This window comes from Drosophila nasuta, chromosome 2R, assembly GCF_023558535.2.
Source record: "Drosophila nasuta strain 15112-1781.00 chromosome 2R, ASM2355853v1, whole genome shotgun sequence".
In the NCBI taxonomy this organism is placed as follows: Eukaryota; Metazoa; Arthropoda; class Insecta; order Diptera; family Drosophilidae; genus Drosophila; species Drosophila nasuta.
In genome coordinates, this window is record NC_083456.1 from 28,291,111 (window position 1) to 28,544,886 (window position 253,776).

The 253,776-nt window shown below is 39.8% G+C and overlaps 17 protein-coding genes across 23 annotated transcripts; 9 read left to right on the plus strand and 8 right to left on the minus strand.

The window, feature by feature from the left end:
* Positions 1–1,024: 1,024 nt before the first annotated feature.
* On the plus strand, positions 1,025–1,816 carry LOC132787565 (uncharacterized). The gene is made up of 2 exons (XM_060794688.1): positions 1,025–1,254; positions 1,606–1,816. The coding sequence occupies exons 1-2, from the start codon at positions 1,025–1,027 to the stop codon at positions 1,814–1,816; spliced, it is 441 nt and encodes a 146-aa protein (XP_060650671.1).
* Positions 1,817–2,543: 727 nt separating this feature from the next.
* Positions 2,544–3,974, plus strand: LOC132785187 (pickpocket protein 11-like). The gene is made up of 4 exons (XM_060791178.1): positions 2,544–2,636; positions 2,849–3,059; positions 3,454–3,738; positions 3,799–3,974. The coding sequence occupies exons 1-4, from the start codon at positions 2,544–2,546 to the stop codon at positions 3,972–3,974; spliced, it is 765 nt and encodes a 254-aa protein (XP_060647161.1).
* A 583-nt stretch (positions 3,975–4,557) lies between these two features.
* On the plus strand, positions 4,558–8,294 carry LOC132785188 (sodium channel protein Nach). Its single transcript, XM_060791179.1, has 9 exons — positions 4,558–4,834; positions 4,903–5,106; positions 5,207–5,521; positions 6,021–6,144; positions 6,222–6,350; positions 6,415–6,619; positions 6,698–6,863; positions 7,641–7,807; positions 7,936–8,294. Exons 1-9 carry the CDS (start codon positions 4,581–4,583, stop codon positions 8,292–8,294), a joined length of 1,923 nt encoding a protein of 640 aa, XP_060647162.1. The 5' UTR covers positions 4,558–4,580.
* A 34,462-nt stretch (positions 8,295–42,756) lies between these two features.
* LOC132787090 (pH-sensitive chloride channel 2) lies at positions 42,757–45,729 on the minus strand. Its single transcript, XM_060793984.1, has 2 exons — positions 45,388–45,729; positions 42,757–44,382 (listed from the first exon to the last, which is right to left on the minus strand). The coding sequence occupies exons 1-2, from the start codon at positions 45,479–45,481 to the stop codon at positions 42,935–42,937; spliced, it is 1,542 nt and encodes a 513-aa protein (XP_060649967.1). The 5' UTR covers positions 45,482–45,729; the 3' UTR covers positions 42,757–42,934.
* An 8,343-nt stretch (positions 45,730–54,072) lies between these two features.
* LOC132786128 (band 4.1-like protein 4) lies at positions 54,073–119,030 on the plus strand. Of its 6 annotated transcripts, XM_060792552.1 has the most exons (18): positions 54,073–54,474; positions 55,047–55,285; positions 81,068–81,276; positions 94,940–95,044; positions 95,557–95,681; positions 96,800–96,897; positions 96,975–97,183; positions 98,133–98,285; positions 99,794–99,966; positions 101,330–101,578; positions 104,000–104,491; positions 104,554–104,943; positions 105,000–105,284; positions 105,366–105,539; positions 106,121–106,267; positions 106,629–108,099; positions 113,655–114,406; positions 117,497–119,030. In XM_060792552.1, exons 3-18 carry the CDS (start codon positions 81,193–81,195, stop codon positions 117,507–117,509), a joined length of 4,920 nt encoding a protein of 1,639 aa, XP_060648535.1. In that variant the 5' UTR covers positions 54,073–54,474; positions 55,047–55,285; positions 81,068–81,192; the 3' UTR covers positions 117,510–119,030. The 6 variants fall into 6 exon arrangements, with proteins under 6 accessions (XP_060648535.1, XP_060648534.1, XP_060648538.1 ...); XM_060792551.1 differs by having other exon boundaries at positions 54,073–55,285; XM_060792555.1 differs by having other exon boundaries at positions 54,073–55,285; positions 105,399–105,539.
* Positions 119,031–120,157: 1,127 nt separating this feature from the next.
* On the minus strand, positions 120,158–122,638 carry LOC132786135 (CD63 antigen-like). The gene is made up of 5 exons (XM_060792567.1): positions 122,523–122,638; positions 120,842–121,033; positions 120,606–120,776; positions 120,357–120,551; positions 120,158–120,297 (listed from the first exon to the last, which is right to left on the minus strand). The coding sequence occupies exons 1-5, from the start codon at positions 122,580–122,582 to the stop codon at positions 120,223–120,225; spliced, it is 693 nt and encodes a 230-aa protein (XP_060648550.1). The 5' UTR covers positions 122,583–122,638; the 3' UTR covers positions 120,158–120,222.
* Positions 122,639–122,863: 225 nt separating this feature from the next.
* LOC132786132 (glycogen synthase kinase-3) lies at positions 122,864–124,762 on the plus strand. Its single transcript, XM_060792563.1, has one exon. The coding sequence runs from the start codon at positions 123,091–123,093 to the stop codon at positions 124,684–124,686; it is 1,596 nt and encodes a 531-aa protein (XP_060648546.1). The 5' UTR covers positions 122,864–123,090; the 3' UTR covers positions 124,687–124,762.
* Positions 124,763–137,352: 12,590 nt separating this feature from the next.
* On the plus strand, positions 137,353–148,448 carry LOC132787575 (Y+L amino acid transporter 2). 2 transcript variants are annotated; one of them, XM_060794713.1, is made up of 10 exons: positions 137,353–137,595; positions 142,369–142,693; positions 143,254–143,500; positions 144,681–144,754; positions 144,824–144,969; positions 145,037–145,251; positions 146,198–146,427; positions 146,492–146,744; positions 146,909–146,970; positions 147,279–148,448. In XM_060794713.1, the coding sequence occupies exons 2-10, from the start codon at positions 142,391–142,393 to the stop codon at positions 147,279–147,281; spliced, it is 1,533 nt and encodes a 510-aa protein (XP_060650696.1). In that variant the 5' UTR covers positions 137,353–137,595; positions 142,369–142,390; the 3' UTR covers positions 147,282–148,448. The 2 variants fall into 2 exon arrangements, with proteins under 2 accessions (XP_060650696.1, XP_060650695.1); XM_060794712.1 differs by lacking the exon at positions 137,353–137,595 and adding an exon at positions 140,105–140,230.
* Positions 148,449–148,571: 123 nt separating this feature from the next.
* Positions 148,572–150,264, minus strand: LOC132787576 (uncharacterized). Its single transcript, XM_060794714.1, has one exon. It carries the CDS (start codon positions 150,133–150,135, stop codon positions 148,735–148,737), a length of 1,401 nt encoding a protein of 466 aa, XP_060650697.1. The 5' UTR covers positions 150,136–150,264; the 3' UTR covers positions 148,572–148,734.
* Positions 150,265–150,410: 146 nt separating this feature from the next.
* LOC132787577 (uncharacterized) lies at positions 150,411–151,786 on the minus strand. The gene is made up of 2 exons (XM_060794715.1): positions 150,812–151,786; positions 150,411–150,751 (listed from the first exon to the last, which is right to left on the minus strand). The coding sequence occupies exons 1-2, from the start codon at positions 151,679–151,681 to the stop codon at positions 150,494–150,496; spliced, it is 1,128 nt and encodes a 375-aa protein (XP_060650698.1). The 5' UTR covers positions 151,682–151,786; the 3' UTR covers positions 150,411–150,493.
* A 19-nt stretch (positions 151,787–151,805) lies between these two features.
* LOC132787573 (eIF-2-alpha kinase GCN2) lies at positions 151,806–158,842 on the plus strand. Its single transcript, XM_060794710.1, is given in 13 exon segments — positions 151,806–152,416; positions 152,483–152,655; positions 152,722–152,854; positions 152,856–152,963; positions 152,965–153,229; positions 153,320–153,950; positions 154,011–154,604; positions 154,662–154,841; positions 154,903–155,111; positions 155,308–155,603; positions 155,665–156,717; positions 156,790–157,742; positions 157,816–158,842. Coding segments are annotated over 13 exon segments (4,779 nt in total). The 5' UTR covers positions 151,806–152,359; the 3' UTR covers positions 157,943–158,842.
* LOC132787574 (polyribonucleotide nucleotidyltransferase 1, mitochondrial) lies at positions 158,458–161,256 on the minus strand. Its single transcript, XM_060794711.1, has 4 exons — positions 160,892–161,256; positions 160,409–160,828; positions 159,071–160,291; positions 158,458–159,010 (listed from the first exon to the last, which is right to left on the minus strand). The coding sequence occupies exons 1-4, from the start codon at positions 161,029–161,031 to the stop codon at positions 158,458–158,460; spliced, it is 2,334 nt and encodes a 777-aa protein (XP_060650694.1). The 5' UTR covers positions 161,032–161,256.
* A 172-nt stretch (positions 161,257–161,428) lies between these two features.
* On the plus strand, positions 161,429–220,698 carry LOC132784875 (G protein-coupled receptor kinase 2). The gene is given in 14 exon segments (XM_060790765.1): positions 161,429–162,328; positions 167,732–167,766; positions 191,588–192,043; positions 214,956–215,051; positions 215,114–215,234; positions 215,293–215,910; positions 216,006–216,111; positions 216,204–216,393; positions 217,114–217,362; positions 217,731–217,888; positions 217,952–218,041; positions 218,044–218,163; positions 218,228–218,491; positions 218,572–220,698. Coding segments are annotated over 12 exon segments (2,157 nt in total). The 5' UTR covers positions 161,429–162,328; positions 167,732–167,766; positions 191,588–191,991; the 3' UTR covers positions 218,665–220,698.
* Positions 220,699–221,591: 893 nt separating this feature from the next.
* LOC132785254 (lysyl oxidase homolog 2-like) lies at positions 221,592–222,948 on the minus strand. Its single transcript, XM_060791247.1, has 2 exons — positions 222,023–222,948; positions 221,592–221,963 (listed from the first exon to the last, which is right to left on the minus strand). Exons 1-2 carry the CDS (start codon positions 222,858–222,860, stop codon positions 221,731–221,733), a joined length of 1,071 nt encoding a protein of 356 aa, XP_060647230.1. The 5' UTR covers positions 222,861–222,948; the 3' UTR covers positions 221,592–221,730.
* Positions 222,949–223,604: 656 nt separating this feature from the next.
* On the minus strand, positions 223,605–224,879 carry LOC132785406 (lysyl oxidase homolog 4-like). Its single transcript, XM_060791498.1, has 2 exons — positions 224,031–224,879; positions 223,605–223,969 (listed from the first exon to the last, which is right to left on the minus strand). The coding sequence occupies exons 1-2, from the start codon at positions 224,866–224,868 to the stop codon at positions 223,737–223,739; spliced, it is 1,071 nt and encodes a 356-aa protein (XP_060647481.1). The 5' UTR covers positions 224,869–224,879; the 3' UTR covers positions 223,605–223,736.
* A 101-nt stretch (positions 224,880–224,980) lies between these two features.
* Positions 224,981–228,682, minus strand: LOC132785405 (methylthioribose-1-phosphate isomerase). Its single transcript, XM_060791497.1, has 6 exons — positions 228,373–228,682; positions 226,953–227,143; positions 226,120–226,355; positions 225,828–226,054; positions 225,604–225,767; positions 224,981–225,541 (listed from the first exon to the last, which is right to left on the minus strand). Exons 2-6 carry the CDS (start codon positions 227,082–227,084, stop codon positions 225,212–225,214), a joined length of 1,089 nt encoding a protein of 362 aa, XP_060647480.1. The 5' UTR covers positions 227,085–227,143; positions 228,373–228,682; the 3' UTR covers positions 224,981–225,211.
* Positions 228,683–228,757: 75 nt separating this feature from the next.
* Positions 228,758–229,790, plus strand: LOC132785407 (isochorismatase domain-containing protein 1). The gene is made up of 3 exons (XM_060791499.1): positions 228,758–229,062; positions 229,118–229,327; positions 229,388–229,790. The coding sequence occupies exons 1-3, from the start codon at positions 228,931–228,933 to the stop codon at positions 229,679–229,681; spliced, it is 636 nt and encodes a 211-aa protein (XP_060647482.1). The 5' UTR covers positions 228,758–228,930; the 3' UTR covers positions 229,682–229,790.
* Positions 229,791–253,776: the final 23,986 nt, after the last annotated feature.

Sequence of the window (253,776 nt, forward strand, 5' to 3'; positions counted from 1 at the left end):
ATCGCAAGCGGTGTGAATGACTTGGCGTTGTGGGATGAACAGCTAGCGATCTATAGAGAGCAGGAGAGATTAACAATGGCGTAGTGTGGACAGTAAACAGACGTGCAAAGCATGCGTCGTCAATTGTCAACGATGGCAAAAAAACCTGCTCGATAAACTTGCAAAGCAATTGCAAATGGAAATAATCTGCTGGCCAAGTGAGTAGACATTGCAATCAACATAAGTATAAAAGGCTTAGATCGATCGGCATTGAGATGCAGTTCTTCAAGTTCAGTGATAGTAACAGTAACACTAAACAATATCAATAAGAGTAACATCATGTTTCCGCTGCAAGGAAAACGCTTATTGCTCCTGCTGCTCGTCAGCTTCGCGCTGTTATCCTTGGCACTTGCTCAAGCGCCAAATGTTCAAGGACCTCGCGCTGGACGCGGTTATGCAGACATTGCACGCGTCGTTAATCCACATCCGCATGCACATGTTGGACTCGGCAACTTGCCAGGACAAAACTTCCGAGGATAGTTAAGGATGCAAACTTCAAGCAGCTTTAATTAAATTAGAGTACAAAGAATAATAATGTTTTAACTATAATTATTTTTATTTGAAATACAAATTTGTTTATAAATGCAGTACATTTATTTATATTGTTTAAGTGCCGCTGCTTTCCAGTAAAATCGATTCGAGGTCACACACTCTAACGTCTTTTCGTTTTGAATGCACTCTGCAAAGTAGTTGGCAACGCGGGCACGTTGTTTGCTGCGCCCGCCTAAAAGTATGCAGCGGTTTTCAACAAAACTTTAACCATTATGTGTTATCGCCCCGTCTCATTAATGGACGTTAATGACAAAACTTACATTAAAACTAACCACGCCCATTTTGGCAACGGCACAAGCGGATGCCAAGCACCGCCACTGAGTGTGTCTCAGTCGGAAACAACAAGGACAAGGACAAGCAGCAGCTACAGCTACAGCAGCAGCAGCAGCAGAACACTTTGTACTTTGCATCATCGTTAAAATTGTGCGCTCGAATGGTTAATATTGAATCAACATCCAATGCCATCTGGTGGATTAAAAATCCGAATGCTGGCAAAGTGGGCAAAGCAGATGCAGCTGTAGGCAAGGGAGCTGGGGGCAAAGGAGATGAGCGCAAGGCATCGCTTGGCTCGAGCTTTTCTCTGGATATGGTAGAATTGCTGCGCAATATATCCTTGCAGGGCTACAACAAACTATTGGCGCCGGAGTTGACGTTGCTGGAGAGGTAAAAGATAAAAAACGACGTTTGTCGTTCCCTTTTTTTACGGTTACGCATACGCAGCGTGGTACACAGTGTTCCATAGAAAATTTGCAGTTGCAATTTTGCACAGGGAACGAAGGCAACAGGAGGGAATGTATCTTTTGTTTCAGCAGCTTCTCGTCATCGTCAGCGTCATTGCCATCGTCTCAACTCATTTTGTTCCGCTGTGCATTGCATTTTTCGCATTTTTCATTTCCGTTTCCGCTTTTACCTCAAAGACCCTATGTGCGTCATGTGCGTTTATCTCGTCTCGCATGTGTGTTTCCCCTCCTCTTACCATTCTCTTTCTCTCTCTGTCTTTTGGATTATTTGCAGATTAATTTGGCTGGCACTGCACATGACCACGTTCCTCGCAATGCTGGCGGTGCTGCTGCTTACCTGGGAGCAATTTATCGCCCAGTACTTTGTCATCAATCTGAAGGATCCACTTTATCCCGTCGAAAATGTGCCATTTCCGGCTGTGTCAATATGCCCCAACAATCGTCTCTCCATGCAGTCCGTCTTCACCTATGCCCGCGAGTTGTAAGTAGCTTCCTCTGCAGTGTTCCTTCGACTCCATTTATATCTCAACGGCTTCTTTAGGCAAAGCAACGATCCTGCTTTTCGTCAAGTGGAATACTTTGCAGAGCAGCTGAAGTATCTCAGCAAATTGTATGTCATAGGTGAAGTTAATGATGATGTTGAGGAGTATCTCAATTTTCAAGCATTTCTTGATCTATTCGGCACTTGGAATAATGAAACTTTCTTCAATACCCGACGCATTATGAAATTGGTAAACGGAAAAAAGTAGTAGTAAAATGTGTTACGCCTTATTTCATTTGTATTTCAGTTGTCGCCCAAATGCGAAGAATACATCTTAAAGTGCAGCTTGTCCAACATTGATATACCTTGCTTTAGTGCGACAGCTTTTCAGGAAAGTCTCACCAAGTATGGACCCTGCTGCACTTTTAACACGCAAAACACGTAAATAGCTTGTTAAATATGATATACAAAATTAATATAATATAACTTACTTATTCAATTCCTTTAATTTGAATGAACTTAATTACTTTAATTTGAATTAACTTATTTTTTACAGTCTCAAAAATCGCGACTTTAAGAATCGTTTTGCCAACTCAGCTCAAGGTTTGACAGTTGTGATCAATGCCAGTCATGCTGATTACTTTGCTCCCATTTTGCATACAAATGGTTACATTGTCATCGTGCATGATGCAAACAATTTTCCTTCGATAGCTTCATCGAATTCGCTGGAAATGTTTCCTGGACAGCGCGAGGAGAGTTTTCTCAAAATCTTTCCGCGTATCATCGACACAGACAAGAGTTTACACTCCTTTTCTCCTACAGCAGTAAGTATTGGTATACAATCTAAAACCGATAATTACATTTTCTAGATAATTGCCTAATTTCAAAAAATATAATTACCCTAAAAATAAATTACGTTTTTAATTTAATTGCTCATTGCACAATTTTTTGCAATTGCAAATGTTTTAAAAAAGATGAGTGTGCAATTATATAAATTATATTGTAGCTATATATAATTATCTATATTTTTTTCTAGCGTCGCTGCTACTTTCACAGCGAATCGAATATGCCGGACATGAATAAATATGTTTACACCTTTCCCAATTGCATCACCCGATGTCGCATTCGCAGTATTATTGCTCTGTGCAATTGTTTGCCCTTTCAACTCCCTTTGGAACTGGTTGACAGCTTGGAGGGTCTTGTCTTCTGCACACTCACTCACATTTCTTGCCTTAGTCAGTATCAATGTAAGTCAAGTAGGTTAATTGCCAACTAAGTTTCTTTCAGGAAGATAGGCTATTAAAGAGTGATATCCAACAGGGTGAAGGAATTGTCATTGACTACCTAAAGTATATGGGTTATTCAGTTAGATTTAAAATATCCTATATAATATTAATTTTTCTCTATCTTAAGTGCTCTTTATCTTTGTGAAATGAAATTTTCTGGTAATTCTCATTTCTGTTAAAAGTAGATTTATTTTCTTTCAGATTTTAGCCACAAGTTTTTATTAACAAATTAACAATTATACATTTAATGATTCTTGAATATTTTTCCAAAAACTAATTATAAAGTTAGTTGAGTATAATAATAATATTAACAAATTTTTGTATTTGTTTGTTTGCCTAATTCTCGGCTTTGCAGTCAAGTGGAATAATGTCTTAACTGAACGTGAGCGAATCTATGGCTTGGAGCGTGAAATCGAGGAGGCACTGTACTGTCCCCATTGCTTGCCCTCCTGTAACGATGTGCAGTATCGCATCTCGATGAGTGTATTGCCCATTGACAACTATTTGGCCACGGTCAAACCAGATGAGGATAACGAAACAGATATCACCTCGGATATTTCCGTGTTAAGAGTTTTCTTTGGCGAACCTCATGCGCATCTTTATACGCGTTTGTTAAACAATCAATGGTTCGAAATATTCAGTGAGTAAAGTTAGGAAAAATTGCTAAAATTATTTAAGATTTAATTTAAATTTATTTTAGGTACCATTGGCAACATTTTGTCCATCTTCATGGGCTTCTCGCTGGTGGCCATTTTCGAGTTGTCCTTTTATTTCTTCAAGTACATTTACATCGGCTGCAATCGGATTATAGAACGCAATCGAGCTAATAATCATGCCAAGTTGTTCGATGCATCAAAGCTACACATTTATCCATAGTTAAATGCACGTTAATCATTAGCAAATACATTTTTTTATATGCACAGTCATTTGCCAGTTGGTTTGTTGTTTCGTTATCCTTGAAGGGCACGAACACATGACCCAGTTGTGTTCCGGTGCTGATGATGATGATGTTCTCGTTGTCGTTGTCGTTGCCTTTGGCTGACATTTAACGCGCGTTTAACTAATTTCATTTTAAATTGTTGACAATTAAGGGAAATTGCCAAGACGAATCGGAGCCGGAAAAGAGAGGTGGATAAGGGGGGGAAAACGAGCCTGGCCCAATGCCGAACACCACGTGCCATGTCGCAGTTAATTTGTTGGCAATAAGTTGGAACACGAGGCCTAATTACAACAACACGCACGACATGACTGCAAAATTTTCATTAAAATGAGCCACCATGTAGAACAGTCACAGTCACAGCTTCTCCCACTCCTCTCCTCACCACTCCTATCCTTTGCTCTCCCCATGACCATGACAATGACAGGACAACTGGCAAAACCTCGTTGGAGGTCGACGTCGTCTACAAAAAGGCTCGCATTGCGTCGACAGCCGCAACAGTTGCAATCGAGCAACGAGCAACGTGGGCTGACTGAGTGCCAAACATGGCAACAACAGCAGCAACATTTGGAGAACGGGCTGAGCGACGACTTCACCAGCGTTTGGCCATTGGACATGCCGTCTGGTGGATACCCAGCCCCAAGTCCCGTCCGCGTCCAAGCCCCGCTCCGAGGCCACGCAATGTGGAGAACATTGCGCAGAAATTGTCATTTGGCGCCGCGTTAAAGGATTTGCTGCAGAATTTCTCGTTCCACTGTTATGGCAAATTAGTCGAGCACGGATATCGCAATCACGAACGGTGAGTAGACCCATCAGTCTGCTGCTGCTGTTGCCGTTCGCTTTGCTTTCAATTAGCTGGTCCCGCAGCTTCTTCTGGCTCATTTTCCATATAACAGCGCTAAGCGTGCTAATCGCATTCGTTTGGAATACGTATAAGGACGAGACCGAAGTGCTGGTCACCACCATCTACAATCCCCAATATCCTGTCAGTGAGGTGGATCTGCCCGCTGTCTCTGTCTGCAGCATGAATCGCATCTCCAAGCGGGCGGTGCGTTATTATGCCCAGCAACTGTAAGTTAACGTGTTACGCTTTAATATAACTATGCTCTTAAATTTATTCTTGCAACTTAATGGAGTTACTCTTTAATATAACTTTACTCTGCTCTTGTAGCAGCGACAAGGATCACAGGCATCGCAATGCCAGCTTCTTTTATAGGGAACTTCGTGCATTTGGCATGTACTACGGCAGCGAAGAGTACTGTGACTATCAGCATGTGATCGGACTTCAGAGATTTCTTGATGATAAGGACACTGAACCCTATGAGCTGTTCTTCAACACCAGAAGACACTTGCACAACTTGACGCCCAATTGCAGCGATATGTTTGTATCCTGTCGCTTGGCCGGACAAGCCTTCGATTGCATGACACAATTTAGGGAATCGCTTACCAACTATGGCTTCTGCTGCACTTTTAATTTGCGTGGAAGGTGAATAAATTTTGTGACTTTTTATATAGATTATTTTATTCGTTATTTAAAGACATCTTCTATTTACATATATAAAACTTTTCTCCTGTCAAGCTCAACTATTAACCCACAGCCCAAAACGGGCTATAATTTTATATAATTTCATCCTCCAAGAAGGCAGGGTTTTTTTTATTTGCTACAACGATACTTATTTGCCCAACGAATTTGAAAAGTCTTAATATTTTGTTTTATAAAGAAAGCGGGAGCCTGCAAAGACCCACAAAATGATATGCATTTTACATACGGTGAAAAAAGAATTTGAAAATGCAACTTTAAAGTGTTAGTTAAGGAATTAATTTCTCAATCAGTGATTTAACTAATTTAACAATTTAACTTCAAAACCAATTTAACAGTTTATTTAATTTAATATTTTAGTCAACAAATTATTTTAACTACTCAATTTACTTAAGATTATCTATTCATTTATTTACCGAATTTTTAAATATTACTTACCTTTCAGATTCTTTAAGCCACGTCCTTATTCCCAACGCTTCTTTGGTGCTGACATGGGTTTAACGCTAACCCTAAAATCCGATCGCAATGATAATTACTACAAGATGCACAAGCTGGTCGAAGGATTTGCGGTGAGCTACAGAAACACATCAGCATCTTCCAGCATCCATCATTTCAATTTAAACAGATCATTATCTACGAGCCTGAGAACTATCCGGATCCGCAGTCGGGCGGCGTCTCCCTAAGATTTGTCTCTTCCGGACGCATTACACAGTTGCCAATAATACCGAGAATTATTGAGACGGTGCCGGAGGCGCGACACATGAGTCCCCAGGTGGTGAGTGAAGTAGTGAGTTCAATTGTCTGTCAATCATGCGAGTCAATCAATCTGCAAACTGCAGCGCAAATGCTTCTTTGAAGATGAAATACCTCACAACTTCTCACAACGTTACACATTCAGTAAATGCATCTCCGCATGTCGAGCACGGAGCATATTCAGCTTATGCGGATGTTTGCCCTTCAATATACCTATGAGCTTCATACCCTTTGCCATCGGACGTGTCTACTGCACCCTCCAGCACATGGAGTGTCTGCAGCGTTACAAATGTGAGTTGATTGAGTGATTGTGTGTGTGCAGGAAAGTCCTCTTGTACTTGGACATTTGTAATCGTGTAATTGTTGTAGTTAAATGGCTGAATGTCATCACCACTCGCGAATTTATGCCCGGCCTGGAGCATGAGCTCGAGGATGCGCTCTACTGTCCCGACTGTCTGGCCTCCTGCTCCGAGATACGGTACAAGGTCCGCGGCTCCATGTCGCTGCCCCTCAAGGGAAACTTCAAGCCCATGACGTAAGCTCAAATATTGTTAAGTACACAGAGAGAATAATTGCGAATTAAGCACAAGAAACTATTTCTGAATTCAGAAGCTTTAATTACCCCTAAATGACTTAAAACAAATCTGATATTAAAAGTCTGCAAATCTAAAGTTATAGTAGAATATTTTTCTAATGATATTAATGAATTTTTACTTTTGATTCAATTTTGAAACTCAAGTTTTCTTTTTTTATCATATATATTTTTATGCTTTAAAAATAATCTTATTTCATGATAGACTGATCTGGAGTTATCCTAGAACATTTTTCTGTTTATATTTATGAATTTGTACTCTTGCTTTAATTTTTAAATGTGTTTTTTTTTACTTAAGTATGTTTTTCTCTGTCTGTGAATATATAACACATAAACTTCAAGGTGACAAGAATGACTTTCTAAAATGAGATTGTCCAAGATTATTCTAGATAATTGTTCGGATGATATTTCGTCATTTTCACTCCTGCTTCAAATTTGATGTAATCAACAATTATTTTAGAATATTGTTCTGTCGATGTCTCTGATTTATTTCCTGCTTCAATTTATTGTATTTATCGCATTCTTTTTCTCTCTGTGTATACTTTAAAGCACACGCTGATTGAATTTAAATGCACTGCAATTGAGACGAGTTCAAAGTAACATTTTGGCAGTTTCCGCAAATATCAAGTTACCCCAACCCAAGAGTTTCTGTTTGGGGTTTCATTTACCCTTCTTCTTCTTTAGTCAGTTTGGGCTATAAATGAGTTTAATTTTGTGCAGCAACAGCAACTACAGGAACAACAACAACAGCAGCAGCAGTTTCGATGCCAATAACAGTTACAGCAGCCATGACAGTTCCGAGTTGGCCGTTGTGCGTATTTACTTTGCCGAAACGCATATTCAATACTTTCGGCAGATTATTAAAAATGCCTGGTACGAGATCTTCAGTGAGTATTCCAGTCATAAAAAAAAACACACACACACTCATACAGACAGACAAACAATATGCAGATATGTTTTTTTTTGTTGTATTTTCTTTTTTTGGAATACTCGCGTTCCTTTTGCGCCTTTGCAGGTACAATTGGCAACATCTGCGGCATCATAGCGGGCTTCTCATTGATTGGCATCTGCGAGCTGCTATTTTTCCTAGCCAAACAATTATGGCATGCATACAAAGCGGAACTGAAGGCGGAGCTCTGTCAGTCCCAGTCCCAGTCCCAGTCCCAGTCCAAGGCCCGGAGTCGGACTCGGATCCGGGCTAATGGCCGTGCAAAGGCAACTCAGCAGCAGCAGCAGCAGTCACGACGGGAGGAGCAACAACAACGCGAACAGCAGCAAGAACATGAGCTGGAGTTGGGAGTTGGAGCCAATGGAGCTGCTCATACTGCCGTAATTGAGAGCACCGGAGTCCGTGCCAATTTTAAAGCTCACTGACTTTTATACAGTTCTCCGTGCTCTGTGCTCTGCTCTTTACGCATTTATGTAGTCAAGTGTAGTTGTGTGTAGTGTTCTGTGTGTGTGTGTGTATGTATTTGTAGTAGTTGTTGACCTGCGTAACAAATGTTAATTATCGCGCACTGAGCAGCTGCCAACTGTGATTGTAGGCTGGAAGCACAACTCAAGTGCACTTACTTTGCATTGTCACATAAAAATAAACAGCACCAAGAGACAAAGTTGGGAGACAGAGGAGAGGAGAGAGGAGACGGACTACCAAATTGGTCTTGGACATTTGCCCACTTTCTGAGCTAAGCAGCTGGACACAACAGTTGGCAAGAGTCGAAACAACAGTTATGGACCACAAAATCCATGCGACGCCTGCCTAAGCACAGTGTCTGCTGTTAGTCTTGGCACACTCGGAATGTTTTTGCCTGCAATCAAAATAAATTTTTATTTGTTGTCCTTTTGCCGAGATTTTCAAGGGAGGGATGGAGGGTAAACAAAATGAAATGACGACATCGAGGCTGTTGCCAAAAACAAAATGGTCACTTTTTTCATTAATTTAATTGCATTTCAATAACCAAAACACTAAAGAATGTAGCTGCGAAAATTAAGTGAAATACTTTTAAAGTCTCTATTAAGAGTGTGTGTGTTGTCTGATAATAAAGTTGGCAATATTGCACGACGAGTATTTTGTTGAGCATTCGCAGCGCGTTTTAACTTAATGAAATTTTTGTGTGAGTTTTAACTTTGCAATTGATTTGCACATTCTCTTATATGGCCAACGGGAGTACACACACAGACTACACTTATATAAATATGTATCTGTGTGTGTATCTGTGTAAATGCCTTTGCGCAGCATCTGAAAATTGAAATGATTTTGCCGTTGAATTTGTAAGCGAGTTTGTTTGTTTTCCCATGCATAAAAAACTGCCTAAAAATTGCAAAAAATTTAAATGAACGCACTCGACTGGAGTATTTGTATCCGTATCTGTATCCGAATGGCATTCGCAGATACATGGCCTAGACAAACATAGTAGCAAGAAAACAACACACACACACACAAATAAAAAAATAGAAAAAGGAAAATTCTGGCTGGCTTTTCTCTGCTCTGCTTTGCCTCGTGTGGCGTATTATCGCACAATACAATATGTATATTGGATTATTTCGTTTTTGTTCGGCGAGTTCCCTAGGCTCTGGCTCTATGACTACCTGATGTCCGCCCCTCCCCTCCCCCTCCTCACTTTCCTTTCCCCCTCCCTCTGCTTCAACACACTTGGCAATCTATGAAAAGCCAGCTGCCTGTTGTCTGTTGAATGGGGACTTTCATTTCGTAGGGCACTAGTTAAGTTCTGTTTTCAATTTACTTCAACAAACATATTTACTTTCTATGCATTTTTTTGTTAAACTTTGATAAATTTTATGTTAAAATTAAATGTTGTTCAAATTGTTGAACTGCATTTCTTTTTTAGTGATTTCGGAAGACATTGCGACGTGATTAGCTGTAAATGTCTACCGCAGCTTGACACTAAATTTAGTAGTAATAAATGTTTTGAGCCAAGAACTGTTAATGATCTACGAGTTGAAGCAACCACGACACGTGTCGAAAACTTTCCTCAAAACAGATTCAAGTGTCTAGGGCTTCTCTGCAACTAAAAATAAATGCTAATAGATTTTGATTGCTAAGTAGGGAGCGAATAGAAACTGAAGCCAAGTGTATGCCATATTTAGTTTTCAATGTCAGAGATCAGAAACTCATTTCAAGTCTCCAGGAATATCAACGCTGTCGAAAAGTTTTTGGGCAATTAAATGCATAACATACTACATATTCCATCAGTTGACGAGGCTCAGCAGCAATTTGCTAAATGAACTAGAAGATTTCTAGAATTGCCTAATGACGAGTTTGTTGTTAAAGCTAAATATTTGTAAATTATTGGGGAAATTGTATTTTGTATATTTTTCATTATTTTTTTCAGAGAATTGTCTATTGAATAGCATAAAGTGTTTAAGTGAAGTTAACTTATCTTATAACACATATTTTGTAATTTATTAAAAACATTTCGTATTGTATATTTCTCATTACTTTTTCAGAGAATTATGTATTGAATTGTTTTGCTCTTTTAAAGTCATAAAGTTAAGTTTTGTTCTAGCACATTATTTGTAATTTATTGAGAACATTTTATTTACAAATTTATTTTTCATTACTTTTCCAGAAAATTTTCTGTTGAATGAAATTTAATTTATTTTTAATAAACTCGTTTTTAAGAATTTAAAGTATTTTTGCCAGTCATCTCGATTTGCTTGTTTATTAAATACGCTACATATTCTAGCAGCTTTTGTTGTTGTCGAAATGAGATTCATTTTGTGATTTTGGAATAAATTTCTTGTATTTAATTTGTATACTTTTTTACTAAATTTTCAGACCATTGTCTAATAAATTCTTTTACAAACATTTGGTGTTTTTGTATTAAGTCTTTTGTATTTAATATTCTATAATTTTTATTAAATTTTCAGAGCATTGTTTTACAAATGAAAATGAATCAAATAAATGTGCGTTAAAGTATTTAAATTGTTGTCGGCTTCAAATTCAGTTCGTGCCAAATTCTTCGGCATTTGCTATAGCCTAAATCTTAAATACTTTTGGCTGGTCTGAGCAACCCCCACTCCCCTTCCCACTTCCCCCTTCCCCTCCCTGAGAAATTCCCTTACCTTTTTGGCGCATAAATAAAGCTTAGCCTCCTTTCGCGTGGCCTTATGGGGTTAAGCTGGCGGCAAAGCGCCCTACTAAGACCATTAAGCATCTCTCTCTCGTCCTCAGTCTCAGCCGAATTTCAATGTGTTGGTTTGGAAGTACGTCCAAATCCCCCTCAACCCAATACCCATTTAAAGCACTTTGTTTTTAACCGGGCTCTACGACTTTATACTTTATTTTTCGCTCTCTCAGTTTCTTTTTATGCCTTCCACTGTGTGTGTGTGAGCTTGGTTTCTTTTTTGTTTGTTGTTGTTTTTTAGGGGCAGCGACGACAGAAACATCGTCGTCTGGTTTTTAGGCGACATTCAGAATATCCAGAAGTTCCTGGCCGCTTAAGCTTTCAATTTGGTTTTGTCGCTGGTGTAGTGTTGTTGCCTTTAAGAGGACTGCTGAATTATTAAAGAGAACGCGACGCGTTTTAAGAGTTTCGCCTTTGTTCACGTATTTGTGTTTTTTGTTTTGTCGTCTGCCTCTTGTCTGCGGTCTAGCATGAATAAACATGCCAACAAATTACGATACTTGACTAAACAAAAGCTCATGCACACACCTGTGAATGCTGCTTTTTTTTTCTTACCACTCACTTCGTTTTTATTTTTTGGAAACTAGGCTAAGATTTTAATGGACAGTTTTGCTGTGTACGAGTATGATTTAATCTGGCGCTGTATTGATGGCAGCATGCGTCATAAACATAGCTAATACCCAGCTTAGCAGTCACTCTGCTGCCCAATGCTCTGCTCCATCTCCATCTCCATCTCCTTCTGAGTTCATTCAAGCGTTGTTGGGACGCTCTATTTGCCGTACATTGCACCCACAGCTATTTACGCATGCCGGAATCAGAGCTGTGATTCTTTCTGAATGCGTAGCTGTCAAAAAAAAAAGAATATCTCTCTGAAATGTTCAGCTTTATGAAAATCCCCAAGCAAACCCCTCGTCAGACTCAATCTCCGACCAAAAAACAGCTGCGTCTAGCGTCTAGACATCAATCAACACCTTGGCCAAGTTGATTGACAGCCGAAACGACAGCATGAAATATAAATCTGTCATTTGCATGTTGAAGTCTCGTTTGAAATCAATATGAATATACTACTTGAGAACTGCTTCGTACTCGTTGTTGTTGTTGTAGTTGCTGCTGCGGTTGTTATTATTATTGCTAGCAAAGTCAATTTGTCAAAAACAGGCCGCTCCCAATCTTCCACCCACAAGCACAACAGCACTCAAAGGCTTTTCATTTCAGTTCGGCGTTTTTCGTTTTTGTTTTTGTATTTTTCAGTTCTTGTTCACAAACAAGAAAACGAGGAAAATCAGTCAATGTTTTCATCGGTTTCATCTGTTTGCATTGCAGCTTAAAAACAGATTTTTCTCACCCGCTGGCCGAAAAAAATTATAAAAAAAAGCATAAATATTTATTTGTGGGCACGTTCGAAAATTGAGACAGCCAGAGAGAGAGAGAAAAGAGAATCAACAACGCGGTGGTAGCATATTTAATTAATACAAAATAAATGATTGGGAAATAAATTACATAAATAAATTTGGTTCTCGAATGCAGCAGACGTGAAATTGTTATTTGAGCATAATAAAAATATTTGTTAATACTCCTCCATTGCGACCAATACTCCCAACGGACTTTGCACTTTGCTGACTATTTATTTAAATCGTTTAATCATATTTATGTGGTCCGGGATTGTTTTAAAACATATTTGCACGCTGCATTTGTTCCCACGTTCTGGATTCTTAAAAGCCATGTGCATCCATTGGGAAAGAGTATTTTTGATGAAATAATATAAAAGTAAATATATGAAAAAAATTTTGATTCACCAAGTAAATAAACTTAAAAGTCGCTTAATAAAAATTATTCTTTAAAGAATAATCTTAAATTTATATAATATTGGAAATTTTAATTAATTACTTAAGAGTATTAACAAGTCTATAAAATATCTACTAGTTGAGCTGTCTCATCTGCTCATTTGTTAAAAAATAGTTAAGCTTATTACAATTACAATAAGTGCAGAGCTTTAAGTCTATATTCTCTTTGCTACTGGCTTTGTGGCTTGATATTCATTAAATGCCCTGCAAATATTGAATTCTTGGGTATAAACATTAAAGATAGATACTGAATAGTAAGGAAACTATGGACCTTAATATATTGTAATATATAATAAAGCAAAAGCTTAAAAAATGGTTTAAGAATTTCATTAAAGAAGGAAGAGTTTTCATTAAATATATTAAAATTTTTCTTTTTATATATTGTATTCAATATTTTATTTTTTTTTTTAATTTTTTTTATGTATTTTATATTCTTTAATTTATACTAAGCAAATTTATTGGCTTGTTTTTATTATATTAGAGAAATAGAAAATCTTTAGAGTAGCTTCTGGTTATATCACTTAGTTAAGTTGAGTTGCTAAATTAAATATTTAATCTGCTATTATCGTATCTTTAAGTTTGGCACACCCCATTTGTTTTTTATACATTTTGCTCCCCAGCTCCTTTTAAGCGAAAACATTTCAATGAAGAACACAATCGCATTTTAAATGCGATATTCAATTGCATTACACATATCTTAATATTCATTCAACACGCTGACTGTGGAATTCCCTCCAAAGAGCGAAGTGGGGAGGAGGAAAGGAGACTGCAGAAAGAGAAGAAGAAGCACGCGGATTGAGTTGTCTGTCTCTGTGTGTGTGGGAAAATTGTTGTTTATGTTTTACACGCTGCTTTTAATTTTCGCTGGCGAAAATGCTGAAAATATCCTGCAGCTGATTTTTAATTACGAAAATACAAAAAAAAAGAAAGTTGTTGCGATTTCATGTATGTAAACACAATCACGCACACAGCGAGAGACAGACACATACACAGATGCACACACACACACACACACACTTGCAAGTGACTTGCTAGACCTCAATGAAGCCGTCTGGCATTCTCTATCTTCCTCTTGCTCTTCATCTCTCTCTCTCTCTCTCTCTCTCGTTTTCTCATGCTGTTGCTGTGTTTGTGTTTGGCAGCAGATTTCAATTTTTGTGTGTTAATTACATTGCCAGCATAAGTTCAGCCGCCCCCTCTTGCCCCCTTTTGGCATCGTGGGGGCGTGGCTTAGCCGCCCTCATTGTGTGTGGCTGCTGCTGCTGCTTGTGTTAAGCATTTTGGCGCTTCTGAATGTTTAATTATCAAAAATTTGCACTTGATCCTTGGTTGGTTCTTTCATTCTTTTTGGGCCACATTACGTTTTATGGCCACATGTGTGTGTGTGTGTGTGTTAGTGTATGTGTCTGTGATGTCTGTTGGGCTTATGGTAATTGCAAGCTCTTTATCTATGTGTGCATGTGTGTGTGAGTTTGTTCCTAATGTTTTACAAGTACTGTATACTATAGATACTTACTTGCTGCTTATCCGGCCAGAGGAGTCAAGGAGGGGGGAAGTGGGGATACTTTGTGGCCAAAAATTTGATTTGCTTGTGCTGGAATTTTGCATAATTCAAGCGAATGCCATAAGGGCCAAGCTAGTTGGCCTCTTGTCTATTTACTTATTAATGCTCAACAACATTCTGCTAACAACAACAACAAGTAAGCAAATTATTTATAATTACAAACAGTTGAAGGGAAGCAGTAAAGGAGACTAAGTACAGAACAGAGAACAGAGAAACAACAAAAGTCGCCGCACATTTTTCATTTTTATGCGTTTCGTGTGGGCGTCAACAACAACAACGAGGACAATTTAATGCCTTTAAAACAGCAAAATAGCTTTAAAGCAAAGGAAACGAAAATGATAAAGCTGTAAGAGAAGTTTGAGCAGCGCTCAAGTATATGAGAACAACATCCCTCACACTGTTTCGGGGTCGTCTGCCGGATTCCCGTTTCTGGTTTCTCTTATTATCCCGTTGTCGCCTGACAAATAAACACACACTGTCCTCTAAAAAAGCACCAACAAGAGCAGCAGCAGCAGCAGCAGCAACAGCAACAGCAGCAACAGCATCAACCAACAACAGCATTAAATTAAATACATAAATCATATTTTTGTGTGTGCCGACAGGGTGTTCACATCCTCAACGTGGAGCTGGGGGAAGAAGAGTGCGGCTTTTTAGTAAGCGTTGCCGGCGTGGCAGGAAAAAACAGAAGAAAATAAAAGAGAAAACAACACACAAAATGGTCAACTAAAATGGGATTGACTAAGAGATACTCTATATGAAATAAAAGCAGAATACATATTATCTAAAAGAAGTATTGTGCTACTCGGAAACTTCCTTTACTAAAACTTAAAAGATTCTTTTAAAATATTTAAGGATCATAAATTGACTATTAAGAAATTGTGAAAGGAATATTATTATTAAAACTTAAGCGATTCTTCTTCTAAAATATTTAAGGATCGTAAATTGACCATTGAGAAATTGTGAAAAGAATATTATTATTATAAATTATGCTATTCTTGCCACTACTAATTATAATTATAAAATTCTGTATTTCTCTTTGTTTGTGAAAGTTAAATAACTAATAAAATAAATAATATTGTTATACCGCCCTGTTATTATAGTCTATATTTATATTTTTCTGAAATATTTGGGATATTTAAAAGTCTTTTAATTAGATCTCATATGATAGTTGAATATTGAAAACTTGTGAGAAAAATATTTTAATTTAATTAGTATCATTAATATTACTTTGTTTTATTATTACCGCTATTAATCTATATTCCAAATATTTTAAGCAGCTTTCTCCTAAAAATCATCATTTCTATTTACATTTTTCTGTAATGTAATTTCCCTTTTTTTAATATGCCCATTTCTCGTCACCATTTCACTGAGTATCCAAATGAAAAGACAAATAAAGTAAATAGGGAAAACTTTTTTGTTGTAATTATAAATGTCTAGCAGCGACAGAGACACAGTCCCAGACATTGTTTATCATTTTTCAGGGGGTAATGCTCTTTGGATGCGGAACAAGGTCCAAACTTGTCTTAAAGTTCAAGTTAAGCTTCAAATAATATACCCAGAACCCAAAAACTTGTTGATTAAATGTTTGTCTTTAAAGCGCTTGAGAGATTCTTAATACTAAATTGTGGAGCAAGTTATGAGAGAGGATGATGAATGATGGGTGCCATGTGTAAGCATTAAATCTCTCTTAAAGTAAGCTTACATTTTGTAAATACATTCAGCAGAGTCTAGTTTAAAAATATACACAACTTTATTAAATTTTCGTATTACAAATTTAAATATTTTTGAAAAAAGTGTAAAAATTATAAATTTTATTGAACAGTTAATTTTCTATTGTGCGTGAAATGATTAATGCACTTTCAACGCAATTTATGTTGGATTTATTTAAATCAACTGTCGTTTCTAAAGCACTTGATACTCATTAATCCAATATCCGTGCTGATTAAAAGTCACATTTTGTCACTTTATGCTTCAACGAGTGTAAAGCCGAGCTAACACAGACACATCTTCCCCTTTCCCCTCTCTTCATACTCTCACACACACACGCAGCTCACCCTTTGTACGTATATTATCTACATAATTAATTGTTAATGACGATTATATGTAATTAACATGTTAAGGCTCTTTGCATTGACGGGTGAAAAGGGGAGGGGGAGAAGCGAACCGTGTGCGATTTTAATTTATGCGCGAGATTTAAAATTAATTTCACATTATTTGCTAAATCAAGCGTAAATGCGATAAATTAATAGTTAAAATCAGCATAGAGAATGCATATGACTGAATGCATTGAAACATGTTGTTACACACACAACAAAAAAAAAAAAGAGGAAAAAATTCCATTTTGTTATCAACTAAAACAAAGGTAAAATCGTTTTTTCCAATTTTCATGTCAAATGCCTTTTCTTTGTAATTTTGTATCGAATTTTTGTTGTTGCTACTATTAAATATTAAAAGCACCACATTTGGCTGGCCTTTGAAAGGGATTTTCTATTATCCTTTAGAGGAGAATCAAAGTTTGCTTCGGGGGGATTTTGCATAAATAAATTTACAAATCGGTTTAGCCTGAGGCGGTTTTTTGGGAGGCTGACTTTGCATCACTTTTGATGGGCTGTTTGTCTTTACGAGCACAGATTGTTAATGCAAAAGTTACTCAGACAAAAAACACCAAATATAAAAAAAAGGGTGTCGAAAGTATTTTCCCTTTCCTCCCGCCCCCGCTCTTGTTCACATCGAGTTAGCTGTTGCTTGTCATCACTTTTGCACGTGGCTTTTTTAATGCTGCTCAGCCACCTCTCAAATATTTGGCTTGTGATTCATTTGGTTAAGCAAATTTTTGATGATTTGCTGGCGAGTTTTAGAGCCCAGTTGTCACTTTTAATTGGTGCATATTTAATATGCCTCAGATGTTGCTTGTTGCTTTTTGCTCTCGCTTTGCTCATTACTTGGCACATTTTATGCCCTTTTCATGACGTGATTCTCTTGGCCATCACACAAAAACCTCTTTCGCTTTCATCTTCATCAGTAACAACAACAAAAACAAAAACAACTTGAATAACATTTTTCCTGCCGCGTTGCATATTTTAGTATACGACGAAGTATAATGTTCAGTTTTGTGTTTGCTCTCCCACAAAATGCTTGTAATACATTTTACACAATGCCCATTCTCATTTTGGGGGACCTGCACATAATTTCTATGCAAGAGTTGTCGTAAAAAGTGCATAAAATAAATGTGCACCAAAAAAAGCTGCAGTTAAAATAAACAGTAAAAACGGACAACTAGCTTAGTCGATGGTCAAGCGGGTAATCAGCTTGAATATACCCTGTAAAAAAGAGTCTCAGAAAAGTTGGAGAAGTGAAAGTTGGCAATCTAGAGAAATAAGCTTTACTTGCTTATAAGTTAGAAGAGAGATGGCAAAATTCATTGCTCAATAATTTGTTAAATGATAGCTTAGAAATTAAAGCATATTTTGAGATCAGAAGAAGATTTCAATATCTTCGAAGAATCATTTCATTTTAATTATGTTCTTAAAAGTTGATTGACTAAAAGAATAACGATGAAATTTTTAAATATTGAATGATAGAAAGCAAATTTTCGAATCATAATTGAACTTTATAGATTCTTTGGTAAAAATGAATGTATGTATATCTTTATAACAGAATCAAGTTTAAACACAAAAGAAGATTGACTTATCTAATATCATATACATATAACATATATCATTGATAGAGTCACAGCATATTGAAGAAATCTTTAATGGCACATTGATGGAAATGTTGAGAGCGACTTTTGCAGCACAAATTTTGCACTTTAAAGCGTTGACAAATTAAGGCAATTTTTTGTTTAGGAGCATACCCAATGACATCAGTTCATATTAGGGGGTATATAAATAATAATTGGCATTGGCAACGCAATGGTCGGGAGTGAAGGGTCAACATCATTTGCTGGGTTCGTTGATTCGTTCATTCGTCCGATGTGCGCTGCGCTGCGTTGCGTTGCGCTTTTCTGCGTCATTTTAAACGATGATACTTAAGTTTCCATTAAAGCACTTGCCGCGACCATCAATTCAATAACTGCCAGGGAAGGCTTGGGTTGGGTTCGGTTGGGGTTTTGAGCTTTAGCTTGGGTTGGGTTTGGGTTTGGGTTTGCACTGGGCTGGGCGAGTTGCCAGTTCGAGTGCGTAGTAGTTGCCCCTTGTTGTTGCTGCTGCCACAACCACTGAAGTCAAGCATGCGCTGCGGTTTTCTCAACCCAACAACATTTGTATTGCGATGTGCAGTTGCTGTGGGCGGTCAGGCCAAATATTTACAGCGTACAACTTTTGCAGCATCAAACTGTATTTATTGTATGGCCCTCGTATGTATATGTATATGTGTGTATGTAAGTACATTAAATGCAGATGCCAAACTACTACTGAACTCACTTCAGCAACATTTCCATAAACTACTTTTTTTTCAGTTACGAATTGAAAGTGAGCTTGGCGAAAACAAAAGAAAATACTTATCAACTAATTGTACAATTGCAGTAACTGCACTACTTTAAACTCATTAACCAAGCGTTGCAGTTGGCAGTTGCCAACCCTGGCATAATATATACTATATGCACTATATGGTATATGATGGATATACTATATATATACTGCATACACTCATAGTTGAGGGGCTTATTGATTGTCGGCATGTAAATTGAGTGCCGCAGTTGAAAACATTGAACGCGCCGCGCGCGCAATTTCATTACGGGGCTTTTTTTTCATTTTTCATTTAAGCGTCACAGGCCGCAAATATTTGTACTTTAAACGGAAATAAGTTCGTAAAGGCCATGGCTTAATGCATTTCGTTGGCCTAAAAACGCGCTGCACCAGGCAACAGCGCAAGCATAAAGCAAATTTTAAAAAACAAAAGTCAATTTAACATTAGCAACAGCGACTTCGCAGCTTCGTCGAATTTTTTAATACTCTAACTGCTGTGGGGAGATAAGAAATTATTTATTTTTAGCCGATGATGAATTGGTTTTAATTTGTTGAAATTTTTAACCCGCATTAATCAATGCAAGTACTTGTATTTTATTGATTTGATTGGGGTTTGCCCATTATGCCTGCAAACCAATGTTTTATCACTTTAATAACATAGATTACGTTTGACTTTTTTCTTTTTTTCTCTAACTACATTAATTTTTACTTTTGTTGCAAACAATTAAATTTAATTCGCAATTAGTTTTATATTTTATTTTGAAAGTATTACCAAATTTTGTATTTGTAATCATTGATCATTTGTCGGCAGACTAAAATATATATTTGTAATTATTTATTTTATTACTATTCCTCCAACTTGACTGCTTGTTTTTAATTCATTTATAATTTTGATCACTTGTCCACTGCTTAAAGACCAAATAATATATTTTTAACTATTTATTTCATTACTCTTCCATCAATTAAAATGCTAGTGTTTAATTAAAATCGAATTTTTGATTTATTCACCATTTTTTTTATAGTAATTTCTTTGGTTCAACGACATGGCCAAGTCTTGATGCCCTTCGCAAGCGTATTGCAAAACAAGTTTCCGGCTATGATTACGCACTCAGCACACTCGACCCAAGTCCGATTGAGAATACTTGAAATAATTATATAATTTTGCAAGCTGGAAATATTTATGAAGCCTCAGGCAAGGCGAACGTAGAAGCCATAGACGAACCAAACCAGAGTCAGCATCAGCATCAGAGTCAGAGTCTGAGTCTTAGGCAGAGGCAGAGTTGGGAGTTGGAGATGAAGTGAATCTGTTGGCAGAGAGTCTAATTCCTGGACTTTGGAGTTGTGGACCCCGCAAGCTGATGTGAAAATGATAAGTTTGTGGTTGAGGGCAGTGCTTAATAATAATGATAATGTGTCATAAGGTAATTATTCAGTTGCAAAAGGTTGTGGGGCATAAATAAATATCCTGCAGTTATTTGGAGTGTGTGTTGACAGCGAAATTGATTGCAATTAATGGCCAATGGCAAATGGCAGGCCAGCTGGCAGATGCAATGGGACAACTTAAGGGATTCCACAACGGATCTCGGTTGTTGCTGATGCTGCTGCCAGCTGCAGTTTGAAGTGAGTGCATCAGCTTGTGGCTGAGGCTGAGTGCATTGGCTCAAAAGATGTTTGACGGACGGAAAGTCAACAGTGTCTAGAGGTAAAGAGCAAAGAGCAGCACACTAAGATGCCAGGGCATGGTTTATCAATTAGGCAAATTAGTTGGGCGAAGTAACTTTTGCCAGCCTCAGCTTAAATGGGGCTAATGAAGAGCTCAACTTAAAGAGCGAGTGAGTGCATTTAGAAATCAATTAGTTAGCCAGTTAGTTGGCAGTCTACAGTGCACCACAGACCCAAATGGCAGCTCCACACACACAGCTCTTCACAGTAAGCCAATTTGACTATGTCAATACTATATCGTAGCCAACATCGTATACAAGTCAAGTCTCAGCACAGACACACACAAAGGATAAAAGAGAGACATGAACGAATGCGATTTGCCTCGAATGCCTCGGCTCGGCATGTAAATATTCAAATCAAAAGCGCAATTGAATGTGCGAGTAAATGTCATCGTATCTTGCATTCAAATCTTTGATTGCCAGCTATTCAGTATAGCAAAAAAAAATAAAAAGAAGAAGCGAGTTTATTGCACTACACTTGGCACTCAGCCAGACGATGGATGTTGTCGGGGGCAGCAGCAGGAGTAGCGGATATATAGCATACTATAGACTCCATTCACTTACCTGGCTGTGTGGATCTGTGACTGTGATTCGAGCTCTGGCTCTTGCTCTGGCTCTGGTGACACTCAGACACAGTGCTGGGAATTGACACAGAATAGCTGCCAAATGCCAAGGCACAAAGCGAAATGAGGAAGTGTTTAAAAAATTAAAAAAAAGAAGAAGAAGGAAAAAAGCCATGCCAAGCGAGTAGAATAGTTACCACTGCATATAAATAGGGTAGTAGTGGTCGTGATAGCATGGCTAAAATACAGGAAGTTGGCAACGACAGCGACGACGACAACGGCAATGGCAACGGTAACGTGGCATTGATCTTAGCATTGGACACTCGCCTTCTACTTCTTCTATAGCTTCATTTGGCCTAAGGTTGAGGTTGAGGTTGAACCGTTGCTTTGCCTGCGGGTCAGCTTCATAATATAAACTGCGGTTGCGTTGCTTTCAACTGCTCCCTGGTTGGAAATTTGAAGCTACACAAAAAAAAAAAATGCTGCTCAAGTGTTGCTTACTTAATAGTTCGGTTCATTCAACTCTGAAGTGCTTACACTCCAAAAAAGAATTGTACGCTACTTAACATAAGTATCCGGACTGATAGCACACGGCTTAAACAAGCTCTATTATTTTGATATCAAAACTATTTGCCGACAGGCAGCTGATAACTTTTGAGTACTTCAACTGGCTGATGAATGAATTTGTTTTTAGTAACTTTACATGTCTCATTAGGGAATATTTTCAAATCTTTTTTATGGCAAACTTCTTTGCTAGTTAAGATATATTTATGGCATGATTTATGATGCTTTGATTTGTGGTTGATATTTTCTTTTCAAGAGCAACTCATCATTACACACAATAATTAACTTTTTATCAATCGTAATTAAGCTTTTGTTTCCTGTTACCCAATTTGTTATCTTACTATAAAATCTGTTCGTGGCGCGTGGAGACGATAAGTCTTACATTGTTTACAGCGCTTTCTTATCGTTGTTACATGAATATTGATTATGGCAGTTTATAGGTCATGGTTTAGCTTGGCTGTTTGCTCTCTCAATTAGCACCACGGTGCGTATAATTGATTTAGTGTGCGAAGCATTTTGTGCTGGATCTAAGTGCTGGTCTGAGGTCTATTGTTAATTGATCGCTTACGAGTGTGTGTGTGTGTGTGTGTGTGTGTGTTTGTATTTGTTGATGCTGCTGCAGTAGTGCTGGGGATTTGTTCGCTTTACACAACAAAATAGCTAATAAATATTTGCGCAACGCTGCGTATACTTAATGTGTATGGCGTTGCATAAATTAAGCGTCAAGCAAGCAATGCACCACTGCACTACGCCGCAGCGTCATTTATTAAATTGCACAACTATTTAAATTTCATCTGATTTGATTAAAAATTAATACGCTTGGAAAATTAATTAAATACTCTCGTTGCCACTAAACGCTAGTCTGTCCCACACACGTTGCATGCCACTTGCCACTTGCCACCTGCCACCTGCCACTTGTCGCTTACCGCTTTTAGTGCTGTGATTATGGTTAGTTAGATGACGGGCAATTAAAAGGCTCTCGCGGCATTTCATGAAATTACAAATTGAAAGTGCATTATAATTGACAATTTATGTTTGCAATTTTTAATGACAAAATGCCAGCAATGAAAAACGTCGTCGTCGCCACCCTTCGCCACATCTGCACTCTCGCTGCGACTCGCTTTTCATTCATGTTATTACACATGCCATGGGGGGAAATTAAAAGCCAACTGTGCCACACACACACACACTCACATACGGAGTAAAAAGTAAAATTGCTCGAATTTTGCACGGTTATTAAGGAACTGTAAGGGTAGCACGCTGACTTATGGGCGTAACGCTTGCAAAAAGGGGGTGTGGCAAACGAGGAGGGCTTTTGTCTAAGTGAGAGGACTCTGCTTAGCTCTCAGCTGCTCCTGCTGCTCCTGCTGACAAGATGCCTGTAGTTAAACACGTACACACTCCGCGACGGCGTCGACTGCTGTGCCACATCAAGTTGTCTATCAAGATGTCTTATGAGCGTAGGAGTTTCTCTATGTGCTCTGGGGTGTGTGTGTGAACGGATGTGTATTTGCTGTTTGCGCGTTCCACTTGAGGTGTCTTTAAATGCGACGAGTTCTGCTTGTACTTCTTATTCTTCTTCTTGATGGGAGTCACCTCCTCTGTGGCAGCTAAGCCACTGACATCGTCAGATGTATCTCCTCTGCAGCATTTGAGAACGCGTATCTCTGCAGCTCAGCTGCTTTTATGTGTTATGTGTGGCCATATTAACTTTCTTATGAGCTTCTCTAGCAGAAAATTAAGTAGTCGCAAAACATGTTCCATACAAATGAAGTTGGTTTTTCGGAAAGCAGCAGACGAAAGTGATAATTCTAGGCTCTTGAGCCGCCGATTTGCAACTCAAATTGTTATCTTAAAATCTGTTTGTGGCACGTGAAGTGGATAAGACATTCATTGTTTAAATGTAAAACAAAATAAATCATTTAATAAACTGAAAATTTAATTATATTAAATAAATACGTGTAAAGAAGAAAAAAAGTACTTTTCTAAAATAACAAGAATAGTTTCACCATAAAAATTTGACATTTTTGGTAATCAAATACTTTTTGAATAATAAAATACTTAACTTATATAAATTATTGTACACATTAGATTTTTATTAAAAAAAAAAAAACTATCAATAATTTGGAAATAAATTAAATACAAAAAATTTCTTTGTTTATATATATTTTTAAATAACAAAAGCATAAATGTTTAATTTGTTTGAAAAGGATAAACTATTTAAATTAAATATAAAAGCGTCTGAGATAATGAAATAGTTTTCACATCAAAATGTATCAAAAGATGTTACAAATTTTTATTTTATTTCTTATTATTAGGTACAAAAATGCTATTAAAAAGATTATGCCCTTAAGAAGCTTTTCTTTGTTTTATTTCATTTCCTGTTGAATACAAGAATACAATAAAAAAGCCATTCAGTTCGTTTGATTTGGTCATCAAATTAGATGCACTTTAAATAGCAATCATAAAGAGTATTCTTCAGTCAGCTTTTCCTTTTGGCAGCTGCCTCATTTTATGTATGTATTTATACATTTATGCTAATCGCGGTTGGTGCGTTGTAATGCCGCTACTTTAACTCTTTGGCTTTTAAAGGCAACGCAACAGCAACAGCAACGCACAACGCAGCTGGCAAGCCCTTTTTTAGTCCCAATCGGAATCGCAATCCCAATCCCAGTTTCAGTTCTTGGTTCTCAGTTCTCAGTTCCCAATCCCAGTTCGCTGTTGCAATCATAGTCCTGGTTGCGAGGGGAGGAGCGGGAGAGAATATGGTACATCGTATAGAGTACAACGTACACGTATCTTTTCTGGTCTCAGTATTATGCTCCTGTACTTGGTACTCGTATTTTATGCTATATTTTCACAGCATCCTTTCATAACATTGCCCTGCCACATCGCCTGTCTGTCTGTCTGTCCGTCTGTCTGTCTGGCAGGCAGCGCGTTCACAATGCGCTTTGTGTTCGACTTGTTTGAAAAACTATTTTACATTTAAGCGCGAAATTCCACACTATGAATGAATTTTTCATGAGCGGACCAAAGCGGCGGCGGCGGCGACAGCGCCAAGCCCAGAGAGAGAGAGAGAGAGAGAGTGGAGAGAGAGGAGCGGCTGGGAAGTGCAGCAAAGTGTTGCAGTTAGCCAAGCCAGGCGAGGAGAAGCTACAGACTGCCACTTGACTTGCCCAGCAGAGATCCGCAGTACGCCCTTTTTCTTCATACAATATATGTTGCTTCACTTCGTTTTTTTGTTATTATTGTAAAGAAGGCAAAAAGCTGATGCCGACAATGCAGAACGAAGGGGGGAAAGCATGAAGGGGGGAGCATTGCATCGCCGCATTGCCCATCATTATCATCAGAAGTTGGTCGGGCATCGGGAGTCGAGTTGCAAGTTGAGTTGGTTTTGTGGCAAGCGTAGCGTCATGGGGCATTCCTTTTGGTCAGTTGCATGGCATTTTAATTGAATTGATTATTTTACTGCCTGGGTGTGATGTTGTTTGTATAGCACGTAAAACTGATAATGATTTGCTCCGCTCCGCTCCAAAAACAAAATACAATACAAATACAAAAAAAACTGCCTGCAGTTGAAATCTTTTATCTAGTGTAATTTAACCCAAATTCCAAGGCTGCAAATTGCATTTGGAGCAAAAGTGCAACAGGCAATAAAAATGCAGACCAAGGCAAAGGCTCCGCTTCAGCCCCAGCCTCAGCCTCAGTCGCAGTCTCAAGCGAAACTCCAGACTAAATTTGCCCGGGGGCAGCAAATGTAAATTGTTTGTAATTTAGCTTTGGTTTCGGTCTCTTTATTTTTTTTTGTATTATTTTTCCTTTGGGGTTCTTTGTGGGCGGTTGGTCGGAGTGCTTTTGGCATTCTAACAAAATGATTATTGATCACTTAATAAGAAATCGTTTGTACAATGGCGCCACAGACACAGCACAAAACGCATTGCGACCCTAGAAAATGTTTCTCTTTGTGGCCAGACCGAGAAGTCTGCGCTTGACAAAAGCAATTTTAATGAGCTGCACACGCTACGTTGCACTTTAATGCAAAATAAATATATATCTATATATATATATATATATAGAGAGAGAGAGTAGATAACTGCAAAGGACGCACTCGATGCCAAAAAATACTGTACGTAGATGTTATGCTACATGAAATGACTTAAGTAACTTATTATAATGTCATTTTCTTTTGATGATTGCAAATGCCATCAAATAATTGACAACGACGACGAAGTCTGCAATGCTTTTGTGCTCAGTTGGCCTTGATCAAATATGCTGCTTCGTTCTTTTGCTCTGTGTTCTGTGTTTGTCTGCCACTGACAACTTGAGACAAGATAATTTGCTACTCGAACTCGAGTTCATTGCATCAATGCAACGCTAAGAATTGAATCTCTTTGCATCGCCCAAAAAAAAAACAAGTAAGAAAACTACTGTTGAGTGTGCTCGACTTTGAGATACCCGCTACCCATTTTCGATAAAGTCAAATAGTTAAGTGTTATTCTTAAAATATACCAAATTAATATACCGATTGCTATATTTGGTATATATAAATACGAGTGTAATACTCGAAATATACCAAAAAGTAAAACTAACATATATTGATATACTATTACATTCAAAATATACCATAAATTAAAATTAACCGAATGTTTTATTTGGTATATCGATATACTATTACATTCAAAATATACCATAAAGTACAAAATATACTAGATTTTTAACCAAAGCATCTAAAACTGAATAATTTATCCAATTTGTATCAGATCGCACCGAAATCAGGAATCCCAAAGACTGTAGTTATTATTATATGTGCCAAAATATATACTTTATGGGATAGGACATGATTCCTTCTGGCTGTTTTATATTATACATTTGCTGGAGGTTTCAAATTATAATACCCTTCTACCCTATGAGTAGCGGGTATAAAATCGTATATACATAAATTCAATAATATAAGTTTTATGAGCGAGGTGCGGCCTGTCATTGAATTATGTTTTGGGCTGGCAATTATAGAAATCAACTCTTGGCCCCTCAAATGGATTAATGATTTGGCAATTTATTTTTTTATGATTATTATTATTATTATAAGTATTATGCGGACTTAGCCTTAATTGCAAAAGCGAAAAAACGTGACTTGAGCTTATTTAATTCAATTCATTTTGTTGCCTATCTGGATTTGTGAACTCTAATGATTAATAATAATAATAGTTGGTTGGTAAATACTTCATAGATGCCAATTGAGTACCAGTTTCATTTCCCATAACAAATCAATGGCAGAAAGAAAGCGCAGCATGTGTGCTTCTTTCGATTTTCGTTTTTCTCAGGAGTCAAAGTCGTTTCTCAGCTCAGCTGTGGTGGGTGCTGTTTTGCGACTGCTGTGCACAGCTGGAGATAATTTGCTTATTGGAATAATAATGACTTCATCGCTTCTGGCTTAAAGTCAAGCAGAACTTTTCTTGCTGACAGCAAATGTGACCCAAATACAAACTCTATACACTGATTTAAAAGTGAAACTGTGAATGCGCTGAGACAGAATTCAGAATTTCTACCTTCCCAATGCCGCCGATAGACATCTCAGTAGAGTGCAGAGTGCTGTGTAAATATGCAGATGCAAAAAAGTATCTTGTAGTTTGCAGTTTGTAGTTTGCTGATTGCCATTTGCCGATAAGCTTTGCTTTGCTGACTGCAGGCTCATCTAAATGAAATCCAGATACATTTGTAGTACCGCTGACCCACTTCTATTATTATTGCCAACTCTCTCTCTCTCTCTTTCTCTCTCTGTCTGTCCGTCGAGTGTTGTCGCATTTGTGCAGTGCTAATGAAAGCAAAAACTACAAACAAATATTGAGATACAAGGTATTTATACGAACACTACTTGTTGTCATGTGTGCGCTTGGTCATGTGGCGCCTTTTGTTGAAATTGAGTCATCTACCAGCTTTTTATATATCGTGTTTTTTTTTGTTGAGTATCTTTTCCACTCTTTGGGGTTTTATCGTCTGTGTGCTGCCATTGAAATTGCAGTAGTATTTCAATTGAGGCTCATAAATTTTTATTGTCTGACATTTTGTTTATTTATTTAAGCATTTGAGCGTGTCTATTTTTAAATGGACTGACTAACTTTCGCACCCTAAGAGTTAAGCACAAGCACTGGGCAAAAGTACTGCTCAAATCCACAAAACTTCAATCCTCCCGCTTTCCCCTCTCTCTCTCTCTTTCTCTCGCTCTAAAGTCCAGCGTCCATCCGACCGTCCCTCGGTTGGCAATTAAACGACATTTGCCAGACGCCAAGACAAACAATGACAATTACAATTGCTAAAATGTAATAAATATCTGGCGGGTATTTGCAGTTGTTATAGCTGTTGCTATTTATTGTTGTTGCTCTTGTTGTTGCTGTTGTTGTTGTCGTTGTCTGAAAATGTGGGTGGTCCCTTGGCATGCGTTTGGGATTGCCTCGCCCTCAGCTTTTCATTTGCTTGACTGCAAAATTTTATTGCTGCAACGAAGCGTGGCATAAACTTTATTATACGACACTCAAAATGAGTTTCGTAGCCTGGTGGCAGGTGGGCGTGGCAGTGGCTGTGGCAGTGGGCGACCCCCACTTCCACACCCTCATTGAAATTAGTTATTGAGCCGCATGACGACCTGCGAAGTTTTTGGCTGCCTTTGAACTGTTGCCGCGGCAGCTTTAGATGTCGAAAAATTAAATTCAAATTGGCCAAAATATTGCTGTTTGCCTTCGCCTTTGCAATATATATCAATATTAAAATTATGTGGCATTTGCTTATCACAATAATATTTAAAGACAATTATGCGCATGGATTTTGATATGACAACCAAATAGTAGCAATAGCTTAGCAAAATGTCGAAGGCACAATTATTATCGAGCAGTATTCAAATTAAATTTACTATTGCTTATCATTTGAAATATGAACTGGTATTTACTTTGGGGTTTTGTCAATATTTTTCGAACAATTTCTTGCATATTTTAGTTGGCTTTTGTTGAGCTGTTATGTGAGCCAACATTTTTTGTTTGCCTTTTAATTAGATGCTCGGCATTTGGAAGTCCAACAAGATATGCAAAATTGTTGTGTTACAATTTGAAACGCATCATGTGCAATTTATATTGAGAATGTCATAATAAATTTCTGCTCCAGAAAATACGAAAAGTCAAATGGCAAAGAGCAAAGAGCAAGGGGAAACTCGGCTTCAGATTCAGATTCAGTTTTCAGTTTTCAGTTTTGCTGAGTTTTGTGCCATAAATGTTGCACATTGAGGACTGCATCTGGAGCAAAAGGAATTGGAATAGGAATAGAAGGAATATCAAAATCAACTCGTAAATGTTTTGCTCGCAATATAACAAATATCCGCTGTACGCTGGGGAGACGAAACCCAAAAGCAAAAGTTGAAGCACTTGTGTCCTTTGGGAGCAACTGGGTTGAAAATGACACACCATGAAATTACATTAATGCCAGGCTGCAGTGCAAATATTTTACAGTTATGAACATGGCTAGCACATGTCGCTTTCCGCCAGCCATCTTTGCCATCATCATCGTTCGCATCCTTGCTCCTGCTGCTGCTGCTGTGTCTAATACACTTCAAACATGGTCGGAGAGAGAGACGACACAGACGGCGACGACGACGTCGACGACGACGACGCCCTGTCTCAATGGGTCGCAACTTGTGCGTTTGTGAATTGAGGTTTCAATGTAGTCAAATGTCACTATGCCACTTGAAGCAATTGCAAAATGTGTTGCAAATATTTATACAGTAACGCATGCATACAAACACACAAACACACACACACACACACACTCATGCATGCATGTAGTTAGGATGTCGCCAATTACATTACTCATACGCAGTGTGTTTGATTAAATTAGCAAGAAATGTGTTATGATGTGTTGTGAGTTGCAGTTACGAGCTTCTCAGTTGTGTAGTCCTGTCAAGTGGCAGAACTGACGCTCTTCTGCTTTACTGCTAAATAATTAAACTTTGGCAAATTACATCCTGTGTATGGAAGCATATCTGGAGCACAAATTCTAAATAAACTGTGTCACACAGCTCGTCTAGATGTGCGCATAATTAAAGAAAATATGCAACTGCTCTTTGGTCAGGTTGCATAACACTTGTCTGACGCTTAATTAAAAAACCAAAATTACTCTTTTTTTCGAATAAAATTGCAATGAAATTCTATCGCATTTGCAAATTGTTTCCGCCTGAAACCAGAGAGCTGTCCAACCGAACCGACGAACCAAACAAACAGACAGACAGACGGACGGACAGATGGACAGACTGAGAGACAGGCAAACACACAGCACAGCACTGGACGGACATGAACTTGCAACACCTCATTTAAGCGCCTTTGTATTGCAAATTTTTGCAGGTATTAAATTACAATTTGCCACTGTCTGTTGATGTGTCGCGTTGCAGCAGCTACAAAAGGCAAACAATCGCACGCCCTGAACTGAAACACAATGCGCACTAAATAAACAGACAGATAAGATAATAATAATATGGGGATTGGGATGGTCGATTGTTTGCACACAGTAACGCAAAATAGCTGCAGATACAGATACAGATTGAAATGTATCTACAGAGTGAACGTCTGCGTTGAGATACAATTTTCATGCATCGCCTGAGCGAAAGAAAGCGCAATAATTAAGACGTCTTTTTTATGAAAAAAAAAACAAAAGAAAATCCATTGCTAATGAGTCTCGAGTAGATACTTTGGTTTTTTTTTTTTGCTTTTCATAAGTATTATGGCAATCGAAGCACTTAATTTACGCCAAAACGTAATCCATTAAAAGACTTGAGTATTCAAATAATGCAAATTTACTAAGAAGATTAAATTTCGTGTCTAATGGAAAGAACTGTAAGTTTTTTCTTGGTTTGGTTTTGGTTTTGCTTAAAGAATCATTTAAGCGCAAATAGGATTGCAAATGCAATGATGATATTCTTGTATAAAAATATGCAAAAGACAAACAAAATTGTATTTGCTGGCTGTGGCAGCTGTGGCTTAAAGCATTTCAGCTTTTGGCCAAAAACCATCCGAATTCGAATTCTCATTCGAATTCTCATTCGCATTCGCATCCGCATCATGAGCGTTCTACACACCACAGAATCATCATCATAGAAAATGCAAATTTTTCTTTCATTTTATTTTTTTTTTTTGTTTGGCCAGTGCATTTTTCTTTGTTTTCTTGCATGCTGCTGCTGTTGCAACTTCCGCATTGTTGATCATGAATAAAAATTTAAGTTCTTATTGTTGTCGAGTGGACAGCTGGGGGCACGTGGGTTTTCCTTTTTTTTTGTAGTTTGGTTTCTGATGTCGCGATGATGTCGCCCCCACACGCCTGCAAAAGTTCGCTTCATTGATTTTGTGAATCGTTTGGGGGTCAAACATAAAGGAGGAAGGGAATGTGCTGTAGTTGTAGTTGTTGTTGTAGTACAATACTTTCTAACTGCCGCCCATTAATCTATCTTCTATCGGGCCAAAAGCTACAAGTGTCCAGCCGTATGACTAAATTAATTTTTGTTCTGGTAGCCACGAAACAAGGCAGCAGGCACAAGACAAGCTTGTTGCCCCGTCGTGATTTATAGTGCACTCATTTAGAAAGTTGCTAGGCAACAAACACACAACACAACACAACAAGCAGGCAGCAGCTGCCTGCCTGCCTGCCCCCCTTTTGGTTGCATGCCCCAACAACAACACAGCGAGAACAGTTGCCTGTTTTGCACAGAACAGTTCCTTGTTACAGTTTAGTCGTGCCTGTCTCTCTAGCTGGCAGCTTGTTTTTGGCTTTGTCCTCTCGGTCTTTGTGGCTTTAGGCCATTTCAAGTTTGTTGCTTGTTCTTCAGTTTAATGAATGACATTTTGCGGCTGTGGCGTTTGATTGAGTTGTTTTGACTGGCCATGATGGCCAATTGACGATTGCCTCGACTTCTTACTTGTTAACTGCAAAATTCTTCAGCTTGTTTTTTTTGCAACCTGCTTCAAAGTTCCCAGAAAATTCTAATTAAATGCCTCGCATCGGGTTACGGTTTTGTTCGGTTGTCTTCTCTGTTATTTTTCTGTTCTTTTCACCTTGTGTCAACTGGCCAACATAAATCTTAACGCTTTCGTTGTTGTTCCAATGGTGGTCTGCTTATCACAAGTCATAAATAATATGATGCGCTTAAACGTTTTATCGCACTTTAAAGAGCCAACTCCCTCGATGTTTATGACAATATTTTGGCACTCACAATATACAATACATGTGACAGTTATTGGCAACTGTCCAACTGTGGCAAAACAGTGGCAGCAACAGCAACAGCAACACCAACAAAACAACAAACTCATCGCAATATGTGCTTATATTTTATGGGGCCAGCAACATTTTATGACTCAGCTCAACGCCTCAAAGGCCACAACACATTCGGGATCACATACTCGTAATGCCAAACTACAATGTCACAGGCGACAAGTTAAACATTGAAGCCGAAGTATCTGGAGTAAGAGGAAGGCAGCTGCTGCTGCTGCTGGATCTGCAATTTTGCCTTTGAAGATATTACACATAATCTTTGGTAGCTGCAGCGCGCAAGTTTGGCGACATTGTTGTTGGCTTAAAAACAATTTGAAAGTGTCAAGTGTTTTATTTACATAGCGTTCTTTTGCTTGCATTTCAAATTTGCAAGTTGTGCTGCAAAGTTTTCAATCATTAAATTTAAAATTTGCTTGCAAGAAGTTTATCAAAGTAGGAAGCATGATATTGAAGTTTCATTACATACTATAATGAATTAAAATTGAGAAAGAACAAATATGAAATAACAGTAGGAGATACATAAATGTTATTAAATTTATATATTATATATTTGATATAATTTTATTTCTGATCAGTGCCAGGATTTCAGAAACTAGAGCTAGAACTATAGAAGTTCTTTTAGCAATACACTGAAAACACTGAACTTTACCAAAATTCAGTATTTTGCAATATTTTCAATATACCAAAATAAAGAGATATACAAAAATATAGTACATTTCAATATATTTCTGCATATTAATTTAGTATATTTAAAAGATAACATCACATTCTTTTTGGTTCTCACAATTGGCTGAAGCTTTCATACTTGATTTTTTAATGTGCTTTATTTAATGAAAGTAAAAGCTGAGTTACCATTATCTACTTAAATAAATAAGACATTTTTTAGAGGAGAAAGTATTTACGAAAACCTCATAAATGGAATAGAGAAATGTACTTTATTTTAAAGCTTGATCATTGTTTCTAAACAACAACTAATAATAGCTTGCAATTGTGTGCCAAATGAACCCATTTAAAATATTGTTCACTCTTGTCTGTTTTTAACTTAATAATAAGAAACCCCACCTCAACCTTATTCACAACACTTAGTTGTAAACAAAGGCTGAAAAGAAGTTGTAAGCACACACTTTTAAAGCAAAGTGCCTGGCCATCTTTCAGCTGCTAACCCCTTTGACTTTGCTGTGCCCCAAAAAAAAAAAAATGAAATTAAATGGAATGGAATGGAATGAATTGTTTGCAGCCGTTCAGCATAAGCCCACAAAGTGTTGCACCATCACAGCTAAGGCAAATAAATTGAGTTGTAAGACGGCCTTTGTCTTTTGTGTGTTGTGTGTTGTGTGCTGTGCATTGACATTCTGCTTTGACGAATGAAATATGGGCACACTGGTGATGAAAAGTGTGCAATGCATTTGCTTTTGTCACAGGATATGTGAGAGAGAAGCCTGCAGGAGATCAAAGCCAAAAATGGCGAGTGCTCGACTGATGTTGCTGCTGCTGGAAATTGAAACGCTGCAAAGGATGCAATAGTCACAGCCATCATCCTGTCCACTCGCATTTTGTGTATTGTGACCAGGCAACAGCTCTTATATTTTCTCCTTTTTTTTGAATCGTATTGCGTCATGGCTTTAGTGAGGAAGTGACCCAGTTAACAGACGAGTTGCTGCCAAATAACCAATAACGACACTTCGCATTGCCAACAGAAGAGGAGGCGGAGAAAAATAGGTGGCAAAGCCAAACAGACAAGCTGTGAACTTTCGACTGTTGCACGTTTGCTTGTTACTTTCAAAGTGGAAAATTACTAAATACTTGCTTATTTTATTGTAATGGCCAAGACGATAAATGTAATAGCAGTCATTAGAGGATGGGAGCTCAGCTTCTGTGCTACGTATGAAACTCGCTGCTGCTTCAATCTTCTCTTTTGGCTGCTGCTTTTGCTTTTGCTTTGCTTTGCTTTGCATGTTGCCACTCATTAATGCAGCTCCCCTGGGGCGTGCAGCCAAATTGCACTTACGTGTGAGAGGAGCTCGGCAGCATCGACAACGTTCGAGGGCCAAGACGACTTTGCAACACAGTTCGCGTTGCACTTTAATAGCTTTGATTGCAATCTACACACACAACAACAACAGCAACAGCAGCAGCAAAAAATTGAATTGAAATCAACGAAACGAAGCATCGATTCAGCTTGATTGATAAACTGACAGCAGAGCGGGGCCATTGACATATTTGCCATAAACAATTTAGCTACATAAAGTGGGGAAGGGAACACGGAACAAATCGTTGTAGTATATCAGCATTGGGCAGCATGGATTGATTGATTGATTGATGGCACACCTTTTGCTTGGCGACGTTATGTTTATGACCTGCCAAGTTAGTGGACAGTTACCGGAAATTAACTTTATTAAGTTAAAAGGCTAAAAAGGCAACCAAAACTTTTGCAGCACTTGGCCAAAAATTGTGGCTTATTGAAAAAGTTTGTTCCTCTTTTCTGTTTTTTTTTCTTTTTTCGTTTTTGGCGGCTTCTTTTGCCGACAAGTGTAAGACAAACTCTGTCTCAAAGCAGCGAGCAGACAAGTTGTAGACAGTTTGCAGTTCAAGTCATGTGCAGCACTCGCATTTGGCTTTTTGAAGTTCATCACTTGACTTGGCAGCACCAAGTTTTGGAGACAAGTGCCACGCCTACGTCTGAGGCATACAAAAATATACTTACTTAACCATGCTTGTCACAAATTGTGCGGCGCTTTTGCCACATTGAAATTGTCAACTCAACGGCGCTTCATTAAGCAAATGGGCAGAAATAAAAGAAGGAAGAAGAAAAAAAAAATGATGTAGCAGATGGAAAATGGAGTCAAGCCAACGGGTCGCATGATTAATATTAAAGCTTTGTGCTGCTCCGAGTGCCGCGAGTGTCGTCGACGTTGCTCCAGTTTCTAAGCATCATTAATGACAGTGTGCGTAATGACTGAGGTCTGCTCTAGTTTCGCTTCTTTTCTGCAATTTTTCACGCAGTTCTAACCAAATTATTGTACACAAACACACACGCACACACAAACACTGAGCTCTCAGCCGCTTCATTACACATTTCGCCAGTGCAATTGAAACTCTGACACATCACTTTGAGTGTGTGTGAGTGAGTGTGAGTGTGTATTTGAACCACCCACTTCAGCGCCCACTTGACTTCCTCTTGAATTGAAATGCAGCCTGTGTGTATGCAGGCAGAGAAATGCCAGCACACACACACACACACACACACATACGCACACACACTCACACTTCACAACAGCACTTATTTTGCTAGATTTGCTTGAAATCCTATATTTACACATAGCAAAAAAACGCCTTTTACACTTAAATAGAAAATATGTAATTAAGAAAAGTATTTTTAATATTTTGCAAAGGGGAAATAAAAAACAAATTGTTGAAGAACTTTATTTCTTTTAAGAATCTGTGTTGTTCTAACATTTATTTTGTATAAATAATAAAGCAAAAATTATGAATTCTTTCTCAAAAATGTCAGATAATCTCTTTTTCTTAAATCAACAGAGAATAATTTAAAAATAAAGTGCTTGCTTTTTTTTATAATCTCTAGAAATTACTAAGATTGAGGTCAGTTCCTGTCTTTTCTCTAGTTTAGAAATGAAAATTTATATCTTAACATTTAGATTAAAAGTAATATGCCAAAAACATTTATGAATTAAGTTGTTCTAGAATTTTAATCTGTGAATTCTTCTTTTGAAAGGTCTCAATTTGGTTTAAAACTTAACTTTTACTTTACACTACGGAATCTTGCTTAAGGATTAAATATGTTCTTTTAAGATTATTATTATTTCAAATATATGTATGTATAAAAATATTTAATATTATAACTCTATCTCTATCTATTAATTTTATATTTTACTTATTATTTAAAATATATACATACAAAAATATAATATTATAAATCATCTACTTATTAATTTCTTGTTTTTAATACTAAAATCTTTGTTTTAAGATTAAAAATCTTTAAAAATTTGTCTTATTATTCTTTTATTCCAAGCACATATATGTTGTCACTTTGCTCTTAATTTTTTCACTCCCTCTTTTCTCTCAGTGTTCTTAGTATATTTTCCATTTTCCACACGTGTCGTTGGCAATGTTCCTGGTTGTAGTGATGATGGTGGTGGGAGTTGCCTGCTCCATAGATAGCTTCTTATCGCTATTTGTACTTTGATTTAAAAAGCAACCAAAAATACGAGTGCTCTTCTACCTTTCGACATTTTATTTATTTATGTATGAATCGAACCTACTGATACCTCAATGCGTGTAGTTCGTGTATTTAGGGTCTTTTCTCACTATGCTTCGCTGAGCTTCTGAGCTTAGTACGTGATGCCTGACAACTGTTGCCATTAACAGCTGGCTAGGCTGCCGCCTCCATTTGCCACTTGCCACTTGCCACTCGCCAGTTGCCAGTTGCCACTTGGCTCGTGTGCTTAATGCGTCTCCATGGCATCATTCTGCTGCGTGTTCTTCTTGTTGTTCAGCTCTGAGTTGTTCTCGCTGTTGTCACTGCTGGCTGACAAAGTTTTTCCCATAAATCCAAAAAGGCGCACACACGAACGAAAACAACTTGGAAAATTTGAGTGCGATTCGGTTTTGTGGCTGTGGCAGAAACCATTTAACAGCCACTTTGGGTTGTATTCCAAGTCCCCGCACACACACACAAATGTTGCTTCACAACAATGTCTTGAGTGTGAATGTGAAAATTATCATTACTTTAAAGTCCATTGATTAAAGGACGCGTCGCGACTCAATTCATTAAGGATTTGCCTGATAGACATGACTCGTAAACAAACATCTAATAATATTCAGCAAAATGCCGAGTTCATAGACAAAAGTTGTTTTATCTTTTTTGTTTTTTTGTATGTAGTCAGACGATGTTTTGACGCAAATGCAAACAAACAATGCTCTCAGCAGACTAATTATTTTAGCTTGCAGCCAGTTCCAATTCCACAAACCCAATCCCAAACTCAAAGACAGAAACTAATCAAAATATTTTCGCAACTTTCCATTATGAAGTGAAAAGTTGAAGACGCGACGCAGACGTCTACGTTAGCATTTCCATTTTCCATTTGCATTTGCATGAACAATGAAAAGCAAATATTTTGCCGCTATTGACATTCATCTACATAAGGAGTAAAGAGAGTAGAGAGCAGAGTTCACAGACAGAAGTAGTCAGCACTTGCTGTGAAGCCCTAAAAACCCAACTGTGTCCAGCATTCAATTAAGACAAATTATAAGCACTATCTTGCTCGTATTTCAATAGCTCTCTGACAATTTCCAGGTCTCGGTCTCAAGTAGCATCAACAATTTTTACTACGAAAAATCTTACGCAATTTCCAAGCCAAAGCCAAAGCCAAAGAGCATAATGTAGAGTTCTTTATGCGTTCATACATTTTTTTTGCCTTGAGCATAGCTCAAGTCGCTTTTCGGTGTTTGTCTGTCTGGCGCATTGCTGATTTATGAATTTAATTAAAAGCGAGCAACACGACAATAATGTTGCCAAAAACGGCGCTTAAAATGTATTTATGATGGAAATACTTGAGAAGCTGAGTCTGAGTTATGTGGCGACGTGTTTGTATTTGTATTTAATTAGCATTAGCTATTACCCATTGGGCTACTCTTGTCTTGTCGTGTTCGTATTCATACTTAGTTAACTTACTGCTCGGGTGTATGCTTTGTTATTTTTGGGCATATTAAAAATGCGCTTCAAGCAATTATTTTGTGCTGTGCTGTGCTTTGCCATTGTGCAGCAGCAGCCAAGAACTTTTAGCCCAACAACTGCAAGAAGAAAGAAAAAAGTTGCCAGCGATACAAGAGCCAAGAGCCGCAAGTAGCAAGTAGCAAGTATCTTGCTGCTACTGCAACCCACATAATCAGACAAAGCCAAAGCGCGCACGATGTTGTCTATGCCTCGCTTCTTCTCTTTTCTCTCTGTACTCTTCTCTATCCTTGACTATCTTGCTGTCTTTGGGGTATCTTCGCTCTGTTCTTTGTCTGCTCTCTGCTGGCGTGCCATGTTTATCTTTTAACTAATTTTTTTTCATGTAGTTAACTTTGTTGTTGTTGTGTCTGTGCTGCGCTGATGTTTAATTTCTTTAGTGGAAGTAATGGCCAAGTCGCCTAAAAGTTGTTCAGAACTTTTGCTACCAGCAACACACAAAATAAAGAAAGAAAAAAGAAAGTACTAAAGTGAAAGGAATTGAGTCAAAGTAAATGCAATTGCAGTTGCCAAAAGATTAAGATACAAATCTTGCCCACAGGTTGTTGGCTAACGTATCGATATCGTGCTTAATTAAAAGCCACTTTGCATGCCCAGGAAGTGGCTTAATTTCAAGTTGGCGGGGGGGCATAAAATATACTATATATTACTACTATATCTGAGAGTGGAAAACTTAGCTTGGCGCAGCCATAAATAATGGATGCGACAACGGCAACGATGACGATGACGATAGATTGGGCTGCCGCATACTTGGCATTTAAGATAATGTCAGACTGCCTTTTGGCCACATATATGTCCGATAAGATCGCGCACTTTGACGTCGCCCCCGCCCCCTCCCCCGCAGCCGCTTGCCTGTTGCCCCCGCCATATATCTATGACAAATGTACGAGGAGTCAAGTGCGCTAGCGATAAGCAGATACTAATTAATAACTGTTCGGCAGCTTTTGCCTTTGCTTGCCTTTGGCTTCTAGCTGTCACATGGGCTAAAGCGGAATAATAAAACCAGCAAAAAAGTTAACGCGTATTTGGCAAATTAAATGCAGCTAAAAGTGCTTCAATCTTACAAGCTGCATTTACAAGCCGTTTTCATTAATTATGACCGCGAGGCGAGGCGCCAAGCTTTAGTTGTCGACAACAACAGCAACAACAGCAACAGCAGCAGCTTCATTGGAAAAACGTGCAAAACGTTTTGGCCTCTAGGCGGCTTTAGTAGCCAAGTGAATGATTCGAATCTCTTGTTCGTTGAGGCGCCACAAACCGGGCTGCAGCTCCTGTGCTTATGTTGCATGCACCTAATCGACGGGCGCCATCCACATCCACATCAACATCATCATTATCATCATCGCCAACATCTTTGCGATGATCATGATCTTGGGTCAAGGCAACTTGGAAGCCAAGTGCTTGGGCCATTAACGCATTGCGTTTAGAGCATTAAATTAGCTGCAAAGCTGCAGCAGCAGCATCGCCTTATTAGTAACTGAATTTAGTATGCACGCCCACTCGCTAGCCAGGTTTTGTTTGCAATTTGTTAATCGGTAGGTTGTGTGTGGCATGCAGCATGCAGCATGTAAATACATTAGCCTGTCTCATTTCGCATGCAGTTGCGAGACATTTGCACATGGATATGGCCACAAACTAGGCATCTCAGCCCTTTTGGTCAGTGTTATTTAAGGCATCTATTAGTCATAAAGTGCCAGGTGCTCTCCCCCCAATAACAACACCAACACCAACAACAACAACAGCAGAAACTTTGTTGCATTTGCAATTTTCGGGGCTTGTCGGGTTTTGAGCTCATTCGCACGCCTCAATGTCCGGAATGGACGGCGTACTTGACTTCTGAACCGGCGACCACAGAGCGTGACTTGACTTGGCGAACCAAACCCAACAACTACAACAACATTGCTGCCACACTTAAAATTGGCTAACCAAAACACAGCAACAACACTTTGAGCTTTGTGGTTGTTGTTGTTGCTGCTCTGGTTGGCGTTTCTTGTTCTTGGTTAGTTGTGCTTGTTTAGATAGGCAATCTGTTGAACGCCACTTGAAATAGAATTTTCCCACCATCTAAAAATAAAATCCACAGCATGCCATTCTCAATGTGACTCTCGACTACCCTAATGCTCTCATTTTGTAAAGTACACAAATGATTAGAACAAATAAGCGCAATATATGAACTAAGTGGAGGGTATAATGATTGGATATCTAATAAATTATCCGAATAATCACATGAAATGACAATTTAACATGGCACATAATTTGCATAGGAATATGTTAAACATATTAAGTTAGCTACCAAGCGAATATATTGAAAATAATTGGATTAGTTATCGAATATGCAAATATCTTTGAGTAATACAAGCTTTAAGCTGTCAAAGCCACAAGTAATTCTAAACTTATAGTTGGAATTGTCATGACACGATTTGAAACAAGAATATAATTAAATTAAGTATGTTTCATCTTTCCATTTGAGTCATATTCAATCTCATTCCATGTAATCAATCTTATTCCAATCTAGTATAAATCTTAAACGTTTGATCTCGACTTAAGATTTTGCCTACTTGGCTGTGAGATTTTTTTATTCTTGAGAAAAGTAAACAATCATGAATTTCAATATTGGACAATTTAGATTTATAGTGGAATTTTGATCTTGATTTAAGAATAAATATTCTGGGTTCAACTTTGACATCATACAAATTTGATTCAAGATTTTATTCTTGATTTTAGCACGTTTTTTCATTCTAAATATAAGAAATAATTAAAGAATTAATTAAATTTAGAATAAACTTAATATTTCAATTCAACAAGTACTTTAAATATATATTAAAATATTTAATTATTAAGCTTGAAGTTATCAAAGTAACAAATAACAATCGTATTGCATATAGAATTAAAGTAAAATATATGTTAAAAAGAAAAAAGTATAATAAAATAATGAAATTCATATCCATAACAATTAACTTTATTAATACTTGAGCTCATCTCATATCCACTTTGCTCAGCCAAATATACCCCGTTGCTAAAAAACTTTCAAAAATAGCTGTTTGGGAATGCATTACACTTGATATGCTTTGTCTCGCTGGCTTATCTGTGCGATGGTATACAAAATAAATATACTTATTTATACAATCATGTTTTTTGCCAGTGGTCGGCAAATTTTTCATGCATCAAAAGTTGGAGACATGTGGGAGAGTTTTAACTTGAACTGGAACTGAATGCGGGATACTTGACTGTAAATTATATGGCAACTGGGGCGGGATACAAACAACTATAATAATAAATGAAAATGTCTGTAATTCTTATGTGCGGACTGGCCAGCAAAAAAAAAGTAAAGAGGGGGAAATGATGAGAAGAATAAGCCGAAGCACTTGCTTATTATGCAGCTCATTTGCTAGAACGAGGGAGCCACCAACAGTTCTCACAGACGGACGGACGGACAGACGGACGGATGGACGGACAGACGGACGGGAATCGGGAATTTGGAATCGGAAGCTAAGCCAAGCAAATAGAAGCCGTGTAAACGAACTCTAGGTTCGGGGCAAATGGAAAGGCGGCTTGTTGACCCATTATTGGCTGGCATTAAAGCAGCCATCAATAAAAATTGCTGTTGAAAGTGCTGTGTTCATATTTGGGTTATAATTAACGGGTGCTGTTTGATAAGTACACAGCAAACAGCTGTTGTCACTGCTGCAGTGACATCTATCATATGCTAGGGCTTAGCAAGGTTGACATGGGAACAGCCGGAACTCGCGGAGGGAAAGGGAAAGGGGTGACTTACCTGACTCCCTCTCTTCACCTCCCTTTCTTCACCTCCCTGGAGTATCGTGTACAGTTCTTACAGCCCTCTCTGCCTTGTTGAGGGTTCAATAAACTTGCTGTGCAGCAGACGCAACTACAAAACAAAAAGGAGCTGAAAATGTACAACACAAAAAAAAAAATGTATAAAAAACACAAAGTGGAGCTGAAAAACTGCAAGTTGCTGCTGCCACAAAAAGGAGGCAGGCGGCTATCGTTGTCGTTGTCGTTGTTGCAGCCAAGACTCGACTCTGGCAGTCGCTGTCGCTGAGGGCCCTGCGATACACTTAATTTTGACAGATTACATCTCATTATGTACACCTCGCGGTCAGCAAAACAAGTTCGCAACGCACAGTTTGAGGGGCACTGCAAACTGTGGCAAGATTGATGGCACGTTATTAGCTTTGCATAACAAATGCAGTCAGTCCTCAAGCTGAAGCTCATCGATGTGCTTGGGCATCTTGACTCTTCAGTCTATCGACTGAGTTATGAACACTTCAAATTAATTCGCAGTTTGAAAATTCGCAAAGTTTTTCCACATTGTTTATGGGAAGGCAGAGCAAGGCAGAGAACACAGAACAGAGCAGAGCAGAGCAAAGCAGAGCATTGAATTGAAGTTCATTTATAAGGCAATTTAAAAACAATTTACGTGTTCCATGTGCCGTTCATTTATCAAGTAGTCGAGCTGCTAGTTTAAAACAATTCGCCACAAACAACGAAACGAGTCGAGTTGGATCGAGTTGAGTTCAGTCTCGCTGTGCGCTCGTGTTTGTGTCTTTTCAACACACTCATCATAGGCAATTAATTAAAAATTGAACAGCAGCAGCAACTGTGGCAAGTGTGGCAAGCTGTGGCAAACTGTGGCAGCCATGTGGCAGAGCTATGTGGCAGAGCCAGAGCCAGAGCAAGAGACGAGAACGAAATGCTGTTTTTTCGGGGCGTGCTGGCATTATGATTTTTTCATTGATACAAATAGATGAGCTGCAGACTCGACTCTCCTGCCACAAGTGGCATTATTTTTATTGCCTGCGCCTGCCGCTTCGCTAATAAGCACAAATTTATCAGCTCTGTACGTGCCCCACGTGCTGCAAAGAGAGAGAGAGTGAGAGAGTTCCACGCCCGAAGTATACAAATTGAGTTTATTAAATGCAAGCATAAACATAAGTACTCTATGACTATATGACACATAAATTTACATACTAAACACTACAGACTAACTTGCCACACAGCATCACAGCACAGTCTTAAAAGGTATTTGAACTTTAATTTACTTTACTTTAACATCCTCTCTTCCTGCTCTTCTATAGACAATAGACTAGCGACCAGAAGAGCGCATTGAACACAATGAATGCGAGTGGGAATATAAAACGCATTTTGCGATCAATCCACAGTGAAACTTCTTTCGGTGTCATTGTGGCAAATGTTTGTGGTGGCGGCTTCTCAGGTGTCAACTGTGCTGTGGAGCTAGAACTTAGACTCGAATCGTTGTCCTCTAAACTAATCGCAGAGTCCTGTCTGTTGAGCAGATCGGCACCAATTATAATTGGTGTTTCGATTGTTATAACTGTGTTTTTTGGGTTGTTGAAGGTACTTTGTGTGCTCTGGCTGCGATTAAAGCTACGCGGATTGCGTCGCATTGGCTTGGGCACAAATGTGTTTTGCACAATGTACTTTGTCGTGGGTTTCTTCAGCTCCAAATTATTGTTACGTCGCCAGATCTGGTTGACAAACGCAAACTCCATAAGACTGCCAAAGATGAAGAAGGTGCAGACTAGGAACCAAACTTCAGACATGGTTACATAGCTGACCTTGGAGAGATTGTTCTCTTGGGTCAGCGACAACGTGATGAATGATAGTAAGGTGGTGCAACCCAAGGTGGTTCGTGCTGGCGTTTGATCTGCCTGCAGCCAGAAGGAGACCCAAGAGATGGCTACAATCATTATCGAGGGCACAAAGTACTCGATGATGTAATAACCAACTTCTCGGGTTAGAAGCACACTGAAACTTAAGCCGCTGTAGTTGCCTATCAAAGCTCCATGTGACATGGAAAATTCATCCGAGATGCTGATGGATTCGTTGGCCACATAGCCATCGATATCGAACTCAGTTAGCTGTAGTTGCGAGTGGAAAGTCACAGAGTTGTTGGGTTCCCAGTGCAGCTCCAACATCGATGTGTTGTACATCCAACTCTCGAGGATTGTGGTGCAATTCTGTTCGTCGAATGGAAATTTCCTGTAGTTCATAAAGCAGTACAAAGTAGCTTGCACTCGGAACGAGATGAGCACAGTGCCATCGGGATAGATGGTGGTCAGCATATCCTTCTCATTGGTGCCCAGAATATTGGAGCTCACTTCGTTGCTGAAGAAGATGTGCGGCACCCAAAGCTTCTCCCGGAGTGCGAATTCGCCAACCAAAGGCTGCACGCGGTTTGGTGCATAGCTGGCGAATGCCAAACGAGAGTCGGAGTAACGCAGCTGGAGTAATCCTTGCATCAGGAATTGCAGATCAGTAGCATCCAGATCCTTGAGTGCACTTATGTAGAAACGCGCAAAGACTTCCACGGGTTCAATGTCTCCTGCTTTATTTACTGAGATTGGAGGCTCAGTGCGATCGTAGCGACAAATATCTGTGAGTCGTGCAATGAGTTCGGTTTGAGTTAAGGCGTTGGAATTTACGAGTGTGGGACAGTTGCTGTCTAACTGTTCTGCAGGACTATCGGTTGTAGATACGGATTCAGTCGTTGAATAGTCTGTTTAAAGAGAATGAATAGGAATTATGAAACACTGAATAACTAACTAAACTCAACTAATAACTAATTGAAATTTAAAAAAAGAATATATTACATACTCAATTGGGATGTTCAATTAATCATTTCTACTATTTAAACTAAACATTATTTGGAAATTTTATAGCGAAAGGGTAGATAAAATATTCACATTTGTAATGATTCATTAGGTAATTTATTATTGGATGATTTTCTAGAACAAAAAATATACTATAAATTGTATTTAAAATGCTTATTTAGTACATTTAATACAAGGACAAAATTATTTTGTACATGTTTTGGGAATTTTTAAAATTAAGTCAATGTATGTATTATATATTAATATCGGTTGTGCAGAAACTACAAATTTTCTTTGTTTAACAAATATTAAAAGGAAAGAGTTTTCTTGAACCTATTTACATATTTTTACAAGCAACAAAAATATTAGTCCGCATTGTTTAGTTTGATTTTTTTTTTATTAAATGTATATTGAGATCAAGTGGGATTAGTTTCTATCGTAAATAGCTGCTACTATAAGCCTCATTGTATTAATGACTAGTGCCTTGTAAGCTTTTGATAATAAGTGAGGTTGTCGGAAACAACAGATAAATAATTGTTGCATTTTTTTGCAGAAAAATAATTACGTGTTACGGAAAGTCATCGAACAATTTTGAAATATATGGGTAAACGTAATATTATATAAATGATTGTTGCATTTTTCGAGAAAAATAATAGCGTGGCTCAGAAAGCCATAAAAAATTAAAAAAAAAATATTTCGATAAAAATACTTAAAGATAAATATTTGTTTGAATTTTGAAGAAAACTAATAACATGACTCAGAAAGTCATCGAAATATTTTAGAAAAGAATTCAATATATTTCTATTTCCCAAAACTGTTTAATTATTGCGCAATGTGAAATATAGAAATTTCCAGCAACCGCATTTTATAAACTTTAATCCTTGTTGCAAAAAAAACTGTATAGAACTAACCGAGTTCCGTTTCTTGATCCACAGTGAGATTTAAGCTGGCAGCTGACACTAAGCTGATGCTAATTAATCCTAAAAGGATCCGAAGCATTGCCATTTTTTGCGAAATATTTCCAATAGTGAGGAGTGCGAAGTGTGAGTGAGTAATCCAAAGATAGTTTTGCTGCTTTACAATATTTTTTGCGCGCACCCGATTTCACGGCCAGTCGCTTGGCCTCCACGCAATGAACTATTTGGCGACAAGTCGCGAGCCCAACGCGCTCTGTCTAGGCTAATATCTATTACTAAGTTATTATTTTAATTGTGACGTGCTTTTAACACATTTCGTTAAAAGGTACTACACACACTCACACACAGACTAGTGGTGACAGCTTGTTGAGGCAATTTCGCCAGCTGTTATCTCTGTGTGTGTGTTCGGCAGGCGAAAGGCGAGCTTTTAGCTTTTCTTCCATACACTGACACCACGGTGCCAAAGGCAAAAGGGGCTTCTAATTGCCGTTATCTTCCGGGAGGCGTTGAATGCGAATGCGAATGCGAATTCGAATTGTTTGCCCATGTCTGAATTTTGATTAAGTGGCCAACGCCACTGTCAACTTTGTCAGCATTTGGACTTGCGGCTTTTATTTATAGCCCAAAACATACTTATTTATGTCGTATTCTAGACATTATTATTTAGTTTCTTTTTTTTTTACACTTGTTCACTTGTGCGCTCGTGTCTTTTAATTCAATTACTGCCATATAATTGATGGTCAACTCCAAGCAGCGCCGAAGTTTATTTTCGCTGAAATTCGTTTGAAAAGAAAGCAAGATTGCGCGATTAGTTTTAAATTGACAATAGAGTAACGGGTTACTTTGAACATTTGCTTAATCATTTACGCATTGACTCACTTAGAAGTGGTTGCTATAAATATATTAAAGGTGAAGCGGATGTGTTTCAAAGTATTATCACAACTCAAGATGTCGCGTCGTATAAATAAATCCAAAATATATATAAATAGATACATAAAGTCACGAGTCTTTCCTTCTGTAATCTGATAAAACTATTTTTTATTAATAGTATAATGAAATTAAATTATCTTAAATAAATTGATGGAGTAAGTTCACTTTTAAGATGTTAGCTACCCGTTTTCATTAAAGCAATGCAGTATTACCATTTAAATATACCATATTAATATACTAAAATAATACTAAAACATACAAAAGCGTGTTTTTGGTACCTTGTCGTGGTATTATCATTGAAATATACCACACTGATATACCAAAATAATACTGAAATATACTAAGGTATGTATTTGGTATATTAATGTGACAATTACTATCAAAAAAGAAAAATCTCTTGTAGTCTCTGAGATCTTGGTGTTCATAAACGATTTCAGAAAGCCTAGAGTTTTGTCCTAAAGATTCTGTTCAATTAAAATATCTTAAGTAAATTGTACAAAGATATCTTATCCTCATGTTAAATTCCAACTGAAAGAATGTATTATCATGACGAGGTCAGGATGTGGCGATAAATCGAAAAATAAATCATTCCAAAGGCCTTGAGCTTTGTCTTATAGATTTCATTCAATAAACATATCCTATATTAAAAGTATAATATAATTCCATCGCGACAGTTTGCAAGTAGCCTAATAAATAAATTGTGAAATTATACTACACGTGTTAAATTCTCATTAAAAGAAAGTATTATCAAAATTTAGAATGTACAAATTAATCAATAAATAAATAAATTATATTATTTTCTGTAAAGTATCTCAAATAAATAGTAGCAAGAAATTAAATTCTTTTCGACAGTAAACAAGTATCTCAAATAAATTGTGAAATGTGTTAAACATGTTAAATTCTAATTAAACTAATTGCAGAACTTATCGGCTTGCTACTAAATTGTAGCTAGTAAATTATCGACATGTTATTAATAGAAATATATATATATTTTTTTGAAGAAGATACGAACTGATAGCTGTTGAAGTTTCTCAAGTATTATTGAGAATTCTGATGATAACGCATTGTCTGCTTAACTATTTTTAGTTTTCTAATATTATCAGTTTAATGCAAGTTGTAAACTTTAAAATGCAAATGCTGTTAAACTATTTAAGCACCTAGTGCAGGTGTTTTTTTTTCCGTGAAGTTTATTTTTTATACTTTTAGTTTTTTGGTTTTGTGTTTTGGCCAGAAATCGTGCGAGCGAGCGCATTAATTTAAGCCGTCAGGAACATGAAAGCTGCTCGCATAACTAAGCCGATTTAAAAGCACATTTGGATTCAAATGCCGTAAAATGAAATAAAAACTAAATACCATCAAATGCTGAAAATACCAAAACTCCACGCCGGTGCCGATGTCGATGTTAAAATGGCACAAAAACTGTCTGCAAAGTTTGCGCTTAAAGTTTTTTGCAGTTTTTGGCCAAATGCTACAATTATAATCTCTTAAATGGCGCACCGGGTAGTTAAGGTTTCCTTTAATTGACTCGACAGGAGTTTTGTTGTAGAGGGTTGGGTATCTGTTAGCTGAGCATGCTTCGGTTACACCATTTGATAGATGGTTTAGCTGGGCTGTAGGAAGCCGCACCAATTAAGCCTGTCCAGACTTGCAGCAGACGCAAGTTCAAGGCACAGTCAACGTTGACATGCGGCCATAAATCACACAAACTGAGAACCGACCTTTTGTCCTGCTCTCGTCCTGCATCCTTTTTGCTGGGCATTTTGCTATTTGCTCACTCATTTATTACTTACTCCTTATGGCATTGATATCAAGTCATTTCTCTTGCTTTTGCTTTTTATCAATTTCTGTTTTTTTTTTTTTTGTATTTTGGCAGAACGGAAACTGCAATCGCCATTTTTCCATTTGCCATTTTCCATTTGTGCACTTGATATTATATTTGTTTGTTTTTCTGTTTGTTGCCCCATTATTGTTGCCTTTGATTTATACTCGGTTTCAAGTGATTTCCGCCTGCATTCAACACTTTTCCGTGTTTGCTTTGTCGACTTTTGTCCACCAAAAAACACGACAAACAAAAAAAACAGAGAACACAAAAACTCTTAGTGCTAACATTTGTCATTTGACTTGGCTTTTCGCGCGGTTTCCAGTTTTCGGTTTCGGTTTCATTTACGTGTTTCATTTAACTTCAAGCTTTGCCTTGGTTTCTGGTTTCTGTTTTCTGCTTTTTGATTTGCGGTCCTTAATCGTTGGCGTCGTCTGCGGTCTGCAGACTCAGCGCTCTCTCTCTTCTTTGTTCTTTACTCATGCAAATTCGCTCATAAATTCTTTGCAAAACATTTTTTTCATTGCTTTTTATACCCGCTACCCATAGGGTAGAAGGGTATTATAACTTTGTGCCGGCAGGAAATGTATATAACAGATAGAACGAGGCATCTCCGACCCTATAAAGTATATATATTCTTGATCAGCGTCAGCAGCCGAGACGATCTAGCCATGTCCTTCTGTGTGTCTGTCCGTCTGTCCGCATGAACACCTAGATCTCAGAGACTATAAGAGATAGAGCTATAATTTTTTTTCGACAGCATTTGTTATGTGTAAACGCAGATCAAGTTTATTTCAAATTTTTGCCACGCCACTTCCGCCCCCGCATATCAAAAAAATCGAATAACAAGCGTAATTTTCAAACTACAGTTGCAAATTTTGGTATATAGGGTAAGGACTATAGTATGATTCCTGAAAAGTGGGTTACGATCAGATAAAAATTGTCGAAGTTATTAAAGAAATACTTTTGTATGAGCAAAAACACCTATTTACTGGTGGTCTTAGTTGCTTTGGTTGACAATCTGGTATATTGTGCCGTCTATGGTATATTTTGAATGCGGTACTATATCTATATACCATATATACAATTTGGTATATTTTTAGTATTTTTAGCATTTTTAAAGTATATTTGGTATATTTTAAAAATAATACCGCAATATTTTGCCTTTATTAAAAATGACTAGCGGGTATCTCACAGTCGAGTACTCTCGACTGTAGCTTTCTTACTTGTTTTTTGTTGGCTTCCACGCGTAATTGAAAGCAGCAGGGTGGCTACTGTGGCTTACTGAAAGAGCATCCTGAATTTGTGGCTGTTTTGAGCTTGCATCGCATCGCAAAATTTATGGCAGTTCAATGCCCAACTAACCAAAATGTGCATTTTGGCCATCGTCTGCCAAGGAGCCATTGATTAAACTTTGCTTTTGTTTCTTCCACTGCTTCTTGGCTTACCCCAAATACCCCAAAAACTCTTGCCTCGGGCCTCAGAGCATCATCAATGCCTTGTAATCTGTCAAAATTAGCAGGCCTCTTCATTGATGGCGAAGAAGCTCTTCGGGCAAACGGAAGTGCTGGCAAACAAAAACGAAATCTCTGCAAAATTAAACAGGTTATTTAATACCACACTTTTACCTCAAACCTTTAAGGTTCCATATACTCGAGATTCGAGAGTCGAGTTCATTGTCCTGTTTGCCGCACTGCGGGCGGGGCTTTTGACTTTGATTTCGATTCAGTTTTTTTTTTGGGAAGATTTGGTTTGGCAACTTTGAAGCAATTTGTATGTTAGTTTCATTTTGATGGCATGACGAACTTAAGTTGTACCCTGTAATAAAAAAGGGAAGATTGGAATATAGAGTAAGCAAATTTTGAGAAGCTGATACCCTTTTTAATTTTATTTTTTGAGTATAAGAGATAATGTGAAATATTATGTATAATATATTTTAAAAAGTATAAGATTGATTCACAGTTCGAGATAACAAATCTTTTGTATATATAATATAAAATTAGAAATGTCATCGCAAAAAAAAATAATTAAATTGAAAACTCAATTGCAAATCTTGATTTTCAGAACTTTTCAGTCTCAAAAAAATTGTTTTATATTAATTTTACAAAATTTCACTTATTAAGATATGCAAACCTATTATTAAATTTTCTATAATATGGAATAAATAATACTCGTATATAATAAGGTAAGCTTAAAGTATTAAAATCTATTTACATCTAGTAAATAGAAATGAAACGCATTAGTTAAAGCTCTAAATATTGTACAGGGTATCTTCTCGGCTGCCTATTTATGCGTGTTGCGGTTATTGTGGGAATTGGCGAGATGTTAATGCCGTGGCAAACAAACAGGCTACAAATGCATTAATGGATGGAAAGTGCACAAAGATTGCCGCACAATAAATACATGCTTAAATGCACTCACTCACTTATGAATGTGCTCGTTCATATTCGTATTCGTATTCACATTCGCATTCGAATGTATGAATGCCGCCGTCTTCGTCGTCTTCGTCGACGTCTTGGGTGTAATATCTTGAGTCCCTCGCATCATAATCAACTTGAATTACGACTTGGGAGTGCGACTGGGAGACTGACTCTCTGTGTGTGTATCATTGAATTGAAAGTTTTTATTTTTTGCTTACCACAATGGACTTTCACAGTCGCAGACAAATTACGATGTCGAGACGATGCCGTTGACATTATCTGCTGTGTTGCAAGTTGCACGAGTTGCAAGTGAAGTTTTTCCCCCTCGGTCCAAGCTGTGTAGTAATTGATCATTGGGATGGGGGCGGGGACTGCGTTTAAGTCAAATATTTGCGCAAAAGACAAACAGAAATTGAAACCGAGGCCATTAAATGCCGAGTATATCACACCAAATGTATCTGTAAGCTGCACAAATAAACACGACGGACGCAGCTCAAACACAAATTCGTATTAAGCGATCAATAATCATTGTAAATACGCCAATGTGATGCCGTCGGCGATAAGCCACAAAATATTAACGCATAAGCAGAAGACCATCCAAAAGGATGGTCTCGATACGGAGTCGAAGTTTGGAGTTGAAGCTCTTGCCTGGGCTGGGCAGCTGCGCCTGGCGCATTGAAGATAAACAATAGAAAAGCATAGAGAACGGTTCAAAGCATTGGAAGCTAAACGCTTGCGGCTTTGGCTTTAGCTTTAGCCTTAGCTTGGGCAGCAGATACGAAAGTATGCTAAAGAAATAAAGGAGACCCTGGACACTCCAACGAAGAAGATGATGATGATGATGATGATGATGTGGATGATGCTGATGTTGTTTTGCTGATGAGCATTGCAAATACAAATTATGGCTGAAAAGCGCTACGTAAATACTGCAATCATTTTAATAGACCAAAAACGGCGGCGCATAAACCATAAACCAAACGCCAGCCAAAAGGCAGCACCCAAGATGCTGCGAAGAGTTGCGAGATGCTTGTTGCTTGTTGCTGTTGCTTATACCCGCTACCCATAGGGTAGAAGGGTATTATATCTTTGTGCCGGCAGGAAATGTATGTAACAGGTAGAAGGAGGCATCTCCGACCCTATAAAGTATATATATTCTTGATTAGCATCAACAGCCGAGACGATCTAGCCATGTCCGTCTGTCTGTCTGTCCGTCTGTCCGTATGAACACCTAGATCTCAGAGACTACAAGAGATAGAGCTATAATTTTTTTTTTCGACAGCATTTGTTATGTTTGCACGCAGATCAAGTTTGTTTCAAATTTTTGCCACGCCCACTTCCGCTCCCGCAAATCAATAAAATCGTATAACAAGCGTAATTTTCAAGCTACAGCTGCGAATTTAGTATATTTGAATTTTTGGTATATTTTGAAAAAATTCCGCAATATTTTGCTTTTATTACAAATGGGTTGCAGGGTATCTCATAGTTGAGCACACTCGACTGTAACTTTCTTACTTGTTTTGTTGCTGCTGCTTTGCCTCCCCCGAAAAACCGCCGGCCAAAAAAGTTCTATGAGAAATTGGAGGCGTTCATGCGAAGACTGCCAAAGTGCACAAGAGTTGGTCGAGTTGCAACAGGAAGTGGCGAGGGCTGAGCGGGAAAGGGGAAAGGGGGAGGGGCATACAACGGGCAACGTGCAACGTGCAACGGGCATCGGCACGCGAGCAGCGAAAATTGCAGTCGATGATGCGGTTTTATTACACAAGTTTAGCTCTGAAATTAGCGTAGATAAATTTCTAGCTGAAATTCCTTTCCCTCAACTGCAGTGCGAGTGTATGTGTGTGCGAGTGTGTGTGTGCGAGTGTGTTTGTGTGTGTCCTAGACGATGACCAATGCTCGATAGTGAGTTTGCCAAGGCACGCAAAAGTTGCCCAGCCTTCATTTCTATCCATTTGGGCATTCCAAAGCGTTTTGGCGCTTTCCAATCATGCCAAATTATATTGAAAATTCTCTAATTCTATTTGCTCTCTCACTCTCCACACACACACATGCACACACGTTCAAATGCCGGCCATCAATTGGAATGCGCTGTATTCTCGTCGTCTTTGATTCCACTGATTCCACTTCTTAGACAGCCAGAGGCACACTTAAGACAATTAGATCTTTAGGCATCAGTTACACGAGGCATGATATAAAACAGATGCTAATGCTAGCAGCATTCCCCACTCCCCACTCCACCCTTCTCTCTCTTCCTCCCTCCTACGCTACTCCTACTCCGCTGTGTGCCTGGTGTGTGGATGGCAAAGTCGCAGCGTTTATTTTTGTGGTCGTTGCCATCGCCGGCTCTGTGACTGCTAACTCTCCACTCCATTCGACGTTCGCTCTCTGTCTCTTTTGCTGTGGCGCTCTCTCAGCTGTGTGTGTGGCGCTCTCGCTGTGCGCATGCGCTCTCCAAGTCTACAATTCTTTTACAGTTTGTTTTGCTACACACATTCGTAACATGTGCCAGGCAAAAGCAATGCAAAGGCAAGGAAAAATAATAATCTTAATATAATAAAATATAATAAATGATAATAAAAAAATATAGTATTCAAATTTAATATAATTAAAAAATGAAAAAATAAAATAATATAAAAATAAATCATAATAATATGATATAATCAAGATCCAAGCTTATTGCTAGATACTTTCATATATAATTAATATATTATGGAATGGTATTTTAAATATTAAGCTTGAAAACCAATAATTACCACGGAAAGATAAAGAAGGGCGTTCCAGAATATAATAAAATGCTAATACAAAATAAGTAAAAAAATAACGCAAAGCTAAATAAATTAACTAATAAAACAATCTCAATTAATAGTTGTCTATTTAAAATATATAAAGGATATTTAACATTTATTTGATATATTTTGGAATGGTTTTTTAATTATTAAGATTGAATAATAAAAAAAATAAAGAAGGGCGTTTCAGAATATAATAAAATACTAATACAAAATAATAAAAATATAACGCAATGCTTAATGAATTAACTAATGAAACAATCTAAATTAATAGTTGTCTAATTAAAATATTATTTGATAGGGTAACTTATGCGAAAAATATATAAAATATCACGACTATAAAATAAAATAGAGTACACTAATAAGTCAATTTTTGTATCATTACAATTTAATTAACAATTACTAAATATCTTTATCTAGGCTTCTCCAATAAGATGCTTCATTTGTCAGCTCAGCATGCATCGACTTGTCTGTTCGAAGACCGGCTTTCGACTGCACGTGCTAATGCTTGCTGCTCTCTCGTTCTCTCCAGCTCTCAGTTGAGCGCTCTCACAAAACAGCAGACAGCCGGCATTGTGAAAGTCTCCAGAGCTGGCGCCAAAAACTCGCTTGCCGTTCGCCGCCAACACCATCCACATGCGTTCCACACACGCACACACAGAGTGTGGAGCTCTGTCTCTGGCGCGACTTCAACTGCAGCCCCACGAACAGTTGCTGATGAATCGTCGTGGCGTACAGACGTGGACGGACGCATACATTTGCATTTGATTCAAGTGGATTTTTGTGGGCTTGAGAGCAAAAGCATCGCGCGACGTTTCGCTTCGTATCGGTTCGATTTCGATTTCTCGGTATCGTTGTCGCTGTCGGTTTTCGGTAAAGTTTTTTGCCGTTGTCGTTCGTTGAGCTGATCGGTTGCCCAAGTTGCAACCTCAGCGATTTTCTCGGCAAATTGCATTCGGCAGCAGTTCGGCTTTGATTGATGGACTGAACTCACACAGTTGCCGGACACCGACTCGGTCAGTCTATCAACAAGCGCGTCTTAACGACACACAAAAAAAAAATAAACCCACTTCAACGAAATCTAAAATCTAAACTCCAAATCAAATACCAAAAAAAATAAAAAAGAAAAGTAAGAGAAAAAAAAGAGCAGAGAATTGCAATCAAATTTTTTGTGTGCTTGCTATTCATTTTTATGTTATTGCCGCGTTGTGACGCTTTCGCTTTTCTCGGACCTTTTGGACGTGGATTTTATAGCGGTCCCTGCAGGCGCTTTATTCTAATAACCCTCGAGTCGAGTTGAGTCAAGTCAAGTCAACAACAACAACAACAAACACACATAGAAATACACACGCACACACGCACAACAGACTGTTGGGGGCGAATCATATTAAACAAGTTCAATTCACATTCGCATTCGCATTTCAAAATGTTTATCGAGTTCGCGTTGTGCTCAGTTGTGCCGCCCCTGTTGTGCCCATCCCTGGTTGTTCCCAGTTCCAACTCTATGTCGTCGTCGTCGACGTCGTGTGCTTTGCCTTCATAAATTATACAAGCGCATTTTGTGAACGACTTGCAAATAAATAAGCATTTACGCTTTTATTATTGTGCGGAAGTGTAGCTGTGTGTGTGTTTGTGTGTGCATATATATGTGTGAGTGTATCTGTGTCTGTGTGTTATAAGTGAATCGTGTTCATTCTACAGAAATCGGTCCCATGCGGCGCAAAGTTGCCCAAAAGCCGAAGCAACAACACCAAAAGTAAAACCAAATCGAGCTTTTGCCTTTTTTGCCTTTGCCTCGCTTAATATCATCATACAATATAATATCATATCTGCCTCTGATTTGTGAATACCGATAAAAACCAACAACAACAACAGAAGAACGCGATCCAGTGAATATCAAGCGAAAAACAAGAACAACAATAACAATTACTATTAAAGAGGTAAGCAGTGAGACATATTACGTATACGCACATTGAACTCTGCGAAAGAATAATAAGACGAGTGCAATGACATTGTATATGATGAGTACACTCATTAGGCAGGCAACATCACGAGTTGCAGTTGCAGTTGAGTTGGAGTTGAGTCCCTCTGCACGTCATTGACATTATGCAAATAGCAGAAGAAGCAGAAGCAGAGCTTCGAGGCAACATCCTGATTCAGCAGCAATCTCAAACCTCTCAAAGTTGTTGTTGTCAAGGCTGCAGCTAATTGGAGCAACTGGCAAATGACTCTGCAACGTGTATCTTACGTGTGTGTATGTGTGTGTGTGTTCCATTAGTGCTTTGGCTGGGTGTCTCTAACTGCCTCTAATGAATAAATAAGTGCCACTAATAGTTTTCGCACTTCCTGCTGTCAACCGCAAATCGAGCTCATCAAACTGCAGCCAACAGCAGCCAGCAGCAGCAGCTTCGCTTATATGTTGACAATATTTAATTATGAAGCAGCAGCAAGTCAAGGCTGTGGTAGCAACAGCAACAACAACGATAACATAATTGTCTCGACAATTTTTTCTTCTCTTTCTTTTTTTATGTGATAAACAAGTCAATTGGCTATCGTAGTTGTTGTTGTTGGTCGTCATCATCGTTGTCGTAATAATTTTATTTGCCTTTCCCACACACTGACTGAAAAAAAACTTTACTCAGCAATTTTTTTTCGTCGCACATTTATTTAGCATTTTTATAGTGCAACTTTGTCACATTTATCGCTGGCTGCACCTCGCTGCTGCCGCCCAACAGCGGATGTGTCCCTCAGTGCTGAAGTCCATCCCAAGTATCTCATTCCTTGAACCATTCCCAAGTCTCTCTCTAGACCATCTTTAAGATAAGCATCATCTTGCAGAGACAGCAGCAGCTCAGCGGCAATGACTTGCAGAAGACGATGTAACGTAACGTTAGGGAAAAATTGAAGAGGAAAACCAAGACATAAGAGACATGAAACATTTTTCCATTGAATTTTTCGCTTGGCCAGCAGCAGCAATTTCCTCATTTGCTTATCAGCTCTCGAACTCGAATGGTCTGCGCTTGATTTCACTCACGCAGACTCATCAACTTTTAATTAGTTGTAATTTGTAAATTCAACGTCAAACGCAAAACCACAAGCGAGAGGGGGCGAGAGGGGTTCAAAAGGTCTTGAAGGGAACAAAGTTGCTTTGATGCTGCCGCGACTTCTTCAACTGTAGCTGTTGCTGCTGTTGCTGATGATGATGTTGCCGCTTTGTTGCCACACTGACAGATTGCTGATAAAGACTGTGTACACTCCCCCTTCCACTCCTCCCTCAACACCTCCGTATTTAAGCTCTAAGCGTAAACGCTTAAGCTGTCTCGCGGTGGCTTTTGGCTGGATTTTGGTTTGGTCGCATCCATCAAGCAAAGCTGTCAGCAGGAGGGCAACAGCCTAAAGGATTGCCCCCTGACAATCAAATTACCCCCCACGAAAATGTTTGTTGACAAAAAGAAGTTATCAATGCCAGACGTTAAATTGTGTTTGATTAATGACAAAACGCTTTGCTTTGCATTTAATTGTGAGGCAGAAACTAGATCAAAAGTTCTCGCACTAAAATTGATGGCCAATTTTATTGTTGAATTTGTCAACAAAACAATTCAAAACTTTATGTCTCCTTTTGTCGCTCTTTTTGGGCATTTTTAATTAGCATCTTAAACTGTGCTCAAACTTGTAAAACATACGAGCATTTTGTGTGCTAATCCAAAACAAACTTTACGACCTTATTTCTTTATAGAAAACATTATTTTTTGTTGCTCTCTTGCTTTTTTTTACTGTTCGATTTTTATTGCGAAACAACTTTGACAACAAGCTCTATAAATCCAGAGTCAGGGCACTTAATTAATTTCTGTAACAACGCAACGCAGAGAGAGAAAAAAAGTTCGAAACCAGGGTAAAAACTTTAAGAACAAAGGGTCATGCGAGTAGTTGTTGTTGTTGCAGGTCCTAGCCTAGTTGCACGTTAATTTCCAATTTGACGCAACAACAGCAGCAGCAACAGCAGCAGCAGGAGCAACAACGGCAGCAAAAAAACATTAATGTCATACAACGAGAAGAAAATCAGAGAGAGAGAGAGAGAGGAGCGAGAGACTAGGCGAAGACTGGCAACAACAGTAAAACTAACTGCAAACTTGCAGCAGTAAAAAATAGAAAAAAAAACACAAGACACAGAACAGAGAAGAGAACAAAATGCTGCAGGGAAGAGAGAGGCAAGAAGGCAGCGAGTGGCAGCAGGCAGTGTGGCAGTTGCAGTAACTGCCAATGCTTGCACCAGTTTCCCAGTTGTAGTTGAAACAGTTACCTGGGCGCTAAACAAAAAAATACAAAACACAAAAAAAAGAGGCGCACAACTAACCAAGTGAACCAAGAGATGTCGATGCTGTTGCTGTTGCTGTTGTTATTGTTGTTGTTGCTTCTGCTTCAGCTGGGATGCCAAGAAGGCAGCCAGTTGAACGCAGCTTCGCTTTAGAAAGTAGCCAAGGAAAGCCAAAGCAGCAGCTAAAACTAAATCTCAAACTGAAGCTGAAGCCAAACCCGTTGCCATCGTCGTCATCGTCATCGTTGTTGTCGTTGTCGTCATCGCCTTTGCGTGATGCAATTGCCAGCAACGCGCCAAAAGATTGAAAGCAACGACAGCCACGTAACTAGAACACTTGACGATGTTGCTCTGAATGTCTGTCTGTCTGTCCGTCCGTCTCTCTATCTGACTGTCTGTCAGTCGCTGTCGCTGTCTCTGCTCTGTGCATGCTGCTGCTGATGCAACAGCGGCAACTGTTGTTGCTGCTGCAGTCCCAGCTGTTGTTGCTGCTGCTGCTGCGACTGCTGCTGTTGGTGCTACGGTTGTTGCTGTTGTTGTTGCTAAGCCTGCTGCTGATGTTGCTCTTGTTGTTGCTGAGGTTACTGTTGTTGTTGCTGCTGTTGTTGTTGTTGCAATTACTGCTGCTTTAGTTGCTGTTGTTGTTGAGGTTGTTGCTGTTGTTGTTGACGAATCTTCTGCTGGTGTTGCTGCTGCTGTTGCTCTTGTTGTTGCTGCTGCTGTTGTTGCTGAGACTGCCGCTTCAGTTACTGTTGTAGCTAAGGCTGCTAATGCCGATGTTGTTGTTGGCGAGACTTCTACTGTTGTTGCTCTTGTTATTGCTGAGGCTGCTGCTGAGATTGCTGCTCAAGTTGCTGTTGTTGTTGTTGCTATTACTGCTGCTTCAGTTGCTGTTGTTGTTACTTGCTGCTGCTATTGCATCTTCTATTGCTGTTGCTTCTTGTTGCCGTCTCGCTTGTTGCTCCCTTGTTGCTGCTGCTGCTGTTGCTTGTGTCTCTGCTGCTGCTGTTGTTGTTGCTATTACTTTTGCTGCTGCTACTTTTACCAAACCCCGCAACAATTTCCAATTAAAGCAGCTGCTGCTGCAATTCGCTGTCGCCTTCTCAGTCGCAGTTGCAGTTGCTTTTGCTTTTGTGTCGCATTTGCGCAATCATACGGCAACTTCTGGGATGCATCATCCATCCAGCAGCCAGCAGCCAGCATATCGAAGTCAGCTCTTATGTAAGCAAGACATACTCAGACACACACACACACACACACAGTGCGACAGGAAGCCATCGGTAATGGTCTTAAAATACACACTTTATGCCCAGGCAACGTCTCCAATTAGAGTTTAGTTAATTGCGCCGCATTGCAAGTTGCTCATTTGATGCCATTCGGGGCGTTGCTTCAATTTGTATTGGGTTGGGGGGAGCAACTGCCCTCCAGAATGCCGCGCCCAGTCGGAAGCTAACGGTCTTTACTGCCCTCTCCCCGCCATCTGCCATCGAAGTGGCACGTCAACGTTCTAAACTAATTGATCATTAAGTCTATTTCCGCAGCGCAGCGCAGCGCAGAGTTGAGGTTGAATTTTCAAAGTAAGTCATAAAGTGCCAACATTTTATGACAACAACTAGAACAAGAGGCATGTTGCACGCGATCAGCTGCGGCAGTGGCAGCAACTATTGAAAGCACGCAAAACTCAACAACACAATGACGATGACAATGCTCGAATGATGACGTTCGCTTGGACAACAACAACAACAACTGGGTGGGGCAACATCGAAATGTATCTACGAGTAATACACTATTCTTTTTTTTTGTTGTTTTGTGAAGTTTTACGGCTTTTGAGAACAACAACAGCGCAGAGTCATAAAACACAAAATGTGCTGCATGAACAATCTATGGAAAGAACTCGCAACTGAGTAAAAATCGATTTGTGTTCTTCTTCCAGCGAAAGAACTTGCAGCAGACAGTCGATCATTATGCAGAAGGGAGCCCAAAAGAATTTCGTGTGGCTGTGGCAAGTGAAAGGGGCAAACAAGAAATCGAAATAGATGGAGGAGAGAGATTGTGAGATAGCGAGTGGGAAAGAGTTGGCTGCGATTAAGCAGAAAACGACGCAGCATTAAGATAAAAGAAACTCACATTTATCGAGCAAAGTGATGGGAAGTCAACTTTCAAAGCTGTAGCTAACAAATTCAAAGCTGAAGCTGACCCACTGCCCACATGCAAATGTGTGTGTGAGTGTGTGTGATGGACAGCAGACAGTCTGATGAGCTTGGGGCACTTGTGTGTTGCAGTTGCACGGTGCATGTTGCACGTTGTCTTTCATGTGCTGTGCACTCTTTATGCGTTGGCGTTGACTGCAGTCTGTCTGCCTGCCAGTCAATTTTCCGCTGCTAAGGCTGCTGTTGCTGCTGCAATGTTGTTGTTGTCTGGCCTTTTTTGGGCAACTTCCAAAAATAAAACGCGCATTCGATACGTTTTTTTTTGTTGTTGTTGTTGTCTGTAGTTCAAGCTGGTCCATTCTTTTGTTTACAACGGGGTGTAGCAAAGCCTAAACACATTTGGTTTTTGGGCTGCTTGCTTCATTTTGTTTTTGGTTGCAAGCACAACTTGCTACCTTTGGCTGCCGTTGTTGCTGCTTTGGCTGCTGTTGTTGCTGCTGCTTTGGCTGTGTCTTCTGCAAAGAACAAGCGATCTTAATTTACGTTAGCTCGTTAACTTGAATTACCGTTAGGCACAGGCACAAAACTCTCTTATGCCTCCCCCTTTTTTTTCTGTCTGTCCGTCTGTCTTTCTTTCTCCGTTCTCTGCTTGACTTCATTCTTGCTGCTTTGGCTGCTGCTGTTCTATTTTGTGTGTTGGCTGCAACCTTTTTTGGGCATTTACAACGCCTCTGCGCCTTTGTGGCTACTTCAGCCATCTAAGTGGAGGGCGCGTGAAAATGCCATTGTAACCCCCTCGAACATATCTATGTGTGTTTGTGTGTGTGTAGCTGAGCGCGGTAATCAACATTTTGTGGTCAACTCGGGTGCGCTCAAAAAAACACAAGAAGAGACACAAAAAACAACGAGCAAGAAAAACACAAAAGAAACGTAACGAAACGAAACGTAACAAAAGAAAAGTATTACCATTGGTTTCGCATGCTTTATTGCCAATTGGAAAGTTGCTGTTGACCAAGAACTCTAGAACCCAGAAAACCATTCATGTCTGCTTCTCAGTCTCTGGTTCAGTCTCATGTCTCTGGGTGCTAGAATGCTTTATGCGCCATTGTTTGTGTTAACTGTAATTGGCAAAAGAGAGAGAGAGAGGAGAGGAGAGTGCGAGGTAAATGCAGTTAGCACAATGCTTGACTTGGCTCTATGCAAAAGCCAATAAATATGGCCAAGGCAAACGCCGTTAAGCAATAAATTGTGTGAGCGACTGTTGGAAAAATTGATTTAATAACTGACCAATGAAGCGGCACATCATTAAACGTAAAAACGCGTCTAACTAATTGCATTCTTCCGCATACACGCCGATCAAAGCGACAGCTAATCAACTATCCAACTAACTAACTAACTAAACTGACTCTGACTAAAAGCCAACTACTTCTTTCTGTTCGCTGTCTGCGAGTTGCAGCAGCTAAAAATGTGTCTGGCAATCCATCAAGCGAGCTCAGCGATGAATTGAATGCCAACGCCATAATTTTGATGCAGTTGCAATGCTGAGAAATGTGAAGAAGGGGAGGAGGAGGAAAGCAGACCACCATCAAGTCAACTGCAGCAAGTCAATCAATTAGTCAACACACACACACTCACATACATACACATGTTGTTTACAGTTCTAATTCTAATTCTAGACACTGCCACGATGTCTGTTCAGATCGAGAGAGAATTTCGGAATCGGAATCGGGCGTGAATTATTTTTAAATGCATCGTCGGCGGCACGCTTAATGATTTCCTGTTAAATTATGCGGCATTGACTTTTAACTATGTAAATGGAAAAGTCTTGTGCGTTATTTTTATACACTGATGTTTTTCCTACACATTTTATGATCATCTGCTGCTTTTTCTGTTGTTGCTGCAAGTGCTGCGATCGTAAATTCGTTCGAACACACGAAAAAAGTGCTTCGAACTATGTTCAAGTCAAATGTTAAATGGCTTGGCATAAATCTGGCTGCAGCTTATGACTTGCGGAAAGTCTTTTGATATAGTTACAGCTCGACCTCATTGCGGCAACACACTAACCCACAAATAGCTATCAAACTTTACCCGCAATTTGGCTTAAAGTTGCTCAAAAGATGAGAGACACAAAAAAAAAGCAGAAAAAGAAATACATGTGGACTAATCAATAATTTCTCAGCTACTCAAAAACTCATTAAGTATTTTTGCTGCTTGAAATCTCGTGTTGAGCTGTGGTTAATCTCTGGCTGGGAAACAAAAAAGAAACTGAAATTTATTTTCGTGTTTGGCACTTTCGCTTGCGGCAGCCAAAAAAGAGCGACGAGAAATTAAAAGTGTAAAGCTGCTAATTTGCAGAGTGCCAAAATGTAGTAACTCGGGCTATCTGGCCATCAAGTTTTGTTGAAAAATTAATTAGCAACAAGGCTTACGACGACTCGTAAACTGGCCAAGAACAACTCGAAGTTGAGTTGAGTTAAATTCGAGTCGCGCCTTATGATTAATGATGTGACTTGGCGAGGTCAGAGCAAAGTAAACATTGACAGCACATCAAAATCAAGTCAGAGTCCCCAGCATCGGCAGGCATATAAAGTTGCCTGTTGGCCAGTTATCTGCGCACCAGATTTGATTAATTGCAATTGCCCACCCACAATCAACAGCTCGCTCGGTGTCCATAATTGCTGTGAAACATATACGAGCTCTTATGAAAACAGAGCACAGAGTTCTTGACTCACCGAATAAGGCATACACTAAAAAATGTACAAGTTTCATAAATCATTTGTGACTGCCAAATATATCATACGGTATCACAGCTCTTAGGTAGATTATTATTATATATATGTATATATAAAATTAACGTAGCACAGAGTTCTTGACTCACGAATACACTTAAAAACTGTGGTTTCAGATTTATGTTACAAAATTTCATAAATCAATCGTGACTATTAAATATATGTATAATATAGTATGTTAACATACGATATTAACTCTCTCTCTTATTAAAAAAAATAATATAGCACATAATTCTTGATACACCGAATCGGACATACTCTCAAAAGATGCAGTCCAAAATGTACTTCTCGAAATTTTGACAAATCTACCATCACTGTAGCGATATCAGTTCTCGAATACAATCGATATATCATCGTGATAAAAGAATCCCAAATTTTAATATATGGGCACACTGTTTTTATCTATTAACAATTCTGGCTGTGTGGCAGGCTATGCATTTTGTTGAGAGTCTAATTTGAAATACAAATTTAAATATACAAACTCAACCTATAGTGTTTTTATTAATAGAAAATCATAATCTAACTAATTATAATAGAGAAGTTAATAGTTAATAAATACATCATATACATAAATATCAAATAACATTTAAAACAAAAATTGCAGCAAATTATTATTGCAAGATTTCATCACTTAATAAATTGTTTTCTTCAGACAAGATTCCATAAATAAAATTAAAGTATATTAAAAATCATAGCTTTCTACTTAAGACCATATTAATCGCTAATTAATTTTGATAAATATTTCTCATAAAACTAGTCAGCCATTAAATTTCCACTCGACTGTTACAAAGTCAAGTTCCCAGCTAAAAGAAACAACTCATCAATGATCTCACCAAGCTCGTACATCTTCTCATAATTTCCCAAGCGTTTTTTTTTTTTACTCGTATCTACCTGAATCGAAGTGTTGCTTAAGGAGCGAAACTGCATGCCGCAAACAGAAAGTTGTTGAAGATACCTAATAATAATTTCTATGATGCGAGCTGTAAGCACTGCAAACTATTCATTTGCTAATGAATATAAATCGCGCAGTTAGTTTTGACCACGAAAAATTCATTTGCAAATTTATGATAACACATTTGTCAAGCTACAAAGAATAAGAATCGCGATGCGAGGGAGCAAGGGAGCGAGGGGGAATCAGAGTAAAGCCGCAACTGACCTGAATTTTTGGTTACGCTCGTGCCGGCAAACGCTTAACCTTGACACCAGCGGCGTTTGGGTTCCAGTTTTTTTGAGTTTGAGTTTGGGTTCGGGTTCGAGTTCGGGTTTGAGGTTGTGTTGGGGATCTCAGACATCGCTGTGAGCTCCGTTAAAGTCAAAAGTGAGTTTTGTCTTGTCGTTTTTCGGTGCGGGTTGCCGTTAGATTGAAGTAATAAAACCTTTTTTTCGTTGCTTTTTTGTGCAACTTTAGCTTTGCTTTTGCTCAGACAATTGCGTGGCATGACTCAAGCGAAATAAATTGCAAAATCTTTCGCAGCGCTTATGAAAAGTGCGGCATTTTTTTCTTATTTTATGATTTTGTTTGTTTTGCTCTTTGTTTGCCTTTGTCGTAGCACAACATTTTTTTTTATTATAGTTTTGCTGTGTCTGAAGAAACGTGAAGTTATTCTTTTTTTTTTATTATTATCCACGGCCTTTGTGCCAATAGAATAATATTAAATAGCTGGGCGCCCGCCACGCCCACGCCCACAACGCGGGAGACGAGATGAGAGTCCCCGAGAATAAATATTTAATAAGCTGCAAATGTAAGTGAGGCCAGGACAAAGGCAATAGCTGAGAGCCACTAAAGGCAAATTGCAAACTGAAGACTGAGACTCGGTTTCGAGTTGGGGGGTCGGAGTTTAGGTGGGGTGGAGCGACACATAAATTGCGGCCAATTACGGGATCGGCTTGTAGTATGGCTCTTTAAAAATGTATGTCAATTGGTCAATTTCCGTTCAATGCCCGCCTCCCGCCTCCCTCTTCCTCTCCCTCTCTTCGATATCGAGTGCAGGCCAATTAAATGTCATTAACCTGACGACAACGACGACGACGAAGACTATGACTCCAGCCATTAACTGAGCCAAATCATATAAAATATTTATAAGCAGACCGTAAATTTTCTGTGTGAGTGTGTGAGTGTGGCACGAGGCGCAGTTTGCAATTTAATTAGGCAAAGTGGCGCCTCGAGTTGGAGTTGGAGTTTGGGCTTTCATAAATGCAGCGAATGCAAAACGAAATAAGCACAATTATTGTCTAAATATCCGCTGGCTATTGACAGTTCAATCAACTCGAAGCGCAAGCTGCAAAATTGTAAATTGCCAATCGAGAGCACTGCGAGCTATATAATAGAAATTGCAAATCAAATATTACGTATACGACTATAGTACCAAATATCATGTTGCCTGCCAAAAAGCTACCCCATTGTTGTGTCAGCGATAAAACCAAACCAAACTAAAACGAAAAAAAAACGGGCAACAACAGCATGCCCAAAGGCGACGCTGACAACGACAACATGCGACAGGCGGCAGCAACACCTTTGGAGTGGCAATTTGTTGGCGCTGCCAAAGCCACATTGAACTGCGAGGGGGTAGAGACGTGACAGGGGCTGAATGCCCCGGTTTGGCGACTGAGCACTCAAAATGCCATATAAATGTTTGTTGCCATTGCTTTGGCTGTGGCTGCTGTTGTGTTGCTCCAACTTAAACCCGTTGGTGTTTGGCTCAAGTATGACTCAAGCAATCAATTGGCAGTCGAAGCGAGCAGCAGCTCCTGCTTCAAGAGTGCGAAATCAGCAATCGAGCATCTCAAGAATGACTTAACAGCGTGAAAAACTGCCAGCAGCAAAAACAAAGAGTGCGCGGAGAAAAATCAACAATAACAACAATAAAACAAAAAGTACGTTGAAATAGCAGCTAATAGCAACTGACTGGCTTTTGTTGCGCCTTTTGAGACGTGTTTTTTAGCATTTTCCAGTTCCGGCCGTAAAAGTATGAGTGAAAAAAGTGTCAAATGCATGTGCATCGAATGCAATAACTGTAATTTGTAGCTTGTACTTGCACAATTTTCATTGCATTTCATTTGCATTGCGCAAAATGGCATTGCGCATACGACCCGTCGACCGTCGACGCTAGCTAGCAGTTTGCCCATAAATTGTAACAAACTGTCGTTTGCATAAAATGCAATTGCTACAACTACAAATAAATGGCCAACTGATCTAACAGACAGAAATGCAAAAACGTCAATTTCAAATGCGTTTATTGAGTGCGCATAAATTTCAACAGCACGAAATTTGATTGAAAATTGATATACGACTATTATTTTACATATGAGAAAATTCAATCGGAATACATGTTGAAATACTGCTAAGGGGAGAACTGGGAACGTGGGAACTTTATTTATTTAGTTTAGTTGCCAATTCATAGAAAATAATTAGTTACATTTTGTCAACTATAATTACAATTTGCTTTGTCTTGTACATGAATATAGATAGTGTTTATTTTCTAATTATTTATAGATAGATTTCGCATTGTTAAACAAACAAAGGAGGGCAGCCACATCAAACGAATAAAGCCGATGTGTTCCCGCTTTTAATTAGACACACAAAATAAATTAAATTAACAAGTCTGAAAAGCAAACCAACACCGAAAAAAAAAATCACAATCTCTGTATATATTTCATTTATAATTGCTACAACCGCCAAAATGTTAAATTTGTTTATTTTTCTAGGAATATTTGTTTTTTTTTTTGTTTTTCGTTCGTTCGCCCGCTTGAACAATTTATTAGCAACCAAAAAATTGATTGATCTGCCCCAGAGCGAGTTGTCTGTGCCCCCACGGAGTTGGGCTGTTCGATTGTCCGGCTGTCTGGCTGTCTGTCCCATTGTCAGTCGAGGTTCAATCAAAATTTGTAATGAACAAGCCGGAAAAAATTAAACACACACCGAAAATATTCTCTATAGAGCTTTACGTTGTTAGTTGTTTGCTTTGCTTGCGGTGTTGTTGCCGTTGTTGTTAGTGTTGTTGGTGTTGTTGGTGTTTCATTATGCTGCTGGGCACTGTTTGCGGCTGCTGTTGTTGGTTGCTGTTGGACTATGCTCAGGCTCTATGCTGTGTGTTCGGTTCGCCTCTACATTTTAATGATACAATTTAAAATCAACGCAGACTCATGATTTTGCATATTTCGAGCATTAAACTTGCGGCCCCCGCGTATAGCCTGCTGCTGCTGCTGCTGATGCTGTTCTGATTCCATTTCTGCTGGCTGAACGCATAATTCAGGCACGGTTTTCAGTTTTTAACAGCAATCAATGTGCCCCCTTCCGAACGTCCAAAAACCAAGCAGCAGCAGCCACAGACGCCTGCTGTGATTTGACCAAAAAAACAAAAAAAATAAAGCTGACGGACCCGGCTCAAACTGGCCTGCTGCTGGTCGCTTGTTGGTTGGTTTGGCTCGTTGCTTGGTTGGTTGGTTGGTTGCCTGCCAAAGCTATCAAATAAATAACCGCGAGAGACCCGCAGCGTGTACGAAAATAAAAGAATGCCAAGCTTCTAATGCTGATGATGGTTTCTCTTCACTTCGCTGTGCACCCACCCCAAAAAAAAAAAAAAAAAGAGAAAGAGCCAGGGAAATTGTGGGAGAAGTGAGGGAAAACATTTTAGCTAAACGGCGCGCATTACTTTTAATTAAAAGCAATGCGAGGCAGCAACTGCACATGACTTGAACTTGAACTCGCACAACAAGCGGGCAGAGAAAAAGACATAGACACAGAGATACAGATACAGACATAGACAGAGATACAGATACACACACTCTCAGATACAGATACAAACGAAGCACGACAACGCTGTGTGTCTAATGCCAAGTCCAAGCCGCACATGATTACCCATAAGCTGACAACGCTCGTTCCACAGTTCGTTGCACAGCGCTTCACAGTTTGACTTTAATCAGTTTGCCACAGCAACAGAGCAACAGAGGACCGCAGCATGAGCTGACATTTGATGTTAATTTGCAGTGAGTGACATTGCGCATACGCAACGTTGTCTGTCAGCCGCTTAATTACAGCATACAAAATGCAATCATATACGCATAACTCTACGAAATTCTTTTTTATGCAATGCTTCATTAATTGATTGCTAAACAACCAGCCTCTCGATACTTCTTTTCCAGCTCAACCCACGCCCAATTCCAACCAAATAATTAGCATAAAGCACGTGCGACGTCGCTGACTTCGTGTACGCGCGCGCCTTCCTCATTTGTATGCCCAACTCGAGCTACCAGTTCGGCAGCTGTCTGTAGCCTGGCACTGCCATTGCCACTGCCTTGAGTTCGCCTCTTGGCTACCTGTTGGCAATCAGACGCAGAAGCAGGTGCGTAGAACGAAACGCCCCCAGAACTCGAACTCGAACTCGAGTGTTGGCTTTATGGAATTCTCTCATGCAATGCTTTGCACAATTTATTTTGCTTTGATTTATGCCCATGAATCACTGCGCTAATACCCTGTAAATGTAGAGCAAAGCTTTCAATCTAATTGCCCAGCAATAAGCACGATAGTTGTATCTCTCAGATACATTATCGCTCAAATGTAATACAAGTCGATTTCTAATATAGTTTATGACCCACACTCGAAGTAAAAACAGCTGTCATAATAACTACCTCATGAGGCTTTTGTTCTATATCTCTCCCTCTTCGTTGCATTATCTTAACTGCAGTCGAACACGATTTATGATGGGCAGAAAATCACTGCAGCTCAAACAACTGGCGCGCCTTTCTTCTGTTAGATACACTATCTTAACTGCATTATAACTTGAATTTCGAATGCATTCTCATAATCATTGAGATTGCATAAATACATATATATTTCTATTGAATCCATTCGCTGTCTATGCCTCAATAAAACTCGATTACTTTGGCATTAAAAATTTTCCGTAAATTCAAAGAGTTGCCAGCTACATTTATGTGTCAGATACAACATCTAAATGGCATCATTATGCGATTTCTTGCGCCTTCTAATGCGAATTTCATTTCATTTGCCAAGCACAGTCATATAATTCGCATTTCTTTGGCGCTTTATGGGGTATACTTCAATTCAGCTGTCATAACAGCAAATTTCTGCACTCTCCTCTCAGCTGCGTGTCAGATACATGTTCTCAATTAACATATCAGCTGGTTTAACTTGTGAACACAAATAAACTTGTAGCGCAGTGTCGAACACAGTTCGTTCTCTATATACATATATTGTTTATCGCCAGCTATCGGTTGCGGTTATTCTCGTTGTTGTTATTACTGCTACGTTATGTGGAGCAGGTTTTTCCATTTTCCATGCGGTCTGCGCATTTCACGCTTTTGCCAAATTGCCAACTTGACCGGCACAAAAGCCCAAGCAAAGGCATGAAAAGCGTTGCTTGTGTATAACATTTTATTTAATGCACATTTCGTTCACAATTTGTTGTTAATGAATGCAAGCGCAATGCTTGGTTAAACTTTCCACAGTTAGCCGCCACATCGTCCAGCTAGTTGCCACAGATTTTTCGCTGCAAATTGCGCCCACAAATGAGGTCAGGCAGCGCGCGTACAATGCGCCCCGTTACTCAGCTGCAATCCGCGTACTCTTGCCTCACGTGTTGACTTGTGAAAGTAAACGCCTTGCAGTCTCTCCTCCATCTCCTGCCTGTGCCCCACGGCAATGCACTGTCTTGGCTGCCGTTGCAGCTGTCTTGCAATTTTCGTGTGAGTCTGCAACTAACCTTCACATAAATTATTCCCATCAAAGGCAGCAGCAAAGCAGCAGGCAGCAAAAGCAAAGCAAAGCCAAAGCCATGTTGTAGCTGGCAGTTTAAGACATCGTGATAAGCTGCAAGATATTTATCTGGCTAGCAAATTACATGAGGCAACGCCTAGACAAGTGTACGAGAAAGAGAGAAAGAGAAAGAGGAGCAACGAGAGCCATGTGGCATGTTAAAGAAATGAGGTGTCGAAACTATTGTTAGGCGTTGCACATAGCACTCATACGCCCCGTGCGACGTGCGCTGCAATTGCAAGCAGCCTGTGTAAAAGGGCAGTCTAGCATTTAAAACCCAAATATTATCCAATCCAATGTGCTTAGCACTTTAAAAACTAATGAGGCGCATTTTATATGCTTTTAATTGGCAGGCTAAATTTATAGCAGATATTCACATATTCATCCATAATATATCATGAGGCCAAGCCCATTTATTTTGTGTTATTTTTGTAAATTTTATTATTTTCGATAGGCCCAAGAATCTACGGCAATCATTTCGATAACACTTGAATACAAAATGAGGGTCATTAATTTTATAACAAACTATGTTCGCCTGCGCCTTGTCGGGGCACACTTCAAGCCGAGAATCCAACAATCCGACGAGGCAGTCGCAATCGCAGTCAGAGTCACAGAATTGTAGTTGAAGTTGCCTGGCTGTCCGTCAACTTGGTTGCCATCGTTTTAAGCCAATGTCGCTGGCATAAGCCGCAGCCGAAGCAAAGCCAGGCAGTCAGTCAGTCAGTCTCTTGGTCCGTCTGTCAGTCAATCATAACCCGTTTCAGTTGCTTTTGAGTACAAATCAAACTCGTTATCGTACCAAAAAGATCTATGGGACCAATAAAATATACAGCGCACACAGACGCCTACCTTGCCATTGGCTCTCTAGACTCTTGCTGACTGTTGACTGCTTGCCTGGAAAAAAGCCAATGGAAAAAAATAAATAAAAAATCACAAAAAATTGTCAAGCTCTACGTGTTTGGCCATCAAAATGCTGCACGCCTCATCAGGCCGCAGTCGGCAACGGAGGCAATGAAGGCAGCAGCAACTAGAGGCAGTCCGATGGCAGCATTTTAATTGCAGTGCCAGCAAATGTCGTTTACATTTGAACTTCGAGGCAAGTCGTGGACGTCGTCGCTGAATCTTGTTGTTTTTTTTTGGGTCATGTCTGGCTAATCAGAGGGAGAGCTCGGAGCTTGGCAGCTGGCCAGCTTGGGGCAGCTGGGCGGCAGTTGTCACGCCCACAGGCATTTATCAGCAGCTCAGAGTTTTAGATGCCGCTTTTATTAAACATATTTTCCGCTATGAAGGAAACGTGAGCTTATGGTTTATGGCGACTTAATAAGCCACGGCCACAGCCTGTTGCCTGTTGCCTTTTGTTGCCTGTTGCTGGCCACGATTCGACGTCAACTAATGGCCAGACAAGAGAACTGAGAGACTAGAGTCGCATCTGTGGCAGCAACAGCAACAGCAACAGCGGCAGCACATTAGCCACAGCACCTAAGTGTTGTCTTGGCGACTGCGAGAATGCGGCATGATAAACAACCAAAAGCGTTTTAAACGGCTTCATTAATCTTATTCAGCGATGTGCGATGTGCTTGTCTATTAAAGCTTGTAATGCCAAGATCCTGCTGCTGATGAGCAGCAGCTGCTGCTGCTGTAGCAGCAATCAGCAGCAGTTTCAGCTTGAAATGTACTAACTGTCAGCTCGACGTCATTTTGGCATTTTATGAGACTCGGACTGAAGTTCTCGGCTGCCATTGTCAGCGAATGGATGGCACACACACAGCACACATTTTCTTTTGGCTAAAAATAACATAAATTTACGACTGTAAACAATCGGATTCGTTGCACACACATGAGGGGAAAACCGAGATGTTCGCTCTCTCACGTGACCATCTCTAATCTCTGTTTAATTACGTGCGCTCTCTGACAAAAGGGAGAAAACCGAAAAAAACGAGTTAAGTGTGATTTGCGTGACAGGATTAGCTGTCACGTGTCTATCTTTAGTGAATACCTTTGTCACGTGCTCATCGCTTGATTTGTATACGAGACGAGCTCTCACTCTCTCAGTGTGTCTCTCAGTCTCTAGACATGTGTCGAATCTGCAACTCTTTTATGCAACGTTCCCATCTCTTGTGCTTCTTCTCCTCATCCTGACTTTATCTCTTTGGCATGCCGCCTCATCATAAGCATGACAATTTCTTGACTCTGCTGCCTTTGCCTTATCATTTCATAATGAATTTGTTTTGTCAGCTAATAAATTATGAACATCACGCTCTATGTCTGCCCACAAGCAAAAGACAACCACAGCAAGCGAGGCACATCATAATCAGCATCCGCATCGACGGCAACATCGAGCATCATTGGGGTAAATGTTGTCCCAAAGATGCGAGACGGAGACGGAGATGCGAGATGTGAGAGACGCGAAACTGTTGCCAGGTTTATCGTGCGGCAACGTTGATTTAGTGAGCCCGCAGTTTGTTTAGTTATTAGCTTTTGCCCTTTGCGCAGAACAAATTGCATTTTGATTTATGTGCGCTGAATTAGTTTATCTCTGCAGAAAGAAAATACCAAGACACCAAGACACCGAGACACACACACATACAGGAAACGAGCGAGCGACAAGCAACAAGCTTGCCGCCCACATCAAAAGGGGAGGCAGACAGGAAATGACACCCATACTCTGTACTCTGGATAATGTTACGATGTAACTAACTACACATACATCATTATCAAACAGGCCTCGCCTGGCCACATCAAAGGGCATTTAAAATCCAAATTGGTAATTAAGTAAAACGCATAAACCACAAAGTGAGCTGGTCGATTATTTACACCCAGCTGAATGACACAGAGACAGGGACAGAGAGATTGCAACCGGGAAGAGGAACCACAGCAAAGTGTATTAAATAACCGCAAGCGAACGCTTCGACTTCAACACAGCAACAGCAACGGCAACGCCAGAAAAAACAACAACTCACCAATTGCGCAAAAGGGCCAACGACTTGAGGGCAACAAACAAACAAACAGAGGGAGAGAGAGGCAGAGAAATTGTAATTGAGTCGTCAGCCAATTGGTCTGTCGTCGAGAGGCCAGGAATACTTGCAACAACAACAACTGCTGACCAAATGCAGACTGCAGCAAAAAGCGAAGCTCATTATCGCCAAACAGCCAGTAAATATTTCAACTCTTTGCCAAGCCGCTTTGCTCCACATTTCGCCCGCAGTTTTGCAGGTTTTAGTTTTGGGCCATTTGCTCATTAGGGCTCGCGTTTGCAAACGGCAAACTCTCTGGAGGATTGGCCAAACTGGTCTCGCGACTGTCGCGCGAACCCTGCAAATTAATGCAATGCAAATTTAGTGTGCAGCGGCAAATGCTGCTGACATTGTCTGCTGACCCGATTCCCCATAGACACCTATTTGCGTGGCATACTTGCAACATGCGGCAACTGCGACAACTGGCGAACAAAAAAAAAAGAAGCTGCTCTTACTTAATTCGCATATGGCATTTTTTTAAAGCCTTTCTTTTGTGGCTTTGCCTTTGTCGATTTATGTTGCATAATCGGGCATGTTCTATGTCAAATTGACATTCAAATCGTTTGAGACTCGTTGCACAACGCAACACACAAAAGAGAAGCAGCCTTTGATGGGATTTCAATTCCAATCCGCATAAAGCCAGCAAGCCTGATTAACTTTCAGCAACAACGAAAAAAATTGGGATTTACCAGTTGCCATGTGCAACGAAAAAACATTTCAATTTTTTTTTTACCATTTACTAATCCGCATTCGAACTGCATTTATATGGTTCACTGCAGCGTATAGTTTTTTATTAGCCACATGGCATGGCATTTCTAATTAGTAATTATGTTAATTATAACGAGAAAATGAACAAGAGAACGTACGAACAACATTTATAAATTATGCAAATGTTGCTTTTAGAATTTTTGTCCCACATTTTGAGATGCGAGTCACTGAACTTGGCCACAAGAGCGAAAAATGGGTCAATCGAAAAGAAAACCTGTTGTGCCTTAGGGCACTTCGACTGCTGCTGTTGACAATCAAATTTAAATAATATGCTTATTAATGTGCAAATGAGGCGCAGGTTGATCCGAAACATTTGACACTTTTGACATGGCCATTGATTTGGCCCGCAAAAATGTTTTATGCTTCTCTAATGGGACAAGCTAATGGCCAACAGCAACAAGAGTTGTTCCCCAGAGAATGGAAACGTTTTGTGGCATAAATTTTATGAGTTACCAGACACCAGCGAGTGAAACGTCTGTTGACCAAAAGATAAAAGCCCTTTTGCCCTTGGCCATAAATTGGTGAGTTGTTGTTTTTGTTGTTGCTTATAATGCAGCATAAAGAGTGTGAAATTCAATGCAAAACACGAGTGGGGAGGAGGGAAGAACGATGTGTGAGCTGGTCATAAAATGATGACATTAAAAGCAGCTCAGCAATTTCATTGCCAGACGCTAATTGAAGTCATATCGCATATTAAGCATACGCCCCGTTGGCTGCCAGCCTGCTTTAAATATACATATGTATGTAGAGCGGGACAGTAGTGAGAGACAGGCAAATAAGTAAATTGGATTTACCCCACAACAGCAGCTGAAAAAGTAGAGGGTGTGAGGGAGGCAACTTTGCCTGATTGCCTCGTGATATTGGACTGGGACTTGGAACGGGCAAAGAAGGCAACGTCAATGTGGGAGTGGGAATGGAAATGGGAATGGGAATAGAAATGGGAATGGGAGCTAGGAGTCGCTTCTAAGCTGCACCTTCAGCTGTTGCCTATTGCTGCTGCTGCTGCTGCTACTTTTACAGCTCAGCTGACAATGTTGCCAATGTTGTACGGTAATTTTACATAAAAGCACATAAAGTGCAATGTTTGATCGTAAAACTTTTTTACGACATTTTTCCTGTACGCATATATAAAAATGCCGTCAGCACACAGAGAGAGAGAGAGAAAAGTCTACTCTGCTCCTCCGAGTATTTGGCTTTATCTGTTGTGCGTTTATATTATTTTTTTCCTTCCTCCTTTCTTGGAGCGCCATGAAAATTGTTTGCTCATATAAAATTTGTAACACGTGTGCGACAAAACAACGTTGAAGGCTTTTGGCTTTCGTCTTTCGCCTACTTTCCCATGCTAGGCATAGAAAATTTATGCTTTTGCCGGCAATATCTGGTTTATTGTTTGGCGGCAAGTGAAACACTTTGGAGAATTACTCACCAGCCGAAAAAAGCAGTTTTATTCTGTGCATACGATAATAAATGTCAATCAGCTAGAGCAGAGCTGAAGAGAGAAAAAGAAGTACTACTCTATGTAGACTAACTGGCAATTTTGTTGAAATCATTTTGTTGCATTTGCAATTGCAGCTTCCGTTACCTTGAGCTAGTACCGGTTTACTCGAGAACAGCCCACAACATTTAAGCACTCATAAAGTTAATGACATGCACAGCAGCCAGCTACAGCAACAGCAACAACAATCAACTGCAGAAACAACAACAGTAAAAAGCAAAAACGCCCACGCTTTCAACTGTTTTTTTTTCTTCTCTTCATAATGGACTTGAGCCTGGGACTGAGGCTGAAGCTGAATCTGAAGCTGAGGAAAAAGGCATTGTATCTGTCAGATGCAAATGCAGCTCAGCTCAGCTCAGTTCAGTTCAGCAATGTGCAACTGTGCCATTTTAGCCTTAGTAACTCAAAGCAGTCCATCAACATCATCATCATCGTCATCATCTTCGTCAGCATCAGCAGCAGCGCCTTTCTCATCATAGTCATTAAAAATAAAGTAATTTTCACGCATGTGCCTTGCCGAATAGAAAATAAAATGCATTTTCCGCAAACATGACGAATGAGCTGATTCTATTTTACAGTTTCACATGCCCCCGAGCTTCCCTCGCCTGGCGTTGCCTTGTGCCACATTAAGAAAGAAGAAAGATTTTTCTATAAAAATGTTCGCGTAATGCATGCAACTGAAACGCGCAAGTCACAAAAACTTGGCAGCGGGGGCAGCAAAAAAGTTCTTGTCTTGCAATCTTGCTCTTAAAATATGATGATAAAAACGCACATTAAATACTCTATTATATTTTTATATATTCTTGATAATAATTATTAAGTAAGAGAATAAAGTTGTGGGGGGAAATTGTAATAAAAATTGTAATTGTAAAATTGTAAAATTGTAATAAAAAGATTGCTTTGAACTTTCTTTAAATGTCTTCGCCATTAATTAACCGCATATTAAAGTCTTTATTTTTAGTTTGGCTTTGACAGCGTATTTGCCACTTATAGACATGTGTGTATGCGTACTTGCTTGCCACGCCTTGTGGCGTAAGTAACCCTGTGCATGGCCATGTGAAAAACGCAAGAAAAATAACATAAAGCTGGCAGCTTCGCCTGGCAGCCGAGTCACGCCCCCTCAAGTCAAGTTGTCCTAGACGTGGCTGCAACAGCAACTGCGACAGCATCAGCGACTGCTGCGGCGCACTTTAAGCGAATTTCATTTGTCTGCAGCGTCAACCACTTGACAATCACTCACGTGGCCCAGACCAGACCAGACCAGACCAGAATCCGAACAGCGTCAAAGTCAGATTGAGTCAGACCCCAGCCCAACAGAGTGGCAGGCAGCTTCCTGCAACACCGGCAGCCCTCCCTTCTCCTCCCTCTCCAACGCACACACACACGCGCAACTCCCTTGACGGCTTGTTTGGGTGCCTCGTTGCTGATGTTGTTGTTGTTGGCTCGTTGGTGTTAACAAGTTCCCATGCAGCCGCTTAAATATTAACGCACACACATCTGTCGCGGCTGTCGTCAACGTAGTCGGCAACTGTAAATAAATACTCATAGAGCACACACGAACTTGTGTGTCATTGCACTCCGCGAGTTGTTGCAGCTTTCGAGCGTGAGTGGAGAGAGGGAGGAGAGGAGAGAGGAGAGGTGTTTACCTGGTCAAGACACAAGTCAAATAAGTGAAATATTTGCTGCGGCAAAACCGCTACACAAATCATTAAAATCACCGAAATGCCAAGCGGAGGATAATTAACTGCAACTCAATCTCCAGAGAGAGTCGAAAGGTGGCAAGTGTGCTGCGTCAATGCAATTAGAGGCAACTCGGCCAGTTGTCCTGCCTCATTACGAGGAACTCCCTCCTGCAAAAAAAAAGACTGCAGCAAATATCGTTTGGCAGGCACAAGTGGGCGCCAAAGACACGTCGTCGACCGTGTTAATTGCTGCAAATGCCTGAGGCATGCAACACACAACAACTGCTTGTGGCGACGTACGTGTAGAATGCCTTTTGTGGCAGCAATTGTTTGTCATTGTGTTGTGCTGTGTGTGTTGCAACATTGGCATGCAAAATAATAAATAAATTCACATGTCTTCCAAATGCCTGCACATAATTGTTTCGGCCTCTGCGCTGTCTATAAAATTTGATTAGTTGCATAAAAGTCTCATGCTTCGCTCTCTTATCATTAGCTTGCCAGTTGTTTGGCCAAATAAATCATGCACAAAAAACACGAAACGAAACGAAACGAAGTCTGCTTCATTTTCCAGCTCATTTGACTGCCATTGCCAGAGCTTCACAGCTTCAATTTCATAGTCAAATCAAACATGAAGAGGAGGAAGGAAAAAAATACTCAAATAAATAGAGGAGAGAAAAAAGGTAAATCACTGCCCGACAAAATGTGTTGAAGCCTCCTCCTAAAAACTCGGCGTCGCATTTAATCATCATTAAATTGGAGTGGGGAAGGGTAGAGGGGAAAGAGGGAAGAGAGGGGAACTAAGGGCGGTAGTTGGCAATCCTTCTGGCAGGGCATACGCCCTGTGTGTGTGTGTGTGTGTTACACCTTTTGCCATTTGCACTTTTCGATGCTTTCACGTTTTTCATCATCATTACTACGAAGCTTCCCCCGTTTGCCTGCCATGCAAAAAGGCCTCTGCCTGCCATTTGCGACGAAAGTAATAAATAATTTCGTTTAGCCTGGGTGAGCGCTGGATGGCATCTTCAGGCCAAGAATTGGAGCAGACGCCATCATCATCCTCGTTGCTGCCAGATGTATGAGAATGTGCTAAAAGTTTGTTTGCTTTGGCTGCTAAACAGACGTCGACGACGACGATACTTCCGCAAATATCAAATGCTGCTTGGGCAGCACAGAAAGGAGAGGAGAAAGGCGAGGAGTGGAGTTTCGGTATTCATTGAAATATGACAAAATGCTGTTTGAGACATTTTCAGTTATTGATACGCCCGTCAGCAGGCGGCTAAAATGAATGCAGTCAAGCCAAGGAGTCAACTTTATGACATGACTCATGAGTGTGTGTTACTGTGTGTGTGTGTTAGTGTGTGTGTGTTAGTATGTGTGTGTCTGTACTTATTATTAATAAACCCAACACACACACAAAAAAAAGAGCGCAAAGAAAGTACTAAAATCCGCTTGAAATGCGAAAGCAAAGTTTGGGTTGCCTTCCACCATGTCAGATAAATAGCGAATAGCTTCGACTAAAGGCATGGGGCAGGATCAGGTTGTGTTTGCTGCGTCCCTAACACCACTGGCAAATGCCACACGCACTTTATCACAAATCAAGCCAAGTTTTTCCTTTTGCTTTTTTCGACCAAAAATCACGCCCCTAAAAAGAACTCCCCACTTTTGCTTTTGGGCTGGTGAGGTTGGTGATAAATTTGATGGCAAAAGAAATTATGAGGGTGTCGAGCTCTCTTTTGGGCGCTGCTGATGATGTCCTGTGCACATACAGGACCAAAAAGATATGACGCTATAAATATGCCAAAGCGATAAATATATGCTTAGTGTTCGTTGAGAGAGAGGGGGAGGGGAAAGACAAGGAGAGTTATGGCGGGGATGCACGCTCAAAAACCGATCAATGTCATATTTATCACATGTCTTAAGCTTGCGGTTGACTTGACGATTTGTCAGCTTAAAGTTTGGCCAATAACTTTTGTAAGAATTTTGCTGCGCGTTCGCAATCGTTTTATGACCAACGCGCAACACATATTAAAGTAATTTGTAAATGTTGTCATAAAAATGCGTTGCACAAAATGTAAATTGTTGGCAGTTGGCAGTTGCCAGTTGCTGTTGTGGGTGTGGCATGCAACGTCGTTGTGGCGCACTCTCTGGTGGCAAGTTGAACGAACTGCTGGTTGCAATTAAAATTACATGCAGTGGCATTCATAGCCTGCCTGTCAGAGCCACACATTCACATGCTCGTCGGATGATGAATTATGTACATTTATAGATTTTAATTGAGGCAAGTTTGCTGTTGCCATTGCGTTGCTGCTGCGTTGCCTCGTTGACAGAGTGACCAACTTAAAGACACATGTCTGACACATGTCAGTCACTTTTTGGTCTCCACAGACTGTCAGTCAGTCGTCCGACTTTCCATTAATTAGGCATAATATTTCATTAGCGTAATGAGCGCCTTGAGAGCGAGACAGAGAGAGAGGCGCCTCCCGTGAAATGTGCCAGCTGTGCGAAATATGAAGGCAGCACTAGCAAGCCACAAAGACAACGACAGCGACAACTCCAGCAGCAGCCAGAGAAACAACAACAGCAATGCTAGCGGCAAACTAATGAAAGCCTAAGCAAAAGCCATGCAAATCTCATAGCCACAACTATCATCAGGTAGTGAAACCTTCCCTTCCCCGTTCCCTTACCTTTTCCATGGCAACCACGGCGAGTATGCAAAATAATACAGAGCTCAACGTGTGTGCAGCAGGTTTACTGTCATGTGAAATGTGTGAAATGTTAACATGCCTCACTGCCGACTATTGCTGTTGTTGCCCTTTTTTGCCGTTGCCTCTTTCGCCGTTGCTTTTCATTATGCGAATGTACATTAATTATTTTGTAGTTGCCACAGTAGCTGCCACAAAAGGCTGACAGTTGCATATCATAGTGAAGTACTTTCTCACACACACTCACACACACAGAGACTCTGTCGAAAAAATGAAATGAATATGAAGAGCAGACTTAGATCTAAGCCTAGGATTAAATCTATTAGTGCAGCAGGAAACTGACTCCAACGTTTCGAGTACAAGCTGAACAAATACTTCCACCAAAGCCTATGATTAATTCTATTAGAATAATGAAACAGCTCGCTTTGTTATGAAAGTAGCTGCTGATGGAACTTCCTGCACTAAGAGAAAGAAGATAAAAATTAAATGCATTTAGAATTGTAATTACGGGAAAATAAGTAGAAAGTTCAAAAGAAATGTGGAGAAATACTAAATCAAAATTACTATAAGGAATAATAAAAAAAAAATTATCTAAATAAATACAAACATCAATCAAAAAAGTACAAATATATACTAGAAAATATACTTCAACGATATATTTTCTGGCATATATTTTAGTATATTATATATGACATGTGCCAATCAATGTAGTAAAAGTATACTGAAGTATATACTAGAAAATATATTGTAGTAGTAAAAATATACTAAAATTTATACTAGAATACTAGCCAAAACAAATAAGAAGGACTTTTTAAATTAAACATATTAGTAATAATATTAATACATATAAAAAACAGAAAGAAATATACAATAATAGTAAAAGATAAAAGTAACACAAAATCAAAAGGAATATTATATTATATTTTTAGTATTGTAAAAATATAAAAAGATTTTTATTGAAATACTAAAAATACTAAATAAATAAAAAAAATATTAAAACTAATCTGCTACATAAATTTTAATTAAATTCTATTAATATTTTATGAAAACTAATTCCAAAACACAAACCAAAGCAGCAATCTAAGCAAAATCTCAACCAGCTGGAAGTTAGTTGTTTTTGCTCGCATTTTCATATAAATAAAAAAAGTTCATAAAGACTTGGATTTTGCAGCATAAGAAGCAGTTATGTAAATTTAATTTTAATTAAATAGACATCATGGCGACGCAGCATTAGAAGGCAGTATTAGCTCCTATTTTACTTTAGCTGCAATCCCTAAAAGTGCTTAGTTAAAGAGGAAGCAACCAGAGAAACAAGAAACAAGAGACGCAGACTTAAAGAGAGAGAAGCGAGCACAGCTGCTGGCCATGTTCCTCGAGGTTGTCAGTTCATGGCAGCGTCTTCTGCTATGTATTATAAGTATCTCTCTAATGACATAATCTGCTTTTAGGCAACAGCAGAAGCTCACAGAAGCGCCCTTTAACTAATCCGCTTAAGTGACTTTTGTTGCTATTGCTGCTCTCAATGTAGTTGTTGTTGTTCTGGTTGTTGTTGTTGTTGTAGCTTGCTTCGTGCATATTAAAGTTATCGCTGGCAACAACCGCAATTATAAAATTATAATGATAATACTCGACTAGGGAGCGGCAACTGCTGACAGTTGGTTTGTCATCAGTTGCTGCTGCTGCTCCCATTGCTGCTGTTGTTGATGATGTTGCTGCTGCTGCTGCGATCTGCGACACAGATAGTAGCTGGCAATGTCTTCGAAATGCGAGCTAATTCCAACAACAACAACAACAAAAAAAAGAGTTATTAAAACAAGACTGAAGCTGCCACGTTGGCAAGGTTGACACAACGTCTTCTTCTATCTTGTGTCGTTTATCGCAAAGCGAAACCCGTTTACAGTTGGCTAATTGCAACATGCTGCAACTTGAATGATAGCACAGGCAACAAAAACTATTTATTAATTATGTGCACAGTTTAATTGCCACTTTCTATACATCTTACACTTTTTCTCTCTTTCTCTCTGTATCTTTACAGCCTTTGAAGCGAAAATGCTGACAACTTTGAGGGACAACGCGGCGCATACGCAATTAGCTTAAGAGTCGGCAGAACGAGTTACGAGAAGACAAACAAGACAGCAACTGCAAAACGGCGGCAACAATATGAATTGCCTTTGCCGACCCTCGCGGATTATGTCCGTGCGCATTAATTTGCTGGATGAAACTGACTTCATACACGAGATCAAGGTAAGTGTTTTGCTTGTTTGTATTTAAAGTTTGGGGAGTGGGAAGTGGGGAGTGGGGAGGCACACATCACATCATTGGCACCCTTTAGCGTCAACATTAGCTGCCACAAGAGTTGGTAAGCAGCGTCGAGAACAATAAAGTCCAACAACTATAATGTGACCACTCTCTCGCTCTCGTTCGCTGTCCCTGTCCCTGTCGCACCATATGCTCTGTGATTTATGTCAATTGACAAAAAGTGTTGCATACTTTGCACGTGCCTGCCATCTGCTAACCATCAGAGCAGACGAGAGAGACCAAGTGTGGAGCGTGGAGTGTGGAGGCACCCTCATCAATATTTAGTGCAGAGCCTGAGCCGTTGCCTTGTGACTTGGCAAACATGCAAAGTGTCATCATTCACACGTCGCCTGCTGTTGCTGCCACAGTCTGTGCTGCTGCTGTGGTTGCCCCTTGCTTTAAAACTGCGCACGTTTGCCAAATTAAATGGGTCGTCAGCGACGACAACACGACCATTGGAGCAGTTTGGGTAGCAACTGAAGAGCCGAGGGGAGTGAGGGGAGGAGAACGGGGCTCGTCTGTTGTCTGTGTGGCATGAAAGCTGACGCCTTTTGTCTTCGTCTCGCTTAGAAAATTTTCTGCTGATTTTGCACGCCATCTCATAGTTGGCATCATTGTGCGGACAAATCAAATAAATAGTTCTGATTTTCTCACACACACATACACGCACACAAACATGAGTGTGCTTGCCCTGATTTTGCTTTGCTCTTTGAATTCAGCAAGCCTTTGCAAAAAATTATCCAAGCGTACAATATAAAATCCATAACATAAATATATGTATGTATGTATAAAATGCCCATGAAATGCTCAGACATCAATGCGAGCTTGTCGTTTAATTGAAAAATATATATGTATATACATATATTTTTGATTTAGCAGAGAAAGATGAAAATGTCGTCTCTGTATATGAAACATAAATCAGATAAAGCAAATTTTGCTCAAATTGGATTAAAGAAGCATAAAATGAAATATCAAAATATGAGAAATAGACAAAATATAAAAGTCAAAGCAAAGACTTTGTATGTGTATTAAATGCTGGCAATTTTGTAGTATAAAATGTGCTGGACTAGCAGATATGCTGTGGAAATAAGAAGTTGACCAGATACGAGTATTTAATTGTCATTTAGGAAATTATGATTTAAAGGCTTTAAATGAGCAATTATTATATTTAACAAGGAAGAAAGTTACAGTCGAGTGTACTCAACTTTAAAATATACCAAATTAATATACAACAAAAATACTAAAATTATACCAAAGAATACATATGGTATATTGATATAGTCTATTCAGTATTATTTTAAAGTATACCAAATTAACGGACCATAAAAATACTAAAATATACCAACGGCTATATTTGGTATATTTATATAGTATATTTAAAATATACCATAGAGTACAAAATATACCAGAGATATGCCAGATTTGCAGCCAAAGCTACTAAGACCTGTAGTATATACTTTATAGAGTCGGAGGTGCCTTCATCTGCCTATTACATACATTTTCTGGAGAAACAAAGTTATAATACCATTTAGCGGGTATAAAAATGGCAATCAGTTGTTTACAATTCTATAGAATTAAATATGCTGGAGTAGCAGATATACTATAGATACAAGATAGATACTCTAAGCTTTAAATGCTTCGTTCATGCTGTTCTTAATTTAATTACTATTCTTTAAAGACATCAAATGGGCAGATATTACATCTGAATAATAATTAGTATATTTAAAAGAATATCTATTGGCAATCACTTGTAATTTCCTTTGGCTCTACATTAATTAAGCCCACAGATAAACATAGAGATTTTTCTTACGGACTCGCGCACAGTCTGCCGCCCTTTGCTTGTAAGCCAACATTTGAAGGACAATTTAAAGCACATTTCCATGCCATTTATGGCGATGCAGCAGACTGCGAAGATGTACGAGCGGCATCATTGCGTTGTGGCATCAGAGATAAGCAGGAACACAATGTGACATGATAAGCATATCTTATGCAAATTCGTGTCATCAGAGTTTGCCCAGTTGCCTGTGGGGTCTGAGGACATAATGAGCAATGAGTTGGAAAGGCCGGCCGGCCGGGCCAGGCAGTTAATTATATGGCTTGTATAGCTGAGAGAGAGAGCATAAAGAAACACACTCTTATACTTACATTGCATTGGGAGACCTCTGACGTGTATCTGTATCTGCATAATCAGAGCAGTTGATCGGTAAGCGCCCACGGCATAATGTTCCAGTTCATTCCTGATTGATCAGGCCAAAGTCGAGAGACGCAGACGCAGAGTGCAACGAGAGGCTAGTTAGCATTTCTTGGAACTGGCTAATGACACTTGGCGTCGCGTTGAGCTGCCAAGTTGCATGTTGCATGTAGTTTTTTTTGTGCGCTCTGTTGCAACAGAATTGAGGCACGTAAACGTTAATAATCACAGCTCATCAACAAGACATTTATAATAATTTTACAAGCACATGCACTTGGCTCGGCTTTAGCTTTGGCTTTGGCTTTAGCTTGGCGGCAATAACAAGTCTGGTACACAAGACAACACAACACAGCACAGCACAACAACAAACAGCTGTAAAACGTTGTAAGCCACCAAATCGACTGAAAACAAGCGGCTCTAATCGGCTTTCGTCTTGGCAAACTACTTGACTGCCTGTTGGCTAGCATAAATTGCGCATTAGACATGTGTTTCGCCGTTGCAGGCGGCGTTTTGTGGGCGTGTCCACAATTTGACAATGGCAACCTGGGCGGACAACAAGCTGGCATCGCGTCGCGTCGTATCGCGACGTTGTCGACTGGCTGCATGCCTCGGGTCATTATTAATGAGTTTAAACTGGCAACAGGGACACACAGCGGAGAGAGAAGAGAGCAACAACAACGAGAGCAACAACACAAAGTGCACTGTCTGCCCACTGAACGGGGAATTTGTCTCTGGGTTGCACTTGGGCAAACTTATCGCATGTAATTATTGGCCGAGAGGCTCACGTACCACGTCAGCCGCATGATTGATAAAAGGCCCGCCGACAAATACCAAAAAAGCAGCCATGAATGAAAATACAAAGTGCTGTGCGGCTCAGCGAGATATGCAAAGGCATCGCACACAAAATCAAAAGAGTAAAACACGACTGCAAGTTGCTCTTTAAGGTAGATAGATAGACCTTTGTTATGTGTGTGTGTATACCCCACGCTGAATGCTACGTGGTATAGAAATGCGTGTGGCCGCCTTTGCTTCAAACGTAATTTTATTTACACGCTCTCTTGCCCCAGCTGTCTGTCAACCAACCATAGTCGACAGTCTGCGCGCCGCTTTTGACGACTGCCGATGGCACTAAGCGCGCACGCACTTAAAGTCGCCAGTCGCCAACTGCAGTTTGCGTTAATGAAACAGGTGGCAAAAAAAAACAGAACAGAAGGAGGGAACAGTAGAATGAGGGGAAGGCAACTGGTAGCCTGCGGTTGACTCGTTTTGCATTTCATTGCAAAGTGTTCTTGTTGCTGGTTTTATCAACAACAGCAATGACAACAACAACAACAACTTCTGGCGGAGATACAGCTACAGCTACATCCGCGACATCAGTCAATGCTGTGGCACTGGCTCGACAACGTGTCGTAATCGATATTTCATTGCCATGACAAGCCGAGCTGAGTTGAGCGCACGTTGCGTATGATTGATTTTTGCTATGTGTGTGAGACGCGTGTAGACAACAACAGTAACAACGGCAGCAAGCATCGACAACACAAAAATGTAACACACTCTGAATGTGATGTGAAAGATACACACATTCCTCTCCTCCCTCTCCGTGCTCTCCAACCATCATCAAGCATTCACTCGTTGTGCTGTGTGCGATATCGATGACTGTGAGTTGTGGCCATGATTCAAAAACATCCAGACCTTAACATGTTTCATGTTCACGCTCGCTCTGTGTGTGGCAAAACTGTTTCGAAAATCATTTTCATTTTTGGTTTCATGCTATTTTGAAAGGGCTTACAACGCGTATTTTAATTAATAAACTGCTTGCTTGTCTCAATATTTGTAATGAAATGGCATTTTAATGGCATGCAGAGTTCTTAGTTGGGATCGATACTGAATAAATAGAAATTGATGAAGAATATTTTATATTTTTAAAGATAAATTGTGATATGTTAGTAGAGCATAGTGAAAACGTTTTCATTCAATAAATATGATAACGCGACAAATAAAGTATCTGTATTATTCGTTGTGTTTTAGTTAAAATTGTCAGAATTATATTACATAATTAAATATGAACTACATAAACATTTTCTACACTTTTAATGATGAAATAATATAGTTCAGCATATTACAAATTATTTCAAATTATGAGCAATTTATAATTCCATTAAAAATTATTGTAGATTGTTCCTTATTGCGAATAATTTCCTTTTTCAAATAATACTTATTTTCATTACTCTTTTACTAAAAGAAATTCTCTTATTAAATTATTGACTATTAATGTTCAGTCACTGTCATTGTTGTCTTTAAATGTAATAACCAATTTGTCCAACTAGACTTGACCCATCTTTTCTTATTCATTATTCTTAACTAAAAATTTACCACTTAAAATGTTTACGCTTAGATTTATTACTCAGAAATTCGTCACAGAATATTATGCAGAGTATTTATTGTTATTCTTTTAGTTTTCAGCAGAATTTCCACAATAAACATTTTGGCGTTGCGAGATTTACAACTTTGCGGAATTTGTCCAACAACTAAATAATTTTGCCTAACAATTGAAATACAGCTTAGAAAAATCAACTTAAAGCCATTATAATATCCAAGTCGCGGCCAGTTGACTTGAGGTTTATTTTTATTTATTTTTGTTGCTGTTTTTTGTATTTTTTGCGCTTTAAGCGCAACCAAGAAAAGTTGGCAAAACTGTGACAAATGGCTTTGACGACTTCATGCCTAGACATGGCTCGTACTTCTACCCGTTTGGAGCGCAGACAAAACACATTCTTATGGCCATATAAAATGGCAGTCTGTGAGCGCACATTTTGGTCATTTATCATGCTTACATGCTAATGACATTTGGCCAGGGCTGCGAAAGAAAAACAGAAGAAACATTTCGCGGACCCAAGACTTTGCGCAGCTTCAAGTGCTCCCCATTGTCTGGTCGAGTTATATAAGGTTATATAATTATAGTATATACATATATATATTGTACATATTTTAACGGTTAAAATTAAAAGAGTCGACTTCGAAGAGTGTGGGCTTTGTTTGGCTAGCGCTTAATTCTGTCAATACAGGGTGCTTGCAAGGCGACGAGAGGAGACAAGAGAGGCGACAAGAGAGGCGGCATGGTCATTTGAGAATTTATGTAAATCATTCAACACACTTCAGGCTGGCTGGCTGGCTGGCTGGCCACAATGACAAGCCAGAAACCGAAAATGATTGCTTCAAGTATTTCACGAGCAAACACTTCAACGTCTCGCGTTCATTCCTCCAGCTGCAGCTCTAGCCACAACTCTAGATACATTTCATAGATATAAAAGATACATTTGTGTGTGTGTTGTGTGCTGGCCACGACATAGACTTTATGCCTCGGGGGACATTTAATTAGACTCGCTTTGGCTCGAAGCGTTCACACGCCAAGCTGGCCAAATAAACCTGCAGTTTATGGCCAACATAATTAAGTTAAAAGCTTTTTTACAGCTCGCCTTGTGCGCTTTTAAATTGATAATGAAAATAAGAAAAACTCATGAAGCGTATTTAATGGCTAAATAAATGCTTTGTGCCGGACACACCACCCACACCTGAAACCGTTACTGGTACTGAGCTTAAAGACAACAATTTCACTGATAATGTAAATAAAAATCGACTAACAGATCATTGATTTAGCCCATCAAATGGCATAGCAAAAAGGTTAGACAATCAATGAAATTAAAGAAATAGAAACACAACGATTTCAAGAGACTCTTTCGCTTAGGCTAGAATCAATTTCCTTTGCTATGGAAATATTGAAAGGCACTTTCAATTTAGCAGTGTAGCCAAAAAGGGCGCAATTAATAAAAAGGTCGAGCCCCAAAAAAGTTAAACATTTTACCTTTTGGCAAAACTCAGTGAACCATCTGTTTTTTTTTGTATTCTTCGTTTCGGCAGGGGTAATTACTTTATCTGTTGCTGAAGTTGCGCTTTGGCTGCTAATAGGATTATCTAACAGCACCAACAACAACAACAACATAGAATACAGTATACAGAAACTGTATAGAAGCGAAAAACAGGTTGGGTTAAAAGCCTCAGCATGAAGTTTTGTGCGGCCGCTTTTTTGCAGCTGTCAGAACCATAACTCAGTGTCATGTCTTTGGTATCTGACTAAGTATATACGAGATACGGTTGTATATAGCGAGAGTACTCGTATTCAAATCTATCTATCTACGTTGGGTATCTATGCGTGGCCGCAAATGCCTCTAGACAGGCCAAAAGAATCGAAACCAATGGAGAGACAGACAGACAAGACAAAAAGCAATTGTTCGATGTGGGGCCGTGTGGCCAGCCAGCAAAGCAAAAGCAAGCAAGAAAAGAATTGAAATCGAAATAGATTTGCAAACAATTTGCAACAATTCAATCAAAAAACTTTAAACGCAAATACACACAGACAGACGACGGATAGACAAAAGTAAAAAAAAAAACAGCCAATGCTGAGGCAAAGCGGGGGCACATGGGCGACCATCAGATAACTCACTCACTTGGTGGTCTGGCAGGGACTGGACTGCAGACTGGACTGTAGGTTGGAGATGCAGACCAAAAAGACGGAGACAAGACCAATAAAGACCACTTCTAGACTTTTTGCGCCCTATGTCTCTGTCGGTATCTGTATCTGCAGTTCGCAGTTCTCAGTTCTTGGTTTTCAGTTTTGCTGTGCCGTTTGTTTATCCAAGCGTTTGAATGGCGCACAAGCTGAAACGCCAAAGAAATTTCAAGGTGAGTCCACGCCACAGACCGTGTTCGATTTGGTTTTTTCATTTGATTTGGCTTTACTTATTTCTGTTCACTTCTCTGTGGCATCTTTGGGATGCTGGTGATGTGCGAGGATAAGCGCAAAATATTTGCCAGCCAGCTAGGCAAACAATGATATCGAACAATTCAACTGCTGTCTGTCTTGCTGTTGGGTACTTTGCGTGCGGCTTGCGGAAAATGCAAGTGATGCAGGTGTCGACAGAGCAGCGGAAGTTGTAGCTCTTGCTTTTTATGCCGGAAAGCAGCTGACAAGCAGAACAGTTGCTTCAGTTGCTTGAGTTGCATGTGCGCAATATTTCACTGAGCAAACAGCAAATGGGCAGACAGACACATGTATCAACCATACACATTGATTGCCCGCTCTCTCCCCAAATGAGTTGGCAAAGCCAAAAAGATGCGACAAATGTCAACGGGCGTAGCGTACAGGCGACCGACCGACAACTGACAACCGACAACTGACAACTAACAACTGACATATAGCCTAGAAAGCAGCTGGCAAAAAAAAAAGTGCCGCTATGAGATGGTCGAAATGTTGTTGCTGCTTCTGCTTCTGCTGCTGCTCTTAACTCATATGGCATTTCGCATGGGAAGCTGCACTCGGAGCATCGCATCGCATCACAAACGCAACGCAGTTGAAGTTGCAGCTGAATCCATCCAAGAAGCAAAGTATTTGCAGCATTGTCAGGCTTTCTGCCATGGCGTGGCATGCGAAATAAAACTCCCGTAAGCAGACAGCGCGCCTCTAAGTCGAGAGCTCAGCATAAAACAAGCGCAGAAGGGAAACTCGATAACCTGAGCAAACTGAAAATGAGATACTCTCAAAAGAACTTGCCACTGAGCATATAAATTGAGTTGTGCAATCTGAGAATATTTCGTTAAAAATTTAAGCAAGCCAAGTTCTTTTGAAACGAACTCGAAACGAAATTAAATAAACCAAAATATAAAGAGAGATTGCTGAGAAAGAAATAGAAATACCAGCTTTAAATTTAAGCTAATTCTGTTACAAAATGACATATTAGAAAATTTCACAAGACTTAAACAAACAAAGAATGAATGAATATGAATTAAACAAACTTGATTAAGATTACTATAAAATAACTACAAATATTTCTAATGTTTTATGCAAAATTCTTTACAACAATAATTCTGTTACTTTTTGCAATATAAGAAAATTTCGTTAATCAAAGTCTAATCTAAAATAACTTAGTTTCAGCCTCATCTTAATTCAAATAATAAATTTTGTTAGCCGTAAAATTCACTCGAAAGTTATATTGAAAATATTTTGCCACATTGTGTTATATGTGAAAAATTATTTAAAAAAAAAATTAAGCTATGCTAAAAAATGTTCAATTCAAGGAAAACTAATTGAAAAAATTAATAAACATTTAACAAATATAACTACATTTTTTTTCCATTTGTGCAGCAACAAAAAATCAATTATCAATAAAACGGTATAAAAATAATATGAAGCTTAAATAAATAACCATAAATTGAATAAAATGTGCAAAAACTCGGCAGAGATTAGCCTCAGTCAATGGTTATTAAGAACTACTCTTCAAAATTAAGCTCTTTGTAGTGCTTTTCACAGCAAACCCACAAAAGTTTCTACTCACATCAACAGTTCAGTTCAGTTCAATTCGATTGAAAAGTATCTGCAACCTCAATCCTTCTAAAGGGAAAACCAAAGTTGATGACTGTCTGTTAAGAGCCTCGATTATAAAATAGAGTATGCAGCAAACGTTGAGGCATCTCTCGACAACGAGTGAACAAGCGGCAAACAGTAAACCGAGACGAACCTTGACTGAGCTCTGCAGGAATTACGCAAATCTCGTTTGTTGAATGTGTTTTCAGTTAGGTGAAGATGCGCCAGCATTTGTGTTGCAAAGAGATGATGAGCGGGGAGCTTTGGGAGGGGGGTAAACAAGGCGGCGGCACATGGACATAAATCTGTTTGCAGCATTTGGGTGCCGGCTTGGTTTTTATATTTCTGTATTTTTTTTCTTCTTGTTGTTTTTGTTTAGTGCATAACGTTGAGAATGACTGCGACACGATGTTGCTGCCATTGGAGGCTCTTCTACAGCTGCCTCTCAACTCTCAACTCTCTGCCGCTGCCGCTGCTGCTGCTTCATGTCACCGTTCTTCTCGTCTTCTCTTCGCTTTTGTACTTCTATTCGCTTGTCGCCGTTTTGTCTGTGACATTGCAAACAACTGAGTGTGTTTTTTCTCTTTTTCATCTTTCTTTTTTTTATATCTACTTGTATTTTTACATCTTCTTTGGCTTTTGTTTGTTTGCTGCAGCTTAAAACTCATAATGCCGTTATAAGCACAAACGAATGTGTGTCTGTGTCTGTGTGTGCTTATGTGTTTGTGTGTGCGTGTTGTTGTCAAAGGTCAGCGCACGTTTAAGCCAAGCAGCGCAATTAAACGCACAATGCATTTGGGGAGACTGAAAAGGCAAAGTAAAAGCTGCACAGATACATAGCTACAGATACAGATACAGATACACAGCCGGAGATACAACTGTTGAGAGTCCTTGCCATGAATTCATATTACAGCTGCTCCAAGGTGCAGTTTTTCAACGAACAAAGCTCCGCTTAAGGAGCAGCTGGAGGATAAACCAGAGAACTATGAGCATGTGTTAATTATATTAAACGCAAAGATGCTGCACTTCAGATGCCCAGATTCGCAATCCTCATTCTCCATTCCCCCATTTCCCAGACGAAAAAGAAAACTGGGTTAGTCACGTAGCCAAAGTTTGCGGCAAGCGTGTTGATTAAGTTCCCAAAAGACGCTGCTGGGATTTAGTCGTCGTCTTTTGCGCAAAAGTGTCGCCCTCGTTGTCTTGCGAATCGAGTGCGGAAAGATGAAGGCGGGGGAGAAGGAGGAGGCGGGGGAGGCGGAGGCGACACTCACTCGCATGTGGTAGATTTTGTTCTGTTTTCCACTTGCCGCTCACTAATTAAGTTGCATGGCAAAAGTTCTTTTTGCCGACAGCTGACAAGAAAAGCGCTCGGTAAAAATACAGACAACTTCTTCTTCAGCGGGCAAATATGTGGGGCAATTTTGGAGTGGTCGAAGTGTGGTTCGAAGTGGGACAACGCAAGGAGGGGCGGGGCGGGAGTTAAAATGTAAGCTCATTAAGTGGGCTTGGCTGGCGGCGACGACGACGGCGACGGCAACGCTGTCGATGTCGATGTGGATGGATTTGCTACAACTAGAAAACATACAAACATACAAACACACACTCTAGAAAACATCAAAGTAAGCATAATTTGATTAAGACATTTAAGCCAAAGACCTAATCATCATTAGCATCAACATAATCATGGCACTGGCTCTCTCATCGAAAAGTCGCCACACTTGGCAGCCTTTGATGCCCAGACTTTGTGCTTTGCTCTACGTCATTGATTCTCAGCAAGGCGTACGTAATTTATTGAACTCGCCGTAAACTGATGGATTCCAATCTGAAGGAGGGACACAAGGGTGGAAGTCTGGTCTGCTTCGGTTTGGTTTGGTTTGCTTTTGGTTTGCTGTGGTCTGGTCTGGCCAAACCTTTTGGGACTTAAACACTTTTGTTTGCACACACGCATACACTCAAGTTTTTCCGGGTTTGCGTCGAGAGTTTTGTGATTAATTGCAGGCCATTGCCGGCCATGGTTACATGTTACGTTGATTTTAGGCCATAATTTCGTAGCAAGGCATTTTGGCCATGCACGAGACGTAGTTCATTAAGATCGAAGCACAAAATGGTCCATTGGGGCTTTAAAGGGTCTCGCATAATAAAGCAGTGTTCAATGTCTGCATATTGAGTGAGATTTAAATTACATCGAGAATTGAGTTTGCTACAGAAATAATTTTGCACTTTATTAAATAGTCTACGTGCTTTTATCGATTTTTAAATAGTAAATTTTAAATCGCCAAAGGCACTACAATTTCATAAAAAAAAAACTTAGCTGCTATTACATGAAATATTTGCAATCTTTTTAAATTGATTGTAACACATTTAATAACAAAAAGGTTTTACAAAATTTTATATATTTAAGTTGCTACTGATTTGCTTTAAAAATCAAGCACTGCTATTTCAGTGAAAGTTTCACGCATTGACATATAAATGAGACCAATTTAATGATGAATTTCTCTTAGCTTTTCAAAATGCGAAAAAAATAAATTTCTTTAAAAAATTAAATACTCTTTTTATAGTTTAATTTCAATTTCATATTTCAAAATAAATGAAGCGCTTTTATTGCAAATATATGTCTTTGAATCATATATTTAATATGTCAAAAGAAACGACCTTTTTTTAAAAATACAACTCTCACCATATTTTATATGAAATTAATCCTCTTTAATAGCAGTTCTTTGTAAAGAACGTGTCTATCGAATTTCATATTTTTTAAAGGCGAAAAAACAAAGATGCATTAAAAAAAACTCTGCGCAGCTTCTGCAGTTTATTTGGAAGTTTATTAAATAGTCGTAATATGTGTATGCAGTTTTTACTTTTTTTGTGTTTTAATGGCAACCAGAAAGAGATTACACTCAGTCATCAAGTATTCCATTTAGGAGATGTGCTTGCAAAACTTTTCGCAGTGCTCTGTTGACTGGTAAGTAAATGGCAACAACCGACAGCCAACAAGTTCATGAGTACTCATGTATCCAATGCATTTTTAAAATGCACTTTTCTACTTATGTCCTTACGTAGTAAAAGCATCGGAGAACAATATGCTCAACAGCAGTTCAAGCAACAGGCAGGCAGTCAGGCAGTCAGCCAGCTAGACAGGCAGCAGTTGCAAGTTAGCAGTTGCAAGTTAAAAGTTGCGAACAATGAGGACATGTATCTTGTGTGTTCTTCTCGTTCTCGTTCTTGTTCCATTTTGAACATTTTACGAGCTATTGTCTAATGTGTTTGGTGTGTGGCACGTACACAGTACGTATACGTAATGCAATTTTAAAGCAAACTGAAGGACATTCCCATTATGAGTTTAGCAGCTGTCATTGCCACTGTGTCAGCTGTGTGTCCTTTGCTTATCCTTGCCATGCACTTTACTTTCTGTCTGTCTCTCCGCCTGTCATTCATTCATTCATTCACATTTCACAATTAGTTTTTGAACAATATTAACATTTGCGACATGCTTTATGGCTCCCTTCGGGTTGCCAGTCAAGTCAACTAGCTGTGACCTTTGAATGGCTAGGGGAGTGAGAGAGAGAGAGAGAGAGAGGGGGGCAGATCACTGCACGTGCTGTCATATACAGATTATCGCCAGGCAAGCGCATTTTCTTGGGCATTTCCTTCAATCCCCCAAGAGACAACTTACAAAGCGGCATCATCAGTTCATTTCTCAGTGTGATCCTTTTCTGTTCTGTCTATCTGTCTGTTTGTTTGTCCTTTTGTTGCTGTTGCTGTTACTGGTCAGCAGAAATATTTAACATAAATTCAAAGGGCAGTTTCAGGCTCGGGTTGTTCACACTTGCCAGCCATTAAGTTTATGACGCAACAACAATAAAACATGGCCAAAATACGAAAAAGGGATGCAACAACAAGAGCTGTTCTCTGTGGCCACCAAGGGATGTTTGGTCAAGCAAAATACAATAAATAAAACATGGCAGCAGTCGGCAAAACCCAAATAAAAAGCGCAACACACAGAGTAAAAAAAAACGAATAGAACGTTGCCTTAAAAGTCAGACAAGGGATTGGAGATTGGGTTTGGGATTGGGGATTGGCTGGAACTCTCGCTCTCGGCAGATAGTGTCTGGTCAGCGCCAAAAATCAAACATGTCGAGCGCCAGCTGTGTGCCACGCAGACAATGAAGAAGCAGCCGGTGTGGCATGTGGCATGTGGCAAGTGGAATGTGAGGGACTCTTTCTCTCTGCGGTTAACAATGGTGCGTCTCCTGGCCCATAGTTTGCGTATTTTGCGGTTGCAACTGTATCCCTCGCCATCTACTCCTCCATCTCTTGCTCTTTTGCCAACGTTTGCTTATCCCCGAAAAACGCCCTTGGGGAATCAACTCAATTTATTATTGGTGCTAGTCGAAAGCCCACAAAAAAAAGAGAGAAGAGCTAAAACAAAAATTGGCTTTTTAAAGCGTTAAAGTTCGAGCGAACCGAATTCAATTAAATCAAACAAAAATGTTTGTCTGTGAGTGTGTGTGTGTGTGTGTGTGTGAGGTGTTAGAGAGAGTGGGAGGCGTGGCTGTCTGCGAGGGGCGTTTATCAGCAAATGCGCACAAACAACACAAAAAAAAAGGCGCAATTTTCCAATTGAATAATTGTCGCCGGCAAGTTTTCACTTTTGTTGGCCAGACGCAGCCAAGCGCAGCAAGATAGAAGCAAAGGACACCGACTGGACATTTCGCCCTCGTCGAGGTCCTGTGACTGTCTGTGTGTGGGGAAGAGCTGGCTATGGCCATTCAACGGCTCAACAGTTTGCCAGTGTTTCAAATATTGCTCAGTTTTCTCAGTACTTTTTGTGCTGCGTTTGAGTCTCTTTTGGAGGGTCTGAGTGTTTGCTTTGCCATTGAATGGCTTTTGCCAACGTTGTCTTTCTTTCTCTTTTCTTTACTCTCTTTCTCTCTTTCCCTCTCTACTGCTCTCTGCTCAGCTGCACACAGCCTTTTAACAACAATTTTCTTGTCTATTTTCAGGATGATTTGCCGGGCCAAGCGCTGTTGGATGTCGTTTTTGCCAGGCTCAATTTAATCGAGACTTCATACTTTGGCATTCGCTACATAGACGACGAGAATCAAACGGTAAGTGAAAGAGAAGCAGCAAAAAAAAGGCGACCAAGAGCCGGATATGGCAGATGCCTGCCATATCCTGACTCCTTGCTCCTGACTCCATGCTGCTTGCTGGCAAACATATTGGTTTTTAAAATTCATTTTCGTTTTCATTGAAATTCATTGAGGCGCAGGCGAAGCGTTAAGAATGAAAACAAAAAGCGAGTCACATAGAACTCTTTGAGCCAGCCGGCGAGACGAAAGCGCCTGCAAGGCAAATTATATAATTTCGCTTTCCCTCGCTGGCAAAGCACAGAAAAGGGCAGGAACAGGAAGCGTCACCTTGGCCTTCATTGAAATTCACTTTTATGCCAGAACGCATGTCCTGCGCGTCCTTTTGTGTGTGTGTGTGTGTGATGGCCATAAAAAACGCTTATACATATGTTAGTTCAAAGTGCCAGTCAGCCTCACCTGCTGTCGCTTTGTCTCGCACATTGCGTATACGCCATGTTGTTATCAATTTAAAATTTTCTTTTCTTTCGCAGCACTGGCTGGATCCAGCGTCACGCATTTCACGCCAACTAAAGCCCAAATCGGATCCATATGATTTGTATTTTGGCGTTAAATTTTATGCCGCCGATCCTTGTAAACTGCTCGAGGAGATAACGAGGTGAGTCGCGTAGTACTTTAATGTACGTAAATGAAATGCTTTTCATTGTCATTATTAAAGTTGTGGGCAATTAAATGTTGCACAATTTTATTACATAAATTCAATTTATTAATTGCCACACGCATACGCATACGCATACTCAGACAAATGCTCATAGTCGCAATTCAATAATAAAAAGCAAATTAATCGAGTCGAGGGCAGAGGACTTTGGTCAGAGAGCAGACAACTAATGGATGGTGCATAATGCATTTAATACACATTTATGTGAGATATAGAGGGAGGGAGAGTAGAGTGTAGAGAGTGAGTGTTGTGTGTGCATAGCAAGCAAAATGAATTGCGAAAAGCGCCAATCGTCATGAAATTGCGAAAATCCCCAAAGGGGCAATTCCATGGCTATTAGCAAAGATGAGAGGCGAAAAGGATGGGAAATTGTATGCCAAATGTCGTGTTCTATCCAGACTGCAGTTAGCTGCATTTATCAAGCATTTGGTGTGTGCAAATATTTGCGCTTAATACGACGACACGTTGGCTGCTGCTGTTGCTGTTGCTGCCGCTGTTGCCACCATAATCGTCACCAAGTGCAGCAGCAGCAACAGTGCTTCCAAGAGGGAGGAAAACGGAGGAGCGGAAACGGATGCCAATCGTTGGCCAAACATGATCAAAACTCGTGCACAACTGCTGCGCTAATATTGGCGCATATAAATGAAAATGCACTGAAAATGCACTTATAAAGCCAGCCAGCTGAAGAGTCCATTGCATTGCATATTATTTTGTAGCGAGGGCGAGAACTGGAGAATTTTTGTTATTTTAGCTATACAAAGTCTGCGGCGTACAATAAACGGCAATTGACTTTCGACTGCTGGACGCAGATTGTGGCATTTTCCAAGAGCTACACTAAAAACGGTTCTATTAACAATATTGACGATAATACACAGCAATAGGATTACACATCCAACATCAGTTCGTTAGGCAAACAAGCAACTTGAGCTAGGCAAATAATTGTGTGTAATATTGTTGCAAAGCAAAAGTTTCGTTTGTTTAGGGCACATTAAAGTCCCATCACACATGTGTGTGTGGCCAACTAATTAAATTTGTTTCGTTTTATTTATGCCACGCAGATATCAACTTTTCCTGCAAGTCAAACAGGATGTGCTACAGGGTCGACTGCCTGTTGCCTTCGAGTTGGCCGCCGAATTGGGCGCCTTTGTGGTGCAATGTGAGTATGATGAACGAAAGGTTGTAAATGTTACAACACGAACACATAATATTTGTGATTTTGATTTTGATTTACAGCCGAATTGGGGGACTACGATCAGCGGCGGCATTCAAAGGGTTATGTGTCGGAGTTTCGCCTGCTGCCCAATCAGAGCAGCGAGTTGGAAGCCCGCGTCTCGGAGCTGCATCAACAGCTCAAGGGCATGTCGCCATCGAGTGCCGAGTTGAACTATTTGGATAAAGTCAAATGGCATGACATGTACGGTGTTGATTTGCATCCCGTGCTGGTAAGTTTAACCACCAAGGAAGGAAAGGGAGGGAGGCGAACCGAAGCAAGCGCCCATAAAAGGGGTCAATGCGAATGCAAAGTTTAATTTCGTTTCATGGCAAATATTATAAATCATTTGCTCAACATTTTTGGGGGAGACCAACGCAATGATTATACTCACTTCGAGCCACGCCCCCATCGCTGTCTCGAGCAAGTCTAACCCCATATCCACAACCCCCACTAACTCCCAACTTCAACTCCATCTCCAACTCCTTCGCCTTTGTTGTAGCTGCTTTTGTGCTGCGTAAGTTGGCACTTCATTTGCATTTTTTATTGCCCTTTACTTTGATATCAAACCTCAATAAATCACCAGCTGTGTTTGTATACGAGACATATGCACATGTGTGTTGTTGTTGTGTGTGTGTTGGAGGGGGGTGTGGAGCGGGGCAACCCTTGTACTCTACACATGCCTGTGGTATGTGTGCTCGCCCTTGCCTTCTCTGCTCTGCTGTGCTCTGTTTGTTTATAGACACAAATCATTGACTATCGCGGCGCCAGTTGCCAGACCCCTTTTCCCCCCCTTCCAGTCACTCTCCTTGCCCTTCTGGCCATTTGTTTTTTTTTAATTTAATTAACAGCTAAAATTACAATTTCTTTTTATGATTTCTTACTGTTTAACTGCCAACAAAAGGGAAAAGAGAAGGGGGAAGCAAGAGGGTTGACAGCAGTTGCTAATAGGCCAAGCTGCCCAATAAGAAACTTTTCTTTTTCGCTTGTTAACACAGAGAATTCTTCTTTCTGTTTCAAAAGAAACTTTTGTCGCCTCGCCTGCTTAGGCTAAAACAATGGCCATCGCGCTCGTTGTGCCAACTTTCAACTCCGAACTTCAAAAACTGAAACTCAAGAACATTTTCCATTCTCGAAACTCATTCGCAATTCTCTTTTTGTTCGTGTTATTTTTTTCGCAGGGCGAGGACAGCGTGGAATACTTTTTGGGCCTGACACCCAGCGGAATTGTCGTGCTGCGCAACAAGACGACGGTGGCTCATTACTATTGGCCGCGCATTGCCAAAGTTTATTATAAAGGACGCTATTTTATGCTCAGGATAAGCGATAAAAATGTAAATTTCAACGCACCCGGCACCCAACAATGCCCATTGCCATAGCTCTCTCTTTCTGTATATAGCTGTGACGATGACGATGGCGATGACGACGACGACGACGACGAAGAGAAGACCAAGTATTTGCTCTTAGCCATAAATATTTCGCTCTCGAGTGCTTCACACAATTTGCAGTCCGTTTGCCATTGTGCTCTTCAAGTTTTTAATGCTTTCTTCTACTTTTTTTTTGAGGGGGAAAGGGTATAAACAGACTCACACTCAAACTCTGAGTCACTTTGTCAGCTGATAAAGTTTAACATGTACTTCGTTGTAGAACACATAATATTAGCTTCGGATAAAGTTTAGCTTTCACACCTTATCTTCTATGTAGCATATAATTCTATTCCAGTTGAAAGTAAAATAGCCGTCAACCGCATAAAACTAATAACAACCGTGTATTTAATAGAAATGCCAAAAATAAATGTGAATACCGATTAAGTCGAAGTAATGAAATTAAAAATTCCTTAATTCATATTAGATTGAAAAATCTTTGGACTTTTCAAAAATTTTAAATGCGAGCATTGATTTCTTTAAGCAAGGAATAATAATAGGGTTATTATATTTTACTAAAATGGTTTAAATTACAAATCAATACTTCATAAACCAATATATTCACATTTATAGAATAAACATTTAGGTATTTCAAAATATTTCAAAAATAATTTCCAGTTTTATTGGATGTTTTAAAGTTTATATCTTCTAAAGTTTAAGTACAGTTTTCCAATGAAACTTAGTACTTTTTATAAGCTGCTATTGCTTGCACCTCAAAAGAAAGCGTATTCAAGTTTCGTTGAGAGTTTAAAATTTGTGTTTTTGGTTGGTAGCCATTTTGCAGTGTCGCCAATTTTTACGTTGGGTGACAACTTTTAGCTGTCAACGTTGTTCTCAAGTAAGGCTGTGAGCTGTGAAGAAGCACTCGTTAGACAACAAGTAGCTGGTTGATGATATCTCGTGGTATCTCTTGGTAGCTACCAAGCCCAAAAGAGCTGCTAGCTAGCTGGTTGCTATTCTAACTTGAACACTTTTTGGTGCTAACGCTTTGATAATCAAAAAACTTTTCTTCAGTTGACGCACACAAAAGCGAAACTTTCGTATTTTCACATTTTCAACGGTTTCGTTTTTTCTCTTTGCTATTTTTTGGCTAGAATCGGTTTTTTCTTCTTCGTTTTTTTCTTGTGTCAAAGAATTCACACTTTACATTGGCAAAAAAAAAAAGGGGAAGTTTGCTGCGACGCAGAATTCACTCGGGCATTCATTCACTCAATTTGCCGTTTTACTTGGCAACTGCTGCAGCTTTTGTCGGCAAAAGGTTTTCTTTTTTTGTGTGTCGTGGCAACTCCAAACATCGTCCAATTCTCTGGTTCGTCGTTGTCGCTGTCTCGCTGTCGTCATCGTCATCATCGTGACTTGACTTGGTGCTTATCACACTTATGTGTGTATATTGTGGATTCTCTTCTCGTTTTTTGCAGAATGAGCTCAGCACTTATGGCTTTGAGACTCCAAGGAAATCGGCGTGCAAACATTTGTGGCGCTGCTGCGTGGAGCATCATGCGTTCTTCAGGCAGGTGCGCGTTGCACCGCTGCCCAATTCACAGTCACATGCAGCGGATTTGTTTCAACTCGGTTCGCGCTTTAGACACAGGTGAGTACACATACACGAAGAAAGAGAGAGAACTGCCGGAAGTGTTTGCAGCCAACTCACTGTGGGAGTTGCACATTAAATAAAGTTATTAAGCGCAAGCTGAGCTCAATTTATTAGCCGCCAGTCGAGCCAATTTAAAGTGCAGGGCCCCCGAAAAGTGCAGCCAATTAAAATGTAACCCACAGACACTTGAAATCCTTGTGCAGCTCATGTGATTAGATCATTAAGGGCACTCGAGCACAGAGCAGAGCAAAAAAAAGCAAAGTCAGTGCTGAGCAAAATTCACAACTTCCAGCTGAACAGCTTCGATACAACGCTGCAGTTTTTTGCTGGTTGGCGGCATCTCTAATGCCGAGTTAAACTCACATAGATCAAGTTTACACCAAACTCTTGGGCTGCTGCTGCTGCTGCTGCTGTTGCTGCCCCAGCTAATTGGAAGTCCAATAAAAATGTCGGATCTGCAGGCAGTCGGCAGTTGGGAGTTGGGAGTTGTAGTTGTAGTTGGGAGTCGTTCAACAAAACGCAAGTCGAGTGCAAAGCCCACTAATGACTTTCTGTGAAATGCCTGCGGGACCAAAATGCAAGGCAATTGTGCATGACGAATGTGGCAGGAACCCTAGGCACAGTCCGGACTTGCCACCTACTTCTCCTCCCACCTTCAACTGCTAGTTGACTGCCGCAGGTCCCTGTTTATGACAGCCATTTGTGGTGACTGCGGCTGCCCATTTGCCTGGGCAGTACCAACGAAAAAATTAAAAAAAACAAGTAGAAAATAAACTTTCTTGCACTTGGTGAACTTGGCTAAATCGAGCTCACGTGGCTAACCGAGAGACTCAAAACGAAACGAAACGAAATGAAACGAAACTATTAGCCAAAACTAGAGAAGGAGAATTTCGTTTTCGTTGTGAATACTTCTCTTCTGTTTTTTTTCGGCTAGCAAACTTTTGGGGCGCCGTCGCATTTTACGACTGCGCGCCTACCACAAGAACCACACGAGCTCTCGGCGAGTTGTTCTCGAAGTTGAATGCCTGCCTGCGTTTTTAATTTGTGAAACAAATGAAAGTTTTTACAACCTTTTTATGGTTCACTGTTCATTATTACCGGCCAAGCCAAGCCGAGCCGGGCCAGCGTCTTGTGTCGTATTTCTATTTTCTATTTGGGTTTTCTCGCTTTTACATTTCTGTTTTGACCATTTCTCTCTTATTTTTTTTTTCTTTGTTTTTGTGAATAAACATAGTATACTATATATTTTGTACGACTTTATGCCTACTTTTATGTTTTGTGTGCGCTGTGCCCTTCGCATGTCTGACCAACAACCAACAACCACTCCCCACCTTGAACACCCAACCAATCAACCGAACAGTCGCACGGACAAGCAAACGGAGAAGGATGCACTTGCCGCCGGACGTGCGCCGCCAGCGTTTACGCGTGTTCCCTCCAAGCGCCAGCCACGACGCGTGATTGATGACTTTTTTAACAGCAACAACGGAGGTGGTGGCGGAGGCGGTGGAGGCGGCGGTGGAGGAGGTGGCATCATCTCTATGGGCAACCGTCCGCTGCCACAGCCGCTGCCGCTGCAGAGCTTGGCCAACAGCAATGGCAACAGCGCCAAGTGAGTACTCCAAAATATCCATCATTTGTTTTCATTTCATGCACAAAAGTTTTTGATTTACCCAACGTCAGTCTACACCCATATAACCAGATATATAAGTATATATATATATATATACACATTTTTTGTGCACTTCCTTTGGCGTAGTTGTCCCTTTTTTTTGGGCTTTCCCTGCATTTCGCTTTTTGTTGTTGTTTGCCTTTTTTTTTTGGTAATAATTTTGAGCGTCGCGCCAGAGCCGGAAGTGCTCTCATGTTGCTGCCACTGCGGCAGCATCTTCCTTTGATCTGTTTTTAATTTGCAACATGCGAGTACTCCACTCTCTCTTTGTCTGCTGCAAAGCAAATAGAGTTGCCATTTTGGCATAGTGAATCTCTCACTCTCGTCGCTCTTCAATATATAAAAACAATGCAGAAAACACTTCATCATGTGTTGCCTCCTCCGCACTTTTTCTGATTGCGGGTGTGCGTGTTGTTGTCTGTTTTTGGATTTGACAGGCCGTCGCCTTTTGCATTGTTCAAAGCTATTGCTATTGCTATTGTGCCATTGTGTGTCCTTGGTGTCCAAGTGCTGATGCTCCTCCTGTTGTGGCATGCTTCGTGCCAATGCCGTGTTCAAAATCCATTTAGTTGCCATTTGAAGGCAGTTACATTGTCTAGACGCAACATTTATTAAATGTTTTATGGTTTTGCACATCAAATTATATATGGACAAATAAAAATCGGCCATTAGAGCGAGACACTGAGAACGAGAGTGAGAGAAATGGATGGGGGGAAGAGAGTGGAGTGGAGTTAGTTTTGGTGCAGCGGAAATGCTGACAGGATGTGGCATCAAGCGTTGCGAGCTTAATGGAAATGGAAGCAGACAAGCTGGTTCTTTGAAAAAATAGAAAGGAATTTGACAACGTGAGAAGTTGGGAAAAAAAAAGAGTGAGGATGATAAAGAAGTATGACAAAGAAAGCAAGAGTTGGTAGTGGAAAAGAATGAGAAGAATTCTAATATTGAAAAAGACAGAATTAGAAAAAAATGAAACTGATAAGACAGTAAAACAAATATTGAAGGAGACCTTAAATGTCAAAGAAACAAACCTGTATATTTATTTATGGATAGCATAGATTGATCAATTGTAAATGGCAGGAAGAAACAGCAGTAAAATTAAAAAGAGAAAAGGAGTGTCAAATACAATGAAGTATTAACATAAGACAAAGTAAATGTGAACCAAAGGGTAATATAAAATATACTGAAACAACAGTCACAGGAAAATTTATGGACTCTAAAAGTAATATAAACTTATTTAGACATTGATTGAAAGAAAGTGAGAGCGTTGATTTATATTACAGACAGACAACAAATAAACATGAATAATGATAATAAGATAATAATAAAGAAGAGAGAAACTAAAGTACGATAAAAAAGAATATACAATATTAAAGATATATAGCACAAATCGAAAGGTATAATGGAAAGTGACTTGCAGAATATAGAAAAGCAAATATAGCTTAAGCCATAGATAGACAAAGATCCAGCAAGTGTCATCAAGTAAATCGGCTGCAATGCTGCAAAGACATTGCTGCGACAGGCACAACAAATTTGTTGTCCGATCAGTGGCAACGTCATTAACTTGTGGCAGTGGCAAACGCCGCGTTGACCCCATCAATGTCTAGCGCTCGTCTTCGCATCGTGTAGCGGCCACCATCTATGCATATATTAAGCGAAATGGTAGCCAAGGAGTCTCTCTCTCTCTGTGTGTAATCGCTGGCGCAACAATTCCAAGGAACACGCGCAGCCAACGATCAGAGAAGAGAAGAGGAGAGCTCGAGGCGAGGCAAAGGAGCTAGCAAATAGCTCACGTCGTTTATCATTTGCAAACAAAGAAGGCAAACCGAAAGGGGGAAGACACAACAGACAGTGGCAGACAGAGGTGGACAGCACAGCGACAGGAGAACATGGCAAAGAGACAGGAACAGCAGCAGCGGAGAGAGGAACATGAACCAACCGACAGAGGCCAATCAAGTTGGCCACACCATGGCAATGCGGGACATAAATCACAAGGCGCGACCAGGCGCACAATGGCACGTCCACAATGGGGTAGTCCCATCTCCATCTCCATCTTCAACTCCAACTCCAACTGCAAGAGAGCTGAGGCTGGAAATGATTGCCCGCTGATTGCCAGTGCGGCAATTACTCAATTTTATACACGCGCATTATTTGTCTGTGTCGATCCAAAAGACTCGACTTTGACTTCGACTTCGACTTCTCTTTGCTGCTCGACAGCCTAAACGCTGCGAAGCAACTGCAGACTTTAATCAACGTTTATGTTAAACAATTTAAATTTATGGCAAAATAATGCGCTAGCCATGCAATTGCTGTGCTGACTGACTGATCGCACCCACCTCTTCCCCTTTCCCTTTCTCTCTGCAGCAACTACGACAGTCCCTACCGCTCCACGTATAGTATACCCACAAGCCTGGGTCTGCGTCCCAGCAACAGCAGCAACAGCCATCAGCAGCAGCAGCAGCAGAACAACAACTCCAGCAGCTACAACAACAATGGCAGCAATTTGCAGACACCTGACTCGCCTCGCAGCACGCGCAGCGCTCCCTGGCCGAGATCCCAGCAGCGTTCGCTCTTCGGCCACAATCCCTCAAGTCCACGCTCGGTGCGTTCGGTCAGCACCACGGGCGGTGGTCTGCATCATCATCATAGCCATCACAGCCATGGCCATGGCACCAGTCATCATCATCATCATCATCATCAACAGCAGCAGCAGCAGCAACAAACATCGTCGTCGTCGTCGCATCATCAGCATCGACAGCAACGCGCCAGCTCCTCATCCGCCTCGCATCAGCAGCAACGCTATCGCTCCAGCTCCGTGGAGAGTCATTCGTCCAACGATTCGCGCTCCACGCGACGGTAAGCAAAGACATCTACAACTTCTCTTAGGATCCATTTAAAAGGTTATTCTACATGAACAGCCACAAGCATCGCCATCGTCGCACCTCGGACAATGAGAGCGAGCTGTCTCGTGGCTCAGGTCGTTCGGGGCGTTCGCATCATCGCAAGCACCGACGCTCGCATCGACATCGTCGTGACTCTGCCGGTGGCTCCGATCATGACAGCACACGTGGACGCAGTTACTCCGGACATCGCAGCTCTTCGATGCGCAGCGGCAGCGCTGAGCTCATCGATTCGACCACTCAATGGCGTGAGGTTCAACGTCGCCAGGCGGAGGCGAGTCTGGGACAGAGTTCGGTGCAACAAGCATCGGTGTCCAAGAGCAGCATGGTGGCTCGCAGTCTGCACAGCAACGACAGTCACTCGGACACACATTCGCATCACAAGTCGCGACGCCATCGCAAGAATAAGTAAGTAAAGACTTTTCTCTCTTTACTCCATTATTATTTATGCTTCCCCCGCTTAGATCACCTTCCGAGTCACGCAGTCGCATGTGGAACAGCGAGCTGGCCAAGCATCTGCAATTCGATCTGGTGGACACCGCTGGCATGTCGGAGCAGCAGCTACGCGAGATTCCCTACACAGTGGTGGAGACCACCTCGAAGCGTTCCAACTCCAATCTGAAGATACACAAGAGCAACAGCAAGAGCAGCGTCGGTGCCAAGAGCACAGGCTCAGGAAACACCATCACCAATGGCAGTGGCTCAGGCAATGCGGGACAGGCCAAGAATCGCGTGGATCGCATTCGCGGGTAAGTTGAGTTCGGGTTTGCAGACGGCGAGAGTGAGTGCTGCTTGCATTGCATTTCTCATTATTGGTTGGTGCCTTGTAGACTCTACTACCAAAGCTCTCATCCGCATGATAGCAATGGCGGCGGCGTCGGCAATCCTGGCGGTGGTGGCCACGGAGGTCACGGTGGTGCAGCTCCCAAGAACGGTTCCATACGCTCGGCCAGCACGATCTCTTCCCGGGAGTGCGAACGCAACAATGGACACGGCTTAGTTCGGTGAGTAAAGACAAGTTCGTTAGACTATTACCATATTATTTACTTTATGAATTTCTTTATAATTTGTCATATTAGTTTCATAATTTCTCTATGGAACTTATAAAACAATTACTTTCATTATTATTTCCTATATCTTTTGTTATGTTACTTGTAAAATAATTACTCAATATTTGACTTTTTATTTAGTTTATTAATTTCCATAGTTGTTATAATTTATTAAATAATTTAGTATTTTTTTACATTATTATTTTTATCAAAGTGTAGTCTATTCTTGATTTAACCATCTTCACTTTCTTATATACCAAACCACCTAAAAAATACTGTACTAGTATATTTCTTACATCATTTTTTCCCATATTATTTGTTATTTTACTTACGATATTAGTTATTAGTTATTTAATTTGTTTCCTACTTTGTATACCAAATAATCTATTAAATACTATATTTTTGTACTTTCTAGTCTTATATTCCTTAGATTATTTCTTCCTATATTATTTGTTATATTTTTTACTTTATTAGCAACTTTAGTATCTTTAATATATTCCCCCATTTATCCATCTAATTTATGTCCTACCTTTCAGCATGATGTCCAGCATGAGCATGGGTGACTTCATCTCGCCCACGGGATCGAATCTGAGTCCACTGGAGAACTCGGCGTTACGTGTTTCACATGAGCACACAGACTCTGGACTAGGAGCTGATCAGGACTATGCATACTCCTCAGAAAGGTAAGCACAATACACTTCACTGTAGTATTATAATTTAGTATTTATTTTACTTTGGTAGTTAAGTATTTTGTAAAGCAGCATATCTGCTGCTTTCATTTCTTTCTTCATAAATTTGAGTTACTTTTACATGCCATAAATGCCAATGAGTTTTCGATTACAACACAACTTTTAAATAGCATAGATATTTCAACTGTCAGCAACTTATTACACATTCGATTACCTTAAATAGTTGCCTTTGCAACACACTTGCTCACTCGACTCCCACGACTGTTTTTGTAACTTAAATAAATGAATTACCTGCCCATATTTAATGTAAACAATTTCTCTCTCGTTTGTAATCGAATTTCGAAAAAAAAAACAGATCCAGCGATAGCACACGTTATGGCACCAACAAATCATCGGGCGCCTCGAGCGGCAGTCATCGCAAGTCAGTTGGCAGCGCCAGCAACGGCGGCGGCGGCAACAACGGTGGAGGAGGTGGAGGTGGCTACAACAGCCTCATGCAACAGACTGTGAGTAATCAGCAGCAGCAACAGCAACAACAACGTTCGCTCTTCGCACAGCGACAACAGAAGCCCAATTACAAATACGCCAACAACTCCTCGAACTCCACATCGTCCTCCACTAACCCAAAACAAAACCTGGCGCCCGTACACGGCGCATCCTCATCCACAGCAAATACTAACTCGACGAGCGTGTCAACAACACAGTCGCAGTCGAACAACAACCATAAAAGCAGCAGCAGCAGCAGCAACGCTGGCAACACTGGCGCCAGCGGCAGCAATCGCCTGCTCAGCTACACGACGTTCGAGAACAATCAGTACAAGTTCAGTTTGAACAATGCGGCGCTGGGCAAGGCGACGACGTCTGGCGCACGTGTTGCCAGCAGCAGCAGCAGCAATCTCACGGGTAACATGGTAACAACCGGTAATGGTGGTGGTGGCAATGCTCTTAGCAGTGGTGGTGGTGGTGGTCTTGGTGGTGCTTTCAGTCGACAACGCAGCTTTGTCGAATGGCCCAATAACCCGGCGGCGCCTTATTACTATCAAGGACCCTCGACGAGTGCGGCACAAGTGAAGCGACGCGATGCCAAGTCCGACATTGGTGTCCCCACACGTCGGCTCTCCGGTCAGAGTGTGACCAAGACGCAGCTGCTCACCGGGGGCAGCGGCGGCGGCAGTTCGCAGCTGGCCAATGCCAGCTGTTATCCCATGCACTATGCCAGCAGCAATGTGACCAATCTGAGTGGCCACAATCGCGTCTTGGGTCAACGCGGCGTCGTCGGCAGCGCCGGTGTTGGCATTGGCTTCGCTGGCCTGCAGCCAGCCAAATCGGATCTGTTTCTCTCCTACATCCATGGCGGCGAATACGAACGGCCCTACATCTACAACTACAAGATGCCACAGATGCCGCCCGGCTTGCTCGGCGGCTCCTTCTCTGGCATCGGGCATAGCAATGGAAACGGGAGCGGGTCGGGGTCGGGTTCGGCCTCGGGGTCGCCGAAGCAACAGGCGAGCGCGTATCACATTTCGGGCGCACAGACTGCGGATCCCCCGCCACCGCCGGCGCCTTTGTACGGCGGCTCGGCGCCCGCCAACGATGTCATGTACTATCAGTTTGACAAAGGCGCCGCCAAGTCACAACAACAGCAACAGCAACAGTCACAACAGCAGCAGCAACAGCAACAGCCTCCGCCCATTGTGCAGCAGCCAAAGGCAACGTCAGCAAATGTTGCAGGTGGCAGCGGCGGTGGGGCAGCTGCTGGGCCATTAGTGTATCTGCAGCATGGACAGAATGTCGCGCCATCGAATGTCACCTCAACGCAGCAAACTGTGAGTAAGCCTTGAGCAACTCCGCAACCTGTCGCATGTCATTGTCGTTTTCGTTTTCGTTGTTGTTATTGTCCCCTTTGTGTCTCGTTGTCTTGCCGCATCTTCTGTTTGTGTTTGTTTGTTTGTTTGTGTTTGTTTTGTGCATGCAACTTGCAAGTTTATTTTTTTTTTTGTACGCTTTAATTGAATACGTATTTTATTGGGCACTATCGCAATCGTCTCGAGCACTTTGCTGCATTGCGTCTCTCATAACGTTACGTATACTTAATTTTTGCAACTCGTAAATAGCACTCACTTTTTGTTTCTTTTTTCTGTTTCTTTTGCTCTGTTTCGTGTAAATCCCCCTAATAAGACACACATACTCTTCTTCGCACTCAGTAGTTGTATTTTGTATGATAAGCAAACTGAAGCTTTTATGTTGATTATTTCGCAAGACTCATTGTAAACACTGTGAGAAGTCACAGAGAGAGAGAGTTGAGGAATTGGGGGCCAAAAGGACTGTGTCCTGGTTTAAGCAACATGCACACTTATCTTTGCATGCACACAAACACACATGAACACTCTTTGAGTGTGTCTGTGTGTGTTATCAAAAGCAGCGCTATGTCTGCAAATAAACTTGCTGCTATCTGAGTTTTGTGTCTGCCACATAGACGGAGAATTTAATTAACTTGAATAGACTGCGCGAAAATAGGCGTGGTTGGGGCACGACACAGCAAACTCATGTGTGCACACACACACAGAAACACATGTGTACAAGATACTTATGTATCTTGCAGATACACAGCATAATGATGTTGCAAGCATGTTGCTTTAAATCAAAAGTGCATAAAAATTAAATCAAAACTGATGACTGAGAACTAGCAAAAATGCTATGAAATAAGCAAGGCGAAGAACACATTAATTTGATCCAAAAATATGACTGAAAACTTACTAAATGCTAAAGAATAAATTAGGAATAAGAGTTATTTGAAGACTACTTATCAAAAGTTATTAATTTCATATTAAACAGAGCACACAAATCGATAGTACAAATTATGAATACATGATTTAATAGATTTATATAATTTAAGCTAAATTAATTGACATCTAAAATGTTGTACAATATGCATAAAATAATTGAATCCGCAAAAAATTTAAAAGAATTAATTTGCATCTTTTAAACTGGAATTTTGTTTTAAAGACTCTTCCAAAAGGTGCTGATTTTTCAATTTCAATTATGTGTTCTTTCAAATGAAGTCTATTTCTAACTGATATTACTAACTATCATTAAATTAACACCAAATTTCTATGAATTTCTTTGATCAATAATTATTTTCTTCAATTCTAAGATTCGAGTTTATTTTCTTAAAAACTCAACCAAAAATCTTACAATCTTAACAAAAGTAGCTTTAAAGAGAAAGACGACAAATCTTAAACTCATTCAAGCCATCGACAGTGTAATCAAGTGTTTTATTTATGCCAACTTTATATATTTTGCAACTATTCGCATTTGTTTTGCCATTATTTTGTGTGCCATGAATTTTGCTCAAAAGTATGCTAAACATTAGAACAGACGACGGCACACAGAGAAGAAATCGTCAGCTCAATTTCACGCATGACTAATTAACAACTAAAATATGCTAACTAATTTTTGTCTAACGCCCAAATGAATTGCCCCAAAAGCAGAAAGATACTTTTGTCAGAGAGAGAACGAGAGAGGAAAAGACGGAAGAGGGAACAAGGCAATAAAGCAGCATAAATAATAAGCAACTATTTGCGCTACATTATCCAAGTTTATGTAACAGCAAGGAAGGGGAGGAGAAAGAGAGACAGAGTAGGGAGGGGCGGGGCGGGGCACAGTGGGCTGTTCAAGCAAATAATTTCAACTCAAGTTGATGGCACAAATTTCGCAGCTACCACAGCAAAAATACTTACAATTCTTAAATAAATTTTGTGCGACCCGCTTACACACACACACGCACACATATGAGTCTCACAAAGTGCGTGTATGTGTGTGTGTGTGTGTGGCAAATGGCCTTCATGGCAGGCAGCAGCCACTACATAGAAACATTCTCGAAATGTTTGGCATAATTTTGCTATAAAATAAATTTTGCAAAATTGTTTTTCCCTAAGCTGGAGGCAGCTTAGTAAAGCGAAGACAGTGCCAGCCAACAACAACAACACAAAGTACAACTACAACAAAAAGAGCAACAACAACAGCAAGTCGAAGAAGCAGCAGCAGCAGCCAAAGGACATCAAATAAAACAAGCAAATCAAAAATTATGACAGCACAGCAAGGGACAACGAACAGGAACTCAAACAGTCACAGTCTGAGCAGCGACAGGAGAGTCAAGAGGGGGCAAGAGAGAGAGGAAGACACAAGCTGTAAGAGATACTGAGAGTTAGCTTCGGCCAGGCCAAAGGCGAAACGCCAAACGTTCTTAGGACTCAGGGCTCAAGGCTTTGGGCGTGGCTAGCATGTGGCATGTCCTTGCCAAAGCAGTTAAGTCAATAAATTTGCTGATTTAATGTGCCAAAAGTTTCGATTGTTGTTGTTGCTGTTGTTGTCCTTGTTCGTTGTCTCCTGTACGCACTTTACTTAGTCGCTCGAAGAGTTACCGCTCCAAGCTGTTTGACTTGTACGATACTTGTTATTGTTATTTTCGGCCCTTTCCCCCTCCGCCGTGGACCAACGAACAAATGCTAGATTAACACAATTGGTAAACAATAAAAGCGACAACTTACAGCCTGGCTTATTGAGCTTTAAGCGACGTGAGCGCAAAACAAAATTTAATAAAATCTGCAAATTAAAGTTTCCAACAAAGATAAGGGTATGGGCAAAAAAAAGTCTGCCCATTGTGGAACTAAGTACATTAGAATTCCATAAATATTATATGCAATTGGCTGGACCGGTTTTTTCTGTGCAACGTAAAACTTTTTGTGTGCAAAAACAATTGCGAAAAATATTTGAATAAAAATATATATTCTCCATTGGCAATTGATTCAGGCGGAGAACAATTTGTGACTCAAATAGTGCGGAAAATGCTGTAAAAAAGTTTATTTAACAATTGCCTTGCTACCCAGTGATAAATGTGACAGCAAAGAGGGTGGATTAGTTCAGTAGAATCAGTCAAAGTAGATCTTATTCACAGGGTAACTTCAATTTTAGCAGTCTAGCTAAACGTTTCGCTTTTTGTTTATTTAAGTTGCACACCGCGTGATTTAATTATGCAGCACTCAAACAATAAACGTTTGATATTTGTTTTAGTTTATGCTTTCATATTTTTTTAGCATTTCCATTTTTTTCCACTTGCTCTAAGCTGGTCTTTTGTCTTTCATCATCAATGGACATCTGTCGCTTTTAATATTTATGCAACAAGAGCGCACAAAAAAGTAGAGAGAAAAAAACAATTGACGCATATTTTATGCATGTGCATGGCGAAAAAATAATAGAGAAAAATAGAGACCTTGGCGCATATGGGTTATAATTATTTTTGTACGAATGAGTTGACACACCAGTTTGGCCAGACGACATTGAAAGCGTCCCTTTTAGCGGGTGCCACTCGTACCTAATGACTTGAGGGGCGTTTTAGAGTCGCTTAACGCTTTTTTTGATGCATTTTTAAGGGCGTGTTTCCGACTAAATACTATGCCTAATTAACAAACACACACACACACATGAGTGTGTGTAACACACCCATAAAAGTGGAAGAAAATTAATTAAATTGCAGAAGGCAAGAGCAAGAGCAAGAAGCAAGCAATGCCAATGGTCTTCTTTGTTTATTTAAGCAATCTGCTACGTGTTTCCATTAGGCTTCAATTCAAGCTTCATTATTGATAGTGTGTGTGTGTGTGTGTGGTTATATTTGTGTATAGAAAGGGGGTGGGGGAGGGGGCATTAGATAAGCTCTTTGGGCAACAAATACAATTTTCAAGTTGAATGCAATTTTAATTAATAACAAATCAAACAAACTTTGGCGCCCTTGCACAAAATCAACTTTAGTTGTAGTTCGACTCAAGCTCTAAGTGGCTCAAGGGTTCGTTGTTGTATCTGCAAGATTGAGATACATACAAAGTTCTGATGTGCTAGCTAGCGTATAGAAATCCCAATGTTTGTGTGTGTGTGTGTCTCTCTCCTTTATGATTTCATTTACAAATGAATTTGTGTATAAGGGGGGAGAGAGAATATTCTGTTTACCTTCACAGACATGTGTGTGTGTATTAAACTCAATCATAATAACAGCAAATGTGCTGCCATACAACAAACGTGTCTTTGGCCAAATTGAATGAGCTTTTAAGTGTATTGAGATTGAAACACTGTGCACACGTTGCACAAAGTCCAAGACCAACCGAAAGCCATTTCAATTACCAAATTAATTCTATTGAATTATGTCTATGGCAAAACTTTAATAGCCAACAAATCATATTTTGTATTTAAAAGATGCGGATAACATTTAAATCAATCAGCTAAATTCAATTTGTATGCAATGTTTTCTAATCTAATATTGCGAGATATAAACCCAAATCAAATAAATTAAATCAATTTGTTTGCCAATTGCATGTTGCTTATTATAATATCCACTAAAGAAGAATATTTAAATACAAAGATTTGAGTGTGGATTAAAATTGGGAAAGTGCAGCTAATTGCAGTTTAATTTATGCAGAACTAAAATGTAAGAAAAGTACTCTTGAATTCTCTCAATTAACGAACAACAGCAATAAGAATGAAGACAACAACAATGGCGCGAACAACAATTATCATACAGCAATCAATTGCAATCCGCAGGGCTTGTGTCCTGTGGAATGTCTAACACGACTCTCTGCCACTTGCCCCCTGCCTCTTGCCACATGCCACCACACCTCTGTGTGCTCGGGTTTGATTTTGGTCAGGTGTTTAGCCGGCGGTCACTTTATGAACGCAATCAGGCGAGCTTTTGTTGCCTCCGAACCACACGGAATTGCCATTTGCCATTGTTGTTCACATTGTTGTGGTCGTTGTTGTTGTTGTTGTTGGGGTATTTTACGAGCTGCCTTTGATTGCAATGTGTGTGTGTGTGTGTGTAATTAAAATTGTGTGCCTGCGGATCTAATAATAAATGTAGACTGATTTTTAAATTAATTTCAATTACATAAAACTGCGCATTTTTGATTTGGATGGCAAAATAGTTTTTGCATAAATTGCATGTTTTCATTTGCCTGCGCAATAAATAAGTCAATAATAATAATAATAACAATAATAAATAGAATGATATTGCTCGCTCCAATGTTTGTGTTGAATTAGCAACAATAATATTGTGTTAAGTCTGTGGCTAAAATTCGAAAAATTGTATTCTAATTGTGTAAGTGCATGCAGATGTGTGACATTATCATTAATTATTATTATTCTAGTGTCTAGTGCCTGTTTAGTATTTTAGTATTCGACCCAAGCAGAATCCCTGCAAGCAAAGCTAAAACCTTGTTTTATGTTCTCAATACCTTTTCACCCCCCGCATCGAATATCGACATATGTACTCGTAAAATATCCAAAATACAAAACCAAACCCTCAACCAATAAAACCCCAACACAAATGCACTAGGCAATGCATCATCATCATCATCATCATCATCAGTCGTCGCACTCCTGCAGCGAGGAGGACGAAGCGATGGCCGTGTTGGAGGCAATGCAACCGGATGCGACCACAACTAATGATGAGGCCGAAGAAGACACCGATGATGTGTATGACGATGAGGCAGCCGAGGCTGAGGATATGTTTGATCCTGATGTCCCTTTGATGTCCCCAACTGGCAGCAACAACAGTGCCAACAACAACAACAACAACAACTTCGGCAGCAACAACAACTCTAATCGAAATGCAGTTGCATCCATTTCCGCATTGGCCAATATTAATCTAGATAATTGCAATGCGAATGTCTACGGTGGTCAACAACAACAGTGTGCCAACGACACCAGTCTCCATCAGCAGCAACAACAACTTGTATTGCCAATTACCACAAGCAACCAAACGTTAAATTGTCCCACATTGAATGCAAATAGCCATAGCAGTAGCCAAACCAACTCCAATTCCAATAGCAACACCAATAGCAATTCCAATACCACTTGCAATACGAATGCGTATCCGAATGAACCAACAGCATCATCCCCAGTTGCCCCCACCACAGCAACAGCAACCACAACAGCAGCAGCAGCAGCAGTAGCAGTAGCAACAGCAGCAACTGCAACGAACTCACAACGAACCAATTCCAATTCGCACTCGAATTTACAACAAAATCAAAACATTTCCTCCAGTTTAGAGATAATTCTATCGCCAATTATACAAAGTAGTCGCCGGTAAGTTTATTTTGTTGCATTTTCCCTTTTTCATTTTCCTTTTTCCTGTTTGAACTTTGTTCTTTTATCCGTTTTTTTTATTTTGTTGTCTTTTGACTTTTGTAACTTTTGTCGTATTTGTTCCCCAAGCAGTTTGATATCTGTGTGTGTAGCTGAGTTACATATTCAACTGCTCTACATTTTCATTTTGTTGTAGCCTTAAGTAGGTGCGTCTCCCTTTTTGTACCCCGCATGCAACCACAGCAGCAACCAACAGCAGAGTTCAAAGTAGTTTTTGTCATTCCCCAAGAAAGAGTTCAATGTAGTTTTTGTCCTTCCCAAAGCATAGAATGTAAATTGTGCCCCGCTTGAGTTAAGTTTTTCATCAGTTTACTTCGATTGCAAATCACTTTACATTCAACTTCAATTTCTTAATCAAATTGCGCACACATCTTTAAGAGAACAAACAACAAACAGAGAGATCGAGATGGGAGAGGGGAAGAACATGGCATAAAAACATTATAAATTATGTATTAATGTGCCTGTTTAGGCCGGGCTCAGACGGAGGCACATCGGGGTGTGGCAGCAATGGCAGCTCCCCTGATGGCTGCCACAACGCAGCTCAGCTGGGGGGCGGCTCTTCCTCCTCCTCCTCTGCCTCCTCCTCTTCCCATTGGCAGGCACAAGTCAAAGCACTTTGCCAGCTGCCAATTTTCAATTGCCTTTAAGCGAACTGCGGGCACACAATAACAGCAAGAGCAACAGCAACGAAAGCAACGACAGCCAACGACTATGGGAAATGAGAAAATGGAAAAGACGCTTCCGCATCGCACATTCCACACTCACATTTGTTTTTCGTATTCGTATTCGTTTTCGCATTCGCTTTCATTTCAATTTCACTTGGCGCTTGCTTTCATTTTGGATTTACATTTGATTTGACTGCCATTCCGCCAGCCGTTTGTTTCACTTTGTTTATTTACCAAGTCGAAGGCGTTTTTTTGCTTGTGTTCTGTGCTTAGTTCACGCTTCGCATGGCAAAAGGCACACAAATATTTATGCGGCACGAAGAAGACAATGCTGCCAGAGAGAAATGCCACGAATAGCGAACGGAAAATTCGACAGGCCATTTACAAATGAATAGGTTAATGTGTCCACCGAGGGGCGCGGTATCTTGCGCCTTGTTTATGGGCCAAAGTTTTGGCCTGAGCACAAATTGACTTTAAACATGTCAATTTAAATTTGCTGCTAGCCAAATGAAGGGATGAAGTGCACCCTCGGATACATTTTAAGGGTGTCCAGTCTCAGTGTTTTCTCTCTCTGTGTTTGCGCCTCATTAGCGTGTCCCCAAAAGGTCTGTGTCAGAATGAGTATTACTCATACGCCGCATTGCACGCAGCCATTGAAGCAACAAAATGACAATTTCACAACAAATTAACTGCGCAGCCAGGCATCCAAAAACATACATTTCAGTCGTTACTATATGAAGATATGTGTGATATCACACACATACACACGTACACACACACACACGAGGAGCAGAAAAAAGAATTGCAATGAAAGCTAAGCAAATGACCTTCAAACTCGATAAGCGAAAACAAAACAAGCGAAAGTGCTAAAAATATACATAATTTTCACCAGAAACACACACACAAAGATACTTTCACACACACGTACACACACACACACAGAGACAGCTGAAAATATGATGGCCCTGGCAAAAGCACAAAAGCAAAAACATTAAAATTTACGACGATGGCAGGCGAGTGCCGTGCTGGGTGCCGGGCAAATGATACTTTTGCCTGGGTCGCATGGCTGGCATGTCCTTTGCCTATACCAATGGGGAACTCCAGCCAAACATAAATACAAATTTCAACAGAAACAAAACACAAAATAAGCGATGAAAGCAAAAAGGCTCAACGTACAACAATTTCATATCTCACAGATACTTTGCGGAGCCAAATAAACAAAAACAGAGAGCGAAAAGAAACACAAACAAAGTGAAACAACGCAAAAAATATCAGCAGTAACAAAAGAGGTTTTCACACGCGAAATATGAACTAGTAAATACCCTACAAAATTGTATTAAAAGAATGAATTTTAATAGGACTTTGTTCATTAAAAATATTCAAGAATTTTATGGAATCTTTATGCTATTTATGTTACAGTCTTTATTCTTATTAAGCTTAGTCTTTAGTCTATAAGTTGTGTTTGTTGTGTTTAAAAAACCTAGAGTATGAAACAAAGAACTTGCCTTCTTGTTTCGTTGCGCCCATCGATTTGCAACTTGTAGTTATGTTGCCTGCCACAAAATGTAAAAAAAGGCAACCCGTCGAAAACTTTACGCAATTTTTGTCGAACAACTGGGTACAGCAAAAAGACAAAAGCACACAAGAAAAAAAATTTGCTGAAAGTGAGAGCGGTTTAATACGTAAATTTTAAGGCACTGAGCAAGAGATAAGCTTATGAATGTTTTTATAAAAAGTCGACAACCCTGGCCATAGAATTATGTGTTGGCAATTTTTGTGTGTTGTGCTTTCTTTCTTTTTTGGGGTTTTCCTGATTAAATTAAGTAATTATTTGCGTTGTCCTCGTCGTTTATGGCGCCAACTGGCAACTGGGCAATAAATTGAATAGAATTTTAAGCCTGGCGACGGCGGCGACAATAACTTGCCATAAGTAATAAAAACCAAACTAAGTACTTGAAAAATATTACTACTGCACATACTAATATTATTTATATAAGTGCTTTAGCGAATTTAATTTAGTGGCCTTCTGGCCATAAACTACACAATATTTTAAGAGTTTTCTTTTTTTTGTTGTTTGTTTTTATTACGTTTTTGCTTTATACATTATGCACAGCTGCATTACGCATACGCACTGTAGTAGTTAGCAGAAAATAAAACAAAAACTCAACTAACAAGCCCCACTACACAAATACACACATACACTACACTACACTACACTACGCTACACTCGGCTGCAAGTTTACGCAGTTTGCGAAACTTGGATTAGCCTCATCATCATGCAATCGAAAACTTTCTCTAATATTCGTTTCTCTCTCTCTCTTCCCGTTTTTTACCCACATGCTGCTGCGGCGAACCTATATAACAGAGCGCAATTGTAAGCGAAATGAGCACAGAATTGTGAGAATTAGCTAAATTTAATTTGCAATAGCCAACGCCCGCCCACAACGAGCACGCCCACGCCCACGCACATGGCCAGGACCTCGCAGCAGCAGTAGAAGCAGCTGGAAATGTTTGTGCCTCAGCGCCGCCACCAACAGCATTCTGTAAACTTTGGCTGCAGCAGCAACATCAACAGCATCAGCAACAACAACAACAGGAGCAGCAGCGACAACAACAACTCTACGAGCAGCAGCAAGCTTGGCTATAAGCAACAGCAACAACAACAAACACCAACAACAACATGTGTAAGTGCAAAGTTAAATGAAACTACATGCGGGTTGCAGCGCTGAAAAGTATGCTACACTAAAAGTAAAGGCAGCAGCTGCAACGAGAACAACAGCAGCAGCAGCAACCAACATTAACAACAATAAACAACATTTAAAAGCCGTCGAGGCAAAAGTTGTACGAAAACTTTTGGGCTCCGGCAACGTTGCGGGCTTTTGTCGTTGCAAATTAAATGTACATTCTGCCAACATGTAAATAGATAATGTCTTTACCCGAATCTTATGTATACTATATAAGTATGAGTGTGCGTGTGTGTATGAAAGAATGTGTGTGTGTGTATAGCAAACAAATCAAATTGTGCTAAAAACTAATTAGCTAAGCAAAACACTTTAAAATATGTAACAAAAGGCAAACTCAAAACTGCCGAATACGGAATGTGGAATGCGGAATAGCTTAAGAGATGCGAAGCAAATAATCAAAAAGCCAAAAAAGCAAATGTAACTCACAGATAAAAAAGCCAACGGCACGCAACAAGAACAACAACAACAAGAATAACAACAACATTGGCATAAAAGCAAAAATAAATTGTGCGTTAATGATAAGCGGCGCGCATTTCGGCGGCATAAAATTTATTAAAATATGCGAGAAGCGCCACAGACAGCAAGAAGTGAGATAGAGAGAGATAGAGAGAAAGAGAGTGGGGCGCCTAAAAGCAGGCAACAGCAAATATATTTATGCTTACGAGTGTATTTGTATGTGGAGGCTTAGGCAACACACACACACACACACATGCGAAGAAAGAAAGGAAGAGACACACAGACAGAGAAAGAGAGAGAGAGAGAGAGAGGGAGAGGGAAAAACACTCGCGCTTCCTGCACAAGGAAATCGTTAACGATAAATATAAAATTTTATTGTTATGCGTGTGTTGCTTTCACACACACATACATACATACGTGCGTATGTGTGTGTGTGTAAGGAAGTGTGTGTGTGTGTGGCCTGCAAGTAAATTAAATATGCTTTTTTATTAACTACTAAGAACCAATTTGATACGCATTCAAATAATACCATGAAAATTATGTAAAATTCAATTTTACTTCAGCGGAAAACGAAATTAAAGAGATCAGCAGCGAGAGAGAGGAAGCAAAGCAAAGCCAAATAAATTTATTTAGTAGCACATAAATGTAATTTTAATAAAATTATATTACATATTACGAATACGAATACAAGTATGAGAATGAAAACAAAAACAAACACGAGTACGAATATAAAATACGAATATGTATGCAATATGAGAACTAGCTATAATAAAACTAAACAACTTACTTACTTATGCCAACAACGTCCAGCAATTTCAATAATATTTATGTAAGCGCAAAACCGACAACAACAAACACACACACACACACACATACAGATAACTACCCACAACAAATTTTTGACCATACTTTAAGCCCAATTTAGTTTAATCACTTGCAACTAATTTAAGCGCAAATATTTGTATATCTATGCTTCGGTGTGTGCGTGTGTGTGTGTGAGGATGCGTGTGTGTTGATTATGTAAATAGAAATCTGTTTTAGCCATTTCCTTTATACACAACCTAAAATAAATACTAATAATAATAACTATAATAATACTTAAACACTGCCACTAAGGAAAATAATTAAAATTCAACTTTTTATGTGGTTATTAGAGCTACTTATTAATTAATAAACGATATGAAATGATATGAATTCTGATTGATACAAAAAAGCGTGTGTAATAAAATACTGTACTCTTTGTAAGTTGAATGAATTTTTTAGTGCATAAACTACGGAAAAACGAAATAAAATCAAGTATCAGCAAATAATTGAATATTATAAATATGTATGTATCTGTGTCTAACAAGATTTTACAATGAGTGTGTCACTTTTATATATCTAATATATACGATATACAATAAACAAAATAACTGCAAATAAAAGCATTTTATACAACAAAACCAAAAACCAACGATTTACCCTTGTTATTATTATTATCATATTTCTCCTTCTTCTTCTTTGTGTTTTTGGGGGGACAGCGATGACCCCTTGGGGGTCACTTGACTAAAAACTGTAAAGAGGAACAATAAGGAACGATAAGCAAAAACTGGACAAGAGACAAAACGAGGGAAACAAAGACAAAAGAAGCGTCAGCAAATGCGATAGCAAAAGTTTCCGTCGTGAAGATGTTAAGCAAGACAGAAATCATCCCTTTGAGCCATAACTAACCAGCTGATAACAATATAACTGCCGCAACAAAGGAAGCTGCAACATAGTTGAAGCTGCAACCACAAGATTAGAGTGTCTCTTCTACAATTAAATGGCGTGTCACTTTATTGCAACTTATAGTAATCAGCACACACTTATAACAACACAATAGCAAATACTTCTTTTTCATTGTCATCTCAAGTTAATCGTATCTCATCATTTCTCTGTTGCGCCGCAATTTGTGAGCCAAGTAGCTAGCACATGTGCTGGCAAATAACTACAAATAAAATTATTAATAAAAACTGCTAAAACTCTTTATGAAATTATAAAACTTACAATGAGCGCAGAGACCGCCAGAGTTCCAATCTTAATGGATTCTGTCTTGGAATCCCAAAGATTGATTATTGCATATTGACAACCTTGTTTATAAGCTGCATTTTCTTTGCAAACTGCATTCTCGTGGAGACAACAAGCTGACGGAAGTGGATTAGGTCTATAATCCGTGTAGTTCTCAAAGCCACAACAGTGCAGCTGAAGAAAAGTAAATTAAGACGGAATGATTTTGACAACTTTTTCCATGCTTACATGTTGCTCCATCTTGTCCATTATCATTTTGGATGCATTGTCAGTTCTGTGAGTGTCCCACACAATTTTCAGAATTATATGGAAATAAGAACGTATTTCACTTTGATTTGTCCACACATAAATGGCCACGAACAATTGCATAACGAAAAATAGCATCATGATCATTGAATACTAATAAAACAAAAACATTAATTAATCCATAATAAGATTGAAGAGTTCTTATAGTTGATCCTTACAATGCTGAGTTGGCGTGGCCTTCCACGCAAAGCTCCAACGCAGCCCAATAATGATAGCAACAGGACAAAAATGCTCATCACTATCGGTGTAATCACTACTACACTTACAGGCGTATATCTTCTGACATCAGCAAATTCATTCATGTCCTCGACATCGGGAAATGCAATGAACAAGAGCACAAAACAACATATCTGCAAAATAAAAAAAATCGTAATCATATAATACAAGTAGTGAAAGAGATTTACAGACTTGAACATTATTAAAGTGGGATTGGTTTTATGTTAATATTTATTTATTATTTCATAAGTTTAATCCTTAATTATTATTGTATTTAGTTTATTTATTAATTTAGTTATTTGAAAATATTCGTCGCGGTCGTCGTTAGCACGTCTTGCTTTTCTCGTCGTCGTCACCAAAGTTATCTTCTAAGTATATTCTATCGACTTCCTTCTCGATCGATACTCCTTCTCAATCGATACTCCTTTCTTCATATCATCGATACTCCTTTCTTAATATCATCGATAGGGGATAGATTGGCGTTGCCAGACCCATTCCCACATTAATAAATTTAATGTCAAGCTATATAATTTGGAAACATATTGAATTAAATTACTTATATGGCAAATTGTGATTCTCTGATTCAAGCTAAATATATAGGAAACTGAAACAGTCAGTAAAAAAAAAATCTGCAAAGTATTTGAGTTCAAAATAGTTTAGCTTAACAACATAGGAACTTTATTATTAAAATAGTAAGATCAATAATGCCGAATAAGGAATAAAATCGAATAACAAGTGTAATTTTGAAGTTAGTTTCGAATTTTAGTACAGACAATAATAACTACAGATCATTTTCATAATTCCTACAAATTTGGCGATCGGATAAAAATTGTAGAAGTTGAGTTGCTTTGGCTGACAATCTAGTATATTTTGTACTCTATGGTATGTTTTCAATAAAATATATCATTGTACCAAATATAACCTTTGTGGTATTTTTTTGTATTTTTGCGGTACATTAATTTGGAGTAGAACAATACAGGATATTCATTATTATATTACTTGTTTTAATAATACTTTATTCTAATATAAGAAATAATATTTACAATAGTATATGTTTAAAGAGCAGAATACAAAGTAAAAATAACTTTGATTTGTTCAACTTAAATAGAATAATTTAGCAATACAAAGGCAATGAAATGATATATGTAGAGTACACATGATTCACATTATAATAAACCACACAAACCATAAAATCAACTAATTATGACTCCAATATAACATATGTATGTACATGTCGTATATTTTATAAAGTACCAGAAATGAAATGAAAAATGATATCTCTATTTTATATAGTTTAAGATATCTAGGTGTTCGTAAAGTTATTTTTCTGTTGATACTCGTCAAGGTTAAAATATTTCCTCCCATATGGGAAGCTGGTTTAAAAATAGAATGAGTCACAAAGAACAATTCAATTCATACTCAAATTTCAGTCACAAATAAATGTTTTATATATGTATTTCATAAATATTTCACAATCACATATTACAAGTATTTCAATGAGTCATTTGTATTGTATTTTACTCTCATATTTAAATTCAAAATTTAAGGAAATATTTATCCGTTATAACACATATCGCACAATTCTAACACATAGTAAATAGAATACATTTTTAAAAGATTTACCATGCATAATAAGTTGAATAGAAGGAGTAAAAACTTGATAATTTCAGCGCGACAACCCATCTTTTTTTTTCCTTTTTAATAGCGAATATTTAAAATATTAATCTGTGCACTTCGACGATCGGTTCTTGACTGCTCTTTGCACCCACATAATATAACTTCGCATTATGCATAATGTGTAATCATTGATGATTGATTATTTGCAAAATGGGTCATATAAATAACTTTTCATCATATTTCATTTAAAAAAAGAGCCCGCACAATGTGACCAAATTTTGAAATCAGAGTTGAAGCACGTTTTGTTTTTTATTTCAAATTGAACTGGTTCAAAAGTACAATTTGACAGGTAAACGTAAAGCGTTGCAAAGTAATCGAAATAATAAAATAGCCTTGTTGAAATTTTCCAAATAAAATAGAATTGAATGAACACTTATGTCTTCAACGGTTAATAAGTTATTCTTATCCCATCAATTAGGCCCATAACATTTAACTTTTATAGAAAATAGAGCACAAAAAAAAACCAACTACAAATCCCAAGCAATAAACCTCTCAAATTACAACAAATCAAGAAATGGCGGCCAAGCCCTCGAGTAACAAGGTTACCACGGTTGTGGCCACAATCGGCTTTGGTCCGGACACGATGACAGAGATCAGTTATGTGGACACCAAGGTGATTGGCAATGGGAGCTTCGGTGTTGTCTTCCAGGCCAAACTGTTGCCCAACAACGAACTGATTGCCATCAAAAAAGTGCTGCAAGATCGTCGCTTCAAGAATCGGGAACTTCAGATAATGCGGAAGCTGAAACATCAGAATATCATCACACTTCGGTATTTCTTCTATTCGAGTGGAGAGAAGCGTGAAGAAGTCTTTCTCAATCTGGTCATGGATTATATGCCTGAAACGTTGTACAAAGTGGAGCGACAATATGCGAGAGCCAAGCAAACGTTGCCAGTTAACTACATCAGACTTTATATGTATCAAATGTTTCGCAGTCTGGCATTTATGCACAGCTACGGGTTTTGTCATCGCGATATTAAACCACAGAATATGCTGTTGGATTCGGAGACGGGGATCTTTAAGTTGTGTGACTTTGGCAGTGCCAAGCAATTGGTGCTGGGCGAAACAAATGTTTCGTACATCTGCTCGCGATACTATCGATCGCCTGAGTTGATCTTTGGCGCCACACAATACACCACCAAGATTGACATGTGGAGCGCCGGTTGTGTATTGGCCGAGCTGCTGTTGGGTCAACTCATCTTTCCCGGCGACTCGGGCGTGGATCAAATCGTCGAGATAGTCAAGGTGATGGGCACTCCGACATCCGAGCAGCTGCACAACATGAATCCGAACTACAAGCAACTGCAGCTGCCACAATTGAAGCCGCATCCGTGGAGCAAAGTCTTCCGCATTAAAACACCTCCCGAAGCCATCGATCTGGTGTCCAAGCTGCTCATCTACTCCCCCAACGAACGTATCTCCCCCTTGCAAGCCTGCGCCCACTCCTTCTTCGATGAGCTGCGCAACGAACCGAATCAACAGCTGCCCAGTGGACGCACAATGCCGCCGCTCTTCAATTTCTCCGACTACGAGAGGACCATCGAACCCAAGCTGATGTCCGTGCTAATGCCCAGCTCTACTAGCGAGAATGTGCTGCCCTCGAGTGCCTCAGGGCATCGCAATGCCGCTGGCGAAGACAGCAACACGAGCAGTGTGAGCACGGCCAGACCTCAACTAAAGCAACCAACGCAACTACGAAAGGAACTGGAATGTGGACGTGGACAAAAGTCGCCAGTGGTGGCTTTTAATTCCAGCACACGACGTGAGATGGGCAACGGTGATCATGTGGAAGCGGTGTGCTTCGATTGCGAAGCTTCCACACCCGAGACCGATGACGATGATGATGACAACACCGAGGAGGCTGTGGATGATGAACGTCAGTTGGTGATGCACAACAACAACAATAGTGCAGACAGTCCGCTGTCCAGCGATGAGCACGATGAACGACGAGGAGTTGACGTTGATGACGACGACGACGACAACGATCTCGATGATGATGATGATGATGATGTAGATGTCGATGACAACGACGATGATGATGACGAGAGCGATGCTGATGACAACGACGACGATGACGACGACGTTGTTGAGGCTAATGAAGTGCGCTAAGTATTGTTGTTAATTTTTCTGCCACAAAACGCGCAACAATTAATGAAAGCAATAAAAATTTAAGGTACATACAATATATATTGAAATCTAGGCTCGTAAATCCTTGCACCCAGATGTAGTAGAAGGGGAGCTAAAGAGAAAACAAAAATAAATGAACTGAACGCACATTTGGTCACATAATTTATAAGGCGAAATGTCGCCACATTAAACAAAAGAGCCGCCAGACACTCGGAATGGACATGAAAACGCCCAAAAGTATGCTTAATTATTAAAATGCCGCCACATTTAGCCGCTGAAGTGCTGTGCTGCAAAGGGTGGCGCCACGCCACGCCATGCCACGCCACGCCGCGTCGATGTCCGGTTTCCTTCTGGCCTCTAAAAATAAATTTTCGCGTTTTATAGCAACAAAAACAACAACGACGACGACAGGAAGAAGCCGAATTAGAGCAGCTACAAAATAACACGCACACATGTCCTGCTGTCGGCATCAGCTCACATTTCCTGCCACATCTAACATTTGCAGTCCTCCCTCTGTGTGTGTGTGTGTTAATGTGGTAAAATGAATTTTCAGTTTCATTAGTTAAATTGAATAATGGAAAACTTTGCTCGCCACATTTGCCAGGCTAGTTGCCCTTGTCGTTGTCGTTGCTGTTGTTGTTGCTGTTGTTGTTGCTGTTGTTGTTGTTGTTGATTGCCTTGCCTTGGTCTGCCAACGACAGTTACACTTCCTCTACACACACACACAGTCACTCGCACACACGCACAACATAACAACAACAAGGATCAGCAGCAAAGGCAATAAAGCAAATTTATGCAAACGATAAATTTCGTGAGAGAAAATGTTTGTTTTGTTTTCACCAGCTCGCCTTCGCTTGTGCCCTTGTTGTTGCTCTTGTTGTTGTTGTTGTTGCTCTTGTTGTTGTTGTTGTTATTGCCCACTGTAAGTGTGGCAGTGTTGTAAAAGGCGCTAAGCAACACTTCTAAAGTGCTGCGTGCATACGAAATATAACTTAAAACTCAACTTCCAACTACTTTAAGCTCCAGCCAAATATATTTACAATGGCAAACAAATGAAGTGCAAAATGAACTAAATAAATTACTGCAGAATAATTTCATTTACAAATTTTATTTTTGCCAATAAAATGACAACAAACATGTAATACATTTTAATTGATTAGCTGAAATTCAATTAAATCAAATGGAACTTAGATAGGCTGAACAGAGTTTAAAAGCTCAGACATAAAATGAACAATTAATGAAGAGAATGAATTTTGTATGCTATCAAGCTTATGGGCATGAATTCAATAATCATTTAAGGCCGTAAAGTTGACAAAGAAATTATTTATTTACCATCAGATAATGAGAAGATAACAAAAGTCCATAAAGAAGTTGTTGAAGATTCTTGTTTATAAAACAAATATATTTGTATTTTGATGTATAGATTATTAGATAAACATATTCTATTCCATGAAAGGATATTAAAAAATTGAGAACTGACAATTCCCAACACTTTTGAATATTATTATTGAATCATAATACGAACTTCAATAGTTAATTCGTCGAATCCAAATAGAAGATAAGAAAACAAAATAGTTTAATCAAAATATACTTTTATATTTTATAATTTTTAAAAACTTTGTTTAATTATGCTAAATGCTGAAATGCTAAATTATTTTCAAAAATTAATGAAATTAAAATGACTTTTAAACTTATTTATTAAGCAACTGAAAAAAATTACTGAATAATTTTGATAAATAAATATGTTGTATAGACACTGAAAATCTAAAAAGATAAATTACAAAATCGTTAAATAAAAATTCTGTGTTATTTTCAAAAATAAATATAATTAATTAAATGACTATTAGACCTAATTATTAAATTGTATAAGAAATATAAAATAAAGTTCAATAAGATTACAGAATAATTTTGTAAAATAAATACGCTTTATAGACACTGCAAATCGAAGAAGATAAATTAAAAATTCATTCATTAGAAGCTGAACAATTTTCCAAAATAAATAAATTAAATAGTCCTCAAATTTGTTAAAGCACATATGAATGCCTAATGCATATATAATCCAACCTCTTTCTCTATCAACTATTTCCTTTGCAACTCTTGCTTTTAAGTGCCCGAAGGTATCATTTAATTTTAGGGAAATGCTAATGTGTTTAATCAAGCAATATCTGATTTGACGAGTTCATCTACTTCGAGTTGGTAAACACACATATTTAACAAGTGCGAGTAACTTTTCTTTTTATTTTTGGTTTTGTTTGAGTGCCAAAAACCCAAAAGCGAAACAACAACAACAAGAAGGAGAACGCTTCAAGGGCAGCCAGCACCATAATAAACACACCAAATTGTGCTGTGTGTTTGACAGAGTAAGTAAGAGTAAAGAATGAGATAGAGAAAGTGTGTGTGGGTGGGTGTTCGGGGTGTGTATGTTTAGGAGCCGTAGAAAACCTTTGACTGAATTGAGATTACGGTATGCTACACTCTATACAAGAGCAACTCACGGAGCCATGACTTTTAGCTGAGGTGTGGCAAAACAGTCGACACCAGAAGCAGAAGCAGAGCCAGAAGTAGACCTAAGCCAGAAGCAATAGCATAACCATCCCCAGCTGGGAGCTAAACCTAAAGCTCAGGCTGTAGCACCCAAAGCAATGAAACATTTTTCGGCAACAACAGCCATTTGGGGGAGAGCTGTAACTTGCAGGCATTTTACGGCCTTTTGGCCACGAGCAGCAGAGAGAGAGTGGAAGAAGGAGAGAGTGAGGGGGAAGGCAGAAGGTGTAGCTGGGTGTTCGGTGTCTGTCTCTCTACTGATTTCAATGGCTACTAACAAGCATTCGCCCAAGGTGAATGCGGTTAAAGTGTTTTTAGTTAAAGCATTGGGGCCAAACATTTGCATAAACGCCGCTGCTTCTTTTCCTCCCTTCGCCCCGCAGGCAAACACACAGACAGACAGACAAACAAACAAACACAGCCAGCAGAGTGAGATAGTTATGGAAAGAGAGAGAGAGAGAGACCAGTTAGATATAGATATCGCAGCTCAGCGCAACGATGTTGCAACAACTGTCTGTCGAGTGCTACCCAAAATTATTTTATTTCCGTTTCCGGGCTCACGCACACACTTGTAGCTGCTGCTGTTGATGTTGCTGCTGTTGTAGCCGACGAGTGCAAAGTGCGCCTGCGGTTGCTACCTTTCTGCACACTGATAAATTTTCACTAAATGCAATTTTAACGGGCTTTGTACTGTGAGTGTGGAGGAGAGAGAGGGGTAATGGGGGAGGGAAACACCCAACAACATTCGCTGGTGGTCTCTGCCAGAGATGAACACTACTTAAACTTGCCACGAGACTAGTTACAATTCCAAATGAATTGCAAATTAACAGCCGAAACGTGTTACGAATTTGCCCAAACACAAAACTGCAAAAACTAACTGCCAAACACGAATATAAATAGGCATAACTTTTGATCAAGAGTTGCAAACAATTTAATATGCTTTACTACAATAAATATTTGTTTAACTCTGTGGAACTATCGTTCAAACTATCACCGAAATTAAACTATTTAAATCTAGTGAACTTTAATTTAAATTTATTGATTTAAATTCAAATAACAAAATTGGAATTTAAACTGAATCATTTATACATTTATCTATTTTAAATTGTTTTCTAAATTTCCCTAACAAAATGTATGTCAATAAATACAATATATATATATATCTGTATTTACCTGTTTTAAATTCTAAATGGAAACAAAATAATTGCTTCTTAAGAATATATAATTTATATATTTATCTATTTTAAATTGCTTTCTCAATTTTCAAAGCAAAATTAATCTAAATACATACAAACGAATTTCAATTTAAATTATATTATTTATATATTTATCTGTTTTAAATTGTTTTCTAACATTCCTAAACAAACTGAATATTAAACTGAATATTAAAGCAATACTTTCAAAATGATTTAAACAATTTAATTGAAAGAATATGAATAGTAATAAAATACAGTTTAAATTAAAAGCTTTTACATAAAGTTAAAATTTAATTTTTTTCTACAAGATATTAAATTTGTTTTACTAGTAAACAAACCATTATTTAAATTAAAATAAACACTAAATGAATGAATAATAAATTACAAATTAGGTTAACTTAGAGCACTTAACTTAAATTAGAAATAGTTTTCTAGTATTCGCTAACAAATTATAAAGTAAAATATTAATTGTTTGTATAAGCAAAGAACTCCAAATAATATAAAATTAATTTTGTAAAGTAATTTTATTTATTTTTTATTTTAATTCGTTGGATATAATTAAATTTACACAAACGTATTTCTGATTACTTTTAAAATACAAAAATGTAGACAAAGAACATTTTAGAATAGTTTGAAAATACTCATATTTTTCTATAGCACAGCAAGTTAGAATTATATATGACTTACATCATTCAATATTAACTTCATTATTTAACAAAGTGAAGCTTAAATCAAATAACCAGAATTTACAGATTTGCTAAAAGCAAATGCGTTAATCATAGCAATCAACAAGCAGCTAAATTTGATATTTACTCTGCCAGCCAGTTGCGTATTAATAATATAATTAGAAATCGAAGTGAAATCAAGATGCAATTACAATACACGATGCAATAGAACACAAAATGCAATACAAAGGTCATTGATTTACGTAATTGATATGGCGAGTAATTTGAGTAATGTATAGTGTAAAATAATTATCAAACATTCCGCTATTGCTCATCTCTGTACATCGAGTTGAAATTGTATTTGTTGCTTTTGTGGCAAGGTCCATTTTGAGGTAGAAGTGTAGAGAGTGCAGAGAGTGCAGCATGAGGCATGAGGCAGTTGTGATGATGGTTTTGAGTTGATGGTTTGGGGCAAAGCATCCTGTGGTTTGTCCAAATAAAGCAGTTTCAGTTAGTTATGCGCAGCTTGTGGTTTTGCTTTGACTATTTTCAAATGCAGGCAAAAGGACAAAACGTGAGGAATGCGGCAAAACACAGGCAAAAGGATGCAAAAGGAGAAAGAGAGTGAAAGAGAGTGAAGGCGACTTCTACTTCTACTATGTAAATGCCAGACACACTAATTAGGAAATTGTGCGCTTTAATATAGTCCAGAGGAGCCCACATAAATTCGTTATTGAATTTACACGAGGTCCCCAAAGAAAGAGTTCGAGTGGAAAAAAAATGTAGCAGATGAAGAAGAAAAGGACATTTGCTAGTTTCTGTTGGGAGAAATGTTTTAGCTGGCTGTGGCAGAAGCGTCAACATGTGAAATGAAATCAACGACGACCGCATGTTGGCCATTTATGCACTTGAACTTTATCAAAAGCGCAAAGTTTCCGCAAAATTGAAGTTTTAATTGGATTCTCGATTCAATTAACAGATTTGTCAGCATGTAACAGTTTTATGACGCTTACAGCAGTGGCAACAACAACAGCAGCAGCAGTAGAGTAAAAGCTGGAGCAAAACTGTGTGGCATCGCCTTTTTTTTTGCTTTGCTTGATGGGCGTGTCAGTGCGCCTTCAATTGGTTCGGTTTGGTTTGGTTTTGCACTTACCTTGTGCGCATTTCAAGCTCTGAATGAGAATTTATTGAAATTGATTTGCCATTTTAATGGAATTACTGCGCCAAGTCGTAGCATTTGCACGCTCGACGTTTAATTGAAATCTTTTAATTAGTTTGATTTTCCAATCAAGTGCCCCAGCGAGCCCAAGAAATAGATAGAGATGGAGATTGGGAGAGAGAGTGGGAGAGAGAGTTAGAGCTTGTCGCTGCCTCATCAATTGCACTCTCACACACACACACACACACACACACTTGGGCACACTCCCAGCTGAGTTGTGCGGTCTTGTGCTAACTCATTGTCTAAAACGTTAAGCGAAACCCAATTAGTTGCAATGCCTTGGAGTACGATTCCCTTCAGTTCTCTACTATATTCCCTTCAACATCCATTATGTTCTTGAGCGCACGTCGATTGTCTGTCGATTACAAATTCTGGCATGTCCCCGCCCTCCCCCCTCCTCCTTGCCACACCCCCCGAAGGCAAGTGACTGACGCCACTTCGAGTGGTGCCACGCAACCCGCAATGTATGCAAAAGCAACTGCTGCTTGCCCTTCCTTATATCTCCTCCCCTTCCTCCTCCTTGGATCGTTGCGCAACATAATCATTATCCTTGGCTTAACTGGAGTGGCGCTGCCAGGGCTCTACCGAAAGGATTTCGCCTATTGATACCGAGCCAAAGTGAAAGCCAAATCCACATAATATCAATTTGCTTTCAACGAACGCTTTTCCCCCCACGGCGCACCGCAGTAAACGACGTCAGACAGCTGACGCCGTTACGTTTCCCCTGTAACCGTATCATCATCGTGAATCCGTTGCCCAATGTATCTAAATATATATCCCCTGTTCTCCCTTCCTTCCCTTTGGGGTGTGAAATCTGAGCAATTTCCACTGTCAAGCAGCGAAAAAGAAGTGACTTAAGAACAACCAAACAGAGACAAGCGAAACAAGACGTCTTAAGGTGCCTTGGTAATTGGCGAACTTCCTGCTAGGAATTTCAGAAAATTTAAGGTAAAAGAAATTGGCTAATATATCAATTAATAAGACCAGTTAAAGCAGCTGTAAAGCTTGTAAATCAATGCAAAGAAATTACATTGAAAAATACATTAGGTAGGCTAAATAAAAGTGAAATACATATTTAAACAACAAAAATATAATACGAGATTGAGATCTAAGTATAATAAAAAAAAATCCTTTTTAAGATTTCATAAAATCAAAGCATAAGCATAAGAACTTTATTTTACTTTAAAACTTATTGACTTCAATTGTTTTGTTATAGACTTTATAGTTACAAGAAATATTTTCTTTATATAACATAGAATGAAATTGTGTTAAAATGAAGAATTAAATCTTGAAGTCAACTTTAAAAAAAGAAGGTTTATTCTTAAATCAAGATTTCTTCAATCTAGATTTTTTTCATTCTGTGTATTTTTGCTTCTCTACACAGATTGGAAAAATCTAGATTGAAAAGTAGGTTGCGAATCTTGATTCAAGATTTTGCCTTCTTTGTTCAATTTTAAGTTTTTTCAATTCATGAAATAAGATTCTAATCTTGAATTTCAAGTTTAAGCAACTTATCATGTTTATAGAATGTCGATCTTGATTTAAGAATAAATCTTCTTGATTCAATTTTGACGTCATGGAATCTTTATTCAAGATTTCATTCTTGATTTAAGCACAATTTTTCTCTCTGGGAACTGAAAACAAAAGCTAGTGCTGTATATTTTGTTTTCTTTAAAAAACTAGAATACATTTTAAAATGTAGCTTCAAAGAAAATGTTTTTAATATAATATTTTGCTGAGATGTTTTTTCTCAATTCTCTAAACCTCATTGAATCTCTTCTCATCCAACTGCAAAGTATTTCCACTTTTTCTGCTGATTAACAAGAAGATTTCGCACATTTTCATATCTCATATATTCATATTAAGCATTTAGAACAACTTCTAACTTCGTTTGCTTAACTTCCACAGCGACTCAAGAAGTATTTTCATGCATGTTCCCATAATAATTTTCATGTCGAGGTCCTGCAACTACTTTCTCCAGAAAAACTTTCGCCACACTTCTATGCAAATGAAGCCCCCAAAAAACATTTAACTTGTAGTCGTTACCCACTCTCGGGCCACTTAGAACTATCCATAATTTACATTAGCTCAACGCAAGCAGCCCAAGTTGTTGCGGCTGCCTCAAGGCAACAAGAGAAGACCCAAAAAAAAAAAGAATATATATGTACAAACCCGCTGACAAATCCATTATAAGCTTATGCCAAAAGCGCAGTGTAAACTTTTCACACGAATTGCCAGTCTCAGTTTTCTGTTTTCAGTTTTCAGTTTTTCCACTCGCAGCGCATCAGACAACGCGGAGCAATTATTTTAAATGCGAAGTCGACGCCGCCGCCAAACACAAACTAAGCAGACAAACAGAGAGAAGAGCAGAGGAACCTCTCTGACTCTGACTCTGACTCAGAGCAGCTGTCTGCCATGTGGCCCATCCTGGCCAGAAATTCGGACTGGAGTTGGCTAAAGTCAAAGCCAAATCCGCTGCCATTTCCCCTTTTGCTCGCGTTGAAAGTCGCGACGTACGTGCATAATTAATTCAGTGCATAAATTCAAGACGCTGCTTCGTCGCTGTCGTCAGAGAAAGAGATGGAGCAAGAGACAGTGAGAGAAAGAGAGAGAGAGAGAGAGAGGAAGTGAGCAAGAGCGAAGCTGGTCTATGAAATTATAAACTTTATCCTTTAACACGCCGCCAACTTGAAATGCCAAGCGACTGCATAACTGCACATGGCTTTAAATAAATTATGAAGCCAAATGATTTCGCAAATGATTCTGCTCCACAAAACATAAATTGAATCATGAGATCATTTTTTAGTTCTACTAGAATTCTAAATAATATATATCTGCGGAATCTGGAATCAAATAAAAATAATCTATACAAACCCAATATCAAACAACTCTTGCACTTTGCCTTTTCATTACAACACAAATGTAGAAAGTTATCAACTTCAGCAGTGAACGAAGAATAAATACTCTGGTAAGTAAAAGTAAGATTTCAATTTTAAATTTAACATCTTTGAGGATGTCATTTCTTATGGCGAATTAAATAAAAGAAGAATTTATTACCCCAATAACAACAAGTTTTAGTTCGAAATAAAAAGCATTTAAATAATTTGCTTTATTGTTTGCCACTGATTTTTTCGATTTTTTTTTTTTGAATCTTTTAAATGTAGAATATAGTTGTTTAGTTCAATTACATCCAGCTATAATTGATCACAAAGTTGAAATATATTTGTCAATATTTTGTTTAGTATTTTAAATATTTCTATTTAACTCATCGTTTTCATTATTGTTTTACTAAAGTTATTTGATTTATAATGTGTGACAATAGTTCTAAATAATAGTAGCTGATACCTTAAACTTTATCTGATTGAAATAAAAATTCTTTTAAAATAAATTGTCTTTCTTTTATAATAAATTGCTTGCTACATCAAGTAACAATATATAACTCAATTCATATTATATATATATTTTCACTTGATAAGCCAACAATTTATTATAAAAGATTTGTTAATTCAAAGTTTAAACATTATAACAATTTTGTATGCAAGAATCGTATTTAATATATTTCTATTACTATTTCCAATAAACCGACAGATTAACATAATACTCTGTAAAATATTTAATATCCTTGTAAAGCATCAAAGGTTACTTCGATACACGACAGACAAAGGACACACTCTCGCATGCAGACATTGATTGCATAACTATAGTTATGTATGTCTGCCATGGCAATCAAGCAACGCCTTCAACTTGCTGCAGAGTATCACAAAATAGATGGAAAAAAATGAAAGAAAATGGCAGTGAAATGGTGTTAAAAATGATGCTAGCTGCTGTCGCCAGTTGCCATATCATTTAGTTGCCTTGTTCCAGCTATAGACTGCTTGTTCCCCCTCCTTTTCCAATTCCTTCACCACTTGCTCTTGGCTGGTCTGTTGGCATATTCGTTTTCATTCTCATTCCTGGCATTCAAGTGCTTTTGCTCTTTGCATTTTCGCATTGTCAGCAGACGGCGTCGTAGTCGTCTATATCCTTTGATGCCAGGCCTCAACTCGAACTCAGCTGCCTGGCTTTGGTAATTGAAAACGCAAGTTTATTTCGCACTTCTCGAGTGGCGACTGGATTGAGAGCTGCAACGTGGAGAGGAAGAGGGGGGGGCAGGGAGGAGGATAACTGGTTAGCAGCGCCATTGTCGCCCACTTATTGTATTAAGCTGATTTTTCGGCAAGTTTGTAATTAGTAAAGTTTTGATTGTGCTCGCACCGAGTTTTCTTTCTCATATTTTCTCTCATATTTTCACTTTGGCTTTTAATTGATTTCCAGTCCATGGAAATTAACATAAGCTGCCAGCGCAAAAACTCCAAGGAGCAACAGCACATGGCAACAGCACTTTGCATAAATACGCACCTCGTTGCAACTCGAGTTGCAGCAACAACAACCGTAGACTGGGAGGCTATCAAAAGCCGCTTTGCAGCTCATTGACAGTCCGAGAAGCAACTGAAAAGTGGTCGACGTTCTTCTCTCACATGTGGCGCCGGCACACGGAAGTGCATAAAATTTGCAAAGTTCGTTGTGTGTAAGTAGCTTAGGGACAGCTGCCCCCTCCCACCTCCCACCTTCACTTCATTGATCGAGTTGCAACTATTCAAAATTTGTTCAGGCGCAAGACGATAACCAGAAAAACTACAGCGTCAAGTATACGACATGTAGTTTTTTGTCTGTCTGACATTTACAGTACATTAAAAACATTAACAAAGGTCGGGCGCATCTCTTAAGAATTTAATGAAAAGCTTATACAACTTTATTATGTTTGAAATATTTTGAATTGGCCCAAAGTTACTTTAAATTTTATTTCTTCTTACTTTCTTTTATCAATTCTTAAGAGACAACTTCAGTTGAGCTTAAATACAATTTAAATATTAAAATTGTATATTGAATTGCAATTGCAAATTATTAAATAGGAATGGAAATTTATATAATTAAAAAATCAACAAAAGTTTTAATTCTAGAATGTTTGAAAACTTGTCAGATTTAAAAAAATTATTGTAAAGATATTTGAATTATATGAAAGCATATATATTTTTAAATATTTAAAAATGTTTAATATAATATACACAATTAATACATTCAAATTTGTACTATTTTTTAAATTTTACATTTTGAACCACTGTGCGCAGGCTGATAAAAAATATGACACCGCTCTAAAAGCAACGCGCTGACAAAATGCTTTACACACTCGTCCAACACTTCCCCTCACTCCCATCTCCATCTCTCTGTTTATATCGAGTTGCAATTGTCGTAGTCACGTTAGGATCAAATACAACAACAACACAAACAAAGCACAAAAAATGGAACTCTAAAAACATGCAAGCTGCACGTAGAGGATTCAATGCGCATACAGAAAGGGTGTAAAAGGTGAGGAGGGAGGAGCTATGTATTCATATCCTGCTGCCCCAGCATCCGGTGCCAAGTGACTAGGCACACAAATGAAGCTCTGCAGGCGGCACAAAATTGTTGAAGCTACTGCTGCTGCTATTGTTGTTGTTGTTGTTGTTGTTGTTGTCACTGTTGTGGGCATCAGGTGTTTGCCAGTTTGTCAGTGGTCCGTTGATTGATTTCGCCCAGCTGCAAAACAAACTAATAAGCGACACGCCAGACACTGGCGACAGTTCAGCTTTATTTTCTGTCCATTTTTTTTTTTTGTTCTCTTTTCTTTGTATTGATGTGCAACAGTGCGTAGGTGCTTGCAACTGCTGCATGGCACATATGCTACACATACACACACCTACATACAAATTGCATGTGTGTGTGCGCACCTTAAGCGCACAACAATGCTGCTTGTATGCATGAGCAGTTCGCAAGCTGGATCAAAAGTTGATGTGGCGCACACATTTGGCAAAGGTTCACACGTTCTTATGCCAAATAAAACACTAATATATTTGTCGAATGTGCGCCCAATTTAAGCGGCAGCTTTAACGCATACAGAAGTGCTAATAAAAGAGATGGAAGTGACATAACGCAATGAAATTTGTTTTCAAAAATAACGTATACGTTAAGCTGGCGCCATCTGTTGTTACATAGAAGTACCATATGCAAACACTCTCTGCTTCTAAGCAGTGCAATGCGCAAGCAGTGCACCCAATTGCTTCGCATTGCAAGCTGACTGCTATAGCGAGTAAAATGGCGTATTTGAAAGCATGTTATCAGAAGTTGCCAACGACAAAATCAAACGGAAGCCTCTGCTTGTTAATCGATAACAACAATGTTATCGTTATCTAGTTTTCAAATCATAAATAAAGAGCTTAATTTGACGCCTGCGCATTGGATAACATTGCTGACCTTAGGTACAACAAAAAGCAAGAACAAGCGAGAGTCCGAACACACAAAACTCTCTGCACAGCAATGGAAAGCACATTGTGGCATGCTGGACTGCGCAAAACAAAAGGCGCGAAGCTGAACCTGAAACTGAACGCAAAAGACAAATCTGAAGAAATGGCATAACTGCCTGACATAATTTGTGAAACGCAAAGAAACGAAAAGAACCCTTGATGAATGTATAAAAGGAGAAGGGAAACGCAGGGGGTTGTTGTTGTGCGCTCAGGAACGTATAATTTGAAGTACGCTAAAGGTTTGTTGAGAACCAAAAATTACAGCAACAACAACAACAACGTGACTGGCCAAAGCACAAAACATTAACGACGACGACGACCTTTTTCACAATTTTGTTTTTTTGTGGCATTCCTTTTTGGTCTGCACAAAACTGTAAGCTTCTTGCTGCTGCTCTTAACGCCCTCTTATCAGAAGACATACGAAGTCGAAGTACTCGCGTTCACGTTTTTGATTTTTTTTCGTCTTTTGGTACTGGTTCTCGTTCCACGCTGCTCGTTCTCTCGTGTTCTGATGCTGTATCGTAGCTGTTGTCGTAGCTGTCGCTTTGGCCATGCGCTTGGCTTTCAGTACTCTGTGAACTGTGGACACGACTTGAAGCTTATTTGTTTGTAACACACACACACACACACACAGACGAAAAAAAGTGCAAAAAATATATAGACAACGTGTCTTAGTTATACGCTATGTTTAACAGAACAGTGTGAATCAGCGTGGGAAAAAATATCTATTTTAAAATACAAACATTTGCATAATCATATATAATAGATAAATATAGATTGGAACAACAAAAGTATGCTAAGGCCTTGACACTGGCCAAGTGAAAGAAAGTGTGTGAAAGTATTGTATTTAATTAAAAACAAACAGCAGCAAACAGAAAAAGCGTAGCGTAAGTTTTCACAACGACACAAAAGAATTAGCGAAGCCCTTCAAACGTTTTCTAGGGCGCTGAAGGGTAAAGGGCCAAAAAGAACTTTGCCCTTATCACACAGTCTGCAAAGCTATTTTTGGTCTGCAAAGATGTAACGCACATGGCTGAAAAAAATAAAATGTAAATGAAAACACGCCTCCAATCTACGTCAGAGCTATTGTAAAAAACGACAGCTGTGACGTCACTCGACAGTCACCCACATCTTCAACTAGTCGGCACAATTTTGCGAGACGCTTTGGCGCCACTTTGCCATATATATAGCACATACCTATATAGTATTTGGATGTATAGCAAAAATCTTGTGCAATATGGTCAAATGGGAAACCTGAGCAAACTTTGAGCAACCGCAAAAGCTTCGACTTAATATCAATTCACACAATTAATACCCTGCACACCCTAAAGGGTGTGTAGATATACGTCGCATATCAAAATTCTCTCTCCACCCTTGTGGGTATTAACTTACCTTAACCTTGACAGAGAGCGCCTAATTTATTGGACATTTGCAAGGTGCAACCGAAGCGTAATTTAATAAAAGCGCTTAAGTTATTGTATTTTGTATTTTCGATACTTTTTTGCCATTTGTCAATGTGTCAAGATGAAAGCGATTATGTCGAATATACGAATATTCGGCTTAATGAAGTATCAAGTTTATTTTTAGGCGTTTTGTACAATTCCCTTGTAGTATTTATGATCAAACACAGAGAAGATGATTGTTTTTTTTTTGGAAGGAGACAACTTGTGATTTCAATGTAGAACTAATCATACCGGTTTCGCACTTTAGTATAATGTTAATTGAATAAACTTGGTGGATTGTCACGCTTGGCGAGAATGTTTTCGCATCGTCACACTTGGGAAGTTCTTAAGCATTTCGTTAAATGCTATTTAATATCAATATAAACAAATAATCTGTGTAAGCCACTTGAGTAATCAATGCAACAATCTAACCAGTTGAAATTCTAATTTCATTCTTGATCTGCGAGCATATTGCATACATTAAGCCGCTTGATAAAAATAACGCCTAAAATTACCGACTCGAAAGTACCTCGCTCAATGACGTTGCAGGCGACGCGTCAATTGTCGCTAATTTATGTCTATACACTTACTAATGAATCTGAGATTGTGCCATAATCATTGTCCATTTTATGGAGTGAGTAAAGAGTGAATTATAGACTAACAAATACCCTGTTTAAGAGGCTAACCAGAAGGAGCTTAGCGCGTGCATGAACTGCTTGCGGAAATGCAGCTATAATTACAAGCAGTGCATGCAGAAAATGGATGCACTAATGTGCACTGCTTGCTGTTAAGAAACGTCAAACAATCAATAAAGATATTTATTTGATGATCCTTTACCCCTTTAAGTTTCTTTTGCAGGGTATTGAAAAAGCCTTGCTCGAACCTTTATTCCTCAAGCGAACTTCGACCAGTTGAATAAAATAATGCCAGTATAATAATACAATTTTAAATAAATTCTTCAAAGGCAGACAAATTGCGTAGGCTATTTGTGTGCTTTATTTTCAGAGCGAAAGAAATTGCAACTTTAGCCACTTTTGTCGCCATCGAGACGAGCTTAGACGAGGCGTTCGTTGTGTTTTGTTCTGTGCCCCCAAATGCGGATATATTCAATTATAGGGCATAGTCAAGATGTGAGAATGTGGGATTTGAATATGCGCGCGCGAAAATCAAATCAAATTTGCATAACACATAAAGCGAGCGCGTCTTGCGAAAGAGAGAGATACACTTGCCTATTGTGTGTGTGGGCAAACAGATGCTTTTGTATTGCAGCTCGCGGTACAGTTAGACTTGGACTGTTGATATATTTTCGAGTATCTAACACGTATGTTATGCAGCGGGGAGTGAGAAGAGATGCGATGCCAGGTAGGCAGCATTCAGCTAATTAGAGTTGCGTACAAGTATTGCGCGAGTATCTGCTAGATAAAAAAACAAAAAACGTCGCGTCGCGTTCCTTTTCCGCTTGTGCTCTTGCGAGAACAACAATTAAAAGCAAACACACGTTAAGAGAAATATCATAAAAAAAGCGACAGCACGAATTTTGTTTGGGCAACAACAAGAAATTCTGTTGAAAACACAAAAAACACACAAAAGAAATGCGGCAACAAAACTCGTTTTTGGTCAACGAAAATTAAAAATTCAAAAATGCCGGTTAGAAACGAACGAGCCCTCTCCCCATAATACCAAACACACATAATATAATATCAACCTCCAACAAGTTCGATGTAGCGTGCAAAGAGCTTTAACGACTTAACCCCAAAGCTCCAGCGAGTTAAAGCTCTCGCTTCGTTACGTTTCGTGTGTGTTCGCTGTGTAGGTGATGTGAACAGTCGGCTAGACCGAACCTCGCTCGGTGGTTTGAGGGCCGTGCTCTGCTCTGCTCTGCTGTCCGCTGAGATTGCGCCGCAAAAGATGCCTCGACAAGGCAGCAGGCAATGCTGCTCTTGTCAGTCTGCTCCATTCGTTGATTGCGTGCGGTTCTCTCTCCGGCTTTACTAACTAACTAAATAACTAAATAATCGTCGCAGCATTTAACGGATTTCTGACGCGTATTTGATCTCTCTGGGGGAGAAAAGAAATAAAGGTAGCCATAAATGTCAGCGAATTGTTTTAACAACTGTGTGTAATCTTGGTCAGAATGCAAAAGAAGCACATTTTGTTTATTCGAACAACCGAAAAAGAAGACAAAGTTGAAAATTAAATTAAAAACCCACAAGAAACGCATAAAATACAAATTTATACGTATACAACAGCGTGCTATAAAAATCCAGCTATCAAAAACAACATTTCGCAAAAACACTAAAGCAAAAAGGAAAATAAACGCAATTCATTAAAATACACTTTGCACTTTAAAATTAAAATCCGAAAAGCGAAAAAAACTGTCATTAATCTAAAGGTTGTATAATAACTTTATTAGCGAAATGGATCTAGTCGAATTAAACAAAATCAGAGAGCAGCAAATTGATAGCACTATAGATTAGCTGGAAAACTATTTGTGTGTGAGGTTCGTTTTTTTTGTTTATGGTAACAAAATTAATGGATTTTTTTGTGCTATTTATGGGCATTGAAATTGTGTGAGTCAATCTAACACACACAACAATTGTATTGTTAGCTTCTCCCCCCTCAAAGAAATACAGAAAAGAAGTAAAGAGATTTTTGGGTCGGGCTAATGGTTGAGGAAAGAGTGAAAGGCTTTATAGAGACAGAGTTGAACGAATTGCATGTAATGATCTACAATTATAATTGCCTTTCACACGTTCACGAGATATGCTTGCGATATTCGCTATAATTCTATGATATTAACTGCAAATTTCCGCAGCGTAAACCCCCAATTATATTGAAAACTATTCGCATTCTCATTTATCGACTGCGGTCAGCAAATGGTGTTGATTGCATCAACGTTTTTGATGGATTTTCCAACTCTTTGGGTGTTGTTTTGTTTTCCTTCCCTCTACATTTCCATGCTTGGTCGCTCAACTATGACGTCAAGAAGAAAACCTTTAGTGGAGTAATTAGTAGCACTATAAAAATGAAACTAGACTGCAGATACTGCATTAAAAAATGTGTATAGCAAGCAGCTCATTAGTGTATTGTTTGTTTTGTTTGCTACCTGTCGCTCAATGTGGTTGACTCACATAGCTAACATAAAAAAAGTATTATACTACAAGTATAAAGTGTTATTCTATTTTGTTGGATCGCCGTTGTTATTCTCGCTTTTGATGTTATGCTAATTTATGCAAAGCGTGTGCCGAGTGCCGGTTCTTGCCTGAGAGGAAGTTACTATTCATATATAGTTCGTTTGCATCGCAAAGCAAAAGCAAACATTGTGACCTAATCGAAACCAGCTAGATTAGAAGGTGGGTGAAGCTTTAACGCTTTCTACACAACCTTGAAACGGACGCCCGAAAGGAAAATGTTTACATTTCGCAATTTCTATTTTATGGAGCAACACGCGCTCAATCAATCAAAATACTACCAAAGAAAATGCCAACGAATTCTCGGCTTTTTTTTTTCGTGGTTTAACGAACTCGTTGAAAACACATCAGAGCAGAGTCGTGTGTGTTTCCTCATCCAGCCAAGTAACTGATAATGAGGTCGCGTTGTGTTGATGTGATTATAGACAAGGTACAAGTACCGGGTTGATTTCTCTCGCTCTTGCTCTTGCTCTTGAAATTGTCAGACGTCATCTTAGGTTTCATTTTGGAATGGCACATGAACTCGGCAAAATGTTGCCAAAAACAAGCAAAGTATGTAGCTTACATAGACCCTGTCCAATGTCTTGGCCAATGACCTTAAATTGCCTTTCACTCAACTCAGCAGAAAGTCGTGCTCGCAAGTTCTCTACTGAGATTTCTTGCGCTAGATTATGTGTAGAGCAAAAAAACAAACTTTAATTGAGCTGTCTTATGGATGCTTCATGCTGATATTGCTCAATTAATTAACATGAAACACAATTAGCAGACACATGAGTAATTACACAAGTGAGAGAGAGAGCCATGTGCAAAACTAACACAAGATAAATAAATAGTTGCAGAAAGCAATTCCCAAAAGCAATTGCACTTTACTGATGTTTTACGAAACTAAAAATAGCAAGAAAACTACATTCTAAAAAGAGTTGTTTATCTTTTATTTATGAAGCAAAACAAATTTGTAATTACAAATATATATATAATTTTATTGCTTATTAATTGCTGTTTAACTTGTTTTGCATTTCACTCTTAGGTAACTTAAGTACACTGCAAACATGGAAACGGAGTCGCTTAATCGCAAGAACTCCTCGAGAAAAAGTTCCATTATTAATGGCAATGGCGATGCGACAACCAAGTTGACCAACGGCGATGGCGACGATGCTGCGACTGGAGGCGGTGGCGATGGCGGTGGCGAGGTGACACTTAAGGCAAAAATGAGTCTGCTCAATGGCTGCACTGTCATTGTGGGTTCCATCATTGGTTCGGGCATTTTTGTCTCACCCACCGGAGTGTTGAAGTATACGAACAGCGTTAATTTGGCGCTGATTGTTTGGGTCATTTCCGGACTCTTCTCGATGGTGAGTGTGAATGAATAATAAAAAAAAGAAAACAACAAGTGTGGGGGGTCAGCGACTCATTTGAAATGCAAATGCGGACTACTTATATATTTGATATGCATACTCGTTGTACACCTGTTGAGCTGAGAGCTAAACAGATGTGCAACAATATGGAGCAACTAAGCTTAATGGAAATGCCAACAGACAAACGACTGACTGACTGACTGACTGACTGACTGTTGAATGCTTGACTGGCAATTGAAAGGACCAACACTCAATTACGAATGCTGGCAGCGTTTTGTCTTTTAATGAAATTATTGAAATTCCTACACAAGCATACTCTCCCACACACAAACACACAAACACACAAACACACACAAACACTCACACACACAGACACAGAAGAAGGCCTGACACGCCCTTGTCAAAAGCACGCGCTGCTCTTGATATTCAATAAAAATTACGTATACGCTGCGTGGTCTCTGCAATGACAGCCACTTTGGGGTTGAACGACTCGACTTTAAGCACTTCTTCGCTTTAAAAATGTTTAAGTATTTCTATGTTTTATTCTCCTCTTTTAGGTTGGCGCCTATTGCTATGCCGAGCTAGGTACGATGATCACCAAGTCGGGTGCGGATTATGCCTATATCATGGAGACCTTTGGCCCCTTCATGGCGTTCATTCGTCTGTGGATCGAATGCATGATTGTGCGTCCCTGCTCGCAGGCGATTGTGGCATTAACATTCAGCACCTACGTGCTGAAACCGTTCTTTCCGGAGTGCACACCGCCCGAGGATGCAGCACGTCTGCTTGCCGTTTGCTGCATATGTGAGTAGTCAACAAATAAATGAAATATGTTCCGCTACGTACTTGACCCTATAGATTAGACCCAAATCGAACAGAGTAAACAGTCACAACACAGAACGTTGCATGCGAAAAGTGTTTGCCATTGGCTTATCAGCCAGCGCAGGGGGGCGATTCGATTTCCGTTCATTTTCAATAGATGCAAAGTGCAAATAGACAAATACGAGTTCGATTATTCATATATAAAATAATACAATCTATATGGCAGATTGTAGCAAATCGATTGGCAACAGTTAAGTCTAGATATTTCTAAGGTAGCTGATAGAATCAGCTATTTAAATGTATCTACTGGTTTAGATAATTTGATTGTTTTGAATAACTTAACTGAATAGAAATTTCTGAATTTTATGTTAGTAAACAACATTAAATTATTTTTGGAAACACTTAAAGAGAATGTCAATTTCGCAACAGCATTTTAAACTTTCATAAATAGAAGAATATCTTGAAGTTTTAAGCAGCTGTTTGAAGAGTAAAATAAACATTACAAAGAAAAATCTTGATGTATTCTAGAGCACTTGAAATTGTTACCAGCTGTTTAAATAAGGCTTTGCTTAGATATTTGTTAGAATTCTTAAAAAAAAGAAGGTTAAAGTCAGATATTAATAAATGTCAGGTTTTTCAACAGACTTAAAGTTCTTTTCATTTATGAAAAGAGGCTTTCAATATTGCAATGAAAGTGATTAAATTATTATTCTACAAGACGCTCAGGAATTCGTTGCTACCGAAATACTATTAAGAATTTATTTATAAATATTTCAAAAGAAAGTTAATAATTTCTAATATTTTGTTCCCTAAGAAATCAGAAGTTTTTAATATTCTAGCCACGTATTAAAAAATGTTTTAATGCCGTTTGATAGTTCTTGACATATTTAAGTATTTACACTTTTAATAGCGTACTTAAATGTCACGTGCGTTACGTTGATAGTGATTGAATGACAGATGCGAATGATCGTCAATATATGTATTGGCTTATTTTTATATTGATTTAATGATGCGGAATTGTGTACTCTCCAACAAAGCGTGGAACATTGTGCAAATCCTCCGATTATTACATCACCCAAGACACCAAGACACACAATTCGCACTTACATACTTATTGCGTTCAATAAACACAACATATCTCTTTCTTACTCGATGTTTATAGTGGTGCTAACTTTAATCAATTGCTGGGACGTTAAATGGGCCACCGCTGTGCAGGATATCTTTACTTATGCGAAAGTAAGTCCACATTGCAAATTGTAAATTCCGAGGCAGGACATTGACTTCTATATCTACTTTACTACGTAGCTGCTTGCCCTGTTTATCATCATTGCAACGGGAATGTACCAACTGTATATGGGAAATGTGAAATACTTTAACTTCGACAACAGCGACACAAAAGTCACATCCTTAGCGTTGTCCTTCTACTCCGGATTGTTTGCCTACAACGGCTGGTGAGTGAGCTTAAGCCGCTTATGCTTATGTTTGTGACTTTCAACTAATTGGATTTATGGACGCTAGGAATTATTTGAACTTTATCATTGAGGAGCTGAAGGATCCAGTGAAGAATCTGCCACGCGCCATTGCCATCAGCTGCACACTTGTCACCGTCGTCTATGTCATGGCCAACGTTTCCTTCTACACCATTCTCTCTCCCGATGAAGTCTTGGGTTCCACTGCGGTCGCTGTCACCTATGCGGAGCGCGCCTTTGGCATGCTGGCTTGGACCATACCAGGTGAGTGCAACGACTACATACAGTGAATATTCGATAGGGCGAACTCTTTGGGGAGGGAACAACCAATTTATTCTGTGTTTGCACTAGAAAGGAGAATTATAAATAAGGAATCTTTATACTTTTTATTTTAGGCGTATTTTATGATTTTCTTATTACTCATTTTTAAATCAAATCAAAAACTTTTCTTTAAATTAAATACATCATTTTTTTAGGAGCCTTGTATAAAATAAAATCAATATATATTTAATTTAACTTCTTTAAAATTTTTTCTTAAAATAATGTTCTAAAAGAGTAATATTTGTTCAATCTAAAAGTCTAACATTTTAGAATATTTTTTTTTATAAGAAAGTGAAACATTTAAGAACATCATTTTCATAAGAAGCTTAAAACTTTTTGTCTTACACTTTATAAAGTGACACCAAACAAAATTTTTAATTTAAAAAGTATAAAATAAAAAATTACTATAGAATCTTGCGTAGAATGAATTTAGAAAACTTTTAGAAATTACTTTTTCAAAGAAACCTATTTTTAATTTAATTTTAATTTAATTTAAAAAAAGTAATTATTAAAAGTTTTATATTTATATTTACAAAAATTAAGTGATGAATAAATTACAAATTTTTTTCATCTAAAAAGTAATTACTAAAAGATTTTTAAATTGATTCTACCCAAGACTTCTAAAGTAATTTATTATTTTATACTATTTTACTCATTTCAAGAGTATTTTCTTTATATACATATAATATATATTTTTACTTTCAGTATTATTATGTCTCGAAGATTATTAGTTTTAGTAAATGAGTTTAGTACAAAAAATTTTACCTAAAATTCTAAAATAAATTATTTCTACTTTACACAAATCTTTCTTCCATTCACATATTAATATGAAAAGTATTTTTGTAGTTCTCTATATCGAGCTCACACTGTATTTGTTAATCTTTTGCAGTTTTTGTGGCGCTGTCAACATTTGGAGCCGTCAACGGCATTCTGTTGACCTCCTCGCGTCTCTTCTATGCGGGTGCCAACGAGGGTCAAATGCCAGAGATTCTAACAATGATTCAGATCCAACGTTTCACACCCACGCCCGCTGTGCTGGCGATGGCTCTGCTCTCCATGCTCTACCTCACGGTCTCCGACATCTTTGCGCTTATCAACTACGTGGGCTTTGCCACCTGGGTAAGTTTTGAAGTGGAATTTATACTTATTCATCCATCAAAACAATTCGCTTACTCTATTTCAGCTGAGCATTGGCGTCGCTGTGCTTTGTCTGCCTTGGTTGCGTTGGGCTCAGCCCAACCTGCCACGCCCCATTCGTGTGCCGTTGGTCTTCCCCATTGTGTATCTGATTGCCACCATCTTTGTCACCGTTGTTCCCATGTATGCCAGCCCCATTGAGACTGGCTACGGCATTCTGATGATACTGTCCAGCATACCCGTCTATTTGGTCTTTATTGCCTGGAAAAACAAACCGATTTGGTTCCAGAAATCCATGGGTAAGTCTGGAGAGAGTTTCAAAAAGAGTTCTTCTACACTCGATGTTTGTCTCTGCTTTCTTTTCACACTTCACACACGAAATGAAAATAATTTGCCAATTCTTTTCAAAATGTATGATTTACGCTATATTATATGTACCCTATAATCGTTGCAATTCTTCTAGGCGGAATCACACAAGCACTACAGAAACTGATGATGGTTGTGCGTCCGAAAGCGTCGTCAAAGGTTTTTAAGTTTGCCTCCTTATCTTAGTTATTTCCTAAGTTACGATTTCAACTAACCAAACTGCCTGCCCTTCTTTCTGCACTAAAATTTTGAACAAACAAACTAACTAACTACTCAAAACGGGTTTAAAACCCACGCAACAAACAACTTGAATCCCTTTTCCACATTCACATTCACATTCGTATTCGCACTTGTTCATTTCATTTCTTTTTCTGTAGCACACTTAAGTAGACTTTAGAGAGCGATTATGATTTGTATCTGTAGTTGACTAATGCACTCATCCATTTGTTTCTCTTCCCTTTTTGCAGTAAGTCTCACGCATTTCCTACAAAAGCTGCTCATGGTACTCGGCAAGCAGACGAAACCAGCTCAGGTGTAGAGATTAGTGAATGGATTTTCCACAAAATGGTCCACTTGGGGACTGCGCTGAAGAAAACATTAAAAAACAGAAAAAGAGAAACGGTTAGATCAACGTTAGCCAACAGCAAATGATAGCATTTACAAAAAAATATTAAATTGCATAAACAGAAAGAGGAAAACTCTTTTACAAAGCTTTTGTGTAGCCAGACAATTATGAATATGAATACGAGCGAGCTTGGCGTTCTTTGAATTTTGTCGACTTTAAAGAGCGCCTTGCTAGCAGGCAATATATAAGAACTACTACGAATAGATATATGGTATATTTTTATATATGTTTTAAGTTGAAACTCAATACATCAAAATAAAACTAACACACAATGCTTTGGACACATTTGCCAAGACTGTGAATCAAAAACAAAAAAAGGAAAATACAAGGAATCAAACTAAACAAAAAACTTAATACGACTAGAAGAAAGTTGTTCAAAGCTTAAATGTTACTTGGATTTTGATGCTACGAGTGCAAGAAAAAAACTCTTCAAAGAATAACATTCGCAAAAGAGTTAATTATCGTATTGTTTTGATGGCAGTGCTTTGTTTAAGTTTTAGAGATTAGTATGAAAATATGCATACTCAGCAATTTATAATACACAATCATGGCATCTTATTATATTAACTTACATTCATTCTTATGTTTAAGAGTATTTTATTTCGAATGGTCACTCGAGTGTTGACCAACTGCCGCTCTAAAATTAAGATTACAAACTACACAGTTACAGTTTACCTTATAATGGCCAAAACCACACACAATCACACACACACACATTCTCAGTTCATCGCGATTCGCACATATCCAAGATACATTGCCAAGATGACAAAACATATTTACGGATAACAGTGATTACAAAGATGATTATAAAACAGAATAATATTTATAGCGAGTTTATTACGTATTCATTCAATTGTTGTATGCATTTATCAATAGTTTTTTGAATGTTGCTTTAAATGTTTTTAGCGTTCTAGCGTTACAAAGAAAACAAAATGAAATCATTATCCTGTTTGCTTAGGCAATTCATTTATTAAACTGTTACACATTGTATGAGGGCGCATCTTAACTATCATATTGTTGAACTGTTTCGTTGGCCCGAAGCCGCAGCTGGGAAAAGAAAAAACTAAAACTACTATTATGGAACATATTGTTGACAATAATATTTGCAAAATGAACATTTATATAGATGTGTATATACTATAAATATGTATTTTATGTATATTATATTATATGTATACCCGTTGAAACCACAAATATTTCGTGTTTCTCTCTCATTGCATATTAAATATACTATAACATAATAAAAATAAAACTTGACAATGAAAATTTCCACACATCATTTTCGAAATATGTATGTTTTAAGGATTTCCAATTTTGATGCGACTTCGCTGCTCTTGCAAATTGGCAATTTCTCGAACCTGCAACGCTTTCGCGGCATTCATCAGCGCATAGTTCTTGGTGCTCATATATGTGGACAAGGTGCAGGCAAAGGGAGATCTTTCCACCTCCTTTTCCAGCTGTCGAAACTGTCGCAGAGTCTCGATATATTTGCTGGTGATGGCTTCATCTCGCATGCTGTGCTTCAGCATCAATCGTCCAGCATCGCCGCCGCTTTTGTCCTGCAACCAGGCAAAGTTCTTCAGCTGCTTGCAGATCTTGAGAAACTTTTGGCGATACTTCACATTATAATGCCGCTCTATGCACACCTTGACTTCGGCAAACTTCTTGTCAATGCGTTTATACCACGCAGCCAACTTGTTGTGATCATCGAACGACAGATTCAAAGGACGACAACGCAGATACTTTGTGCGCGATGAACGTTGCAATTGCGAGCTGCTACTTCGCATCGAACCACTGTGCAGTGATTGTGTGGAATACGCATGCTTCACTTGCATAGCTGTCACTTTGGAAGCCTCAGCCTCATTGCTCATAAAAGCCACATTTGCCAGCCGCAGAAACTTGTGCTTCTCTCGAGGCGATTCCTTGTCCAGTGGCATCTCACACAACACCACCGTGTAGATGTGACGATTGCGATCAAACGATTCCTTGATGCAGTCCGTGAGCAGTGTGCTCTTGCACAGCTTGCCGCTGGGCAACTCCTTGAAAAAGTTGCCAATATCCGCGCGGGCATTGCAGTCGAATATGTTGAAGATGGCCAGATTCACGTGCATTTGCTTGACGCCCTCGGCACAGAGCACAAACTCCAGATTGATAAAGTCATCCCCAGTGCCTCGTCCACGCACCGAGCTGTATTCGTTGTGCAGCCACTGAAACATCTCGCGAGTGGTTTTCATTTCCCGGCGACTTAGACGACCACGATGCGCAGTGCTCAGCATGTTGATCATGTCGAACTTGCGCAGATCGTGATACTCCACATTGATGCCGACCAGCTGGTAGCTGGGCAGCTTCTCCAGCACCTTGTCAACATCCGAGTAGAGTAGACGTGTCATCAGCTTCACATTGTGCGTGCGACGGGGCGTCAAACGCAACAGGCAGCAATTGCGTTGATGTTGAAACAACTGCACCAAGATTTCGCTCAGCTCGTTGCGCACATAAACGTCATCTTCGTATCCAACTGCATCGAATTGCATTTCCTTATAGCAACTTTCGGCACCGCCTGAAGCTCTCATGCGCATTACCAATCGATTCTTATCCAGTATGTTGAGCTCACAGTCGTGCAGACTTTCTCGGATGCTGCGTGGCAAATTGTGCATTGCATCCGTTAAGGACACAACTACGCGATGGGACTTTTCATTCATCCTCTTACAGTGACAGTTTTCAATTTTGTTAGCTTAAATAAAATTTAGTTGCTTAGTTCATTCGAATAAAAATTAGATTTACAGATATATGGAAATACATCTTCATTCAGTTTCAACTGATTTAAAAACAATGATTTCAAAAAAGTTTGACAATTATCTCTTAAAGTACAAAAATACAACTAGGAATTACATTTCATTAAACAAATATTTTGAACTTAGTTAAGAATAAAATGAATTATGTTTAATTACATATCTTTTTTCAAAATTAATCATAAACAAATAATTTCAAAGCATACATTAAGATAACAAATCGTTGCTCAAGTAAAATAAAACTAAATGAACTACAAAAATATGTTTTTTACTGCTGCGTCATTGAATTCACAACCTGCAACAGTTGCTCTTTAGAAGCTAGCAGAGCCGGTACAAAGTTGCTGCATTCTTGATTGAAACTCTGGCAAATATCCTGCAGTTGTTGCTCCTGTTCTTGATACTGCAACATGAATCCTTGGACTAGCTTGAAGCAATCATTGACCTCCTTCACACTGTTGCTAAGCTGTTCAAATTGCAAGAGAGGATTGTGGCTTGAAATAGAAGTGATTTCCAGCGGTTCGTAGTGCTAAAAGAGGAAACATAGTATTAAATTTGATTTGCCAAGCTTACTTCTCAGTTTACATACATCCTTTTGTTGATCCTGCTCGTGCTTACAAGCCAAATTGGCCAGGCCAAGCATCTGCACATGATTACAATTGATTTTTCTGTCGGTGACCAGCACGTGACACAACATCAGCAAGTACAAAGGCTTGTCTGCAACCTGTTCGCTTGCATGGCGCACATAGGAAGTCAATTCGGTGATCGAGAGAGCAGCCGAGATGGGATCATTGCTGAAGAAGCAACGGAAACTGCACAAAGTGCCGCGACAAAGCTCCTCCATGGCCACCAGCACAATGTGCAAGTTGACACTGAATCGATATCCCTGCTCCGGTTGGACTACCGAGTATTCCACCTGGAAGGCTTCGTGTCCTTGGGCTAACGAGGTGCGCAAACGATACTCGTTGAGTAGCCAGGCCATCAATTGCTTTGTATCCTGGAATACGCAATGCGTGTCCAACGGATTGCAACTATTGCCTTCGACAATGTGTCTGTAGTGCATGTCGCAGCGTTCTAGCTTCAAGCATAGCTGTTGCAGCTTCACATTGATCTGCACAATCAGCGTGTCGACCAGCAACATTAAATTGTATCCACGTTGAGCTGTCAGATGCAACAACAAACAGTCGCGTTGATCCTCAAACAGATTGTTAAGCAAAGTGTTTAGTTCACGTAGTTTGTGCTCTTCATTGTTATTGACGTAAAGTGCATCAAAGCGTAGTTTTTGGGCCACCATCACTTGAGGTTTTGTTGCATTTTGGCAGCATAATAAACGTAATGTTTTCTTATCCAGCACGTTGAGTTCGCCGCCAAAGGGAAAATCATCTGCAATGCTGGCGGCATTTTCTTGATCGCTGCCATGGTTTTCAGTGAGTTGCACAACAACGCGTGTTTCAGCCATATTAACTTTAACAAAACAATCACTAATATGAAAACAATTAGAAAATACAAAATTATATGCAAACAAACAAAACAATTTAACGAACGACTCTAATCGAGCTTAAGCACCGTTATTCGCAGTAAGCAATGTGGCGCCAGATAAATATGGAGGCATGTCGATTGCGAAAAATACCAACAATTATATACTACACCGTATACATTTGCACTATCGTATGCAAGAAAACATCAGAAATACCAACTACAGCGCCTATCGATTGCCTATGTTGGTAACAGTAAAGATATTTTCAAATTATGGTCACACGCGCAAACATACACGGCTCGCAAGTGGAAAAATTAAAGTGGACAAATATTCAACAAGTTGCACATTTAATGCAATTAAGAAGACGCATTTGTTAATTATAATTGCTGCGGCTGAAAATCTTCACGGTTAAGCGTCAAAGGCAAGCCAGCAGAGTGATGCCTAAAGTAGTGCAAAATGAAACAGCTGCCCATGCAGAAACCACACACCGGCCGCAATATTCATAACAAAACTCACACATACACTGACACAAATCCATAGAAAACAAACACATACACACACCTACGCACATTTGAGTCCAGTACTCGCAGAACGCACTGCAAACTGAGTGCAATTCGAGCATAAATTCAATTGAGATTTAATGAACAACTACTCTGCTAAATGGCTGCGAAAGAATCATTTCGCGAAAGGCAAACTCAGGAATTGGAGGTTATAAAGGTAACCGCACTTTCTTTGCCCACCATATTGAAAGTATGATGAAATAAATGCCGGCTATTTTTTCAGTCAATTTTCAGCACCGATGTCGAGGACTTGAGACCACAAAGTGATCCCACACAATGGAAGCCCACCGACATACGCATCTTGTTGAGTCCCCTGCGGGACTCTTCAAATGGGCTGCCACAAGCTTATGTGTGCACCAAGTTGCACGTTACTTGCCCCTCCAAGTATCCCAAGCTGTAAGTTTTAAAATTAAAAATAATTTAAAATTCAAAATAATTGATTAATAATCACTTTGGTTGCAGTGCTCCCAAAATAATGCTGGAGGAGTCGAAGGGCATGTCGGATCAGCTGCTGGAATCGCTTCTCAATCAGCTGCAGGAACAATCTCAGCAGCTGCGTGGCGAAGTGATGATCTATGAGCTTGCCCAGACAGTCCCAAGCATTTCTGCTGCAGCATAACAAGCCGCCCAAGGGTTCGTTCTACGATGAAATGCTGCAGGCGAAACAAAAGCGTGAACAGGAGCAATTGGATATGCAGAAGCAAAAAAGAGACGCTGGAGCGACAGACGCTCATTGATGAGGTGGAGAGACGCAAAGAGATTTTCAAAACAGAGGCCAAGCGACGTGGCGAACCAAGGCGCAGCATGAGTGAGTCCAACAATCGACATCCCAGCTCTTCGGAGAGCTCGGAGAACTCGTCGCCGTATTATCGTGGACACACATATCCCAACAAGTGTCTGGATCATCGCAATACGGAGACGCTCTACTTCCACAAAATGGGCAGACAAATCCAAAGAGGATGTTGCTTAGGTAACTATCTTATTAGATATATACCTAATTAGAAAATACGATGCCATTTAATTTATCGAAATGAGACCTAACTTGTTCACTTTTACGCAGGACACTCGCAGCGTGGTTGCATCGCCTACTCCGGAGTGGATATGCACAGTGGACAGCTGCTCTACATAACAGAGTGGAATGTGAAATATGCACAGCTAGAGCAGCCTTGCAGTGGAGGCAATGGCAAATGCCATTGGAGCGCAGAGCCCAAGTGTGCGGGCAATCATCGTGTGGATGAACTGATAGCGACCATAGAGAAACAGGTGGCGACATTGGCGCAACTGCAGCACAAGAATCTAATACAATACGAATGCGTGTTGTGCATCAAACGCAAGGAAGGATTGCTTGTCTATCTGGTGCAGGATTTCCTGCTAGGCACAAGTGTCTTCAGCATCTCTTCGACGCTTGGTTGGTGCATGGATGGCGCACGCATGGTGGCACGTGGCGTGCTGGATGCTTTGGTGTTTCTACACAACAAAGGTGTCTCCCATAGTCATCTACTTGACAGTACCGTGTTCATGGACAATGCGGGAAATATACGCTGCACAGACTTCTCGCTAGTGCCCAGTTTGTTGGAGCTCATTGGCGGCGCTGGGCAGAGCAGCACCCGCGGAGATTTGCCTGCCTTGGGTGCACTCGTTGAGTCGCTGATGTCAACCAACAGCTACGAGATGCGCGACTTTGTAGACAAGTAAATAAGCATTTCAATTCTTGATTAAATCAGTTTGTTAACTTCTCTCTCTAATTGCAGATGCAATTCTGATCGCACGCTGTCCGCTTCGGAGTTGCTGGAGCATCCGTTTCTGCGCCTTTACGTGGACAATACACAGCAGCAACACATGGCTGTGCAGCACACGCAGCATCGCAATTCTTTAATGCCACAACCCACGCACGCTCATTTGGCTGTGCAACGTGCTGTTGTGCCCTTTCAAATTCCTTCGTTGGTTTTGAGTCAATCTCGTTTGCGCACCGAGTTCGAGGTGCTGATGTATTTGGGCAAAGGTGCCTTTGGCGATGTACTTAAAGTGCGCAACATTCTGGACAATCGAGAGTATGCCATTAAGCGCATACCGCTGCCGGCGAGAAGTCGTCAGCTGTATAAAAAGATGACGCGTGAGGTGGAGTTGCTGTCGCGTCTCAATCACGAGAATGTTGTGCGTTATTTCAACAGTTGGATTGAGAGTGTTAGCGATGCGGATGCCGCCGAAATGGACAAAGTTCTAGGCGGCGATTGGTCACAAAGTCAAGAGCTGAGCACAAAGCCAGCCAAGTCGCCGCAGCTTGGAATCGCTGTGCCGGAGGATGAGTCCGACGATGAGTCCTCCAGCATGTGGAATGGCTACATGTAAGTCCATAATATAACTTTCAATAATTGTAACTAATTTAAATACTTTTGTCGAAGGCCACACATGGAGGATTCTGATTCGGATGGCATAGAGTTCGTTGACTCCGATGGCCAAGTGGCTGTCTACACTGACGATGATGAAGCTGACAATGACAAAGAGGAGAAAACCAATTCGCCGCATCCTCAGATGCAGGTCATGTACATTCAAATGGAGTTCTGCGAGAAGTGCACACTGCGGTAAATTTATTTCAAACAGTTTCAACTAGAAGATCTTTAAGTTGTGCTGTTTGCTTTGCAGCACTGCCATCGATGACAATCTGTTTGAGAACACGGATCGCTTGTGGCGTCTGTTTCGCGAGATTGCCGAGGGTTTGTCGCATATCCATCAACAGGGCATGATTCATCGCGACTTGAAGCCTGTCAACATTTTCCTTGACTCGCATGATCAAATCAAAATTGGTGATTTCGGGCTGGCCACAACGAGCTTTCTAGCGCTGCAATCGCACGGTAAGCAGAACAAGTTTACTATCAAAAACATAAGTTCTTAGAATATAAGTAACTAAGAGATAATGAAACACAAGTTTTCACTAAATTTCATTTGTCATTAGGCATAAGTGAGAAGTATTTACTACAGTCTAAAGTTACCTGTAGTTGTTCCTACTCAACTTACATAAAAAAGTCATTAATAAGATTGCCTTTTCAGCGGAATATCCAACACATTCAGCGACACAGCATGTGACGTCGACGGAAGATAACACGGGTACTGGAAAAGTGGGCACCACACTTTATGTGGCGCCTGAGCTGACAGGAAATGCGTCCAAGTCCGTGTACAATCAGAAGGTGGACATGTACACACTGGGCATCATACTATTTGAGATGTGTCAGCCACCTTTTGACACCAGCATGGAACGCGCACAAACCATCATGGCATTGCGAACAACATCGATTGTTATACCTGACAAAATGCTGCAGGATGCGAAGAACGAGAAGACCATCAAGGTTGAAACGATACTTTCGAGTAAATGATTCCATATTGAACTCCCTTTCTCTCTCCTTGTAGATGCTACGTTGGCTGCTTAACCATGATCCCGCTCAGCGACCCACGGCTGAAGAGCTGCTTGTCTCTGATCTGGTGCCGCCCGCTGAACTGGAAGCTAATGAGCTGCAGGAGATGCTACGTCATGCTCTAGCCAATCCTCAGAGCAAAGCCTACAAGAATCTCGTGGCACGCTGTCTGCAGCAGGAAAGCGACGAGGTGTTGGAGCACACTTATCATTTGAGCAGCAGCCGTGCCATGAAATCCTGGAATTCGGCAATCGTTATCGATGACATTGTATCGCTCAATCCGCTCATAGAGTTTGTCAAAGGCAAGGTGGTGAATGTGTTTCGCAAACACGGCGCCATCGAGGTGGATTCTCCGCTACTGTCGCCGCTCTCCTCGCGCAACTGCAGCGCCAATGCGAATCCGAATGCGGTGCATCTGATGACGCACTCGGGTTGTGTGGTGCTGTTGCCCTGCGATCTGCGCACACAGTTTGCTCGACATGTCACAATGAACGGCGTGAATCTCATACGTCGCTATTGCGTCGATCGTGTTTATCGCGAGGAGCGAGTCTTCAACTTCCACCCGAAGCAGAATTACGAGTGCTGCTTTGACATCGTTACGCCGAGCACAAACAGCCAATTGGTGGATGCGGAACTGCTTTCGTTGGCCTTTGAGATCACCAGCGAGTTGCCCAGGTTGAAGGAGCGCAACATTGCCATACGCATGAATCACACGAATCTGCTGCGCGCCATTCTCATCTTTTGCAATGTACCCAAGTCACAGTATGGCACGTTGTTCGAGGGTTTCATGGACTTTATTGAGGGTCGCATTTCGCGATTCCAGTTCCATTCGAGTATCACGGTTATCATGGAGAAGTCTCGCACTTCGGCGCAAACGCTGATGGATATGTTGTTGGCCAACTTTCTGCTAACCAACTCCAGAAGCAGCGTTGATGAATCTGCATTAAAGTCGCTAATGCGAGGCAAAGGAGAAGCTGCTTCACTTGCTCGCGGAGCTTTGCGGGAGCTGGAAACTGTGGTGGCATTGGCTTTTAGTCTGGGCGTGAAGGTGAGCTAAAAGTTTACCCTTTGTAAATCATATAAAACATTGATTATAATTTACAACATTTTTTTTTTGCAGTGTCCCATTAACATCTGGGCCGGTCTGCCTATAAGCTTTGAGCGCGCCAGCAACGGTGGCATTGTCTGGCAAATGACGGCGGACCTTAAGCCCAATCGTTCGGGTCATCCTTCAGTGCTGGCCATGGGCGAACGCTACGATGCCATGCTGCACGAGTTCCAGAAGCAAGCGCAAAGCTTTAATCCCGCTCTGCCCACACGTGGTGTGCTCAGCGGTGCTGGACTCTCGTTCTCGCTGGACAAACTGGTGGCAGCCGTGGGCATGGAGTATGCCAAGGATTGTCGTGCTATCGACATAGGAATCTGTGTATGCGGCACTCGCACCCCGCTGAAAGATGTCACCTACATTATGCGTCTGCTGTGGTCCGCTGGCATACGTTGCGGTATTGTGGAGACCGCCAGCGGTTGCGGCGAAGAGGCGCAGGATTTGGCTCGACTGGGTGCCTTGCATGTTATCCTGGTGGCTGAGAATGGAGCGTTGCGAGTGCGTTCCTTTGATCGCGATCGCTTCCAGGAACGACACGTGACGCGCCCAGAACTCGCAGAGTTTATACAGAAGATGATGCGCAGTGAGGCAGCTAACGGCGGAGCTGTCGTTGACTACAGCAGTCAGATGTCTAACATGAGCAACAGCGGAGGCGGTGGACGTGGCGAGAATGGACTCAGCACATCGGGCAGCAGTGCGAATATAAAGAGCAGCTACGGTCAGTTGCCTAATCTGCAGGTCATCTTCCTCACGCACGACAAACCTACGGCCAATTACAAGCGACGTCTGGAGAATCAGGTGGCGCATCAGATGAGCTCAACGTTGGCGCAGTTCGTCAAGCAGGAGACGTTTGTGGTGCTGGTGGTGGATTTGCCGCCAGCGGTGTTAAATGCCATAGTCGGTGCCATCAATCCGCGAGAGATGCGCAAAAAAGAGACTGAACCCGAAATGAATTTTGTGATCGAAAGGTGAATACAACAAGAGAAATTATAAATGTTAAGATTTCTTTATGGAATACTATCTAACATTTACTTTTTGCAGATTTCCGAAATATAAGCGCTATATATCTGAAATACACGAGGAAGTCGTGGATCTACTGAGTGATGCCAAGACACCAATTGTGGCCTTGTACAGCATTTCCGATTCCTATTATCGTGTCATCATCTAGGACAGCAGACAACAACCAATTAAAACAATGGATACCACTGATGCTAATTTAGTTCTAGTTCTAAGTCATCCTACTTCTAGAGAAGATTGCAAACACAGTTTTAAAATGTTTTTTGAAAACGCGTGCCAAGACATTTTATAAAAATGGCATAAAAAAGAGAATTAGTAAGAGTAAGAAGAGAGAGTGATGAATCTTCAATTGATTAAAACATATTTTACATAGCAAATTATAGTTCGCATTGTTTTCGAATTTTTAAAGGTTTTTTAAGGCAACTCCTTTTCGAAAGAAATGAATCTTCACTTATAATATTTTAGTACTTTGTAATTTTGTAAGAATTCAAAATTGTTTTGCAATTTTTAAAATGTATTTTGTTAACTATGTTGTAAAAGTATTTTACATGAAACGTTTTTAATGTACACCAAATTTATAACTTAAAATATGTAGTTGAATGTCTAAGAACAACGTATCAACAACATAAACTAAACAACTGCCAGAGGAGAAGGAACATCTCCGTCTCACGAGGAGGAAGACGATGATTCATCTGCCGCTGCCGTTGCTGCCACTTTGTTGTGACTGCGCGTGATGCCAATCGCCGGACCCTGAAGCACTTTACGTGAGAGTCGCATGAAACCGGAGACGGGATCACGACCAAAGTATTTGACTTGAATGTCCTGTCCCACCTCCAGCCCAAGCACCGAGGGATGTGCAATCTTGCGCTGATCCAGCTGCGAATTGTGCAACAGCGCTGGAGGCATGCTGGGATACAGAATGACCATTACACCCGTGTCTCGCAGTTCTGTAATTTTTGCAGAGTAAATTCCACCGAATTCCAAATCCGGCACACGTTCCTTCTGCATGTAGCCATCGATGAGTTCCTTGGCCTCATCCATAGCTGCCTGAGAGGGCGCAAAAACAGTGAAATTGCTGTCGTCGGCGGGTGTGAGAGAAGCGCCCGTCTCCAGATAGATGCGCTTCATGTGCAATCCACTGGGACCGATGAGCTGCGAACGTTGATGTGGCTCCACGCTTAGATTTTCACTCACAGGCCAGCAATCCTTGCGGTATTTGCTGGCAAAAGAAAATAATAAATTATAGAAATAGTATATGAAAAGATTGCAGTCAACTCACCGTGGTTCTCTGATGGCTTCACCCATGATGTCAAGTATTTTCGACTTGGCATCTGTAGCTTTTTGCAGCGACTCCATCACCACCTTCAATGGTATTCCGGGTATCTTGAGATCCGCTTGAATGGCTGTGAAACCTTTGCGTGTGCCCGCCACCTTCATGTCCATATCGCCCATATAATCCTCAATGCCCAATATGTCAGTCAATATGCGATAATCCTGCAGATGCTTCGTATCATCATTCTCGTATTTGGTGACTAGTCCAATGGCCACTCCAGCAGCAGGTGCTGTGACCGGCACACCTGCATCCATCAGCGCCAAGGAGCCACCACAAACGCTGGCCATGCTGCTGCTACCATTCGATTCGAGCACCTCCGATGTCAATCTCACAGTAAACGGATAATCGTGTGGCAGTGTGGGCAACAACGAACGCTCCGCCAATGCACCATGTCCCAGCTCACGACGTCCAAGTGGCCCAATGCGACCCACTTCACCGGTGGCATATGGCGGAAACTCGTAGTGCAGCATAAAGTTTTTGGCTTTCAAGCCGCCGCTTTCAAGCGCCGCCAGCGTGTCTAGTTTCATGGCGCTCTCGGGTGAATCCAAGCTGACGGTGCAAAAGACTTGCGTCTGTCCACGTTGAAACAATGCGGAGCCGTGCAGCGGTTTATACATGTCCACCTGGCAGTTAATATTCCTGAGACTGTCGTAATCGCGGCCATCACAGCGACGATTGCGCTCAAAGATTAGTTCACGAAAGATGAGACGACACGTGCGATTGAACTCCTCGCCTATTGCAGCAGGTTCAATATCCGGATATGAAGACCACACTTTATCAATGACATTAGCGCGCACATCGTTGACGGCCATATCACGGGACAATTTGTCGTGCTGCTCGTCTTGGAATATCTCACGTAGGCGCATCTCACACATGCTGCGCACAGCTTGCACGATTTCTGGTTCCGGCTCTGGCATTGCATCCACAGTGCGCTTTTGTCGGCCATAGGATTTCTGTAGTCTCTCGATTTCGTGTATGATGAATTGAGCTTCGCGTGTGCCTTGTTTGATAGCCTTGAGGAGATCCTGCATGAGCACCACGTTGCCTTTGCCCTCAAGCATAACAACTAGATTCTGTTTGGTGGCCGAGACAACCAAGTCCAGTTGTGAAGATTGCAGTTCACGGCGCGTGGGATTGATGAGCACTTCTCCATCACAGAGACCAACACTGTAAGCATAAATTGCAGTTCGTTATAAATTGGAAATTGTTTACATTCTGATACGAACACGATTTGAAATTCGGGTCTTCCCCCTTTTTTTAAATATAGGCATTTCATAATCTTACCGCACTGCGCCGATGGGTCCATTCCAGGGAATATCACTCAAAGAGAGAGCCATGGAGGCGGCATTGATGGCTAGCACATCGGGCGAGTGAACCGCATCCATGGCCAACATGTTGCACACCAGTTGCGTCTCATTGCGATAATCCTTATTGAACAGCGGCCTCAGGGAGCGATCTATGAGTCTGGCCGAAAGAATTTCCTTCTCCGAGGGTCCCAATTCCCGACGCATAAAGTTCATGGGAATGCGGCCCGAGGCAGCGTTCTTAAGGCGATAATCAACCACGAGCGGCATAAAGTTCTGACCAGGAGTTGGTTTCGCTTTGGCTACCGCAGTGACCATGACAGCGGTATCGCCCATTTGGCAGACTGCGGTACCATTGGCAAAGCGCGCCAATTTTCCTGAACTTATGGTCATGTTGCGTCTGCGAAAGTTTTGAATGAATTACGAAATTGTTTTGCGTGAGGCATGAAAAACGTGTAGTTACCCATTGCTGAAATTGACTTCCACGGTGGGTGCATCGCTGTGCACGCTGCTCTGCAGACAACGTCGGTCATTTAGGCGGGCTATAGCCAAACATTTCAGTCGATTGTTTAGCAATTTCCATGTTTTCCGGGTGAAAATCATTGCGAATTATCTAAAAGCAAATCTGCCGGTAACGGACCTCGTGTAATCTTCACAATCACAGATTGCGCGACGCAAAGCATTCATAAAACTGAATGTATGCTAGAAGTATTTACACTTTTTTTTAATTAATTAAAACCAATTTAACACCTCGTCTTAAACATTTTAATAAACAACAAACTACTTTTAAATTCACAACTTTTGATCCTCACTCATAACAATAGTGTTATCGGCATTTGTGACGTCAGCTGTTTGCGATAGCAACTCTAACAGTCGCGTAACATTTATCGAAATACAAACGTGTTGCATACAATTACGATGTTACGCTCTCTATGCTGCTGTTTTATTACAGGGCATGTTAAACGCCAGTGACTGCGACTGTTATTTAACAGCATTTGTGTTACGAACGGACGTGGGTGTAGTATACCTCTTTTGCTTGCGCGGACGACGTATAAATTTACTACAACTTCAAAAGGTTTTTGGTTAATACACAAGACGCGTCGTGTAAAAAAAGCCGCCGCAACATCTTATATGCAAAAATTGAACGTGCGTGTTGTGTGCTAGAGCCAAATTAAAAAAAAAGTCGCAAGTGCTTGAAAATTTTTTTGGCATTTTGTGTGTGTTTCATTGGATCGTCGCCCCGCTGCTGTCGCCGCTGCCGCTCTTGCTCTTTCTCGAACGCGTGTGTGTGTGTGCCGTGTGTGTGTGTGTTTCGCTGCGCGCGTGAGTTGGTGTGTGTGCATGTGCTTTGTAAGTGTGTGCGTTGTGTTGGCCAAAAGCAAAACGCAAAGAGAGCCGCTATTGTAGCAGCCGCAACAACAACAGCAACAACACCGACAACAACAACAACAAAAAGAAGAAAAACCAAAATCGACAAATGCGGTCAAATTAAAAAAAAACAACAACAAATAAAAGTACATATTGGTGTCGTGCAACAACAACAGAAACAACAACAAAACAGAAAAATCAGCAGCACAGTGAAGCAAAAGCAATAATCCCAAAAAGCAAAAAAAACTTGCCTGAGAAAGCGTGCCGCCGCTGCCGCTATCGCTGCCGACGTCGCCGTTGACGCTGTCGCGTGTGTCTGTGTGAAAAGCCGGAAAATTGCTGCACTAGGCGTTGTCGTTGTTCGCGTTGCACAGTGAGACCCTTACTTAATTTCTTCTGCGAATTTTGTGTGTTATCATCAACGGCGCCCGCTTATCAGGTCCCCATTTCTGATTATTGCGAAAAATTCCGAAAAATAAAACCGCTTACTAAACCCGTGTATTAAGCACAAGCTAAAAAAAAACAAAGCAAGGTAAAAATTCCTCATTTACTAACGATACGCTTACCTCCTCCCCATTCCCTCCACTTCCTTTAAGTGTTCACTCACTCCACATAGCCGTCTCTGTCTTGCCCACTTGGCAGTCAGCTGCGCCCATTTGTCTGTCGCCTTTTAATTGTCACACCTCATTAGCTGGCTGCTCTGCAACTCGCCTGCATAAGTGCTTTAAAGTATTTACTGTAATTTACACGTTGTCTGTCTCTGTTACGCTTTTGGACCCCGCAATTTCATTAACGTAATCGATGCCTTTGATGCTGTTGCACTGCTGATGCATTGAGTGCTTTATGGCCTGCCACTGAGAGTGAAAGCATCCGCGTTGCGTTGCGTTGCGCAGCGCTGCGTTGTTCTGCTATTCTTATCACTCTTGTTGTTCATGTTTATCGGTTGAGGCCTCTTCAACCTCTTCTTGCTATTGCTAGCACAACAGCCAACAGCCGACAGCAACAACAATAAGACAAACACGACGACACTCATTATGCTTTGCGCTCTTCCGGTCGCCGCCGCAGTTTGTGTCGCTTGTTTATCTTGCTATCTCTTTTTTCCTGAGTGCACGCACTGTTATCGATAACCTTGTACAAATATATCGAAATCATTCAATAACGCTATGTTTAATAAACACTGTTTATCGTTGCTAATAAGCAATCAATCGAATTGAATTACTTGAAACTGGAATAATTAAATTTAGACTGAAAATAGATAATAAATTAGCAGACTGTCGATTTCAATAAACTTTCAATAATTTCACAGAATTTTGCGTTCTCTTGAAATGCGCTGATAGGCATTTAAAAATATTAAAGAAATGCTAATATTTAGAGGACTTTCAAAGAATTTGAACAGATTATATTGATCTATAGCTACTATTTCAATAAGCTTTTATAAAATTCACAGAATTTGTTGGCGCTTTAAAAACTATTTAGAAAAATTAAATAAATAAATATGCTTTGAGTGAGAATTTGCATTATATTGAACTTATGTTATCTACCGCACTTTTAATAATTCATAGAACTTTGTGTCCACTTAAAAAAACGTTGATTTCAATAGATTATATTGATCTACAGTTATTCTACTACTTCAACTTAAACTTCATATAATTCACAGAATTTAGTGTCCACTTAAAATAATGCCGATAAGAAATATTCAATAAATATGAATCAGTTGAGGGGGAATTTGAATAGATTATGGTGATTGAACTAATTCAACCTAAACTTTATATAATTCACAGAATTTAGAACCCACTTGAAAGCACTGAAAGGCATTACAAAATATTAAAACTAAGTTAAAGTCCTTCAAAGAATATTTATAAATAGCTCACAGAATTCACTTAAAAAACGCTGATAAGCATTATACTAAATAAATATTAATATGCTGATAACTTTGAAAGCATTTGAATATATTCTATTGAAAGAGTTTTAAATAATTTACAGAATTGAGAGGTTATTGAAATGCGATGATACCCATTAAAAGCATGTAATACTCGAAGGATTTAAATGGATTATATTTAAAACATTTTGAACAACTCACGCAAAGTGTTCGATATATATTTGTACTAGTATATATATAGAGAGAGAAGTGTATTTATTTGCTGTTGCGTAGTGTTTTGTTGTTATCTTCTTTGCATTTGTTTTTGTTGTGTGTCATTGTAAGTGACACTGATTGCCGATTGCCAGACAGAGCTGCATAATTAGGGAGCGCTTAGCATTTACTGCTGATAGCGTCAGCCGCTTCCGCTTCATCACTCATCAACGACGCTGAGAAGAGGCAGAGGCAGAGGCAGCAGCAGCAGCAGCAACGTCAGCAGCGGCAACGTTGCTGCGTTTTCAATTTGAAGGACCAACTGTGACCATTAGAGAGAAGTTGCTTTGCGAGCAACAGCGAGTGCTTGGCCAGAGTTGGCCACATGTGGCGTCGATGGCCACATTTCCATTATGTCTGCTCCTAGCCAAAGTGGACAGCGAATATATACGTATATACATATATAATTTTTGTGGCACCATAAAAAGCATTCGAGTGGCGTTGCCGATGGGTTTTGCTGGCGTCACAATTGCAGGAGGGGCACAAACAGAGAGACAGACAGACAACGAGACGAAACACATATGGGTCGAGAAAATACAATACACATGATGTGTATATTGTCTGACTGCAAAGACAATAAACCATCAATGAGCAGGACGAGCCGAGCCGAGCTGAGCCGGACGAGACCAAACCCCAAAGCAAATAAAACTCAATCGAATATTAGTATCAACAAGAACAGGACAACGACGCGCCCCAAAAACAAAAACAGCAACAGTAATGCTGAACCCATTCGTGTTTGGCTTGGCCTTTCCTGTCTCGTCCTGTTCTAGGATTGGGGATTGGCCACATGCTGCTCATCGTTTGCACGCGTCATGGCGTTAAAGTGCCAGTCTCCCATTCTCAATCCACTTCCACTTCCACTTCCACTTCTACTTCCTCTTCCAATTCCAATTGCAATCCCAGTTCTGGCCTCGCCTTGCGCCACGTTTCGTTTCGTCATTGGGCTTTTGGGCTCTCTAATTTGGCGCGACTTTGACACTTGTTAGCCAATATGTTTTCGGCCATGTTAATGGCCAAACGGAATTGATATTAATTGCCGCACACCCACACCACACTCTCTCTACCTCGCTCTTGTCCTGTGGGCGTGGCACTGGGAGCAGCTTTATATTGAGTGTGTTGCTAAGCGTCGTAGTCTATTAGAAAGAATGAAAAAACAGTCGCATGAAAATCAGCTTAACTCATTTTTGCGACCAACACAAAACTAGACAAGAGCCAAAAAAGGCCAAAACGGATTATAAACTTTGCTCGCATTATGTGCACAACAATGCTCGCCTTTCACATACCCTCTACTGACTCTTTAATCGATTTCCCAGCTACCTGAAACCATAGAAAACATTTTGTACTTGTTGTGGTTATATAATGTTGTGTGTGTGCGTGTGTGTGTGTGTGAGATGTCTCCTAGTTCATTGTCAATTTCGAATCCAATTAATCCTTGCCGTTTTTCCCCAGAATTTGATCTTATTACCAGCTTCTATTGTGTGTGTGTATGTGTGATGATTGGATTTGACATTTGTAGTTGTAGTTGTAGTTGTAGTTGGAACTTATGATTGTCGTCTCTAGTTACGAGTTAGTTTCACAACAGACACAATTCAATTAAAGTGTTGATACCAAAATCAAATTGAAGAGCCAAGAGATGTGAAATGATTTTCAATTTCTGGGGCAGCATCTAATCAGCTTAAGTATAATCTTTATGTGTAATTTGTATATGTGCTAGGAAAACATTCCGAAAAACACAGCAGACAATAAATTCACTTAAATTCCATTTAATCCCACATTGTAAACATTATGCTAGACGTTAGCTGAAAGTCGACTAAAGGAAAGAGAGAGAGAGAGAGAGGGTCTCAAAGTATCTGGTAGCTGATGAATTAATGTTAAAGACTTTGGGGCCACTTAAGAGGAGAGTGAAGAGGAGAAATGAGAGGAGCACGCGTAAAATGAACTATGCTAGAGGTGTGCTTAGTTAATTTCCTGTATTCAAGGCTTATTACCGTCTACTTGTGCATGCGTCTCTCTCGCTCTTTCACCTGATAAGAAAATTTAGCTAATCAAGCGGGGAACAGGCGGCGGCCTTGCCTCTGTAATGACCTTGCTAAACTTTTCTCTTTTATTTTTTTTATTTTTTTTGCGTGTCTGCCTCAGTAAGTTGCTTTGCTTTGCTTAGAACGTGTTCGTTGCTCCTTCTTGGCTTACGGCCATTTTATTTGCGTGCATATTTAAGAAAACCCTCGCCCCCGGCTCCGGGTTCATAAAAGATATATTGTATAGAATATATCGAAGATGTTGCTGATGAGACGCGCACATACCAATCAATTGCCCAGAAAGTACATAAATGCTCACTTATTATGCATAAATATTGTTCGAAATTATTGAAATCAATTCGAAAAGCCTCAAAACAAAATTACAAAACATATTTGTTGGTTCCACATTGATTATGTGCATACAAAACAACTAAGAAACAAAAAAACAGGGTATGCAAAAGTACTTTTGAGCTTAAGGCCAACAGCCAAGCGGCAGTTGTTTTGGGCCTTTTGTTGTCCCGTTGTCCCGTTGTTGGTTTGGCAGTGCTTTAGAGTTTTTGTTCACTCAATTTTGATTAAAGACAAACCCTCGTCCCGTTTGGCTTTGCTTTGACTGAGTGTTATTGCCACTTTGACACGTGAACCTTTAAAACTTGGCACGTTACCTGCTGAGCCTTTTTACCTTTTACCTTTTTTTTTTATTGCGAATTTTGTGCGAATTGGAATTGAATTTTGCTGTTCTACTGTCAACAGCAATATGGGACAACGAAGATCCATCAGCATGTCAGTCAGGCGCGTACACACAGCAAAAAAAAAACAGGCAAAAAATTATTCAAAGTGTCATTGAAACTTTGGGAAAACAACAAAAGATCAGCGTGACAAAACAAAACAAAACCGAACAGAACAGAACAGAACAGAAAAACAAAAAGTTAAATCATCAACGCCATGCACTTAAAAACCAATCATTTGTGCATTGAACTCCCATTCCTAAAGTCAGTGGCAATAACTGTTGTTGTTGTTGCTGTTGTTGCTGTTGCTGTGGCAGCTGTAAATATGCATGAGCAGCGCCATGTGGCCAACACCTTGACACTGCGACTTGGCAACAGCAACAGCAGCACACAAAATAAATGTAATAAAGAACAAAACAGCAACAACAACAATCGACAGACATTTTTATGCAAAAAAGAAACAAGAAAAAAAATGCGCCTGGCTGGCAGACAAAACTGGCTCATGCCCCGGCCTCGGCTTCGGCTTCTGATTCTCCTTCTCTCCTTCTCTGCTTCTGCTTCTTCTATGCCCCAGGCTCCAGGCTTTGGGGCCACATTTTGTGCCAGCGCGTCCAATCGCCCAGCCCAACACAGAACAGAGCAGAGCAACGCAGCCATACGTGTAGAATTCATTAACAATATTGCGCAGCGAGCCGAGAACGCTAAAACTGAGCCTGAGAGAGAAAGAGAGAGAGATAGAGAGAGCGGGATGTAGAGACAGAGTTAGCATTGTGGTCGCCGCTTTGTTACCAAGAATTCTCTTTAAGCCAAATCCTGGGTGGTCTTTCTGACTCGACTGCACTTTGTGTGTGTTCTGTCTGTGTGTGAGATCCTCTCGCCATAAGCAATTTTATAATTTTTCCCATTTTTTTTTTTTTGTGTTGCCAATAAAACTCTTTGCTGGCCGCCTTCCTCTCTTGTTGCATAGCATCACGTGGCTAATAGAAAACTTCTTAATTATGCATTTTTTTTGTGTTGCAAACTATTTAAATAATCCACTTTAACTTTTGCTCTTACAGACAAAACTGCAACTGGTTTCGCTGCAGCGCTCAAGGTAAATACCTTTAAATACTTTTAATGTTTGGTAATTAAAATAAACTTAATTTAAGTTTTGGTTTTTTTTGTATTATTTATTTTCCTCTTTATTGGCTGAGGCTAAGTATTTATGGTTACTCTTAAAATTATATACAAATTTATATGCATACATTTATTGCCCCAGCTAAAGGTGATTTCAAGTATTTATTTTTATTGGTTTTCACGGCTGCCTTTTTTTATACCCTGCTTGAGGAAGTTTTGAAGGTTAGCTTAAAGCGTAAGAAATCGTGTAGATAACTTTAACTTTTAGATTTTAGGTTGTATTGTTTTCAATATTTGTTCAGACAGCAGGATGAAAAGCTGCTTAGATAACTTTCAAGTTTTTTTGCTGCGATTACAAATATTCAAATTAGTTTTTAATACAGAGGTTCTCTTAAGGGATTATAGTCAGGGATCTTAAGATGAAATTTTTACAGCAGGATGAAATATGTTTTGTACTCTGGAAATGTTTGCTGGAAGTATAAATATTTGGATTATGTTTATTAGAAAGTTTCTCTTTGTTGATTGTAGTTGAAGTTCTTAAGCTGTATAGATTTAAAATTTATATTATTATGGTGGATGAAACATATTTTAAATGTTTGCTGGGATTATAAATATCTAAAATATATTTATTACAAAGTTTATATAAGATTGTTTAAGATTGTTGTTACTTATATATTTTAGTCTTTCCTTGCAAGCATTTCATTTTGAATTTATTGAAATTTACAAGTTTTCTTCAGTGCCTTCCTTAAGAGTGTCTTCCAGTCGAGTAGACTTTCATTCCTTCTTTTTTATGACACTGAATTTATGTACACTTTGTTGAGCTTGTGAGCTTCAATTGTGTGTGTGCATCGATAAATGGGCAAATCTTTTCCTTTTCCGATGCTGCTGATGTTGCTGGCGCTTGGCGCTTGGCTAAAAGCGCGTCTGCGTTTTATTTAATGGCTGTGGTTTTCTGTTTTGGGTGGTTCGCTGCACGGTGGAACTGTTCTGCCTTTTGTGCAGTCAATAATTGAATTTCGCCGTAACTCGTTGGGGACATCTGACGTCGCCTGTCGCCAATTGCTGCCCCCCTCGCTCCCCTCGAAAAATGCTAGTTTAGGAATATTTAGTACACTCTGCCATAAACAAAAAAATAACCTACAGCACAGCATGAGAAAAAGATGGAAAAGCTAGAGAGAGAGAGAGAGAACGACAATTGTACAAACATTTTTAGTGTTTAACTTTTGCGTTGGGTTTGCCGGCAGTTTACATTTTGTTGTTGTTGTTGTTGTGCTAACGGTTGTTGTGTTTTTGTGCCCCATAAACTTTTGCCTTTTGTTGCACTGCAGTCTCTGTCATTTTACCTGCCGCTGCTGTTGCTGCTGCATTGTTTTATTTTACAACGGCAACAAAAGCGAGCTGCGTTTGTTGTCGTTGTGCAGAAAGTTTAGCTAAGGTAATTTGCCAATGCCCGCCCTCTTTAAATTCTGGGCGTGCCGAGCAACTTGTCAACGCTACAAAAACAACAAACGAAATACCCTATAATAATGTTGCAACAATCGATACGTTTTGTTGTTGTGTAAAACTATTACAAAGCATAAAGTTGTAAGTGTATATCCCCCCAAAAGAGATTTAGTTTTGTGCGGTATTAAAGTGCAAACTTTGACGCTTGACAGCGTTGCAACATCACGAAAATAAGTAAAAGAACAAACACACACACACACACACACACACATACATAGAAGAAGGGAAAATGTTGGAGAGTTGCACTTGGCAAGCGCAACGCAAACTTGGCCATTTTTATGGAACAGTTGTTGCCAGCTTTTTGATAGTTGCTGCAGCCCCCAACTTGAAAGTTGTTCTCCCACGTTTTGTCACTCATTGTACGCGAGAGTAAATTGCAACAGACACAAGACACGCAAAAAACAACTGACGCGAAAAACTGAAAATGAAAAACTGTAAAAAGGAAAAAAAAAACTCGTAACTCGTAAAGTGCAAGTATCGAAATCGTCCCACAATTGCCAGCGACATCAGCGGACAGCAGCAGCAGCAGTTTGTCATTATGACTTTCGGTTGAAATCTTTATGAGCTCATAAATTTGCCGGCGATCGGACGTAGGACGTTGTCATTCTTTAGCTCTCGCTCGCCTACCTGTTAAATTCGAGTATTTTCAACTATTTCTCTCTACCTTTTTCGCATTTTTATTGTGAGTGCGTCTGACAAGTTTTGACACAGCTGTCGTGCATCAACTTTATGATTAAAGCGCGGCTTCAAAATTTCAGTGAGGTTGATAATTTAGTATATTTTGTATAATGAGTGTAAAAGTATCAAATAAAGCGTTCAGACAGGATATTTTGTACTATGGTATATTGTGAATGTAATAGAATATCGATATACCGAATAAAGCCCTCAGAGAGGTTGACCATCTAGTATATTTAGTATTATGTGGTATATTTTCAGTGTAATATTATATCGATATACCAAATTAAGTGCACATTCTAGTATATTTTGTATACTATGGTATATTTTGAGTATAATGGTATACCGATATACCAAATAAAGCCCCCAGAGAGGTTGACCATCTAGTATATTTAGTATTATGTGGTATATTTTCAGTGTAATATTATATCGATATACCAAATAAGGTGCAAATTCTAGTATATTTTTATACTATGGTATATTTTGAGTATAATAGTATACCGATATACCAAATAAAGCGATCAGTGATGTTGACTAAATAGTTTATTTTGTATTATATGGTATTTTTTGAATGTAATAGTATACCGATATACCAAATCAAGCGTTCAGTCTAGTATATTTTGCATAATATTGTATACTTTGAGCGTAATAGAGTTTGGATATACCAAATAAAGCACTCAGTGAGATTGACAATCTAGTATATTTTGTATTCTTCGGTATATTTGGAATAGATTAGTATATCGATATACCAAATAGAACGTTTAGTCTAGTATATTTTGCATAATATGGTATACTTTGAGTGTGATAGTGATTGATATACCAAATAAAGCACTCAATTGATAATTCGGTATATTTTGAGTGTATGTCGATATACCAAATATAGTTCTAATTGAATTGGTATGATTTGCTTTATATTTACAATGGGCTGTGAGTATCTCAGAGTCGAGCATTATTCTTGTATTATTCTTGTTTTCATACTTCTATATGAACGTCTTTATGAAATTCCAAGCTTTATCAAATATTTGAATGTGTCTGACAAGTTTTTGGCACAGCTGTCGCACATCAAGCTAATGATTGAAAGGCTGCTTTAAAATTCGCTAGAGATGTATGCAAGTTCGCTTTATATTTTCTAATTTTCATATTTCCATATGCACGTCTTTTTATTTACTCGAAAGCTTTATCAAATATTTCACATGAACTTGAGCATTAGTTCGCTGCGCATTTTTAATCCCCACAGATCTAAATGATATATGCTTTGTTTGCCCATTTGTGGCTGCACAATTTAAATATTTCATACCATCTCTGATTCTGTGTCCGGCGGTGGCCAATTTGCCAGCAAGCAAGCAAAAAAATCAAGTGAAATAAAATATAAAAGCCAAAACAACAAAGCGGCTATAAAGGTAACGTGCCGCAGCAAAACTTTGAGCAAATATTGACGCTCTTTTTTTCTATATTATTTTTATATATATGAGTGGCAGACTGCTTTTTATTTTTTACTTTTTACTTTTGTTGCACAAGCATGAAGTAAATAAAGCATATGCAGATGGACGTCAGCTCAGGTCAACTCAACTTGCCACACGCTGTCTGTATGCGTGTATGTGTGTGTTGCAAGGCAGCGTCGCGGTCATCATCATCATCATCGTTGTCGTTGTCGTTGTCATTGTGGTGTGGTCATCTGTGGCTGCGGTTTCAGTTAGTTGGCCACCACGGTCGGCTGTCAGTGAGATTTGCTTAACAGGCCAAAAGTGCTGCATCATAATGTTCACAATGCTTTATTTCTTCTTTTTTTAAATGCATTTATGATGATTGCCCTCTTGAAGGTCAGACAATTGTTCCCTTGGCTTTTGCATAGTTAAAATATTGTAAAGCTTAATGTGGCATGTAACATGCAGTTAACACGCATTTTTGGCCTTGCTCAGCTTAGTTGACAGTTTTGTCTGCCTTCCAGAGATTCAATGTTTTAACTCTTTGACCCCAAGTTGGGACAGCATGCGGCTTAACTTTTGGCCAAATCCATTATGATTAGGGCCTCATTGAAATATATATATATTTTAAGGTTGACAATATAGTATATTTTCTATCCAATAGTATACTATTTGAATTTAGTAATAGCCTCGAAAATTCAATTGGTCCGAGATGGAAAGACAGTAAAAAAGTATGAAATTAAATTATATATTGAAATAGTATTGAATGTGCGCCATCCGATTGCCATTTGACTGTTGGCATTGCGATTGCCATTGCCCATTGATTGATAAATTCGTTAGCGAGGAAAATATGCAATGTAAAAATCGGCGAAAAAAAACTACTTTTGTGTAAGGCAAATTTACTTGCGCCGGATATGCAAACGAATTTGATTAATGCAGATGAAAATATATATGCATTTGCTGATTGATATAGATATAATATCAAAAATATATATCGATTGATGTTACGACATTTGAATTAACAACTTTGGTCATGGTCGTGTTTGTTTTTTTTTCATCCGTTTATTTGTTTATGCATTACACGGGCGAAAGACCCAAAAGGCTTGACCAACAAGCAAACCATTCATAAACCCGCCGAACAACAACAAAAACAGCAACAACAACAACTGCAATTACAACAAAAAGTAACGTAACATTTAACGCAATTGTTAGCCTTGTGCCAGAAAGCAAAGCAAAATAATAGTAATAATGCGAAAATAAAATAAAAATCAAGAAAATACACACACAGAGAGTGAAATAAAACACGAATCAAAAATAAACGCGTCAAGTTTATGATCATTGTGGAAATTCAATTAAAATGGGCAGCGACGTTGTTGCCTCTGCTGCTATTGCCAATTAATGCAAATGACCGACCACAAAATGAAACTAAAAACTAAAAACAAGAACAACTAAGACGTGAATGCATCACAGCAGCAAAATAATGCATTCGAAATGAAATGTAAACACAAACGAAATAAAAACGAACAAAGCCAAGTTAATAAAAATATTTTTGATTCTCACAAAATTCAAAATCAAAATGAAAATGAGAAACAAACACACACACAAGGGAATTATAGTATAAGCGACGACGTTGATCATGAAATTAAAATATTTGCAAAATGTTGTAAGACTTGTAAATACACAACACAACACACAGAGGTAGCAACTATGTGTATCTGTGTGTGTGTCAATAAATCTAAATTGAAATTATTATGCAAATCTTTTATAATAAGACAACAATAATAAATAAACAAAACAAACAAAACGAAAACCAGTTTCTGTTTCTGTTTCGGTTTCTGTGAGTAGAGTGAGAGACCAGAAAGACATTGCTTAGACACTTTTAAATACAATGATTAAGTTAATGTTTATGCCTTGTTATTATTATTGCTGTCGATTCTCAATGACGTCACAGTGACGTCAAAGCGATCCGTTCGCTTTTATTTATAGCAGGTGCCAGCGAACAGCAGCGAACAACGAACGGCGCATTGAGCGTGTGGCGAGCTGAAGAGCGGAGCAGTGAGGGGAGCAGCAGAGGGAGGGGAGCAGCGCGGGGTGCGGTCAGCGGTGAAAGGCAAAAGCCAAATTAAAACATACACACAGTGTCAATAAAACATCGTCATAGTATTTAAATGAGGTTTGACAGACACATCGACACAATTTGCACATACAGTGGCATCCATAAATATACGTACACAGAGAGAGAGAGCGGGTGAGAGAGAGAGACTTGAGTAAATACTTATATATTGATACAGGTGGCCTTACTCAGGCGAATTCGTAAAGCTTTTTGGTCAGGTCAAATGCGGGCCAGCCTTGGCGCAATGCGGGACAGCTTTGTAGAGCTGTTGCTGTTGCTTTTGCTGCTGGCGTTTTGTTTACTTGCACTCCACATACTCAAGTTGAAATGGGCACTTTGCAGCACCAGCAGCGAGTGCTTAGCTTTGACATGCGCCCACGATGGGGGCGTGTGGACGTGGGGGTCAAATGTGTTCTTAATAGCCCCGTTAAACGTGCAAATTATTATTGATTGCGGATGGCAAACTACAATTAATTTCCTTTTAATGACATATCATTAACTACAGTTGTATCTTTTGCTTTTCCATTCATTTCTTAATTCATTTCATATTCAGTTTTTTTCTCTCTCTTTAATTAAAATGAAAATCGATCGATAATTTATTCATAGCTGAGTGTGTGATTACAAAGTTAATCATATGCAATGCGACCGCATTTATTTATTATGCTGATTAAAATGCCTCGCTATTGTGACACATTCACACTTTTGCGGTTATGCTTAGAATTCGATTATAAAATAATTACGCACACACACAGAAATGTGTATTCCACTCATTTATTTATTAGTTGTGTTTTAAACTTGCTCATTAATTAATTATATGAAATGAGTAAAATAAATACTTGCCATAGCAGTTGCGTATTATCAACAACTACAAAAAGAAATAGAAAAAACACAGACCTGAATCTGATGTTGTCTTTGCTATTGCTGTTGTTGCTGCTGTTGTTGTTGGTGTTGCGGCAATCGTAATCGACGCGTCGCCGTCAAGGCCTGCCCATTAGAATACTCAATTCTGAATTTGAAATTCCTCAAAACATTTGACGCGCCCATCGCAATGCAATGAATGAAACGCGCCACAGTTGGAATTTGCTGTGATCACAAATGAATGAAACAGAGACACACACAGAGAGAGAGAGAGAGAAGCGCAGAGAGGGGCGGCAACAAATAACAATAAACATATTTACAAATTCCTATGCCATATTGTTGTGCCAAACAAATCGAGATGGATTACAGTGCGTATCTTCTGTAAATAGACACTACAATCAATAGATGATGAATTCAATATTTCATGAAAGAAATACTTGCTTCATTCAAACAGAAAAGATTTATAGAAGAATAAGTAATACAACTTTGAGACACACTATTGCATTTTAAGTAGAATTTTGAGTTATTATCAATTGTGAATAGACTCTACAATTTATATATAATATAAAGAATTCAACATTTTAATAAATTCTTGTTTCATTTACAATAAAAAAAGTTATAGAAAACAAGTAAGAAAGCTAAAGTCGAGTGCTCAACTGTGAAATACTCGCCATTTATTTTGAATTTTAAAGAGTATTCTTAAAATATACCAAATGAATATACCACCAGCAGCCAGAACTCTCTTCTCTATTAAATGTAGTATTAAGTACTAGATTTAATATAATAAATAATATACCAAAACAAAAAAAAAAAAACAGACCAAAGTCTATTTTGATATACTGTTACTTGCACAGTATACTATCTAGTTTAAAATACTATTACATGCAAAATATACCATCTAGTTTAATATACTATTATATGCAAAATATACCATCTAGTTCAAAATATACCAAATTATTAAGACTTCAGCATCAGTCAAGTCTTAGCAGTTGACACTGATCAAAAATATATTTACTTGATGGGATCGGAGATGATTTCATTTGTTGGGGTTTAAAGTTATAATACCCTTCTACCTTATGAGTAATGAGTATAAATAATAATACAACTATGAAATCTTCAATTGCCATTCAAATAGAGTTACAATCAATACAAAAATAATTCAAATAGAAACTGAGGCTTCATTCAATAAAAGATTCATAGAAAAATAGTCATACAACTTGGCGACTTTAAAGAGAGTTGTGATGACATCAACATTTGTTATTAAATTTTCTGAATTGACAATAGAATTTGAGCAAAGCTTTTGTGGCTTTGCTTGGCGACATTGTCACACACCCACGATCTAGTTTCTTATTTTTTTTGAGTTACGTTACAAGTTAGCTTGGTGCTGATAATAATAAGTACACATGAGTGGAGAGCACAATATTCAAAAGTATGACCCAGTTGATTTGGTTTTGGTTTTGGTATCACGACACGATGATAATTTTCACACCATGCAAATTGCTGCGCAAGTTTATTGCGCTTTCATAAAGTATATGTAACACAAAAAAATATATATAACGCGACGTTGACTTTATAGTTTCGTTTGTTTCTAATTGTACAATTCAATAGAGGTCAAGGCGCCGCCAAAAAGGAGTGAGGAGAGAGAGAGAGAGAGAATTTTGCTTCACTTTGCTGACTCAGCGCAAATGTTGAACTACAAAATTATCGCATGATTATCATATGATGTGTGTGTGTGTTGATTATACTCTGATTTGCATGTTATATAAGACGGGGGGGGGCTCTCTTGATTAATGTGCGGCCCTGAAGCAATCAGCTCTAATGGAGCAATGCCAATGTCGATTTTTGACGATGTGGTTGACGACGATGCTGCTTAGCTTACGATGTTTGGGGGAGTGAGAACGGTAAACAAAAAGGCCAATGACTTCTTTCATCGAGCCCGCTGGCGACGTCATTGCATTCCCTGAATATTACCCTAACCGAAAAAACAAAAACACAAAAAATAAAAAGAATGCACAAAAAAAGTGCTAGTATATCGGCAAGTGCAGCGTTGAGAGCTCGCTTGTGACTGGAAAAACTTATTCCAAGTTGTTTGCCATGTTCTCCCCTCTCGATATACAAAACATACAAACAAACTTATATATATATACGAGTACATTTTTTTTGCGCTGTTGTCGCTGCTTTTGTGCTGCATACAAAAGATTTTTGCTCAGCGCGTTGTTGTTTTCCAATGTGCAGTTGCTGTTGTTGTTGTTGTTGTTGTTGTTGTTGTTTTCTTTGCATTTTTGTGTTCATTTGCAAGATTTCTTCCCTTATTTCTGGCGCTGCCAAAAGGACGGCATGTGTGCAAGTGTGTGTGTGTGTGTGTGTGTGGATGCTTTGGGGTGTGTTTTTTATGCCATTGAAATGCAACCAAGCATCTCAGTTGTCGGCTGCTCCCCCAACAACCCAACAAGCTGCAAAAAAAAACCCACACTCCACTTTACTGTTTCAATCCCAGTTTGCTGCTGCTGCTGCACAGTCACACAGTCCCGTTTCCGCTGCATAAATATAACGCTACTTGCCTCTTGCATGCTGCATGCCGCAATTTATTTTCCACTGGAGCTGAAGCTGAAGCTCTGCAGCTTTAGTTGAAAGTTTCGTGTCGCGGTCGCAGCGCTTAAATTAAAATGTATGAGAGATTCTCTTATTATATACGTATATAGTTTGAATTAATGCCACAAACTTTCGCAGACTTCACTCGTCGTCGTCTCACGCATCAGAGGCTGCGTCTGCTGCTCGTTCGCTGATTAGCAGCCAAATACACACGATTCACCCAAAACAACAAGTATTTCCAGCTCCAGCTTTTAGCTATAGCACAAAGGTAGCTCCAGACATCTAACTACATAGCTAGAGGCATGCCACACACACACACACACACACACACTCATACACACGTGCCACACAGACGGAGAACTGTGCTCGCAGTCAACCTCATGGATGCACAATAAATGGCAAATTTCTGGTTGCCGTTTCTCCTCCTTCTGCCTCTGCTCCTCTAGCTTTTCTAGCCATCAATTTGGCTACGTGCAGTTGCTTTTAATGCGCATTCATTTGGCTTACTGTATTATGGGCTACTAGCTTTTGGCAACAGCAATGGCAACGGCAACGAGCGGCATCTGCACTCTGTTTTGGCCAACTTTGTTGCACGCTTTAATTGCGTCTAATTGTGATGTTGACAAAAGCAAACGGCAAATGAATGAGATCCGTGCGTTGTCTGTCAGTTTTCTCGCAGAACTTCATTAAAACATTGCCAATTAAATTGGTAGCTTCATTCATTTTCTTAATGGTCTGGCAAATGTTTAAATTATATTTTGAGAAACGCAAAACTACAAACAAATGCTTAAATTATATATTTTGAGTTATACAAACACAGAAATTGCATTACTAAGTGATTAAATTGCAAGACTGAACTTTAAAGAATTTTCTTATTGGTGTAATGCAAATTTATCTTTTTCTGTTTGCCAGCACTTTAAACTATTAATTTTTTACAAACTTTTAATAGCAAATACTTTAGTCTTAATGGGTTTGAATTTACAATGGCGTTTATTTTCATAAATACACTCTTTTAAGTGCAATTGTAACTTTATATTCATGAATTGCTTTTGGTGCGGTTTGCGCAAATAAAATGTCTATATTGTATTTCCATTTTGCAAAGCAGACTAGCAATTAATAATTGAACATTTATTTTATGCAATTTTTTGTTGTTGTCGTTTGGCTGCAAGGAATAAAAAACAATTTATGCATGAATAAATAAAGTAAATATGGAATGTGTCAAAAACAAATGCACTTTAATAAAACCCAACAACGAAAATCGTTACACTTTTTGCATTTATTTTTTTATACCCGCTACTCATAGGGTAGAAGGGTATTATAACTTTGTGCCGGCAGGAAATGTACATATGTAACAGGTAGAAGGAGGCATCTCCGACCATATAAAGTATATATATTCTTGATCAGCGTCAACAGCCGAGACGATCTAGCCATGTCCGTCTGTCCGTCTGTGTGTCTGTGTGTCTGTCCGTCTGTCCGTATGAAACACTGGATCTCAGAGACTATAAGAGATAGAGCTATAATTTTTTTTCGACAGCATTTGTTATGCTTGCACGCATATCAAGTTTGTTTCAAATTTTTGCCACGCCCGATTCCGCCTCCGCAAATCAAAAAAATCGAATAGAAATTATTAAAGAAATACTTTTGTATGGGCAAAAACGCCTACTTACTAGGGGTCTTAGTTGCTTTGGCTAACAATCTGGTATATTGTGCCGTCTATGGCATATATTTCAACGCGGTACTATATCGATATACCAAATATACAACCAAATTGTATATTTGGTATATTTTTAGTATTTTTGCAGTATATTCGGGGGGTTTTTTTTTTTGAGAAAAATACCGCAAAATATATTTATTTTATTCAAAATAGGTAGCGGGTATCTCACAGTCGAGTTCACTCGACTTTAGCTTTCTTACTTGTTTTTTTTTCTGTTTATGGTTCAATGTGCATGGAAATATAGAGAGAAAAGTAGAAGCAGAAGCTGAAATAGAAACAGATTTATGTGCATACTTTTTATGCAAAGCAGGACATAGTCAGGGCCATAGCCAAGAGAGAGAGAGAGATTCGAAATCAGGAAGATGCACTCTCTACCAACAACAACAACAACAAGAGCAATGGCAATAAATATAACCGAATAAAACTTTCGATGTTAGTTATAGTGTTTTTGGGGCCAACTTACCCACAGACGAAGCCAAAACGCAGACACTGTGACGACGACGCTGCCAAGTAGGCAACACAAAATCTGCAATGTCATATATAAGAGAATATATGTACATATATAGATATAGTGGGGTGTTTGTGTTTCAGCGGATGCTGGCAAAGTCATCAATGGAAACATTGGGGAGCGACCAGGCACCATTAACGCTGTCAACGCTGGCAGGATTTATGCTGTGTGCTGTTTTAGCCATGGCCCAATTATGACTTGGTTTTAGTTGCTCCCCAGCGTATGTGTGTGTGGCGCCATCTATCGAGGGGTGACCTGGCCAAAGGGCAATTTATAGTGCACATTAATGAACGTTTGCTACGTGCAACGTGCAATTACAACTGCAACGCATTTAAATCGCAGTACAGCATAAATCGATTTTCATGTGTGTGTGCACAAAGTTTTGAACGTCGTTTAATATGAGTTGCTCTATTTTGTAGTTTTGTAGTTCAAGTCTCTTTTGCCCTCGCTCGCCTGTAATTGAAATGTCATTACGATGAATGGAAAACTATGCTAAATAAATGATAGGTCTACATTTCTTGGCCGTAAATCGTTTACCAATGACGAGAGCGAAAGCGCGCAAAAAAAAACTGAAATGGAATTTAAAACCGTAAAAAAGAGACTGCGAAATTGCCGCAATTGCAGTGCGCAAAAAAAAGAGAGAGATGATAATAAAGAGATTACCCAAAGTGCTTGACGCTTGGATACGAGACGTATCACGTCTTGGTCAGTTAGTCGCCTTACACACTATTAAATATGCATGTTGTGCTAGATCTTTTGAAGTACAAAGCAGCGTTGCACATAAAGTCGCGTAATTGAGTTTTGCAGAGTTATCAAACAAAGTTACGACACGCCGGGGAGCACACAGCACAGCACAAAACTGAAAAGCAGCTGAAAATTATAGCAGTAGAAGTTTTACACACAGCATTGAAAAATAAATGTAAAACTAAATAAATAAACTAAGCGGGAATTGTAGTTGTAGTTGTTATAGTTGTAGTTGAAGGGCAACACAACACAACGCACAACAAAAGTTGTAGCAACTTTTTTTTTTGCTTATGCAATGCATAAAATCCATCAAGCATTAGATGTATGTACACGAGAACTGAACTGAAGTCAACTGAAGTTGTTGGCCATTTAAGTGGCCGCACAATTTTGCCAAATTAAATCCAGTTGAATCGTAAACCTTGAGTTGAGTTTTTAGCAACAAACACAAACACACAAAAATAAAAATAAGGGAGCCCCAACATCAGAGAGAACATCAAGCGAAGAAGGCAGCCAAGCAAATCCCCACGCAGCTTGGCTTAAATTGTCTGAAAAAGGGTTTATGATCATGTGCCGTTTTTATATACTACTCTCGCAGTTTGGACCCTGGCCCTGGTTATGGCCCTTGGCCCCAGCCCCATTCCAGCCATTGCGAGTTAGTTGATGGGCTAAGACAAGAAACCTTTAAGCATTTATCTACACATAACATTGTGCAAAATATTTGCTAGTCAAGCTCTCTCTCTCTCTTTCGCTTTCTTTAGCTGGTCTCTTTATTGTGATTGGCCTGGCCAAGAGCGGTTCAGCTGTCTGCGCATCTCACACAATTGTTTTCATCATGTCATACAACTTCCAAATTGTCTGTACTTAGCCTGCAGCTAGCAAAGAACCAAAGTCAATGCTCCATTTCTTTATTATTTTTTTTTTGCCGTTGCTTGTTTGCTTTTTATCTGCGTTCTTTTTTTCGTTTTTTTTGTATTTTTTTTTTTGGTAGGCAGCTTTGTTCTGTTGATTACAGCGACATGCCCTGTACATTTCAATTAAAATGTCGCCCCTAGCTTAATTTCTTTTTACGCAACGCCCAAGAAATTAGAATATCTTATACAGTCAAGAATTTTCTTGTTGTTGTTGCTGTTGTTTGTGTCTCTTCTCATGCCGACTTCCCGTTAATTTGAGGGGCCATTCTGCACAGTCAGTTTTCAATCGAATGCCCAACACAGACACACTGTCGACACACACACACACACAGACAGCTCCGCAGGACTTGAGCACAAATAGGAAAATGGGATTGGGAACAGGAACTGTAATGGAAACACAGAGAGAAAGTGTGTGGGAGGAGAAGACTGACACAGACGGAGGCACATTCAAACATGTTTCCGCTTTTCACGATGTGTCTGTCTGTCCCTTGGACCTGACTCTATGTATCTGGCATTTGCCATTTGGTACACGCTTTTCCAATTTTCATATACGCCGCCAAATGCCCAGTCTTCCTAAATGCCTTTTTTTCTCTCCCCTCTTCTTGTCAGCTGGCAGCAGGCAGTTGACATTGCGATGACAAGGCCTGGCATAAAGGTGCAACTGTGTTGATAACAACTGAAAAAATTCGGTTTCGAGTTGAATTAAAGTGATGCTCCAACCTCTTCGAATGTTGTGCTTAAAGATGAGAAGCTTACACTCGTTTTTTTTTTGTTTTCAAGAGTGGTTTCTACTCGCTTAATCTTACTTGAACATTTTTGAATATTCCTCCCAACTGGCCTACATCTTTGTGTTTAAAAGCTGATGTGTGTGTGTGAGTGTGTGGAAGTATGTGAGCCAAGCTGAAGCACTTCAGGGAGTCCAACCGAAACGCTTTGTATAAGTAAAAGCCTGCCGCATTTTCTCAGAGAGAAGAGATCTCACTTATGCATGTATTTAAATGTAAGAACGTGTGTATACCAAAAATAACTGATGGCAATGCCATCTTCCTCTCCTTCTCTCTCTCTCTCTCAGTCTTGTTGTTGTGCTCAACATTTAGCGTCGTTTTGTGTGAGCTCATGAATAGTTAAATCCGCTTGCCATGCCAGCAGCAGTTTTCCACTCCCCTCCAACAACCCAAGCCAAGCCAATGCCAAAGCAGAGAGGTCGGTCTGGTCTTTGGTCTGTTCTGTTCTGTTTGGTCTTTTTGCTATTTTCCATTTTTTATTAATGAAATCTCCTGGCTCAATGAAGCGTAAATTTGGCCTCAGTCAGACGAAGTTTTCTCTGTTTGGTGCTGAAGTGTTGTGTTGTGTTGTGTAGCCATGGCATACCATTAATGGGTCTGGACTTACGACATGATAGAGGGATGGAGAGGGGCGTCGTAAGTGGCCATAACGTGGCAGCTTCGACCATTTGGATGTTGCTCATTTTATTGATGGCACTCCATTTGTATCTCTATCTGTGTTTATACAAGTATTTCTTAGCTGTAGCTTTAGCTGCTCTCGAGAGCTTGAAGATGTGTCATGCATTTAATTGGCCAGCCCTTACATTGTTTCATAATCCCCCCGAACATTAATACGTCCTTGCCAAAAGTGTTGTGTATGTGTGCGTTGTGCTTTGGGGTCTGTTAATTGAATTTGCTTGTGTGTGTGTGTGTTGTGCTGTCGAGTTCAATTATTGCATGCCACAAGCAATTTATCTAAGCCGACAAGCTAATCAAAATGGTCCAAGCAATCCGTGGTCACATGTCCTGACCATCAATATGCAATCCTTTAGCGCTGCTGTGAGTGTTGTAACTGGCAATTAAACGCAACGTACGACTGGCATCAAATAGATTGAATAACTTTGTGGCTGCTGATGCTGCTCAGTGCCTGCGGTCTGAATAAATGTTTCATTGTCTGTGTTTGCCTATTTATTTTGCACCCAAACTCGATGCAGCACTCAACACTCTCTTTGGTCTCTCGCTAACCGCAAACATTTTTGACGGTTGTTCAGCCGACAGTAGCCAGCAGTAGCTGATTGTTGACTGAGTTCCACCAATTTTACAGTCGAGTTCATTAGGGAACAGCGCACAGCAAGCAGCAGCAGGTAAACATCAAGCTATTGCGACTATTTTATAGCCCACTCATAAAGTGAACCGACGAAGCCTAGACAAATTGCCAGACATCTACTTCAGCGCTTAATGCGCAAAATTTGTACTTTGTGTCGATAAGAAGACACAACATGCGCAGACGATGAGACTCTTAAATATTTAAGATGCAATTGCCATGGCTCTGCTTCTGCTTCTATCTTTTTGTCGGTCTTTGTAAATCATTTACGCTTCGTGTGCTTCAAATGCTTCGCATGCTAAGCATCCTCGCATTCCCCAGGGCGAGGCTGACTCGCTGACTCTCTGACTGCCTGACACTCCTACTTATCTCGCCAAGCATTATTTATGCCTACTTCTTCGAGGTGTTTGGATGTAATTTCAAAAGTGTCTCCCAAGTGCCACGAAATTGTAGTCGCTATATAGAAAAATATCTATAAATTCACAAAACGTATCCATTTGTTAATTCCAAAGAGTTTTAATTCCCATTCTCTGGCAGCGAGAGCTTCGTGTGGAGGCTGCCTTAAACATCCATTAATAATTAATACAGGTATAAATAGAAATACAGGCAATAAGCCCATAGGAATTACAGTGAAGCATGCCAGCTGGTGTCTTGTGTATACTACGAACAAAATTGCCTGGCTGCAGGTCATTGCAAAATCGAGCAAGCACTCTTGACTCAATCTATATATATATATATGTATATATTTTATTTTTTTGTTGTCGTGAATATATATAGTATATATATTTGTTACTCTGCTTTCGTTTTTAGGGGCACGCAATAAATTTTTTATGTTATTTATGCTCGCATGAGCCCTGTTTACTTGGCCAACGGCAAGTGCACGGCAATTTAATGCCATTTATATGGCTCAAATGTAATTTGATGGACTTTTAATCTATGTGCTTTATTGCTGTTGCTCCTGCCAATGTCGATGTCGATGCTGATGCTGATGCTGACGCTGACGCTTCTTGCTGCCGTTGATCAAAGGCAGACGAGCACAAAAATGTTTATTAAAATGTAAATGGAAAATTTTGCACAACACAACACAACACAAAAAAGGCAAAAACGAAAGAGAGAGAGCAACACAAAAATTGGGAAAGACGTTTCACAGGTTTCGATGATGCGTGTTATTTTCTTTGCTATTCAATGTTCTTGACGCCATCTTCCGGGGGTCAGAATTTCATTATCTTATCCCAGGCCCTTTAATTGGCTGTCAATTTCGCCTTTATGCTGCATAAATCGAGTTTAGAGTGCCAAAGTAAAAATAGAAAAATATGTAAATCGTTTTCGCTCTCCTCGACATTTTAGCAACAGCAAACGAAACCAAGCAACCAACCATAAAATATTTCCACACAAGTTTCAACTTTCATCCGAAAAGTTTTGCATAAAAGAGTTTCGTTTGCCCTTTGGCGCGGAGTTCATTCTTTTTTTTTTCTCGGGATGGTTATAATTAAAATTGAAATTTCTGCACCCGCTGCAAATGTAATTTGTTTACAATTTAAATATATAATTTTATTTCTCTTAATAATGGATTAAGATAAAATGTAAGCACTTTACTTTTGGATACTGCGAACCAAACTCGCAAAAGTATGCTACAATTTTTGTGTGTACATATATTACGTATACGCGTAGGATGCTTTAAGCTAAAGCCGCTGTCAGCTTATTTCCACAGTTTAATCTTTTGAGTAAATGGTAACACGCTTCATTACAGGGTATCTCAACAGCTTGTATGCTTTATATTTTATGTTGTGTAGCAACAATATGTTTGTTTTATATATTTCACTTTGTGTTGACAGCAATGACCCACAAGCATAAATCATAAGTTTGTGCGCAACATTCTATAGACAAATATTGAAAAATTGTAGCAATGCCAGCTGAGAATTTCAGCTCTCTCTTTTTCTTTCGCTCTCGCTCTCCAGTTCTCGCTACATCTCTTTCTCGCTTTGGCTGTCTGAATAATTTGCAGCCAGTTTAAACCCCAAGATGCTGCTGCCTGAGCTGAAAGCTTTGATGTTTTGTTTAATAAAAATAAAATTGAGTGAAACGTGGTCGACGTTCAGTGTTTTCGTTTTTGGGGTGTGGCAGCGCTTGGGGATGTATGCATATTTATGTTATACATACTATATGTATGTGTACAAACAGAACCTTGATTAATTGAAATGCAATTTAGCAAGCATAAATTTGACTGTAGAACATCGAGGAGCACTCAGCTACCAAAATGCATTTATGAATGAGCAACGAGCTTTCAACAAACTACATGCTGCTGCTGCTCATCAGATTTCTATGCTACTCCCCCTAGAGAGAAACATGGCAATGCAAATTATACACACACACATACATACACAGGCATACACTCATGTATTTCGGACTGGTCGAAAATGTTGTAGTGTAAGCAAGAGCTGCATAGACGACGGCAGACAATGACAATCAGACGCCTGAATGCGCCTCAAAGCATGCAACAGCTTTTGAGTGCCTCCTCTCTGTGTGTGTGTGTGTGTGTGTGTGTGTTTGTGTGCAGCAGAGCAAGGAATTTGTCACATACAAATGACTGATGCCACACAGCTGGTCATTTGTTTATTGCCACCATATGGAAAATGTCAATGTCAATGGAAGAAAAAGTGCCATTAGAAATAATGCAGAAGCTGTGACTGCCGTGAACCACAAGCACAGCGATAAAGCAAACGTTTTGTTGGGTGCTTGACAAAAATAAATCAAGAAAGAAAGCTGCAGTCGAGTGTGCTCGACTGGGAGATACTCGCTTCCCAAAACAGTGCGGCATATATTTTAAAATTCACCAAATTACTATTCGAAATATACCAAAAACTTTATTTGGAGAAGTCTACTTCTGTCTGTTATATACATTTCGTGGAGACTCAAAGTTATAGTACTTTTAAACTTTATGCGTAGCGGATATAATGAGGAAAGAGTTGTGATACCCTTTAGTACAAATTTGAAATGTTTTTATTATTTTTAATTTATGTATTCACAGACCAGGAAAATGTCTTTAATAGGTAAATAAATATGATTTCTATCTCTTGAATTGTGATAAAATTCTATATAAATTCAATACTATCTTTAATATTTATAACATCCCTTGTTTAATCTCTGCATTTTAGTTTATTCACGAACTTTGAAATTGTCTCCATAAATGCATTGATCTGATTTCGGAAGTTCTGGCAAAATGTTTTTATACCCTTTTTATAGCTTTTAGCCTAGAGGATATACATACATGGTTGAATGGAGAATAGCGGTGGGGGAAGGGGGAAGGGGGCAGCGCAGCGCGTCGCAGCATTGAGAATGATGTTGCCTGACAGCTGCAGCCAAGCCAAGTTGGCCATTGTCCTTGCCAAACTGGGTCAGTTTTGGCATAGATAGTTGTGTTTGTGGGCTTATTGATTGCCAGCACAAGTGCCGCTGACTGCTGACTGGTCGCTCGCTGTGTGTGTGCGTGTGTGTGTGAGCGTTGAAACTGTGCAAAGGACACGCCCAGTCCTGGGGTATGCTTTACATACACAACATCGCTGTCATATTGCAGCTGCTGTGATTTTAACCAGACATACGCAGAGCTCTCAACACTCGGCACTCAACATTCAACACTCAGCAGCAACATGCTCAAATTAGAAACAGGCATTGAAATCCACAAGTGCCCTCAGGACTCATCTCTCTTTCTGTCTTTCTCTGTGAAGTTTCGCTTAGGCTGCATTTGACATATCTGCTGCTCACACTTTGTAAGTAACTATTCAGCTATAATGCTGTTGTAAGTAGGCAGCATGGAAAGGGAAGGGAAGGAAAGGAAGGCTGTGTGTCAACAAACATCTTGGCCAAATTCCAAAGCACTTGTATTTAATTTTAAATGAGATGTGCACAAATGCTAAACAATGTGGATGATGATGAGCAGAGATGAGTTGATGCTTAATGTTTGGCATTCCTGTTATTTCCGATTATCATAAGTCAATCAAACGTGGCCCAAACCAACCGCAAACGAGTGACAGCTGCATGCTTGTGGCTGCCTAAGCTAATACGATATCTCCACAGAGTCTCTCTCTCTTTCGCTCTTTGTCCCGGTCTCTTACCTAAGCGTCATCTACACGTCTTTGCGGTTAACTAACGTATCTTTGTGTGAGCTGTTGGGGGGATTCAACTACGTCATTTTAACACTCAGAGTTAAATGGTATTAGCATTGGGATTGTGGCTACTGAAAATACGAGTCGAGTCTCTAAGCAAACGTATATCATGATAATAAGTTGAAGCATCTCAAATAGTTTGCTTATCTAAAGCCCTCACTTAAATGTGCATATACTATATACAGTGAGAGAGAGAGAGAGAGAGAGAGATGCGTCTTTTTGGGGCAAAGACTAAGCAGACCACTTAATATGCTACTTAATTAGTATTAAGAGATTTGCTCTCTCAAAAGTTATACCATTGCATTGCTAGTTTCATTTCGTGCAGAGTTGCAACTTATCGCAGACGTTGCATTCTTTGTTTGCATACGAAATTGCAGAGAGTGAGAACGCTCCTCCGCTCTGGTGTCTTTCACAGATTACTAATGCTGCTGGTCGATGTCGAGTGATGGGGGAGAGTGAGAAGAGTAGAGTTTACTAAGAGCTGATTAAATTTTGCAACGACAGCAAATTAAAGTGAAAACAATTTTGAGGGCGTCTACACAAAATGCAAGCCAGACAGACAGACAGACACATGCAACGCCGCAGGGTGTGGGCCAAAAGAAAGAGAGAGAGAGACGGATGGAGAAGGAGGAAGAGAGAAACCACACATACACACACGTAGAAGTTTAACGCAAATAAATTGCGCATTCAGAGCAAAATTAACACAGAAGGACACAACGGAAAAAAAGAAGAAAACATTGAACGAGTTCAGAGGGCAGAAGGGGGGCAACCAGCCAACAGCAATAATAAAAGGGAACCAAGAAAAAAGAATTGGCTGGCAGCAGCATAACGAAGCTTAAACAGAAAAATATGTGAATTCCACAAATGCGGGAGTGTTGGCAACAAAAAAACACAAAAAAAAAATAAAATAAAAAAAGAAAAGAAAGAGAAAAAAACTGAAAGCCAGTTGCTAGAGTGGGCAATGTAACTGCGTTGGCAGCAGGAGTCAGGTCTCAGGACTCAGGACACCGTAGCGGACATGGTCCAACCAACAACCGCTGGCTGTTGTATCTCTATGTAGCGAGTCCTTTTTTTTTTCTCTATTTTGTGTGAAGCGCAGGATGCAGGCGAAAAAAACAGACAACTCCATAAGTAAAATGGCAGTGAGTTGGTTAGCGAGCTGCGGATATCCTTTTGGGTCATTGGGCTTCTTGATTGGAGTCCATGCGTTGCCTTGACTTGACTTCTTTCACCACTCTCTCTTTCTGTCTGTCGCTTTGCTGCTAACTGTTGTTAGCATTATTATTGCCATCGCTTGTCTCCCATTTTAATATCTAGCACATAATCTGGCACAAGGTATATTATACATAAGCTCGCATCGTATCGCATCGCATCGCATGGCATCGAGCTACTTGGCTATGCAATCAACGTACAGTTGACCCAAACTCGCGACTGGCATTCAAATTGGCAGCATTAAACTTGGCTATTTGGCTGGCCAATGCTGTCATAAATGTGATAAGGGATGCCAACACAAGCACAAATAGGGGCTGTCCACCTCGCACTACCACCACTCAAGGGACACTGCCCACTTGCCATCCCATTTTTGGGGTGGGCGAATTTGGAGACTGTTGCTCTGTCTTAATTAATAAGTCAATAGCTGGCTGCTTAAGCTGGCTTAGAAACACAAGTTGTTGTACCGAGAGTTTCAGCTAAATAGAAATTTATTAAGACTTGTACAATTTGATTAAGTCAGCAGCTAATTGTAGTTGCTCTTTGAAAGTGCTCCACGCGGATTGAGGCCAAAGCAAAGTGACAAGCAAACTTACATTTAGTTCTTGACATCAAAGCAAGAGACAGCTTTTAGTTGAAGTTAGTGGAAATATAAATACTGAGTAGTTTTAGTATACGAAATACATATATTAAAATATTCTTTTCGAATCTGTAACTTAAATTTATATACATTTTTTTTTCATAAATCTAGTCTCATTTTTTAAGTAAACTGAATTTCTAATGCAATTCGCAGATTACCATTTATATAGATTGCTTTTGTAGGGTATGCCAAACACAGCAGATTGAATATTACAGTCGCCTTTTGAATTGTCCTCTAGACACTGTGAGAAATGTCAAGGGAAAATGACGGCCATCGGTTTTCTTCTTCTGCTCTCGGTCTGCTCTTCAGCTCCTTGCGTTGTCGCTGCTTAATTTTGTTATGAGCTTTATGCACATTTACGCCATTTCATAAAATTTTCATAATGGCTGCCAGCTAGTGTATGAGTGTGTGTGTTCGAATGTGTGCGAATGTCTGAGTGTGAGTGTGAATGTGAGTGTGTCAGTGAATGACTGACAACGTCGTTTCAGTGTTTTTTTTTTTTTTTATAACGTCATCGTGGCGGGAACTGCTGCGTCCCGTTGCCTGCTCTAATGGCGCAAATGTTCAATAAAGTGGCTTTTAGCGCTTTGCCACATACATGCACATATCTTACACGCACATATAGATTGGAGGGAAGGGAAAAGGGAAGAGGCGGACAGAGACAGTTGAACCGGAAGGCAGAAGTCGATGTGTGTTTGGTTGGGTTTTGCTTCGACACTCGTCAAATGTGCTGCTGCTGCTGTTGCTGTCGAGAGAAGCGAGAGAATCTGCGCTCATTCTGTTTTTAGTAGGCACTACACGCACTTTATGTGCTTTACCTTTTCAAATAAATTGAATGGGCATATTAATTTAATGCATCGGTGTGTGCGAACTCCTGAATAATGCACAACTAAGTGTGCTTGTATATGAGCACTTAAGCACTTGTAGGCGTTGATATCAGCTTTATATGCCCCCATATCCGTTTAACTTCTTCCCATATGTTTTACTTCTTTTTTTTTTGAGGTCATTAAATTCGAATTTTGCCCGCAGCGTAGCTTAAAGTCATCTATGCTTCGCCTCGACTCTTCGCTGTCTGTCTGTCTGTTTATTTGTTTGGCTACGCATTTGAAAAACAATTAATTTGCCAGCCTGATTGCAAAATTCTATGTGTGTGTCCGTCTGTGTGTGTGCTGAAATATGTTTTGTGAGTAAACACACACACATGACCACACTTTTATGCTTTGACTGATGTGTGTGATGCCCCAAGGCAACGAACAGCTCATGATGATGGTTTGGTTTGGTTTGGTTTTCGTTTCATTTCGTTTTGGTGTCTGTATCCATTATTAATGTATTTGTTTCATAAAAATCATTCAAATTGCTATGAGCTCATTTTTTTAATTAAAAGCAAAAACCATATAAAGGCCATAAACATTAAGAAGAAAATTCAATAGAACGTTGACGCATGGGAAGTTGATAAGCCAAAAAATCACAGGAAACACATAACACACAAACACTCACTGAAATTTATCGCCCCAAAATATTCTCAGAAAAATTGCCATAAGTCTCGTCATCCACTCGTCTCTCGTTTCGTCTCGTCTTGTAATATATTATGAATTTTATTTGGCGGCAAGTACATCAATCGACAGCGTGGCAGAGGCAGAGGGGCAAGGCAAGTACGTAGTGTACATAGAGAGAGAGCAGTGAATGATGCCACACGTTTTAAGGAGGCACGCACGATATGGCCGAGAGAAGGGCTCGAAGAAAACTTGTGTCATTCAATTATTTTGCTATTAGTTATTCGTGACGCGCCACTTGAGTTGTTGGCATTGCCTCACGTACACACTTCTCCCTCTCCTGTGCCTTGCCTAGCTTCAAGTTGGAGCTCCAGTTTCAGCTGCCAACTTCATATCCATGATTAATAAATGTCGACCGCAACATTACTGACACCTCAACAACAGGCAACAGCGCTGTCGTTTGGACAAAATATGTTGCGGCTTCTCCTTTTGTTGAAGCAACTTTAGCTATGCCTCTCTAGATACATACACAACAACATCATACTATATAGAAGAAGCGAGCATAAACTAAGTGCACTTTGCATGATACAAACGTACGCAGCTCCTTTGTCACAAACAGGTGACAACAAGTACACGTAGTCACAACGTGCAATAACTGCCAAGGGAGCTGCAAAGAGGCATTCAACATGCTAACGGGGCCGGGACGGGTGCGAGGCACAAGTAAAGAGGCAGCAACACAATTGAAGTGAAATTTTAGAGCACAAAACACCCGCTAGCAGCAGCAGCAGCAGCAGCAGCAGCAGAAGAAGAAGCAGCAACAGAAAATGCCATGCCACAGACAGGCTTCCTTGTGGTCTTCTTGCGGTCGGCGTCATGAATTTTACACACCTTGGAGACCAGAGCACATATGGATAAAGCAACATAATACATACTCCATAGTATATGCTATGTGGTGCAATTGTTCAACCCTACTGTTAACTTAAACGTTGCTTAAAGAAGGAACTAGGCAAATCCCATTGATTTATTGTAGAACAAGCTTATCAACTTTGCCTTAAAATTGATTGAGTTAATCCCTCATTTTCATAATTTATTTTAAGTTGTAAGCCCAACACGTGTCAAGAGCTAATTAATTAACGCCACTTTATCTTTTCTGTATATTCAAGCAAGCAGCAGCACAACATCAAAGGCAAATTCACAGTTCCGAAAAACACCAACCTTGAAAAACTAAATGAAGCCTGTGTCTGCAACTGTGCCAAATACCACAACGCTGGATCTTAGACGACGGCCACAAATTAGCCAGCCCGCACTTGATTTGCTAGCTTGAATTCGAACCTAAATCCGCTAGGTTCAACAACAAGGTTTTTGAGAAATAGCTACAACAAACACACACAGTTCGATCGATTCCACCAAAAAAAAAATAAGAAAATCAGAGGCAGCCGAAGCAGCATCAACAAACAACACAAACAAACAACCGACTCAACACACACAGAGCTGAGCGAAGCAAAAAGTTTGTGTTATTTTTCGAGAGCGCCAAAGGATTGATTAAAAAACCGCCAACCTGGAACTAATGGAATTAGAGAATATTGTGGCCAATACGGTCTACTTGAAAGCAAGAGAAGGTGAGTGCGAGAATCCAAATACGTTACGAACAAGAGGGAAAACTACGGTTGAGTATGCTCAACCGTTAGATATCCGATACCCATTTTCATTAGAAGTGCGGTATATTAAAAAATACTAAATTTAAAACATATACTAAAAAAGTAAACATACATCGAATGTTATATTTGGCATGTCAATATTCTTTTGCATTCAAAATATTGTGCAGATACGAATTATACCAGTAAAATATACCAAATTTAAATATACTGATATACCGAACCCTATATTTAGTAGAGTACAAAATATACCAGATTTTCAACCAAACCAACAAAGACTCGACAGCAGCATAAATTTTTGGTCATATAAACCCATTTCCTAAATAACTTCTACAACAATTATAGCCCTTTCTCTTATTCTCCTTGAGATAGCTGTTCATGCGGACAGATATATACATTTGCTATGGGCACAAAGTTATAATACCCTTTTAGCTAATGGGTAACGAGTATAAAAACTAACTACTACTGACGATGACGACGACGAACAAATACCACAGTCTGCTTTTAGGCAGCCAAATCCTTAGAGATGGCTTTTTGTGTGCTGCTGAGTGGCTTCTGTTGGCACCTTGTCTGCAGCCTCAACCTCAATTTCAGCATCGATTTTTGTTGCCAGCTAGCTAGGCTTTCATTTTTGTTTCTATTAAAGGCGTTTGTTAATTGAACGAGCCTCAGAAAAGGGCAGAGAGAGAGAGAGAGAGAGAGGAAAGGGAGCGAGTCAGGGCAATTCTGTTGGCTTTGCCTGGCGCTGCGCTTTATCTAAAGTTAATGAAGCGTTAAATGTTTGCGCTTCAGCAACTTATTCATTTTCATGCTTCATATTACAGCTTTAAGTGCTCTATTTGCCTCCGAACTGTCCTGTCAGTTGTGCTTTTGGAGGTCACACTTCAATTGCAGCGTGTCCTGTGTCCTGTGTGTCCTGTGTACAACCACTAGACACAGTCCAAGTTCAGTGTCATTGTCACTCAAATCGGCTTATATAACAACAAAGTCAACCCCAGATGTGGGGTTTGTGCTATGTGCAAATTATTGTGAAATTATGCATAACAGTTCTTAGAATTTTACAAGCACAGCAAAGCAAAGCAAAGCTGAAGGTCACCTTCACCCTTCACTCGTCAGTTTCGTCAGTGAATTCATCTAATGACTGAGCACGTGAAAGACTCGCGTGATTTATCAAATCGATCATCATATTTAGGTGCCATACTAGGCGCAACACAGCACAGAAAAAATATAAAGTAAAAAGTAATCAGCAGAGACGATTGAATGTATCCATCAGATACATTTCGCCGCCCAGCCACCTCGCTCGCTCAACAGATTTAAATGACAGAAACGTGCACAAAATTTCAATTTGTAATAATGTAATATTTCGAGAGCAGTTTGTCGACGCCCGCCCAGACAGAGAGACAAGCGGGTGGATGGAGGGGGGAAGGTAAAACATATATTTGCAATAGATTTAACAAGCCAAAAAGTAAGTTTTGTATTTGTATTTGTGGAAGCAGCAGCAAAAGCGACGGCGTCAGCAAAAGGCCGCCGCCGGCAACATAAACGAACGAATTCGTAAGCCGAAAACTTTTATTCTTTTCTAGGAAAGGCAGAGAAAGGAAAAAAGTTGTGAATTCTCTGCAAAATGTTATTGCAGACCTTTACACTTCTTTGAAAACAATCGCTCCTTATTATGTACATAGTACATAGTAGTATGCTATATCGAAAAGTGAAACAAACACGTTTCCAATCTAAACTTTCAGTTGCGTTTAAAGCAAGAAATGTTCCCAGTCGATTCGAGTCGAGTCTATGTTCAAATACTTATCAGCAATGCTGCTTCTGCTTCTGCTGATGCGTTGCAAATTCGTTAGACTGCGTTATCAGCGAAATGAATGCTAATTGCCAGGCCACGCCTGAACATGGAATTCGCTTTTACGAGCGAGTATTCAAATTGCTGCAGCTAATTGAATGCATTTTACTGTCTATCGACTACTGCTCTCTTTTTACAGGGTAACTGCAAAGCGCATATCTCGCTTATCTCGCGACTATTTTCACTATAGTTGTAGTCGCTTTTTGCATTTAAAAATGAGGACACATTAAAATGGCAGAGCAAGAGGGGGAGAAAGAGAGAGAGAGAGAGAAAAGTCGCCGCTGCCTTCGATGACATAAATTTTGCCTTAATGCCCTGCCATAATGCTGATTATGTCGGGAAGAAGAAAAAGGAGCAAAGACAGCAGAAGCATCAGCAGCAGCAATAAAGGCAAAATCGCTGCGGATGTGATGCGACTTAGTGAGGAGGAGACAAGATTGAGGGGCAAAGGGAAGTTTCGCTGTCATTTCATCTCTCTAACTAGAGAAGTGAAAAATTTAATTTGACCGCAACTTGAAGGCGATAAAGAGTGAAATTTGTGGCAAGTTTTGCGAGTTGGAATTAGCAAAGCACACATATCTCAGAACTTTTGAGCATTGAATGAATGAATGTGCGTGAGTCAGAGAATGAGTGAATGAATGAATGAATGCGTAAGCGAATTAACATGTTGCTTAGTTTCATGCGAAATGTACAGATTAAACGAAACACTCTTTATCGCTCTTTTTCGCTCGCTGGTTAATCCTTGACCATATTGACGCATTCAGTTGCCATGTTGCACAGTTGTCGTTGTTGTTGTTGTTGTTGGGCTGTTGCCAGCCCACTGTTGCACAGCCCACTTAAGTCTTTGCCCCTGCCGAGGCTGTGGTTCAATGACCCCAACAACCGACTCTGACTGGTCAAGTCAACAACTCTTTGCGTCGGCTGTGAGAAACTGTCCGCGTTTCCTACAATACACGCCAATTCATTTCGAGTGGATGTTGTAGAGTTGTGTGTGTGTGTGTTTGAGCTTGTTGCTTTATCAGGGCTCAACAAGCCTCTAGTTATGTTGTATGCTAAGCAGCAGCGGCAGCAGCAGTAAAAATGTTTATACTCGTACAAAAAAAGCAGCGAGGAAAAAAATGCCAGTTGTTAATTATCGCACGCAATACAATGCCACAAAAAGCCGCCAGCCAAAGCGGAGGCGTCTCCTGTCCTCAGTCTGCTGTGCGGTTCTAGTTGGGCGAACATTCCAAACACGCTAATTGCTTGTAACACAGGTCCAAACAGTTGAACAGTTCCATCAGTCAGTCACTCAGTTAGGCAGTTGGGCAGTCTGTCAATTATTTGCTCGCAGCTAGTTTAATAATTTCAGTTGTGGGCATATATTTTTATCAACAAGTACAGAGCCTGTTTTGCTTTCGAACATGTCCTGGCCATGTTATGGCAACACGCAACCTTGGGGCTTAATCAGTAGCAGCAGCAGTGGCAGCAACAGTGGGTGGCGCCACACACTCGTTGTGGCATGTGTGGTGTAGTCTGTGGCAATGTGCGACGACTGCGATTCGAATTTGCGACTACTTATCTGCAGTTGCAGCACGTAGCGCAGCTCGCATCTGCATCCGTTGCGTACTCTGTATGTAATTGCAATCAAAGCGATTGTTGTTTGGTTTTGTTGTGTTGCAAATCGCAGACTTTGCTCCGCTTGATTGCCACAAAACGTCATCAGACTCCGCTTCGGCATCTCTTTCACAAATCCATTCGATGCTTTTGCATATGCAAATCGTTGGCAATAAAATCATTAATCGAGTGCTCTAAAATAATAATATGCTATCTGACAGACTTCCTCTCCTTCTCTCTCTCTTTGGGTTCACGAGCTAATACTTCATTGTTTCACAAAATTCATTAACACCCCAGCGAAAAAACGAAAAAAGGTAAACACTCCGATTGACGCATTCGGAAATACCCTTCAGTTCACAGATCACAATCGCAATTTTTACATTGCACAGAATAATTGGCAACACAATAATTCGCAGCTACTTTTCAGATTGTGTAAATCTTAATTAATGAAGTATTAATAAGTGTATTTAATAGTCGTTAATTACACAGAGTACTAAGTGTGCACACACACTTCACTTGAACCTGTCGACATTGTGTTAAGCTCAGAGCAAAACCGGTAGCGTCTCTCCTCTTTAGCAGATGTGTATTATTGATGTCTTTCCTCCCCCTCCTCCCCTCCACTCCGTCTCTGTGTTGTACTTGAGTCTGGAAACAAGTTGTTTTATTTTTTATTCGCTTTTGCCGTGTGTTGTGTTATTGTTATTGTTTTTCTGACGTAGGCAAATAACAAATACTATAGCAAAAAATTGTGTGGGGACGGCCGGCCAGACACAGAAAATGTGTTTTAAGTGACGCGTTGCTGCGTCAGCAAATGAATATTTAATCGGCATATTTAATCAGCGGCCCGTGGCGTATACGTAATCTACAAATTATGAATATTAACTACTTATATGTTTAAATGCTGCTCGACTCGGTTCGGTTCAGCTCACCTCGGCTCGGCTCATGCTATAAAATTCTTTAAAAATGCTTCTGTACAGTTATTTGTGCTGTTCTGTTGTATCCAGGCGGCTTATCATCGCACAGTTTATTTCGGAATGCCATAAAATGTGCGAGGTATAAGCGACTAAACACGGTTTGAAATGAAAAGAGATATGAGTGAATTTTATCCATATTGATAGCAGGGTATTTTGTTAGCTAGTCAACCTCAAAGTTTACCGCACTTTATTTAATTTCGACACTTACTTTCAGACACTTGCTGCTGGCTTTTTGTTTGATTTTCGTGTCTGAGTGTGTGTGTGTGTGTTTTCTACATTATTGTGCAGCCTGTAATTGATTGTAATAAATATTTCTCTGTTTGTCTTTCGATTGTTGTCTCCGCGCTGCGTTGCTCCGTTGTGTTGTTTTTGGTGTGTCATGTAAGTGACTGAGTGAGTGACTGTCAGGCAGGCAGGCATTCGTTCAATGCCTGATTGTATGTCAATTAATTGCATTACTCGTAAATTTTATATATTTGGCATCGACATAATGTAAAATTAATGTATTGTGTCACTAATGCGAGAAGAATAACAAAAAGCTCAACTGTTGTGAGCAGCTTAATAATAATTTATTCACATGGAATAAACATTTATGCGACGCAATTAAAAGTGTGCAGTAGTGACAAAATGATTTCGATTGCAGGTGAAAAGCATCAATTAAATTTTATACTGCCTGCAATTGCAATCAAAGTGAACTAAATAACTAATAATTCCCTTGAATGCGATTTGCAATTACTTCCAGCAAACACATATTGATTGAATTTAATGCATTACATATGTAAATTGATTTGTTTTCATATGAATTTTTCGGGCACGCAATGCGCACAGCAAATACGGCTCCATGAGTGTATTCAAGTATATTCAAATACACTCACTATTTAGGTAACAAAAGAAGCCGCGTTTTGTGTGCTGCCTACTGCTGCTGCTGAGATAGCAAATCAAATTATGCAGCATTTGTTTCGGCACGAGCCGGCGGCCATAAAGTAAATTTATTGATTGTTTTGACAATTAACTTTTTATATTGTCTATTATTTATATGGCGGGGCCGAAAAGCGAAAAACAAACATTTCAAATGCCGCTGCCCAAGCAATATACAATATACGATATGAAGCCCGGAGTATACAATGAAATGTTTATTTTTTTGCACAAAAATTTATTTCAATTTAATGCGAAGGCTGTGCAGCAACAACAACAACAACAATAACAAGCGAAAGTCAACTAGGTGATGCGGCAGTTTTGTACCTTGTTTTTTTGGTTGGTTGCTTGGTTGGTGTTTTATACATTTTGTGTGTGTTATGTTAGCAACGTCTTCGTATCTGTGATTAATTTGCCGGCAAACGCGTCGTATGCGCAATGAGGGCAAATTGTGTGCGACAATGAGACGACGGAGGCTGGCTGGCTACGTGCCTGTCCGACCTGACTTATTTGTCTCTCTTTCGGTGCTAAGCAGATACCTTAACTATCTGGAGACGGTCTTCGATGCTCTCGACATCGGCACGCAACTTTATGATTGATGGCAGAAGGCGATGCCAGCTTTTAGGCGTTTTACGAGCACTTAAACAACGGCAGCAGTCGACTCGACTGGAAGGCAGCTGAGTCTTAGATACATATACCGTTGAATAAAAGTAACGCCCATAGTTTGCAGCTCGTATACGCGCATGTACAAACATGCAACATATACAAACATATATAGCATACATTCTTCATAGGTATGCACATAAATATGCGAAAGCACCTCTCAATCTTTCTCTCTCACTCTCACTCTCGCATTGGCTCATTCTTGCTCACCGTCGTCGTCCTCGTGTTTTATGTGTTGGCATAAAAAGAAAACTTGGCATATTTTATGCTTGCGCCCGTCATGAAAATGTAAGTGATGCTCTAAACAATTTTGCTGATGAAATGAAATTGAGTTATTCCATGCGGCACACTGTGCCACACAATAAGCATCCTCACTCAAAATCAGACATATATGTATTGGTATTTTCTGTTTAGTTATACACTTAAAGTTTTGCTGCGATTTCGTCTCACTGTGCAGCTTTTGGCTGTGCAAACGTGTCGTATGCGCAATTTTGCAATATAAATAACCATATTTTTGGGGTTTATGACAGTTTTTTTTTTTGTGTTCACGCGCATTTCGCATATCAATTTCAATTCAATTTCAATATTTGACAGCGCACATCGAACACATCCAACACATGCAATACACACTTCGAGCGGCACATTTAACATTCCAAATGCAGCCAAGGCACAATCTTTTACTTGAAGTTTATCGGTTGACCAGCTGCTTGAAATGTTGTCAACAGTGTGCAGTGCCAGTTACAATTCCCCAGGGCAAATAAATAAATGTCAACAGCAAAAAGGTAACCAAAACCTGGTTGCTATTGCTGTTGCTGTTGTCGTTGCCATTGTTGCAGTTGCAGTTGTCGTTGTCGTCGTTTGTGGTTGTTGAGCCTAAAAAGCAATTATAAAATGCAAAGGCAGCCAAATATTGTTGTTGTTGTCTTTTTATTTCCATTTGCCTGTTTGCAATTTACCAATTGAAATTGCATTTCTGCTTCATAAGCATAAACACAATAGAAGTAAGGCACACACACACATACACACACACACAAGTAATCCTCCATCAGTTTTGAAGTGTTTGGCAGAAATCGAATCGAAAAAAAAACGAAAGAATCTGTTTTAAATTGATTTTATTTATTGATAACAAAAGCTTCCAGTGCCAAGCGCTTTGGCAAATGCAATTTCAATTAAATTCAGACGAGTTGCCAATGCGAATGCAGAGTTTGCCATTCGCAATTGCAACAATTTGAATTGACGCGTTGTTGACGTCGAGCTCCGGCGTTGTTGCAAACATATACTATAGATGATTGCTTGGGTCTCCTCTGCTGCTGTTGCTGTTGTTGCTGCTGTTTCTTCGCCAGTTGGTCCCATATGGACGCAGAGCCGCAATATAAATGGCAACGTCGCGCAGTTCAAACACAAGCTGCAATCCCAAGTGCAACAAAAGCTAAAACTGCCATAAACAATAACAACAGTCAGAGCTACAGTGGAGCTCAAAGCTATGCTAAGTGAATCGTATAATATCGTATGTGATGTGATCTGATATTATTTACTACACAGTCTTAAGTGTTAATTTGTTTTGTTAACTCTCGTTTTTTATGCAACTCATTCGTTTCGTAAAGTGCTATTTACTTCAAAGTTCGAAGTGTGCAAAAAACAATTCAACAGAAATGATTTATTAGTGTGTCATTTCAATGTAATGTATTAATTTAATTTGCATTTGGAATTGAAACTAAAAAAACTGTATAGAAAAGAGCAATGATTAATTAGTAACGAAACTAAAATATCTTTCAGCAGAAGTTGCAAGTTTATCTCTTTTTGCTAACTGAATTCTAATGTGGTTTTTTCGCAATCATTTTTAACTAAAATAAATTGCTTGGCCCCGAGCAATGCTTCTGCTTCAAAAAGCAATCATTTAAATATCAGGCAACATCATTATTTGTGCTTCTGCTGCTGCTGCTCGGAAGTACTTGAGCAGCATTAATCTTGCATCCTTCATTCATTCTTTCTCGTTGGTTGCCACTGTTGGATTTATCAAACCAAATGCAGTGAACATGCAATCAAACATAAAATGTAAACATGCCACACACAACGGGTTACTTTTTTCCTCTTTTTTGTCTTCTGTGTCTTGAGTGGTGCCCTGGTTTAAAGTGAAGAACCGCCACCACATCCCAGTTGGGCAATCGTTCACTTGACTGCTGCTCACCGCGAAGCCTTCATTCGCATCAGCTTCAGCTCCAGTTGGTTGGCGCCATATGTGAAAACTTGTGCGATTTGCTCGAGTTGAACTCTGAACTACACAAGCTGCCTGCCAGCCTGCCTGCCTCTGCCATATGGCTGTATTTGCTTTGTTACATCGTATAGTATTCTCTGTTTGCTGTTTGCTATTTGCTATTTGCTTACCAGTGCACTGTAATAGAAGTGCACTAAAGTCTCAAGCAATGCGGGCAGCGCTTGTAAATTTTGGTTGCCAATTAATTTTTTGGCTAATTGCGAAGAGAATTCGCACTGTGGCCAAATGGTCAAATGCTTGCAAATGGACAAATAGACATATTGGTAATTGAAGATGCCAGTGCAATTACAATTGAAAATTTGTTGGCGTGCTTGACCAGGCACAACGTTGCGTATGAGCGATTACGTATACGCCACCGTACCACAACGCACCGCACAAATGCCAAGCCACTTGCAATTGCAATCGAAATGGTAATCGCACATGCAGACAGATTATGCGAATTTAATTATAATTACGCTTAGCCCACTAATGCCATTGTGTGTGTGAATGCATGCGTGTGTGTGTGTGTGGTTATGAGTAGGTGTATAAATAGAGTAACATGAGTGTTGTGTGTGTGCAGTTCAGACAACTCAGCATAAACCAACTGACGTAATAGCATATATAGACATTTAAACTGATTACAGATGTAGCGAGAGACAGAGTGAGAGAGAGAGAGAGCGAGAGCGTTGTCTCTGATAACGTTGCGATGCATTTTGCATTGTCACTTGACAGCCGACGTCAGACTAAAGAGACTCGATCGACTGGCAACGCGAATGGCGGGGAATGGGCCGCAGAATGGGGCGCGACAACACGTTGGCGGTATTGACAGATTGTCAGTCAGCTGTTTGTTTGCACTTTGGCATTATGCTAAATATAACACTATATAACAATAAAAGCGTAAACAGGCCCAGCTCAGCTCAGCTGAGGCTCAGTCTCAGGCCCAAGCAGTGCAAACAAATGTCAGAGAGCAGAGCTTTGGTCACAGGTTGATAAGCAATTCTCGATGCCGCCTCTTTTCAGCAGCAGCTGAAAGTAGGAAATTGTGCTGGACTATAAGATACCCGTTATTGTTGAAATATACCAAACAATACTGAAATATGCCGAAATGTAAATTTGGCATATTGATAAAATACATCAAAATAATACTGCAATATACCGTAATGAATATTTATTATATTGATATAAAAGTCACAAAATAATGAAATTTATACTAGAAATATTTATTGATGGAATTTAGCGAAGAATAGTCAAACATAGCAAAATGTATATTCAGTATATTAATCAAATATAAAGAAAAATACTGAAATATACCGAAATATCTATTCAGTATATTGATAAATTTAACGAACAAATGTTGAAATATATAGAAATGCATATTTGGTATATTGGTAGAGTCTAGCTAAAATACTGATATATACCGAAATGTATATTCAAAAAAAGATAAAGCTCCATCTCTATTAGAGAGAGAGAGAGAGAGCAATAACGTCTCAGCTATTGATTTTGATTAGGAAGATATAAATATTTTAAGTCAGAGTCATTTTGTTTGTAAAATACATTTCCTGCCGTCTCAAAGTTATACTACCCTTTTACCTTACGGGTAACAGGTATAAAAGCCACACAACTCTTTGTGGCTGGATGATTGCCTAGCAACATCATCCCATTTACTTGGTCTCTCTTGCTTATCAATTTCATGACTTGCGTTGAGAGGCTTTTTGGAAATTTTGGCAATTCTCATTTCACAAAGTTTTGCGTTTGTGTTTTATCAGCAAATTCGCTTTGTTTCAATTTCTGGCAAATTAATAACTTAAAGCCCACATAATTGAAATGAAGCATTTGCTGCTGCACAAACATTTTGTCCACAAACTGAGTGCATAGCTTGCATTCTTGTTGTGCTCTTTGTGCAAAAGTGAAATTCCTTTGCATTTCGTTTGATGATTTATCTAAGCTAAAGTGAAGCCAGTTTAATTAACGGTCAGGCGAAAGTCGAAAAGCAAACTTGCTGCAACTTGCTGGCGTGTTGTCGAAGCCATCAATCAAGGCGGCTGGAAAATGTGCAGCAAATGTTTGTTTATGATAACCAAAATGCAAATGCAGCAAAAAGGCGAATGGCAAACACAGGGTGAAGAGTGAAGAGAGTAAAGAGTTAACAGGCAACAACTGTAAACAGTTAACATCAGTTAGCATCGATCATGTTGTACAAGGCCAAAAACGCGACGCGAAGCGTCGAACATGCGTGTGAATGCGGCATGTGTGTTTTGTTTGAGACAACTAAATATTTATCAGCTTACAATCTACGTACGTGTTCAATGTATCTACTCAATTGCTCAACATTCAATCGCTCCATGCATCAGTCAGTCAGTCATTCAGTTCTAAATGAAATCAAATGCTGTACAAAATGTGGCACATTTAATTGACTAACAGCTTGGCTGCGTTTTGGCGGCGTCCGGCGCTGCAATTAATGTCAAGTCACTTCATGTTGCCACAGTCCGGACACTGATGAGTCGCCAATGAGGGCAACTAATAAAATTCATTCATAAATAATTCAATGGAATGCTCAGCAGCGGCAATTTATAACAATTTCGCATATGCCGTCAACTTGGCGACAACAACAACAACTTCAACAACGTCAACAACAGTGGCAACAAATGCGAGCACTGTGCAGCTTAATTGATTTGTTTTGCAGCCAATAGAAAGACAGTTATTTCACATACATACATACATACATACATGTATGTATCTAATCGTGCTTCTATTTTGTCATTTAAATATCTGAATAACCATTGCCAAATTGCCGTAGATTGAGAATAATTGTCGTTTCGATTAGTTTTATTTTTGTGTGTGTTCGCTCGCTCTTATCATCTTTTATTTTCATTTTGTTGTTATCGACTTTATTATTAGAGAATTATGCACCTGAATCGCAGTCGATGTCAATGATAAAGCAAATTAATTAAACTCTCAACGTGATTATCCTGAGAGAGACTAGAGTGAAATTTTATTAATATGTTTTACATGAAACCAAAAAAAAAAAAAGTGATTGGCAATCAATAGAAAGTAAACTGAAAGCAGATGCCAAGCCAAAGCAAATGCGAAACTCGTTCTAAACTGGAAACGTCAATCATTTTGTAATTAAACGAGCTCTCTAACTTTCCTATGCGTAGCGCATTTTATTCAAGTCTGGTTCATAACGCATCTTAAAGTGAGCGCGCAAAGAAAAAAACATATGTATAAATGCTGTAACGGAAAGTCAATATTAGATAAGGTTTTTTTTTTCGCAATTTCAGTTGCAGCCAACAAAAAGATTGTTAACAACAAGTCAGCTGCTAGCGAGTGTTTTTTGGTTTTTTGTTTTCTATGTTCAACATTTTTCTATGCAACTAAATACTATTCAAACACTCGGCAACAACGAAAACAAAAGCCAATAGCAATTAGAAGGAAAAACTAGTTGGCAAAACTTGCCAAGGGTGTTGCCGAGTGTTGTTCATACATATATAGTATGTATATATAAAATATTATCTGGGAAGTCTAGAGGGAAAAACATTTCCATATTTATATTTATTTGTTGTAGTCGGTGTTGTTTTGAAATTCATTTGCTGACACCGAAATATATACAACATTTTGACAAATGCTTTGACAGCTGCAATGCAAAAGGCTTCCCAAGCTGCCAGTTTTGGTTGCCATTCTCTCTCCAAATTGCAACTCTGGCTGTAAGCTGACAGTTGTTTGGCATGCATGTTGCAAGTGCGTTACCAAAAACAACAACAACTGCGAAAAATTCTATTCGCTAGAATATCAAATCACAACACGCTGCTGCTGCTGCACGTTCCACACTGACGGCGCTCAGCAGAAATTATTTAAATTATTTACAAACTGCACTTGGACGCGACGTTGAAATGCGAGACACGCGCCAGTCCCAAAAAGCAAAACAAAACACAACCGAATCGGCGTTTAACTTATAGACTGCGTTGTGTTTTTTTTTTCTTTTGCCAGACAAAGTTCGCTCTATTCTTATTTTTTTCTTTACTTTTTCGATTTCTTGTTGGCCACAAGAAATTGCAAAATACTGAAAAGGCAGAGTTGAAGGAACGTGCAATGTCTTTGATGTAATTTGCAATTCAAAGTTTTTGGCATGCCAAAAATATGTGATCCAGTCGAATGTTGTTGGCGTTGCTGTTGATGTTGCTGTTGTTGTTATGGCATCGTGTCCAAACCTTTGTGCCACTGCGACGCATGCGAGCAACGTTTAATTAACAAGAAAAACAACAACAACAAGAGTAACAAAAAAGCAACTACTAAAAGCTCGAATTTTGAAACAAAAGTCATGCCGACTTTTTGGGACCTGCCTTTGATGTGCTTCCTTGTAGCTTGGGACGCTTGGCTCCTAGCTACAGCATTCCACACGTTTTTTTTCAGGCTCGGATCTGTCCCAGATCCTTGGAGCCTGTCGTGTTTTGTTAAAAGGTCAAATGTTAAAGCAACGTGAGCCACGGCCATGGCAACAGTTGGCTGAATCAAATGTTCAAATTGCTTGGAGTTCTATTTTTTTTTCGCTTTACCTTTTTTTGAGCGCCACACGCGGCGTATGATTAATCAAATTTGCGCCACACTCAGTCACAATGCAAATACAATTTATAGCATTATTGATTTATGTGGCATTGCAATTGCCTTAAACGAGGGTTTGATATTTTATTTATTTCTATGCCACAGGGTATTTAGCAGTCGTATTCTTTTTGAACTTTTGTGCGACGTTATTTTCTTTTGTTTCGCATTTTATTTTGCTCGTTGTTGTGGTTTGGCTTTAAATTTGATGAACGCGGCAGCAACGGCTTTTGGTTTTCCCTTTTTCTGACAGCCAACTCGCATAATAATTTTTCATGTTCACGCCTTCACAGCACATTTTCCGAGGGTTGTTGTTGTTGCTCAAATGCCCCCTCCTCTTGTTTCTCCTCCTTAGTCACTCTGCCAACGTTTTTTGGGCTTAATGCTTGTTGGCAGACATTTGCGTTTATGATAAGTAAGTTTGTTACTTGCCACATCATTGAGCTGTTGCTCGTGTCTTCTTGGGCATTTGGTATTAGCCCGGTCAAGTCAGATCGCATCAAAAATGTGAGCAACTAATTTCCAACTGAACCCATCGGACGATCTAATGCGAAAATATAAAACAATAATACACGACGCCAGAGTTGTTGCTTGGCAAATTGCCAGCAAATTGAACTGGCGCTTATTCAGCAGCAGCAGCAGCGGCTGTGGCTAAAATCAATATTAACCCGAGCAAAATCAACAGAATGAAAAGTGCTTCACATAATTGCGGCAATAAATTGCAGCTTTCGGTTATTATTAGTAGTTCGATGAGAGCGAGAGAGAGAGAGCAAAGTGCTTCGTCGTCGTAGACTAACTTGCAGCCACTCGAAGTTGCCACATAAAAAACACAAACTACAACGACCGATAATCAAATGCTCGACTAAAGTTGTGCGGATAAAAAGTTGCTCCATCGATAGATGGCTGAGAATACCCACTTGGTTGATTTGCCTAAGTTAAGGGTATATAAATATCATCGATGAAGCGATGCGAAGTCGAGAAAGTTGGGGCGGCAACTGGGCGCTAGCAATAATTTCCTTTTCCGCAATCAAAACCGAGATGTGAAAAACATTTGTAAAGGGCCAGCTGTGAAACAGCAAAAAAAAAAAGCAAGTGAGAGGAAAAGCAGGAAGAGAAGAGAAAAAAAGATGAAATAAAGGCAGAAAGGGAAATGCTGAGAGTTGACAGAGAGATGGTGACCATGGGGATCTGTGATTGCTTTTGGCCAGCCAACATTCTTTATCGCCTCGTTTGAACTGCAAGCGGGTCAATGCGATGCCAGGAATGCTAAGGCCGAGGACAAGATTATCAGATTGCCAACTAGCAAATCAGGGCAACGCAAATAAATGCGAGTATGAACACAACATAATATCGTAGCATACTTTTCAAGCAATGTGTTGAAAGATACTCGAACTCGCTCGTTACACCTGATTTATTTAAAGAAAAGTTGCTTTTTTTGGCAACTGCAGCTGGCAGCACAATAGTCGGTTGCAATTTATGAAACTATTTGCCATTGCACAGGAAATTGAAAAACTTCTTCAGCCAAAAAAGTGAATGAAAAAGAAACGCTTGCCAGATACAGCTGAAAAGAAAGCAACATAATAATAAGTGCAATTGCAATTCGTTCAGAATAATTGCAAAAGGCAGCAAATGAAATTTAACAATTTAAAGTAGAGTTTGGAAAGTGTGTGCTGAGTGTGCGTGTGTGTGTGTGTTGAGTGTGTGAACAGAAGTTGTCGTCGAATATTGTCAAATACAATGGGTACCACATGAAAAGCGCCGCAATTTTTCCATCTTAAGTTGCTCCCCGACACGCACACATACATATGGTATATAGTACATGTATTTACACACACTCGCATACACCCATACACATGTACTTTTTTGTGTACATAAGCAGAAGAGTCTCAAGTCGTTGTCGACTTTCCTCTTTCTTCCTCATTTTTCAAGCATGCAGCGACAATTTTCCTGAGTGGAAAATGAGTTGCGTTCTTTTACTTGCGCTCTCGCGCTTGTGCAATTTTTATAACAAGAAGCAGAAGAAGAAAAAGAAGAGCAGCAACAGCAACACGAAGAAGAAAAACAGCAAGAAATTATAATGTGAAATGCACTTGAATGTTGCAATAACCGTAACTGCTGCTCTTCCAGGGCGTGGCAAAGGGCCAGTTAAGAGGGGAAGAGAGAGAGAACTTAACTAACGTTTGGTGCGAAGACAGCGCGCTTATAATACTAATTGAATAAATTAAAAAACTTCAAAGTTATGCAAGAAAACTGCAAGTATTTTTTTTTGTTTCATGGATAAATAGAAAGTCTTGAAGGGTGAGAAACTAAAAGTGAACTGAACTGACACTGAGGATGGAGGATATTAAGTGAAGGCTGCTAATCCACTATATAGTAGAATGTCGGAAAGCGATTAGTTTCCCGAGACTGAGTAAAAGTGCGCGAGAAGCAGTTAAAAAGCTTAAAAAATTATTATAATAACGGGTGGAAAAAAACTAATTAAGAGCGAGCGCAAAACTTAAAACAGAAAAAAATATAAGCGTAATTAAAAGTTTGGACGCTAAGAAATCCATAGTTCAATTAGCAGTGACAGTTATTGGGCACAGCTTACAGCATATACAAAATTTTTGCGTTGCTGCGTTGTTATTAAATACTATTTTTGGTTAAAGTTGCAAGCGCAACTTTTCTAGGCAACGATGTGCGGCGAAGCGTAGAATTACATTTGCACACATAAACACATAAACTCTGAGGCAGCCATATTCCTGTTCAGATTCAAAGGGAGAGGAGGAAGACGCAGGCGGAGCGGGGGGGAGTGATGTGTTTTTCCAGCCCCTGTGCAGCAGGCGTGTCAGCTGTGTGTCAATACGCATTTAGAAGGTGCCTCGCACAGTGTCTGTAGTTGGCTTAATTAAATGCGGCAACAAGGCTCGGTCCAAAAGCGAAATAATCACGCCACTGAGCACAAAGTCTCGGGTTATTAAAACCCGCTTTCATCAGTATATATTTTCATCGTCATCGGGCGACTTAAAGTTGACCCACGATATTATCCATTGTCCTAAAAACTTGCACTTGCTCTCTCAAGGGGGAAAGGTTAGCTGTCGTTAAACATTGGGATTGGGATTGGGATGATGCTGCTGCTGCTGTTGTTATGACCAGAGGCAAAGCAAACCCAACCCAACTCGACTCGACTACACACACAGGTAGCTCACATGGGAGCCATAACGCATACGCAGTGTTGACTCCATACACACATACACAAAGCATGTTTACGTTTAGTTTATTGTGCGTTTTACGACAAGCAGTGCCAGTGTCATATAAAAGACAAGAAGAGTTTGCTCTCTCTCGGCCACTTAACGCACATTTATTGGGCAGCAGCTGCAAAATAAACTCTCACGCTCACAAAGCAAACGCAGTGCAGCTAAATAGCTTAATAACGCTTTGTAGTCAGCAGCAGAAGAAGAAGATGATGAAGAAGAAATGTGCTGACAACAAGCGTAAGTAGCTCTAAAAGGATTGCACCATGCACAGGTAGCACTCTAATAAATATTATTATTTACTTTATTTTGCACACACACACACTCGCGAGATAGTCTGAAATCGAAGAGCATTAGAGAGCAAAGACTCAAATACGTATATCGAAATACTTCTTGACAATAGAATTCAGCGAGTTTGGCGCAGACACGAATTTTCAGTTGAACTTTTCCATTCATCAGTGCGGTTGACTGGCATTGTCACCATTATGAAACCGACTCGAGACGCCATTATTGTCGTCTCGCAAGCAAATGAAGCTTAAAAGAACAATAGCAAACGATGCTGCAAAACGAAAACAAAACAAAACCTAAACGAAACGAATTAATAATGCCTGCAAAGTTGGCAATAAAATGTTTTATAACGGCTCGAAGTCCGCGTCCCGCTGTTTTATAGCTTGAAGAACTAATTTCACTATTGCCGCAGAGTCTTAGTGAGAAGAGAGGCAAAACAATTTGCATAGTCGTTAATATGCTGTAATCACATGTGTTTAAATTGTAGTAGAGTATTCGCTAGTCGTCTATCTATTTATACATTTTATTTAAGGCGGCTTCGCAATTACTTGGGGATGCGATTTTTATAGATTTTTTTGCGACTGGCGTCGGCGGAATTTTAATGAAAAATTGCCAAGCAAATGAATTAGAATTCGAAATTGTTTTGCATTTGTTTTGTTCGCATTTGAATGCTGCATTTGTTTTATGTGTGCGCGGCCAGCAACAATAAAATGCCTGCAATATGTTAATAGTACAACGTTGAAAGTTAATTAATTTGTTTCGCCAAGCCAAAACGTGGCATCTTCATCTTCAGGGAAACTACCATTAACATTTCATTTCATTTCTCCACACTCCTTTTCCCATTCCTCGTCTTTTCTTGTTCTATTGCCGCAATAAATTGCATTTAACGGCTTTTGCTGTCTATTAATTGCCTTTGCTTTTCGTACCTGCTGATGCTGGCTGCTGATGGCGCCCACGTGGCGTATGCGCAATGTGCAGACATTAAATTCTATAATTATTTAATAGCTCGCATTCAGTTAACTAAATGAATATTTAAATCATTGACATTGATGACACTCTTCTCTCACTCGCACGTTATTAACATGTGTCTTGTATGTATGAAACGGCCATTTAAATGTGGGCAATAATCATTGTTTGCGAGAGTGGGCGTGGTCACGGTCGTCTAGCAGCTGAAATTTACATTTAGACCACCCAAATGGGTTGGGTTTGGTTTTCGTTTTCGCTTTTTTGAGTTTGGGTTTGCCACATTCTCGAAACGTTTCGCGACTGCCAATCAACTTGTTCAACTTTTTCGATAGCCCGTGGCGTAACTTTTACGGCTTTTTATTGATATTTTCATTTTTTATGGATTTTTAACAGTAATAATTATTTTAATGTCGACGTCGCTGTAGGTAAATGGACTCCGTGACGTCTGTTCGCCTCGTGCCTCTTCCCTCATGCCTCATGCTTTGCTGCCTCCCTTCGAGCAGCTCTCTCTTCAAGCTCTTCGCACTCGTGTTCTCCTCTGCGCCCTGCCCTTGTTGTTTATTTGCTTTTCATTGTCAACATTCTCATACCCAAGCGCTTTGTGTTTTCGGTATGAAAGTTTGCTAACTCGTTGTTATGTTTTAATAAACGCCACTTGTTGTTTTTAACGGCTAAGAAAACGACGAAACATTTTCACAACAATAAAAATGAAAAACAACACAACAAACTGCGAAGACCTGCAAAGAGAATAACTTCAATTTAAGAGGCAATTAAAAGATGGAAAATAAAGGAGAATTGTGCTAAAGAGCCCCGGCGCATTGTCCTTGATAGATAATTAGATACGATTTTGCGAATACGAATAGATTGTGGAGCGCAGCAATCAAAACAGATGAAAGTTGTGCGACGCTGCGTATGCTTAATTTGCATCATTTTTGCTTTCAACTTGATTCTTTATTTCTCTTTTCGCTTAATTATGCTTATCCTCGCTGCGGATCGGATATGACAGCGTAATTTGATTCATCTACCCTTGTTTTTTTCTTATATTTTGGAGACAATGAGATGGAGCGTGCGTCAGCAACAACTCCCTTAAGTGCCTGCAACTTTATCACAGTTTGCACATTGCGTATACGCACTTTTGACTTGGCATCAACTTGCAAGCATCGCTCTCTCCCTTCCACCGCTGTCAGTCAATTGAAGACCCACCATTGGCCTTTGGGGCAGTACTTATTAACGCGCATTTAACCTCGTCGGTTACCTCCTCGTTGGGTTTCTTTCGTTGCTTCAGCTTCAGCTGAATAACGAGCCGGTCATAAATAATTGCAGCTAACTGTTGTCCCAACCGACAACGATGACTTTGGACCTTGCGCTCGCCCGCTCATCTTTGTTGAAAAACGACATAAATTTATACACACAAAAAAAAAAAAGAGGAGAATTGGAGTAGGGGAAAAAAAGGCTCGGCGAGACGACGGCAACAATTTGACACTTATAAATTATGTCACATGCTTCTTGGCGCTCAGCGCGGGGCAAATTGATCAAATTGCGGTGGATGGCGACTGCCAAAACTTGTCGGCCAAAAGTTTTAATGCATGTCGATAAATTTTGAAAACTTAAGTCGCTGGTCACAACCTCGTGATCTATGGGAGTTCGTCAATTGTTGTCGTCGCTGGCGCTAATCTAGTGACAACTTGTTGAGCTATAAATAAAATGTGCTAGTGTCTGTCTCTTTCGGTGTGTGTATCCTGTGTATATCCTGCTGTATATTCTTTAGCTTAGCTTTTTGTGTCATTGTTGTCGTCGTCGTCGTTGTCGTTGTCGTTGTGGTTGTCGCCAGAGCGACTACTCAATTAGCCGCTGCTGCTGCTCCTGTTGTTGTTGCTGCTGTGGCCATTGCAGCTAGCTGACAAATTGCATTTGCTGCCAGTTGACATGCAGACAGCTTGGGGAGAGTCTCGAGGTGGCAAAGTGTTTTCCTTCTTCTCCTCCGCAACGGAAGCAGACGCAATTTTTCCCATTGATTGGTTTTAATTAGAGAAACCATCAAGCACAAATTAGCCCTGCGTCTTCATTAATACATTTTTATAGCCACTCGCATTTATTACAGCGACAGCAACAACAACAACAACAACCACTTGGAAGTACAGTGAAGACACGGCAGTAAGACTTGACTCTTATTTGCATAGCACAAAATAATTTATTGTTGTTGTCAAAAAGTTTTTCGTGTTCTCATTGAAATGTGGCGTCTGTTGCGCTTTTCCGTTTCCTCTAATAATTGCACACAAAAACTTTACAAAGTGCTCTTCTACCTAGCTTCGCTTTTTCTGCTCTTCTCTTCTCTGTTATTTTTTTTTTTTGGCCAGCTGTCTGAACTTTGTATTCTGCTCTTGGCTGTCAGTGGCAAGTGGCTGGTGGCTGGTGGCTGGTGGCATGCGGCAAGTAGCTGACTGCCAGCGGCAAGTGCCAAGTGGCAACTGCAACTCAACTGCTTAACTGACAGCGTCATCCGATAAGGTCATAAAAATAGCTCACAATGGGGCAACTACAATGTGAATTTAGCGCTGAGCATATTAAAGTGCTTCCCACTTATTCACATTGTATTCACGGCGCAATCTTTTTTCGGAATAACGAATACGTTTGCCTCCGCTTATAAATCATTCATCAGCCTCAGCGCATATACTCGAAATATTCTTTTGACTTTGAAAGCAGAAGAACTTTTTGCTCTCACACACTCATTTAATATCTACTATACTTTAGTTCTATCTGTGTCAGCTAATTGTTATTTATCAAACTTTCAGGCAACGTTCGCTTCCTTCCCCTTCCCCTGCTCTCAATCCCTGATGTGCTTAGCTCCAACTTTCTCATCTGCTTTTGCGCTTTGTCTCGCTTTTTCTCTGCTTCAGCTTAGCGCAAAACTTTTTGTTGGCAATTTCATTTTGGTCGAAGACGTTGTTGCCTCTTAAGACTGCTCCAAATGAAAAGCCAAATCAAAAGCCAAGCCAAATCTCCAATCCACCCTCCCCTCCTTCCTGCTTCCTCCTCTCCATCCTCCTCCTCTTCATCAGCTGTTGCCGCGTGCGCTGACCAAGCGAGCTGAGCTGCTGTACAAGTTTCTCAAGTTTATTTTGCATAATTGCACTGGCACTAAATTAAACGCACACGCAATACACACAGGCAAAGCCACGCCCCCTTCTGACACACACACACACACCCAATAGAGCAGCTTAGCTGCGAAGTTTAGCGAGCAACTTTAAATCGCCCAAAAGTTTACGAGCAGTCGCTCGTTAACTGAAACAAGTACCCAATGCTCACTGAGGGTTAATTCTCTATGGTGAGTGTATAGTATATATATATATATGTGTGTGGTTGTATGCGTGTTTAGAATTGAGTCTCTCTCTGCATGTGGCTGTAGATGGCCAACGTTATTGCAATTGCGAGCAATGCGGTTTTGCAGTTGGAACTTCACTCGCAAGTCTGTTACGCATTTAATATATTAGAAATGCGCATTAGCTGGCAGCTTTATTTGCACGAATCCCAAGCTAGGTATTATCTGCAGAGCTGCATTGTTTGTCTCGAGATTCTTGACACAATATTGCCAATTTTATTTGCTTTCATTTTTATTACCACCATCAACAGCATTGGCAGAAATACAATTCAAAAGTTGAGCTATGGCTTAGCAGCAATATTGTTTTAAGCATTATAATTATTCTCAGAAATGGCATTCGAATTTGAAATGGAATTTGTTTTAGCATATTTTTCTTTTGTCTTTGTGTTTATTAAGAGAAAAGATAGCATTGTTTTAATATACAATTGAAATTTTTTTGTCGTATCAATATAGTTTATAATAAGCTTAAATACTTAGCAGAAACTTTAGTTTTTGTGCTTACTTCATTTTATGCTATACAAAAAACACATATTCAAATGAGCTTAAAGAAAAAGCAAAGGGGTAAAGTTTCTTTTGTTTTTTCTTTTTGTATTATGCTGTCAAAGAAGAAACTTAAAGCAAGAAATATATTCTCAAATTTTAACACTAAGCTGAAACTTTAGTTTTTTTTTTAAAGTTAATTCCTCGAACACATGTATATTAAAAAAAGAAAATCAATTTGCTTTATGTTTTTGAGTATTATAGAAAACTAAAGATAGCATTGAAAGAATGAAATTTAGTCTAAAAATTGCGAAAGTGTTTTGCTCATCTCTAAATGCATATAAATTGTTCGTTCAGTTGCGGGTTATACAACAAATTCTCGGTGTATTCATGTGAGAATAGCATTTGGAATTGCACACACACACACGCATACACAGCTGATAATGGGCTCTATGATGAGTTCGCATTGGGTTTTATGGCAGGAGCAAGCACTCGACTTCACTCTCTGTCCTCAACCACAGCAAAGTGGACGCTGCTGGTCGGTGTGATGTATGCTGAAAGTGTTGTGAATTATGTACAGGAGCAGCCGAAAGTGTGTGTCAATGTATGTGCGAGCCTATGTGTATGTGTGTGTGTAGCATACTTTTGAGCGCGCACAAATGAAATGCTGTCGAATTGAGTTTTGATCGTTTTTGTTTTTAGCCCGAGGCCCTGTCACCCATTTCCCAGCTGAGCATTGTTGCCAATCACACGTACACACACACACACACTCAAATACACAGTACAGTTTAGTGATTTGACTGCTTTTGACATTTATGCCCCTGCGTCAAGCTCTTGCTCCACGTTGTGTGCGTCCTTGGTATCCACTTAATTTTCTTGTTACATTTTATGGCTCTACTAATATCGACCGATGGACCGACCAGCCAATGGCCGAGAGCGATTGCAGCAGCTCTCTTGATTTAGTGATTTACTCATTGTAATGAGACTTTTCTAAGTGTGTGTGCGTGTGAGAGTGTGTTTGTGGCCAGTCGGATGCTTGAAAAGTGAAATGAATTCAATTGACAGGTCAAGCATGCCACTTCAGTCTCCTCCAGGCCTGTCAGACTTACGTTTAATATATATATGAGAGAGAGAATCTCGACTGGGCCACTTTATTTATTTATTCATTCGTATAGCATTGATACTGAATTCCACTTCCCAGAAGAAGCAATAAACCAACGACTAAACGAGTAAAATTCTGTGTGTGTGTGTGTGTGTGTGCATTGTGCAATATTATTTAATTGCTTGTTGCTACTGCACATTGAATTCAAATGGCATGACGTGTCATTAAACCTGTCCAAGAGCCAGAGCCAAGCCGAGACTCTCTTGACAGCAGCTTTCGTTCGTTGTGGTTTTGCAGAGTGTATGCAATTTAACCTCTGGCACCTGACGAAGGAGGTGCAAAGGCGTGTCCAATTTGCTTATCTAATAATATACAATTATTTTTGATTGTATCCCCAAGTGCAAGCTGGAATATAGTTCAAGGCAATCTTTGGCTATTGAACTCCAGCTGTTAATGATAATAAAAGCGTGCGAGAAACAACGTAATATTATGGGGCGAACAATAAACCTAATTAATAACAGCATTATAATTGATAACATTCAGAGAGAGTAATATATTCTATGAATTCTATTGCTTTGCAGGTGGTTCGGACAGCAACAAGGGAAAGAGTAAAAAATGGCGCAAAATATTACAATTTCCACACATATCGCAGTGCATCCACCTGAAAGACAAATTAGGTAAGTTTGGGATTTGCTTAACTAACAATTAATTTGTTAATCTGTATATTATCTAAACACAGACATAAGCTATGGCTACGTGATAGATCAACAGCCCATTGGTCGTGAGCTCTTTCGCCAGTTCTGTGAGAACAAACGGCCCGTCTACTTTCGCTACATCAGTTTTCTGGATCAGGTGGTCAAGTAAGTCTTAAATAGAGAGTTCCGATTGATGGAGAGATTAAACTTTTTTGTTTTACAGATATGAAATCGAGTACATTGTGACTCGCATTTATATTGGCCATGATATTGGGCGACGCTTCTTGGACATTGAGCCGCAGCTGGAGCTGCGCAATGGCGGCGATGGCGATGGCGTTGATGGCCTCGATGCCGAGACGCGGGAGGAGCTGCTGCTCAACAGCAGCAATGCCAATCCAACTGAAACAGCTGAGACTGAAAACTGCAACAATACCACCGCCAACAACTGCAACAACATCAACAGCAACAGCAGCAATCACAAGAAGCTTCACGACACGCACAATCACAATGGCGATGATGCGACGGCGGCGTTAAATGGTGGCGCCAGCGATGCCGCCGAGCACGATGACGAAGGTGTCAAGAGCGAGGGCAGCCAACAGGATGCAGAGAAAGGAGGCGGCGGCGGAGGTGGCGGTGGTGGAACATCGGGTATAGGATCAGGATCGGGCTTGGGTTCTGATGAACTCGTGCTGGACGTGCTCAACGATGATCTCATTGCACAGGTGCGCAACAAATTGAACAGCGGCGGCAAGGATCTCTTTGCCCATTGTGTGAAGGCAGTGAAGGCATTTCTCGCCGGCGAACCGTTTCGCGAATTCGAGCACTCGATGTACTTTCATCGGTGAGTATGCAGAGGCAGAGGCAGTATGCAACCCAGTTTATGCCCCCTTGCAATCCCATTAATTAATCGCAATTCCATTCCATTGCATTTTTCAGTTACTTGCAGTGGAAGTGGCTCGAGGCACAGCCAATCACATACAAAACGTTTCGCATGTACCGAGTCCTCGGCAAGGGCGGCTTCGGTGAGGTCTGCGCCTGTCAGGTAACGTTTCGCATTTCACTCCCTTTCTGTCCTGCCCACCGCAGAGTTGTTAAATAAGCTTGCTTTCTCTCTTACATACTCCACGTATACAGGTGCGAGCCACGGGCAAAATGTACGCGTGCAAAAAGCTGGAGAAAAAGCGCATAAAGAAGCGAAAGGGCGAGTCCATGGTGCTCATCGAAAAGCAAATACTGCAAAAAATCAACTCGCCATTCGTTGTCAATCTGGCCTACGCATACGAGACAAAGGATGCCCTCTGCCTGGTCCTCACCATAATGAATGGTGTGTATTATCCTGTTAGCGTAGAGCTTCTCCTCTCTCTCTCTCTCTGCCTTTGCTCCTCTCTGCATCATCATCATCATCAGGGCCACAGAGTACTTGCACATTGTGTATGGAATGGAATGGGAGCAACAACAACAATAGAATTTTCGATTAGCGGGAAGAGCATCAAGTTGACTTCTGTCCGTGTTGTTGTTGGACAGTTAATCCACTGTTGCGCTAATTGGGTCTGCTGGTAGTACTACTATATGCTATATACATATATAAAGCCCATTTGGGACCGGGCAATGATTACGTCTAACAAGCAGACATCAATATTCATTCCGAATGCATTCATTCGTTAAAGTGATAACGTTGACAGTCAATGTCTCTCTGTGTGCGTGTGTTCGCATGTTGTTGTGAATGTTTAATACACATGATTTTTAAGCTTTCGCCTCTTGGCTGCTCGTCATTTTAATTAAATTTCAGCATTCACAACGAATGCCATACACAACAAGTCCATCACTCAATACTCATCCAATTTTCAGTTGACGTTGCCATTCATCGTCTAATTGAATTTGAATACAAAGGCCAGTGTCAGGCAATTCAACTGTCCCAGCTGCTGATTTTGCTCCTGCTGCTGCTGCTGCTGCTCTTGATGATGTTGCTGCTCTTCAATTAGAAGCTTTGTTAATCGCACTCGGATATGTTTTATTTTTACATTTTTGCTTTTGCTTTTCACAGGCGGCGATTTGAAATTTCACATTTACAACATGGGCGGCGAACCGGGCTTTGAGCTTGAACGTGCCAGATTCTATGCAGCCGAAGTTGCGTGTGGACTCCAGCATCTGCATAAGCAGGGCATTGTCTACAGAGATTGCAAGCCAGAGAACATACTGCTCGACGATCATGGTCATGTACGCATCTCTGATCTCGGATTGGCTGTGGAGATACCCGAGGGTGATATGGTGCGCGGTCGCGTAGGGACTGTGGGTAAGTAAAAGACGTAGAAAAAAACAAATCTCACTTAATGGTCACTCTTTATTTATCATTAAAATTCACTTACCGGCAAACCTCTTTTAACGGCAACGATGTATTTAGCTTTTAATTTAATTGAGCGACACATTTTTCCACTAATTCTGCATTTAGTATTAAAACTTACTTAACGGTGCAATATCTCACTTAACGGCCACTCACAAAAACTTTACAAAAAAATGGAAAACGATGAATTCTGTTGTTCTTTTCACGTCTTTAACGACTAATGGCCAATTTTTTTTTGCAATTTAAGTTGAGGCAGTTAAGCGAGATATGCTTGTTAATGAAACTAATCACTTATTAATAAATTCTACTTCAACTTTCAGGCTACATGGCACCGGAGGTCATTGATAATGAAAAATATGCTTTCTCGCCGGACTGGTTTAGCTTTGGCTGTCTGCTCTATGAGATGATCGAGGGTCAAGCGCCGTTCCGCATGCGCAAGGAGAAAGTGAAGCGCGAGGAAGTCGACAGGCGCGTTAAGGTTTGTCTAGAGATAAAGTAACAATGTTATGTCCTTACTTAATTTAAATTTATTACTTTGCAGGAGGATGCCGAAAAGTATTCGAGCAAGTTTAGTGATGAAGCCAAATCAATGTGCCAACAGCTGTTAGCTAAATCGATAAAGCAACGCTTGGGGGTTGCCGCAACGGACGCCTGGGCGCCCAGGATGTGATGGCGCATCCATTCTTTCACTCCACACAGCTGAACTGGCGACGCTTAGAGGCTGGCATGTTGGAGCCGCCATTTGTGCCAGACGTAAGCGACACTCTCTTAAACCTACTTTAATATCTATGCTAATCATTGAATTTATTTTGCATAGCCGCACGCCGTTTACGCCAAAGATGTGCTCGATATTGAACAGTTCTCGACGGTGAAGGGCGTCAATATCGATGAATCGGACACGAATTTCTATACGAAATTCAATACGGGCTCTGTATCGATTTCGTGGCAAAACGAAATGATGGAAACGGAATGCTTTCGCGAGCTGAACGTCTTTGGACCCGAGGAATGCCCCACGCCGGATTTGCTGATTAATGCCACACCGGAACCCGACAAGGCTGGCTGCTTTCCCTTCAGACGCAAGGTAAGAAACTATACTATTATACTATAAAAGAATGAACAACGATAAGTAATGCGATTATTTGTTTCTTTTTTTATTTGCAGAAGAAGCAACCGGCTCGCACACAGCCCATTCCCATTCCTGAGCACCTGCTAGTCACTAATCACAGCGTGTCATCCACGACGGTCGAGAGCTGATAGCATAGATTAGTTAAAGCCCAAACGCCTAACGTACATAGCACATAACACTAATTGAGCCCCACCACGCACAGTTACAGTCCCCAACAACAAAAACCAAAACCATATACATATATATTTTTTCGGGGGTACAAGTGAAACTCATTGCAATAAACACGAACAAGACAACCGAGAAGGAGAGATAGGGAGAAGAGGGGGAAAACGAGGAGCATTTTATAATTTTATGAATGGATTTTTACACAAGTTTTCTAATGAAAATAATGAATTGGGATGCGTGTGTTTCCCCATCTAAAATAATCGTAAATGTTTGCAAAAAAGAAAAAGAAGAAAAAAAAACGTAAAAAGACTCGCAGAGAGAGGAGAAAGAGAAGCAGACGTTAGGTCGTTACTTAATTGATGGTATACCAAATGCCATACCATACACTTACTGATTATACGAGTAGGATTATGTGGTAATTAAACAGAGGGAGAGAGAGAACAGCTTCAAAGCGAATACTAAATAAAACCTAAAGTAAAGTCAAATAAAAGCCGCAAGCCAAATTGGGCCGTCAGTTTGTCATAGCACCTAAAGTAATGTTACTTAAAATGCAAATGCAAATGCTATTGAAATAAACCGAAAGAAACTAATTATAATTAATATACACACACACACAGACACACAAATAAACAAAAACGCATAAATATAGTACGTACATATAGAGAGGGGCGGCAATCTAGAGGCAATGCCAGAGTAACAATGTAATATTTGTAAAGTAGTTTTGTGCTCAACGTGTTTTTGCAAAAGGGAGCCTCAAAAAAAAAAATGAAAGAAAAAGAAAGTGGTTTAGTTAGCAATGTGGTAAGGCAGTTAAGCAAATGACATGAAATACTCGAAAAACTTTAATGCATTTTTATGAAATACTTAACATACACATAAACACACACGCACACACATACATACGTATAAAGATATATATGCGATATATATATATATAAATATAAATATTAAATCAATGTAAATGTATGTACAAAAGCAACATACATACATACATAATAAGTAAAATGAATGTACATTTTTTACTTACTTTTATTGCCGCACACTTTTCCTACGCTTTTCAAAATAATATTTTCTGTTGCCTAAGTTTAAGTTGACTGCAATTCGTCATTAGGGTTTTGAGAACGTGATTAATGATATTTGTTTTGTCATGCAATAAGTAGGTCTATATATATACATACATAACATAACATAATATGATGCCAGCAAATCGCTAAAATCGATCGACCGAGAGATAGACGTCGGCTAGTTTTTAAGTGAGTGAATTAAATGAAAAAGAGTTTTCGTGTAAATGTGTAGTGTAGGCATTTTTGTAATTAGCAAACAAAAACAATACAAAAACTAAACAAAACAAAAACAAACAATACACAATTTGTGAATTTATTACATTATGTTCCATTGCATAAATAATTGGCAAATGATTTATAAAAAGCCACGCGCGAGATTTATTTACAATTCAATTGGTATTATTGGCACACACACTAACTCATATGACACACCCACACACACACCCCCATACCCATACCCACACATACATTATTAGCAAATTGTAAGCTACGATACGAGTATACACAACAACAATGGATGCAACCACAAACAAAACAAAAAAGAAACTTAAACTATAGTAAACAATGAATACTACAGCACAACAGAAAACTGCAAAACTGAAAACGATAACACAAGCTCTAAAGCGCATAATTGAATTTTTAGCACAAAACACAAACAAACCATAAAAGCAAAACAACAACTACAAAATATAAGAATTAAATTATGCAAAAAAGCAAAACAAAAAAAAAAATACATGCATACATACAAAAGAAAACAAAGATACAAACCAAGCGCCGAAATATTTATCTATAGTAATTAAAGGCATATTTATAGATCATAATAATAAATACCAGATATACATACATAAAACCTACTGTATAAGAGCAATTAAATGCAAAAACAAAAACAAAAGATAAACATTCAAAAACAATAAACGTATTTAACTACAACAATTTGGTAATGGGTTTTCTTTAAAAGTATTTGGTCCTTAAATAATTCCCGCATCCTTAAATGCCAATTAAAAAACTTGGTCCTTTGAAGATGCGTTGAAATTTGGCCAAATTGTGACGTCATTTTAAAAAAAGGATCCACTTATTTTAGCTATAACTCGAAAATATCACGAAGGATTTCAAAATGTCACATATTTTTGTAATCACAACAACTATAACTATCGATTCGCATTCAAAGATTTTCAAAATGCTTCAGAAAAAAAATCGAAAATTTTTTCAAGGGGGAGGCATGGAAAATTTGGTCAAAATTCAAAATATCAAGGATATCTCGGCTATTTGAAGGACTAGCGCGATGTCCTTTGGCACACAGATAGCTGTTACCGTTTAAAATTCGATCATGAAATCAAAAGGACGAAAGTCCTTTAAGGAACAAAGTTACAAGGACTTTTTTGTTTATAGAAAATAAGCTATAACTCGGCCATATCCTTTTCGATCCTGGCGATATATGTGTCAATCGTTTTCGATTATCGAGGACTATCGTCTGGCCAAAGGACATCCCGATTGTCCTAGAGGTTCTCGAGATATCCTGGATTTTGCGATTTTCAACATTTTCTACTGGCGCTCAGAGTGAAATTTTTCAAGTGTTGGGTTCTTAGATGACCCCTATATCTTTGAATGCCAATCGATCCTCTGTGATCGTAAAGAACAATGTCCTTTACGGATCCGTCAGGATATGGCCGAGTTATGAGCATTTTTCTAATCCTTGCTGTTGGTCACCCCTAAAAGTATGCAACGATTTTTTAAAATTTTCAATAAGACTTTATTTTATGAAAGGAATGGAAAAACAATGATTTTTCTTATTTTCAGTTGCAGATAAGACAAAATGGAGTAACAGAGATGAGAAGGAAAACAGATAAGCTAATAATAGAAAGGGAATAATGATTTTTAACATAAATTAACAATTTAAAGAATACAAAAAGGTTTTAAATAAAATCGAATTTGAATCTCTGACTTATAAATTTGTAATGTGAATAATTACACCCACAATGACTTTCGAACACAATTGGTTACTTTGGTTGTTCTTCTATCACCCGTGTAGTGCAACACGCATTCGGCTCCATTATTCTCGAAGGTCTTCTCGGGCAACAGATGCTCAGGATTTAGAGCCACCCGAAGTATATAATTGTGATTAATGGGCACCGTGGTGACATCGACCCATTGGCAATCTAACTCCGTAGAGTAGACATCAGCGCATCCTGGTGAAATGCCTGCAAAAGAGAAGGGTTTAAGTCACTTAAAGGGCATATGATTATAACGTGCAACTTACCCTGAGTGGTGTTTCCGCAGGTGTACTTTTTATTTACGCCAGGATTGCACTCAGTGTCTTCGAGACAAAATGATGCCTTGTGACCTTGTGCAACCTTCTCGTAGCGCTGATTGTAAACATCGAAGGTGGCAAAGACTGTGACGCTGTGGAAGTGCATGTGACACTGATGCCAAACCCAATCCCTATAGTTGGCATAAGGACTCACATCGGCATCTCCAACATTCTTAGCCTTAACAGCAAAACGTAGCAGCTTTCTTATGCCACTTGGATTTGTTCTGCGTATGATGTATGCATCCGCTGATAGGCAGTTTTCCTCCATGGCACAAGTAAGGTTAGTCATTGGCACTGAATCCAGAAAAGCGTTCACCTCGATTTCTTTGAGTCCCAACTCCAAATCTGGCGAGTGATTCACACAAGCAACAGTGGCAACATTACGATTACTCGAACCGCAGGCAACCGGAAATCGTGACTCGCGACGGCATTCGGACAGTCGGCGTTCGGAGCCGCGACAGCTTATACCAACCATTCCCAGAGGATAGCGTTTGGTATCACCATGTTGGGTGCTCATCGTAGCCATGGATGCGTAGCCCAGACCCAGTTGCCGGCAGACAACATTTCCCTCGCGCTTCGTCCAGTTGTTGCTACAAATGGTGCCCCACGTTTCACCGTAATCGAAGCTGACTTCCACGCGACCCTCACGTATTGGATGTGCCACTCGTGTTCGATTCGTGCGCAGTCGCACCTGCATCTTCCGAAAGTTGTTGTTCACGTTCAACCGGTTGGCATCCATGGCTGGTAACAGCCCCAGCAGCAGCAGAAGTAACGGCAATATCTCCATTCTGACACCAACAATGCTTTACTGATGCACTTGCAAGCTGAGCACAGCTTTAAAGCCGAAAAAATAACAGGGAAGTGTTGTTTACAGCGTTGCAAATTAGCATTGTGTTGGCACGTTCCTGTAAAGAAATGAAGACAATGGATTATTTTGAATAGAGTTGGAAGTATGACTAGTTCTGTACCTGATCTATAGCGATAAGAGGTTGTGATTCACACTGCTGTTACGATTTTGACGCAATACAACTCATCAACAATGCTGTCCATCACTATCATGAAGTCGGTTCAACGTGCTCCTTAATTATAAAGTATCCTTTCTATACTAGAGATCTATAAGAGAAAGAATAAAATCCATTAAACAACAAAGTTACAAGAAAATGGTTGAATACAAAATACAGCTATAACTCGGTTATAATGATAGCAAATCGTCCGACTAATGGATATTTTTCAATTTTCCTATTGGCTTCAGAGTTATCCTTAACTTATCCTATACTGATTCCATTCCTTGTAACAAGTATTGACTTCTTAGAAAAAAACCGTTATCTTTCACCAATTCTTTATACTCAATAGATTTAAGGAGTTGCCCCAAAAAATATGTAATAATTTAGTGATCGGAGATCAAATGCTTCTTTTGCTTTCATAAAAATAATGGAATAATAAGGTTTCGAAATAAATCATGCTATATAAGCACACAACCCTTTAACAGCACTTATTGGTTTAAATATTTTTAGCTTTCAAAATATAGATTTCACCATATTTTATTATTCACAAATGAGTAACTTTCATTTACTTATCCTTGTCACAATGTACATTAACTGAACTTGTTAAAAGACTCTACGACACACACAAAGTTTGACTGATTTTATTTTATTAACAATAATTAAATCCATAATGACTTTCGAACACAGTTGGTTACTTTAGTTGTCTCCCTGTCACCCGTGTAGTGCAACACACATTCAGCTCCATTATTCTCGAAGGTCTTTTCGGCCAGCATATATTCAGGATTAAGAGCCACGCGCAGTATATAATTGTGATTAATGGGCACTGTAGTAACATCGACCCACTGACAATCCAACACATTCGTGTACACATCAGAGCAGCCCGCCGTGATACCTACATAAAACAGGGGATTTAAATCCCCTCAAAAGTGGGTAATAGCAAAGTGCAAACTTACCTTGTGTGGTGTTGCCGCAGGTGTATTTTTGCTTTACACCTGGATTGCACTGACTGTCCATGAGACAAAATGATGCCTTGTGACCCTGTGCAACCTTCTCGTAGCGCATATTATAAACATCAAAGGTGGCAAAGACTGTGATGCTGTGGAAGTGCATGTGACACTGATGCCAAATCCAATCCTTGTAGTTGGCATAAGGACTCACATCCGCATCGCCTACATTGCTAGCCTTCACCGCAAAGCGCAGCAACTTTCTTATACCCTTGGGATCCGTTCTGTGTATGATATATGCATCGGCGGACAGGCAATTCTCTTCCATGGCACAGGTGAGCTGCGTCATTGGCACCGAGTCGAGATAGGCGCTCACCTCGATGTCTCTGAGGCCCAGCTCCAAGTCCGGCGAGTGCTTTACGCAGGCCACAGTGCTAACATTGCGATTGCTGGGACCGCAGGCGAGCGGATAACGTGATTCGCGATGGCATTCAGCAAGACGTCGCTCGGGACCGCGACATCGCGTGCCCACCATGCCCAAGGGAAAGTGCTTGCTGTCGCCGTGCTCAGTGCTCATCTTGGCCATGGATGCGTAGCCCAGACCCAGCTCACGACAGACCACGTTTCCCTCACGCTTCGTCCAGTTGGTGCTGCAAATGGTGCCCCACGTTTCGCCGTAATCGAAGCTGACCTCAACGCGACCCTCACGTATAGGAAGCGTTACACGCTTCCCCGTTGTGCTGAGTCGCACCTGCATGTTCCGAAAGTTGTTGTTCACGTTCAACTTATTGTTGGCATCCATGGCTGGCAGCAGCAGCAGCAGTGGAAGTAGTGGCAGTAACTCCATTCTGACACTTTCAGTGTGTTACTGAGACAAGTGGCAAGTTGGTCACAGCTTTAAAGCCGAAAATAAAGCATAAGGAAAACACCTGGTCGATAACCGTACGAAATGTGCATTGTGTTGAGAGGTAGGTATATAATGTATAATGTGCATTGTATTTTTCGCTCACAGCCGCCCCACAAATACAAAAGTCCAAGCGTGCGCTGTTGTTGCATGTGTTGTGCTCTGCTGTGTGTATTGTGTTTGTGTTGTGTGTCGGTGTGTGTGTCTGTTTGGTGTTTTTATAAACTGGAGTGCATTCATTCAACGCAATTATTAACAACAAGAACAACAGCAATGTGTATGCCTGTTATAACTGAAGCAGCTTCTGGATCTCAGCCTTTAACTGCGAAGGCTCAAATACGCCGTGCTCCGTAATGATGCCGGTTATCAGCGCTGCAGGCGTCACATCGAAGGCGGGATTCCAGCAATTGATGCCCGGCGCAGCGATGCGATGTTCGCCCACATGTGTCATTTCACGATCCGGTCGCACCTCGATGATGATGTGATCTCCGCTGGGTATCTGCAGATCGATGGATGTCAAGGGAGCGGCCACATAGAAGGGCACACCGTGATGCTTGGCCACCACGGCTATTTGGTATGTGCCGATTTTGTTCGCTGTGTCGCCATTGGCAGCAACCTGCAAAGTGATTGAGTTGATAAATTAGTTTGTATTGGAGTTAAGAGTTATTTATTTCATACCCGATCTGCTCCCACCACAACAGCAGCCACATTCTTAACCCGAAACAGCGCTGCAACCATGCTGTCCAGCACTAAAGTGGCAGGCAGCTTCTCATGCACCAGCTCATAGGCAGTTAAACGTGCTCCCTGATTGTAAGGCCGTGTCTCAGTGCAGTAAACATGCTCTGAAATCAAAGAGAAAGAAATGAGTAACTGAATGTTTATTTGTGTTTCGCTTTGCTTACCCAGCTTGTTCAGCTCGCTGAGGTGACGCACAACGCCCAGCGCTGTGCCATAGCCTGCGGTGGCTAATGAGCCGGTGTTGCAATGTGTGAGCACACGCACTGGACCTGCGGCTTGGGCACCACCCGCGTCTGCCACATGCTGCAATATGGCTTTGGCGCCATTGGCGCCGATTGCACGATTATCCGAAATGTCCTTTTCCAGCATGGCTTCGGTGGCATTGAGGAATCTGCAAGTAAAATGAGTAATATAAGTCAGCTGCATGTAATTAAATGACGTTTATTGTTCACTAACCTCTGCTTCATTTCATCCACCGAGATGGCGTCATCCTTGGTCAGGTCATTGGCCAGCGTGATGAGCTCATCCGCTGAGATTTTCATATTAACCGCCGTGGGGCGTGCAGAGACCAAATAGTTGAGCTTGCCCTCAATCTCCTGACGCAGCGATTTCTTGGTCTCAAACACCTCCGGGTGGATTTCAACGGCCAGCGAAAGGCAGCCAACAATGGCAATGGCCGGAGCGCCACGCACCTAAGAAGAGAGACAAAAAGAGAGAGAGAGAGTGGGAGAGTAAATGAATATGCTTATGAATATGTATTTGTTTCTAATTTCTGCTGTGTCAACTGCTCTTATCGGGCCATAAACGTTTTGTAGTAACATTATATAATGTCTCGCAGTCCACGTGATTTTGCGTGTATTGTTGTGTTTTTTTGCGGACAACAGACAGCAACGACGGATTCAGTAAACAACAGAATTATCTCACTCTCACTCTATGGGTCGCATCTCATTTGTTTTAGAAATTAAGTGCTTGGTGATTGCCAAGCGAACCCAAAGAAATGTGTAATAATTTGTGCACAAATTTGTGCATTTAAATTAATTATGTGTAATGCAATTAATTTGCGACTGATGCAGACTCACAAATTTAAACATTTCTATTATGCTGTGTGCTTGGCAAACAATTTACACATTGTAAACTGGCTATTAATAATGATCCTCATATGCAATTTAATTTCACTTGTGATTATATTTATAGCAAAGACAAATGACAAGCAAAATTAGTCGTATGTCTGCATGCTGTAGACGGCATTTCATTGACTGATTGATTGATTGATGGTACGTTTTGCTCACCTGCATCTTATTGATGACCCTCCAGCCATCTTCGACACCTCGCACTGTCACATACTTGGACACAACGGGCAGCAGCAGCTGATCGAGAATCTCCAGGCTGCCGCGTTTATACTTGATCGATTGCAGGCTCATCGTTTCCGTTTCCTGCTGCTACTACTTTTCTGTTTGTACTATATATATCGCAATCTAAACTGAAAGTGAAAGAGTGGCAAATTATTAATCAGAAAATGAAATATTTACGCAATTTGTCGATGCTTCGTTGAGCGTCACAGAACTGTCAACGAATTTAAACGTTGCGTTGTATACTTAATATTTATCAATTGATCAATATTAATCAAAATAAAAGAGTCCCCCACAGTCTCAGAGACGTCTGTCAGCCAAATGCTTCCCTTTGCTACTGAACGCTGGCAATGTGAATGGACCGCGACCAATTTCAAAACACTTTGGCAGAAGAGCGCAAGGAGAGACAGAGAGAGAGAGAAAGAGCTTGATTGTGTGGGAGAGAGCGTAAATGAGAGAACGGAAGAGAGTCGCTGTGAAGCTGTAAAGCGCCGTGATGGCTAAACGATTAATCCAACTTGTCACCAATGCGAAACCGTTGCGAATTGATAAAGGTGTCGCTGGCCGCGATGACGCAGACGACGCTGTTTGACGCTGACTCGGGACCTCGCTGTCGCCGTCGACGTTGGCCGTCAACACGTTGTGCTGCCTTTTGATATTTCTGTCGCACAGGCGACAGACAGCGATGCTTATCTGACTTGTGAAATATGTACAATCTGAATACACATGTACACACATGTACTTGTACTTTTGTACAAATAGAATAATTTCTAACAGGCAGGCGACAGTTCCTCGGAGAAGAATTAATGCGCTTGTAATTAGTTGGGTGCGGTGCAGCAACTGTCAGACTAAGTACTTGGAGCTGGTACGCTGCCAATTAAATGTTCAGCCAAATTCTATTACACATGCATATTACATTCACCACAAAAAATAAACTAAACGGCTGTCGAGCGATATGCAACTGGTGGTTTCATGTTTTTTTGTGTCACTGATAAGACTAACCACAATCAACTCAAGTGTTGTCAGCTGTCTGGAAGGGTTGAACTCATTTGAACTTGTCTAGCATTTAGTTAATGTTCTAAATTAACATTCATATTCACTCTCAATTTTAAATTACTTCGGTTATCACACAGAACACTCAGAAACAAAAATGTAAACAGAAAAAGGTAAACAAACCACAAAGCGAACACACCATGTGAAATTGAAAGACAATGTGACCAGTTTGAAAGTGGCATGTTTTTTCGATAGGCAACTACAACTCGATAAGCAAAAAGTCTCATTGCGCGTCACAACAAAATACAAGTGTGTAAAATGGTTTCATAACCAGAACCGGCATTTCTTTATCCGTCTTTTTGTTTACCTCGTTTTCTATATATTTCGTAGTGTTCTCCTCAATTAATTCATCGATTGTTTTGTTTGATAGGAACTTTGTTCTGAAATGTTGATAAATTCGTTTGGCTTTTTCCGGTTTTGGCAATCAGCTGGTAGATCGAATCGTTTTGCTAGCCGTGAATTTCTTAGTTTATAAATTCAAGTTTAAAGTGCAACTAACACGTGTTTAAAAAAGTTAAATAAACTATGCACTAAAAAAATTGTGCTTTGTAAAAAATCACAGCGTTCGAACAAATGAAAGAGCTTTCTTTCAAGCTGTTTTACTTAACACCTGTCTGCGTCCGGTGTGTGACCACAAGCAACATTTCGCAAATATACGTTGCCCACCAATGAATTATACCAAATTGCGGCAATTGCATATATACCAAAACTGTTAACAGTGCGGTTAGCAGAGCCATCGATATCGATAAGTTCCACGGCATAGCAAGCTTATAAAAACTGCCGCTAGAGGGCTAAGTCTTTGAGCAAATTGTCAAAGTATCGTTAAAATTCAAAATTAAATAAGCCATTTTTTCGATAATCAACTATGTCAAAGATTGGTCGTAGTCTATACCGCCTGCAGGCAGACAAGACATTATTTTTGTTGTGTGATATACAGGAAAAATTCAAGCCTGCAATTCCACTGTTAGGGGCGGTCATTGAAAACTCTAAGAAATTGGTAAAACTTTAGAAAACTATGATTTCGATTTCAATGAAATGCATGTTAATTGCAGGTCGAAGCTGGAAAAGTATTCAATATTCCGCTGCTGGTTACAGAGCAATATCCAGAGAAACTGGGACCCACTGTGTGCGAAATAGACATAAAACATGCTTGTGGTGTTGTTCCAAAAACCAAATTCAGCATGGTTATTCCACCAGTTGAGGAAAAGATGAAAAGTATTTTTGGGGGAACACCACAAACTGCGGTGCTGTTTGGCATAGAGGTAAGATGAATACATATGTATTAGCACGATCTCCATTAATAGTTATGCTTTGTTTTGCAGACTCATGTTTGCATAGAGCAAACCGCTTTCGATTTGCTGAATAAGAAGATCAACGTTTGGCTTGTCGCCGACTGTTGCGCTTCGCGTCTCAATCAAGACAGAGATTTGGCCCTGGAGCGATTGCGAGACATTGGCTGCACCATCACCAGCACGGAGAGTGTTATTTTTAACCTGCTGAGCGACAAGAACCACAAGTCATTCAAGGACATCGCAGGGCTGGTCAAGAAAGTGTCAGCCGACTTGAAGATTTGGCTACCCACAACAACATCGACAGCAGCTGCCAATAAAAAATGATGGCAATGATGGCGGCGCCCACTTTTGATGTCCATTTGCCCATTAAGGGGTAGCATTTTTGTGTAGCTCATAGAAATTATGAAAGAAGTAAACGAAACGAGAAGAAACACACTTGTATAGTTGTATAGTAGGGCTCGGCCCGCCTGGCTAACAGTTGGTGGCTTTCTTGCCATCGTATCGTCATCTCATAAACATTTTGGCCAATGGACAGCTGAATGGAGCTTTACCACAGCGGCGCCTTATAAGCCAGGCAGCTGGCTAGATGGCCAGATGGGTCGATGGGGGCTAAGCGCAGCAACTATTGACGCCAAATGCCTGTTTGCCTGGCAATTTATGCAAAAAAGTCTGACGCTGTGCTGTGCTGTGCTGTGCTGCTGCTGCTGCTGTTGCTGGGAGCAGTTAAATTTCATGATGCAATCGCAACAATCTCTGCGTGTTGTTTGCCTACGCGCCCGCGGCTGCTCAGCGGCTCGACTCAGCAGCAGCAGCAGCCTAGCAGTAGCCTAGGTGACGGTGACAATGTACCAGGCGTCGTCTGATTGACTCATAACAGACTAAGCGAGATCACAATCTCATCTGCATGCCACGCCGCAGCAACTTGCAACTTGCATCCCCTCGAGCGCTTTTGACAATTTATTTGACTAAGCCCTGCCAGCTTTGTGCTTAGCAAGTGAAACTGATGGCTATGACAGCGTAGCACGCGAACTTCAGCTAAAGATCTGGCCAATTATGCGGCAGGCTCGCTTAGCTTATCCCAAGTCCAAGTCTCAAGTTGAAGCCTTTTGAGCTAAGACTTCACCATGTGTGGAAACTGCGTTAAATGTGAAGTGGGACAAACGGTAAGATGCGTAAAATTGGCCAACTTGCAGTGAGTTGCAGCTGCCAGGGAAACATAAATATGCTGCCCAAAAGAACCAAAAAAAAAAACAGGTTCCGCAGTTGGCATATTAATATATAAAAGCTGTAAAGAAATAAAGGTGTAAATCTCAAAAATAGCATCACTTTCTTTGACCAAAAAATAATGATAAATATGAAAATATTTTGAAATTGTTTAGTGATCTTTATGTAAATTAAAAATTGGGAATCACAATTTGGAATATAAAGTGTTTCTGGTGTAAGAATTGTGGAAAATAAAATGAGCACCATCTACTATTCTTATAAAGCTGAACTCTCCTTTAACTAAATTCTTTAAATTAATAAAATTCAATAACAATTTTTTATTATTATTGTCATTCTTATCCGATTCCAAATGCATTAAGAAAAGTCTTTAAAAAATGTATATAAAACTGATGCTATTTTTAATATCGCAACTTTTGATTTGATAAATTTGTGATACTGCCTTGAACAACTTGCAACAAAGTTGCACCAGCTAAGTTGAATTTATGTGCTTGCCACTTGTGGCTGCCACGGTGGCAATGAGGCTATACATCAAACAGCTTGGAGGGCTTGCATCGGCAACCAAATCGCATCAATTGCATTTGCAGCGAGTAATATGTTGCAAATTGTCAGATGCTGCAGTATTTCGCTGCTTGCTGCACGTTTGTCAAGTTTATGAAAGAACTTGCCTCCTGCTTGTCTGCCGATGCTATTGCTGGGTGGCTGCATGTTCCGGCAGCGTGTTGACAAATGTGAGAATCTCAAGCGGCGCTTCAAAGAGTTGTTGTCGAGTTGCACAATTTATGGAGATGTGTTGCCCAAATTAGCCAAATTTTGCCCCGAAGGGAACTTCTGTAAAGCTTTGACTAGGTAATGAGATAAATACAGCAAGAGAGCTTTGATGCAAGATTACGATGAAATGGGTATCACTTGCATTTCCCACACTGAAAGCCCGAAAAAAACAAGGAAAAAGAAAGAGATCGTCTTGCAGTCATTTAGTTATTTAGTTATTTAGACATTCACATGCAATTAGTTCAATTAATTTTATGCTAATTATGCGCCGTGAAGCATTTTTGTTCTTAAGCACCGCCTGTTAGCTGAACAAAGAGCAGAACACAAGAGATAGAAGGGGGGGCGTGGCTATTTGCCTAGCGGTCATAGGGAAGGCGTCGTGAGTCGAGTACAACCAACAAAGTTGGGTAAGTAAGTTATTTCCGCGTCACCTGTTAACCCACTAAAGAGTCTGTCCGAACATTGACCAACAATTAGTGTTACGCTTAGATGTGTATCTTTGACCAACTGGCCAGCAACTATCTAATTAACATATGAGTTATAGTATAAGCTTTTTTTTCGTGTAGTCTGGGCTAGTTTTCTGGCCTTTGGGGCGTTTGGTTGGGTGTGTGAATGTTTGCATACACAGTCCGAGTCTTCCATATATAATTGTGTTAGAAAAGCTCTATTGCTAATTGCTTGGCAGCAAGTCAAAGAACAATTAGCAAGGATCTATGAATTTCCCAAACAATGCGGTCAAAGATGCACAGCATAAATGGGGCAACTTTAGAGCTGATGAGTTGTACTTTAAATGGAAGTTGATGATTTAATGTGCATATTAATATGTAGACTGATGATTTGTAGCTTAAGTGCATCATAATTTCAGCGTTGTTTTCCCTCTAAAAATATCATACATAGGGCAACTTTTGGCTGCTGATTTATAGCTTTAAGTGGGCAGCATGCATTAGAATACATATTAATATAAAAGGTAAAGTTTGACCAATGATTTGTTGCTTGAATATGTGAAATGCATTCTCAGAAATAGGCTGAAGATTTGTAGCTTAAATGTGTTATTGTTTGACTGTTGTGTTTAAGCAAAATATATTCCACACACCACTTTCAGAAGCTGAAGAGTAGCTTAAGTGTAGAGAAGATATACAAAGAAGAAAGGCAACCTTTCCCTGCAGATTGGAAGATTAAATGTAGCTTTATTTTAGTTGATATGTCCCCCATCCTTCATGCCATATTTTTTAGTACCTGAGTTGTAGCTTAAGAGTATAAAAAGTATAGCAAGATATAAATACTTTTGCAGCAAAATTTCTTCTACAAATTTCTCTATTTTAGTTTAAGAAAATTTTAAGTTTAATAGTTTACAATGTATACTCGAAAATTAAGATGATTTTTGGCCTTATCTGATTGCTGCTTACAATCAAAAGTCTTTCAAATATAAGGCAATCTTGTGCTGATAATATTTATCTTAACTTTAACTACATTTAACTCATAATTTCACCCAAAAATATCTATCTTCACTCTTATCAAGCAGCACATAAAAAGATGCATAGATACAACTAAAAGTTGTATCTCAGTTGTATCTTGTGAAAGGCAGCATAAAGTCTCGTCTGCAATTCATTTACATATGTTGGCAAAAAACTAATTTGCTTGAATGCAAATGAAATCTAAAAATTTGTATTTCTCGTTTTCTGTGACAAGTGGCCGTAAATGTGTTGACTTGGTGACACACAAAATACAACTGCGCAGAAATTTGCAAAAGATTTACAAATTTATGCTGAATTCGCGCATTTATGCCCATATATAAACTGCCCCAAAAATGTTGTCGTCCACAGCGCCAGACTCTATTCGGCTTCTTTTGTTGGGGAGGACACATCAAAGTGACTTGAGTTGCATTTGACTTGTGGTTGTAGTTTATGCAGTTGCAGTTTGCCAAATTTGGTCAATTTCACTTGTTCAGTTCGCGAATTTATGCCATTTGTAGCGAGTGCAGTTTGCTTTGCTTTTGACTGCTATGCAAATGTTGTCGCTATTATTGCATTGTAAGTTTACTTTCTACAACAAGATTTGCATATGAACAAGTGAAATAAAAATTATGGACAAATATTTTATTCGTTAATCCGCAGTTCACAGCTATCAGCTTTCAACTCTCAGCTTTTTGGCCCAACCCTAAGAAAGCAGCAAATGTCAAATGGAGTGGAGGATGGTCAATCAAATGAAATCCACTTACAGTCTTCAGTCTTTAGTCTTCAACTTGCTTTTTGCTGTTTCGCCGACTGGCTCATTGCACCAATTTATCAGTTAGTCAAAGCATTTTGTCACGATTTGCCATAAACACCTAGGCTAAACGGTTTTCTCTCCTCTCCAAACGTTTGATTATTGTTATTATTATTAAATCGAAGTGATTTGTGCACAGGTCACAAAAAAGAAGCCGCAATTCACAGACCGAGTCGATGATTCGCTGCCTGCATTCAAAGCAAATAGAAAGTGAACTTGTGTGCCAAGATCTTCTTTTTTTTTTGTCTGTATTTTCTGTTTCAGACAGCAGGTCAATCGATGGCAACAATAACAAAAACAACAGCCAGTGCTCCTCTACATAGATTCACTTTTCAGGCCTAAACAACAAAAGAGCCCAGAAAAACGGGCTAATGATAATGTTGGAATTATCCCATTGCACTTGAAGAAGCCTCAGTTTGACATAATGAATGCCATTACGGCAAAGACAAAGTCGACGACGACCAAAGACCAAAGACAAGTCAAGTCGAGGTGAATAGTGTTTGAGTCCCCGTTGAGTGGAAGCGCCTTCTCTATCTTTCTCTATGTGAGACTCTCAGGTGATTCGATTCACTATGCCTATGTATATAGAGTATGCTTGAAGTTTTGCTCCAGTTTTGGCTCCCACAATGGAGCGCTGCTGTCAAATGCAATCAATTAAGGTTAATTAGTAGCCACTTCCCAAATTACGACTACAAATGGAGCTGGTTTGTTAGCAACACTTATTTTCAACTGTGCAGCGTAAGTTGAACTTTTCGGGAATATAATTTATATATAGATATATGTCAGTGGGCAAAAAAAAAAAAAACAACTACTCTTGCGGTTTGTGGATTTGTGAAATTTGTGGGTCATTGTGCCCCAAGTGCCTGACCACAGCAGCTGTGCCGGAGGAGAGGCACACGCCGCCGCCGACGCCAAACACTTTGTGGCCAGTGATTAATGGTGTGTGGATGATGAATTTGGCACAGGTTTTTGCACAAACCATGGTCGATCTTGCCCAGATCATCTGGTATGCGGTGTGCATGCCGCCACAATTGCGCGGCTTCGATTCTGAGCACAAAAGCCCAGCCTTGTTGGCCTGTCAGGCGGCCTGACAAAATTGACAGCCAACATTGACAACGGCGACAGCGTGGCATGGACAATGGAGCAACTGGACAACGGTAGCTCATGTTTAAGGCAATCAAATATGGCCACAAGGCGTTGTACCTGCGACGTGACCCATATAAACAATGCTTTGGCTTTGGCCTGGCTTTGCTTTGCTATGGTTTTAAGTTCAAAAGGTCGTGGGCAGAGCTGTATAAATAGTATTTTATAAATGGTAAACAAAAGTGAAATTGTCAAGTGAGATTGGCAGTCAATGGCCGGACTTGGCTCCAACTATCGTTTTAATGGAGAGAGAATGTTGAAACATGTTTTTGGCCAAACACAGACTGACCTCATTGAGCGACTGTGCCCACGCTCCTCAGCACATACATACTTTATTGTATATATAGTATGCAAGTGATTGAGTGAGTGAATGAATGCATGAATGATATGCTGCCAGAGCCATTCGCTGAATTGCCAGCTTTGACTTTTGATTATCTGTTCGAGCCGGGCCGGTTTTTGCCTGACTCTTGCCAGGCACATTAAATGTGTTGACACGAAACCAAAAAAAAAAACGACAAAAAACCGGGGGAATTCTGCGAAATGAAGCGAAGAAGCTGGCAGCAATGTTGCAGTGAAATGCCTGGAATCTTATGCTGATTGCCAAGCCAAGCAACAGCTGCCTGGGTAATTTGTGCCAAAAAAGCAAAAAACTCGAACCCGAAAAAAAAGTGAAGGCGTCTCCAAGAGCATCTCGCGAGCTGAGAGCAGGCCACTTTCATTACAAAAAAACCTGGCACAGCCAAATTCGAAATCATTAAATTGCAAACAAGAATGGCTCAAAGTCTTCTTTAGTTTTTGGTCATGCATCAACTTCCTGACTGCAAACACAATAATCAAATACAAATACAAAATGCAAAGACAGCGGTGCACAAGAAAGCACTCAAAAAGTACAAGTCAAAAGCAACTCATTTCTTTGCTTTGCCTTTGACTTTGCAGCGCGATGACAGCTCAAAACGAGTTTGTTGCCTTTGAGCTGGATTTAAGGTTGTAGTTGTTGCTGTAGCTGTAGCTGTAGCTCGAGTTGAAGCTGGAGCTGGAGCCTGTGCCTGGACTTAGGCTTTCCATCAAACGAGACGCGCGGCTCGGTGGTGCTCTTTATTTTAATTTGCGCACCTAAGTAAATGCCCGGGCAAGTGCTAATGAGACATAACGACATAGCCGTCGCCAAGGCCAGAGCCTCATTTATTATTTTTAGCAAATAGCAAAACAGCTGCGACTTTGGACTTGGACTTGGACTTGGTGTTGAACTAGCGAATCGGCTGTTGGGCTGTGCTGCTCTGCGATCTCTGTAAGCCTGCCCAGCATTTGGCATGCCAATATTTTCTAATATTCGCAATCATTTAACTTAATGCGAGCTCATTTATTTTGCGTGCCGCAAAAGATGTTGCAGGCCAGCCAAAGCAAGCGCAAGCCACTGGAGTTGCGAGTTGTCTTGCGAGTCTCAAGAGCTCGATCTTTGAGCTGGGCAAACAAAAAGAATTACGTTCAATCCCACGATATTCGCTAATGAGCCTGGCCAACGCAATGTGGGCGTGGCGCGTTTCGCCTTTCCGTGAGTGAGTCCAACAACAAACAATTCAATTTTCATGGCCGCCAGGCGCATCGGCCGAAAACATTCGCAATTTATTGCCTAATGCAGTCAGCGTGCGTTAGATTGCACCACAGATTGCCAAGGACTGCTTGCTGCCTGTTCTCTGTTGCCTGCTGCCTGCTTGAATGCTGGATTTATGAAACGGGCAGCACTCGAAGTCAAAGTAGTCGAAGAAGCAAGCAAGCAGCAGCCACAACCACAACCTACGTACAAATGTTAAGCTTCCCCCTTAGGGCGCTTGCAATTTGTCACTTTTGCAGTCTAAGACGCGAATTATATGGATGCTTTAAAGAGTGTCTTGGTCATGGTGCGGGATTATGTCGCTCATTGCAACTGACGCTAAAGACTGTGAGAACTGACACGACGCGTTCTCAAGAGGCATCATTAAATGCAGCAACAAAACACACAAAACATAAAGAAGACCCAAAGTCTTCTCAATGCCACTTGTTGTGACTTTTCAACCCAAAACCAAATGAAAATGAAATCAGCGTCGGCGTGAAAATGAAAATGTTAGCGAGAAAAAGAGAAAACACTCTGCTTGGAGAGTGTTCGCTTCAAGTGCTGTCAGTCAGTCAGTCAGCTGAAGCAAAAGCAACCTCCGCCGTCGCTGCGGTCCATCCAGCGTGTCTTCTTTGGCATTTAGGGCTGCTGGCAACGTCAGTGGGTCAACTATTTGCAGCCACTGTAGCTGAGAAGGGGGCGGGGCAGTGCAGTTTTCAACTGAGCAAATACCAATTGTGTGCGCAAAAAAAAAACAAACAAAATAGATAAAATAGACAAAAACAAAATGTGCGTCAAAACGAAAGACTTAAGACACGAACTCGGCGCGCCGCACCGCACTTGCTGCGTTTGTTTGGCGACATCAAAGCGAACCGCCGACGTCGAAGCGTCATAGCCCACTTCTAACAACCAAAAATCAACATTAAATTATGGCAACAATAGCAAAAAAAAAAGAAACACTAGAATAACATCGAATGCTCACCGAGTTTTTCTAGTTACCCCACTTAACGCACTCTCCACACTTTGGACTCTACACCGCTCTTCTCTTCCACTCTCCCACTCGCTTCTACTGCTGATGGCATTCTGAGTGCGCGCTGCGCACGCTGTGAAAGTCGAAAGATACATGTTGTGGCTCAATGACAAGAAATTCTGGTCTGCTCATCATAATGAGGCTTATAAATGTTTTTATGGACGCAGCTCAGCCGTCAGAATAAAAACAACAAGAACAACAACAACAACAAGAAGAACAATAAGTTGGCAACAATGCCACAATGCCAATGCTTGTGGCAGATACAATTTGGCATGTGCACATTTATTAAAGCCATGCTGAGATTTATAAACTTTTGCGACTGTGTGGCAAATTGGTTTTTGTTTAATTGCTCGTTTTCTTCATTCGACTCTACTCTAATTCAAGTTGTCTTGTGGAATGCGTACGAACAATTATGCAGCTGTCTATCACACACACACACACGAAAATTTTCACTAATCGAAGTGGGGAGAAATTCAAATATATACAATTTGTAATCGATTGCTATCATTAGTTTTTTTATGGGCATTCCAAGCAATTGTCAAGCGAAGCGCACAATCTGTGCTGTGCTTTGATTTGTGTGGTCAGATAGTGTCTGATTAGCAGTTAGTTAGTTAGTTAGATAGTTTCCCTTGCATCGAGATTATGATCATCTGACCACTTCTTCCGCATGTGTGAACACACATCAAAATGGTTAGATAATACGAGTTGATTTCCAGCAGCGATGGCTTCCTGGGTTATGACTTTTTGCGGCTGTCAGCTGGCGATCAACTGCTGTTAACTACAAACTTGCCTGCGAATAATGCCAAGAATTAGTTGTGGAAAAATTAACACCACCCAGCAGCGGCAGCAGTGGCAGCAACGGCATTGACCACAAGGCTGATTGCAGCATGTGGCAAGTAGCAAGCGGCATGCGGCAAGTTGGAAACTGAAAACAATTTACACAAAACCGTACGACGATCTACGACGAGTATCTGGCTGGCAAAACTCTTGAGATTGACTTGGCCAGAAGTTGGTGGCTCTTGGTGTCTTTGGTGGGCCAGCAGGTGGCCAATGTGCAGCGTGTGCTTCCAAGTGCATTGACTGCTGTGTGGCAGCCAGCATCACTGTAATCACAATTGGAATTGGACTCTCTCTCTATCTCTCAGAGACTCGTCTCGTCTGCACTACGCAGATTGATTTGTTTTGCAGTTCCGTTTTGTGTTCTAAACTTCTTCTGGTTGTTGCTGCTGCTGCTGCTGAATTGCAATTTACCATTTACCATCTTGCATCAAAACATCTAGCAGTTATCATTTACCATTTGGCATTTACTGTTAGCAGCTGTGTTTTGCAGCTCATCTTAAATTGATTTCTAATACGGCTGCTGTCACCTTTGACACGTTACATAACGGCTTTGCCTTGTCTTCAACTGACGTTCAGTTTTAATGCGTTATGCTCATGTTTTATTGTCTTGTAAAGAAGCGCAGAAAATGGGCAATGAAAAAATCCATAACTTCTTAACGCTAGCAATAATTTGTCTTGTCTTTCGCAAAAGATAAAAGGAGAACATATGCGGGAAAATGAAATTTCTAAGGTAATGGCGAAAATACTAAAATATTATATAGAGTTCATTTAAAAGATCTAAATACAAATGGGGGAAATACCAGAAATATTAAATTAGTTTAAAGAGATGGGAGAACTATTTGTAATAATCAAAAGTTTTTTAAAGTTACTGTAAGAATAAAGTGTGTGATATCAATCGATATTCTTAGAAATAGTTTAGCCAGCTGCGCTTTACACATTTTTACACGAAATATTTAGAGGAATTACAGCAAATGATAGCAGCAGCAGTGAAGTCAAAGCGTAATGGCAAAAGTTGAGCCAGGAGGGAGACCACAGTCGACAGTTGAAGCGTTTACAGCTTCGTCACACGATTTGTTTCGAGTCGTTTGCCTTGGCCTCACACAGTTGCTTGGCTGCTTGGCTTTGAGCCAATCTGCCCCATCGACATGTAAGGCCCTTAAAAGCCATGTTTGTGCCTTGGCAATGGCCAATGGGATTGGGATTGAAACTAGGACTACAAAGTTCTGAGGAGTGCAACTGGCGATTGAAACTGCGAACTGTGGGTGTGGCTCTTAGGGCTGGGCTGCGAAGACCGCACAGCGCAAACGTTTTTGGCAATTATCAAGATCATGCGCTGCCTCTTGTTGACTCTTGTCTACGATAGTCTCAGTCGCAGTCGTAGTTGCGACTTGTTGTTCGTTAGACGTTTGCGTAGGCATCAACAGACACGCCCTTGCTTTAACCTCCCTTTCCCATCTCTTTCTCTCTGAAGAACAAAAACAATACAAATACGAGTGTCTGGGCACATTTTGGGGTGCCTTCTGTGTGGACTTTATCGTGTGACCATTAGTGTGAAATCGTTAAAGTTTTAAATGCCACCACGTTTTGTATCTGTTCTGTTCGGTTCTGTTCTGTGTTGTTCTAGTTCTTGGCAGTGCAAATATCGTATTCGTACTACCAATTAAATTGGTTAACAAAACAAACTTTGGAGTGGAGTTTACATCTACAAGGTTTTAATCATGTGCTATTTGGGTTTTGCTCAACACGTTGCGTTGTACGATTAATTAGGCAATTAGAACAAGAGAAGGAGAAAGAATTGTAGTGGGAGCGTTAGAGAGGAAGGAAGTGTGTGTTGTATAAATCAAGCGAATTATAAAACAATCGAAATGCCTATTGGCCATAAAAAATAATTGTGTGGCCATAAACAATCGACGTTCGGACCACGCAAATGGCCGCGTCAATAGGCAACACAACACAGCTAACAATGTTGCCAGCAAACATGTTTAGGCCAATTTGCTCGGCCTGCCACAGACTGTCAACGACTTCTGTTGCTGCTGCTGTTGTTGTTGCTGCTGTTTGCTGTCGGTAGCGGGCCCTTAGCATTCGCAGTTGACAGTGGCAGTGTGGCAGGAGGCTGTGTTGCATCGACATTGGCAATTACATGCAGCTCACGTGCTGTCAAAGTTGAAAGATGACAAATCAACTTGACAGCCAGAGGACAGCGCGCCAATTTGCATGGCAAAATGGCCAAAGAGACACAAAGATTCAACCGAATGATGGCAATGCAAAACAAGAGCAATGCTCTCTAGCATCTATGATGCTTGCCATGATGCTGCTGTTGCTGTTGTTGTTGCTGTTGTGGTGTGCTGACGCCTGGCATTGTGTAATAATTGGCAGTTCGTGGAAAGCTTGATTTTGATAGCGATTAATTGGCTCGCTTGTTCAGTTGAGTTTCGTGTGGAATGCAGCTAAGTAAGTTGCCGCAACAACAACAGCAACAACAACAACAACACAGCATCTAAATTAGCATATTCGTTAATGGCAATTGCACTCATTTCATTGCTAAATTCGCATCATCAGGCTCCGTTCTCTTTAAGTTAGTCACAGCTCGGCGTGATTGTCAATCCATAAGACCATTTAGTAATTGCATTTTGATGGTTCCATCCTAGTTAAATATTATGACGATCATATAAAAGTGAATTGAAATGGGCCACCGCAGCGACCAACAGCAGTGGCCATTGCTGTTGCCATTGCTGTTGCCGTTGCTGTTGTGGACTTCTTGTGGTAGAAGACAGCTTCCGTCAATTATATGGCCGATCGTAAGTCATCAGTTTTGGTGGAGGCGACTCAGCAGGAGTAGCTTTAGATCCCCGCTGTGCTTCAGCGTGAACAACAGCAGCAGCTGCTGCTACTTTTTACCGCCCTCTCTTCTGCTTTGTCTCTTCCCTCATCACAATAAAATGCTCTTTTGAACGTGGGCCCTCTTCATAAATATTTGCAGTGTTATGATCAAAAACTACGCACTTACGACTTTGAGTATCGTTCGTTGCAAATTGAAATTACAAAACTTTGTGTGTGTGTTGGGATAATTGAAGACATGACAACAATTCTAATTGCCAAGCATAACTGCAAACTTCATTGCCTTTAAGTGATTTGAACTAGCTCAGATTTGCGCATTGTCAATAGTAGTTCACATTTACCATTTCTTTTGCCAAATAACTTGCTTCTTGTTCAATGTTTTTTTCTCTCTAGTTGTTGCCTTCAGTTCTCTTCTTGTTTTGTCTCGCAACTGTCTGCTGCCGGGCTAAATGTTTGTTTCTTTGGCCTGTTGTTCACACGACTTTCATGTTAGCAACTTGCTTTTCTAACAGTAAAAATCAATAAGTACCTGCAGTTTATTACGTAGCCAGCGAACTGAACTAAATAACTCTGGCCACAGAACATGCAGTAATCATCATTTAGTGTTTGCAGGCTCATGTTTTTCTAACCCGCTTACAGCCCCTCGCTTCCTCTCTCACACTCACACACATAACAAGCCATTTGGCATTAATTTTTGCCCATATGCAATGGCCCGCTGTCTCAAGTCTCCAGGGACTGTCGTCTCCTCTTTCTCTCAGACTGAGCAAATATGTCGCATTACGGGACGAGAAGCAGCAGCCGAAGCAGCAGCAGCAGCATCAGCAGCACGACAACTGCAGCAAATTAGTGACATAACTTGCCCGCTGAACACGACTTCAATGAGCATCAAGTTGGGAGGCCAGCAACGAAAACAAAAAAAAAAAACTCCACTCTCAAACAGAATTGTTATGAAATGCACTAATTTTGTAAATATAATAAAAATAATAAGAACATTGCTCGTGCTCGCTCTCATATTTGTCTGACCTTTGTGCAGTCGGTCACCTTTCACCAGCAGCAGCAACAGCAACAGCGGCAGCAACAGTAAATCGCAGAAAAGTATATGAATTTTGCTTGATGTTATGTAAGCATTGTTTAGAACCTTTTCTTTTTCGGGGTTAAATGCCCATTAGAAACAATTTTGTAATGGCCAGTTAAATAACAGGGCTGAAATTTGTTTTCAAATTATTTAAGTCGAGCAAAAAAGCGGCCACAGCGATTGCTGTGGCCAATCCGAAGCATGGCTTCTCTGCCTTTTGCCAATTTACCCAAATTAAAGCAACATAATGCAAGACGTGTGGGTGGTTCGGGGTCACCCAGCAGCCAGAACAGAAAACCACAGCGGTAAGTGCTGTCGTTGCCCCGTTGGGGGGCATTTTGTGGGTAAGTACGTGTAGTTGATCTGCTTTTGAAAATTGCTTAAATTGAGCTGTTCCTCAAAATGATGAAATGACGCTCCAACATGACAAACTCAAGTGTCCGCTGGGAACTAAAAAGCAAACAAGAGCTGCATACGAAATACAGTCATCCAGCGCATCGTGTGTTTGTGGGCGGGCCAAAGTAATGAGCGTAAGCATGCATTCACTGTCGAATTCTACGAAATTTGAAATAGTATGGTAAAAGTGCATAATTGTCGAAAAGTTTTGGGACAGTCAACAAATCACTCGCAAAGAAGTGAAAGAAGCTGACAGCTTAAGTGATTTACATAAATTGTAGAAACTGATTTGTTAGTAAATAGAGAAATATTTGATTTCGAGCTAAATAGATATTGAAAATTTTGAGCACTAATTTTTGTATAAACTTTTAGCTTCAACTGAAAACCAACTTAAGAATGTATCTTGAGGCTGTCGACTTTAGTAAGCTGAGCATCTCGAACTCAGTAACCAAAACACCATAAAACTAAATGAACAATTGCACTCAATCACCTAAATAGCACACAGAAGTACATATTTAAAATAAAGGCAGCAGCAGTTGTAAGCAGAGAGACTACTATCAATACCTCGCTGGTACCTTTCTACATGCATATTTCACACTTGACATTTACTGGAGAGCTTTGTACGCTATCTGAGCGGACAGTTCATTATGTGCCATGCTTAACATTCACTTGTGGTGGTCAGTCAAAGAAAAGTCAAGCAAGTCAGTCAGTCAGTCCGTCAGTCAGTCAGAAAAGTCCACAAAAGGGAAGCTAACTAAATACTTAAGCTCTTAATTAAGCACCTATGTCAGGTTTTTCGCCTAACATCCTTGTGTCATGATCCCAAAAAACCAAGTTCGTTGTCTAAGTCATTCGTTTCAGTTGCAAGTGGGTCAGAGCTTGGAAATTTTGTTGTATTGCTGCCGCTGCAATGGAAACCGGACCACAAATGTGCGAATGCACACACATGCATAAATAAATATCATTTGGTATATTCAGAAATTCGAATTTGGCCATGACCATGGCCATGGACTTGACTGCTTATGATCGGCTTGGTTTTGCTTGGCTTTGCTTGGGGCTGTGGGGCCAAGGCAGGTAAATGCAAATGCAAATAGTTGCAAAATAAATTTTCCCGCTGTTTGTTTTGGCAAGCGCACAATTTACAATTCGCACACATGCTGCGCAAAAAGCAACGAGCCAGAAGGTTAGAGACGATGCCAACGAAAATGAAAATAAATGCACTTTAAGGAGAGATTCCTGTCATCGGTCAAACTGTGGCCACAGTTGCTTGATATGCTATGCACCACACAGCACAGCACAGCCAAACAACTGTTGTTGCCTCGTTGTATATGTAAGTACACGAATTGTTGCTTGTTTTTACTTTCAAAACACATTGCACAGTGGTCACTTTATTTGAGGCTTCAGCGTCAGCTTCAGTTTTAGCTTCATTTCTTTTATTGCTTCAATTTCACGGGCATGCGAATACGAATGCGAAAATCATTAGCTGAAATCATTAGGGTCAATCAAGTTCGCAGTCTTAAGTTGAGTTAAGTTGAGTTTTGCGTAAGCTCTCTTCAAGTGAAATGATGCGAAACACTACTTGAATGTGTGACATTTTGTTTGGTTTTGGCTTTCAAACTGTTTTTCATTTTTTTTTTTTGTTTTGTTTTTGTTTGCTTTGGACCAAGATTTCGCTCGCAAAATGAAAGCGAATCACTTGAATGGCAGCATATTAGCATAGGTTCACACTTAAAGCCATAAAACATGCTGCCAGATGCTATTATCTAGAAGGCTGTCACTCTCAACTCAAGTTTGAGGCCTTTTACTTTTTATTATACATGGTATACAAAGCGTAGAAGGTTATTATTACTTTAGTGACACCAGGAAATGTAAAAGTATTCTTGGTTAACATAAGATGATATAGCACTAACTTTCTGACTATTTATCTGAGATCTAAGAGACTATAAAAGCTAGAAAGTGCAAACTGGATAATAATAAATATAACGTTGAAATAAATAATACTAATTATAGATTAAATGGTCACCGTTAATTTGGTAGCAATTGAGCAAATATATTTGAAATAATTCATCGTGCAATACAATTCTTTGCTTTGGAAGGTAGCGAGACTTTGAATGCTTTCCCATATAATCTTTGATATATTTTAAATAATTTTGTACCAAGTCCATTTAGTATATTTTAGTATGATCACTATTAGTCGCAAAGTTTTTTGTAATTTTATATTTTTATGCCACGTATACTTCTCCTATACATTTTTCGGTATAATTATTTAGTATTTCTACTATTAGTTGCTTAGAGGTTTCGGAATGGTATATTTTTATACCAAGTTTAGTTCATCCATACCTTTTTTGATATATTGTTGTTGGTATATTTTAGTATCCTCACTATTAATCGTATAGTTGTTTCGTTTTTAATGAAAATGAGTTGCAGTTATCACAAACGAAATCAAACACTCTCGATTATAACTTTCTTGCTTGAATTTCCTACATTTTGAGTGGACTATGCAAATTGAGGTGATTCAGCAGGTTTACTTGCGGCCACAAAAAAAGCGCCTAAACAAAGGTCTAAAAGCGCCAACATATGTTGACGAATTTCTCTTTTTATGAGCATGTTCTTAATGCTCGGTATTCTTTTTTAATGTGCGTGCTTTATCGTTTCTGTCTTTGTCATTTCAAGGTTATTTTGGGCGTCCACTCCACACACTCACTTCATACATGATGTGACACTTTCATTTGGAAAGCCGCCTTCACCAAAAAAAAAAACACACAAACAAAACGTCTCTATTTCCTATCAGTCTTACAGTCTTTGAGCCGTTGATCTGATGCGTAGGTTCCACTTCAGTAGCTGATGCTGTCAGTCCTTTCACTTTTAAATAAATATTAAAAAGGCAATGTCAATACCTAACGGCAACTGCAGCGATAAGCATTTTTTGATTATGCTATTATTAGACATAAAAATTAATCAAGAAACAATAAATACCAAGAGAACAATGGAGCATATCGCAGGCGTTAATCGCTACCATTGTATGGCATTATCATTTTAATTTCTCTTCGAGAACTATGCAGCTTTTCGGCCATTTGAACGAACCACACACAAAAAGCTAGCTGAGCTACCTGAGCAGCATAATGGCCTGTCTGCAGTAGGCGTTGAATTCGGCTCTCTCAAATGTCTTACAAATTAATCAACACGTAAACGGGGCTGTCTCGTTGTTTGACTCAGTCAGTCACTGTTGTGTCTGTTGGCTATTGGCTGTCGACAGGTCTGGGGGCCTGGGGGTCTCAACAACATCAACAACAGCAACAGCAACAGCAAGAGACAGGTAGATCGAATCGCACCTAAGCTGGCCTTTGTGCCAGTTAGAAGAGCACGCCGAAGAGCACACACACATGAGGTGGCTTAATGGGCTTTTTATTGGGTCACCGGGCGACGCAATTCACACAAAACACCCACTGCAGACACCTGCTGCAGACCCAAATTTCATTAATGGCCTTTTAACGTTGCGAATCGTGAGCCGTGCCGCAAATTCATGTGGCCAAAGTTGAAAGTTCCAGCAGAGTCAAGAACCCACGTCCGATGGGTTCCAACCAAGACTGGCTTTGCCTATATGCGATCAATAAAATATATTCAGTAAATAAATTTCAAAGTTAATGATTGCAGTGATACTGAGGACTGGAATTTTAAATTTGATTTTGTGCTATTGCTGCCGAATCAATAAAAGCCAACACACTTTTTTAATGAGTTCCATAAACATTTCTTAAGTGTTTCAATTGAATTCCATTTTAATTTAAAGCCTCAACGATTAGATTATAAATCAAGCTGCATTTGGCATTCGGCATTTGCAGTTGAAAAAATCAATCAGCTGTACTATAAGGAAGTGGCCAGAGAGTATCTTCTAGTCGATCTTTTTTAATTACAGTTGTTGGTTTAATTACCTCTCAAACATTTCACTTTCATTGCACCTAAGCACCAGCTCTCGACAACAAGTTCAATCAACTGACCCCAGTTAAAAGAGCTAAGTAAGTTAAGCCTAATGATGCCCAGCCAAATGAACATACAGGTCGCCTATTGAACTCATCTCAGCTCATCCATTAGAGTCATTCAGTCGATCGCATGCCACATCGTTTGCCACATACGGGACATAACTCTCACTTTTCAAATGTCTTATGGAAAAATTCATAATGTGCTATGCTTTTTTTTTACTTTTACATTTTAATTGCAAGCGTGTGGAAAATTCTCATAATTCTTGCTAAGAGTGTAAACGTGTCTAAGATGGCAACTAAATGAAGACATTTTCGAGTCGGTCAGATGCGAATCAATAACGAAATGGCCATGCAAAATTCTAGACACAACAAACGGTCAAAAGCCGCCTCGGGGAATGCCGCCGCACGGCGCAACGGTAAATCGAAGCCACTCTCAGACTGCAGCTTCAGTGAGAGCTCATGACTGCAGATACTCGACTTTAGATTAGAATGAATCATTTGCAGGCATCCTAATTGAGTTGACTGCTCGGCTGTTGTCTGGCAGCTTGCGCTTGCTGCCAGCAGCTAAAAGGCCAAAATATTAGCAGCCGCCTTGTCGAGGTGTGAGACTATTTAGCCAACTGAGTCCAACTTCAAATCTGGGGCCAAGTAGCGGCGATTAGTCGCAGTTCTGAGCTAGAAGCTACGCTAGCTGCAAACTGGACTCTGGGAAGAGAAAAGGAAAGACGAGGCCACGACGATGACAAAGGGCCATTTATCAACGTAGACAAACGCGAACTGCTCGTGTCTCGTCTCTTGTTTGTGGGCACAGTTAACAGTTCCTTGACTGACTAACTGACTGACTGACTGAGTGACTGACTAACGGAGTTGAAGGCGTCCCAACTCCTCCACTTTAATTACTCATTTAATTCTAAAGCTGGAGAGCTGATCTCCCACTCAAAGTGCTATTAAAAGTCTGTCTGGCTCTTCAACCTCAACCTCAGCTTCAGTCTCAGCTTCAGCTTCAGTCGCAGCTTCACATAGTCGGAGAAATGTAGTTCTCTGGGTCAATGCGAACACCTTAACTAATCAAAGCCATGCCGAGAGAAGCACGCGCTGTCTTCTCCACTCGCTCCCTCAGTCAGTTCTTCAGTCATTCGTATTGTCAATAAATAGAATTTTTCGCTTTTGCTGTGGCAGCTTTCACAACAGACTGACAAAATACGACACGCGTATCGCGAATGTTGCAAGTGCTGAGCTGCAAAGTGATAAAGAATCGAAATGAAAGCCGAAGAATTGCAAAAGAATTTCATGGGCCCAAAGAAGAGATTATGAACTGCGCTAAATGAATTCGTTTTGTTTGCCAGAAGAGTTTTAGATAAGAGGAGACTCTCGCATATTTGGTACATATGTTTATTTTATTTGGCAGGAGAAGATCTTCTCAGTTTAACCTCACGTTCTGGGTATCATAAAACACAATGGAGCGTTACGGGTACAGACACAGGACAACAACATCAGCAGCTACAACATTCTCGCTGTTCTATTGTTCCAATGACTATGCTTGGTTGCTTCAAAATTTCGGCAGCTTTTATGTTTATGCATGAATTCCAACATGAAAATGCAAAAAAGGAAGAAAACTCTGGCTGGCCATAAATCAAATTGGCCAAAAAAATACTCTCCAGCTCCACCAAGCAGCAGACATGGCCAACTGATTGAGCTGTCGCGTATTTGGGTGAGATCGCCCAATGTCTAAATGTCCCCAAGTTTCCGAGTCTCCAACTGCAACTTTAGCGGCAACCTCTACTACTGTCATTTGAATTTCGTGCCTGTTTTTGCCTTTTCGGCCAAGTTGACTCAACTGATTTGGATACCATTTCTTTGCTTTTGCCTTAAATTGAAAATGAAAATTTCCATAGCACTGTAAGCTGTGTCACCTTGTTATCATCGTATATGGCCTCGGATTACTTCAGTCCATATCAACAACGGATGTTTGTCATATTTAGGGGCGTATCCCGCACACAGATTGCAAGTGGGTCACTTTTTAAAAGCGGGACAACAGTACAGCAATGGCAAACAGCAAAAGTGCATCAGCAAATGTTAACGGAAGCGTCTTTAAGAGACTTGCCAGCGGGCAAGTTAACCATATTTTTATTAATGATGTTTAATCCAGTTAAAGAGTACGAGAGCATTAGGAGAAGGAGGAGGAGGAGGATAACGCCCAATGGCCAAATCTGAAATCTGAAATGTGAAATCAGAAAATTTGAAATGATTTCCATGTACGTCGTCATCGCTTGTCGGCCAAAGAGTTCAGTTCAGTTCAGTGCAGTTGTTGTTCGGTTCTTATTCTATTACAAATTTTATTACACTTAAGTGTAGTGGAATAAAGCGAAATGTGTGCCATGGCATCGGATTGTGGCAAACGTTACGTTGTTGCAGCAACATTGACCAACCATACAAGAAAACCAAAACAAAAACAAAAACATAACTACAACTTCAATGTTGAGCCATGTCTAATCCCTGGCGGGCGCTTTCTTTGATGCTCAAATCCCATCGACATCGACATCGAATGCTGCTCCTCTCCTGGTACAGAGAGCAGATGCAGCTGATGTAATGTTTGCTCGATCTGGTCACGTTGCACGTAACCGCAGCGCCTTTTATTTAACGTGCGGTAATTGCATTAATGAAAACTTAATATCGTAAATTATATTGTACAAATTGAGCTGCGTACAATGAAAGCGAAATTGTTTGATTTGTTGCGATTGCCCATGAGGGCTTCGAGCAACTCTAACAACAACAACAACGATTTGATGCCCAGCCCAAGTGATTTTCAATCAATTCAAAGAAAACCATCAAAAAACATGTCAAAGGTAAAAACCATAAATTGCACTACAACTTTAACTTTAATTTCATCCCGTTTGCGGATGCATCTTTCAATTGGTTTAAGTGCACTCTTCTGCAGTCTTCAGTCAGCTTTCGTTACGTACGCTCGAGCTTGATACAGATTGATGACCACATAAGCGTGAACTGTTAGAAGACTTAACTTTGATTTATCTAGCTCATCAAGGGGGGGCTTGCCAACCTGAGTGGGAAGTAATTTACTACTTTTCTTAAGCAGTTTTAAGCTGCTTCCTCCCACCACAAAAAAAGAAAAACAAGAAAATAAAAATGAAAGAAACAGCAACGTGAACAGCATCTCCATAAATTCAATTTAGTCTAAACAAGAAGAACGTTAGAATTAACATTTAAAACTGCAGTCAAAGTCCATTTGCAGTAACGACTGCAGAAGACTGGTTGCACCTGTTCCTTATGAGCCTTTGGCAGCTTTGCATTTCAATTTTATGAGACACACAACTGCCAACGGATGTTGCTCGCCATGTGTCCCAAGTCACATTTAACTCGTAAGCTACTTTCACAATTTACGAATTACAATTCGAGCAGTGTTCTAGCTGCAGATGGAAATGGATTATGTCATATAATTAAATAAATAAATTCAAATGCTCAGCATTTGTGCTTTATAGCTAGAGGCTATAACGTTAATTTGCTGATTTCTATCCACAAACGTCCCAAAAACGTTGCATTGTAAAATAATAAAGAGAAGAAAAAAAAGAGCTACAACTATTTGTGTCCATGTCCATGCATATTAATAATCATGTATTGAAAGCCGCTGAAAGGCAACGGAGCAGCGGACTTCACATCGGAATTGGAATTGTAATTGGAATGCTGCGGGTCGAGCTGGGCATGAATGGTATCCATGATGCTCACGAAGCTTTTTTTTGTGATGGGGCCGCCCCAGTGAGAGCGAGAGTGAGAGTCAGTCGCCCATGGCTCTGTGGCTCTGGCAAATGAATCGATTTGAATCAAACAACAAATAACCAAATAACAAACAAATGATTTATGTGCATATAAGTGTGTGTGTGCTCGTTGCATTGAAAGAATCATGTGAAAATTTGTGAAAAACTGCATTGCGGCGCTTCACTTTCATTGGCCACTTTGTTATGTGTGTGAGAAAGTAATTTTTACCATTTTTGACTTACGCAGATCTCAATTTATGATGGCTTTCCATCTGTGAGGCGGGTAAAACTACGAGGAGGGGGAGAGACAGCTGATCAATTTATGCTTGCCTGATGCACAATTACCAAATGCCCATTCTGACCCACATTAATCTGCAAATCGCTGTGCTCTGGGCCAAAGCGGAAATTAACAGAGCCGCAGATAGAACACAGAATGGAAAAGAAATCAAAGCAAACGCAAAAACAAAAACAAAGTCTGCACTCACCTGAGTTAAGAGGCTGCCGCAGCGTTGCGCACGCGCCATCAAGTCGACTTCATAACTCACAAAGCGCTGGTATCGATTTTGTTACATATTATTTATTGTGTGGAGCGGTGGCGGTGGCGGTTTGCTGTTTGTGGTGGTACTTCTAGAGTGTGCTTGCCTGCCGCATGCTGCTGCTGCTGCTGCGGCTGCCGTAGGCGGTTAACGGCACTTGTGTGCTGCATATTTTGCGCCAAGTGGAAGTCGATTGGCGATGGCGATGCTGAAGCTGATGCTGATGATGCCGAGCCGATGTCCATGTTTTCCCTGCGAAACAAGAGTCGTGTGTTGAACTTGAATAGCTGAGCGTATCAGTGGAGGGAGTGGGTGTAAATGGCTACGGCTGAGAACTGGTAGTTGGTAGTCGATACTTGTTCGTAATTGCGGCAGCAGCACAAAATTATGTAAAACGTTGCCAGTGTCTAGACTCTTAAACAAGTGGGTGGCTCGCCAAAAAAAATCAAGTAAGAGGGCTACAGTCGAGTGTCCTCCACTGTGAAATGCCCGCTACCCATATTCAACGAAAGCAATCAGTTCGGTATTAGATTTGAAATAAATCCAATATACCAAAAAATACAAAAATATACCAAAGTCTATGTTGGATTTACTCCTGTAAAATACTAAAATATACCGAATGTTATATTTGGTGTATTAATTTACTACTATATTCGAAATATACGGTAGAGTACAAAATAAATATGCCTAAAAATACCAATATACCGAAATACTACTAAACTATATCAATGCCTAAGTTTGGTGTACGTTTTCTGGTTTAAAAATACTAAAATATACTTATATTTGGTATATTAGTACATTCGAAATATACCAAAATATACCAGATTGTCAACCAAAGATATTAAGCTTGATCAAGAATATATAGATGTGGTGTCGCACAAAAACATGATACCCTACCCTACCCTATGGGTAGCGGGTATAAAAACGAGAAAATGCTGAAAATAACGTGGGCAAAGTTACACAAGCGCAGGCTTCGACTGCCGTTGCACATAAATCAAAATTCACTCAACTATTTTGGCATAATACAGCACTGTAGTTGTCACATTATCAGCCTAGACATTGATTTGCAAACTGGCTATTAAAGTTTATTATTTGCAAAGTATAAGTTAACATTGCCAACGGGCTTGAATAAAACTCACTTAGAGTTCTCGTTGTCTGAAGGTCAATTCTAGCGCCAGTTCTCATGCGACATTTGTCAAACAAGTTAACTAGACACATTACGATCATACCTTTAAGAACCTGCCAGAAGGTCTGCTGTCTGGTTTTTGTGTATGCAGTAAAGTGAATGAAAACTGAAAGTTTTAATTGAAAGTTGGTTAGAAAGTTGCGTCCCAAACAAAGTGTGATAGGGCCTATTTACTGAGCTATTCTTATTAACGTGAACTCTCCATCGTCACACAGTAGCATATAAGCAGTATGTTGTTAAGCTAATATCGTGTGACGATCTGTTTTGACCATTAGCCCTAACGGTTAAGACAGCTTATTAGCTTTGAATGGATTTGGTATTAAAATTTATTCATTTATTCCATTCAGAAGCGCTGCGAGAGCGCCACAAATATTTCTCTTTTTTTACCTGCTTAAATTATCACATTAGTTAATCATATTTGTTTGTCTTGTGTGTTAGGCCTCCCAGCGGGTTTTAATTATAATAATTATGTGTACTCTTTAGAGCTTATTAAGTGAATAGTTTACGAACTTATTTAATTTGCAAATAATGCGATTCTTTGTAATTGCTCAGCCATTGACCTTAGATTCGCGCCAGTTAAAGTTCAATTAGATGGCTTTAAGCATTTTTAACGCATATTTGATTGAACTCGATTCGAACTTTCTCTATGATACAAAATCCTGACAGTCTTGAACTTTTTGCATTTGCAGTTAAGGCGTTCACCTGTTTGGTTTGTTGAACTCGCCTCAAAGTCAATTTGGCACTTTTATTAATGACATTTTGAAGAGCAAATTGAATTTTAATGCCTCAAAAGTTGGGAATGTGGCGAATGGGATTAATGAAATTGTAGTTTACAAATGTTATTTGTAAACTTTTATTGCCTCTGGGCTAGTTAACTTACAGAAAGGCTTAACTGGCTTAGTGGGTTAAAACAACGGCTTTGGCCGCAATTGGTAGGCAGGAAGGCAGGCAGGCAAAACGAAGACGTATGTGGGTAAAAGAAGCGTACAACCATTTGCTCAATAACTCATTTAAAAGCGACGTCTACCTCCTCCAATAATAATGAACAAATAAAAGCCGAAATCTGCCGCTTGCCAAGGCGATTGGTGCATCGAACACAATGCAAGCATAAAATGCGCAGATGAGGAGAGATGGTCAATGCCAATGGCAAGCCAAGAAGCCAGACCAGTTGAGGTCTTCGCTATTGGCTTTTACTATACTATATGGCGGATGGGATGCGATGCACATGTGTGTGCAGTTTGGCCAATTGACCGCATTTGTGGCCAAAAAAAACCAAGAAGAAAAACAAAAAACAACAACAAAAACAATGCTGGAAAAAGCGAAAAGGATGTCAGTCATAAGCGAAGATACATTGTCTCGACTTGTAGGAGTATGTTTGTAGGTACGAGTGTAGTAATATGATATGACCAAGATACTGCCACAAGCATAAATCACATGCTCAAAAAACCAGTCAGAACGGACAGACAAAAACCGATTGACTCTGAAGAGAGTTATGGTTGCACGTCCAAATGAAAATGTCCGCAGATTGCATGCCAAATTGAAAAACGTTGATTATGTCGATTTACATAGGAGTACAATACAATTCAATTCGAGTTGCCCCAACGGATCTTCAGCTTCAGCTTTAGCTTCAGAATGCGCCCTTAACCCACTTTCCTATTTACATCATGGCCAAAGACACAATTTATTTATGACGACTCGACTCACAGTCGAGACTTTGCATGCATGACACCCACAAATAATGTACAAAACGACAGCCAGCTCGTGCTTTAAATGATGTTGT

Bases quoted from the DNA above. Each gene is read 5' to 3' on its own strand.
- LOC132787565 (XM_060794688.1), top strand. From the start codon at position 1,025: ATGGTTAATATTGAATCAACATCCAATGCCATCTGGTGGATTAAAAAT. The intron at 1,255-1,605 runs GTAAAAGATAAA...GATTATTTGCAG, and splicing joins GAGTTGACGTTGCTGGAGAG to ATTAATTTGGCTGGCACTGC.
- LOC132785187 (XM_060791178.1), top strand. From the start codon at position 2,544: ATGTTTCCTGGACAGCGCGAGGAGAGTTTTCTCAAAATCTTTCCGCGT. The intron at 2,637-2,848 runs GTAAGTATTGGT...ATTTTTTTCTAG, and splicing joins ACTCCTTTTCTCCTACAGCA to CGTCGCTGCTACTTTCACAG. The intron at 3,060-3,453 runs GTAAGTCAAGTA...TCGGCTTTGCAG, and splicing joins TTGCCTTAGTCAGTATCAAT to TCAAGTGGAATAATGTCTTA.
- LOC132785188 (XM_060791179.1), top strand. From the start codon at position 4,581: ATGGCAACAACAGCAGCAACATTTGGAGAACGGGCTGAGCGACGACTT. The intron at 5,522-6,020 runs GTGAATAAATTT...CTTACCTTTCAG, and splicing joins ACTTTTAATTTGCGTGGAAG to ATTCTTTAAGCCACGTCCTT. The intron at 6,351-6,414 runs GTGAGTGAAGTA...TGCAAACTGCAG, and splicing joins GACACATGAGTCCCCAGGTG to CGCAAATGCTTCTTTGAAGA.
- LOC132787090 (XM_060793984.1), bottom strand. From the start codon at position 45,481: ATGGCAATGCTTCGGATCCTTTTAGGATTAATTAGCATCAGCTTAGTG. The intron at 44,383-45,387 runs GTTAGTTCTATA...CTCTTTAAACAG, and splicing joins GGATCAAGAAACGGAACTCG to ACTATTCAACGACTGAATCC.
- LOC132786128 (XM_060792551.1), top strand. From the start codon at position 81,193: ATGAATTGCCTTTGCCGACCCTCGCGGATTATGTCCGTGCGCATTAAT. The intron at 99,967-101,329 runs GTGAGTACACAT...TCAACCGAACAG, and splicing joins GGTTCGCGCTTTAGACACAG to TCGCACGGACAAGCAAACGG. The intron at 105,285-105,365 runs GTAAGTTGAGTT...GGTGCCTTGTAG, and splicing joins CGCGTGGATCGCATTCGCGG to ACTCTACTACCAAAGCTCTC.
- LOC132786135 (XM_060792567.1), bottom strand. From the start codon at position 122,582: ATGGGTTGTCGCGCTGAAATTATCAAGTTTTTACTCCTTCTATTCAAC. The intron at 120,777-120,841 runs GTAAGGATCAAC...TTGTTTTATTAG, and splicing joins GGCCACGCCAACTCAGCATT to TATTCAATGATCATGATGCT. The intron at 120,298-120,356 runs GTAAGTTTTATA...TTTTATTTGTAG, and splicing joins TGGCGGTCTCTGCGCTCATT to TTATTTGCCAGCACATGTGC.
- LOC132786132 (XM_060792563.1), top strand. From the start codon at position 123,091: ATGGCGGCCAAGCCCTCGAGTAACAAGGTTACCACGGTTGTGGCCACA.
- LOC132787575 (XM_060794713.1), top strand. From the start codon at position 142,391: ATGGAAACGGAGTCGCTTAATCGCAAGAACTCCTCGAGAAAAAGTTCC. The intron at 143,501-144,680 runs GTGAGTAGTCAA...CGATGTTTATAG, and splicing joins GCTTGCCGTTTGCTGCATAT to TGGTGCTAACTTTAATCAAT. The intron at 146,428-146,491 runs GTAAGTTTTGAA...ACTCTATTTCAG, and splicing joins ACGTGGGCTTTGCCACCTGG to CTGAGCATTGGCGTCGCTGT.
- LOC132787576 (XM_060794714.1), bottom strand. From the start codon at position 150,135: ATGAATGAAAAGTCCCATCGCGTAGTTGTGTCCTTAACGGATGCAATG.
- LOC132787577 (XM_060794715.1), bottom strand. From the start codon at position 151,681: ATGGCTGAAACACGCGTTGTTGTGCAACTCACTGAAAACCATGGCAGC. The intron at 150,752-150,811 runs GTATGTAAACTG...TTCCTCTTTTAG, and splicing joins AGCAGGATCAACAAAAGGAT to CACTACGAACCGCTGGAAAT.
- LOC132787574 (XM_060794711.1), bottom strand. From the start codon at position 161,031: ATGATTTTCACCCGGAAAACATGGAAATTGCTAAACAATCGACTGAAA. The intron at 160,292-160,408 runs GTAAGATTATGA...TTATGCTTACAG, and splicing joins GGACCCATCGGCGCAGTGCG to TGTTGGTCTCTGTGATGGAG. The intron at 159,011-159,070 runs GTGAGTTGACTG...TTCTTTTGCCAG, and splicing joins GAAGCCATCAGAGAACCACG to CAAATACCGCAAGGATTGCT.
- LOC132785254 (XM_060791247.1), bottom strand. From the start codon at position 222,860: ATGGAGATATTGCCGTTACTTCTGCTGCTGCTGGGGCTGTTACCAGCC. The intron at 221,964-222,022 runs GTAAGTTGCACG...TCTCTTTTGCAG, and splicing joins CTGCGGAAACACCACTCAGG to GCATTTCACCAGGATGCGCT.
- LOC132785406 (XM_060791498.1), bottom strand. From the start codon at position 224,868: ATGGAGTTACTGCCACTACTTCCACTGCTGCTGCTGCTGCCAGCCATG. The intron at 223,970-224,030 runs GTAAGTTTGCAC...TGTTTTATGTAG, and splicing joins CTGCGGCAACACCACACAAG to GTATCACGGCGGGCTGCTCT.
- LOC132785405 (XM_060791497.1), bottom strand. From the start codon at position 227,084: ATGAGCCTGCAATCGATCAAGTATAAACGCGGCAGCCTGGAGATTCTC. The intron at 225,768-225,827 runs GTAAGCAAAGCG...CTTTGATTTCAG, and splicing joins CAGCGAGCTGAACAAGCTGG to AGCATGTTTACTGCACTGAG. The intron at 225,542-225,603 runs GTATGAAATAAA...ATCACTTTGCAG, and splicing joins TTGTGGTGGGAGCAGATCGG to GTTGCTGCCAATGGCGACAC.
- LOC132785407 (XM_060791499.1), top strand. From the start codon at position 228,931: ATGTCAAAGATTGGTCGTAGTCTATACCGCCTGCAGGCAGACAAGACA. The intron at 229,063-229,117 runs GTAAAACTTTAG...TGTTAATTGCAG, and splicing joins TTGAAAACTCTAAGAAATTG to GTCGAAGCTGGAAAAGTATT. The intron at 229,328-229,387 runs GTAAGATGAATA...TTTGTTTTGCAG, and splicing joins CGGTGCTGTTTGGCATAGAG to ACTCATGTTTGCATAGAGCA.